At 29.9% G+C, this 288358-nt stretch overlaps 21 protein-coding genes and 2 long non-coding RNA genes across 28 annotated transcripts; 12 read left to right on the top strand and 11 right to left on the bottom strand.

Annotated features, from left to right (window-relative positions):
- The first annotated feature begins 18822 nt into the window (after positions 1-18822).
- Positions 18823-22585, top strand: LOC137808041 (uncharacterized). The gene is made up of 2 exons (XR_011080642.1): positions 18823-19173; positions 21846-22585. It is a non-coding gene; the product is annotated as an uncharacterized lncRNA (long non-coding RNA).
- On the bottom strand, positions 21263-27745 carry LOC137808040 (NAC domain-containing protein 7-like). The gene is made up of 4 exons (XM_068608935.1): positions 26996-27745; positions 24752-24934; positions 24375-24646; positions 21263-22487 (listed from the first exon to the last, which is right to left on the bottom strand). The coding sequence occupies exons 2-4, from the start codon at positions 24909-24911 to the stop codon at positions 21834-21836; spliced, it is 1086 nt and encodes a 361-aa protein (XP_068465036.1). The 5' UTR covers positions 24912-24934; positions 26996-27745; the 3' UTR covers positions 21263-21833.
- Positions 27746-52489: 24744 nt separating this feature from the next.
- On the bottom strand, positions 52490-56896 carry LOC137808039 (vacuolar-processing enzyme). The gene is made up of 9 exons (XM_068608934.1): positions 56313-56896; positions 56069-56233; positions 54591-54747; positions 54261-54346; positions 53971-54170; positions 53749-53797; positions 53448-53657; positions 53088-53294; positions 52490-52828 (listed from the first exon to the last, which is right to left on the bottom strand). The coding sequence occupies exons 1-9, from the start codon at positions 56535-56537 to the stop codon at positions 52646-52648; spliced, it is 1482 nt and encodes a 493-aa protein (XP_068465035.1). The 5' UTR covers positions 56538-56896; the 3' UTR covers positions 52490-52645.
- An 8760-nt stretch (positions 56897-65656) lies between these two features.
- Positions 65657-67182, top strand: LOC137808037 (uncharacterized). Its single transcript, XR_011080641.1, has 2 exons — positions 65657-66819; positions 66893-67182. It is a non-coding gene; the product is annotated as an uncharacterized lncRNA (long non-coding RNA).
- A 1162-nt stretch (positions 67183-68344) lies between these two features.
- LOC137808036 (elongation factor G-2, chloroplastic) lies at positions 68345-72795 on the bottom strand. Of its 2 annotated transcripts, XM_068608933.1 has the most exons (6): positions 72747-72795; positions 72191-72573; positions 70377-71791; positions 69401-69913; positions 68660-68840; positions 68345-68621 (listed from the first exon to the last, which is right to left on the bottom strand). In XM_068608933.1, exons 2-5 carry the CDS (start codon positions 72432-72434, stop codon positions 68673-68675), a joined length of 2340 nt encoding a protein of 779 aa, XP_068465034.1. In that variant the 5' UTR covers positions 72435-72573; positions 72747-72795; the 3' UTR covers positions 68345-68621; positions 68660-68672. The 2 variants fall into 2 exon arrangements, with proteins under 2 accessions (XP_068465034.1, XP_068465033.1); XM_068608932.1 differs by having other exon boundaries at positions 68345-68840.
- A 4666-nt stretch (positions 72796-77461) lies between these two features.
- On the bottom strand, positions 77462-78326 carry LOC137808035 (21 kDa protein-like). The gene has a single exon (XM_068608931.1). The coding sequence runs from the start codon at positions 78288-78290 to the stop codon at positions 77664-77666; it is 627 nt and encodes a 208-aa protein (XP_068465032.1). The 5' UTR covers positions 78291-78326; the 3' UTR covers positions 77462-77663.
- An 11562-nt stretch (positions 78327-89888) lies between these two features.
- LOC137808034 (non-specific lipid transfer protein GPI-anchored 7) lies at positions 89889-91999 on the top strand. Its single transcript, XM_068608930.1, has 3 exons — positions 89889-90527; positions 90940-90969; positions 91719-91999. Exons 1-3 carry the CDS (start codon positions 90206-90208, stop codon positions 91811-91813), a joined length of 447 nt encoding a protein of 148 aa, XP_068465031.1. The 5' UTR covers positions 89889-90205; the 3' UTR covers positions 91814-91999.
- A 4311-nt stretch (positions 92000-96310) lies between these two features.
- On the top strand, positions 96311-102688 carry LOC137808028 (copper chaperone for superoxide dismutase, chloroplastic/cytosolic). Of its 3 annotated transcripts, XR_011080640.1 has the most exons (7): positions 96311-96699; positions 96783-96809; positions 96896-96968; positions 97527-97661; positions 99904-100127; positions 101708-101824; positions 102157-102688. XR_011080640.1 is itself a non-coding variant. In XM_068608920.1 (6 exons), exons 1-6 carry the CDS (start codon positions 96493-96495, stop codon positions 102418-102420), a joined length of 930 nt encoding a protein of 309 aa, XP_068465021.1. In that variant the 5' UTR covers positions 96311-96492; the 3' UTR covers positions 102421-102688. The 3 variants fall into 3 exon arrangements, 2 of the variants coding, with proteins under 2 accessions (XP_068465021.1, XP_068465022.1); XM_068608920.1 differs by lacking the exon at positions 101708-101824; XM_068608921.1 differs by lacking the exon at positions 101708-101824 and having other exon boundaries at positions 96495-96699; positions 96896-97101.
- A 316-nt stretch (positions 102689-103004) lies between these two features.
- On the bottom strand, positions 103005-106560 carry LOC137808033 (nudix hydrolase 14, chloroplastic). The gene is made up of 7 exons (XM_068608929.1): positions 106284-106560; positions 105877-105982; positions 104902-104979; positions 104311-104403; positions 104129-104221; positions 103868-103966; positions 103005-103429 (listed from the first exon to the last, which is right to left on the bottom strand). The coding sequence occupies exons 1-7, from the start codon at positions 106487-106489 to the stop codon at positions 103193-103195; spliced, it is 912 nt and encodes a 303-aa protein (XP_068465030.1). The 5' UTR covers positions 106490-106560; the 3' UTR covers positions 103005-103192.
- Positions 106561-109501: 2941 nt separating this feature from the next.
- On the top strand, positions 109502-111297 carry LOC137808032 (probable sugar phosphate/phosphate translocator At1g12500). The gene has a single exon (XM_068608928.1). It carries the CDS (start codon positions 109861-109863, stop codon positions 110917-110919), a length of 1059 nt encoding a protein of 352 aa, XP_068465029.1. The 5' UTR covers positions 109502-109860; the 3' UTR covers positions 110920-111297.
- A 3838-nt stretch (positions 111298-115135) lies between these two features.
- On the bottom strand, positions 115136-122241 carry LOC137808031 (protein TPX2-like). Of its 3 annotated transcripts, none has more exons than XM_068608926.1 (17): positions 121896-122241; positions 121539-121694; positions 120623-120709; positions 119854-119995; positions 119446-119551; positions 118731-118781; positions 118278-118375; positions 118116-118191; positions 117960-118022; positions 117720-117803; positions 117520-117575; positions 117353-117431; positions 116327-116389; positions 116175-116237; positions 115917-115994; positions 115501-115577; positions 115136-115373 (listed from the first exon to the last, which is right to left on the bottom strand). In XM_068608926.1, exons 1-17 carry the CDS (start codon positions 122083-122085, stop codon positions 115355-115357), a joined length of 1488 nt encoding a protein of 495 aa, XP_068465027.1. In that variant the 5' UTR covers positions 122086-122241; the 3' UTR covers positions 115136-115354. The 3 variants fall into 3 exon arrangements, with proteins under 3 accessions (XP_068465027.1, XP_068465028.1, XP_068465026.1); XM_068608927.1 differs by having other exon boundaries at positions 115501-115600; positions 121896-122231; XM_068608925.1 differs by lacking the exon at positions 115136-115373 and having other exon boundaries at positions 115552-115793; positions 121896-122231.
- A 3346-nt stretch (positions 122242-125587) lies between these two features.
- On the top strand, positions 125588-127617 carry LOC137808030 (chalcone--flavanone isomerase 1B-2-like). Its single transcript, XM_068608924.1, has 4 exons — positions 125588-125960; positions 126257-126415; positions 126986-127209; positions 127314-127617. Exons 1-4 carry the CDS (start codon positions 125852-125854, stop codon positions 127494-127496), a joined length of 675 nt encoding a protein of 224 aa, XP_068465025.1. The 5' UTR covers positions 125588-125851; the 3' UTR covers positions 127497-127617.
- A 570-nt stretch (positions 127618-128187) lies between these two features.
- Positions 128188-132208, bottom strand: LOC137808029 (uncharacterized). The gene is made up of 4 exons (XM_068608923.1): positions 131222-132208; positions 130771-131007; positions 130465-130682; positions 128188-128698 (listed from the first exon to the last, which is right to left on the bottom strand). The coding sequence occupies exons 1-4, from the start codon at positions 131489-131491 to the stop codon at positions 128521-128523; spliced, it is 903 nt and encodes a 300-aa protein (XP_068465024.1). The 5' UTR covers positions 131492-132208; the 3' UTR covers positions 128188-128520.
- Positions 132209-151451: 19243 nt separating this feature from the next.
- Positions 151452-152065, top strand: LOC137805947 (zinc finger A20 and AN1 domain-containing stress-associated protein 7-like). The gene has a single exon (XM_068605822.1). It carries the CDS (start codon positions 151522-151524, stop codon positions 151963-151965), a length of 444 nt encoding a protein of 147 aa, XP_068461923.1. The 5' UTR covers positions 151452-151521; the 3' UTR covers positions 151966-152065.
- A 4675-nt stretch (positions 152066-156740) lies between these two features.
- Positions 156741-162147, top strand: LOC137808026 (kinesin-like protein KIN-UA). Its single transcript, XM_068608918.1, has 11 exons — positions 156741-156911; positions 157160-157276; positions 157588-157719; positions 157830-157961; positions 158496-158634; positions 158747-158839; positions 160217-160342; positions 160455-160580; positions 160923-161066; positions 161202-161330; positions 161416-162147. Exons 1-11 carry the CDS (start codon positions 156741-156743, stop codon positions 161580-161582), a joined length of 1476 nt encoding a protein of 491 aa, XP_068465019.1. The 3' UTR covers positions 161583-162147.
- Positions 162148-168777: 6630 nt separating this feature from the next.
- LOC137808027 (AT-hook motif nuclear-localized protein 26-like) lies at positions 168778-170650 on the bottom strand. Its single transcript, XM_068608919.1, has 2 exons — positions 170296-170650; positions 168778-170170 (listed from the first exon to the last, which is right to left on the bottom strand). Exon 2 carries the CDS (start codon positions 170074-170076, stop codon positions 169222-169224), a length of 855 nt encoding a protein of 284 aa, XP_068465020.1. The 5' UTR covers positions 170077-170170; positions 170296-170650; the 3' UTR covers positions 168778-169221.
- A 24816-nt stretch (positions 170651-195466) lies between these two features.
- LOC137808025 (ACT domain-containing protein ACR8) lies at positions 195467-198824 on the top strand. The gene is made up of 7 exons (XM_068608917.1): positions 195467-195951; positions 196603-196648; positions 196766-196880; positions 196965-197032; positions 197167-197733; positions 197818-197922; positions 198026-198824. Exons 1-7 carry the CDS (start codon positions 195890-195892, stop codon positions 198386-198388), a joined length of 1326 nt encoding a protein of 441 aa, XP_068465018.1. The 5' UTR covers positions 195467-195889; the 3' UTR covers positions 198389-198824.
- Positions 198825-223638: 24814 nt separating this feature from the next.
- Positions 223639-229303, top strand: LOC137808024 (AT-hook motif nuclear-localized protein 1-like). Its single transcript, XM_068608916.1, has 5 exons — positions 223639-224928; positions 226523-226590; positions 226931-227062; positions 228297-228458; positions 228707-229303. The coding sequence occupies exons 1-5, from the start codon at positions 224541-224543 to the stop codon at positions 228935-228937; spliced, it is 981 nt and encodes a 326-aa protein (XP_068465017.1). The 5' UTR covers positions 223639-224540; the 3' UTR covers positions 228938-229303.
- Positions 229304-236211: 6908 nt separating this feature from the next.
- LOC137808023 (ATP-dependent Clp protease proteolytic subunit-related protein 2, chloroplastic) lies at positions 236212-241199 on the bottom strand. The gene is made up of 9 exons (XM_068608915.1): positions 241015-241199; positions 240873-240916; positions 240715-240790; positions 238840-238960; positions 238494-238631; positions 238264-238380; positions 237224-237292; positions 237042-237137; positions 236212-236485 (listed from the first exon to the last, which is right to left on the bottom strand). The coding sequence occupies exons 1-9, from the start codon at positions 241068-241070 to the stop codon at positions 236348-236350; spliced, it is 855 nt and encodes a 284-aa protein (XP_068465016.1). The 5' UTR covers positions 241071-241199; the 3' UTR covers positions 236212-236347.
- Positions 241200-242668: 1469 nt separating this feature from the next.
- LOC137808022 (protein cornichon homolog 4) lies at positions 242669-245732 on the bottom strand. The gene is made up of 4 exons (XM_068608914.1): positions 245355-245732; positions 244393-244574; positions 243050-243172; positions 242669-242963 (listed from the first exon to the last, which is right to left on the bottom strand). The coding sequence occupies exons 1-4, from the start codon at positions 245424-245426 to the stop codon at positions 242927-242929; spliced, it is 414 nt and encodes a 137-aa protein (XP_068465015.1). The 5' UTR covers positions 245427-245732; the 3' UTR covers positions 242669-242926.
- A 998-nt stretch (positions 245733-246730) lies between these two features.
- On the top strand, positions 246731-247397 carry LOC137805661 (uncharacterized mitochondrial protein AtMg00810-like). Its single transcript, XM_068605601.1, has 3 exons — positions 246731-246793; positions 246922-247197; positions 247350-247397. The coding sequence occupies exons 1-3, from the start codon at positions 246731-246733 to the stop codon at positions 247395-247397; spliced, it is 387 nt and encodes a 128-aa protein (XP_068461702.1).
- A 3058-nt stretch (positions 247398-250455) lies between these two features.
- On the bottom strand, positions 250456-251414 carry LOC137808021 (uncharacterized protein At4g22758-like). Its single transcript, XM_068608913.1, has 2 exons — positions 250884-251414; positions 250456-250800 (listed from the first exon to the last, which is right to left on the bottom strand). Exons 1-2 carry the CDS (start codon positions 251224-251226, stop codon positions 250652-250654), a joined length of 492 nt encoding a protein of 163 aa, XP_068465014.1. The 5' UTR covers positions 251227-251414; the 3' UTR covers positions 250456-250651.
- A 15113-nt stretch (positions 251415-266527) lies between these two features.
- Positions 266528-270507, top strand: LOC137808020 (methylsterol monooxygenase 1-1-like). Its single transcript, XM_068608912.1, has 5 exons — positions 266528-267215; positions 267311-267633; positions 269640-269787; positions 269881-269913; positions 270096-270507. Exons 1-5 carry the CDS (start codon positions 266886-266888, stop codon positions 270168-270170), a joined length of 909 nt encoding a protein of 302 aa, XP_068465013.1. The 5' UTR covers positions 266528-266885; the 3' UTR covers positions 270171-270507.
- The last annotated feature ends 17851 nt before the right edge of the window (positions 270508-288358 follow it).

The raw sequence follows: 288358 nt of genomic DNA, 5'->3' as shown, positions 1-288358 counted from the left end.
TAAGAAATTAGCTTAGTTTAAAATTAGTTTTTTGGATGATAATTTGTTAACTTAATTAATTAATTCTCATTTTTAATATTTCACTTCAGCTTTTGTTCTTTTTAAATAACATTAATATCAATAATTGTTAACTGTTTTATTTATTGAATTATATTTGAATAAAATTTTAATTTATGATATTAATTATTAATATTACTAATGGTTAAATTTTTCAAAATTCAAAAATTTATTAACAATAAAATTATCTATTAATTATTTAATTAGTGTTTCTTGATTTATTCCAATAGTTTATTTAAAATTTGTTAAATAAAAAAAATTTAAAACAATTTTTTATTTTTATTTAAAAATAAAAACTCAAGCTAGAAATTAGTTCTCCAAAAACCAAATTTATGTCATATGTAAACTTGAAATAACAATGGTCATAACTCGAATACATGAATAAAGGTCATACTTCAACTCTTCAAAAGACCGAATTCTTACCATAAGTGTTATTTTATAAATAGAATGGATCATATTTTTTTTTATTATTGTAAGAAGTATATATAAATTTACTAGATTGTTTAGATAGATGATAATGAAAGAAATTGCAAGAAGAAACATAAAGTAAACAAGAAAAGATAAACAAATAATTAAATAGAAAAATTTATGTGGTTCGATTGAAATTCAGTCTATGTTTATAGTTAGAAATTCACTAAAAAAATCTAAGATTACAACACAATATATATCTCATTAGTGAACTCTTAACTCTAACTTGAAGATAATTTTTCATTACAAAATTCTATTTATAGAGTTAAAATTGTCTAACTACTTCCAAACAAAAAGATGCTTCAAACAGTTGCAATCACGTGCACATTAATTTAGTTAGGAGTTGAAAACACCAATAGACATTGGAAGTCAAATTGATGCAACATATGGTCTAGCTAGAAACTTTGGTCAAGATACCCAGTCTTGTACCACCATGTTTTAACTCTCTGACATTCTACTGCCTTTAGACAGTCTAAGAACCTTTGAACATAGATTTTTTACAAATCAAAACTTCACAAATCTCCACCTTGATTAAACACAACTCTTCTTAGTGATAAAACACTCCTCTAAGTCCATTACAGGGCTTAATCACCTATCAGTTAGATTAAATTCAGGCAATGAAAGAACTTATTGCCAGGTAAAATTTTCGTGATCGTGTAGAGGAATTATGATTTGTTGAGACATTAGCCATCTTCACAAATCCTCTAACAATCTCCTCTCTCACAAAATGAAGTTTCACATCAATATGCTTCATTCTCTTATGATATATACTTGGTTCTTTGAAAGTTGTATAGAATTATTGTTGTCACAAAAGATTGTGACAACCTGGTTTTGTGCCTTCAGCTATTTGGCTAGACCTTGAAGCCACAAAGCTTATTTCACAACTTCTGTCGTGACAATATATTTTGCCTCAAGTTCACTAAAGGATATTAAGTTTTGTTTCAAGCTAAGTACATAACTAAATTCTACCAACATCCTCTCAGTTCCATCATGCAAAACAAAAATTAATCATCCCAATTTCAGTTATCTTATAAGACTTGTTATCACCAATGAGAACAAATCATCCTTCAAGTTCCACAAATTGTTGGAACCATAGACGATTAAGTTCATATGAAACTAATAGTCATAGTCCATGATCCATTCACAATCATCAACATGACTCGAAACTATGAAAACCTCTGGTGATTCATAGTTGTCTTCTACCAAAGTTGTTTCATAAGATGTAGATGGTCCATCAGACCAGACGGTCTATTAGGATTTCCAATCTTCTGTTGCCTCTAAGGACAATACTTTCTTGTGTGTCTTTCCTTCTTATAATGGTAACACCTACAGACATTTACTACCTTTCCATCATGAGTCTTGAACTTTTACCTATATTTAACTCCTTCTCCTCCATTATCATAGTTAAATGATCTCCTCCTTACTACCAGACCATCATCAGTATAATGCCTTAATGTCAAACTTTTAGTTCAACTCTTTTGAGTTCTAGGTACGTAGCTTGTGTTGATTTTGGCTTAATCCCAAGTCCCACATCGGTGGGTTCATTGTTTGGGAAGGAGGTTTGAGGGTTATAAATTAAACTCTTCTCCTTCACTGTTATATATCCCAATTTGTAATATCTTCTCTCATAATAATAAAAGGGAGTTGTTTTTGCTGTGCTCGGAGATTAGGCTAAACAGGCCGAACTCCGTTAACAATTTTCGGGTGTGTTTTTCCTCTTTATCTCTTTTATTATTCCGCTTTATTTATTCAATATTATTTGTCGGGTAGCTCTGTTAGGGTTTTGTTTTAGTGGGAAAATTACCCGTTTTTCCCAACAAGTGGTATCAAGAGCCGAAGGTTCGCCTTGGGTTGTTTGAAATTATTTGTAATATTGAATATTATATTGTGAGTCTGTAATGGCAAATTCGGATCAAGAAGGGAAGGCTCTGCAAGATGCAAATGTTGCAGAAAGCAAAAGTGATGTGTTGATTGTCTCGCTTTCAGCATCATTGCATCCAGATGAGTGGATATTGGATTCAGGTTGTACCTATCATATGTGTCCCATTCGGGAATGGTTCTTTGATTTTCAAGAACTCGATGGCGGGGTTGTTTACATGGGTAATGATAATCCATGTAAGACAGTCGGGATAGGTTCAATCAAGTTGCGGAATCACGATGGATCCACCAGAATTTTGCGGGATGTACGGTACGTGCCAAAGTTGAAGAAGAATCTCATCTCATTGGGGGCTTTAGAATCTAAAGGCCTAGTTGTGACGATGCGAGATGGAATTCTTAAAGCAACTTCAGGAGCACTGGTGATGTTGAAAGGCGTGAGGAAGAACAATTTGTATTACTACCAAGGTAGTACAGTGGTGGGGACAGTAGCGGCAACAACTTCTAGCACTAAGAAGGATGCTGAGGCAACGAAGTTGTGGCATATGAGGTTGGGACATGCTGGAGAGAAATCCTTGCAAATTCTTACCAAGCAAGGATTGTTGAAAGGTACGAAGGCTTGCAAACTTGAATTTTGTGAGCATTGTGTTCTGGGAAAACAACGAAGAGTGAAGTTTGGCACTGCAATTCACAATACCAAGGGTATTCTGGATTATGTGCATTCAGATGTGTGGGGACCTGCCAAGACTCCGTCAATCGGAGGTAGGCATTATTTTGTCACTTTTGTTGATGATTTTTCCAGGAGAGTTTGGGTGTTTACTATGAAGAACAAAAATGATGTGCTTGGAATTTTCCTTAAGTGGAAAGCTCAAGTTGAAAACCAGACAGGAAGGAAGATTAAGGTTCTCCGAACAGATAATGGAGGAGAATACAAGAGTGATCCGTTCCTGAAGGTATGCCAAGATTGTGGCATAGTTCGGCACTTCACTGTTAGAAAAACACCACAGCAGAATGGGGTTTCGGAGCGTATGAACAAGACACTTGTGGAGAAAGTTCGTTGTATGTTGTCTAATGCTGAGTTAGGCAGAGAGTTTTGGGCTGAGGCTGTGACATACGCTCAACATCTCGTCAATCGTTTGCCATCATCTGCTATAGATGGCAAAACCCCGTTAGAGGTATGGTCTGGAAAACCTGCAACTGATTATGATTCTTTGCATGTTTTTGGTTCTATTGCATATTATCATGTGATTGAATCAAAGTTGGATCCACGGGCAAAGAAGGCTCTTTTCATGGGCTTTAGTCCTGGAGTGAAGGGATACCGTTTGTGGTGTCTAGAGGCAAAGAAGACGATTATCAGCAGGGATGTTACCTTTGATGAATCTGCCATGTTAAAGAAGGTAAATCCAGAAGGAGCTGATAGTACTCCACAACAGGTGGAGTGTGTTCGGAAGCAGGTGGAGTTTGAGCCGACAGTGGTGATCCCAACACGAAATACCACAAGTGACTCTCCTATGGCAGAAGAAGAGTCAGATGAGGAAGAGGTTCCTACCCAAGAATCTCAACAACAATCAGCGCCAATTGCAGTTAGAAGACAAAGACGAGATATTCAGAAGCCTGCTCGTTTCATGGATATGGTTGCCTATGCACTTCCAGTTGTTGATGACATTCCATCCACTTACCCAAAAGCCATTCTGAGTTCAGAAAGTGGTAATTGGGCGGGTGCGATGGAAGAGGAGATGCAGTCTTTGAAGAAGAACAAGACGTGGAAGTTGGCACAATTACCAAAAGGTAAGAAGGCAATTGGGTGCAAATGGGTATTTGCAAAGAAAGAAGAATTTTCTAATAAAGAAGATGTTTGCTACAAGGCAAGGTGGTTACAAGGGCCAAGTTTGAATATTGTTTAGACTTGGTTAATATTTTGCACATTTGAAGTTGGCGCCCGGAGGCGCAAATTTGAAGCACTGTAAAGTTTGTTTTTTGTTATGTTGTGAGAAGATTTGTTTTAGGTGGGACTTGAAATTAAGCCAAGGTGGAGATTTGTTGATTTTGGCTTAATCCCAAGTCCCACATCGGTGGGTTCATTGTTTGGGAAGGAGGTTTGAGGGTTATAAATTAAACTCTTCTCCTTCACTGTTATATATCCCAATTTGTAATATCTTCTCTCATAATAATAAAAGGGAGTTGTTTTTGCTGTGCTCGGAGATTAGGCTAAACAGGCCGAACTCCGTTAACAATTTTCGGGTGTGTTTTTCCTCTTTATCTCTTTTATTATTCCGCTTTATTTATTCAATATTATTTGTCGGGTAGCTCTGTTAGGGTTTTGTTTTAGTGGGAAAATTACCCGTTTTTCCCAACAGCTTGAACCTCTTTAAGAGAGAGAGTTTCTCTTCCATACAACAAAGTCTCCTTGAAATAATCATGCATCTTAAGTAGAGAACACAACAACAAAATGTTTGATCTTCATAATCAATATGGACATCAATATTTTCAAGATCAATAATCAATTTATTAAATTCATGCAAGTGTTCACTAAATGTTTTATCACTACTCATCTTGTATGAGTACAACACTTGCTTCACGTACAAACGTTTCACCAGGGACTTCATCATATATAAGCTTTTCAGCTTCGTTCATAGCCCTGTTGTGATCTTCTCCTTTGAAACTTGCCTTAACACCTTATCACCAAGACTTAGAAAAATTGCACTGTAAGCCTTCTTCAATAGCACAATCTTGTCCTTCTCAACCATGGTTTTGTCAAACTTGAATTCACCTTGTAAAACTTCAATAAGAGTCTTGTTGAACCAAAAGAGCACGCATCTTCAACCGTCATAACACAAAATCATTCTAAACTAATGAATTTCTCAACCTTATATTTTGTGAAAGTCAAGATGATTTAGTTTCCTTCCTCCATGTTTACTACACCAGTTTATACAGAAATAGACACTAAATAGTGTACCACTTAGAAAAGCTAGATAATAATAAAAAAAACTTAAAAATAGACTAGGGTAAATAAATGAAAAAATAAACAAATAAGCATATAGAATTTTTTTTACGCGATTTGACTAAATTCAATCTCCGTTAACGGACAAAAATTCCTTCCTTTAAATAATTGATGTCCAATATAATTTCAATTAATATATAAATATAAAGGTATCTATATATGTTTAGATAATCATTGTGTTTGTGAATAAGGGATCAACGAATATAATATATATTCATACATTTCGATTTTGTTATACCGACAACAAAAAAGTGGCACAATTATTTTTTCTTTACATTCAGAAAATACATGTTGCATTTAAGGATTTAAAGAAATGTCCAGAACCAACTTTTTTAAAATTAAAGGAAAATTACGAGTCATATATTAAATAATAATTTAACAAATATAATTTATAATATATGGAAACGTAGTACGTTAAAAAATATAGTATAAATCGTAAGAGTCTTTGCCAAAAGTCAATTTTCATGAAATAACACAAATTAAAGTGATGCTTTTCACTCTGTATTTCTTCCCACATATATGCAATTCTAGTCTTTCATCTCATTTTAATCCTTATTTTTTTTCATGATTATCGTTATACTTATCACATATTTGTGACTCTCTTTTCGACTTTTTTTCCCTCTCCCCACCTAAATGACTAGTTGTGTATTTAGTCTATCTCTGGTTTGTTTTGTAGCAAGAATAGTAATTAGTAAAGAGGAGAAGGAAGTAAATGGAATATGAAAGAAAAAGAAAAGAAAATGGCGATGGATGTTTTAGATGGAGACAGAAACATGAAGGTTGGGTAGGTAGGTGGCGAAAAGTTGGTATAAAGTTGGAATTATTTGTACCAAATGCACAATTAAGGAGAGTGATGTGTGGCAGAAAAGGCATAGTAAGTCTAGTGGAGTAGACTAACATTAGGGGGTTGTGACCAATTAAACCTGAGTAGAGAGAGTACAGTGTTCAGAGGTTTAGAGGCACTGGCCACATTTGCCAGTGGGGTTTTCTCAAAATTCAGCAGAAGCTACTTAATTAATTAGTGCACAACTCTCTTCAACCACCAAACCAAGGTCTCGTCTCTTCACCTTTCACTCCTAACTAAGCCTGCATCACATGAGACCAACAGTACTTAAGACACTCTTTGTTTTATACATCTTTTTTAAACTCATAATAATCCCACTTTTCTCCATCAATCAATGCCCAACTTCTACTTCATCTTTACCTACCTCTACCACTTAGCTTTGCATCTCAACCATACCCAAACTTTCTAACTCGGAATCACAATCAACAACATCACTATTTTTATTTTTTTTTATTTATTAAGAAGTTAACTGTCATTCCTTACCGTTAAATAATAAGGTTCGTTAAAATAAATTCTAATATCATATTAAAAAATAATATTAATTTTAATTTAATTTTAAGATAAGATTTTCATTTATTTATAGTCTTGATATCTTCAATACTAGTAAATATGTTTTTATCTTTACTTTTTAATTCTTAAAGCTTTTTTTCTTGTTAAACTTTATATTACTCATCATGAATACACTGAATATTTTGTTCTTCAACTATTTTACGAGTATCAATCTTTTGTGTGAATTGATTTGTGAGAATGAATTTGAAAGTTGAGGATTGAGTACGGTGCGCACGAGACCACTTGAGTCAGATTTAGATCAAAATTAAATTATTTTTTTTATCAATTTAGATTTTCTAAATAATTTTGTACAATTCCAACCACATCATCAGCCTAACTAAAAACAATTTAGTTCGGCTTTAATTAATTAGGTTTATTGTCATAAAAAATATTTTTTTAAAACATTATTCTGTAAAAATATCACACATAATATTGTTATTAAAATGAGTCAACAATATATTTTACTGTGGGTTACTTAAATCCACCAAATCATAATTAAAACTATAAAAAATTAATTGCACCATAGAATTTTATGATTGTTTTAGCTTAAATTCATAGATTTGTAATAATAAATTTAATTTTTGGAATTAGTCGTCGTCTAGTTAGACAGACTTGATTTTGGTTAATCCACCAGGTTATAAATTTAAAATAATTTAATTAATTTGATGTAAATTTTAATGTTTATTTGAGTAATCCAAAATCAAACAATAGAGTTTGCTTTGCATTCTATTGAATAAATATAAATGTGATCTTATTAAAGTTTTTTGTATGAGAATACACAGTGACGATTTAAAATCTATGAGGGTTATTGGAAACCACAATCCCAGTGGGTATCTCACTGTGTAATTTATGTATGCTCTTAATTCATTTCTCTAAAGTGCTCTCTGTATGTACCGTACGCGCATGTACCGGAGAAAATCTTGTATGCTCGTGAACAAAATTTACCTCTTTCAACATGCTTGTTGGAACATGGAGAAAATTAAAAAAAAATAGAGTAAAAAGTATGTTCTGTTATTCAAATAAAAATAAAAATGAGAATAAATAACTAAAAAAACTTTATTTTCTCTTATTTGAGATTCATTAACATTTTTTAGAATAATATCGTCACTTGTAATTACTTCCACTTGAATCATTCGAAATATTTTAAATTAATTGTTTTTCTTATTTATTAGAAAGATAAATTATAAAATAGAATATATGTTATGTGAAATAACTTTATTTTTTAATATACTAATATATTAATAACAGGGTATCTTTTATCATTTTACACTTTAGTGATAAACAAGTTACTAAAGATAAATTGAGAAAGAGGAATATTGTGTTGAATATTAGTAACATTAACTCTCCCTTCTGCCACTGAGAAATAATTCATTTTATGTTTTTCCGTAATTTTTTTTCTTCCATTTGGAAAATAAGCTATAACTAGTTGGGGGATTCAATGTACTGTCCAATCATAGTAGTCTCCACTTTCTACTTGTGTTATTTTTTAAAGAAAAAAGAAACTAAGAAACCTTGTTGGTTTGTATGGTTAGTTATATAAAACTTATAGAAAAAAATAAATTTTTAAAGGTGAAGAGCCCAACAACATGTTTGTGATTGATCTTATAAAATTTAGGTCATGGTATTTGTTAATTGTAAAGATGGTGAATTTTTCTTTTTCTTTGTATGAATTGTTCTCAAATTCTTTTATTTGCTTACAACATAACTCTTATGAACCCTATACCGGTCATATTAATATATGATTATTTTTCTGATAAAAATAAATAAATTTAATTATTTCAATAAACACGTTATTAAAGATAAAAGAAAAAAGTGTAATGTGAAATAATAATATGTTGAGAATGGATATTTGATGAGTGTAAAGAAAGGAAGGAAGAAGGAATAGGAGGAAAAGGCAGTGTCTGAAAAAGCCTGGTAAGAGGTGTTTGTTGGTGTTTTGTGGGGGATATGAGGATCTTTGAAATCTCTTCTTCTCTCGTGCACTCATGCGCTTCCCCCATGGAAGATACATTGAGTTCCATGTGTTGTGTTGTGTTGTGTGTAGAAACCGATAAAGTAGAAAATTGAATGTGCATGCGATGCTATTACTATTATTTTATTTTCCCTTTTTTCTTACAATTAGTAGTGCCCTGTGCCTGTGCCCTGTGCCTGTGCCTGTGCTGTCCGTTTGCCTCCATCCTTCCCTCAGACACAAGTACATTACAGTTTAAAGAGAGGACGCTCGTCACAGTACGTTCTTTTTTATTTATTTTTAAACTAATAAATACTCCTTTCATTTTTCTTTATCAAAATATCATCTTAAAATCGATTAATTGTACTAGTCAAATATAGATATTTTCTTGGGGACATTTTGGTGTAAGAAATATCTAAATTTTTTAAAATGGTACTAAAAAAAATTATTAAATAAAAATTATATTTATAGATAAAAAGTAATTAGTTATAATATTTATTAATTTAGATATTATTTTATAATATTAAAACATTATTAATATATAAAAACTTTTTACTATTCGTAAATTTTATAAGATAGTTTTAAATTGATGTCTAACATTAATTAACAATGTTTTAACTACTATTTTAAGTTTAAAATATAAATTATTTTTTATAGTAACTAATTTAAAATTTAAAGTAATTAGTAGCTAATATTATATATTAATTTAAAAATTAATTTAATTTTTTTTATTAATAATATAAATTATTTTAAATATTTTAATTTATAAAATAATAACTAATTTAATTAATATTAACTAATTATTTTTTATTTAATAATTTTTATGAGTTTAAATTAATAAATTAATCATATATATATAGCAAGAGTTTGAATCCAACTACGACAAAAAAAAAGAGTGTAATTTTGGTATAGATTGATTCATTCTACCCGTTATACTTCCTAGCTTTCTTTCTTTGAGGTTATAGAAGGAGGCATCAATTTTGATAGTAATTTATATTTTTATGATTTTGGATTTTATTTTACCTTTAAGATGATTTTTTATTATTTATTTATTTAATTTGTTGAGATTGAAAATATTAGATTAATTTTTGAAATTTGGATCTTATTTAGTGAACTAGCCATATTAGAAGGGAGACATGTCGAAAGGTTGAAAAGTCGAGAAGTCGAAAGAAGTAAAGAACAATAAGAACGTTAGTGCCAGTCTTAATAAGAGATGCAAATTGAAGACAAATTAAGTTAATTAAGTATTGAAAATCAATTAATAGAGGATAAGCAAAAGGTTTAATATGATGTGACAGGTCAATAGGCCCATTAACAAGTACTACAAATAGATAGAGTATTTAATTCATTAGTTTAGTTTTCTTTGATAAATAATTAATATAAAAATATTGAATTAAGCTTCAAAGAATTCCCTTATTGGTAGAACACCTCATACCGAGAGATCGAAAGATATTTCAAAAAATACGAGTGATCGAGATAAAGAGTTAACGGAAGAAATGAGAGACGAAAAGGGTAAGACAAAGACGAATTTTGAAGACATTCTCTCCCCTAAAATTTGTACAATTACCTTTAAATAGTATATATATTAATATGATATTTTAAATTATTATATATATATATATATATTATTTTATACATATTAATGTATGTCATGATCATTATATCTATATAATATGTTGATTTTTTTGTCATAATTATTCTAATAATTTAGAATTTAATTATAATTTTCATATTAAAAAGTATATTGAAGAAAAAAAAAATAAAAAGCGACAATATTTTTTAAAATTAAGTAATTGGGTCCATTTAACTCATCAGCCTATTGTGGATCGGGTGAGGAAGGATATAATACACTTTGACAACTATACCATTAGTTTTATGTTTTTTTAATGTAAGCAAGAGAATTTAATTTAAGGTTAATATATGTATGAAGATTAAAGAAAAATTAATAAGCTAAGATATGAATACATTTCATTTAAAGTACATTTATTTGATATAAATTAATATAATATAGTTTGTTGTTTTAAGTGTAGCATTCTTCGGAAAGAATAATCTAGTTACTTTAAATAGAGTAATATGAAAAGAGAAAATTAACTAGATTTCAAAGTTTTAAAACATCTTTGATTTTAGAATAAAGAAAATAGCTAAACATCAATAATTTCAGAAGGAACGAAGTAAACAGAACTTACCATTGGTTGAATAAAAATAATTTAGTAAAATTAATTTTAAATAACTAAATATAGTCAAAATTTGAAATTATATTAAATATGTAGTTTTATGAAATAGTAAAAATATATTAATATTAAAAGAAGTAGAATGGAGGAAGCTCAAAAAATGGGACTTACTAATGTCTGACTTGAATGTGATTCTGTCTTGGTTTGTGCTGCGTTTACTGCTAGAACTAATGTTCCGTGGATGCTTCAGAATCGATGGAATACTTGTCTTAATTTTTGTGGGACAATCAGGTTTAGGGTAACTCATATTTTTCGTGAAGGGAATGCGTGTGCGGATAAGTTGGCTAATTTAGGATCTATTCATAGAGAATCATTTCATTGGTATAATAGACTCCCAGCTAGTCTGTTCTTAAAATTCTTTATAAATAGGTATAATCTACCTATGTATCGTTTGTGTTAACATATGGGTTTTGGTCTAGTTCCCCCATATTTTTGTATTTTCTTTTTTTTCTTTTTTTTAATAATTTTTTTTCCATGTGATGGCAGATGATTGTTGTTACTTGAGGTGTCAGCTTAGCTGAGATGTCAAGTTGTATAGTGATACCTAACACGAAAACTTTATAAAAAAGAAGAAGTAGAAACTAAGTAAAAGAAAGCCCAATACATAGTTTTTTGTGTGTTAAAAGATAATTATAAAAGAGAATGATAGACCTTATGGTCATATTACATCAAATAGTCAATATATGGTTATATTATATCATTGATATCTTATATCAATATATTGAGAATCCTTATAATCTATTTAACCATTTCACAACCACTTATTTAATTACTTCTCAAAATATTTTTGATTAATTCCAATATTATTAAATTTTCCATATACCATATTTTTTATTATTTAATTCAAAATATGTTTTAGATTATACCATTTAAAAATGTATTTTAATTTGTATAATTTTTTTTTTAATTAAATTATAAATTATGTAATCTGAAACACATTTGTAGATGGTATAATTCAAAAATAGGTTTTTAAATTCATAAATATATTTTGGGTCGTATAATTTAAAATTATTATTTCAGATTGCTGCAGCTGAAAACTTTCAGTTGTATAATCCAAAAAAAAATAAAATTAATGTCAACTTCACATAAAACTTGTATTAGTTAAAAAAAGTTAATTAAATTCAACACCTATAAGTCCTTCACCTCCAATAGTACTCTTTGTTATCTCACAAGTAAGAAACAATGGAGGTTGAATGAATGATAAAATAGGAAAGACAAAATAAGGAATTAAAAAAATGGGGAGTGTAGGAGTAAAATATGGGAATGTAAGAAGAAACTGCCTTATAATAATCGACAGATTAGCCCGCAAAGTCCTATTCAAAACCCACATTCATCGATCCACAAAAATTGGGCTTCTTTCTTTACTAACCTTGTATCGGAGTGGGACCTTCCTTTAACCCTATTCTATTTGTTTTAAATTTAAAGAATATGAATTAATTTTGACATTATGTGCACTTTTAATGCAAACTCTATAGATGAGACTAATTTAAAAAATATTGTAATTTACTTTTCAACTCAAAAATAGGCTCACATTAGATTTTGTTATACTCTGATTTCAGTTCTTAGAAGATCTTTACTTGCTTTTTGCTCGCTAGAACATTTTTTTAAAATTTTTAATTAGTTCATTTGAAACATATTTGATGGGAATTAGAACCAAATGAATCGCATATTATATGTACTATAACGAAAGCTAAATAAATGTATTAAAAGGAATGAAACAAAATAATAAAGAAAAACTAAAATTCAAGCAAAAGATTGTTTGGAACTAAAAGCAAAATACAACTATATTTTAAAGAAGACAAATAATTTATTATTCTATTTCGTTCAACTCAATTTAATACATGAGTTTATTGATTAACGACCAGTAGTCACCGTGCCTTGGATAGACCTGCGCAAAACAAATGGTCGCTGCGAAATTTATATGATGCAAAATTTACATTTTTTATTTGTGTCGCTTCTAAAAAAACTTAATTTGTGTTGGAAGAATTAACTGATGAATATCGATATAAGAATGATTAGATTTACGAAAAATCTGAGGATAGCACTTAGTTACCTTAGAATGTTTTGTATCAACCTATATCAGCTGAGAATTTCCTCGTCAAGCTCAATTTTTTAAAAAATAAATAAATCTTACCCAGTTTTTATTTTTCTAATTTATTATTTTAACAATTTTTATACAACTTTCTATCCCTTTACTCGATAAGTGCAAAAAAAGGGTATATTTAAAATAGTGATTACCTGTTATAATTTTTTAATTGATAAATAAATATTAATAATTTATAGCAATATGTTCTTCATATCAATGTATAGCAATTCATTATCCTGAGAAACACCTACAAATTATATTTTTTTGTACAGAAAATACAATACACGTGCTTATATCTAAATATATTTTAATCTGTCTAAAAAATTGTTGCACATCTTATACAAGTTTTAAACTACAATTTAATTACAATACACTAATAATATAATTTTTTATATTGTTATTTAACTTTTTGTTATATGATAATTTATTAATTTTAAATTGATTGTTTTAAAATGACATTTAAAATGATTTTTCATTGATTGATCTCAATGTAAAATATTTAGACGAACCGTGTATATATTAAACCATAAAATTAATTAATTTTAACACTTTTTATATATAACATTATTTTTTGTAATTCATTTTTCCATACATTTTTTTTTATGTAATTTGATGAAAAGAATGGCTTCTATACTTTTCTTTATCATGTAGTTTATTTTATCTCGTACTTTAATCCCTTCTATTCTTATTTTCTTTTCCATAAGATTTTCTCTTGCATAAACTAATAGCTAGGGGAATGCAGCAGGTTTATTTGGCAATAACTATTATTAAAGAGGGCCTGAACAGCAAGACCAGCTTGCACAGAAAGTACCTTTGCATTAGTTGATGACAAATTCTTCCCTATTTTCATATTAATTATTGTAAAAATTCGATTTTAACATTTTTAAATTTTTAAATCTAAATAAAACATAGTCTTATTATTTTAAATAATATCAGTTGTAAAAAAATAAAAAATAATATTAGGTGTAACTTTGCGGTTTTACATATCCTTTCAAGTCACAACATTCTAATTTTTTTTATAATATTTAAGATATCAATTTTATGTGAGAAGATTAATTAAATTTAACATTTTCCTAGATAATTTTTTTTTGAGTTTTATACTTTATTTTTTGCACTTTGCTAATTTATTTTTCTGGATTTTGTAGCTTCCAAGAAATAAACAAAATAAGCAAACGAAAACACAATCATCTAAAAATATCATAAAACCTACTTCAACATTCACCACCAACCACAAATTATCACCATTTTTTTAAAAATAAAGAAGAAAATGTCACATTCTTCCTCTAGAGTACAGTTGGAATTAAAAAAAAAAATAGTAAAAGTATGAAGGTTTAGGAAGAATGTATAGAGGTGAATGAAGAATTGGGCCAAGTTGAACATTCAAGAAAGCCCACAATGATTGCGGACAAAAAAGAAAAGAAAAAAAAGAAAGCCCACAATGACACATGCAATGGTCAAGAATACCCTAACTCTCACATGTTAAAAGCCAAGATGGAACAATCATGTTGCTTGGTCTTTACAAAACCCTTTGTTTTCTTTCTATTTTTTAACATGCTTTTTCTGAGGAAGGAGGTTTCTTAGCCTTCTTTCTTGCCTTTGAAGTGGATTTATAAAGTACCAATAACACAAAAGAGTAAAACATGAATGATAAACTGTGAATTAGTTGTCTCCTTTGTGTGATTTTTCCCAACATGTCTCACAGGTAATGTGTCCTCTTTGCATTACAGTTTGGTGCTCATGGTTTTGGGGCTGCCCTATTATTTTACTTGTTCCAAAGTAAAGGGACCACCACCTAGCTAGGTCTGCACTTTGTCACCAATTCTCATTGTAGCTTTCGTCACCTCAAGCTCAAAGTCTTCCCTATTATCATTTGGCCTGCATAGCATCATCCACAAATAATATCATTTCTCTTTCTCATTCTGAGTATTTTGTACGTAGTACTGTCTATGTACTAGATATTTTATGTAATCTACGTATATTAATTACTTCTTCTTATCCTTTTTCTTCCTCAATCATTTGCAAAAATTACCCTTTTCTCTTAGAAAAAATAATGGTTGAAAAATATACATGCGCAAGTCAACAAAAACCAGACCACTTATGATTTTTCAAAACTCATGAATATGTGTCAAGGATGACAAACCTGACGCTGGGTTTGCAAAGACTAGTTCAAACTTATTCGATATAACTATTTCCTAGGAAGGGCAGTGATAACATTTTGCCAATTATTTAACAACTATATTATAATAATACGAATAGAGATTGATAAGTTAAATGAAATTGTGTTAGAAAAATGATAGTTTGATTGACAAAATACTTATTTTTTTTATCAGTACAAAATACTTATTCTTTACATCCATATAATAGTATATACTAATAATTTATATTAAAATATAAAATAAATATGATTAAAATAATAATATATTGGGTTATTCAATGGAAATAATTTTTTCAATATCAAAGTATCGATTTATGATTATATATTTAAATAAGATTGTGAATTTCTTTTATTGACAACTAATAAATTTATACATATATAATACTTACGGGTACAATATTAAAGAATAACTCTTGAACCAAAGTTTGTGAATGCTCTTAATACTTTAAATTGTAATTTCTATTTTGCATATAAGTTTAAACTTTCTTGTAATTATATATTTTGTTATCAATAAAAAATAAAGAATTAAAAAAAGTATTTAAGGGATACTCAACCTATATACAAAAGGATAGGCTAAATATCCTTACAAAAACTCAAAAATAGAGACATAAACAAAAAAAAAACTTGTAAACTTACATATCTCCTTATCTATTAAAAAACATAACTTAAAAACATCATCAAATATCCAAAACAAAGTGTATTATACTACAAAAAAATCTAATTTTTCAACGAATTTTTACCCACATAAATGAATTTGTAGGTAAATTCATCGTTATCTACGAATATTATATATCCACAAATTTAAATTCATAGATAAATTTAGCGTTATCTACAGATATTATCCATGGATCTGAATTTGTTGGTGAATTCGATATTATCCACCCATATTATCCACAAATCTCTACCCGTAGAGAAATTTTACATTTTTTATAAATTTTACTCACGAATCCAAAAGTAAATTCAATATTATTATTAATTATTAATATAAATATTTTTATTAAAAATTAATAATATTAAGAATATAAAAAAATCTTAATAGTTTTAATTTTTTTAATAATATAAATAATATTAAAAATGTTATTATAATATAAATAATTATAAAAACATAACTAATATTCATAAATAATAATAATAATAAATAATAGTACGCATAAAAAGTTAATAATATTAATGATATTGATAATATGGATAATATTAATAATAATAATAATAATAATATTAATAGTAATAATAATATAAATAATACTAATGATATTAATATTTTTATTAATGTTATTATTATTATTTATATTATTAATAATATTTGTAATATTTGATAATATTTAATATTGATAATTATAATATAATAATAATCTTGGACGATCATGTTTTTGGAGGTCTTTGGTATCCTGTTTTTGGCTGGAAGTTTTGGAAGAACCTCTGTAAGCTCTGCAGGGTTATTTATGCAGTGATGGAGGGTAAAGGCCAAGAGCATGAACTGGTTTTTGATGTTGCTTTATATGTAATTGCAGACTTGGTTTAGGCTTTGAACATACTAGGCCAAGAGCCTTTTTTTTTTTTAGTTTTTTTATGTTATTTTCTGGTTTAGATGGCCACCAATCTTTTTTTTTTTTAAACGGGTTGAGATATCACTAATACAAGAAAATCATGAAATAGAAATCAATTTTTAGATACCAAAATAATTAGTTGCAATAGTAAGTAAATTAGAAACCATTTTAGAAACTAAACAAAAATTTGGTTTCTAAATTAGTTTCTATTATTGTTAAATAGTTTCTAAATTGGTATTTAATTAGCAACCAAGGTTTTAACTACCAATTATTTAGTTTCTAAATTTGGTAGCAAAAATTTTGGTCGTTAATTAGATACCAATTTAGAAACTAGTTAATAATATTAAAAACTAATTTAAAACCATTTTTTTTTTTTAGTTTCTAAAGTGGTTTCTAATTTAGTTACTATTGCGACTAATTATTTTAGTCTCTTTGAAAATTGATTTCTATTTCATGATTTTCTTATAGTGTATTTAAAGTATTTTTTTATAGAAAAAATATAATAATAATTATATCATGATAAATAAATTTGGATAATGTAATTGTTAAAGTTTTTTTTTATTGAAAAGATTTGGTTTCCAGTCCCATATCGCTACACTTAATTTTTAACCGTAATAATAATTATAATAATATATATAATAATGATCAATAATAATCTTAAAATAATTATAAATAATATTTATAAATTTGTAAATAATAATAAAAGTTTAAAAGTAAAATATTTTGATTTACTTATGAGTATTTATTTGTACTAATATCTATTTTTTTTTAATCAACAATAAAAATTTAATAAATAGAAGTACTAGGTACTTCTATTTACTCAAACCCATTTACTCAATTCTTTATACTAAATAAATATTCATTCTTCTTCTCTCTTATATTGTACCAGTAGTATTTACAATATTTATATTGGGATATTGTTTATCCCAATAGAAAAAAAAAAACGAAATATGCCATTCTTCTTCTCTCTTATTTTTCAGCTAATTATTATTATTATTATCATTATTTATATTTATGTACTTTTGTTAAAGTAAATTTTTAATGAGAAACTTTTACTGAAATGAATTATTAATTTACTTAGCAAAGTTTAATATTTTTGGGAACTAAACAAAATGATGTAACTTTTGTTACCTTCATATGAATTGAGTAACATGGTCAAATACTGTAATTTTTTTTTATCTGAATAATGATACTTTCATAAGTTTATTTTTCTCTTACTTCCACCTTACAACTCCATATAATAATAAAATATTATATTTAATTAATAAAAATATTTTTTTAAAATAAAATAATAATAATATATTTAGTTGTTAAATAAAAATAAAGAAATATTATACCTAATCTAAATTTAAAAAATAAAATAAATATATTTAAAATATTAATTTATTCAATTGTTAAGTGAATTCCATATTAAAGAGTAATAATAAATTGACAATTCTAATTTTTTATACCATCACATTACAACTTTCAATATTATTATTTTATAAATTCATCATGCAGTGATTCGATCATTTAATTATAAATTTATTAATTATTATATATATTTGTTTTTAAACTCTGAAGTGATTCTATGCAACTCCAAATATAATATTCAACTAAAAAAATTTGTTAAACTATCATTTTTCATATTTATATTATGTGCACTGTTTTAATAATCCCAGTTATCGAGTCACACACGGCATGATCAATGCGCATGTCTTGCTTGTTTTGGCTTTAAGTTCAGGGCGAACCCTAGTCTATAATTTCTCTCTACTCTACTGTCCCCAAGAAAACATGTGAAGCAATATTATGAAAAGATAAATCCTAATGAGGTAAGAGCCAGTAAGAAAGAAACACTTGATAAAGTTCTGTTTCGGTGCTCCTTCCTCATCTCCTTGTGCCAAGCATGCTAATCTCTTTCACACTCCTCTCTTTCTGTGCAACTGATGAGTCTCTCACTATGAGTTGAAACAGGCATCATGATTAGGTTTACGGGAGCACGCCTAATCATTGTGTCGTTCCATTACTTGAAAGGAATTTGGTTTGCTTCTTTAATTCACTCCGACACAACAATTTTAACCTGTCGTCAATTTTCAATGACAGCCACACAAACAACCACTCGTTGTCCTTCAATATCATACGCATATATGATTGGTTGTTTAAGATTTGCTTCGACATTGGTATATAAACCAACAACTTTTGAAAACTCACGTCACTCTTGGTGAAACTCCTCTTCTTGCGACCTGTTATATATGTTGAAACATTTTGAGACTTGTCTGACAGCTTGCAGTTACTCAAAGTGGCACGTTATGCAGAGAAAACGCATGTGTTAGATGGAGGAGTGTTTTGGCAGAGAAGCTGAGGAGCCATCTTCGTATATACACAGCTATCATGCCCAGTGAATGGAGCCAAACATGTCTCTTAGTGAAGGTAATATTTGTTTGATATAAAACGGCATTTTTTGGATTGAGGAGTTCCTGTAGTATATGTCCCAGACCTTGATATGATCGTATCTTCGTTTTATTTTGCATTCAACTATGCAGTTAAACTCGGAATTCTATCAATGCCATAACAGTTTGGTATAGCAGACTGTGTTCTTAACGCTCTCATTAGCGACCTGTTGGATCATATTGGATCTCCGCTAACTGTTACAGTTCAGTTCATTTTTAGCTATGGCTTTGATTTTTTGACATACTAGAGAAACATTTGATTGACACTATTTCTTTATTTTTATCACATTTTTCAGGACATTCTCTGTTTTTTTTTTCTTACTCACTGTGACTGTGACTATGAGCATCTATATACTAGTTTTTTTTTATTTTTTTATTTTTTTTATCAGCACATCTATATACTAGTGTGAAAGTATGCATGGAACATCTTCTTTAGTTTTTCTAAATTACTAGCGTGAAGCTTTTTTACTGTAAACTAATAAAAAATTACTATAATATGGTTAACTTAACCAACTTAACATACGTTTTCTGAGTGGAGACACTACAAGTGTATAACTGTATTTATTATTTTCAGTTAGCTTGTTCGCAATAAAAATCTGAAACATAGGAATTGCTTATTTTTAGAATTGTCAAAAGGTAATCTACACATAATGAATTCTGAAATTCGATTATGCTTTAATTTTTTTTTATTGTATGGCATTTAATTTTTCACAACCTTTTTTAGATAGTTTTGAATTATTAAATTTTTCTTCTAAGAAAGTTGAGTTGACTAAATATTACTACATAATCATTAAATAAAAATTAATTTTATAAAAAAAATAGTTAAATATTATTTTATAGATTAAAAAATTATTAATATCTAAAATATTTTTTATTATTAATAAAAATTTATAAACTAATTTCTTAATTGATATTTTTAAAAAAAATATATGGTACTCGTAATTTTGAAAAATAAACTATCCCATTAATATTGGAAAAAAAGAGTTTGGTACTTCCAACCATTCTTGAATAATATGCTACCAACTTACAATAGGATAGAATCATTAAATAAAATTCAATTTTAGATAAAAAATAATTATTTATTATATTAATTAAATTAAATATTATTTTAAAGATTTAAAAAAAATATTCGTATCTAAAACCGTTTATACTATTAATAAAACTTATAAATTAATTTTTAAATTGAGTAACTAGACTAATTTTAGATTCTACACATCACAAATTTATATCACTACCTATCTATTATACTCATCACCAACTAATTTTAGTGTTAAACTCTTTTTTTCCTTCACATCACTCATCCTATTTCATTCTATCTTTTTTCTGTCCTATCCCTCACTTGAAGAATAAGAAATGATGCGAAAAAAAAGTTAGAATAGAATCATCCCATTTATCTATCCTTTTAAACTAACTACTCCAATGTAAAAGAAGAATTGAGGCTTTGGGATGTATTTAATCGAAAATGTAGGCCATTGAAGGTTTTCACACAATGTGTTTTTGGCGTTTAGGTACCGGATTGGTCGTATCCTCAGAAAGATAATATATAAGCTTGACTCCTAATAGAATGACTCCATTAACAAGTAATCTTACTTTATTGGCGAGTGATAATCGAGAGTTTAGGTAAAAAACATTTGCTATCTCAATGATTACAGTGGTAAGATGATCTCAAAAGATCATCTTTGTCCTTGACTTCCTTATTATCAAAATAGAACAGAAAGAAATTGAAATGGATCCCTGAGAAACACAGATAGGGTCAAACCCGGGCAACCCAACTAAGAGGAAAATAAAAGCTATAGAAAGGTCTAAAAGTGTATAATAATAATAATAATGGTATAGCTCTTACAAAATAATACAATCCAATACGAGTTTTTGCAGGCTATATTTATCTCGTTTCAGTAATTTTAGATATCATCACTCTATTTTACGAAGTCTTTCCTACAAAAGCGCAGATATGAAAGAATAGATGTCAACTTTTCTAACGAAACAAAAGTAAGATCTTAGCCAATAAAATCTATTTGTTTCCTTTTTTATTCTTTGTGTTTAATTTAACCTCTTTGATGAGGTGGTAATAAGGCTTCAAATAAATATATTTGATCTGGAGAAAAAGACATATTACAGTCAATTCTAAACTAGCACAGTGGACAACGTGTGTGTATATAACAGAAGCATGCATAGTTTAGATTCTCAAATCTTCATACCTCCATTCTCACACTTCTGGATTCTGATAGATCCAAGTAATACCCTATTTTCAAGAACAAACTGAATACATATATAACTTTCATAAATGCAAAATTAAGCTGTAGTGAACACATAACTTTTAATATTAATGCACAGAAATCTTCCCACCATGGATCACTTTCTTCCGTAAAGAGTAGAGTTGACCTTCAAGCACTATTGTTTGCTATATATAGGAGAGATGAATTGCAACTAATTAATGGATGCATTGCAGTCTATACTCCAGCTTCCAGAGGTTCAACAACTAATGATATATAAAACATCTGGGTTTATTATGTACAATAACCAGTAGAAACACTATTGTCTTTTTTTCCAAGGTTCACTTATACGCACTTCCTATAATTAGTATTATGCATCATATATCTTTTAGTTACTATATATATATGTATATATATTTATAAACTTTCACTTCCACAGGTCAATCTGGCAACTGGAGGTAGATGTTGAAGCATATTCCTGGGAAATTTGCTCCTTTTTGGATCCATTGGCTACCACAGAAATTTGTTCAGCCACGTGGAAAATAGGTGCATTGGAATAACTGGTCTCCTTGGAAACATCTTGGTTGTGACTGAGCTGAGAAGCAACAAATTTGTCAAGTACTCGCCAATCTGTGACTTGGTCAACCGCATTATCATTGGTACAATAGAGGGAATTTTGACTTTGTTGGTGGCAGTATTGTATCTGTTCTTCCTGAGTGAGTGATGAGAACTGCAAGGTGCTTCCATTGTTTTTGTTATTGCTGCTTTCATAACCAAATGGGACAACTGAGCTGCAACTCAAACTGGCTGCTGAGTGAGTAACTTTGGGGCTTTCAAGTTGTGGAAGTTGGAGGAATGCATCGTGGGGTATGTTGTTGTATTGCAATTCCATGAGCTCAGGTTTGCAGGGATGGTGCTGATGGTATGATGCATAAGGCTGAGAAATGCGCCTGGGGGATTCAAAATCTTGCATGAAGGAAACTTGCTCATCGTACCAACAGGGTGACTGATCATACTCTCCCACTTTCTGCATTGTAGTCATTCGCTTCTTGAACACTCTACACACAACCCAGCCTTCTTCCTGAACAGTTCAAAAGTTAATGATTAAACCCTAACTACAAATTATGTCCAAATTAAATATATATTCATACTTAAGTAATCAACACAAGGTCTCAAAAATGAACAGCATGCTGGTAATATACTATTATTTTATAACAACTTGATATGAATATGAATAACTTTTATGTGTGGAGTTGAAAATCGGTGCAAATTTAAGCAGATATGATTTTTTTTCTGAAGCAATTTAACAGAAATGGATGTTATAAATGCATGCAAATAAGCAGAATACTATTTTCTCTGAAATTTCCCAAAGAACTGGAAACATTACATTAGTGTTTGTAAGAGATTAACACCTTGAGTGTGAAACTGTTGTGTTTGTGAAACTGCTGTGTTTAACATTATTCTCTTTGAATATATCATTGATATTGATTATGAAACATTTATCGTACCCAAAAAGTGAAAGCTTGAAAAAAAAACAATGATCTATTCTATTTGGATTATGTTTTATTTTATTTTATTTTAAATAGAGACAACAAAGTTTTGAATCCAAAATCTTATGTAGACTATTCCAAATCCCACTATTAAGCCGAACTTTTTTTTATCAGAAAAAAATTAAACTGAACTTAATGAGCATTCTATTTGTATTTAGGCTAATGCTAAATAAACATTGGGAAAGGGAGCAACTAGGCTGGCTGGAAAGGTTTTATGATTCAACCAAAAGGTGAGGTTTGGTTCTAGTTTCATCTAAGGGAATTACACTCTTTATTCTTAATATATTTTATTCTTTCTCAATTAAAAAAAAACACTTTTTGTTCTCAAATGAGTGTACATTGACCCGGTGTGGAAAGTAGAAAGGGGCTTGATTTTCTTTTTAAATAAGCAAATAATATAATAAAATTAATTGGAGTATTTATCGGATGATATTTTTTTGATATATTTGTATGCTAGCTAGGTTAGACTCTTAATACTATATATTACTATCTTTATTTTAAACAAAATAAAGTTCACATAATTAATGTAGATGAAGTCAATTTAACGCAATTTTCCACTTCACAAAAATCCAATATGCACATGTACCTGAGTAATTTTAAAATTTTGTTAGATTTAAAGTGTTTTATTACAAGTTGTTGCAATGTAATTAATAGGCTTCATAATTGTATATAAGATGGAGGACATTAGAAATAAAATCATACAAAAATGTAAAGGGGTATAAAATATGAATAAATCTGATTTGCAATTTGTTTTGTTAATTTTAATGATTATACTAGCCATAAAACGTTTTTTCTATCAGCAGTAATTTTTTTTTTTTATCATCACTGATGAGGTATATGCATTTAGAAGTTACATGCATTTAGCATTACATGCTACTTTAAAGTAATCTTAACATATTTGTATGCATAAAAATAAAAATAAACATGATAACTATAAGTTTTTAAATCTTCAAATTTTATGAGAATTTAAATCATTCAAAAATTAATGAATTAAAAATTGTTTTCCTATATTTGTAAGAATTAAAAATATATTTAACATAGTTCTAAATATATATATATTTATAAGATTTTTGCTTGATTTCTTGCGTGCAGAATAATTTTGTGTTACTTATTAGACAATTTACAAATACTTGAAAATATTATGAAATAATATCTATTTCGAATAGTACTTGATGAACCTATATGGACTTGACAGCATGCAGCGAATCGTTAAAAAAATAACAAAAAAGAAAAAAGAAATCCCGAGATTTTGATTACTGTAATATTTATATATATTTGAATTTTGGTCGAATAGTTTATTGTTTAAATAAAAAAAATTATGACATATTATTAGATGAAAATTATAATAAGCAATAACCTAATGAGTGAGTAAAGATATAATAAATGAGTAACTGTATATGAATTTGAAAGGAAATTACCGGAGGAGTTCCATTTTCATTAGTTTCTAGCCTGTACTCATGCATGATCCAATCAGACTTCTGTCCATTTGGGGCTCTTCCTTTGTAAAACACAAGAGTCTTTCTCATGCCAATCAGGCAATGCTTAGAGTATATTGCCTTGTCTCTTCCTGTCGCTTTCCAGAATCCTGCTTTTGTAGCTCTATTTGTCCGAGTTCCAGTTGGGTATTTCTTATCTTTATGACTGAAGAAATACCAGTCACTTTGTTCATCTGTTCCTATTTTGCATAACTCTGTTTACATCATAGTAACATATCTCATCATTATACTATTTTGCATACTATACATCTTCTTTTATGCATGCCTTACTTAATTTTAACTTTGTAATAATTACGTACCTTGGAGATCCCATGGTTCAATTTTATAGAGATCTACATCTTTTATGACATCTAGATCAATCCTTTTAGACGCCACCTTCTTCCTAAGGTAGTAACCTACGAGCTCTTCATCTGTCGGATGAAACCGAAAGCCTGGAGGTACATGCGAAAATGTGTTCATTTCCGCTCTCAAAGAATTAAAACCTGTACCATTTGAGAAAAAAAACACACCAAAATTAGTAAACATGACGTTTAACACATTTTTCTCGTACATATATAATTTATTGTTCACAGTTGACCAGTCCATAAATGATGATAAGCATCAATGCTATGCAGATAGCAATAATATATACATATATGATATACATTGATCGTTTAGTTTAGGGTAGAAAGTACATGATCAAGAATAAGAACATAAAGTGATCCAATCCTCCTGACAAAACATCAGACATGCTTAGTACTATTCAGAAAAAAAGGTAGAACATGAGTACTGATAGAGGTGATTGAAGGTTCAAGATATTTTAACGAGTCTAAATAAAGAAAGTAACGAGTTAAAGAGTACAAACGAAAAGTAGAAAAGCAAAGCAAATGGAAAAGAGTAAGTCATGCCTTAGACACTACGTAAAACAGTTGCTTTGTTTCTATATCTATCTAATGAACGTTTTATATAAAGCAACAAGATTGATAAGGAAACCATTGTGATGTACCCATAAACAATAGAGACTAGTCACAGTCATACATAATTCAGCTAACGGAAACGTGTCCAAGATTGAGTTACCGATAAGCCAGTGTAATAACTAGCAAGAAAGAAAAACTGGGTAGTTATAAAACACGTCCCTTGTAACTTTCAAAGAACGAGGAAAAGAAAACGAGTAATACAAAGTCAATATGAATTAATTGTAAAATTGTACTGGAAAACACATATGTTAATTATCCTTCCACTTAGTTGCTGTGCAGTATGTAATATATCTTTATTTGACAAAATTATAGACTTCATGCTATAAAAAAGGCCATAGACTATAACATGTATTGAATCAACAAAATTACTAATGGCAGAGACCACATCGTACGTATATATCAGCAAGTTGGAACTTTTGCAGTTAATCATTTATAATTCAGCATTAGGGATTGAAAAAGCACTGGATTAACATTCTTCATTCATACTTGGACAATGAGAAACCACTTCTAAGCATCCCCAGTCTTCGTCAAACAAATCTGCTCCAAAATTAAACAACTTTACGCCATCAAATTTTTTTTAACTATACATGAAATTTCTCGTCTTTCCCAAGTTCATATTTTCAACATCGAATCCAGCTAGGTTTGATTAATAAGATCCAAGGAATGAACTCAGAAAGCAGACGAAATAAAAGAAGAATGAAATGAAAATTAAACAATACTAAGTACTGAAGAAGATATTCCTACACTCACACACATCAAGTTCAAGTTATAAAAATGAATAACAAACGAAAAGAAAATAATACTATCGATGATGGTCTGAGTAATAGCTTCACGAAGAAGCCATAGGAGATGTTCCAGAACTTTACTTTGTGAAACGTTGACTCATTTTCCTTAAAGAAGAAAAACTAAATTAAGCTGGGGAACACGGCAGAGAGGACACACTTTTAACAAAGCAATTATGGGGTAGGATGAAGTAGTGAATGATGTTGTATACTGTAGCACCAAACATTCAGCTTTTTCAGCCTACAAAGAGGTTGATAGAGCACTCAAAGGTAGTCACATTTTCATAATGGCGTAATAGCACGACTTAGAAGTTTCTTGTTCAAGCGATTATAGTTAGAAAAAGAAAAAACATCATCAATTACCAGAAACAGTGGTTTGTTCGGTTTACCCTTGGATATATATGCAAATGCCTTGTATGGTTAGGTGTAAAACCAAAAAGAAGACCGGCGTGAGGGGGTTAAACCATGATTTGGAGGTGGTGTTGATGCGATACAATCACCAGCCGAACACAGATCGCAGTCTTGTCAAAGATTTTATGAGTTTTACCATTTGACTCGGGTTTCTCCTTTGTCTGTCTTTTCTTGTCTTACTTGTTTGTTAAAAGTTAACAAATAGAATATATTAAATGATCCACCATTTTAACAATGCTAATTATTTAGAAACATTCACATGATAAATATATAGTAAAGAGCATGAACTAAAAAGCAAGAAGCCAAACCCCATATGATATAGCAGATCGATGTATAGAAATGTATAAAGCACTACATAAAGAGGATGTTAAGAAAATTAAGGGCAAAGAACAACCTTGATATAATGCTCCCTCTGAAGATATGACTACGTATAGACTCCAAGTAGAATTCCGGAACGGATCTGATGAAACAAAAAACTTGGTTCGCTGCACTAAATGTTGAGGTATATAGGGTTGATGAGAAAGTTGTTCAAGCTCTCTTTCATCAACAACCTTTTTGTCGTAACTTGGTCAAAGGAAATCCAACAGAACCAGACAAAACAACAGCACTGAAAGAAAGGCAGGGAGACACAAGCGGACAAAACAGACAGGAAAAGCAAAGTAGAAAGTTAACTGTTTTCCTCGGGAATTGAACTCAATCTCCTCTTCTTTGTCCTCAAAACTGCTTTGCTTTCACCAACTGCATCTAGTAGTAGTTTCTATCCGCAAGGTGAGAAAGAGATCAGATCCCGAGGATTATTGAAAGAATGAGAAGAGAGAAAAGGGAAAGAAAAGGAGAGGTTTCAGGAGCAGTAGTGGATGAAGGGAAGCAAATATGAGAACCCTAATAAAGCATTCATGAATCCCTCTCTCTCTCTCTTCTTGTTCGTTTTGGAGCTAGATTGCTGTAAGCTGAGTGATAAAAGGGTGGCGCTAAAACGGCTTGAGAATGAGAGAGAAAGAGAAAGATATGTCAACCTCTAAGTCTAAGTCCACCCACCAGCAACTGATAGAGACCTAAAGAGAATGATGTGGTGTTAAAGTTTGAGGTGGCCGGGACCGGAGAAGGGAAAACACAACAAAGATCAAATCCTGAGGACGAATGGAATTGGGTTCTTTAAGATGCCTAGATGTTCAAATATATAATGAATACAAATTATGATAATGATAGACAATCGATTATAAGGTTTTTATTTTGCTTTGTTTAAGTGGTGACCCTTAATGCTTGCAACTATAACATCCTCCCTCCCTCCAAAAGTTACACAATCCCTTTGTCCCCATTTTTCTAATCCATTTTTTTTACCAAAAGAAGTGATAAAATAAGAAGACATTTCCCATAAGATGTCAGTAGTACATGCTGAGATTACCCATAAAAGACAACTTCAAGAACTAGTAAACAGAATCAAACTACAAACAGTTTTTACTTTAAAACTATTGTAATTACTTGACTAATTTCTAACTGTTAAAAGAGCCAACAAAAGACCACATGATCCAAATCGCAAACAATTGTAGTTACTTCACTGGATTTTGAACATTAAAAATTTCATTCTAAGGTTGTCTGAGACAGATAAAAAGCGGCATTAAGAGGATTCAAATTCACACTAGAAAAAATTAGAAAACTCATTCTAGATCTTTAACCATTCTTTTTTAATCTTTACTGTCGAGGATGATGCAAATCCGCTTGCTAATCCAACCCACTGCGTGGTGCACACCATCAGATTTAGTTATTTAGTAATAAGTAATACAGTATCGTTAATTTCTTCCCTCTTGACCTTGTGTTATGCTTTCTCCCAAAAGAATTGACTCATTGTATTTATATAATCGTTTATTAGCAACAACAAATCGATCATGAATAGTATGAGCTAAGATTGATCGATTGGTTTCAAAAGGTGAGCTAAACTTCTTGTTCACTCATTGGGATTAATTAAAGCTAATATGACCAAAATAAGTTGAAAAAAGAACTTAATACTCTTTCTACGGTTGGTGTGTTCAACTTTAATTCAACAAGTTTAATGAAAACATACACATGTATTAGCATTTTCTTAAAGAGGTTTTGTTAATGTGGTCTGACAATATTCAACATTAATCCTAAAACTGTGGTTCTTATATATAAACATGTGTTTGTGTTCCCAATACGTACATCCATTGATTTTGTTAATTATTTCTGGTGACTAAAATACACCAGGGCTTTAAGAAATCTAAGTGTTGCGTAAAGTTAGTTGGTCCACATTTTGCTAGCCCCTGCTGTGTGAAAATGAGGTGCTAAACGAAGCAGTGTGCAGTCTGCTGCCGGTGCTCTTCAAAAAAGTGCAAATAAATTAATCACTAATACAAATGCTGCGTCATTTTAAGGTTTTGGAAAATAATAATAGTTATTATTATTTTTCAGTTGCATAAACAGCACGCGAGCTCTGGTTGGTTGGTCCGCAATACTTTGTTTATTTTAAATATCTGACGCCGTGTGGAATTCTTTTTCCTTTTCTACATTATATTATTAAAGAAATAAAATCTGTTGTTAAAGCTTCCTCGAGAGAGCAGGGCCCACGAACCGACCGTAGGCAATACGACAGCGACACCTCTCCAAATACAGCTTCTGGTATAAAGATAACATTAAAAATCACATTCTTATTTATCAATTCTGTGGACGACTCTGCTAAGCTAAGCCGAACTCGGCTTCTCCAATCTATTGGCTTCCTTGGCTTCCCAATCCGTTATTTGCTTTGGCGAATTTTTGGAATGTTCTTAATTATTTCGCATAACTCTAAATTCTGTAAACTTTTTTATATTAATCTCAATAGATCAAATATATAAAACAATATGTATTGGACTTTAGCTCTTTGTTTTACGCCTCTGAAAATACTATAGTGGAGAGTGATTTCATAAAAGAAAACCGAATTTTGTATTTGATTTTATCTATTACAGATTTTTTAGATTAGAAAATGTGTTTTCTTTTAATGAAAATATTACTTTCGATTCGGATGTGTTTAAAATCAAAGAAGTCTTACTAGAATTTTGGAAACTAGCAAGAATAAATGATTCATTGTTACATCAAAAGTGTAAAAGTAGATGGATAAAGGTTGAAGACTCCAACATGAGTTTCTTCCCTTCATTAATAAATTGGATACAAGTGGAATGACAGTGTGAAGAAGAACTTTTAAAAAGGGAAATTTGAAGGACAATATAGGTCAATAAATTCTTTCAAGGTAAATTTTAGAAAACAATGACTGGCAACTTAAACTTGATGTGTCCCTTTTAAAAGTCTTGACGAGGAGAAGCTTTATGCATTGAATGACAGGTTTGGAGAAGACGAAATAAGAGTGTAGTTTGGAACTATGATGGAAACAAAAGCCTGGTATCAGGTGATATAAATTTTTAATTTATAAAAACCTTTTGGGAATTGTTAAAACCTAATATAACGAGAATGGTTAAAGAATTTCATACACATTACATTTTGAAAATTACAAATTCTTCTTTCATCACCCGTTATATCTAAAAAAGAGGATCATAAAATATGGGTAATTATCTTATTCTTCGGTCTCTCAGTCTCTTGATTTGATATCTGATCAATATCTTTCGAATGGACAACTAGTTTGCAACCATCTCGGTCTTTCAATTTTGAAAAACAAGAATTGATTCCATAAATCATGTCCAACAGATATGTTCATATAATTTAAAGATTATATCGTTTGGGTCAGAAAGAAATATCTAAATCCATAAAAGGTCTAATACCGCTCATGATCCACCACCAAGCTCATAAAAAACAAGTATAAATAGAGCATTTATTGAACAACTACAAGGTAGGTAATGTCAACATTAATAACTCACTTAAATACATCACTGCTGACTTGGGTATCAGAGTATCTTTGAAGATACCCACCTCGCACCGAATATTCTAAGAGAGTCGAGAGAACCCTTAATCGAATATGATAGAGAAGATTGAGAAAAAAAGACAATGAGAAATACGAAAAGTAGCATAGTACTTGATCTTATCCCGTCCTTAAAAAATCAATTACAAAACAATATGTTTGATGGACAACATCCTATTACCAAACAAATTCTACATGTTATTATAATGTCTCTGCTCCCTTTCATACAAAATGTAGAATTTTAGTACCAAACCATCATAATATTTGACTACTTTACCTCATGTTTAGAGCACTCTAACTTATATTCAAATCCTCTTAGCATTTTCTTATTTTTGGTCCATATGAGACCAACTCCCTTCTTTTCATTAATAAGTTAGTTGTTTGTCTAATTCTCATACTAACACATATTTTCCCATCCTATTTCTGCAGAGATTGTATGTATGCTACTAGGAAAAATGTCGACCAAAGTATGTAAACTTTTGTTTTGGGAAACTTATTTATTATTCATCCTCAAACTTTTATTTGTGCTACACTAACTCCTCTTCCACGTTTTTTCCCCTTTCCTAAAGATAATAATGTTGTTTTGATGTCATATATTCTATATAATTGTCACTCATACACATTTCTACACCGTGTTATCCTTGTTGCTAGGTTCTACTATGTTGAAGTTTTGAAAGTGATGTTTTTCTTGGTAATGATTTTTTGTACACATACCTAACCAAGTATTACACATATTCCTACTTGGCTCGCTATCTTACATGTAAAAATCAATTGATTGACAAATTCAACTTCAAACTACATATAACACACATTATTTTCTTGTATAGTTCTCCTTTTGTAAATGTTATCTTTTTTGGCACCTTGCTTAAAATTACTCTACAAGATAAACTTTATGAAAACAATAAAGCCTTTATTTTTAGAAAAAAAAATGTATATATCAACATATTTATCTCCTATGCTATTTTATAGTTTTTATATGTTGGGTGAACTTCGGTTCCGTTGTCGCTCCTTACCCAAAAATCCTCTCTTTCCATATTCAAGGTCTTTGTTGTTAACTCCTACATCAAGACTTATTGTTGAAGTTTTTCCCATTCAAACCATATCATCCTCCACTATAGGCACCACTCGTTTAGATTTTTAATTTTTAAAATTTGTATTTTCATATAGTCTTAGAAATCTTATTATGAGGGGAGCATTTCCATACCATATGTCTTCCGGAACATATTATTTTTTCATATAGTGACTAATTTAGAAAAAAAAATAGTTAGTATTTAAAATTTTGGTATTTAATGTTAGATATTAATTTATTACTACAAGGAATCATGAACTAAAAACCAATTTTTAGAAACTAAAATAATTAGTTGCAATAGTAACTAAATTAGAGACAATTTTAGAAACTAAAAAAATTAGTTTCTAAATTAGTTTCTATTATTGTTAAATAGTTTTTAAATTTGTATCTAATTAGCAACCAATGTTTTTGCTACCAAATTTAGAAACTAAATAATTGGTAGTTAAAACCTTGATTGCTAATTAGATACCAATTTAGAAACTATTTAACAATAATAGAAATTAATTTATAAACCAATTTTTTTTTTCTAAAATGGTCTCTAATTTAGTTACTATTACAACTAATTATTTTGGTCTCTAAAAATTGGTTTCTATTTTAGGATTGTATTGTAGTGTATAAATTTTTATTAATATTAGAAACTACTTTAAATACTAATAATTTTTTAGTTTATAAAATAATATCTAGCTTAGTTAATATAGTAACTAATTATTTTTGTTTTTAAAATTAATCTATTTAATAATTTTTATATAGTATTAGAATATGATGTCAAAAGTTATATTTCATTGAGTTTGCGCCTCTATCAAACCTAAATAGGTAAAAGTTCAATACCCAATCCTCCAATCTTGTTCTTGTGAAAATTCATCTTAAGTCCTTACACGACTTCAAAATACCTAAGAATACTTTTAATAATTATACCATTTTGAATTTTTGGATCACACAAATAATCTGTCGTCTACAAACGGATTAAAGTGAACTAAGTTCTATATCTATTCAAATTAATTAATTGAATTTGATAACTGTTACAAATTGAACTTTGTTCTTAGACAATAAAATTGAACAATTCCAAACTAGTTTTAAATTGTCTGAGTGATTTTAGGGTAGTTTAATATACTTTTAGTAGGCTTTTTATTCTAGAACATATTTACTGATTTCACAAGTTATGGTCAATTTGATTCAAACAGTCCAGTTTAATGACAAATTAATAAAATAATTGAGTTAAAGTTTTGTTTGAAATGGTTGGATTTGGTACTAATTCAATTCATCTTAATTACACCTTGGTTTACTTACACAAAATTGTTTTAACTTCAGTATGTAATTATTACATTAAATATTCAGAGAGAGAAAAAATTGTATTTATAGTGATCATACTTACATTGAAAAAAAAAATACTTAGCATTGAGGATACTTAGTATTTTGTTTGCTAAAAAACTTAAATCATATTAAGCAAAATATACTTTTTGGTTTGAAATTTTAATTATTAAATGTAATTGTGCAAGATGGAGTTCTCTGTTTATAAATTCTTTTAACTGGACAGAGAGAGAGAGAGAGAGAGAGAGAGAGAGAGAGAGAGAGAGAGAGAGAGAGAGAGAGAGAGAGAGAGAGAGAGAGAGAGTAAAAGTAAAAGTAAAAAATAGAAGTTAAATGTGTAAATATTAGTGTGGTAAGAGTAAAAGAGAACAGAGAAATAGATGGTGGAAGGAAAAGTAAAGATGTAGAGCATGGATTAGTTGTTAAGTTAGTGAAGATGATAAGAGTTAGGGGTTTGAGAATGACACGTGTTGCAAAGTGTTTGGTGGGTGTGCATGCCGGTACGTTAAGCCATAGTAGGGTTCCGGGTAAAGTGGGAAGGAAAAAGGAAAGAAAAGAAATTAAAGGGTATGATAAAAGCTAAAGTAAGAGTGTTTACAGTGGAGAATGGTATGTCTGTAAGTTGAAACTAGCAAAGAAGTGAAGCAAAAGTCTCAAACGTTATCCAAGTGTCATCCTGTCCCACCATGCCACCATGGCTACGCGCTTTCTGCAACCCTTCCTTTCTTCAACCTCCATTAATATATATGAGAAGATTTCATTTCTTTCCCACAACATTAGCCCGAAAGTAATGGGAGGAACAAGTGGAAGGCACAGCAGAGGGAAAGAGTGGGGTGTGATAGATAATGATTGCTGATATAGACACATTATTGTTTCGGTTCCCCACGTTCAACTGGGGATGCCCAACACCTCAAAAAGCGTTCTATAAAAATTGGAAAAACCTCTCAATCCCTTTCTGCATCACCATCTGCACCTCCCATCTTACTCCAACATTCCCTGGCTTATCCCATACACTCCTCTCCTCCTTATCAATCAACTTTTCCTCATCATCATTCTTTTCTCAATGTCTTTCTAAAATGTTTCAATTCTACAAAATTGATTCAACTTTTTTAATTTAAACCAAACCATACACATATCATTATGAGTATTATCAAATGCCTTTTTCACTTTAACCTGTTTATATGCCATGGAATTCTTTAACTTACTGTTTTACCTTTATTATATATAACGCATTACGGAGAGAACTGGGAGTTCCTATTTTATATTCCTCTGGCTAAGATTCCACGTTTCTAAAGCCTGGTCCAACATCACGCCACCAAAATTTCCAAATTTAGGTTAATCTTTTGTACTACAGGTGTGTTTTAAATGCAGTGAAGAAAATAGATGAAATTAGAAGCGCGCGAAATGAATAAAACATGATCAGGAATACATGAGAAGTTCAAGTTTGAATTTACTGATAGACCTATTTGGGATATAATTCATTGGTATAAGAAAAACAGAAAAGTTTTAGACGGATTTCTGTTTAAAAAATGAGTTTTAGAAGGATTTTAAATGGTTGGAAAAGACAAATGGACAAATATTTTGGTTGAAGTCGATCTTTTTTGTATTTTTCAGGACTTTTTTTAAAACATATAGGTTTGGTTTCTGCGAGTACAGGTTTTCTTAATTTCATGAATTTTGGGTTCTTCATTTATTGTAATTTTTTTTCTTAAAAATTATTCATATTCTCTAAAATCATATAATTCTTGCGAACTTAGTTCAGATGTTAATGGTGCTTTTTAGAGTGATATCTTTTGTAAAAAGGGACAAATAAACAATAAAATGAATATGTGATAAAAAAAAAACAATACGATTTTATTTAAAAGAAAAAAAATTAAAATGTTAGTTTGATGACAAATTTAATAGAACTGTATTGTATTTAGGGATAACAAAGCGGATGGGTCTGGTGGGTCGATCCATCAATCCGTCTTTATTAATTAATTTTTTGAATCTGTTAATCTTCATTCGTCCAGTCCGTTTAACCCGTCAATCCAGCGGACCAAATGTAGAGTGGAACGGGCTAGTCCGTCAATCCATCTTTCTTTATTTTTGATAATATTAAAGAGAAATCTCAAGTTTTTTTTGAATTAAAATTGGTAGTGGTCAATGTTTTATTATTTACATTATTTTCTTTATAAATCATTTGATTCATTAAAGTATTGTTGATATTTATTTTATTTTGTTAGACATTAAACTTTTTTTTATTAAAATATTAAAGTTTGATTAATATTATTTTTTCTTATATTTTTATTGTCCAAAAAGTAATATTAAAGACTACAATCAAGTAAATAGATCCAAAAAAAGTAACAAAAATAATTGAATTTGTTTTGAAAAAATGGTGGGCGACCCACCAACTCGCCATTTGACGGGCCAGTTACTAATTTCAACTTGTATTCCCTTGGCCAGCATGCTCGCTTCACCCCGCTTTTGGTAAACCAGTGGCTGGTCGGGTCAAAACAGGTCGGGATGCTCCATTTTGACATCTTTAATTATATTTAATAAATATAACAAAAATAGTATAACATTTTAATTTTAAAAATATTGTGCATGACTCTTATTTTATTTTATCACTAAAAAAAATCATAAAATATAAACTAATTTATTATCACAGTTAAAGCTGAAATCTTTGTTGCATAAAAGGTAATCAGTCTTGAAGGTTGTATAATTTAAATTGTTATACTGTTTTCTTTCAAAAATCACTTCTCTGCCTTTTTTATAACACTATTCAATGTCATGCTTTCTTTGAAAAAACAAGGATAAAAATTTAAAAGCACAGGTTAATACTAATTTTCTCAACTATTCACACACTGCATGGAAGAGACAAAATTTGTAATTTTTCAGCTTTCCTCACCATTCTTAGTGTGTTTTTCTTTTTGGGTGGACACAATGTCTTAAGAATTAAGGAAGATAGAGAATAAAGCTAAAGTTGGAGAAATAAAAAATTATAAATATAAGTTTAAGTTTAAATTAATTTTTTTAAAGTTTATATCCACTTATATATTATAAAATATTTTTATTTTTAATCAATTTAAAAATTAAGAAAAAAATATTTTTTAAAATACAAATAAATGACTCAATTCAGCAGAAAAAACCTTTACTATGAATTATTTTTATAATTTAAATGATTGATAAATATTTATTTTATTCTAATAAAATTTATAATATATAAATTTCTATTAGAGTAACAATTGTCAACGTAACAAAAAAATATTATAGTTAAGGTTAACGACAATGAAACTATTTAAATTATATTTTGGAATTAAGATGGATATAATTTAAGTTGTCATACAAAGTTGTTTTTAACTATTGACATTTTTTAAAATGTCAAGATTCAATTAGAGATAAAGATAAAATATGATCGATTAAAAGGATATGTGATCCAAAAATCAAGCACACATATAGAGATCAAAGAAATTGTATATTTATGATAGTTGAAGGCATTTTTTTTATTTAAGGCTTTGAGAGTGAGATGCGCATTGAAAAGAGAGAGAGAAAAAAATGTCTAATTCAAAGATTACAGAGAGCGGGACTCTTACTCTTAAGTTGGGCATTCCAGTTTATACATTGTAAGAGTAAATAATTGTTACGTATTTTTAATAAGTGAATATAAAAAATAAATTAATCATTGGGTAAAAAGTTAAAATTAAAAATGTTTTTACAAGGGAGATGAGAGACTAACTCCTTTCTCTTAATGATGTCTTTCTTAATTTTGACTTTACTTGTTTTATCTTCGATTTTAAATGGAAAATAGATATGTGAAAGGTTATCAGAAGTCATCTGAATAAATATTCAATATACAATAAATGTTATCATAAAATGAGATATATTATTTATGTCGATTGTTATAAATATTTATGAAGTTTTGTTGTGCTATTTTATTGTTGAGTAAAGATTAAATATTAAAATATGTATCATGATTAAAATTATATTATTTAATTTTTCATATAACTTATTTTATTTTATGTTAATTACACTTACCTTAATACACTAGGATCAATTGGCCCTTTACAACCTGTCCATTAAGTTTGAAAAACAGGTTTTCAGTTGTCGTATATAAAAGGATGTTTTTGTTAAAATAATTACCTTTATAAAAGTATAATTATTTTTCATAAAAATAATTACTTAAACAAATTCATAATTGAAATTGGACTTCTTAAATCGAAGATTAAAAAAATTTGAATCAACCAATGCGATTGATGTGATAAGTGAAACTAACACTCCTAAAATTATAAAGGTCAAACTCATATTTACTTTTTTTTCTTTTTAAAAAAAAATAAACAAATTTAATTAAAAAAAACAGGTATTCACCTACAACATTTCCATCATATTTTCAGATTTATAAACACGTTGCTAACTACACTAAGCAACAGAATACAACATAATAAAATATTTATTTCTAACATTAGGTATCAAACAACTTTTATTTGTGAACTTTATACCCATTTTTTGAAATTCATCAATAAAACAAAGTTTTAGAATCACACATTTGTGAGCATATGCTGTCCATACTCATGATTTTAAATTCATCATCTAAGCAAATAGTAATAGGATGAAGGGCGAAGTTTAGTGGTGTGTGAGGGATCTCGATAAATTTGGCAATATATTTGTCATCATTATTCACCTAGCACACGTAAGATAGATTCCATTAATTAAATATTATGTGAGCAACTAAAAATGGAATTACTTTTGGTTGCAACATTATATCAATGCTGTTTATTTCACTAAGAGAGAGATTTTTGTGTAGAATTTTGTAATGAATGCACCCAATTTGGGGATCCTACCTTACACCTCTAGTAACTAACACAAATTTGTATTATTGTCATAATTAAATTAAACAAACACCCAATGCATGCCTAGAAAGATTTCAATTAATGAACTACCCACCACACTATATTTTTTCCATCACTACTAGTATTAGGGTTTGTCATTAAAAGTTTACCATTTAAACTAATTCAAATTAAAAAATACAAATAACTTAATCAATTTCAAAATAAATTAACATAGTTTTAACACACAGTTGATCAGTTTTAAAATTATTCTTATACAATATATATTTTTAGAACTCATTTTCCACACAAAAAAGTTCGAAATCAATTCGACCAGTTTTTTATATAAAAAAAAGTATTTGGTTTAGAAATTCAATTCATGAAATAAAAATATGTTAGGAGTATACTTCAACGAACTTTTCTATAAGTTCTTTCTAAAAATAAAAAAGTGGAAAAAAAAATTTGAAATTTATTTTTCTATAATTTTTAAAATTTTTAACTCGTGTATAAGTTAATTCTTGTTTGTAGAAAAGTTAAATTTGTTTTGCTTTTTAGTTTTATTAAAATTTATATAGAGAAATTTGTTTTTAGAAAAGTCCTATAATTAAAAATATTTATTCATCTCTAATTCTAAAAATGTCTTCCCGTTGTGAAGGGATTTTTTTATGGAGTAAATAAAATGTTGTTTTGTAATTTTGTGATAAAAATTCAATTGTGTTGTGAAAACAAGTTTATATAATTAAAGCTAGTCACTAGTGTATACATTAATCATAACAATCAATTAAAATGAGAAGCTTAAAGTGTGTACGTTTTATTTTGAAGAAATACTTATTTATTTTACATTTACAAAAATTAAAAACTATTTTAGATAAAAAAAAACTATGCATAAAGAATTCTCAGATACTCACTACTACTTGGTCAGTAACTGTTATGGCACGGAAACACATGCACAACATCATGGATCGTTTGTTGGCAAATGCATGATGGGTAATAATTACAGATATAAATGCCTTTTACTTTTTTGAAAAAAAAACTAGTTTTCTTTTTAAAAAAATACTAGTTAATAGTTTAAGGTGGCCAATTAAGTGTCTAAAATAAAATATTTATTTAAAATATTATCGATACTTGTTTTAATAATTTTCCTGGAGAGTATAAATTGCTCAAGTGAAAAATAAAACAAAATAAAAGTTAGAGGAGTTTGTTTTAAGAACAATTAGAAGCGTTTGATTAAGTGATTAAAAAGTATTTTATCAATATTATTATTAATATATATTTCTAATTGCTTTGGATTGAGAATAAAGAAATATGTTGAATGAAAAAAAATTGGTAAAGTGGAAGTACATTTGCCTGAGTGGAATTTAAATAAATTTATATAAAAATATATAAAAAAAATTGATATAAAAATCTTGATATATCTGAATGTAGTAAACTATGAAAAAATGATTTTCATCAATTTAATATTTATATATAATTAAAAAATGGAAGATGGATCTCATTGTTTGCTTTTAATTGGTTTTTCTCAAATAATTTTACAAACTGCCTTCATATGGCTCAATTCTCTATCTAGCACCATTTATATCTTTATTTCCCTATCTAGCACCCTTTTGTTTTTATTTCCCTATTTAACACCCTTTTGTTTTTATTTCTCTATCTAACACTCTTTTATTTTTTATTTCCTTATCTAGCACCATTTTAAAAATAAATAAATAAATAATAAATTATTATTTTTTTATAATTTTAATTTTGAATGCATTAAAAAATAAATATTTTTAATGTTTAAAATAATTAGAAATATAATTAATGAATAAATAAATGAGTTTTTACAAAATCAAAATAAAAAAGTAATAAATTAAAAATGTTTAGTTTAAAGATTTTCTCGGAGAAAAGAATACGAAGAAGGAATACGTGCGTCGTGCGCCTCGCCGTGTTGCTGCAGCCACCTGCGAGTGGTTCGTCCTTTTGCGACTGTCCCATCGCGTGTCGCAGCTGGTCCACCCATCGTGCGCCGCGCTGGTTCTCTCCACCGAGAATGTGAAAAAGTGGTGCCCTAATTCCTCAAATCGGAACCTCACCGATCAACACCTTCGCAGTCCAGCACAAAGGTGATTGGTTGAAACGAGACTTCAATTGATGGAGCTCCAAGCACCGCCAGCAAAACCCTAATTTGAAGATTTGGGGGTTTTAGGGTTTTGCGGAAGTTTTTGGCGGCAACTTGTGTTAGCCTTTTAAAATGGTGGAGGGCTCTGCGGGTTTCCTCATTCCATGGACTTGTTTGATCGATCGAAAAGTCTGTCCTGATAATAAAGTATATTCCATGTCCGGTCAAAGGAAGACTTTTGCTCAGGCTTTGGGAAATACATGTGATATTCCTTTGTCCCAACTACCTACCCCTTGTATTAAGGGTGACATGATTGCTGTCCAGATTGATGAGGCAGATTACTTGGCTGGTCTTGAGGATTGCAAAACCCATCTCCATGGTCGGGTTATTCTATCTAAGGGGGATAAACCTCTCACACACCTGGATTTAACTAAAAAGTTGCAGCCGGTGTGGAAAGCTCTTGGACCATGGAAAGCAATTCCTCTTGGAAAGGGTTTCTATGAGTTTGAGTTCGCTTCTATAGAAGACATGAGATGGGCCCTCGGAATGGGTTCCCTCAAGTTATCTCCTGGTTTATTGAGATTGTTTGCCTGGACAAAAGACTTTGTCCCAGCTACCATGAAGAATACCAAAACTCAGACATGGGTTAGAATCTACCATTTGCCTTTGGAGTATTGGAAATCAAATACAATATATTCCATCGTTAGAGGCCTTGGTACTCCTTTGTCTTTGGATGAGCATACTATGAGAAAGAATAGGGGTATGTTTGCTAGAGTGTTGGTGGATATTGATCTTCTGTCCCCTCTCTCCGATCAACTTTTGGTTGAACGTCCAGACTTTGCTTTTGTAGCTGGTGTGGAATATGAATGGCTCCCTCCTTTTTGCTCTCATTGTAAGATGATTGGGCACGAGCTTGCTCAGTGTCGGGCGATCCATGACCAGGGTCGTGTTCTTGGGCCTCAACATAAACCTTCTCAGAAGGCATCTTCTGATGAACGGGACCAAGGGAGGACCGTGATTCCTAAACAACGTAAAGAATATAGGAAAAAAATCCGGAGACAAAACTCGTGGAAGGCCTCATTGATAAGTTGAAAGTTGATGAAACAGGTGGAGGGGAGGATGCTTTTGTAGATATGCCTCCTCTTGAGGATGCTTCAGATCATGATAGGTCCTCACCCAAGCAGGGGTTGTCCACTCCCACTTTGGACTCACTTGCTGTTATGCAAGCTAAGGACTCATAGTCAAATTCAACAACTTTTATTGATGATCATCATGTGGAGGTATCTGTTCCTGTGATTGTACCATCTCCGTTGCGTACTACCTCTCCTCATAGGGTTAAATCACATGCGGATACTAATGCTCCAGTTCCTAATGTGGAGGTCTCTGCTATTGTGACTGTACCATCTCAGTCGCCTCATCCCTCCCCTCGAAAGGCTAAATATCTTAGGGATGTTAAAGCAATATCGTTGGTCCTTCAAAATCACTTTTCTTCTCTTGATGGTTTGGAAACTACAGATGTGGGAGTTGATTCTCATATTGGAGCGTCAACTATTCCGCCTACCATTGTTGGAATTAATTCTGATCATATTGAAAATCAGGTTGTTTCAAAATTTTGGACTGACTCTAATGACATGAAGGAGGATGACAGTGATAATGGGGAGGAAACAGTTCGCACTAAAAGAAAACCAGGGAGACCACCTAAGGGGACTGGTAAATCCAGGAAAACTGCTAAGGCAATTCTCTCTACAACGTCGCAATGAAGGTGTCTCTTCATTTTTTTGGAATGTCAGAGGATTGGGGAACCACAAAACTGTGGAGATGTTGCTTAGTTTACTTAACCTACATAAACCTCTCCTGGTTTTTCTTGCTGAACCCATGATGTCGTACACTAATGCTTTCGACGTCCTTTTCAAATCTGTTAATATGCATTTGGTGGCTACGTCTCCTATTGTTAATAAAGTTGCTAAGCTTTGGTGTTTGTCGGTTCCTAATCTTGTCCAAAATTTCTTGGTTAATGATCAATTTATCTCTGTAACTTGTCGTCTGGAGGATAAGAGTTTTAGCTTTGCAGGTGTTTATGGTGCTACCACATACTTGTCTAGACGATTTTTATGGAGGGATCTTAGTTTCTTCACAGGGCCTTGGTGTATTCTGGGAGATTTTAATGTTGTGCTCTCGGCGGATGACTGTAAAGGGGGGGTGGCTCCTAATCAGGTTTCTTGTAATGAATTCCTGGACTGGATTAATACTAATGATCTTTCTTGTATGTCTTTTACTGGATCTTGTTATACTTGGTGTAACGGAAGGAGAGGGTTGCATAGAATTCACAGAAGACTGGATAGGGCTTTATGTAATGGAGTGTGTCTGGATGAATGGGAATCTTGTTCTTATCAGGTTCTTGTTAAAAATTGTTCTGATCATTCCCCTATTCTTGCTAGTCTTGCTAGTAATTCTTTGCGGAAGGTTAGCAATTTTCGTTTCTTTTCGATGTGGCTTCAGGACACTTCGTGTCTAAAGCTTATTCATGATTCTTGGGCTAATCAAGTTGTTGGTTGTCCTATGTTTATCTTGCAACATAAGTTAAAAAGGTTGAAACTTGAGCTCCGAGACTGGAATAAAAATTCTTTTGGTAATGTTCATAATGGAGTTCTTCTTAAGCAGGACATCCTTCTTGGTATTCGAAAAAGCTTAGAGACTGCTAGTTTGTCTGATAGTGACGGACTTCTCTGTCAAGAAAAGATTGCTAAGGAGGAGCTTGATCATGCTCTTCACTGTCAATATTTGTTTTGGAAAGAAATGGCTAGGATGTTATGGTTCAAGGATGGAGATCGAAATACTGCTTTTTTCCATGCGGTGGTCAAAAGGAGATATAATTCTAGTGGGATTCATCGTCTACGGATTGATAATGAGGTTACAGAGGATCCTAAAATCATTGAGGATCATATTTTGGACTTTTATAAAAATCTTTATGCTGAGTCTATTTCTAATGTTCTGGATACTGATAATATGGAAGATTTTATTGGTACTTATATTCCTGCGATGGTTTCCTCTGAGGAGAATATGATGTTGATTAAGTGTCCAGATTTCTCTGAAATTAAAAATGTTGTTTTTAATCTTAACGGTAATAGTGCTCCTGGTCCTGATGGTTTTGGTGGTGTTTTCTATCATTCTTGCTGGGAAATTATTGGGACAGATGTTTGCAATGCTGTTCAACAGTTTTTTAAACAAAACTGGGTTCTCCCTGGAATGAATAGTAATGTGGTATCTCTTATTCCAAAGGTTCAGGGTGCTGATTCCATTAAAGATTACAGGCCAATTGTTGTTGCTAACTTCAAGTTTAAGATTATTTCCAAGATACTGGCGGATAGGCTTGCACTTGTGGCTGCTAGAATCATTTCTCCTAATCAATATGGATTTGTGCAGGGTAGACAGATTCAGGATTGCATTGGTATTGCTTCTGAAGCTATTAACCTGCTTTCTAAAAAGGTTAGAGGAGGTAATGTGGCTTACAAAGTTGATATTCATAAAGCTTTTGACACTCTAAGTTGGAAGTTCTTATTATTAGTTTTAAAACGCTTTGGTTTTCACCCCTCATTTGTCGATTGGATTAGTACAATTCTCCGTTCAGCTATGCTTTCTATAAGAATAAGTGGTAGTTTGGTAGGGTTTTTTCCTTGCATTCGAGGGGTAAGACAAGGTGATCCATTGTCTCCTTTACTTTTCTGTCTTGCAGAGGAAGTTCTTAGTAGAGGTCTCTCTAAGCTTGTGAATGATAAGAAGATTTTAAATATGGTCAGTCCGCACAGTTATCTCACTCCCTCTCATATTTTATATGCTGATGACATATTTATTTTTTGTAGGGGGGATATTAAGTCTCTTAGAAATTTGAGTTCTTTTCTTAAAACATATGGTGATTTTTCTGGTCAATATATTAATAACTCTAAAAGTAGTTTCTTCACCATGGATAATTCTCCAAGATTTGTCACCAAAATTCAAAATATTCTTTCCTGTAGTCATGGTTGTTTGCCTTTCCATTATTTAGGAGTGCCTATCTTTGTTGGTGCTCCAAAGTGTCGATTTCTTCAACCTTTGGCTGATAAAGTTAAATTGAAGCTAGCATCTTGGAAAGGTAAATCTCTTAGCATGATGGGTCGAATTCAGCTGGTCAATACAGTGATTACTGGATCTCTAGCTTATAGTTTTAATATGTATAAGTGGCCTGTTTCACTTATTAAGCAAGTTGAGCAGTGGTGTCAGAATTTTATTTGGACCGGTGATATTCTGAAAAAAGGTATTGCTACTGTTAATTGGGGGAAAATTTGTTCACCTCTTGAGGATGGAGGCTTGAATATCATTAATCTTCATCATGAAAATAATGCATATCTTCTTAAGCTTGCTTGGAACTTTGCTTATAGCGACAAACCTTGATCTTTACTCTTGAAAGCCAGGGTTCTTAAATCAAAATATGAATTTCGAACGGTTTATAGATCTTCCTCTCTCTGGCCTGGAATTAAGCAATTTTATTCTACCATACTTGACTATACTTATTGGACTGTTGGTACAGGTTCTTTTATTAATTTCTGGAATGATAAATGGTGCTCTACTACTTCTTTAGCAAATATTGCAGGGTTATCTGATGGTGTTAGCATTCCGGATACAGTCTCTCAATTTTGGACAGGTTGTGATTGGAATATTCCCTTCTCTTTACAGCAGATGCCTCTTTTTTTTAATCATATCATGATTAGAGAGGAACAGGGTATTCTTAATTGGATTCTAAATGAGTCTGGTCATTTCACTCTTAAATCGGCTAGGACTTTTTTCTTGGAACCAGGGGTTCCAGGTGGTTGGGGTAAATTCATTTGGTCTTCATCTATTCCGCCTTCCAAAACTCTAGTACTCTGGAAAAATTTTCATAGGCGACTTCCTACAGATCAACATATTCAGAATAAGGGTTTGCATATATGTTCTATGTGTTCGCTTTGTGAAAAGCAAGAGGAATCTATTCAACATCTATTTTTTGAATGTTCTAACGCATTGCATATTTGGAGTTGGGTACGACAAATTTTTCTTACTTCTCATTTCTCTAATAAGGATGATCTACTTTCTTTTATTAAGAGTGATGGTAGTCCTTTGGTTAAATTGATTAAGCTTGCAATGATAACCTTTTCTATATGGATGATATGGCGTATGAGGAATTATGCTAGATTTCAGGATAAGATTGGGGTTTCTAAGGCTATTTCGATAATTAAAGATTTAACTTGTCTAGTGGGAAATTCGTCTAAAGCTTCAATGAAGAATGATATGTTGGACTTCAACGTGATTAAGTTTTTCGGTATTAAGACTCGTAGTGGTAAAGTTCTTCGTCCTCTTCCTATTAGATGAGAATTTCCTTCACCAGGCTGGGTCAAAATTAATATTGATGGGGCTGCTAGGGGGTATCCTGGTCTTGCTACTTGTGGAGGTATTTTTCGTGGGAGTATGGGAGAATTTATTGGTGCTTTTTCAGCGTTTCTTGAAGTTCAAACTGCTTTGGTTGCTGAGTTTTATGGAGTTATACATGCTATGGAGGAAGCTCAAAAAATGGGACTTACTAATGTCTGGCTTGAATGTGATTCTGCCTTGGTTTGTGTTGCGTTTACTGCTAGGACTAATGTTCCGTGGATGCTTCAGAATCGATGGAATACTTGTCTTAATTTTTGTGGGACAATCAGGTTTAGGGTAACTCATATTTTTCGTGAAGGGAATGCGTGTGCTGATAAGTTGGCTAATTTAGGATTTATTCATAGAGAATCTTTTCATTGGTATAATAGACTCCCAGCTAGTCTGTTCTTAGAATTCTTTATGAATAAGTATAATCTACCTATGTATCGTTTGTGTTAACATATGGGTTTTGGTCTAGTCCCCCCATATTTTTGTATTTTTTTTTTTTTTTTTTTTAATAATATTTTTTTCATGTGATGGCAGATGATTGTTGTTACTTGAGGTGTCAGCTTAGCTGAGATGTCAAGTTGCATAATGATGCCTAACACGAAAACTTTATAAAAAAAATGTTTAGTTTAAATTTTTTTTTTAAAATGAAGAAAATAAAAAATTAAACTCTACAACAACATAAAAGTTGAATCTATAAACAAAAATTAGTATTTATTTTTATTATTATTGATTATGTAATCATGTTAATTTCAAGTAAAAAATACAGGACATATTTATAAAAAAAAATCAAAGTCAATTAGTATTAATTAATAGTGGACACATAAATAATATTGAAGTGTTTACCTAAATGCAAAATTCTAAAAAAAACTAATACAAACGTTACACTTAATGCTTAAAAATGAGAAGAAAAAAATGCAAAAATAAATAAGTCTAGAAAATAAAAACAACAACAATAAAATAAAAACAAAAACCATAAATAAATAAAGATTGACAGAAAAAATAATAATAACTAAAAACATAAAAGGTATAAAATAAACGAAAAACAAAATAAGATAAAGATAAAAGATATAAAAAAATCAAATAAATCAAAACAAGATAAATATAAGAGATATAAGGCGATACTAAATAAGTATATGTTGATCATAAAAAAGAAAATAAATGAGAGATGATCATTCATTTAATATGTTCTTCAATGGTACATTAAATAGTTTGTGCGAAATGAAACATAATTAATGACGAAAAGTAGACGGTCTAGTAATGTTGGGACACGTTCTTTTTGTGTGTCCTGTTGTATGACAATATTATTATTTTTTTTGCCATTCTTTATTTATTTTTATTTATGTTTTTATTCATTAATTATATTTTTAACTATTTTAAATACTAAAAATATATTTTTTTAATGCATTCAAAATTAAAATTATAAAAAAAATTACGGAATTGTGCAATTCTCGTCATTAATTATGTTTCATTTTGCACAAACTATTTAATGTACCACTGAAGAAAATATCAAATGAATGATCATCTTTTATTTATTTTCTTTTTTATGATCAACATATACTTATTTAATATCGCCTTATATCTCTTGTCTTTATCTTGTTTGAATTTTTTTTATATCTTTTATCTTTATCTTATTTTGTTTTGCCTTTATTTTATATCTTTTATGTTTTTAGTTGTTATTTTTTTTCTGTCATTCTTTATTTATATTTATTTTTTGTTTTTATTTTATTGTTGCTGTTTTTATTTTCTATACTTATTTAGTTTTGTATTTTTTTGGTCTCATTTTTAAGCATTAAGTGTAGCATTTGCATTAGCTTTTTTTTAGAATTTTGCATTTAGGGTAGACACTTCAATATTATTTATGTGTTCACTATTAATTAATACTAATTGACTTTGGTTTTTTTATAATTATGTCCTGTATTTTTTACTTGAAATTAACATGATTATATCATCAATAATAATAAAAAAAATGTTAATTTATGTTTATAGATTCAACTTTTATGTTGTTGTATAGTTTAATTTTTTATTTTCTTCACTTTTAAAAAAAATAATTTTAAACTAAACATTTTTAATTTATTACTTTTTTATTTTTATTTTGTAAAAACTCATTTATTTATTCATTAATTATATTTCTAATTATTTTAAACATTAAAAATATTTATTTTTTAATGCATTCAAAATTAAAATTATAAAAAAAATTATTATTTATTTATTTATTTTTAAAATGGTGCTAGATAGGGAAATAAAAAATAAAAGAGTGCTAGATAGGGAAATAAAAACAAAAGGGTGCTAGATAAGGAAATAAAGATGTAAATGGTTTAGAGTTTAGGGAATTGAGTCTCAAGCGCTTCCTTTTTCTTTCTCCCCTTCTAATTCCTCATCTAAAGAACCTTCTCTCATCATCCTTTTTTTTTTTTTTTCTAAACCTTTCTCTTGATCTTCACATATAAAATGACAAACACTGCAGGAAGATTTTGAAAACAAAATTTTGTTAGGAATTAATTGAAATTAAAAGAAAATAGATTAGACATTGTTAATAATAAAAACTCCTTGAAATTAAAAAAAAAAATATCTCAAATTACCATTTGTTCGTCAATCTGATTTGAAAGATTCTTTACTTAAATGGTTCTTGTGTCATGAAATTTTGATGAAGAGTTTGTATAACAAAATCATACTTTGTAGGTTTTTGGATAAATAACATTGAAATTTAAATCTTTAATTCTCATTTGAAAAAACAATTTCTCTAATAGATGAAATAAAGCCACGCTCTAATTTAAATTCCATAAACAAATTAAGGTATATTATCAAACTTTTTTACACTTTAATTTTTATCTGAAAATAAACAATGTAACATCCCAAATAATCATGTTTATTACCATACAATTTTTAAAATATTTTTAATACATAATTAAAATTTATATCTTACTAAAAGTTATAAAATTAAAGTCAAAAAAAAACTTTCAAATGCTCCTACATCTCTATTAACATTTAGTACAATTATGAAATGGTTAGAGGGTGAATGAAGTTAAATATCACTCATTACAAAATTAAGATTATTGTTCTATTACTATTGGACCCAATTTTATATCAGACTTTCACATGAAAGGTAAAAAATCTAGAAGACAAAATACTAGACACATTCATAATGAAATAGATGACCTAAATCAAAACAAACCAAAAAAACGCTCTTAATGTAAAAATGAAGGACCAATAAGAGCAATTGCTCGTATCGACAATACCATGTCATCATTTGTAAATAATTTTTTCTATTATGAAAAAAATATTATGTTTTTTTATATTCTCATTTACCATACTTATATGTCATTCAACTAACTAAGTTTACTTAATATCTTAGTCTACAAATTATTACAATTAACAAATTATTACGAATTCAAATTTTACCATTCTCTTTAAAATAATACAAAAATAACTTTTTAAAATTTATAAATATATATATGTAAAAAAATTAATTTTTTTCTCTTATTAAACTTTTTTTTTCATAATCAAACTGAATTTGTGTATGAATGACAACTTCAATTATATTATTTTATACTAAAATTGTATCACTCATAGAAAAACTTCACTTAATTAACATATAATTAAACAAAATTTAAAAATTGACACACAAGAGATTCTAACTTAAAATCATTTTCATCTTCCACAACTTACCCAATCTCATTTTTTTTTTATACCTAAATTAATAATAAAAGTTGTAAATTGATCCACTTACTTAATTTAGCATGTATATGCAGACCTTATTGCTTATCCTTTTTATTATAGTTCATATAATAATGACAACAAAGTGACTCAGCCAAGTAAATCACACTTCTTCAATAAATACAAAACAACTTCATTTTGTTCCAGTTTCTTCTCTTTCAAGTTCTCCTATTGGTCTGAGAATGGTCACACAAGAACTCCATCTGCATAGTCTTCAAATTGGTGTGGTGTTTCAGACAATTAACCAATTAATTGTGTTTACGAAGTTGGGGAATCCAAGTATTTGGATTTAGATCCAATAGATCTACCAAATGAACATTTGTCAGTGTTGTAGGCGAATAAGAAGATGAAGTGTTTTGGTGTCAGTTACTCTCTCCAATCACTCCCTTCTTGGAAGATGCAGAGAAAGTTTAGGATTCGACCATCCACGTGTAATAACCTTACACTGCACACTCCAAGCTACCACAGGCCCCTTACAGTGTGTTGTTCCATCAAGTGAAAAATTCATGTTCTTATAGTTCCACTCATCCTAATTTAGATTTAGTTTGACTTTGTGACTCAAAGAAATCAACTCTTTTTTATAAATAATAAAAGTGACAAATAATGTAGTTAAGAGATAAATAGAAAAAATAAGATAAAAGATATTCATTAATTTATATTTAATATATAAACTAGACAGAATAATATGTAAACTTGGTGAAAGAGTTTCTCTTGAATAAGACAAGTCAGATTTTTTTTTCCTATTTAAAATAGTTTTGACAGAAACTCCTAAACTTATATATACTGAAATATTCAATAAAGCATGTGCACATTCGTTCATGATTTCAAAGAGGTATAGCTCCTCTATAACTTTTCAGTCATTTTTCTATTTTATATATTATTATATTTATTATGCACAGGTTACATGTAGTAATTGGCATCTGAAGTGTCTTCTCAAGAGCTCTGTGTGTTTTGCATTAAGTGATTCTTACCCAAAAAAAAAATTGGTTATTATTCCATTCTTTGATAGGAAAAACTGATTTTTTTTCAATGAGAATGAATCTTATTTGAAAATATTTGATTTTTAAATAGTTGTGAAAAAGGATTATGATGTCTTTTCAAGAATCGTAAACAAAAAAAAAATCCCCAAAAAAAGGGCAAAATTATGTCTTTGTGCTGGTGTAGGATCATAACTCTCAAATTAGAAAAAAGTAATTTGAGATTATCTAGAGGCAGATATAGATGCTATAAAAAAATAAAGATGCATGTGCTTAATTTAATGAAGGACTTTAAGTTACAAATAATGTAAGAATAGGAGACGTTAAAGAATACTTAAAGTATAACCAATAAGATAAAAGTTGTTGGGAATTAATTTTTACTGACTCTAAAATGTGAATTTTTTTTGGTAATGATACATGAGATTGGAAAGAAGTGAAGTATTTTAAGCCTAATGAGCAATGTCATATAATATAAATTTGTATAAAAGGCACACATATTTAATGTTGCATGAAATATATTTAATGCATTTAAAAGTTTGAACATAGATAAATAAACAAACCAAAAAAAAAAAAAGAACTTGCAGAAGACCTCACACTCACAATGACTCTTAAAGGATTTGCAACTACTCTTCTCGTCTCAACATCTATATAAAGAAAATCTTTGTAAAAAAAAAAGGTTGATGACAACAATCACGAAACAAACGATTAAGGCTCTTACGATCCTTTAGTCTTAATGTGTGATCAAAAACACTATTTATATTTATAATTATCTAAAATAGTGTTCATCATATTGTACTTATCTTAGGATGTCATCCCTATTTTAATTAGCAACTTGATCTTTTATATCACAATTTTTACATAAACAAAATTGTTTAGCAAAGAGTTATTAAGTCCAAAGAATACTCATGTTTAATCATGAGTGATTGTGTTCAATTAATACTATTGCTTAATTAAGAGTGGTCTAGTCCAAGGTACTGATGTTTAGTATGCTTAGTTGTGCTTAGTTAGAAGTGACTACGTGTAAAGAATATTTGTTATTTTAGACAAGAATAGTTAAATTTAAAGAATACTCTGTTTATCTGAAATAACTGAATTTAAATAACACTTGATTTTAACAGAATTAGTTGAGTCTAAATAATACTTGTTTTCTCTTGTAGTGATAGTTTGCTAGTGAACTTGATGGTGTTCATCAATAAGTACATGTAGTAATATAGGTTATCAAATAAATCAATATAAAATATTTGGTGTAAATCTCTCTTAATTTTTATTTTTCTATATTACATGTTATAAATATGTAATTAATTTAAGAAGAGAAGTTATACAAAGTAATTTAAAAAATATGTTAGACACTGTATATGTAAGTTTGAAGTTGCACCTAACAATTTTTCACAAAAACAATTATTAAGAAAACTTATTTGACAGTGCGCTTTTTAGTATAAATGTCTCAATAGAAGCTCTGAAATTTTTAGAAATGTTAAATATAACTCTCCCCTTATTGTGTATTTCCCCTGTTTTTCTATAAGAAGAAATTTATGAGGTTTTATCATCAAAGGCCAAGAAAACAAAGTATACTTCTTAAAAAAAGAGGTTTAATGCTTCAAGCAAGTCGCATGAGTGTGATATTAGAGAATAAATTATCATTTATTTCACTTGAGTATGTAAAGCTACGCTTTATGTGCTTTATGTTAAGCATATTGGTGTTTGATGATCTTTTGGTTACTGGAAGCTAAGTAAGCAAGAAATGAAAGATTTATTTGAAATGACCTTGGTCTTATGACTTATTTTTTTAAGCATGGAAATCACTCAAAAAAAGAATGAGATCTTTATTTGTTAGAAAAATATGCAAAAAGAAATTCTCAAAATTTCAACTTGATAAGTGCAAAAGAAGAACCCTCCTATGAATCAAAAGGAGAAGTTCGTCTAGAAAGATAGTGTTGCTGAAGTTGATTTTAGAAGCTTGATTGAGTGTTTAATGTACATATTTTCAGTAAACTTGTTCTCTTCATACACTGTGTCAGTAAATTGCAGTTGAAGGCAACAAGAAAATTGTAAGATACATCAAAATTACAGTCAATTATGAAGTCAAGGACTGCAAGGTATTTCTGAGGTACAAGAATTCAAATTAATTAGCTTTTCTGATGCCAAGTAGCTTACATGATATGAAAAGTATGTCAGAGTACTGTTTCAGTATGGCTTCAAGTGTTTTTTTCTTGGTGATCAGAATAAGCAGAATTCGAAGCTGCAACTATAACTGTAAATCAAGTTAAGAAATATTTTTAACTGATTTGGGACTGAGGCAAGAGCAAAGCATAAAGATGTTTGTTGATAATCAATCTGCGATTTCAATCTCAAACTGTGATTCATGGAAAGACCAAGTTGCAGATATACTTAGAAAAATCATTCTGTTTGAACTTCTGAGGAAGAAGTCTGCAAGACAAGGAGGAGCATTGAAAGAAAGAGTGCCAAGATTAAATAAGTTAAACATATGTTGTTTTAATTTCATGAAAGGATAGCAACAGATCAGACCAAGAACTAAGATAAGAAAGATGCCCTGGATTTGAAGGAATGGAGTGGACCAAGAAATTAGAGCACGAAATACACTAACTAATATTGTTACTCATTTTATGTAAAGGGTATTATTACACTTATATACACAGCAGAAACCAGTAGTGAGAATGCAATTCATAGTATTACATTATCAACCGGGCTTTTTTAAGGCTTTGTGTATACAGCCCAAAATCAAGCACTGTATCCCGTGTTTGATGGATGTAATAGGCCAGCATGATAGCCACCACAGGCTGCCACACATGCCTTCTCCATGGAGGTCTCAGAAACGCCACTGTTGCATATGTTGGCGAATGCTCGCATGTGTTTCATTCCATACTGAGTCAGAGACCCACAGTGAGTTTCATACACCCGGACCTGCAACCCCAAGTTGTGTATCAGTAATCAGCTAATAATAATAATATTTAAAGATGTTTCCCTTTTGTGGAATATGTACATCAATCCAATTTTTAGACAGAATTGGTCCAATCCCTCTTCTCATAGATTTTGGTGAGTCATGTGCATGGATCTCACCATGTGTGGAAGAAATGACAGAGGAAAATTTATTTAAGGAAAAAAAATACAAAATGTGCAATGAATGTTAGCAGAAAAAAGAAGATTTAGTTATTTTGTTTACCATTGATTTTAAGCATGTCCAGTCATCAACAAGGGGAAGACCAGTAGTCCTCACGGATCGTAGGACAGAAGAAGCTTTTTCTGGTCCATACAACAAAACTCCAATCAATTCCACGCTACCATCTAAGTGTTTCCTATGCTTCACTATCTCCTCAATCTGTTTGAGGATGTCTGTCTTCTTTTCTGGCAGATGGTTTGATCTCTGATACTGTTGAAACAAAACCAATTTTGTGAATAGATGTTATTACCATTGTAATAGTATTTGAGCAATAAATTTGATTACTTGAAAGTGAGGATGTAGAGAAATTTATAAAGGGTGAAGTAGATGCGATGACTTGATTTGAGGGGAAAATAGGCATACCATTTGCCACATGAATAAAAGTTCTGCATCTCTCTGGTTAACAACTTCCATTTTAGATTTCAGTCTGCCATTGTGTGGAGGGAAGTTCACAGTGGCAGGATCAAAACCGTGGTATAAATAAAGCTTTTCAGCTGTCATGTTGGCATCACCATATTGCATCACGTGTGAACCCATCGCATAAGCTTCAAAATTTGAAGTCCGTTGTTTTACCTGCACAAGAAAAACTATGTTTTCTGTTTTTGTTTTCCCCAATGCTAATATTGAAAATACACAGCATTGCAATTCATTCAAATTTTCTTACCGATTGGTATTGTTGTTCGACCGATTCCTTTTTCAGATTGTGACTCTCACTGAAAATTTAAGTGGAAGTCAGTTTGGCCATTCAAACAGAGCGAAAGTTAATGTTTAGGGTGTCACTAAAAGACTTCAAATTCTGGCAATTACAATGTAATTTCAATGTCATCAAAGCTTTTTTTATGTTTATGATGGGTTGAACTTGAACACAAGAAAAATGTAGTTATACCTGTCTTCCATCCAAGCAACACTGTACAAATCCCCTAGGCATGTGATGTATTCTGGAGGAGGAGGAGGATACATTCCAGGACAATAAGTTCCCCAACTATTCTCTTGGGCATTCGATGCAGTTGTGACATAAATATTCAAATCCTTGGGCATTATACCCTCAAAAATGCTCCCACTTTCACATGCTTCCACGTATATTACCTACATCACCACATCGTAACTTCTTCATGACTTTATTAAAGTTATTGGCATCATTTCCAGTCATCATATACTTAAGAAATCACTTTTTACCATCTCCTTGTAGCCTCCAGATGCATGCTTCTTCTTCAAGACATCAATAAAATCCATAGCATAAAGGTAGGGCATGTTTGGCATCCCTACAATCAAATAAGAAATCACCAAGCTATAATGATGTCTTTACCTAATATAAACATAGTTCTGGTTTGATCAGTTTTTCACCCTTACATACAACTGTGTTCAAATATTATATACCTCAATGAATGAAGTCTGAAGGTTCATAAATAGAAACAACGAAAGAAAAAAGTCTTTAGGATCAGAATTTTTTATTTCAACCTTTGGACTAAACAACTGGAAAAAAAAGAAGTTAAAAGCTTAACTCACCAAGAACTCCTGGACCCCCATGATCAGAGTAGTATACAAATATTCTATCCTCTGGTTTGCTATTAATCACCTTGCCACTTCCTCCCTTCACTTTACTCTTGTCCCCAAGAAGAACGGCGAAGAAGTTACGGGACGTCACACTCTCACCAGTGTAATCCTAAAATAAAATTAAAAATCACATCCCATCAAAGTGTCAAATTCAACGAACAGAGCAGCACAAAATAAGCAATTTTCTAATACTATAGGTAAAAAATCCTTTTCTATTTACAAAAAAAAACAATAACAACAGGTAACAATTCGTTTTCTAATTGTCACTGTAATGACTAATTTGTTTCGACAATAGAGCAAGTAACTTATGAATTGACCATTAAAATATTAATATTTGAAAAATATCATCAACACGGAGCGAAAAACTTTACACATCTAATGTCTATCAACAACAACCCGAAAAACTTTACACATCTAATGTCTATCAACAACCCAATGATTGCGTTTACCAGTGTTCTAATTTACTCCACCACGATCGATAGCCAAGCACCCCAATTGTTCTAATTAAATCAATTGTCGCCAGCAACAAAAGTTTCAAAGGGAGTTTTATTTTTTTTTATCTTAAACAAAAAATTTACTCCCGAGTCAAATGGAAATTTTCTTCAACTGATTTCTCATCAATTAAAATATAAAATATAATGTCATTGTAATTCTCATAAACATGAATTTCTTATTAAAGAAAGTTTCTTATAAAAAAAAATATTCATCAATTTTAAAGCATTTTCTTATAAAAAAAAGTTTACGATTTCTTTTCACCCAAATAACATCTTTATTAAAAAAGTATACATAGAAAAAAAATCATTACATTGATCAAAGAAAAAAAATATATATTGACAACTTATTAAAATTTTAAAATTTCAATGAAATGAAAAAAAATACTTTTTTTTATATCATAAATTAGAGGTTATAATGATCGACTATCAACGTAGCTTTCCATCAAAGAGACTTTCAACTTACATGCTCCATCGCACAATCAGACCATGACGTAAGTGTTAAATCCTTTTTTGGGTAGTTTAATTTTTGGTCCAAACTTGTAGGTGAGAAGTTAATGTTAATATAGTAATACTGTAATTCAAAGACGTAAAAAATTGCTTAATTGATAAGCGCGTTTTTCTTTGAAATACATAAGTACTGCAATTCTGCAGACACGTTGCAGCCCTTTACATTAAAAAAGAAAGGTGGAAAAGAAGGTTTGCCATTTGGAAACAGTGTATAAGATGGAAAAGCTTTGGCAGTTGTTGAGTAATTGAGAAGACGTTAAAGCTAAAAAAATGCAAAAAGCTACAGAGACGGTGGTTTAGAATTAAGGATTGAGTTGGCAGGAGAATTAATTAAGCATGAACACAGGTAATCCCAGTTAAAGTAGTAAAATAATAAAATATGTTAGCTTAAATGATACGTTAGAAGATGAAGCAGAGAGAAAAGATGACCTTAGGAACCCCAGCATAGACATCAGGACCCTGAGGGTTGTTGATGATGACTCCAGGCCTGGGATTCAACTCGTGGGTGGCTATGTCGTCGTACATAAACACCACAATGTTCTCTTCTTTCACTCCACCTTTTATCAGCAACTGGTACGCATGGCACACATCTGCCTGTACTTCATCACACCATCCATTAAAACACACCAACTCACAAACTAATTTGCTGATTTTACAAACCAAATCAACTCACTTGGTGTCTGTAGTTTCCATAGCCGTTTGAACCGGCCACCAGAACAGCCCATCGCGTTCCCACTTCATCCGACTCTGCATCCACCTCTTGTGTGGGTAGCTTTATGACCGAGTCCTGCTCCTTCCCGTTTGTACCCTGAATTCTCATCACCATGACCAGCATCCACCACCAAAATGCGACGCTGCACCAGGTGGGTTTGTTTAGAAGAGAGCGGTGAACGGCCATGTCACTGAAACGAAAGGCGTAACAGTTGCAAGAAGAAGAGTGGGAAGCAGAGGAGTGAGGAGGAGAAGGTTTATAGGGGATTGAGGAGGTTAAAGACAAAATGACATGCAAATTTAGAAGGTGACACGTTATGGGTTGAGGGTGCGTGTCTTGTTGGACTGCCCCTGCCAAAAATGGTGTGAATTTGGACGCAGGGGCATAAGCCTCGCTGACTCTCTCTCTGCTCTCCTTTTCCGGGAAAACGTGCACTTTCTTTCAGAGCGTGGTGGCTCTCTCTCTCTCTCTTGCGGCTCAAATATTTATGTCCAATTGGTTAACCTCGGTTTCCACAATTAACATTATTATACCAATATATGTTGGATTTTTGATAGCGAACTATTCCCATTCATATAACAATCCTATCTTCTTGAGACTCTAATTTTTCCACATACTCTCGATTCTAATAATATTTTTTTTTCAAATTTTATTTATTTTTATTACTTCAATATAATATTATATTATTTAAAAGGATGGTAAAGTAGAAGTCCGTCCTCTTTCAATAATCATGTGGATATATATTGGTTTTTCTAAAAGGCTGTTTATTGATCTTTCTTATTCTATTTTAGTTCTTTTAATTTAGTATTTTTGTTTGTTTTAAATTGTTTTTTAAGTATTTAATAAAAATTAAAATGTAACCCACCGCCAAAAAGTAATGAATGTTAAGAATGTCAATTATATTAAAAAGAAGGGTAAAATATACCTTCTGTAATATTATAATAGTTATGTTTTTGCGTTCTTAACCAAATAAAAGTATTTCTCGTAATACCCTTAATGAATTGTCTTAACGAAAACGTTGTTAGGGTAGAACTTATTTTTAGTATTACACGGTATAATTATTATATATGCTTTTTAGAAGATAAATTGGTATTAAGTATATTTCATTAGATTAATACTTGTTTTAAGTTAAGATAATTTATATACCTATTCATCAAATTTAATGTATAATTTTTTTTTATATTCTTATCATATGTGTTCTAATTTACTTATATCACATACATATTCACATTATATCATAACTATATTATTTACTATTTCGTTATATACATATCAGTTATATGTCTTAAATATAAAAAAAAATAAAAAATTACAACACATGCTTAACAATATATATTTATCACTATTATAGTTTATATATAACAATAAAATCTATTATAAACATAAACACGTGATTTGAGTGATGTCTCCTTCACATAAAGAAATCAACAACTTTCTATTTGTGTGAAAGACAAACATATGTTTTAGACCCGTCATTATTAGCATGGGAGGAACCAACTTCGGCTTGACCACCGTTACACATATACATGAATCTCTAAGTTTCCAAAAACGCTTAAATGTCGCTTGAGCGACATGCTTTCATAAGAGATAATACATCTTGGTCTCTTCTTAGTTCAATGTATAAGTTATGCCTTGAGTGACAAATTCCACCATTTAAGCATCCACATGTCACTTGAACAACAAAAAATGGTGAGTACAAAGATTACACACATTTGAATATTGCTTAAGTATTAAGATTTTTTTAGCGATATTCGATTGAAAGCAATCATTTGCATAAAAAAAACAAAGAAAAATACAATGAAACTTTCATCTAATAGATTAACTAACATGTTTACATCATTTCAACTTTCCAATTAATCATTAAATATATATATATATTCATTTCATACAAAAAAAAAAATCAAAGATATACATATAGTCTTTTTCGTATACATATATCCATAATCTTAAATAATTGATCATACTTTCGTGTACATGTATCCATAATTTTAAACAACTCATACTTTAGACTATTCTTTTTTCAATTTCATAAACATAATCATGTATATTTTTACTCTATAAATATATCTTATATTATCATATATTTCACACACATAACAATTAAATCATTATATAGATGTGATTATTAATTTTCCTTATATAGATGCTTACAAACAAATCTTCCTTCTAATATTTCCAAAAATTCAAAACAATTCATATAAGATCTCATAATTAAACTCTATACATTCAACACTTTCTCTTGATCAACCACCCAAAAAAGGAAAAAAAAGAAAAAAAATATTAATAAAATTTATTAAAACACACTTCTAATAAGACCTACTATTCTTAGAAGGTACAAAGGTTGTTTTTCAAATATAGGTATATAGGTATTTCTCGTCGAAGTTAAGAAGTATAAATATATGAGATTACTTTTCAAGTATAAAAAATCATAAATATAAGGTTAAATTTTAAAAAAAAATCTCCTTAGATTCTTAAACTACTATCATCCTTAATCTTCAAAGAGCTGGTTTAGATTTTATTTTACAAGAAAATAATATATAACAAAAGAAAGAGATACACTCTTCAAACATTGACTTCAAATATATTAATACGATAAGAATGAAAAAAAATAATGAATATTAAAAAATGATAAAAACTATGGAACTCTCAAGTGTTTTGATCTATAGGCCTAGACACGCCTCTTAAATGGTGTGTCTGTATCGGAGACACTGATACTCGTAGAACACGTATTAGTGAAATATTCAATTTAAAAAATATTTGTTGGATTTTGACAATTTTAGCACAATTATAACACAATTTTAAAAATGAGAAATACATTAATTTTCTAAAAACTCAAATTTATTATATAAATTTTTATTATGATTATAAAAATAAAGAACAACTCCTTTTAAACCAGCCATATATTTCTACTATAAAAACTAAAACATATTTATACACGTAAATCTTTAATGTATAAATTTTGATGTCATAAAAATATCATACAACTCTGTCTCTAAGCTGATCACTGAGATTTTTTTTATCTCTTTAGTTTAAATTAAAATGTTTTTAATTGAATAGGTCTTATCATACTTAAAACATAAATATTTTATAATTATGCTTATTTTCTTACTTTTATAATTGAAGTCGTCTTGAATGAGACATTAGACGTTTTATATTCAATTACTGAAACATTAGACGTTTTATAGTTAATTACTGAATTAATAAGGATTTTTTAAAACTGAGATATTAATTTTTTAATATATTTGCGAGCGTTAAATTTATAGAAAAAAAATAATATTTTTAAATAAATAAATAATTATATGAACTAAAATTTAAAGAAAAAAAAAGTAGTAAGGAAAAAAAGGTGACTGTATTCAGATACAAATTATATTCGCGTTTAAAAGGTAAAATTATTTATGTATTAATTCAGTGTAAACATATTATAATATTATTTCATTGAATCATTAAAAAACAGTTAATTTAAATTAGAAAAAAATTAAGATAAATTCATAAGAAAATTATAATAATATATATTATCTTTTAAGCTTGGAGTGGCATCAGCTATACCAAACCTTTGTGTCGATTTTTTTTTCAGCTGAAAGGCAGACTTTAGGTGCTCTATGATTAATGCAGCGACTTTCCCAAAATAAAGACGGCATGCATGTATCTGTACCATTTTTCTATTTTTAAAGTTATTTCTTCTATAATTTCATATAGCTTAATAATTACGTCCTTAATTAACATTATATATTATTTCTCTTTTCTTTTCTTCCTCATATTTAACCAATTATTTTCCATCACTAAATATTTTCTTTTTGGTCATTATTCTGTATAAGCAAGATAGTTTATCTTATCAGTTATCAATATCAATAAACAACCAACTCTTCATAATTGTCTTTTATGCATAACCCAGTACACCTAGCAAATTGAGGATAACTCCTAACTTAAAAAGATTTAAATAAGATTAGTTATTAATAAATATTAAGATGGTTAATGAAATTATCATACTTCCAAAATTTAGATAAGATCATCACACAAATCCATACCTTTAAAAGTAAGTTAATTATGATACATGAAAATCTCAAGGTATATGAATGGAGTATAATACATATATTTATTTTGTGATTTATGTTAAAGTATTTTTTTTTAAGTAGTTCACTAGTCTAGAAAAATGTATATAAAGAATAGTTGTTATTCTAAATGTAAATCAATTGTTTATACCAATAATTTTAGAAATGTCGTTATAAATCATATTAACAACGGTTTTAGAATTGTTGTTATTTTGAAAACAATGAAAAAATTTTAAAAAAAAAATATTTTTAAATATGGTTGTTATAAATGTTTTTAAGATGATTTTTTTAGGTGGAATCGTCGTTATAGATGTATTTTTTTTTAAAAAAAAAGTGTTTTAGTAATATATATATATACTCTAATCTTACATAAAATATCAAATTTTCACGATAATGATGTAATATGAAAGTCTACATACAATACATTAGTACATATAACATTCTACAAAAAATTATATAAATATATGAAAAAATTTTATGTCATTCTAATAATTCATTTATCCTAAAGTTTAATAATTATACATGGTTACCTTAAGGTGCATTCAAGTGAGTTTTTTTGCATTTGCACTCTCACTCAACATGTTATATCCAAAATAAACATTGAAATAATAAGATTTCATGTTAGAATACATAACATTATGTAATGTATGAGTAATAAATTTGTGAATATAATATAATCATAATGATTGATAAATCTAATTTATACTAGGAAACATCATGCAAAATTTAAGAAGTTTCTGACAAGTGAAAGTATAGGAACTAAAGCCTTAAAATACCAAAAAAATACCTAAATAACACTTAAAAATAAATAAAAAATAGTAGGCGGTAGCTTTTTGGAATTTTGGTCCACCCCAATCCCCTTCAGATCACATGATTCGTTACCTCGTTTCGAGCTACTTTCATTTTTTTTCGCATTTTCATCCGACTTCTTACTCAAAAGTTATGATCGTTTGATGTTTTTTCATGCTAATTTTTACCAACTCCAAATCTATCACTCTTCTCTTCAATGTCAGGACTCCTCCATCAAATATATATTAAATCAAGTTCCCACAAAAACTAAACTATTAACTAATCAATGCATACATGCAAATATTAATTCAAAAATTTAAAATCCTAAAAATACTAACCTTCAACGTGCGCGAAGGTTTGATGTGTGGAGGAGGGCTAGAGCAATGTTGACTGTGGTGGAGAGGGAGAGAGGCGCCGAAGAGAGCTTGGGGGCATGGAGGGGAGATGGGTCCATTCAGATGATGTGGTGGTTGTAGTGTTAGGTAGTGAGTGCGGAGGGAGAAGGCGATTGTGGAGGAAGAAGGCTTGTAGTGAGGCGACAACGCGAAGCGTTGGATGGAGAAGAAGAAGTGAGGGTGCGGGGGTTGGAGAACAAGAGTGAGTGAGTGTGAGAGCGCGCAAATTTTCGTTTTTAATTACCTGTATAATGATGATTTAAGTGGGTAACTGTCGTTATTTTTCCCAAAAAATCATTTGTAATGACGGTTAGGTGGGAGAACCATCGTTATTTCTCCCTTTATCCATTATTAACAACGGTTATAGCTATAATCGTCATTATATTGCACCGAAAATTCAAATTATTTACAGAATTGCCAGCGTACTTTTTGTTACGATGGTTTCCTATCAAGTGTTGTTATTCGTAGTCGTGGTTTATGATTTTTGTACTAGTGGTTCTTTTTTTTTTTACACATAAAGGCAACTGACAATTATTTGGTGACAAAAAAAAAAGATAACCTAGAAGTTTGGATATTTTGTGGTCTTGTGAATGTCATGTTAGTTTTTGTAAGAAAATTTAGTGTCCATTCTACATCAAGTAAGATTTTCCAATGAGATTACATAGTACTCACCCTAAATATGATGAACAACACCAAGCAACAATAAATATGATTTTGACCTATTTTAAGCAACTCTTTTTACAGGAATTTTGTACTGATAGGTAAGAGTTAGACCTACCCTAAAGAAGTTTTATTGCTCAAGACTGAATGATTATGTACTAATAGGTAGAAATTTTATTTATCTTAAGCAAGTCTTAATTGCCAAATGATAGGTAAGATTTTAACATACTTTAAACAAGTTTTTTCGCTCAAGAATGAGGAGTTATATAGTGATAGGTAGAATTGTGACATACCTTAAGCAAGTCTTATAGTTCAAGACTGAGAGGTTGTAGAATGGGGTTGTATAATAATAAGTAAGATCTCGATCTACCAAATAAATTGAATATCAACAAATAAATTTGAATATATTCACCTCATATAAATATAAAATGAGTTTATCACAATGAAACTGAAATAAATACATTATTTAAAACAAATATGAAAGATAATCTAATAAATTTTAATATAAAAAAATTAAGACCAAATAATCATTAATTAAAAGAAAACTAAAAATACAAACCTTAATTTTGAAAAAAAATACTTATAAGAAAATACTTAAATATAAATAAAACTACTAAAATAAGCATAAAACAATATATTGAATATTCTAATAAGATATTATCATATACTAAACAATCTCACATAAACACTAGAAGATGATGATAACTAAAGGTAAATGATACATTAACAACTCGTATTTTTTATACAACCACATTACAACTCACAATATTATTATTTTAATATTTTTTCATATTATTTAATTACAAAAATATTTTTTATTATATATACTTATTTCTAATATAAAAAATTATTCAACTCTTTAAGTTTTCAAACTATCATTTTCCTTAACAATAATTTGTTAAATGACAATACAAATATGTTCTCCTAGTGAGAGAGGATTTCAAAACAAATCATTTAAAAATATACAAAAGAACATTCAAATATAAATTTATATTGAAATAAATTTTCATGAAAACATCATCACTCAAAAAATATTAAACTAAAGAAAATTAAAGATTATTTTTTAACAGGAAAAACGTAATACACTAACTTTATAGTTATCCAATTATAAATATATAACAAAATATGATGAATTCGCAATAATTATTTCAAAATTGTATCAATAATAATTTATAACTAAATAAATGTAAAAGTGTAAAATTATTTTAAATTATCAGTACATTATCTTCAACTTTTTTAATTAATATAAGAAGCTGACTTTGAAAGATAAAGAATTTATTTTTTAAGAGAATAATAATAAATTAAAGACTCGATTTTGTAATTAAGAAAAAAGACTTAGTTATTAATTATGTATTAACAAAAAATTATTAACTTCTTATAATTATTTTGTGCGACAAAAATAATAATTAATAATTAACATTTTGTTTAATATTTTAATAATCTTATATTCAGGAGAAGGTTGCTTGTTTGTTTGTCTTCTTACGATTTACGTTAAACTAAGTTTGGGTTGGAAGTGACATGCATAAGTTGCTTCGTGTGTTATTAATGATATTTATTTAGCAATAACATCAAGTAAAATAATTTTAGATAAGCACAAACAGATAGTACTATCACATTCCTTTTGATTAAAAAAAAAAATTAACTGTATTATAATAAAAAAAATTAAACTATGTTTGAATACTAATTTAATTTACGGTGGAAACAAGAAGCTAAAAGTATTTGATAAAACTATAGTTTAAAATTGTAAAATAATAAATAAAAATACAATTAATTATAGAATCAAATTTTACATGAAAATCATGAAATAGAAAACAATTTTAGAAAAAAAAAAATTAGTTATTATAGTGACTAAATTAGAGAACATTTTAGAGATTAAAAAACTTTTTGACTTCTAAATTAGTTTCTATTATTGTTAAATGGTTTCTAAATTGGTATCTAATTTTCAACCAAGATTTTTGCTACCAAATTTTGTTATCTAAATAATTGGTAGTTAAAACTTTGATAACTAATTAGATATCAATTTAAAAACTAATTTAGAAACCAATTTTTTTTTTCTAAAATTAGTTTCTATTTGATGATTTTTTTTAGTGTTAATACTAAGTAATTAAATATTTTTAATAATTATAAATGTATATTTTTTATATAAATTAAAAATTAAATAATATTTGTGTAAAATATATTTGTATTCTAATTTAAAATATTTATTATTTTGAATAAAAATATAAATATTAATTAAAAGTAAATAAATTATTGAAAATTAAAACAACAATAAACAATAAACAAATATACATTAGATAATCTAAAGAAGTGTAACAGTAAAATAAGATTTCAAAAATTGTAGTCATAATATAATTTATTATTATTATTTTAAGGGATAAAATGGTAAAATAATATGAGAAATTATTTTAAAACGCTAATATAAATAGGTTATTAAAATAAGGTAAATCATTATCTTAAAAATGAGATAATTTTATGGAAATTTCATCATCCAATTTCTTTTATAATCTAAATGAAATAATATAAAAAAATAGCTAATATATTTGTTATATATCTTACACTATTTCATAATTAATATTAGCAAAGAAAAAAAAATTATAGGTTAAAATATTTTTTATCCTTTATCATTTTACTAAATTTTATTTTGGTCATTTATTTTTTAAAAGATCTATTTTGGGTTTTTATTCATTAAATTTAAATCAATGTTACCCTTCCAAAACAGTGATAGTTTCCAATTGGAGAACTATTTTAAACCCTGTTTTAAATGATCCGAAAAATGAATCTTGATAAATAAATAAAAAAAACCGTGAAACTAAAGTAATTGTTAAGCCTAAAAGATTATAAACAACACAAAAACCATGTAAAAGAAAATGCACCTCTCAAGTTGACGCACGCAACTCTTCATATTAGTCCCATATCGATAGTAAATACATTTGAGGTCGTGATTCTTCCAAATCAATAAAAATAGGGACGACGAAAATATCTAGCACTTGCAATTGTGGTGATATTCATAATCTTTTTCGTGTCCAATAAAATATTGCTTCTTTCGTTAACGAATGACAACGCGATTATATGAAACCACAGAGACCCTTCAAGTCTTTTATTCTAAACCAGATATTTTTATGGCTAATCAATTCAGTGTTGAATGAATCCACTAATCCAACAAAGAATGTTATCCTTAAGTGTTTTAATCAGAATTTGTCTTTCAAGTCTCAACTTTGAAGTGGCTATATGTGGCTATGCGTTGTTGAGACTTTAGATTTTCTATTATATATGTGTGGCTTAAGTTAGAGTAATATGTAATTGATTTAAGTTGTGTAGGCCCACTGTGCTTATTCTTGGCTACAACTTGGGTTAGGTAAGTTGTTGCCATCACCTTCTTACTCATAAATTTATTCTGAATGCAAATGCAACAACTTCCAAATCCTCCACCACCATTATACATTCTTCAAAAACACCACTTTCTCCCTCTTCTTCCCCATTCTCTACCATCATCACCTTTATTTTCTCTTCCTTTTAAACTTTTCAATCCCTTTATATGTTTTTTTTTTACCTTTTTCAATTCCTTTATTTGTTTTTTACTATCTAATATGTTGCTTGAACTATCAATGAAGTTGGTGGAGGCTGAACCAAGGGAATATCCCAGAGTTGGTTCAACCAATTGTGTTCTTAAAATCCAAGAGAAAACCATGTCTCCCCATCGCGCTTAGTTTGTGTTATTAATTTGCATTTTACTATCTTACATTACTTGGAGATGTGAAGTATATGTATCTTTGTTGTTGTTTTTTCATGTATAAGGGTTAAAAGAGGTTCACGTTCCGTTTCACTTATAACTAATGGTAAGATCTTTTATAAGATTTTCTTAAATTGTCTTTTGTGATTATTGTATCTTGTATCTTGTTTTCAGTTTTGGTCAAATAGTAAATAACTTTTAAATATTTCACATTTTTTTCTTAATTATGTTTCAAATTAACTTTATTTAATAATTTGTTTAATTTTAATTGAGAATTTATGTTTTTACTATACAGGATTTTTTTATAACCAAAATGTTTATTAAGTTAAAGAAAATGAATGTTTAATATAACATTTCTTCATCAATAAATTCTTTAAGGAGAAAATAGAATTTTATAAAAAATTTCAAGATTTAAGTTTTTCTTTTTAGGTAAAACTAAATCAAAACGTACATATTAACAAAATTGATACATAGGTAACAGGTAATCTGTATCTATTCATAAAGATTCATTAAGATTTAATTTAATTTATTATAACTAAGTTATTAAAAAACTTTTGTTGTTTGAAAGTGCGAAAAAATATAGGATAAACCGAGATGACTTTATCAAGATGACACATCTCGTAGACGTGGTGTTTTTTGGTTGGTAAAAGACTTGATTTGTAAATTTAAAAACCTAATGGATTTTGGATGATAAGTTGATTACTAGATTACTGAATTAGTGTGGAATAACATTTTCTAAAGTCACAAAGTGTGAGTTGAGAATCAAATAGGACACTAGTGGATCTTTCTTTTTATGGGAACGAGGATATCCAACAATTCTCCTTCATCAGTGCACAACATGCAAGGTAGATCCGTATGAGATTTGGGCAATGTAAAAGAAGGACTGGTTATGTTAACGAGATTTGGGCATAAATGCAGGTATTAATTGATTTCCAGGAAAATTCCAGAGCTAGACAGGAACATACAAAGAACCAATGGTGATGAGCACAATTCAAAAGCTGATTAGTGTTGGGATTGTCCAGATGAGATGAATTTGATTGAAGATGGCAGTCATGTAGAGAAATAACTGACAAATGTATTTTCCAGTTACTTGATAAATTTAAATAGATAGATTGGATTGAAAAATGAGGATAATTTGGTGTTGGAAAAGTTTGTCCTGGTGAATTCATATTCTGAGCATGTCAAATGCAGTTTATTTTTACTCTCTACTGGTGCGTACTGCGTTCTGTCGCGGATTAGTTACTGTCCAACTTTGTATTAAGTTTTTTTTTCTTTGGGAACGACAGTTTTGGTTTCATTTGTACAATATACTTAGATAAAGCAGGTTCGTAATTTTGGTAGTTGCTGATTTGGATTTTAGTATTGTAAGAATTGAGAAACCATAGACCAGTTCTATGTCTGGCGTTTTGGCTGTTTGTGCGGGAATGAATATTGGGTTCTCATTAGGGGGAAACGAAATCAGGAAATTAGTTTTACGCTTGTTGAATTAAAGATGAGTTTAAGATTTAGGATTTAGGGTGTCGGAGAATTAGATAGTCACCGGGATCAATTTGGAAAAATGTGAGATTGTGATAGATAGTCTTTTGTGTAGTTTACGCGGGATGGAGGAGTCCTGTCGACATTTGTTTTTCGAGTGTAGATTTGATTGACTAGTTTATAGTCATTGTTTAGAATGGATTGGTATGCATTTAGTGTCTCACAACGCTCATTTGCTGAAATTTTCCCTCTTCAGGCTCAGTAATGCTCCAGTTGATGTGTGGGGAGCGGTTTGGATTACAGTAGTAAGTGAGTTGTGAAAGCATAGGAACAATGTAATTTTTAAAAGGGGAGTGACTGATCAGAAGTTTTTGCCTTTGTTCAATTAAAGTCATGGTCGTGGGTCACTACCAAGTCTTTCTCTGGTCTGTATGAGGATGGTTTGTTGATTTTTTTTTCTATAGGTAGGTTTGTTCTTTTAGGTGAGTTCTCTGATCGAGTCAGGTGAGTTGTTTTTAGAAGTATAGTAGAGTGATTTGGATTTGAGTGAAGAAGATTTAGGGTTTAAATTTCTTTTTTATACAGGTTAAATTATACTTGAAATGATAACATTTATTGATTTTTTATTGCTAATAAAAATAACACAAGTCTTCCAGCAATTTTTCCTTTACAACAATTTTTCCTATACAATTCTAAGCTATTTTATGGTTTATTTTTCTTTTCTTAAGATAGTATTTCGCATTGTAGTATTTTTGCCTTCAAATTCAAACTTCTACACTATTAGTTAGTCAAACAATGTTGCTTATCTATCATTGATTGCATCAAATGGAGACAGTGCTACCAGAATTAGGTGATTAAGTTTTCAAAATCACTCAGTACGTACTGCTATACACAGATTTGAATTGTAGTTTGTATTAAAAACAAAAGGTAGGTATTTTGGGTTCTCCGAATAGATTGCGAATCCAAGTTTGCACGCTTTGTTCTTCCCCTCAAAACAACAAAAAATGCACTATTATTAGCCCCATAGCAGTTCATTCTCTCTCCAGTATGGAAGAAAAATCGTCTCCTATTTTTCTTCTTAAATTTTAGTTGGCTAACCTTGTATTTGTACAAGGAAAAATACAATAAATAAATACCAAAAACAAACCCAACTATTTGACAATGGACACGATAAAGCTATCAAAAGGTAAGAAGTTCCTTGTTAGGAGACCAAGCAAATACACTAAGCGGCAACTTCTTGCTCTTTTGAGGCAAGTTGGTTCTGAATGTGCTGTGGCACCACATCAAACATGGCTAACTGCATCGTGTAGGATGCACGGCCCTTTGTCATTCCCCTAAGTGTGCTAACGTACTGAAACATCTCAGCAAGAGGTACCAGGGCATCAACCACCTGCGTTTGTCACCAACAAAAGCAAGAAAGGAATAAGTCCAGCTCCAATCCAAATAAAAGCAAAACAATCCACTGAAGAAAAAAGAACATGAATATTGTCCTCATTCATCCTATTCACTTGTATCCAAATTTCCTAAGACTCAGATAGAATAGAACTCAAGACCTTCGAATCAACACTACTCAATCCTACTATTTCACCAACCGGATAGGCAAAAGTTTTCAATTACAATCAACCACATTGATAAACAAGAGAGCAGTCCCCTAAGTGGTATACACTCTTTTTTTTTATGATCATACCTCGTGGGAATGTCCATAGGGGCTTTTGTGAGATTATGATGGGTGATGTTTGGAGGGTTTTTTATCCCACTTTCCCTTTATTGCAATTTTGGGTGTTGCTCCATAAAGTAGAATTGTGTGTAAAATATAAATATCGATCATAAATTAGAATTACAAACAACACAGCACAAGAACTTTCGAGCAGTACCTTCAAATTTAATAGAACTATCCAACAAGGAGAAGTTTAATAAGATAATCCAAGAGAACCAAGTTACTAAACATACCTTTAGGCCACCTGGTTTGTCACCAAAACTGTTGATCTGACCTCTTCTGGAGTTGAGATCACCAATTACATCACCTAGATGTTCTTCAGGAGTAACAACTTCAACCTTCATTATAGGTTCAAGCATCCTCGGTCCAGATTTTCTAATTCCTTCCCTAAACGCTCCTCTTGCTGCCAACTGGAATGCCAACACGCTTGAATCTACATCGTGATAAGAACCATCCACAAGTACTGCTCGTACATCAACAACTGGAAAGCCAGCAAGCACACCAGTGCTCATGCACTCTTCCAATCCTTTCATCACCCCAGGAATGTATTCTTTTGGTACAGCACCTCCTTTGATTTCACTCTTGAACTCATATCCAGAACCTGGATCCATGGGTTCAAACCTTACGGTGATATCTGCAAACTGACCTTGTCCACCTGATTGTTTCTTGTGCACATACTTCACTTCTGCAATTTTGGAAATGCTTTCCCGGTAGTTTACTTGGGGGGCACCAACATTAGCTTCCACCTGCATTGACAAATACAGATAATGTGATTTTCATAAACTTATCTTATTGCTACATAATCCTTAAAATATGTAAAAATAATTTTGCATAAAACTACTAAAGGAAGAGAGAAATGGGGAAGGGAAGAAAAGGTCAAGCCAAGAGAACAATCATATAAAAAAAGGAAAGCAATAGTACACCAGACAAATACTAATGCTCTATACAGAGATTTTATCAAGGGTGGTTCTACTCCTTTGTGTTCTTATTTTACAGGTAATGGTGAAAATTCAAAGTGCAAGCAAACAGATTCCGTTATAATCTAATGTGATGACGTCCATGTTTATTTACTATTATTACTTCTAATTGTTACTATTTCATGCACTGCATCAAGGATGGAGTTAAAAGTTTCAAAGAGAAAAACAGCTAATAAAGCACAACCAGGCATACCGATCATTGAAAATTCTAAAAAAATGAATAAGATATTACCTTAAATTCTCTTTTGAGCCGATCAACAATGATTTCAAGATGTAATTCTCCCATCCCTTCAATCACTGTCTGGTTTATCTCTTCATCACGAGAGAAGTGGAAAGAAGGGTCTTCCTGTGCAAGCTTGATTAAACCAGTTGCCATCTTGTCAACATCAGCTTTAGTCTTGGGTTCAATTGCAACCTTAATAACAGGATCAGGGAAGTCCATCCGTTCGAGCATGATTGGATTCTCAGGGTCACACAATGTTTCACCTGTTATAGTATCTTTCAAACCTGCAAGAGCAATAATATCACCTGCCAAAGCTACTTTAACATCCTCTCTGCTGTTTGCATGCATTTCTAGAAGTCTACCAATTCTCTCCTTTTTCCCTTTGTTTGCATTGAGTACATAAGACCCAGCACTTAGCTTTCCAGCATACACCCTGACAAATGTCAGGGAGCCTACAAATGGATCACTCATGATCTTGAAAGCTAATCCAGCAAAAGGTTCATCATCACTTGCTGCTCTGTCTATTATCGCTTCTGGGTTTTCTGGGTCACTGCCCTTCATTGCTGGCAAGTCAAGTGGTGATGGTAGATAATCAACTACAGCATCGAGCAACGGTTGGACGCCCTTGTTTTTGAAAGCCGAACCACACATCACTGGCACAAAACTGGCTGATATGGTTCCCTTCCTAATTAACTTTTTTATAGTTTCCTCATCCGGTTCAATTCCTTCCAGGTAGTTCTCCATAGCCTGGTCATCTAAGTCAACTATGGTTTCTACCAGCTGGGATCGGTAATCCTGAGCCTGCTCTTGAAAATCTTCTGGAATATCTACAATCTCAAACTTGGCACCCAGCTCTTCTCCTGACCAAACTATAGCTTTCATCCTAACAAGGTCTATAACTCCCTTAAAACTATCTTCTGAACCAATTGGTAACTGAATTACAAGTGGTTTAGCACCCAAATTTGTTACTATCATGTCTCTTGTTCGATAAAAGTTTGCTCCAAGACGGTCCATTTTGTTGACAAAACAAATTCGTGGAACCCCATATTTGTCTGCCTGCCTCCACACAGTCTCTGATTGTGGTTCCACACCAGCAACACTGTCAAACAAGCATATAGCTCCATCCAACACCCTAAGAGCTCGCTCCACTTCTAAGGTGAAGTCGACATGACCGGGAGTATCAATAATGTTGATCCGGTGCTTATTCCAAAATGTAGTGGTTGCAGCAGAAGTAATGGTAATCCCTCTTTCTTGTTCTTGTTCCATCCAGTCCATGGTTGCAGTTCCCTCATGCACTTCTCCAATTTTGTAGTTCCTTCCGGTATAATACAAAATTCGTTCAGTCGTAGTAGTCTTTCCAGCATCTATGTGAGCCATGATACCTATGTTGCGATAATCATTCAGTGGAACACTCCTCTTTGATTCTGGAAGCAAAGTTAGAAAGGGTCATTTCCAAAAGGATGAAAGAAAACAAACCACATTTCACAGTCTTACAGAATAAAATTGGACCAAAATACGAAAAAACATTATCTTTAAAGACACCTTAGCTAACCTAAAACCTCAATTGAACAGACAAATTATGGTTTTCTCCGTAATATCACAACTGAAGCCGAAATTCAAGGATAACACAAATATTAAGCACGATACAGAATTGAACCAAACCAAACGAAAACCGGAAACTGTAGAAAAAGAAGTGTGCCAGTAACATTCATTTCGATTTCCCTCGAGAATCAAAGTCCACTTCAAAACATTAGAGTAGTCGCGATGCAGAAAGGAAGTTAGAAAAAAATAAAACAAATTATTAGAGAAAAGGAGATAAATACCATCAGCGGCCATGGCGAAAACAGAAAAGGGTCTTCTGGGAGCATGTTGGCGTGGAAAGTGAGTATTGGAGTTAATGCGTGTGCTCCCGAAAAAGTGTGAGAGGGAAGAGGAAGTGAGAGAGTGAGAAGGTCGAGGGCGAAAACCCATGAAGCGAAGCGGAGAGAGAGGGGTTGGTCTTCTCTGAGACCCATTGAGGTTGCAAAGAGTGGTCGTCGCCACCCTCAATGATGACTCTGCCGCCATATTTTGAGCTTCTTCTCTTCCTCTGTTCTGTTCTGTTCTTGCAGTGTTTTTGTTTGAGATAAACAAACCCACACTCTCACCCTGGCCTCAAGTTTTCGGTAAGGCCTAGGCACAAGATAGTGTCTTCTATTCCCTTGCACTAATATATATAAAAAAAATAAAAAAATTATTTAAGGTATATATAAAATTCTAGTTTTATTTTATTTTATTTTATGAATTTAAGCTTTACCATAAATAAAATTATAAATTTATTAATTTAATATACGAGAGAACAGGATCTGTAGTTTGAAACAAAATAAGCAATTAGCTTACATGGTTTGAGTATTTAGCTATCTATTTTTCATGGTAGGAAAATAAAGGCAACGTGGATAACAATTGGCCCTCTTCTTTAAGTAGGGTTCTCATTCCAAAGGATTGAACTCATGGTCTTGTATGAACCACTAGTTATCATTTTTTTCTTTTATCTTTACTTTACTTTGTGTTAAATAGCATTTCAATGATGATTTTTAGGAGTATTGGTCATTTAGCTTCAAACGTTTTTAATATATATTTTATTGTTCATTAAAGTTTATTATAAATTATAAAATCAGAAAAGAGAGTTATAAAATAAGAATACAATCTAAAAACAAACAATAAAATTCAATTAATAATGGATAATATATTGTGAAAGAGCCGATTGAGAAGGAACCGTTAGAGTATATTATTAATATTTTTTAGAAGTCTCACATAATGTATACATTACAATATTTTCTTTTATACGTATCCTATGTACTTTTATTTCATAGTTAAATTTTTTTTAAAAAAAAAATAGATTTTGTCTTCTAAAATTCTTTTACATTGATTTTGAATTACTTTTTTAATATTTGACATACTAGTTATGACGCAACAATAGACAAAGACAATAGATTTATAACGCAACAATAGACTTGTAACGCAACTAGAAGCCTCTTGCGTCCAATCTCATAACATAGTAGCCAACAAGTGATTAAGAAATAAATGAATTGAGATTTCTTTAACACGGTCACTCAACATATTAAGGTCACAATACAACTACATTCTCATATACTAACATTAGCATGAAGGAAATTATGGAGTGAATTTCATATCAAGAATTACTTAAAAGGTAGAATAGCAAAAACTGAAGAGTTTTATGTCATCGATCATGTGGGTTTTCTTTAATATATAGACATGTTTTCTTAAATGTCAAAGGTTGATATGTAATTATTATGCAAAGTGAATAAAAGAGATGACATACATTGAACAATTTGTTCATGGAAAACCTATGTCTCATGTTAACGAAAAACAACAATGTTATAAATTAGAAGTTGACTAACATGTTACAAAATCAATAAATCATCAACCATAGATACATCAAAACATCATTCATTGATCCAAAATTTAATCTTATTAGCATTGCAAAAACCTTATCTTGTATCTAAAAAATAAAAGAACAACATATAAAAATAACAAACTATATATATGAAGACTTGTATTTACATAGGGTCATGTTATTTTTAAGAAATATTATTTGCATTAATTTAGTACATTCCATGAAAAAGTATTTAAAATTTCAATCAAGTTAATGATTGTGTCCTATTATTATTCATAATATACATCACAATAAACCCACCACTAACTAAAGCATAACAGATCTTCTGTCATGCAACTATAGCTAGCGCGTGTGAACATGAATATTGCCAAAACATATAAAATTCTTAAGCCAAGATTCAAGTTCTTTTATTAGAGAAAGAGATGAATACATGTGAAATTAATGAAAAAGCATGTTTGAAATAAGAAAATGAACAAGTTGTATTCATCTCACATGTTATCCATTTTAATATATGTAAGAAAAAATTATCCTTATTCGTCATATTTATGAAGTAGTTAGCAAATAAAATGTTTTTAGAGACAAAGATTCTAAGATAAACTATAAAAAGAATACAATTATGTAAAATATTACCATTATCAAAACCCTAAACAAGTCTTTATCTTTTAATTATTAATTGAAGGGTAGAAATGCATTTAAAAAAAATCATCTTTACGAAGAGTATGAGTGGGAAAATTCATCCTTTAGATATGGACCTCAAATACACTAAGTTCTTTTTCAACGGCTTGTTTTTGCACCACCATAGGTTCTAATGACACTTTCATACAAAATGTGAAATTATCATTTTGCCCTTTAGTTAATAAATAAATAAAGTCTAAAATCATACCCACCATTTTTACCTTATTCCTTCTTCTGTTTTCTTTGAGCGTGGCACCCACCCCAATCACTCGCAGCACCCCCAACATTCCATTTGCGCTCTTTGAAGGTTCACTAAAAAAAATTAGTATTATCTACGGATTTTTACCCACGGATCTGAGTTTGTAAGTAAATTTAGCATTACCTACGGATATTACCTACGAAAAACATTACCTACGGACATTACCCATAGATTCTGAATCTGTAGGTAAATTTAGCATTACCTACGAACTATTACCCACGGATCATATTACCTACCAACTTTTACCTGGTTCTATATTACCTACCAATTATCTCTATTACCTACGAACTATCACTCACAGATCTTTATTACCTACCACCTATTATCATAATAATTATATACATAATATTAAAAATATTAATAATATTTAATAATATGAATAATATTTAATAATATTAAACATATTTAATAATAATATTAATAATACTTAATAATATTTAATAATAATAATAATATTTTAATAATATTAATAATATTAATAATATTTAATAATATTAATAATATTTAATAATATTAATAATATTTAATAATATTAAAAATATTAATAATATTTAATAATATTAAAAATATTAATAATATTTAATAATATTAAAAATACTTAATAATATTATTTATTTAATAATATTAAAAATATTTAATAATATGAATAATATTTAATAATATTAAAAATATTTAATAATAATATTAATAATATTTAATAATATTAATAATATTTCATATTTAATAATATTAATAATATTAATAATATTAATAATATTAATAAGTAGTTTTCACCCATTGCATCCAAAGAAAAAAAATGCTCATAAATTTTGACACATTTTGAACCCTCTTTCACGCTCCATGTTCTTCTCCTACTCTCACACATCTTAGTCCCTCTTCAATCACCACTGTACAACAACAACCACCATTGTTTCCTCCTTCTCGCACTTCCCAAAGCGTTCGAAGCAGAGACGTGTTTCATTGTTTCTATTGCTTTCTTAATTTTTTTATATTTTGGTATGAATCCTAAGCCCAGCTTTGCGGGCAAAGTTTTTATGTCTGGTACTTTGATCTATTAGATATTACATAAGTTGGAAGTTTGGTAATTTGTATTTAGTTTATTATTTTATTTTTTTCAACTTCTTTGCCATGGAAGATGTGAATTCAATTGATATAGTGATAGATTCTACAACTTTCAACCTACAACCATTTGCATTATGTTTTGACATTATTTGTTGGTCCATTTTTTTTAAACCTTGATTTTAATCTTGATAACCTTACAAAGTTCAAGATTACACCAAAGTTAAATCAAAATTTAATATTAAAAAACAATAAAATATAAATATAAAAAAATTAACATAAAACTATTATCAATGGTGCATTTAGATAATTTACATATCTTCATATAATTTAATATTTATTAAAATTATATGAATATATAAATAGTAAAAATAAAAAATACAGATACACAGGCACGTAAGTGCCTGTGTTCCCGCTAGTATTAATAATATTAATAATAATAATGATATTAAATATGTTAATATTGATAATCATACTTATAAGTATAATAATAATCATAATATGATAACAAAACTTGACTGGTGTAATGGTTAAAGCTTCTATGGACATTCCTCAAGGAACTTGGCTTTGAGTCCCATCTACTGTAATTGTCATAGCATATATAATATTTGCAAATAATAATTGAAAATAAAAAAATAAAGTATATTAACATTACCTACGAACTTGGAGTCGGTGGGTAAGTGTTGATTTACCTACGGATTTTGGCTGTTATCACGGATTTCTTCCGTAGATAAATTTGATTTTTCTTGTAGTGATTTTTTTGTGGTTCTTTACACATTTTGGAAGCATTTGACAATCCATTTGTGGTTATGTGATGGAAAACGATAGTTTCTAATATGTATTTCTTTTTTCTCTTGTATTGGTTCCTCACTTTTGCTTGCATTGATACTTTTTTTCGTGATTTAAAAACCTTTTAGATTACATAATCCAAAAGTCAACTTAGGATCCGGGAGTATTTTCTAGATTTGTAGATTCCATAAGCAATTTTTTCAAAAAAACACATTCTAGATTATATAATATAGAAGTTGTTTTTCAGATTCGGAGAAAACTTCCAGATTAAATAATCCAAAATGTGTTTTTTCTAAAAATTACTTCCAAATTCTACCAATTTGGATAACACTCCTGAATCATAAATTGACTTCTGAATTACGTAATCCATAATATATATTTTTGAAAACACATTTTGGATTATATAATCTGAAATATAAATTTGCATTATGAATTGACTAATCTGGAATATTTTACCGAATCTGGAAACAAGTTTTGAATAGTCAATTAATTTTGGATTGTGTTAGATTTTGAATTGTGTAATCCCAAGAATCACCGAATTAATTATAATATGAAATATACAGAAAACTCGTCTCGATAATCAAATCTTCTAAGATTTTAACTTTTTTTTTTAAAAATAATATTTTTGAAATTATAAAACTTATAGAATGTCCAAAAACATATGGAGGTGAAGAACTTCTTTTTCTCTTAACAAGTTTGATTCAAAAATGCCAATTTTCTTAATTTTTTACCCATTTACCCATTTGTATAATTTTCAAAATGCATTATAAATTTTCCCCAATAAACATAGGTAATGAATAATTCTCTCATAAACATACTTCAATTATGTCCATTATCCCGTGCGTTTTAAGGTAAAAGACATGTGCAGAAGCTCTTTTTAGCAGCCACTAAGAAGAAATTAGCAAGTCCATTTGATTTTACTCAAAACGCCTTCAAAATCACAAATTTATTAATCACGATAGAATTGAACCAAACAAATTATATTGCCCCATTTACACTTACACTGCCTGCATGCATTACATAGGGCAACATGAACCTATGAAACCACATGCAGACTTATTATGGGGGTAAAGCACGAAAATGCGGTTGAAGAAACTAATGTTTTAAGCAGACATGTTCACGGCGTCTGAGTAGTGCGGTATTTGGAGGCAAAGCGATTAACCAATGCAAGAGCATTACTGGTGAGTTGAGAAGCATCCAGAACCCTAGGTTTAATGGCAGCCTTGAAATTAGCACCAAGGTGGAGCCCATCAAAGCCGTCAAGACACGTGTCCTGATCAGTGATAGCAGCACTAACCCAAGTCTGAATATTACTCATGTGCCACCGGAAATCCTTCCCCTTCGGCTTACCCAGGAGGCCGAGCTCCTTCACCGATTGGTTAAGCCGTTCCACGCTATCATCCATGTTCTCTATGCAATCTCGCACCGCATTGTACTCTTTTACTTTCATTCCCTTCACCTTCTCCATCTTCTTAAGAAACGATGCACACGATCGAGTCTTTGATACGCTCACGGCCAGGGCAGTGGTCACTAGTTCTTCCTCGCTCTGCCCAATCTTGCTGCCGTAGCCTGAGAGGCTTTGAACGCACGCCACCGGGTAGCGCGTCTCCTTGCATGAGGACTTGATGAAGTCTGTTGTCGCCTTTGGGTTGGATAGCTTCGTAGTTGCGGATTCTGCTGTGTTAGACATGTGAATGACCAGATTTAGAATGAGCAGAGAAAGCCACAGTAGCTTTGTTGCCATGCTTATGATTTTTTGAAGAATGGAATGTTTGGTTGCTCTTACGATGGCAATGTGATGCTCCCTTATATAGGGATTGCAAGAGTGCCAAATTTTTACTTTTTTTCTAATATAGAAATCCTTTTTTCCACGTTTGTATTGTTGAGTTTAGAAGTAATCTGATTCATTGCACCCCTTCTTTCTGCAGTGGATACTGGTAAAGCCAGCACTTCTATATACTCTTTCTTTTCTCATTATTTGAATCCACATGTTTTTGTATCCGTCTTAAGGCTCCTTTGAATGAGCCATTGTTGGTAAAATATTTATATATTTGATGAAATCTAGAGAATATATTTGAAAAAAATGCAGATGAATTTGTTTTGAGAAAATCTATGTGAGGAAACAATAGCAAATAGCATGCACAGTTGTTAGGTTGTATTGTGTATCCCTGCCTAATACTGATTTACGTCTCTGGTCCACGCCTCCACACGGCATTGACTGACTTTGTGTTTGATTGGATTAGGACCAAATCGACAAACTAATAAAGGAATAATAAAAACAGGTTTGGTAGACAAGGCTAGGTAACAAATTGCAAGTTGCAAGTTGCAAGAGAGGGAACTTTGATATTTCCAATTATTCAGATATGGTAAACTTTAAAATGATTGTTAATTTTTATTTTTATAACCTTTTTCTTTTTCTTTAAATTCAAATTCTCTATTTTTTATTTCTATAATATTACAGTACACTAATTCCTTATTTATATGTTAGAAAATAATAATAATAATAATAATAATAATAATAAAAATAATAATAATAATAATAATAATAATAAAAATAATAAATATCATACTAAAAAAAAATCTGGGTTGGGATTAAGCCATTGAATGGTTGTGTTTTGTTTTAAGACATAAGGGAGTAGTAATCTTATGGTTATGTATATGGGTTGGGATACTCTATCTGTTAATTTATTTTATTTATTGTTAATAAAAAAAATTATTAGAAATAAATTTTAAAGGAAAAAATAATTAATTAAGATATTATGTTATAAACTTAAAAAATTATAATTTTTATTATTAATAAAAATTTATAAAATAATTTTTAAATTAGTATCTAATTAGTTACTAAGATTTTAACTATCAATTTTAAATTTTACCTATCAACAACATTTTGTTCTAAAATTAATAGTTAAAAATCTTGATAACTAATTAGTATCAATTTAAAAATTAATTTATAATTTTTTATTAATAATAAAAATTATGTTAGATACCAATAATTTGTTATTCTATTATAATATAAAATTTAATTAATATAATAACTAATAATTTATTTTCTTTAAAATTAATTTCTGTTTAGATTTTTTTAATTAATAAATAATAAATAAATATAAAAGGATCACAAAAGAGTTTCTATTTAATAATGTTAATATTATAGTATAATTACACCGCAGTCTTAATTAATTACACCTCAGATACTACTTTAGTTTCATCAAGAATAAATACAACTCCCCTACAATTGATCCTCTTTTATTCTTTAAATTGTAATCGCAAATAAGAGAATGAAAATGGAGAGAGGAAATTACACTATTACATCTTATCGGTGACAACTGAGAATTTAATCGTGGTATAATTCTAATTAAGAATATTATCTACCACATTATACCTATATTATTTATCTATTCCAATTAAGAATATTTAATATATTAGCATGCATGTTCAAATGTGAATTGTCACACAATCAAAAGAAAATCAAACATCGTCTTCTTGTAAGGTAAAAAAGCAATATTGTATAAAGTGGTATATACAAGGTGACATAACTATGTGTTCATCATGTTTTCATTCTATCATGACCAAAATAATCATAGGGATTATTCTCAGACAAATTACATTTATAAAACGTAAAATTAATGAAAAAAATTAAGATTGAAAAATATAAATAAGAAGAGAGTGACAGAGAGATAAATAATTACTACTTTCTGAAAATGTAAAACAATTGTATAATGTCGTTAAATAAACAATCTTGTTTAGTTATGATCATTGCATTACAAATCATAAAAATGATTCTGTGTGATTGATTTGAACATCATTTAATATTTTTTTATTGTGCGCAATATAAATTAGATCACCTTTATAAAATTTCAAGCAAATAACAAAATAGTTGATATTTCATTATATCTATATCACTTGAGAAAATATATTACAACAAATTCACTATTTTTTGCATGAATGATGAAGGAATAAATTTGTGACTATTTCGTAGCTATGATATGACAATGTACTGTATGCACAATTATAATGGTTGGAACTCATAATTATACGGAAGTTATCATTTGGAATCAACATTGTGGAATAAGTTTATATTTAGGTATATTTTGATCATAAATTAATTGTTATTATCAAATACTAAGTACTAGATATTGTTTTTCGGATAATCATGGAGTGATGGAATGATTTTATTCATTTCTCTCTATTTTTTATAAGGTAGAAAATGTGCTTGGTATGCAGAGAAGTCACTAATGAAAAATCATATTTTATATTTTATGATGATTTATGACGATTCTAATCTGTGATAATAAATTATGTGATGACAAAATTGTGAATATAAAAATATTTTTTATATTACTTCTAAATTTAACTATATTATAATATGTTAACTTAGCTTACATGTTAGTATTTTGGTTTGATAATTATGTATTGACACTTGAATATTTAAAACAACTTTAGGGGAAATAAAATTTTCAATCATTCTTTCGGTTGCTGACAAATTATTTTTATTTTATTTTATAAAATTACCTGTTTAGCAATAAAAAATTTCCTATAGTTTTTAACTTAAATATTTAATAATGACTCACTATTATAGTATTTTTTTTAAAAAAATAATAGTAACCTATGATTATTTTATTTGTACTTATTAAATGAACTAATATGTTAAGTCTAAATATATTTTTAAATACTGAATGATGTGTGATAATTTTTAACAATATTTATATCTACATTTTCTGTTGAATCAAATGCTATTTTAGGATAATAATATATTCACAATTCACATTTTCTATACAACTATATTATAACTTTTTAATATTATTATTTTAATATTTTTTATATAATTTAATTACATAATTATTCTTTATACAATTTTGAGTTATCGTATTCCCTATTTTATCACATCCTAAGATACTCAAGAGAAGGGGAACAAATATATAATATCGTCACTCTTTTTCGTACTTCATACGTACACTTGGCTCTCTGATAAAAACATAATCAGTAAAATTCTCTGAGACAATCATAAGCAGATAAAGATATCTAAAATAGAGAAAATTAAACAAATAAATGTTAAGAAATTGAAAGAAAAGTGAAAGTCCTACGTAAAAAAGTAAGATAAAGAATATATAAAGAGAAAGATAAACAAATTTGATATTTTAATTTTTTTTTCAATGCAATAATTTAATCTTTTATATGGGTATTAATTTTCACGTCTCTTTTATCTGGTGAGTGATTTAAAGTATATATTAGGTTTTATTTTCCATTTCTCAACTCTGGTTTTTGAAAAATAAATTGCATTCCAATGCGCAAGATCCTTATAAAACAAATGCAAGATAAATTGAAAAATTAGTTTGGGAGAGAGAAGAAACTTTCAAGATTAAGATGTGAAAAGAATAAAAGAAAACACATGTGGTTATTTCATTTTGCATTTTCAACACGATATGGTTATATATATATATATTCTTTTTCAAACTAAAAGACTGTAACAAAAGGATACACACCAAAGTGGTCTGAGAAAAAAAAACTAGGAATTTTGTGAATTCAAATTTAGTTAAAGTTGGGTACATTGCCCAATTTTAGACTTTAGCTCTACTTATATTGTTTTTTTATTACCAGCAGGGGCTACTTATTTAGTATTAATTAAACTATTTTTTCTTCTTCTTCATCTGTCATTAGAGACTAAAATTAATAATCTTTAATCGTATTTCTGTCTAAATTGAATATCTAACTTCAATCTTTAATTAGTAGGTACAAATATCAAATTACTGTGAATAAATCTTATATATATATATATAAATATTTTATTTTTTTCTATAAGCACTTTTAAGAAGAAGAAAAATAATAATTTCTTCAATGGTGCGTTTGCGCCAATTGCTGCACAATTACATCAAGCAATACAATAAATCATATTTTAAAAGAAAAAGGAAAATGAATGCAATTTAAGTTCCATCTTTGGTGTTTGACCATATTATTATTAAAATCGGACTGGATGAATTGGTTTAACTTTATACAGAATGGAAAATTTCCGATTCCGTGTTTTTTTTTTTTTTTTGGCACCGAATCCGTGTGAATATGACAATAACCTATTAAACAAGTACAAAACCAGCCCGAATTGGTGAAAATGTTTATTTAAACAATAACTTCTAATTTTTTATATTAATGTCTGATATTTATTATAAATATTTTTTAAAGAAATAAAATTAATTAATATTACAAATTAATTTTTTAAAATAAAAACTTTTATGTTAGACATCACTATGCAACTTGACATCTCAGTTATGATTACACCTCAAGTAACAATAATTATTTGTCATCACATTAAAAAAAATATTATTAAACAAAATACAAAAATATGGAGATACTAGACCCAAAACTCATATGTTAACCAAAACTATACATGGGTAAACTATATATATTCATAAAAGATTCTAAGAACAGACAAGATGGTAGCTTATTATACCAATGAAAAGATTTTCTATGAACAAATTCTATATTAGTCAACTTATCAGCACACACATTTCCTTCACGAAAAATATGAGTAACCCTAAACCTGGTTTTCCAACACTAATTAAGACAAATATTTCATCGATTACAAAACATTTAATTAACATTGGTTCTAGTAATAAACACAACACAAACCAAAACAGAATCACATTCCATCCAGACATTAGTAAGACCCATCTTTTGAACTTCCTCCATAGCATGTACCACAAACTCAGCAACCAGAGTAGTCTGAACTTCAAGAAATGCAGAGAAAACTTCAATAAATTTCTCTATATTATCGCGAAAAATACTTTCACAAGTAGCAAGATATTACAAATTAATTTATTAATATTACTTTTTCTTATAAAAGTGTGAGTGTGTATATCCAGTGAGTGACTGGGTTTGAGTGAGCAAATGGATTTGTGAGAGGGGGCAAGTGGGTGCAAGGGGTGCAAAATGTGAGCGAGAGGGGTATGAAGAGTAAAGAAAACAAGGTGGGTTACGGGATGCGTGAAGTATGAGAGGGAGTGTGAACAGAAGAAGTTGAAAGTGGGCTGAGGTGGTAAAAACAGAAATAAGAAAAATAAAGGAGTGTGAGAAAAGGATGCGGGGTGTAAAAAGTAATATGGAATTATTATTTTTATTATTTATTTATTTTTCAACACTTTTTTTTTTTTTTACTTTTTGATGATGATTTTTTTAAGAAAATAATTTTTTTTTTCATTTATAATTTTTTTTTATTAATAACAAATTTTAAATACCTAGAAGAAATTTAATGTTAACAGTAGTTTTCTCTATATATTCGCTTTGGTGGTAGAGGAACCAAGCGTGCACAAATATTTGAACTTTTTGTGTATTGTGTTATAAAATAAGGATAATAAAGTAATATTGTAAATGTCAATTGTCTTTTTTATTATTTCATCTTTTTTATTATGTCAATTATATTCAATTAATTTACTTCTTTTCTCTTCCTTAGTATATCATCGTTGATCAGCTAAAACAAACATCAACAAATATTGCTTCCATAAATCCAACGTCACCTAAAACAAGCAATGCATCAAAGTCACGTGTAAAAGAACATAATACTATGATCAGAGTTATGACCAAATTCATTAAGATTTTACTGTCTATAATGTCTATAAGGTAAGAGATTTACTATTTTCATAGTTTTCTTATCTTATATATTTATTATGTATTTAGAGTAAATTTTAAACCTAATTTAACCTTATAAAATTAGTTTATAAGGTGAGGTCTGCAGTTATTTATATAGTATAAAATATTTTAATCTATAGTCGATGTAGGATTTAGGATAGAGATAATCTTTAGTATTGCCAACTATTTTGCGAAGGTGAAATGAAGAAGAAAGAATTAAGAAAATAAGGAGCAAGCAAGAATCATAAAAACCCTAAGCAAGAAATGCACATAGATAAATGGAGAAAGAGAAAGAGAAACGAGAGAGAAAATGTGTAAAATTGTATTGTTGAAGAAGTAAGTTTATTGGGAAATTAAGGATATTAAAAGCAGAAACGTAAAGGAAAAAATGGGCCAAAACAAGCAGTCCAAAAAGCAAAGTGGTGCAAAACGAAAAAGGCTCAAACATAAAATCATTTATCACTCCCTCAAGTTAGGAATAGATATTTTTCAATCCCAATTTTGATTGAAGAAGAAGGTAGAAGCTTGGTGAAGATGTCAGCAGTCTGCATGGAGGAGGAGAAGGGGAGTAGTTTGATCAACCAAATATTAAGCTTTTCTCGAACTAGATAACAATCAATCTTAATGTGCTTTGTGCATTCATGAAAAAATTTGACTGGATGCAATCTATATGGTTGACTGATTATCACAGTATTGGATGACTATTGAGTGAATGAAATGTTAAGCTCTTGAAGGAGATAGGTGAGTCATTGTATTTCATGGGTAGTAGTAGTCATTTCTTTGTACTCTGCCAAAAGATCTTCTGGAGATAGTTTGTTGTTTTTTGGATTTCTAGGAGATAAGAGACTTCCCGAAATATATGGAGACATCGGTGACTGACTTTCTTGTCTTGGGACAAGAAACCCAATCAGATTCATTATAAGCTTTTATAAGGTCGAGTTAGGTTTAAAGTCTATTTCCTAATATGGTATCAGAGTTATTTAGAGTCTATCATATCGAAAGTTTGTCGGGCTTATCGTGATGCAAAACTAGCTTGTTTTGGCTTCTTCTTTGTTGTAGTTTTGTATGTTGCGGAAAAATGGACTTGAAAGTGGTTGAATTGAAGTGTGGAGAAGATGAAATGAAGAGGAGAGGTAGAGGCTTAAAAGAAGTGTGACCAACTTCTAAGAAGATTCAAACAAAACACTAATAGAAGTGCAAACTTGAGAATGAGAATTTGAAGACAAATGAGCTACCAATTTGTACAGCATTTCATTATCAATTCAACTGTCCCTGAGATTAGAGTCTTCTGAGATCCTTTTCCTGCTTCCAATCTTCTTAGCCGAATGTTTCGAGGTTGAACGGGTTTTCATCATATCGTGTCATTTGCTCTCGGACCACCCATAAATTATAGTCTCATGCATAAATTGAGGATCTCAGTGTAAGGGAGTATGTTGAAGATCTCACATCGACTAGAAATAAAAACATTTTATAATATATAAATGGGTGTGAACTTCACTTTATAAGTTGGTTTTACAAGATTGAGTTAAACTCCAAGTTTACTCCTTAATATTTTTTTATTTACCTTTGTTAACCACATTTAGATTTTTTGACACTTATATGATTAGCATACCAAAGTTATTTTTTCTTTTCTTACTAAGCATGTTTAAAGTTCTTAATTTTAAAAATTTAGGAAGTGCTTTGTTTCATTTGGGTCTTTGCAAAAACCAGTTATTACTTTTCTATTTTAGATGGTCTTAATTTTGCGTACAAGGTAGTTGAGAGACGATTATGTGACTCTAACTCCATTCTACTAACTTTTTCCAAGTACAATTTTAAGCTCATTCTTTATTTTTTAAATAAGCATCTATGTAATTCCAACCTCTCCTGTGTGAAAGTAATGCATCTCGGGACACTACTTTTGTTCCATTGTAATTGATGGTTTTCATAGGGTGTGACTGCACATGGTGGAATTAACGTTTGCATGTGAAGTGTTGTAGCCTATGAAAAATACAAGAACATATCTTTTTCATAAGAAAAAAGTTTATTTGACCAAAAAAACATACATTTAACACTATTTATAATAATATAATAATAATTTAAATTAATAAAATAAAATAAAAATTAATAAAATATATGAGCTTGGTCCAGAAAAAAAATATCTAAAATATTTATTACAAAATTAAGTCATTTGATTCAGTCAAAATCAAAGTAATGAAAAAGCACCTATGCGGCAACAAAAAGGTTTATATTAAGATAATATTTAGGCTAATAGTCCTTATCACTATTAAAATTATGTATACTCGATTATATATTTATAAGATATAATAAAAAAATTATATACGAATTTACTAACTATTTAAGCATGTGAAGTATTGGCTAGTTTATAATAATAAAACCACAATTTCTTTGTTTTTGTGTTATCCTTCTCTAACTTGGATTTGGATACTCCTTTAACACACAGTCATTTATTTTATTTTCACCTTAAAATAATTTTAATATTATGTTAAAAAAAGTATATTTTAAATTTAATTTAACTTTATAAAATAAGATTTACAATCATTAATTATATATTATAAATTAATTTGAGATCTTTAACACATTATAATAAATTTTTTGATAAAAAAATAAACAAATAATAATAATAATAATATTTAATAGTCCATGTTATTCTAGATACCAAAGTGATAAAGACAAGAATATATTTATAACAATCTTTCCAGTAATCTACTCAACACTAATATGATATTTTTGCTTTTGTTCTCATATTTTCTACATATTACCCATCTTATTCATTATGTTTTTTTGTGTTTATTTCGTATATTTAAAAATAAGTTAAAGGAAGATAATTTATAAAAATCATTAATTTATTGAAACCTTGAAAATTTGAATAAAAAATAATTGGTAGAATTTTTTTGGAACGGGAGTTGAAATTGGACGGCTGGACGCTAGTTAGTGGCGTGTCGCCGTTACAGCATTCGGTGTTGACCGTTGACCGCCGCTAGAGAGGTTTGCGCGTTAAGTGATTGCGACCTGATTACAGTTTAATGGGTATACGTGCTTAGTCAATGTCAAACGCTTCCCTCATTCTTTTCTTTTCTCTTTGTTCACACCATTTCACGTCATAATTTTCTAAACTGCACTTATTACTTTCCTATTCTGTGTCCTATTTTTGTTTTTACTTTTCTACTTTCTCATTTTTTTGGTTTATATGTGATGCAATGTTCCTCTCGCCACACAGAACTGAAAAAACCACGTTATGACCAAAGATACTGTTACGAAATTTCATTAACGTTGTTCATCTTGAAAAATAAGAAAGCAATAGGTGGCTGTGCATAAGACCTTTCCAACATGACTGTTTTGTGATGAAACCTCCCCTCTAACTATCTCTCTTGATGTGGAAGAATTCCTTTTATATGGATTTCTATCATTTTTAATTTCATTTCCGCGTCTCTTGGCTTCTCGAATCTTTTCTTATTTTATTTAGTTACAATTGGTCAATGTGATAATTATAGTTGTTGAATAGGCATATAGAAAGAAAGAAAAAACTAAAAGTTACGACTCTAATCTAAGACTATAACAAGTTTCCTGTTTAACCGTACTTGGACCAATTTCCGCTATATCATATCACCATTATCAGCTTCAAACATCTTCCATTTTTGGTTATGTCACTCCAACTATTTTTTTATCACTACATTCCTCTACCTTTAACATGTGTTTGGATTATACTTTTTAAAAATTTGAATTACATTTTATTTTTTCAAATATTCTATGTAAATAAAATAATTTAAATTTATTGAACTTATTTTATTTTTTCGAAAAAGCATTTCCATACTACTAAATATAAAAACTTATCTTGATATTAAACAATATTTAACCATGATTTTTTTTTTCAATAAATGTCGATCAAGGTTTTTTTTTCAAAGTTTGAAGATTCTTTTCTATCAATGTTAATAAAAAATAATAATATTGTTTTAAGTGGATGTATATCACAATTATTTCAATTTACATTGATTGAGATTATTTATTTGACATAGTTTATTAATATTCTTTAGTTACTTTGTAATTGATCTGGCCAAAAATCACTCATTAAATTTAAAATTGGCCAAAATAATTCTAATCAAGGCTGTCTGAAAGTTTCCTCATTCGATATTATAAAAAAATAATCAACTTCAAAAAAAGTTGGCATTGGTAAAGTTGATTGAAAACCAATCCCTACCAACATAACTAAAAAATAAAGCAAAAATTATATATAACATGAAAAAAAAATTATGTTAACATTGACCAAGAAAACAATAGTTAATGTTGAGGAAAAAATAAAACTAGCATGCTTCAGATGAAAAATATTCCAAATAATGTTAGCTGAAAAATAACTTCTGCCAAAAAAAATAATTATATTAATTGATAAAATGTCTCATTGACATCAATAAAAAAAAAATCTTACTAATATTGGTTGAAAAAAAATTCTCAACTTACTTGTTAAAAAAAAAATCCCACCATAGTAATTGAAAAAATAATTCAATTGACATTAATTAAAAAAATGTGTTTGATATTGTTAAACAAATATTATTAATGTTAACAAATAATTTTTTTGATTAATATAAATAAACATATCTCACTTTAGTTAAAAAAATATATTTTCCATATCAATCGAAAAAAATGTAAATAAATTTAATAAAAAAAATATCATTCAAAAAAATAATATCAATGGCACTACAATTTTAATCAAGCCGAATAAATACAATTTTAAGTTCACAACTTTATAAAATCATATTTTGTCTTAACTAGTAATATTTGAGTTTAGCACCGATAAATTGTTTGTTCAATATTGAGAATTTAAGATTTAGAGTTTATATCCAACTTTACTAACTTTATATATAATATTCTGTAAGATGTTACAAATACATGTCTTGATCCTAGTACAAGTTTATATAAATTCTATCTCTCCTTTTAAAGATAATTTGGAAACATTTTTCTTCATATAAATAATTTTTTATTATTGATTTTATCAATAAAAAAAATGGTTTGATGTTTATAGTTCTCAAATTCCCATTCTCAATACGCAATAATGTTGTATGATAAAAAAAATATGTTTAATAATAAAAAATGCAAAACATATAATGTATCTATAAAACTCTACATATCTATTATAGAGTTTAAATAATGAAAATTGTTGCAACAAATATTCGTATAAGATCTCAGTTTTAAAGTTTTTATGTTAATAATGATTTAAACCTAGGTTGAAAAATGTATCATATACAAATTCTCAACTAAAAACTATTTTAAACGACTATGCATAACTCTGCAACCGTTTTGAACTAAAAATAAAATAAACATTCTAAAAGTTGAAAACAAATATATCTTATATTAATATTTAATATGCATACAAATATATATTAAATTTTAATTTAATATTATTTTCATTTTAATCTTTTGATGACGTAACATTTTTATATCTATTACAATTATACCTATCCAAAGTTTGTGTTCAGAGCGCGTATTTTGATGAGAAACATTTATATATTTTTAACCTTTGCTTATTTATTGCATCATTTATTTATAAAGCACTTGCTAACATTATTATGTATTGATGTATTAATGACCTATTATTTAAAAAGCAAAAGAGATTAAAATAAATTACATAATCTACAAAGTGTATTCAAACGTCATAAAATAATATCGTTTGAAAGTGTTTTAATCAACACTACCCTGAAAATATTTAAATATCCTTACTCCTTTTTATAATGATAGGATGAAGCGACGCGTACATGGACATAAAGTATGGGTAATTCATACCACCAATAATTTCTCACATCACCGTAGACATTTCAATTTTACCATGAATTTCATCATAGCGTACATCATCGTGCCAGCGAGGCAACAACAGGATCTATAAAGCTGGAAAAGAACCGCACCTCTCACCTCTCACCTAACAAAACGAACCCCAAAAGGAACCGAACGGTAAAATACAGAGAGGGCAAAGGAGATCCATAGTCCACAGACACTGAAATCAAGCTTTCCCACAGACAGGATCAATCGTTGGAGTGGGAAAAAAGACAAGAAAAAATGGGAGGGTGCAAATGTTTGATGTCGTTGGTGGTGGTTTTGGCCTTGACGATGAGTTTGGCAGAGGCGCAATCTGGAACTAGCGCCACTTGCGCCCAAGAACTGATTCCATGCATGGACTACTTGAATTCCAGCACCAGTACCCCACCCAGTTCTTGCTGCGACCCACTCAAACGAACCGTCGAAAACGAGCTCGCTTGCCTCTGCAACCTTTTCTACACCCCTGGCCTGCTTCAAACTTTCAATATATCTATCGATGACGCTCTCGCTCTCAGTCGCCGCTGCGGCGTCACTAGTGATCTCACCAGCTGCAACAACGGTGGTACGTATATCCTTTTTTTCTATGCCTATTTTGCCACTCCGTTCAAAAAATTCAATTCACTCTCATGCCTATGATTTCGTTATTGATTTACTTTCTTCTGCCTCCTCAGTTTTACTCTCCACTTCAATTTTCCCTTTCTTGTCTGCGTTTAAATATTACTCACTTCCAATAATCCTACAATTTTTTTGAACAAATTGAATCGTTCTTTTAGATCTATTAATGTATTATTATTAGATTAGAAGGGAAAAAAGGTTGCTGGGTATTTTTGTACTCTGTCCAAAGTTTCTGTTCATAGCGTTTCTGATTTTGATGGGTATTATTGAGTGTCTTTTAGCATGAGTGCATTGATTAGGGTTTATTCTAGCACTGTGGTACTAATTTTGTTCTGTTCTTTTTACTTGCAAATTTTCAGCTCCATCTCCAGGTTCAAGCGCACCCCCAGGTAAAAACGTCTTTCAACATCTGATACACTATTCATTTTATAGACTTTCATCACCTTCATGAATATACATTTCCGATAATCTGACAGACATATGTTTTATTATTTTCCAGATAAATTTGTTATTTTATTTTAATAATTTTCGAAGAATTTTTTGCGGTTAAATTTCATAGTAAACTTTCATTAAATTAAAATTATGATCAGTTTAGTTTAGAATTTAGTAAAATAATTTGGTAAGTGTTCATATTGAATTGATAAATATGATTAAAATTTAATTAAATGAAAAAGTCAAATATGAATTTGGAAATGGCCTAAATGACGCGTATTCTTGTCTACCTACCTACCGCTTCTCTCACTTTTTTTAATACAACATTTTCTCCCTTCTCATTCCATTCGACGTATCCATTATGACAAATAACTTTTAAAATGAAATGGCAAATCTCAAAGATATTGCAAGAGGGAACTGAGATTAACTTAATGCAATAGGTATTAATCAGCTTGAATTTAAGTCTCAACCACCCATAAAGCGTAAATATGCAATTTCGTTTTCTCGTTTTTCTCACCCACTATCTTTCACGGGGTATCTTGGCAGAACCTTCCGTTGGACAAAAAATAGTAACCACAAAACGATTATTTGTCAAATAAACTTGTGAGGCACTCATCTATAATAAATTTGGAAGTAGTTGAAAATTGCAGTTTGTACCGTACAATTTATTTTGTTCCTTCATAAACATTAAATTTTGGGCTTGCAGCCACTACTGGAGGTGACAAAGGAGGAGCAGGCAAAGTGACATTCAGCGGGATTTCTTTCCTCCTCATGTTTTGGGTATCTATGCTGTTTAATTAAGGTGGCATTTTAGCCTTGGGAGCCTCCTATCTCCTATATATGTTCGACCTATCTTTTGTACTATCTCCTCACTCCACTATTCAGTCATTTTATTGTATTTTCTTGTGTTTTTCCCTCCTTAGGAACCTATGATTCAATTGAGTAAAATAGTTTATTTACGGAATGGACATTCATTCTTCTTCTCAATTTTTTGCTGCTACACTTATTTGTGCTGCTTTTGGTTCCATCATTCATATATTTATATACAGTGGACTGTTGTTGTTATGAATTATTAGTATTATTTTATCTTTACAAGCTCTTCCCCAGTTTTCTTACAGGTAACTCAGCTAGTACCAAAACAATGCGTGTGTGTGTCTATTTAAAAGTTAAAATGAGCTAAGAAATACATAAAGTAAAAATGGTATGCAACACTGAAGGAATTGTTTGCCCAGTGTGGGCGTAATAAAATTGATGTTTTAAAGAAGGGCAAATGTCGGAGGACTGTTCTTCCTGCACCTCCATATATTTTTCTCTCACCTCCATAAATTTTTGTATTTTAAAAAATACCTCTATGTAATATTTTGGATATTTTGGATTATGTATTCATGAAGTCTTTTTTTCAAATTCATAATTAGCTTCCAGATTACATAATCGATAAGCCTTTTTCAAATGTATAATTAATTTTTGAATTATGTAATTCGGAAGTCATTTTTCAAATACATATCTGGATTACATAATCCAGAAGCTATTATTTGGGGATGATAAAAAAATATTTTCACATTTTGTATGATGATGACCTATGGAAATATAGTAAAAAACAGTCATAATGGAGAGAAGAACCTATGGAGGTACAGTAAGAAACAACCATGTTGGAGAGAGTTCTTAGTCCGTGTGTGAGCAAACTCGGATAATAAAATTATATGTGGACTCTATTGTGGGTACTTTTATAATACAATAAAAAAAAAAAACATACAAGTTATCTTTATTTATAAGGGATTTATCATTTTGGTGGATATAAATTCTTATCGTTTTATTTTTGAGTAATTGTTTTTAAAATTAAAATAACTACTCATACAAAAAAAATATTTACAAAATAAATAAAAAATTGTCTACAAAATTATAAAAATTATTTATATTTATTTTAATTGATTTTTTTTTACTTTATAATAAATTAAAAATAATTTATTTGTTTATTTAATAGAATAAATAATTGAATAAATTTTATATAATTATTATTTTAAAATAGATAAATAACTTTTTTTTAAATAACGAATATATAATTATTTAATACTATTTTACAAAAATATACATATATATTAAGTATATTGTTTTTTATTAATTATTCACAAAAATCATAAAATTATATATTTTTTAATTTAATAAAGATATAAATACACATATTCAATAACCAGTATGTTTTCGCTAGTATTACTAATATGTCTTCTCCTGGGTTACCTTCTATAAAAACATTAATTTGATTTTAGTAAATCTAGAATGTTAACGAAATAATTTTTATCATGGCTATTTTTTATATAATATTTTAATTTGATTATTATAAATGTAATAAAGGTTGGTCTTGGGCTTCGTCTGGGTGCGATAGTTGAGGGCCCATGATAAATAAGGTGCCCAATATTTTTAAAAGAATATATAAGCGTTTACAAGTTTTTATATTATTGATATAAATATATTGATATCATTATTTTGTTTTATATATTTTTATATTAAAAATATTAAAAGTACCGATCACGATCGGTACTTCTAAACAAGAGTCTATGCAACTAAAGTAATACCACAACATAAAGTTTCTAATGTTATTTATATAATGGCCCCTTAATAATCCATTAATAGTGTATGATTATGTGAGAATAAGTGAAAACAATGCAATGCCCCTAGTTCCAGAGTAAGAATTGTATGTAAAGAATTAGCTAGTTTCGGTATTGGTAACGATATCAAAACACATAAGTTACTTAACTGACAATAACGATATTTACTTATTTATAAGTTAAGGATAACCTAATTATAAGTTAAGGATCACGTACACATAAGTGAACAACTGATACTCAGTTCATCACAACAAGAGCTCATGACCAACACTATAAATAAATCATTTATAAAGGTGTAAGGTATGTTTTTACTTGTTTATAAATATACACTCTATACACAGAGTACTTACTTAATCGTCGGAATATACATTTTTTCAAGTCAATCCCGACCGAGCATCACTTGAGGAAGTATACTTAAAGAAAGGAGTTAGGAGATTAACGACACGTCAACAATTGTACTATTAGTTTCAAGTACTATCTAGATTCACTTTACTTATATAAGTACAAATTGGATTGGACTAGTGAATTCAATTAAACTTCAAAATTGAGTTGAATTAGTTTGATAATCGATAAATTCATTAAAATTTTTAAAAATAGCAAGAATTGATCAAAATTTAGTTGATAATGGTTTAAAGAAAAGTATTATGATTCCATGATTAAAATTTAAATTCAGTTTTTTCCTAAAAAAAAATTAAAATAAAGTATTCATCATTTTTCAACAAATTTATTATTTTCAAAAGAATTTTATTATATATTATTGAACCTTAAATCTAAACATTATGAAATATTTGATTTTTTTTACGTTTATTGTGAACGTTAAAAGCTTATAAAATGCATTACTTTTGACCTTTTAGTGTCCTTGTTAAGTTATCATATTATTTTTTAATATAATTAAATTATGTGTATTATTTCATTAATATCACTTTGACCATAGGTTGAATTAATAAATCTAGTATACGTGTGTTAATATAATTCAATAATCGATGAGTTCTCAAAACATATCCCAACAATGAAGACTTTGAATGGATACTGATGCACAACACAAGTTTTTTCAGGCAAATTTGTTGTATGCATTCGTAATAGAAAAGTTATTTGGTAGCAGAGTGATAATTAATATTCGGTGAATTTAAATGCATAATTTGGATGAGAAAAAAAATAAAAGATTGCAAATTCTTCCTTCACATCCATTGGTTCTTCTACACCTCCATATAATTTTAAAATTCTAAAGTTATCCATTTATTTGTACTGATTGAGTAATCCATAACACATCTCATTGGAAAGGTACACACCAAATTGAATCATTGGAAACTAAAATCCGATCCGATACGAGATTGCATATTGACGTGTACAATCTGGTTTGTGAATTTAATTTGTATACTGAATTGTATATTTGATAATCAATCCTAGATTCGATTTTAGCTTCTGGATTGTTCAACTCAGTATGTACATTTAATTTATTATATTGCAAACTGGATTGTACAATCTGATATTTATTTTTCTAATAATATACTAGATTGTAGAATCCAATATGTATATCCCCGATCCAGCTATATATAACAGATTGTACAATCTCATATTTATTTTTCTAATAATATACTAGATTGTAGAATCCAATATGATATTCCCGATCTAACTATATATAACAGATTGTCTAATCCGAAATGTTAAAAAAAATAAAAATTGAATGGTGTGAGGAAGGTCCAAAAATGGCGTGAGGAAGATTCACATAACAAAAAGTAGAAAATACTTTCATGGATGTAGTTGAAACTCTTTTTGGTAACAAAAGTAGACATTTACTATGAGTAGTTGTAGTTAAACCATTTTTATAACAAAAATACACATTTATTATGAGTACTTGTAGTTTGAACCATTTTTTATAACAAAAATAAATACACATTTATTATGACTAGTTGTATAGACTCTAAAAGAAGGGATGTAATGTAATGTTAGGAGAGAATTAGGATATCTAAATTGCTAAGAAAGGGTAAAAAGAGAATTTCACATTTATTAGGGTGATAATTTGCTTATAAGAAAAAGCCATGTGTTGTTGGACAGAGTGTTTGAGGCTCAAACATTGTGGTCTGGCCGTTTTCTTTCTACACCTCTGTATGTTTTATAAAAAAACCTAATTTATTCTTATCAAAAGTTATATTTTGAATGTATTTGAGAGTTTATAAAAGATTTTTCGAATTAAAAAATTTGAAATATAATTTTATATTTTAAATTGTAAAATTTGAAAATTATTTTTTGGATTGTCAAATATTTTTTAAACTCTAAAATTTGAAATATAAATTTATATTTTAAAATTTAAAATTTAAAAGAAATTTAGAATAAAAAGTACTTTAAAAAATTATAATTTAAAATATAGAATTATATTCTGTACAATTTCGAAAATGTTTTTTAGATTCTCAAACACCTTCTTAATAATACAATTTAAAAATTATATTTCAAAATTATATCATTTGAAATATAATTTATATTTTAAATTTTACAATTCAAAACATATTTAATAATTAAAAAATACTTTTTAAATTATACTATATTTTGAATATAATTTTAATCTAAAAGTAAACAAAAAATCCAGCATTTTATCTCGAAAAGTAATTTTGGAATTTAAAAACTATTGATGTGTAAGAAGAAACTATTGAGGTTGCAGGAAGAAAACATTTGTAGTATGCTTTGAGGCAATTTTGATGGACAAAAAAATAAAATCCAAATGAAAGTGAAAACTAAGTGCAAGGTGGAGATGTGTAGATCCATCTAGAATGAAGTGGCATGAGAGAAACATAGAAGTAGGTAGCTACCTACCTGAGTGCATTTTGTTTTGTGAGGTAAGGGGAGAGGTGTTATAAATAAAGAAAGAGTAGTTGGAGTGAAATGGCATTTCTGAGGTCAATAGCAGCAACCACTGCAGCAGCTATTCCTGCAGCCTTCGCCTTCTCTTCTCTTTCGTCTTCTCTATCTTCTTCTTCTTCTTTTCCTCGCTCTTCCCAATCTTCCAATTCCCCCAATTCATTCCACCTTCTCAAAACCTTTGCTACCCCTCCCTCTGTTCTCCACATGGACAGCAAACTCTCTTCTCAGGTTCCTCTTTCTTATCTCTCTTTCTTTTCTCTCAATTACTTAATTCCCCTCTAATCTAATCATTCCGTTTTTTTCTCTCGCAGCCTCATTCCGTTTTGCCCGAGTTACTGGTCAGTTAGATGTTCACTCTCTTCACTTTTTGGCTCGGTTAAGTCAAATTCTTAGTTAGTTCCAATTTCCTTTTTTGTGATGTCAGACGGAGTACATGGTGGATATGAAATGTGAAGGTTGTGTTAATGCTGTCAAAAATAAGCTGCACGAGATTAATGGTAAGTGTTTCGTGAAGTGCTTGGACCAGCTTGTGTCACTTATTTTCTGCCTTCAACGTGTTTGGAACCATGAATGAATGGAATTGGAGTTAGTAATCTCCAACCGATCAAAGTTTGTCAGACAGGATTTGAGGTATATCGTGCATTAGCTCTAGTAGTTACCTTACCAAGCCCATTCCCAGTTTCTCTTTCTAAGATAATTTTTCATGACCTATAATGTGGTCTCTACCCACAATCTGGATTGTGATGGGGGAAACAAATATGGACGTAGTCTCTGTCCCCAAGATTTTAGAGAAGATCATGGAAACAATTAAAAACTTTCCAATAGTGATGCTAAGGGGGACTTTGAAAGAGGGAGATATTCCCATAGGTTGTACACACTTGAATGCTCTGAGACTAGGTAAACTCTGACGTAAGTAGAGGAACTTTAGACCAGAACAGGTTTATTTTGAGCTGATTTACTGAAATTAAATTAAATCAATTCACAATTCTTGTGGTTTTAAGCACCCCCTAGATTTCTTAATTCACGTTGTTTGGGCCTCGCATTTTTTTTTTCAGGAGTTAAGGACGTAGAGGTGGACTTGAGCAATCAGGTTGTAAGGATTCTTGGTTCATCGCCGGTTAAGACTATGACTGAAGCCTTGGAGCAGACTGGTAGAAAAGCCCGGCTAATTGGACAAGGAATACCGGAAGGTTTGCTAGTCAATTTCTTGCTTTGTCATGATTTGAATTGTAAATTTGCAATGCTAAGTTTTCCTTAATGACTTTGCATGCTTTGTTAGCGCCCAAAACCAATTTCACACACTTGTACTTTTTCAAAGTAAAAAATGTGAGTGAGATTAATTTGGACACACATCCCAATCATTTTAATGTAGAGTTTATTTCAAAGTCAATTTTACCAAAATCATTTTAATGTAGAGTATGACCTTTTCTAAGTTAATCATCTTCATGAAATTGTAAAATCTGCAAAGATGAAGGTTTGGGGTTTACTCTTTATTTGTTTATTTGGAGGAATGAGTGTCATAATTATGGAGTGGGATGTTTAATGTGGTTATTGTCACCTCTTAAAACTTGAGTTTGTATGCTCCTTTAAATGCATCCTTGTCACAGTAGTTCATGTCCCTACTTCTTCTTTCACTGTCACAGAGAGAGAATAAGTTTCTTTTCTTTGAAAACTGGTAACATATGAAGGCATACAACCTGTACACCTAATAGATATTCCTTAGTGTCCACTTTTTTGTTCCAAGTCTGTTATACCTAATCGAACAAAAAATCAAAATTAGAAGCTTTAACTTTTCTTTTCAACATTGTTGAATAATTTACTGCTAAGGCTTGATGATAGACATTTGTTATATTCCCTTCAATTGCAAGGATTCATTGACCTTGTTTCTATATGTATATGCCTTCATTCATGTATTAGGTTGAGGCTAGGTTGGGAGACTTGAGGATGTCTCTGACTGTGGGAAACAATTATTGACTGTTAAGATATATTTATTTTAAAATTGACATTTCAGATTTTTTTTTCCGTTTTTCACTTAATCTTTCTCTTTTCCAATTTACCCCCCCTTCCAACCAATTTGTTCCCAAACATCATGTCCACCGTGGCTGTGGCTGTGGTTCTGGTCATACTGGATCCCAAAGGCAAGAGGGAAAGATTGTCGGATCAAGTGGCAGGCATTTTCATGGCTTGGATGGCAGTGAGCACTTCTTCAAATTGTGGATATTTCAACCAAGGCGCACTGGCTGAATAACCCTTCCCCATCCTCAAATCAGACCCTAATTCGATTCTTGCCTTCTTCGGCTTAGTGTTGCATCCTCTTTGATTATTTGTTCCTCCATCGATCATTGTTTTTTAGTTTCTTTCCTTTGTGAATGATGTTGCTGAGTAAGTAGAAGAACTGCCAGAAATGTGAATTTCAGCATCAATGTGCTATTGAACGTCAGTCCAATTTGGTTCTTGGCAACGCAAAACAGAGTTGGAGGGATGGAGCAGTTATATCAACCATTATTTTATAAAATAAATTTATCTAAGGTTTCACAATCTCCTATCCATATCGGGAGATATTTTCAAGTCTATACCTATATGCATTACTGGTTGAAGATCGGAAGTGATCATATTACCTAGATACTGCTTCTCTCTGCTACTTATTTCTACATTGTACTATTTTTATTATTTATCTGTTTTTATTTACTGAAGCAGTAGAATATCATATATAGGATTTCTATTTGTTCTTTTTGTCAATCGCTAGCAATTATAGAGTAAAAACAACTCTTCCATCAATGTCTCATTCTTTTGACTTAAGAAAATAGTTTAAACTGGATCCTCCCTGCCCCCACCCACAAATCCTTGACTGTGTTATGTTTCTGACACTCCAAAAAAGTCATGTGTGAAATATGAGCTATCGTGTGCTTTTGTAATACATATACCATCAATATGTCGGTGAAGAATGAAGGACACTGCTGGTTTTTGACACAGCAGGCAGCATAATTTGTTATTCAAATTAGGTTGTAAACAGCTTTAGTATTTCCTTAAGCAATATTAGGTATAATGGTATTTGATTTCATGTTTTCACTAAATTTTGTATTCATCTGTCATACTCTCATTGTTTCTCCCCTAGTTGTTGTGACTTCTTTGTATATTCTCTTTATCAACCCCCATTTGGAATAACCTTGTTCTTGCTTAGCTTAGACTGCAACAGATACTTGATGTTTTATCAATTTATTTTTTAAATAAATATTTTTAGTTGTGTGATGTCTCCTGATTTCCTTGTATTTAATTATCCTGTTACACCATTTATTACACAATATGGCAATTGTGTTTATGGGACTCATTTGATTAATATGATTGTCAGCAATATGTTTTTACTTCTGTTTTCATGGTTTCAGCTGTCGTATACCTTCTGATTTAGTTAAATCTTTCTTTTTTGCCTTTCAGATTTCTTGATATCTGCTGCTGTTTCCGAATTCAAAGGTCCAGATATTTTTGGTGTTGTTCGCCTAGCTCAAGTAAATATGGAACTAGCTAGGATTGAAGCCAATTTTAGTGGTCTGTCACCAGGAAAGCACGGTTGGTCTATTAATGAGTTTGGAGATTTGACTAGAGGTGCAGCAAGCACTGGTAAAATATTCAATCCGATAAATGAGGAAAACACCAAAGAGGTTTGATTTTCCACATACCTTTAAATTTCTGTTTTCTTTACCTGGTTTAAACATATTTCTTCTAGGTTTAAATATTCATTTGGTTCTAACACTTGCCCACAATTTGTGTTTTAGTCCATATACATGGAAACCATGTATTTTAGTTCCTAAACAGGCTAATATGTATGTTTTAGTCCCAGCCATCGGTTACCAAGTAAATCTGTTAGCTATAGTTTCTCTAAATCTGCCACATAATTGAAGCCGCCCAAAATTAATGTAAAATCACTACAAAAACCATTAATTGTTTTAGATTTTTGGTGGTTGAGGAAATTTCTGTCAATTTTACTCTAGCCAGATTCAGTTTTGTAGCAGTTATAGAAAACCTAAATAAGTTACTTGGTATATTGGAAGGGATTAAAACATAAACAATTTGCTCGTATAGGAATTATATAATGTTGAGTTTTTTTATAGAAATTGAAACGAAAAGTATGAAATAAATGTAAGGAGGCCCAATTTAATAATTAATCTTTCTTTTTAAGGATTGATGACTGGTGTATATATTATTACGAAACAGTTATGTTAGGATAGTGAATATTTTTTAATCGAATAGTGTAGGGTTGCATCATGATGTCAATTAAGTTTGTAGTATTATTTCTGTTGATTGAGGCTGCTGTTTTCATCTCAAATGTGATGTTTGACGGCTCCTGGTTCCTGTGGAAATTTCATTCCGCGTCTGGGAGGTGGGTGGGTAGAAAGGAAGTTGCGCATAGAATACCTCAAAATTTCTTCCTTAGGCTACACAAAATACTTTTAAAATTGTACCCTCAGAAAATAATCCAACCCGTTTATTTGGATTAATCCGAGGACTAAGTTTCAAAGAGGTCAGCCCCTGAACCTCCTAGCGTGGATACTAATTAATGCCGTCTCTTCTTCCCTTTAACTTGAGACTGAGGAACTATGTACTCTCAGAAAATGCTCATAACCAGGTCCAGCACCCAAAGGCCAGCAAACACTCTAAAAGCCTTTCCGCCTCGATTGGAAAAAAGCTAGGAGGCTTATAGTTAAACAGATCGGGTGTAGTCTAATTACAGGTCATGAGTCCAGTGACTCCAGGCCCCTTTGACCCAGTTCGGTCAAGATCCAATGCTCACATCTTGGTTTTAAAACTTGGAATCTTTCTTTAAGGTAGTTAGGTAACCGAATTGTTGATCGCATATAGGCCAACCTAATAGAAAGATTTTGGCAAGATGTTTTGTTACCAAAACTCAAGGGTTCTATGGAATAAAGAGAGAAAATTAGTTTTGTAGTACCCTTAGTTTTCCGCTTCATGTAAAGTTGTTTACAAGTACCCAGGTTTTCACCTAAAAACTTCAAGAGGGATCTCCCTATAAATAAGTAGGCAATCAAGGTCTTAAGGCAGACTCAAATACTCTGATTTGAGTTCACTTAAAGTTTGAACCAGAACAGAAAACATGTTAATAAGTTTCACGAAGGAAATCTAAAGGTTAGAAAATGGTAAATCAAGAAGATAATTTTTGCTGTCTTTGATTGCTACAGTAACTAACTAGCACTTGGCCCATGATCTACGTCATTATGTCTAGGAGCTTGTCGTTGAGGGAGGAGACTAGGGGGCCAACAACTGACACTATGGTGGTTTTTAGTATTTCAGTATGTATCAGCTCCTCATTCGTAATCATGCCAGGGGTTTGGAGTAGTAGGTAAATAATGTTTAAGATAAAAATGTTAATGACACTATTATAACATGATGAAGATCCTATATTGACTATAAATGATAAAATTATATTAAAATCAATTTAAAAAGTTGAGTTAAACTTAAATTACAATTCTTCGGACGAAATACAAACTCGTTCACATTTTGTTGGATTTCAGCGGACTTTAGTTTCAAACACAGTATGATTAAAAAAAGTCAATTCAAACCGTATTTTTTTATATTGGGTTCGAAACAGGAAAGTTAATTTATAAGGAAAATTCTTTTCAAATTTTAGATTTCAAACCAAACATAACGAGGCCTGTTTTATTGGATTTTCAGCCACATGGCGACCTGGGAACACTAGAAGCTAATGAAAAAGGTGATGCCTTCTACAGTGGGGTCAAAGAAAAGCTGAGAGTGGCTGATCTTATTGGACGATCTGTAGTGGTATATGCAACTGAAGATAAATCAAAACATGGTATAACTGCCGCAGTAATTGCCAGAAGTGCAGGAGTTGGTGAGAACTATAAAAAGCTCTGTACGTGTGATGGCACCACCATATGGGATGCCACCGATAAAGATTTTGTTTCCAGCAAGGTCTGATGAAGTAATTCACTGAAGGCAAAGCATTGTTATTTATTTGTCTTGTCCCCCATCAGCACTATCAAATATGAGGATTACATATCTCTTTTGGAAACTAATTCATCTGTCTTTAATTTACAGTCAATTTCTTCACCAGAATTATGAACTTATTTTTTCTTTAAGGTACTTGTTAATTTGACAAATCTCTTAGTTCTTTGCAATGTAGTTAGACATTCTAATAATTTTTCGACATTAATAAAATTCTATAATAAAAAATGTAGTTGAAAAATTGTTCAGAGTTCAGGATTATTGTGTATGGTTGCAAGCATTTTAATATAATTCCTTGTTTAATTATTTGATCTAAGAACCTTTAAAACATACACAGCATATTTTATTGTTGATTCTCCAATTAAAAAATGATTGTAAAATACAGTATGAGACTTGGCTATAGTTTGTTAAATTACTCAACTCACGAGAAAAAGGGTTTCTGCATTTATTTTAAAGTTTGACTTATTAATGTCTGTTCTAATAACGGTTATGAGAATCTTTCCCCTTGATAAGAACTTTGGAAATGCTTCACTGTTAGAATTTGATTAAGAGATAAATGATAGGAAAATAGTCTCTTACATGTACTTTCTATGATAAAACGTCATGTTAGCAACATACCATCTTTTGGCAATGGTACCATTAAGAATCTCTTGGCAAGGTCCAAATAGTGCAGAGCACAACAATAATAATCGTAAAAAAAAAGTTAGACTCGTAAATTTTATATATTTCTACTTCTATTAGTTAATTAAGCAGACAAAGTAGGTAACAGCCCTTCTTTCATAGCCATTTCTAACAGTGCAATAGCCACCAGGACTTTGCAATCCGCTGTTGTGCGCCAAAGTTTCTTGTATGGTACTACGCATACCTTAATTAGCTCCCCGTGTTCTCGAAGGCCAGTCTCTTTACCCTGTAGTTGTGTGATAATCTCTTTCTCAACACGCCCTCTGTACAGAAAAATACTGATTTCTTCGTCACATCCTCCCTTATCACGAAAGAAAAATAAACGTGAAAATTAGATTTCCAAGTGATATAAGCAGTAAGGACAATCTGTCAGCTAAATGTATAAAGGAATGTAGTGATGAGATCCTTTCAATAGTTTCTTAAGAATAATTTTGAAACATTTTAGAAATCAATTAATTTGATAAGCTTACACGGAGCAAATCATTTCAACAAAATTATGGACTAATAAACTATCTTCCAGATGTGGCGGTATAAGGCTTGTCTACAAGGTTTAATAATTAACAGTTAGATTATAACTGCTTGCTAATTGTTTACTGAATGCAACATATTAACTTAACAACGATATGATACTAAACTATACTCATATTGCCATGCCAAATTATTACAAAATCTTGCAAAGCAGCATCATGAAATTTGAAAAAGCAATAAGATCCAAAAGGCAAAAGTCTCAGAAACACACCCCAGAGGGAAAAAATCTGCATCCAGTTTTAGAGTCAAGGAAAGCAGTGAGGTCAACCATGTCTTCTACATTTAACTTGATACCAATCTCTTCCTCAACCTATCAAAGTCATAAATACAAGAAACCGTGTAAAGTTTAAGACATTTACATTACTAGAAAAGATAAATGTCGGACAAACAAGTAAAAAGGCCATAAAACGTGCACTTTCAGCACCGCTATGTATAAAAAAAAGGAGTTGATAAGAGGGAGAGAAAAATAGACCTCACAAACTGCAGTTCCAACAAAATCACCTTTGTTATCATCCAGCATTCCGGCAGGCAATTCCAAAATAATTCTTCCAACAGGCACCCTTGCCTTATGAATAAGAACAGTCATAACATAAAAATTCAGTTATAAATCTAATTAATCAAAAAACAAAAAAGCTACAAGGCACCAGCATCTACCTGTTCCGTAAGAACAGCATATGTTTCACCATCTGATTCCAGGAGTATCAGCACCGCCACCGCTGGTCCTCTTGCAAATACAATGCCTGGAATCTAATAATGGCTTACTTTAGTATAAAGGAATGAGATCAGCATTGGCAGCACTAAATGTAGATAATTGAACTGGTTAAATATTTGTTATACAGTCGGCAAGTCCAAGGTCTTAATCATCTTAGATCCCCAAAGAGGATGTGTTTCATACATGGCCATGAGATTACTATAGGCAGATCAAATTCCTCATGTCTTTTTCAAACGCATGATGTGTGTGGACATACAATGCTGTTCCAAGCATATGAAAATCTCACAAAAGCCCCAGCTTATGTGAGATTGCAAGGTGTAGGACAACAAAAAGGGCACCTAATTCGGTCTGGGAAGTTAGATGTACATAGTTATACCCACACAAGCAGAGAGGCTATTTCCAGGATATGAATGAATCCATATCCTCCAGTTCACAAAGCAAAACATTATGACTGCTTATAGGCTTGGGCTCAGATATTGTAGTGCATTTATTCAATGTGTTATTGAAAAGCTTTTATGTAAACCATCTCATACCTTTTTCCCCGTTTCCTTATAAAAAATGTCCGCTTTAAACTTGAGAAACCCAATGCGCTTTCCAAACATGTCAACTCCCTGTTTATATAAAATAATTGCACCAAATTATTGTTAATTATAAGGAAACATGAATAAACGAAGAATACAATGTAAATATCCTTTTACATAAATTCCCTCGAAACAAATCCTTAGATGAAAAAAAAAAATACTGTTCAGGCAACGTTACCAATCCAAGACTCAGCAGCATCAAAACCCAATAGGATCTAATCCATCTTCCCAATTAATGTCAATGAGATGGCCCCTAGATTTACTATCTCGCATAGAGAGACCTTCTAAGAGGAAACTATAGCCTCCCCCAGACTTATTAGGTCAAGGAAGAAGACTTCTAATTGGACACTGCAACTCCTCCATAAAACAAGGGTAGGATTGAACCCATGTAGGGTCATCAGAGCATATACTTGCCCAGTTACCCTCATTGCTTGAACCTTAGCATACTCAATTTTTTTAGTACCAATGTGTCATGGGGGTTTCGTTATCACTCCTTCCTCCTCCATTATTTCCATCCATCACCAAAGTGGAGGAGACATTCAAAATTCAGCCCGTCAGAGGCAAGATCATTGCCCTTCACCCATACTCAAAGCCTCATATCAGATCACATCTGCTTCTTGATAGTCTACAAAAGCATTAAAAATATATCTTCTGAAATGACTGACTTCTATGGGTTACAATCTTAGTTAAAGCCTAAAAAGAAACACTAAAACATCATGAATTAAGTTTCTTGCCATGCATTCTAGACCTTGAGATATGCATGTGGTGTTTAGTTTCTCAAATATCAGATTCCAATCTTTCGTGTTAAATGTGAAATTGTCACAAATTTTAAACCAATGTGATGCAGGTCACACACACCCAAGTAATGCAGATTCCTTCACGAACAAAGTATCATCATCGAAAGTTTTAGCTAAATATCTTGATTACCTGAACTAGAACTTGTCTCAGAGTCATGGTGCCATCAGCTAGAACCCCATTCTCCGTTTGCAAGTTATGCAACCACTGCTTGAATAAAGAGGATTCAACAGCACTCCTGCAAGGAGGGAAACGTGAACAATCAAACCTAAAGGACCAATGCTACTAATGTTATATGACTCAAGACACACAAAATGAAACAAGTTATCGCTCTCAAACAACAACTACATACATGCATGTCAATATTCTTTTACAATTGTTTCTCACAGGAACCAATAAAATATAGCACCTAACCGAATGAAACCTACTAGTTTCTATTCAAATTTTAAAACAAAATGAACTGGATCGTTTTTAGTATATCTATGCTTTTCTAACATTAAAAATTACGCATTAGAAGAAGAGAAAATACAAATGACAACCAGAAATCGGAATGGGAGACGCCGGAAGCAGCAACAATGTGAACGGGTTCGTTGGGTTTATTGGGCAGTGTGATGGTGTGAGTCAAAGAAGGTGACTCGGTGGACATCTTGCAGCAGAAACCTTTCTTCTTCGAAACCCAATTGGAGGAGTGAGGCCGAGTGAACCTTTTCAGCGCACCGCATATAGTACCAACATGCGTAGCCATTGAAACTTATGCTTCAGCTTCCGCAAGAAGATGACAAATCACTTCCAAATTGTTATTTTTTGGTTTATCAACGAGGCCTTTTCTAGCCCAAATCTGCAAATGCTTTAACCGGTCAATGTTAAGCAAAATTTCTTTTTTCACCTCTATATTTTCTCCTGCACCGCCCTTCTCGTCACGTTATATTTTGATGTCCAATCTTCAACAATAACTTTTAAAATGTACAATCTATATGTTGTTTTATGTTTTTTTTTAAATGTATAATTTAAAAGATGTTATCTGAAATTTCTTTACAAAAAAAATGTGTAATTTAAAAGTTTTTTTATATAAAAAAGGAAGTCTTTTCCATCTTACACCATAACTTCCAAACTGTAAAATCAAAGGTAAACTGACATTTAAATTGTACAATTTGAAAAATCATATCCTTTAATTTTTTTTATGAAAAAAATATATAATATAAAAACTATTTTTTTTTATAAAAAGGTATTTTTCAAGTTGTAGAATTAAAAAAACACTCTCATGTTACATAATTCATAATTTTTTTTATGAAAAAATTATGCAATATGTACAATATTGAAACTTCTTTTATCCTGATTTTTTTTATATTTTTAATTAAATATATTTTTACTTTTCAAAATTGGATACTTTTTACTTTAGTTTTTTAAATTAAAAAAAATCCTAAATTTTAAAAGACATTATTTTAACCCTTTATCATTAACAATGTTACATCTTTTGAAATTCTCAAATTTAACATAAATGTAATATGGTTAGTTCCTTTAAATTTAAAATATTTTTTTTTTCATTCTTCACATCTAAAAACAACAAATACTTGTCCAGATATATTATTTTAATATTTTTAATATCATTCTAATAATATTATATGTTTTTAAAACTGTATTATTTTAATATAATGAATATGTGAATACATATACACATGTTTTTCCATTAGTGTATATAATATATGGCCCAAAAACTAAAAATAACATTTTATAAATTTTAATAAGTAATATTCTTTAGATGGTTAGAAGAAAAAAAATACTTAAATTTAATAAATTATATCGTATTTAAATTTTTGTTAAATTTTAGTTTTGATCTCCATTTAATTTTTATATGCCAATTTGATCTCTTATTTTGGTTTTTATAGATTTTAGTTCCAAAGTTCGATTAGACGAAAATAAATAAACAAACATGAAAAAAAATGAAAGATTGATGATTTAACCCAAATTATAGATATTAGAAAAAGTAGGAACTAAAATCACTGATAAAAAAAAATAAAGGAAAACCAAATCATAATTAAATAACACACTTACAGATCTTTTATATTAGTTAGTAAAATATAATAATATGATATTATTAAACTATTTATTATTTGGGTTTCAATTATTGCCTTTATATTTTACTAGTAACTGAATTATTTTTAAATATAACATAAGAATTATAGGTACAAGATGTGGAAAGGCTAATTTCAGAAACATGTTTCTCTTTCTTATATACACATCATAATTTGTAAAGGTGTCTTATACCAGGTTATTTTGTAGCTATTTGTAGCTAAGGTAATTGCTCAATGTGTTTCAATTAGGGAGTGGAGTGGATTTGAGAAAAATAAGAGAAAAGAAAAACAGAAAAAGTTGACTAGTTAGAATTAATAAAAAAAAAGTGAAAAATAAAATAAATAAAAAAGTTTATAAAAATTTAATATTATATAATTAATATAATAAATTTAATTTGTTTATAAAATAATATATTTATAATTTTATTTTATTAATATTATCATTTTTACTATTTTCTTTATTATTATTACTATTATTTACATTTACATTTATATTATTATTTTATTAATAATAATAGCATTATTATATAGATGTACTTTTTTTTAGTCCCTCAAGATAATTTTATATAACATTATCAACCTCTACCTATTTTTTCTTGGTTTCAAGGTGTAGAAAACTACTCCCAACAATATTCTATTCTTTACATTAAAAAAAAGAGACTTCTACTCTACTATATATAGGTTAAACCCAGGTAACAAACATAATCCAACTTCATGGAGGTATCTTGAGGTTGTTCTTGAACTTGTTCTTTTATTGTCACAATGCAGCAGTAGCATTTCACTCTCACCAGTAGTTCACTGCCCTAAAAAATAATCAGACCTAAAATATTGGAATTGCCATACTCTGTCTGCATTATTAATTAATTAATCAATTTCTCTTCAGACTTAATGGGAAGCAATAGAAGGAGATAGTGTGCCAAGTGTACAAGGAAACAAATGTTGTAATAAATACACAGTTTCAACATATTAAAGACAGTGATATAGAACAAAAGTTTAATGTATTTAAATAAAAAAGTTTGGTTAATTGTTATGAGAATACTATTTATTAATTTGTAAATATAAAACAATTAATAACAATATTTTTCTTTTACCAGGTGAAAACAATGTTTAATAATTAATATAAAATTATTAAACGTGCGTGAAAAATAGTTGTAAGTATATTATATAGATTTTTTTTGAATAAGTAATTGTTTTAGAAATGGTTTTTAACGTCTTTAGCCTTAAAGAAGTGGTTTAATTAGAAACGTTAAGTTGTACTTTATGGATTTTGTGCAAATGATGGAATCAAACAAAATGACGTTGTAAGAAGAGTCCTCAAATTTAGAGCAGCAGTCAAAGGTGTTGCTATTCAAAAATCCACACACCAATATACAAGCGTTTGTTTCTTAATGTTTGAGTTTTTATTTATTTATTTCCCATTAAAGCATGTTAGAACTCTTTGACTTCTTAGATCCAAGGAAAGTTTTAAATTCACATTAATTGATGATTATTAGAGTTACAAGGATTTTTTTAGTTTGTACTAATATTTAGGGATAATTGAAGTTAGAATGACAGATCTAGAGTGCACAGAATTTCACTTAAAATTGGAACAATAAAAAGTTGAAATAGTTATTCATGTTAAATTAGATGATAGTAGGTAATTGGAGAATTTGAGAGGAAAAAGTAAAAAAAAAAAGAAAAAAAAAAGGAGAAGAAGATGTTATTCTTATGGAGATGTTACAGCACAGAACACCGACAGACAGCGAAGATGAAGATGTGTAGGAGAGAGTAAGCGGAGGGTGTAAGGTGTGTACGCCATCATCCATCTTTCCGGAACCCAAAACAACCCTGGCCCACCCCAACACTCAACCAATCCCTCTTTTATTATTTATTATTCTTCCTTTTAATCTCCATCAAACGGCCCAAAATTTCCCATCACCATCCTGCGATCAAATATTACTCTCCCTCCCCACAACACCATCGCCTTACTCCGCTTCACTTCAGATCTGGCCGCTCAAACCAAACTAAACTTTAGCATCTCCGAAAGCAGAGCGTGCTGTGGGCGATGGTGGAGGCGCAGACATGGACCACGCGCCGAATGAGCAATCCTCGCCTCGACAGTACGGAGCAGGTGCTCGACATTCCGCCCACGCCGCCGGGGGAGCACCGTAACAGCTTCGGATCCAACGGCGGAAGCCTATCGCCGACGGTGCTGACCGCCCTCATCATTGCCTCCTGGTACCTCTCCAACATCGGCGTCCTCCTCCTGAACAAGTACCTCCTCAGCTTCTACGGCTATCGCTTCCCCATCTTCCTCACAATGCTCCACATGCTATCCTGCGCCGCCTACTCTTACGCCTCCATCAACTTCCTCGAAATCGTTCCCCTCCAACACATCCATTCAAAGAAGCAGTTCCTCAAGATCCTTGCCCTCAGCGCCATCTTCTGCTTCTCCGTCGTCTGCGGCAACACCTCGCTCCGCTACCTTCCCGTATCCTTCAACCAAGCCATTGGGGCGACGACGCCGTTTTTCACCGCCATTTTCGCCTTCGTAATCACTTGCAAGAAGGAAACCGGGGAGGTTTACCTGGCGCTTTTGCCCGTTGTCTTTGGGATCGTGGTTGCGAGCAATAGCGAGCCTTTGTTTCATCTGTTCGGGTTTTTGGTGTGTGTCGGTTCAACTGCTGGTCGCGCTTTGAAGTCCGTGGTTCAGGGGATTCTGTTGACATCTGAAGCGGAGAAGCTTCACTCCATGAACTTGCTTCTCTACATGGCTCCCTTGGCGGCTTTCATATTGTTGCCGTTTACTCTCTACATCGAAGGGAATGTGTTCGCTATCACCGTGGAGAAAGCCAGGGGAGACCCTTTTATAGTGTTCTTGCTGCTCGGGAATGCCACGGTTGCTTATTTGGTCAACTTGACCAACTTTTTGGTCACGAAGCACACCAGCGCCTTGACGCTTCAGGTGTTGGGGAATGCCAAAGCCACGGTGGCGGCGGTGGTTTCGGTTTTGATTTTCAGGAATCCGGTGACGGTTATGGGAATGGTGGGGTTCGGAATTACGATCATGGGGGTAGTGCTTTACAGCGAGGCCAAGAAGAGATCCAAAGTTACGACTCATTGATTGATTCGCACGACGCCGTTTCTTTTTTTCTCTGGCTTTTCACAAAGCCATTCTTAACCACCCCTGCAACTTCGGGTATTGCTTTCTTTATTATATCTTTTTTTAATGTTGCGCCGATTTACTTCGATTTATCTTATTTCCATGGATATTGGACGGAGTTCGTTACAGCAATTGGACTGTATAGGAATGATGGAGAAACAGAAAGAGGGAAGGGTTACTTTTCTTGTTCTTGGATTGGGTTGGGTTTCTGATTTTCTCTCACCTGTTGTGTAAGCTTATATATAAAACGTTCAAAGAACGAAAACTTATGTGTATTTCGGGAGGGAGGAAAATTCTCCCTCGCTGCATTTTGCCAATCACATAATATTTTTTTTTTCATTTTTGTCTTTTCCTCATTTGGTGCTTTCTGAGATTCGATTGTGAGCTTAGACCCAACTGCTTGTATGGTTGCCTCTTTCGGTTTATTGCCATCTAGAGCTGAGCTCCTCCACCCAACTGCTTCATAATGATGCTTCGTCAATGCAGTAATATTAACGATTCAGACATTGTTCTTTTGTGTGTGTTCGTTTGTTAAGGAATTATAGTTTCTTTTTGTATTGTTTTGCGATTCATGAAATTAAGCTTACAATTTCATTTCTATACATAGTCATCCATTGCTCCTCCATCTTTCACATGTATGCAGTTTCAACTATATTAATTACTCTAAAAGTACTTATGATTATGAAGTAAACAAAGTACCCTGAAACCAGTCCCAGTGATAGATTAGTTAATGTTAAGGCTTGTCAATGTTAATCATAATCTGGCGAGTTTCAGATGATCAGTCAAAGGAACTTTTGGAAGTTTATATATCATGGCCACTTGTTCTGAGTGTATTAGTATTTACAGCAACTTGATGGATATAGGCAAGTTTAGTGAAAATTATTTCGTTCTTGCAGCACAAATCTTTTAACATCTGAGCAGGATTTTATTTCTCTGCTTAAAGAGCCATTAGTTCATTTTCAGCAGTTAAAATGAAATAAGATGATGTGTATGCATTGCTTAGTTCAAAATGTATGGAAATTGTTGTGCAGGTTCAAATGTACAATTGAACACATTGAGTTGTATAAATTGAGTTGATGTTGGGAAGCATGCTTCTTGGCTTTCTTATGGTGAGTAATTCCGATTGAGTATAGCTCCAAAAGCTAAGTTTGGTTCCCTATGCTCTCGTGTGATATCTCAGGCACAATATACATTCAAATTGAAACCCGATTGTGCTAATTTCTATTTTGCTTGGCTTGCTAGGTCAATGCGTACTGTGGCCGCTAAACTAAGTGAACAGTGGCATATCTGAAAAGACTGTCATGTTTCACACTCACCACCACCAATCACTTGTGTCCTAAACTGTGCTTTAAGCTTGAATGTGGTTACACTTCAACAACAACAACCACCATCTAAAATATTGAAAAATGGCATTCCTGCATCCATTTGGCCTAACGTATGAAACTAGCTGCTGTTACTCCATCTTAGTCAAGCTGATTGAAAGTTGCATTGTGTCTTTCTGAATATATCTATTTATGATATTGGTTGTTAAATTTCCATACTTGTTAAATGTCCATGTTTGAAGCCGGTCAAATTGCTATTTAAGTATTGCTAGGATATTGCTAATCTCACTATAGATGTAGCTTAATAAATTAGCATCATTCATAAGTTGTTTTGGGACTTCACTTGACTATGTACTAGGTCGATGTTAGGTGTGTAATAATGCCGCCAATGGATTTTGTTTACGCCAAGGCGGCATGTGACTTCTTACCTAAAATATTAAATTAATAGAGCACGTGATCATAGTTCAATTCCTGTATTTGTTGGACATTTGTATGGAGAAAACATTCATGTTTTTCAAGAGATTGAATTTATAAGATTTTGGTTCCCATCGATCCTATGTTTCCGGAATCGTTTGAGCGTGCTCTTGTTTACCCTAGAAAGCAAAGTACAATGTTGCTCAAATATTGATGAGTAACTCTTTAAATTCTAAACAACTGAAAATCACATATTCCACATGGAAATAATATTTTATTGATAAATAAAATAAACTATTTAACTAAGATATTCTCGTCATAAATAAGCTTGGTGAGTGACAATTTATTGAAATATAACGCAATATAACAAATATTTAAACATTGATCACTCTTCATAACTACCTAAGTTTTAATAAATAGGCATTATGAGAACAGTAAAATCTTAGGTGTACATCAATGATTTAAAGAAATAATTGAACTATCTTCAGTCAACTTTTACATAGACACGCTGAAGATGAGACTCATTTTCTTCTTCAAATCTTCAATTAGGATTTTCGGTTCAGTCTGACCCAAGACATATTCGAGGGCTTATATTAATATTGAGTTGTGGGTGAAACTGCTCCACTAAATTTTTCAGCTTCTATAGTGTAACACAAACATGGCTCCTTCAGTGGTTACTGTTTGTCCACACTTTTAATACACTTTCCTTTATGTATGACTTGTGAATTATCAAGGTTTTCAATAAAGATCGATTAGACAATTAATAACAATATAAAAAAGGTCAACTTGTAACATTTGAACCTTCTGTTTCTATTTTCTGAGAGCAAATAAATTAGTGCTTTCATAAATAGATAATATATATTATTTTAATCAGAAAATATTAAAAATAAAACTTCCTGAATGAAAGAAACTACTTCAACACGTTTTCAATTTCAACCTTCAACCCTTCCACTTTTTTCATTCATAATAACTAATTATCTATTATGTCTTTAATAACCTGTATTCACAGTAACACTTTCACTATTATCATCTTAAATTGATTACAGTTTATATATTTCTTCTACCAGAATCTCGAGGTAGAAGATCTCGTGTCATTACCAAAGAGATTTTTGATAGTGTTGAAAATGAGAAAAAAAGTCATCCTATGTTTTCAGAATATAGAAACCCGTAAAGAACAATTATATTTATGTTTAAAACAATTTTATATTAAATTTTTAATGTTACAAATTTATGGATTCTGTCTCTAGTATCTACACATTTATCTGTAATAATCCCGTAAGACTTAGGAAGTGCCCGAAATAAATTGATCAATATTATTTATAACGTGATATAATAAAAAAGTTAGTCCGGCCAAAGCGGATTCTGGCGACGGCATTAAGTAAAGTTTTCATTGATATTCCGGTGCCTGCCAATAAAAATACTACTGCTTAAGACTTAACCTTCCATAGTGATCAAACCATGTGCAGATAAATTGGTTTAGAGTCTTTAGTCACCAAACCAGTTCCTAAAGATCCCGAGAGAACACGGCAAGAATAAACAATTTCTGTGTTAGTATTTTAATACGAAAATATATACAGTGGAATTTGTTTCAGGGAATGATAATATATTTCCAGAGTCATTTCTAGGAAAATTATAATAAAAATGTTATTTTTGAATATATTTAAAACATATCTGGAAGCATTTTATTTCTAAAAAATTAAAATATAAAGTAATTGAAATAAAAATTAAGTTAAAATTGAGTTTATTAGAAAATAACTTCCTACTCTGTCACTCCTCACAGTTATAAAAGTGTAGAAAACAGAATAAAAACAGAAACTACATCAGTACACGTACTTTGTTTCGAGCAAATTTCTTGGCCAACTGTATTAGTGACATTTAATTATATTCAAATTCTAATCAGGGATATACTAATTGATTGATATGAAATAGTGGGCCTCTTAGGCTCTTACCGAATAGAGGATCAATAAATATAAGGTCCTTTTAGATTGAGGTGCTAGATGAGAAAGAAGAAATGACAAGTGCATAGAGCTGAGATTAGATAATAACGCTTTATTGGAAGTTTCTTCCCACATCTTACATATGTCTCGAGTCACCTCTGGTCCCGAACTCAATAAAGCTTCTTCCCACATCTTACATATATGTCTTGGGTCCCCTCTGGTCCCAAACTTTTCGAAATATAAAAGGCACCGTTCAAAAAGTTAATTCAAATTGAATGAGAATTGACCAAGAAATGTGTAAAGTGTAGGAGTTAAAACTGCAGAGGATCCATTTCCAAACTGAGATAGGTGTCAGTCCAAGATTTTGATGCTATGAATCTTAATAAAACAGTCGATGAGGCATGGCCAGTTACATATACCATTCCAGAAAGTAGGATAAATGAATTACGTATAAATTAATGCTATGAACAGCGAAATTAACATAAGCATAAGAGAATGCAACACTTTGCCTTTAATGATATATTTTTGAATTATGATCAAGGGAAGTTATAGAAGATACAAGCTGTGCACCTAGAAAAAAAATGTAAGATTCTGTGTACAGAAAAAACATATACACCTATCATCCGCGGTCAGATTCAACTATGTACAGTCAATCTCATGTCAGAAAAAATTCTAGTTTGATGCCCATAACTAAGTAGGTTGCACGTTTTCATTTGCTTATAGTCATCGAATTCCCAAGCTCCTGGAATATTTCAGTTCGAGTGTTGAATATATATACATAAACACACACATACATATGCGTTAAATTTATGTTGTGTTCTGATTTAACAATCGTATTAAACATGAAGAGTGGTGTCAACTGCGCATACCTCCTTCCACCCATCAGATTGATGCAACCGCCATTCCCTCGAGAAGTTTGATTTGCCCCAAACATAAAAGTCTTCTCCTGCAACACGTGTCTGAGCTCAGCTAAATGATGAAATTTGTCATTAATGATGAATCACTAAAAGATAGAAATATGACATTCAAATATTTAAAAAATAAAAAGTTATATGAAAAGAAAATGCTAACAGAAGTCGTGTTCTTCAGACACTGTTATTTCTAAATATACTATTACCTCTTGGTCTGGACGAAAAGAATTTAATATATTTTCTTTTGAGTCCTTGCACCAATAAACAAATAACTCAATATAATGCCAACAGGAAAAGTAATCCAACATCATTTACATGCAATTCGAAATTGTAGGTTAAATTATATATAATAAAAAGTAATGTAGAGGGTAAACCTTTCTACAAATCCCGGAATGCTGAGGCAGTTTGAAATGAGATCCATTATTTGGCTGGCACTCAGATGTCAGAGACAGCTAACATTTCAAGAAAGTTGTAAGATTGAAATCGTTAAAAAATATCTATGGTTAGCAACAATATCAACTGAAATTTCAAGCGGCAAAGTTACATGCTGTAAGGCTCGAGAATTAACTCAAGAAAAGTACATCAAGCAAAAAGGTAGCCCGAAATATAAATTAAAAACTAAAAAAAATCACCTTGCTAAAGAGTTCAATTGGCGGATCTTGCTGAACCTCCTTTTCAGACTGTAAATCAAATTCCTGTATGAATTGAAGCAAGGTGCAGTTCTTAAAATTTTCTACTAAAAAAATATCATGGGAAGAAAAAATCAATAAACACTATGCCATACCATTGGGACTGTTGTTTCCTGTCTGCAGTTACGGAAAACACCATCTCCTTTACTTTGAAGTATCTGTAGTCAGACAATGGAAGAATGAAGAAAGATGAAATTAAATACAAAATTACAGACAACAGGGGAACAAAAGAATCTGAATTTCAGACTTCTGTGGGTATCTTTCAGAAGTCAGATTACTCTCATACATAATAAAGAAAAGAAAATAAGATGAACTAAATAGAGTTATCTATTCACTAGTTTTACTTAAATGCCTTTAGGATTGTTTACAAAATTTTCTACTGGAAAGTTCTCCTGATACTATCTGAAATAATGTCATGTAAATCCTGGACTCTTTTTAAAAAAAGAATCGCCTTTCTTCCAAAGACTTGCTTAAATTAGAGTTTGAAAGAAAATTTGACGTAAAAATATAGAAGAATGACAATGGAAATGGAAAAGATACTATTGAATCTAGCAAAATTATATAAGGTGTTTTTCACTTACAACTTTATCTTAACTAAGATGGGCTAAAGTATAGTGCTCCATTTATTATTAAATTCCGTGTTTAATTATGTTTATATAGCTTAGCAAATACTGAGGTCCAGATGCAAAGTTTGAGAAAGAAGTCAGTACTAGAACTAAGTGCATCTATAAGCCAAGTATATCATAGTTAAGGTAATTCAGGAATAACTTCTTTTTATAAATATTTAAGTTAGATCTGGCTTGAATATGAATATTGTTTTATATAATAAACAGCTTGATGGTGAAGATATGTCTATGATTTAATGTTGCACTAAACTACTATGAAGGAGATAAATCCTATTGTTTCATGCAATAAAAACACTACAGCCTGTGCAAGTTTCGTTGTATTTTCATCATTGAAGCATAAAGATTGTATAAACTATTTCAAATGGAAAAATTTTAAAATCATATCTCATCATGCCACCAGAAAATATAATTATGGTTCACATTTTATTCTTTGCTAACAAGTTACTAACTTACTATCATGTACCTTATCCAATTTTATTATTGACGTCTCATTACCTTCTTATTAACTGGCCGAGCTTTAAAAATGTGTGTAAACCCCAATCCATCATACGTTGGTGCACCTCCTGCGGTAGGTCTACAGAAGAGTATTTTGTAGTTAGTGCAATTGTTCTATGAACAGTCAAAGTTTGAAAGTACATTATCAGTATCACCAAATTTATTACCTTCTTAAATCCTTGATTCTATTTTCTAAAGAAACAGTAGTATGTTTGTCCCAAACCTGCAACCAGATAACTTTGGTTTCAGATAGGCTAATCATATCTATCGTGCAACAGGAAAATAAAACAAGGAAACGCATATCAACAATAAAAAAAATACATAACAATTGTTAATATTTAAAATTGTAGAAAATGATTAAATTAACCTTATCAGAGTCATAGCAGTGAAGCGTAGATGGCGTAACAGATGTGTGTTGGATTGCCCTCTCCGAAGTCTTCAAGTGAAATTCCTGAAAAGTAAATACAGAAAAACCTGAACTTAAAGATAAATACGTAGAAACAAAATCGTTTTCCTGATTATTTGTTCAGTTCTTTTCCTTTCATAATAATAGTATGATCATAAGTACGGATAAATAGAGAAACTAAATATCAGAACTCGAGCTTACTTGAAATTCAGGCAACCGTGGAGTGCTCCTTTTGGGAGGTGGCAATGAAGGAGCCTCAAGAATCTAGATTGTGAACATAATTTAGAGAAGATGACGAGAACAATGCACCAAACTAATCAAACAAACAAAAAAAATTATACTTCAACAAGAACTAACTTTTCTATTTAATGGGCGAGCTTTGAATCTGGGAGCAGCAACTGTTACTTGGTCTGCCTCAACAACATTTTTAGGTCTGCAAACCACAATTATTTCTTAATGTCTATGGTCTTAAAAGAAGAAAATTCATCAAAATTTCAGTGAACATCACACATCACAAACCTTATCCTATGTGCTCTCTGTGCTGTTCTAAGGTCAGGCTCCCTTGGAATAGTAAGCCTCAGCTTTGAACATGCAGAGTTTGGTTCAACCATGACATCCTACAAGAACATACAAATGCATAGAGTATATCACATTAACCTCTTTCCTGCCCCCTCATGAAACAAGATCATATTCCCATAAGATTTAAAAAATCCGTACTCTTCCCATTTGCAGTTTAGGTACTTAATAGAGGATACCTTTAGCCATTAACGAATTCCCACTCAAGAACAGCATTGTATCAAGAAAATAAAATGAATTTTATTACTTCTTTTTTGGAAAAATCAAATAAGGAATAACGTACTAAGGACAAAAATATGAGTACCGTGCAATTCATATGAAGAGGATACTTGACAATTTTTGAATAATCTACATTTACCAAGGGAAGATTCAACAATTCTGCATTAGGATTCATACCCTCATTCGAGTCTTGTGGAAAAAATTGGTTTGAGGCTTCACATCTGAAACCTGTCACAGAGACAACACAGTAAGCATTTCATGTGCCCTGTATAAAATAAAGTGATGTCAACATTACTTAACCAGCATTTGAGTTCCTGCTCCACGTTTCAAGTACTTCACTCTGCCACCCAAACATTGAAGACTAAGTATGTTTGGGAGTGGCATTTGGAGGTAACCGAAAGAGCGAGTGCATTTTTTATTTTTAAATTAAGAAACTTGTGTAATATACAAAATAAACAAAAGATTATGACATTAAGTTTATGTTAATCTATATTTTTGTTTCTTCATTTTTAAAAATTATCAAAATAGAGAATATTTATTAGAAATGAGAAATTTGTTCTCCCGTTCCCTTCTCCAAAACCTAACTCAAACACACCCTAAAATTGTAATTCTACTAATGCATTTGACCGGTACCCCCATGACAAATATCAACCAAGCACTTAAGTTCCATAGAGCAATTTTGATACATCCAAAAGTAATAATGTTAGGAAAAATTTCTGAAGATGCATCATTTTCCACTCGCTATAAATTGAGTAAAATTTCACAGCATTACATAGCCAGCTTTATGAACAATTTCAGGTATATATCTATTTACAATCAAAGAGACAAATATGAAGGCAGTTTCTTTAAGTATTGTAAAATTAGAAAAGAAAAAATAGGGCAACTTGCAGACCTTACACAAGAGACCACCCTCTAGTTTTTGCCTCTTGGCAGCTTGACCTTCTAGCCCAGAAGAGATAGATAAATTTTGTTCATTCTGAGTTAGCAGCTTTTGATATCTGATAATGGAAGAATTGAAGATATAAGGTTATCTGTTTTTTTTTGCAGAAAAAAAAAATCAAAGATATACAGTAATAATACTCCCACAACCATACTTATTAAAAAATATGACTTCATTGAGAATAAAATGCTCGCTCGATTTAGTGATTACACCGCTTCAAGCAAAATGTTGTAGTATAGTTCAATGAAATGGTACATTTCAAAACAAATGGCAATTCATATTCCCATTCTACTCCTCACCCCCAAGGAAAAAACCATGTCACTTTAAATATGAAAATTGGAAATTTATTCTAATATTCACCTTGAACCAACATTTTTAGCAGGAAGATTTTGCTTGGCCAATTGACTAGTGGTAGGTTTCATTAATGTTGAACTCTTTGAACCGGCAGACTTAGCTTTAGAATTCAAACTGTTGCTTATTGTCTTACTGCCAAAGGTAAGTCCTAGAAAAAGACAAATGCAATTTTCAGGCAGAATAAGATAACAAGTTGAAGCAGATTAAAGAGGGAAAAGGCAGATAGAGAGAAAATGAGAAAGAATTGCAAAGGCAATGTTATAAATATCAGAAGCTGAGTAAAAAAATAATGCCACGTGTTAAAGATATAATACCACTCGAGTACTTCCATCTAGCAGCTTAAACTTTTGGGAGAGTAGTTATTGATATAGTATAAGCCTAAATGACCGTGGTATGGTATTTGAATCCTGCTCCATCATTTTTCATAACTAAATAAGGTAAGGTGAGATCACACATTGTCTCCACCTTAATCTTCTGGGAGAGTTAATCCTTAGCAAAATTGAAACCACGGTCATACCAGGAATAACCATAGCACAAGAGACAATTGCAAAATAAATAAGGATTATACGTCAAACAATATCATTAGCACCTGGGCCTGTATATTTAATTTCTAGTAAGAAACTGATTACTCCAAAACTGCATTCGTGAAACTAATCAATTGATGCTAATTTTATTCACATAATAATAAGGATTATAAGATGCTAAGCCCCTGAGCAGATTTACGTTCCTTCCTCGTATTAACATCTGGATGATGGTATTGCTATCAGATTGTTACCTGTAGGTACTTGTAGTGGCCTCGTACTGTCATTTTGTAGAACTCCAACCAACAATTGAGAGATATTTCCACCAGGTGCTTTTGGACCTAACAATTACAGAAGAAGGCATCACCAACAAGTCTAGATAATGTATTGAGCGCAGAAAGCTTGGATATATGACAACTGTATCTTGGTTTAAGCCCATTACGTAAGAGTTTCCAACTTACCACTTCAAGAGGAATAAACATATGTACTGCTTACAGGTCACTGTTGCAATTATATGAGAAGGACCTCACAAGAGTGTGATAATTTAAAAATTACGCCTAAGGCTTGTACAAAACAAGACTGGTAAAGTTTTGCTATCTGCTAAGTAGCAGGTGGTGAAAATGTGTTCACATTCAACAACCATAAAATTTTACATTGGTTCAACTTCAACTAGCAGCTAGAACACACAACATCTAAATGCACAGCTCAGACAAAAAGGTCCACATGATTACCAACCGAGAGACAGTACCGTAGAGGGCGAGGGAAAAAAGCTCCCCAATTTCCATTATTTTTTATTCATTCACATTAACAAAAACAATACATAAACTTGCTCGGTTCAGTTTATTTAAGAGAAACCATAAATATTTTTGTTAGTTTGCGGAGAGAGCTTCAGGAATATAAATTATTATTACCCAATGTTGAAGCCATAGTAACATAGATATCAGTATAACAGCTAATTACTGCTCAATCGGATCACCTAAGGTGTAAATAATAAAAAAAAAATGAAGAATTCATCAGGCAAAAGGAAGCACTGGGAAGACAAGTAGAATATACAAATATAAGAAAGCAAGTTGATTGCAACGTAGTTTTGAACTAATTTCAGTGAGAATGAGAGTTGCATAAAGTTAGAGAAAAACTCAATAGAACAAGTAAACGGCATTGAAGGCATACCATTATCTTCAAAAGCCCTGTCCGAAACTCCCGTCCCTAACGGAACACTGGATTTTTCATCATCAAGATTACTGGTGCAGTCCAGATATTCCGATTTTGGCGAATCGCTAGCATCCAAGAACAAATCCTCTCTCACAACCAGCCTTCTCACAAACGCTGAAGCAAAGAAACAACCACACAGATTGCGTAATTTCAGCAACAACAGTAGAAGAGAGTGTGCAGACCGAAAAGAACTAAAATAAAAGGAGAAAATAAAGATAGCGAGCAATTTGGCAGAATGTGGCAAACGACAAATGAGGAAACGAAATGCTTCATGTAAATGTTTGAAAAGCATGTTAGAAAGAGAAGGAGACTAACGCGAAGGAGGGTAACTAGCGGCATTTTGAAACCAAAGTTGAGCTTGGTGAGCTTCCTCTAGAGTCTCCGGTCGAGTGAAATCGAAGAACCGAGCAGCGTCGAACTCGTAATCGAGATCGATTTCATGAGCAACGAAGACGTGCTCTATTTCTGCGTCTTCGTCTTCGTCCATCACCACCGTCATCGACATCACCTCTCTCTCTCACACTGACACTGCCTATTTCTCTACGGTGTCGTTTAGTAGGTGAACTGAGTGCAATGAATCCAACAACAAAGAATCCGTTTCTTTTGCGCTTATAGAGAGATAGCTTCTCAGTGACAGTGAGAGGGAAGTGGGTTTTGTTTTGAGGGGTTTGGGTTTAAACTGTAATTAAGTAAATTACAATTTATTCTTATTTTTAATTATTTATATCTTAATAGGGAAATATTTTAGTGCGTGGTGAAGAAGAGGAAAGTAGTACTACCATACCATTCTATAATTTTAATTTTAATTAATTATATTTTTAAAAGGAAATATTTTAGTGCGTGGTGAAGAGGAATGTACTACTACCATTCTTTACTTGGAAGGTGGCAGCAGGAGACAAAGCACAGAGTCCCTTGCAGCTTTTTCGTTTATTTAATTAATTTTTCAATTTTGTTTAAAATACTCTTTTATAAGATTTTCTTATCAATCAAAATATTAATTTAATATTAATTTTACTTATATAAAATCTTTAAAATTGAATAAAACTGCTTATATATTTTTATTTTTAATTAATTTATATTTATAAAATAATATTTTTATTTACAATAAATGACAATTATATATATTCTCTTATATGGGAAATTTGTGACTGCAACACACGAACCCTGTTAGGAGTGAATAGGCATAAAATTTGAATATAACTATAATTTTTAAAGAATTTAGAATTTAGAGTTCAGTGTAGGATTTATAAAGAAAACGAAATTGGTGGAGTTATGTAATATTTTATTTATTTGAAACGAATAAAACTAGAGAATATGGGGAATTTCATTGTTTTGTCCATGGTTTGTTTCTTCTAGGGTGACATTATGTTTTCATGTAGAATTAGTTTAATTTTAAAGATTTGGGATACGGTGATACTGTTCAGAGATTCTGTAATTTCGGCGCCTGCTCATTTTTGTCTTTCTTTTTCTATGTCAATTTGTATTAACACTATTTTTTCTAAAACAATTACAATATTTTTTTTCTATTTATGCTTATATATATTTACATGTTAAATACTTAATTTCATTTAGTTTTAAAATAGAGATGTATCTCTCTTTTATTTTTTTAATAAAATGATATTCATATCTTTTATAACATTTAAATATAAATTCATTTCATTTATACTTTTATAATAATATTCGTCTCTTTTCATATTGACATTAATAATTTTATTTAATTTAAAATATCATATTCTTTAAAATTTACATAAAAACTATAAAATTAAAATTTCAGAATATATAAAATAAAAAAGTTATTAAAAAATTGAATAAGTGTTACATTATTAAACATAAAGAAAATATATGTATATTTAAAGTATTGAGTATAAATGTCATTCTATTAAATAAATAAATGATTGAGTATCTATTTAAAAGCTACCAGTATACGTTAATTTATATTTTAATTCATTTTATATTTTTATTGAGTTTTAAAAATCTTTAAAAAAATTGTAATATAATAAGAATAATCGTAATAATGTTATAAAATTTTGTATTTTTTTCTATTTTTCATTCAACTTTCCTACAAACAAATCAATACAGTAATAATAAATTTTGTTTCAAATTTTATTATAAACCAAAATTTATAGATCTTTAAATTATTTGTAGTGTATTCGTTCTCTCGAAACAATTAAAATTTAATTTCATCATATTTAATTAATTATTATTTTGAAAAAAATGAAAGTAGTGTATTAGTGCATGTGGATCTTTCTCTTGTCTTGTCGCAGTAGTGAACAGCTGGGTCCCACAACTTTTACATTGGGAAATACCAAGTCGAAAAAACAAGTCTTGCATGTACTAAATATAGAACATGAACAAATATATAAATGGGGAATACTCTTCCTTACAAAAGGATTTTAAGGTAGAATTATGAAAAAAAATTCCTCTTGTGTTATCACATACTAAATTTTATTTATTTTTTAATGCTTGAATAATATGCTTTTAGGTCTATAGATTTTGAAGTGGTTATTTTTTTGAGTTAAAATTTTCTCAAGAATAAATAATTTGACGTAAGGGAGAGAGAAGCTATTTGTGTTTAAATAGAATTTTAGGATAATTGATTTGAATAAATTAATCTGATAGTTGTATTATGCAGATTTAATTAAAATGAATTTGAATGATCGGAGTGTATGAAATTGATTAAAGAAAATGCTTGAGAAAATAATAATTGCATTCATCATTTAAAATTGTTTAGAAGTTATATGGTTGGATTGTTCTTGAAATGATCTTTAAATTTTTTATTATTAATTAAATTTCTTTCTTTCTCTTTCTTTTCTTCTTGTATCTTTTATGAATTTGATTATATAATATTTTTTTTATAAATATAAAATGAATATAAGTTTGTATATTCAATTAAAGTGTGAAATTTCTAAATAATATTAAATGGTGTGAATGATGGAATGTGTATGAAATTACCATATGTGTAATTGATTTGAGAAATCTTAAATATTGTATGAGTGGTGGATATGCATCACAATCTATGTTGTAATAGAGATCCCCTAACTTCATTGATGGTCCAAGTCACATAATATCAGGTGATGAGAAGTTGATGGAGGAGTTCATGCACACTGTGATATATGAGATGCACGACTTTGGCTGTATTGAACTTATCCTGATCATTTTTCTTGGATTCGTTGGTAATCTAAGTCGTTGGCTGTATTGGTTCTATTCTTTGTTGTCGATAGAAAAAGAAGGTTTTGGCATATGTTAACCTCTGATAGGACTTACTTAATACAAGTCTTTCGAAAGACATTTCTTGGATATCTGGGGTGTATGAATTCATGTGTGATCCATATGATTGTTGATGAGGATTTTGGTATGAAATAGGGTTGTGGTGATTGATATTGATTATTATATGAGTATGGTTGATGAATATATATTACATAAATGCTCTAATTATATTACCAAATATTTTGATTTATATACATAATATTCAAATTTTATGAAATATGCCACATTAAAACCTGGAGAAGCCAGAGTCAAAGATCCAAACCCATGAAGACTTATAAATACATGACCATTCACAGAGAGTACTCTCAACTAAAATCTTAGCACTATTTTTACTACATACACAAAATTTTATGTTGTTACTGACTTGAGAATCAAAACATTTTCTACCTATGTAACTCCCTTTTTTCAGGAAGGCTGACTAGAGTTTGAAGGAAAACTATCCGGAGCTCACCCAGATTCTGACGGACCTCGAATCGGCGAGAACATGCATAATCATCTCTTTTAAAGTGGAATCTTCTCCCTTGGGGAGGGAGAGAATGAATGATATTTTTTATCTCTTGATGAAATGTAACAAGATGATGATAATTACTGTCTTTGCTTTTGTGTTGTTGCATCTGCAGTGCATAAATTAAGAATAGATTCACTACCAATTATTGGTACCCCACATAGCTGCTTATGAACTTCATTAATTCTCATAAGTTGTATAAAATTCAGTAGCCAGTGCAGTAGTTGTTTAAAATATCATAATTTCTTTGAAAAGTCTGAAGTATGAGTTGTCTGGTTTGACGGGGATCAGTGATTATGTGATTTCATCGACCAACCCAGAATTATATTAATTTAGAAGTTGGTAATCCATCATTTCTGCCATCTATTTTTTTTTTAAATATTCATTTAGAAAAGAGCATTGGTGTATTTAAGAATGTAATGAGAGTTGAAATAAGTGAAGGCCATCTCAGTTATTCAACAAGTTAAAACACATACAACATCCTCCATTTGTTGCTCTTATGATGGCCACACCACCATCCATCACTAGTGTCACAGTGGAGTTCCTTCAATTCCCTGCAGTTGTCACACCTCCTTCTTCTACCAAATCCTATTTCCTTGGTGGAGCAGGTTGATTCTATTATACCTTCATCATTTAGTACTGGTTTAAGTTTGGCCATTTTATTCTTAAAACACTCTCAATAAGTTAAAACAGAGACATGTTCTTATAGACATGTTCTTAATGATAGTCTCAACTTTTACATGATTTGAGATAACAAAAAGTTTTGCTTGAAACTTGCTAGAGTTAAGACTGTTGTTGCTTGAAGATACAAAATTGAGCATGTTAAAAAGTAATTAAGACTAGAAAAAAGAATTCATTTATCTTGTTTTTCTTTGATTTACTTGATCAATTTGATTTTGCATAGGGGTGAGAGGGTTGAATATTGAAGGAGAGTTTGTGAAGTTCACTGGAATTGGGGTTTATTTGGAAGAGAAGGCTGTGGCATGGCTCTGTGCCAAATGGAAGGGCAAGAATGCAGCTGAATTGCTGGAGTCTCTTGAGTTCTACAGAGATATCATCAAAGGTACCTTATATCAGTCAAATTAAATGACATACTTTCCACACCTTAAAAATCTATTACTTCTAGTAATTATAAATTAATAATAGCTTTTTTACTCTAATCTCCTAAACTTTTTGAAAGAGTTGTCAATATTTTTTTTGGCTGTGATTTTTTGAGCTTATAATATGTTAACTTCTTTTACTGTAAAAATTGTTGGTTCAAAGTTAAATAATTTTCTTACACATGCGTTGAAGATAACTTGTGCTCAGGATTTTGTCTTGTATAACTATTTTTTAAGAAAATAGTATCATTTCTTCAATTAAACAATTAGTTTTGTTTGATATATTCAACCATGTGCATATCGACTTCATTATCGTATTTTATGTAAGATAGTGGATAGTCATTAAGTAAGAATTTTTTTTCTCTTAACAAGTTATAACTTTTCTTAGTTGTTAATTTTTATAATATGAACAAGAAAAATTGAATCTCATGTCCAACCACTATATTCTTGAATACGATTAAATTGTTGTCACTTTATTTGTAAAACTGTTTGATGAATGGCATATGAAATTATAAATGATTGTGTTTAATCAGGTCCCTTTGAAAAATACATTCGAGGGTCAAAGTTAAGAACATTGGATGGACCTGAATATGTAAGGAAAGTATCTGAGAACTGTGTGATCTTTATGAAATCCGTTGGAAGTTATGGTGAAGCAGAAGAAAAAGCTATTGAAGAATTCAGATATGCATTCAAGGATCAAAATTTTCCACCAGGCTCAACTGTTTTCTATAGACAATCACCCACTGGAACATTGGGGGTGAGTATGATCACCAACTGCTTGTGAAATTGAATAGTATAATGAACCTGTGCACATATATAGTTTACTCTTCTCAATGACACATTTTCCCCCTCAAATTGCAGCTTAGTTTCTCAAAAGATGACACAATTCCAGAAAATGAGTATGTAGTGATAGAGAACAAGGCACTTTCAGAGGCAGTGTTGGAGACTATGATTGGCGAGATTCCTGTTTCTCCTGCTTTGAAAGAGAGTTTGGCTACAAGATTTTACGAGTTTCTGAAAGAGGACAATTCCAACACTGAGTGAAAAATGAGAAATGCTTCATACATACAATGTTGTCCCCCTAAGCCATTGGTGCACTTTCCAAGTTATTCGTAATCTAAATAATGTATTCCTAATCTGAATAATGTAAACCAAACATTCCTAATCCTTTTTATCTGCGTCATTTACCAAGCAAAAGAGATTTGAATGTAATAAAAATAAAAATAAGATAATAAGATTTTACCATGAGTACTTGCCGTTTTAAATAGATGAAACCTTTAGCACGAACTCATAAAAAACACAAAAATGACCTAACATGAGTCTCAGACTTACTAGATCTTAAACTTAAAAAACTAATCCTAGAGACAAATACCTTACGACAAATACCTCACATGTAAGTTATGCATATCTAGGTACAGAAAGACGTAAAACTAATTCAAAGAAGAAAGAAGAAAAAGTGAACTTACTAAGAACAAAAATATGATGAAACAACTTTACTCTATTCATTAGAGAATTAAATTTCTATTAAATAAATTAAACTAGATCAGACTTTTAATTAAAATTTTAAAGGATCAAAATAGATTAATAAATATGTTCATCCACTGATCGATCGGTTTGCCACCCTAATTTTACCTAGTAAATGAAATGTGAAACTTGGAAAGATAAACCAATGCAACCAAAACAAAGTAAAGAAATAAAAAGTCCATGTGAAGTCCAGGAACATTGAGGCATAGGATTTACACAAACGAATCTTGCCGAATTCAAATCAATGATGATAAATCGGGAATTTCATTCATATACAGCATGATAAATGAGGTAGAACTAAGAAACAAAATTTCTGTAAACCGTATAAGGAACAAGGAATTGAAATGCTGCACTAAAATAGGTGTTGGTCATGTCAGTCTGTTTCTTCAATATCCTTGGTCAACCCTTCCCCCACTGGCTATAATACATTTGACGGTCGACTCTTCCAATGGATAATGTCTCCTTATAGTAGGACCTGATTCATATATAGTAGGAACTGCTTCATATAAGGAAACAAACAAACCAGACTAAAACTTGTGGAATACTATTGCAACAATGTCTCCTCCCTCTGCAACTCATCAAGCCGTCTTCTAGCAAAAGCTGTGATGAAGATGGTCGTCGCTACCGTTATGCAGAAGCCGGCAACATTGAGAATAATTTGGGGGGCAGATAGAGAATGTTTTTCATGCGAAGCATCAGCCAATGTACGAATCAAGATTCCACTGCAGAAAAATAGGCAACTAAACAATGAGTTTGAGAGGATCCAGATACTTTGAATTGAAGTTTCGATTTTCATAACCAACCAACTTATTTTGAAATGGGTCAATTTGAAACAATGGATTACAGATGTAACATAAAATACGCGTCAGATGCAAAGTTGAAAAAAGCACACTAACTAATGATCAAAGTCATTACCATTATCAGATAAAATGCATTTGCAAGAAAAAGATTCAAAAGCAGGGCATCGAAAGGCAATTTTTCAAGAAAAAAAAACGAGGAACTAAAGAGAAAAAAAGAAAAGGTCCAACGGTCTAACATTGAATTAACAGCAACAGTGTTATTGCTGACCAAGTAAAGATACATTCTCAAAGCAAAATATAACGTAATGGTGCAAGCCCTTTTATCCATAAGAACACAAGTTTATTTACGGTTAGTAAAAGTTAGGAAGGGCGGTCAGAGCAATCTAAAAGCCTCAACCAAAGGCTTACAGTTACATATAACTTGCAGATGAAAAACCACAGGTAAATATCAAACCATAATTCCTAGACCTTTTCTCAATTTTGTTCAATCCTATCCTGACAACCCTCATTGACAGAGCTTAGGTATTTTGAGAATCAAACAATCTATGTTGCACTAACATTTGTTTTCCTTACCATACTACAATATGATGAGTTGGTGACATAAAATAATCCCATTGACATTCAATAACAACTCTGCATGCTGAATTGATTGTATGGCAGTTATGGTTGCCCTTTTTTTATCAAGTGCGACACAGAAACTATGATAGTATAGGTGACAAAACAGCAATGGTATTAGAAAAGGTAGAACAGCCAAATATAATTAACAGCCTTGAGTTTTGATTGGTGGAACCGGTTGGTAGTTGGAGCTTCCCTAGGTATGCACGATGCAATCAGGCCTTTTTGTGTAAATTAGTTCCATATATACGTGACCATGATCATTTAGCAGACACAAGCCCAGTATATTGATGTATTTAAGAAGCCACACTCATAGGTCATGCATGGAAACAGATCAATATCTTCTACATAAAGCATAGAATGGTCGGTGATATAAAGCTGGTGTGATTAATAGCATTCCTAATTAAGATCTAACAAGGGAATCAAGTTAACGAAACACTAACTACTTGGTCAAATTCAAGGAATATCAAAATGTGAGGACACAATATGAAGATGCTCATTTATTAAAAAATGCACTAGTGTCAAACTTTGATGACCATAAAAGAATCCCCAAGTTTGGTTGGAAGAATGCATAGAGAAGCTTTACCGCAAAATACAACCAGAAATTTAAAAAGCACAAGCAAAAACAATTATCCATCTCACAAAAAAAGGAAAATCGGAAGGTTTATCTCACTCTCATCAATATATTGAAGATTCATCGGTTCACCAAATAAGTTTTAGAACTATTCCATAATGAATGAATAATCATGAAAGAAACATATTGCAACAAGGGGAAATAGAAAACAAGGTAATGCAAGATGAAGGTTTGGCAGGACTCTAAATTGTATCAGTTATTGAAAATTCAAACCATATCAGAGCGAGGCAATTTTTAACAGATGAACTATGTGTTTTGCACAAACAAACAACCATATTATTCTAAACATAATCAAGCAAGAGTCAGAGTTATTCAAAAGTGAGCAAAAAGTGGTCAGGAAATAATTAACCTAAGCATGCATATAACCAAGCAAAAAAACACATAAACTTTCTTACTATAACTTAAAAAAGTGAATGAGGGAGACAGAGAGAAACCCTACGTGTAGATTGCAACAAATATTTCTGGCACCATTCCTACCAAGGATCCAACAATATAAGGCCCATACTTAACATTTGTTGCCACAGCACAATAGTTGAAGATTAAGTAAGGGAATGGGGAAATTCTGATTAAGGCAACAGCTCGGAACTGATGAAACCAGTTCCCTCCACCAGCAGACCTTAGAATAGAAGCCTTGTTTGGATACTTCTCCAACCACCCCTGCATACACAAAACACTGAATCCATATCATAAAGGTGAGGCAAAAACCTGCACACAAACCAACTCTGATTCAAGACAAAGCATGTACTTCAATTTTATGGTGGAAGGTTTTGCCAATGATAAAAGGGAGTGATACACCAATAGCTGCTGCAGATATAATTAGCAAGAACCCAAAGCCATAACCAAATGTCATTCCAGCCACCCACATAGAAGGTGTAGATGGCAAGAGCAGGGTTGGGAATACTGCTACGGAGGCAAACACCAAAACAGTTAATATTGGAGTGCTGAAAGTCTCTGTCTCCCAATTTAATATCGGAATAACCCCCTGCCAAAAATAAAAAATTAAATCATCCATTATAAGTCAAACATTTTAATCTATGTTTCATGTTAGAGACAACAAAAAGAATGCAAAACACAATTATTCTACACTATGCAGCATAAAGAGTGCAATCCAGCTATATCATCATCAAAATCAAAACTTTACAAGGGAAAAACAATCCTCAAATCCATAACAGCGAGTGGGGGAAGAAAGAACAAACCTTGTCCATGCAAAAAGGTCCAATCCAGACAAGCACAACGACAGCCAAAAACCCCAGGCATAAAAACAACACCACCAATTTCAACCAATACCACACGGTGGCTCTTATCGTCTTCACAGAAGGCTCCACCGCCGCACCCAGCGGAGAACCGTCATCGGGACAGGGCCTCAATTTCACATAGTACCCATTACCATCATCGGGTTGGATTGTGATGGCAACGTCCGGCACCACCTCCCCTCTCCCACCACCGTCATTATCGTAATACGTCATCGGAAAATGCAAAAAAAAAAAATACTAATTTATTGGGCAAAAAAAAAAGGATTTCTTGCTTTTGGTTTATGAATGATTGATCACGGTCGATGACAGCGTTGTAGAGCCCAATACGATCAGAACCCACAACGAGGGAATCGATTAGGGCACAAGGAAGACGATGATGGCGAGAGGAGGATCACGAGAAACTCGTCAATTGAGGGAATGGGGGTTTAATTTGGAGAATGATAACGTGAAATTGGCAGCAGGAAGCAGGCAGCAGCACCCTTTTTCGGTTTTGGTTTTCTTCCCAGGTGATCTAAAAGCTGATAATACACAGCAACATAAATCACTTGCTCGAAACGGAGCCGTTTCTCCCTTGAAAGCCACGCGGATTTGGAGTGACGGGTGTTGCAACTTGCAACGGCATGGATTACTTTCAAAAGAGGAGGCGTGGCGTTTGGTTTGGTTGGTCCTGCCTTCGCCGCTACTGCTACGTGGACCTCTTCATTGGCCCTTATTATAATTACAATTAATTTATAATTTATTTTTCCTTTTTTAATTAGTAAATTAAAATAAAGCTGCTCTGCTAATAAGTCACGCTTAAGTATCTCTGGGTTGAGTTATGTTCTTTGTTGTTTTTTTGTTCTTGTTTTTTATTTTCTGAAGATAAGGAATGTAACGTAGCTTCTTCAGCATAGTGCGATTTTTTGTTTGTGCGAGGAGAGAGAAAGATACAGTGTCATTAGGAACCGACATCTCGGCATTGTTTGGACGTGTAACCAATGGAAATTTGACACGTGGTCGTGTGGTAGCACCGACCGGAAGCGTGGCTGGCACCAGCAACTACCTCGCAGCTTCTTGGGCGGTAGGAATCAAGCACAGTATATATTAGCTTTTCCTTTCAACTATTCATTCATCCAATCATTATATTTATAATCCAAAGAATTATTTAGGTTCTTAACTAATCACATTGAAGAGACTTTGCTATAGAGAACGATATTAATTTGACTACATATACAAAATCTAAGCAATCGAATGTCAAACAAACTATTAAATTGCTGATTTTCCATCACAGAATCCTCTTGTTAGCAAATAAAATTGTTGAATTTGTGTATATTCTTCTTTTTTGGGCACAAGATACATCGAATTTGTTACTTGTTGAATGAAATTCCAAAATGAGCCAATGGTCTGCCTACCTATTATGAATAAAACATATACTTTGAAATTTTGTTCTATTAAAAATTAGTACCTTCTGTTTTTAAGAGTTTTTAAGAAAAAAAAAAGTGATTGGCTAGCACTTTTTCTTGATTTTTTTTTTCAAAACATAGACTTAAAAATTGGGTCAAACATATTCTAAGTGTAATAATAAGAATAATAATTGGTTCATCAACTTTTAATAAAAAAAGTTTCTCCTTTTTTATTGTAATTTAGTGATATTGGTAAAATATATTAAATATTTGTCTTATTAAGAGATTAAACACATAGTTACTCAAACAAAAACAACCTTTCAATTAATCTAACCAATTATCATGGAGAGTTTCTTTGTGGTGGAGGTGACAACTCTAAAAAAATTATTATATATTTAGCTGAATTTAATCATATATGTATAGTATTAAAATCGTAAATAAGAAGGAAACAATCCGTAATAGGGTAATAACAATTATTCTATTTTCAATGGTTAAAAATTTCTTCGCACGTTTTAAAAACTTTCAAAGGCAAATCAATTTTGTATATAAAGATTGTATGAGTGGCGAGATACATTATAAGGTATTAAAAAAATTATAATTACATTAATAAATTATTCAATTGCTAGGATTCAATTAATATTTTTAATAATTGATCATAAATTTAATTCTAAATGATGAATATGTGTTAATCTTTAAGTATATAATACAAAAAGCAATTTTAAACTAAAGTTGGATTTTTCTTGTTTTCTTGATACAAGTTAACCTATTTGTAAATGGGTTGTTGAAAATGCTTCATTTAGCTTCTGAAACTTAAGTTGAGTGATGTTCGACAGCTGCAATGCATGTTATTAAGAAACTACTAATGAATCTCACTAACACTTTGTGATAAAAAAAAACTAGACCTTCAAATGTAAGAGTAACTAGTCATTTTTTGACTTTACACTCCAAGGGTATGAGAATGCTTGGTACTAGGTAAGAAAGAATCACTTACAATAAAAGCAACACAATTGTTAAGGCTCTACCTATAACAAGTAACATCAGTAAGTTTAAAATAAAACACTTATTAATTAGTTGGAACGAATGGACAAGACACAAAGGTTATATAAATATTAGATGCTTTAAAAGAAAAATAAATAAAATGAAAGTCAACATACCGTTGTATACTCTATATTCAAATTGATATGATTAGTTGATTAAGAGAAGTAGTATCAAACAAAGGTGGTTGATTATCGTGATATAATTGAAATTAATTAAATCCTTATTTCCATAAAAAAAAAGTGTCTTCTTTTAAAAGAGAAAAAAAAAAGTGTCTTAGACAAGAGAGAATAATTTGAGTTAGGTAAGTGTTAATAATTGAGAGCTTAACAATGACCAAACACTATTGTGACAGATTGTAACCTTCAATTAATGAACAAAAACTATAAGTTGATATTACATTATATGATTTTTAAGAAAGTAGCTATAATGTATTAAACTTGGTACCTTGTCTGAAAAAAATTATTGATTAAGCAAAGTATTGTCTAAGATAGGGTTGGGACCTTAGAAGTGCTGAATCTGAACAGTATCAGTTGGTTGAAGGCTTGAAGGAATGAAATTCCCCTTTGGTGAAGCTTGTTTTGTTTTGTTGTTTCCAATAACAATAAGGGACAAATACCATTACTCTACGTCACATCTTACACTGCCGCTTCCGCAACGCAACGCAAAGGCCTATCCATTTTATACACAACCTTATCAGCTAACGTATACTTCTTAGTATTGGATGCAAAATTAATCAATGTTTGACAAACTAATTATTGCATGATATTGAAACTAAAAGATTAAATATTACGGAGTTAAATTTCTTAATGTATACTAATGCTTGTTCAGAGGGACTTAACCGGAATAAGATAAAAAAAATTCAATAAATATCAAATGGTACATAATTTTTTATAATTTTTCTTTAAAATTATATGTTGAGATCATACAACAACCATATATAATCACATTTATACTATATAAATTAAGTAATCTGTACTGGTAGGCTAAAACCGAGAGGTTTAGGCCGAGAACAACATTGAGTAAACAAGGGAAAAAGGTTGAAACCGAGAGCTTTAAACCGAAACCTGAAAAGATAATAAAAATCATAATAAAACCCAATTTAAATAAGGAACTTGCACAAGGGGGTGTAAAAGTAATAAAAAGGTGTGAGAAGAAAGTCCAAAAGTACTGTTGAAGGTCCATCAACGAAACCCTATAAATAGGAGGTCAGCACAAGAAAAAGGTAAGAGTGATTTTATCTGAAAAACCATTACATTGTTTCTGACTTTGGCATCGGAGCGACTTGCAGGTACATCCCCCCACCTGTGATGAATACCAACCGAGAGGAGTAGCCGAGTGGTGCAGCCGAGAAGAACAGCCGAGATGAATAGCCGAGAGAAGCAGCCGAGAGGAACAACCGCGAGCCTAGCCCAGTTGAGAGTCCAGCCCAAGAAGTAATCCAGCCTAATAGAAACCCGAGAGTATAGCCCGAAATCAGAAGATCTGTAAAAGGCCATCTTGTTTTAGTTTGAGTGTTCTTGGTCCCTTTTTGTAAGAACATTTTGGCGCCCACCGTGGGGCCGAGAACTAGTTAGAAGGAAAGGTAGGAGACAAGATGGATCAGAGAGAAGGACAAGACGGAGAGTAAGTAGATAACGTCAGTATGCCAATGACAATGTTGGTGCAGCTGCAAAAAGAGTTCGAGACGTTAAAAAAGAGTAATGAAGAAGAGCTGAGTATGTTAAGAGCCGAAAATGCACGCATGAGGAGGAAATTACAAGAGGAGACAGTTTTGAATGCATCATTTGAAACTGTTCAGCCAAGAGCACAAGTCAATGAGAGGGTTTATCATAATGAAAGTTCCCAAACGAAAAGAAGATTCCTTGGAGATTCTGAAGTTTTTGCAGGAGCATCTTCAAGAAAACATCCCTTCTGTGATGTTATAGTTGATACTCCATTGCCTGACAATTGGAGAAGTTTAACTATTGACAAGTATGACGGAAGCACAGACCCTAATGAACATGTTGCGGTATACACCACGCAGATCAGTCTATATACGTGGAACGATGCTATTATGTGCAGAGTGTTCCCTACAACCTTAAAAGGGACAACGTTAAGTTGGTTCACACGCCTTCCGCCTTTGAGCATAGATTGTTTTGATACATTGGTGGAAAAGTTTGGAGCTCAGTTCGCAACTAGTCGCCCCCATTGTTTAACTTCGATTGCTTTGGTGAATATAAGGCAAGAAAAGGGAGAGTCGTTAAGAATGTTCATGGAACGCTTTGGGAAGGTTGCCCTGGGAATTCGAAACCTCAGCCCAGAGGTTACCATGCATCATATGATAACAGCATTAAAGCCGGGACCGTTTGCTGATAGTCTCTGCAAGAAACCTGCGACTAGTTTAGATGAGCTAAGACAACGAGCGTCAAAGTTCATGCAAATGGAAGAACTGAGAGAGTTCCGGAACCAGGCAAGGATGGATGGAGGTGAAAAAAAGGTGATAGAAAAAGAAAGTGGACCTATGGCTAGAAGAGCCAGGGAAGAATTCAGAAGCCGAAAGTTCCAGCAATACACACCCTTAAATACAAACAGAACAAGAGTCTTACAAGAAGCCATGGCGGCAGAGATAATACCACCAACTAGAAAAGTGCGAACACCGGAAAGGGCCGACCACACCAAACATTGTGAATATCATAAAAATCATGGCCACCATACAGAGGAGTGTGTCGGGTTGAAAGATAGAATAGAAGAATTGATTCAGGCTGGGCAGTTGAAGCGTTTTGTTCAAGGAGGAAATGTTAGACTGAGGACCAGTTCGGAGAGAAGATTGAAAGGAATTGAAACAGGGGGAAGAAGGGCAGACAAATTTGAAAGAGAAAAAAGAATAGAAAAAAGAGATGATAGAAGAGGTGGAAGATCAGAAGGAAGAAATGACAGGGTTTATCAAAACACACAATCAGTAAGGAGAAGTAGGGAACGAAGCTTGGGGAGACCTGTCAGGGGGTTTATAAACACTATTTTAGGTGGTTTCTCTGGAAAAGAATCATCATCAGCAAGGAAACAACATTGGAGAAGTATAAGGACCATTAACCACATTTTTAAAAGAAGAACTTTGCCACCAATGCTTTTTACAGATGAAGATTTCCAAGAAATTGATCCCGATCACGACGATCCTATGGTGATAACAGTTGAAATAGCCGAATATGCCGTCATGAAAACCTTGGTTGATCAAGGCAGCTCAGTTGATATTCTGTTTTGGGATACTTTCAAAAGATTGCATCTGAAAGAAGAAGACATTGTACCTTTCCGAGAACAAATCATTGGTTTTTCAGGGGAGAGAGTCAGCACGAAAGGGTATGTGGATTTGATGACTACGTTCGGAAGAGGAAGTAAGACTAAAAAGATTAAAATCAGATATTTGGTGGTGGATGCTTCTACGTCGTATAATGTGTTGTTAGGACGTTCTTCTTTGAATAAGTTGGGAGCAATAGTTTCAACGCCACATCTAGCAATGAAATTTCCAACAGAAAAGGGGGAGATAGCAACAGTTTATGTTAATCAAAGAGATGCTCGAGAATGTTATGCAGCCGGTCTAAAGATGAATTTAAAAACACACAAAGATACCGAAAGAATGGTGGCAATGGCGGATTTGGACCCGAGATTAAATGATGAAAGGTTGGAACCGAAAGAAGAGACTACAGCTGTGGTATTAGGCCGGGATGAGAAGCAATGCACTTATATAAGTGGAAGTTTGCCCGAAGAATTGTTAAACAAACTTGTCACATTGTTACGCAACAACAAAGACTTATTCGCTTGGGCACCGTCTGATATACCTGGAATTGATCCAAAGGTAATTTGTCATAAGTTGTCGGTATGCCGAGAAGCAAGACCGATATCTCAGAAACGAAGAAAGTTGGGTGAAGAGAGAAGAAAGGCAGCAATGGAAGAAACTGAGAAGTTAATGCAAGCCGGTTTCATTAAGGAAGCTCAATATACGACATGGTTGTCCAATGTGGTGCTCGTCAAAAAACCAAATGGAAAGTGGAGAATGTGTACAGATTATACAGACTTAAATAAGGCTTGTCCGAAAGATACATATCCATTGCCCAACATTGACCGATTGGTAGATGGGGCGTCTGGACAAGAAATGATGAGTTTTCTTGATGCTTATTCAGGGTATAACCAAATACAGATGTATGAGCCAGATGTGCCCAAAACAGCTTTTACCACAGATACGGCAAATTATTGTTACAAAGTCATGCCTTTCGGCTTAAAGAATGCCGGAGCAACGTATCAGAGATTGATGGATAAGGTGTTCAAAGATCAAATTGGAAGAAACATGGAAGTATATGTGGACGATATGGTTGTGAAGTCAGAGAAAGTGGAGAAACATTTGGGAGATCTTGAGGAGGTGTTTTCACGCATAAGAGAGTACAATATACGTCTCAACCCAGAAAAATGTGTATTCGGCGTCAAAGGTGGAAAATTTCTAGGTTTTATGTTGACCAACAGAGGGATTGAGGCTAATCCTGATAAATGTGAAGCAATTATGAAGATGGGGAACCCGAAAAACCTGAAAGAGGTGCAGAGGTTAGTGGGAAAGCTAAATTCATTGTCAAGGTTTTTACCGATCTTAGCCGAAAAAACTAAACCGATAATAAGCCTGTTAAAAAAATCTGAAACCTTTGAGTGGAATGAAAAATGTGAGCAAGCCTTCTCTCAAATCAAAAGCATGGTTGCTGAACCACCAATCCTAATCAAACCTGAGTTGACCCAACCCATCATAGTTTACTTAGCAACTTCCAATGAAGCCATAGGAGCAGCGTTAATCCAAGAGAATCCAGACCAGAAACCAATATACTTCGTAAGTAGATCCCTCCAAAATGCTGAAACCAGATATCCCAAAGTAGAAAAAGTCGCCTTAACCCTGGTGTACGCCGCAAGACGTCTTCGGCCATACTTTCAGAATCATCAGATAATTGTGAGGACAGATTATCCAATATCAAAAATCTTGAGAAAACCAGAACTTGCAGGTAGGATGGTGACATGGTCAATGGAGCTTTCCGAATATGGAATCAAGTATGAACCGAGAGGACCAATCAAATCAAGCCCTTGCAGATTTCATCATCCAGATGCCGACAACAGCATAGCAGGAGCAGTGGATATTGTATGTAGATGGCGCATCAAGCAAAAAAGGAAGCGGAGCAAGGATAGTACTTGAAGGACCAGACAACTTCCAAATAGAGATGACATTGAGATTCGAGTTCAGAACATCCAACAACCAGGCCGAATACGAAGCTCTTATTGCAGGACTGCTACTGGCGAGAGACATGGGAGTTGAAAACGTCATTTGCAAAAGTGATTCTCAGCTCTCAGTGGGACAGGTACGAGGAGATTATCAGGTAAAAGATCCATTATTGATGCAATATTATCATAAGGTATTAAATGTCATGCAATGTTTCAAACAAGCTGAAATAAAATATATTCCGAGAGAGCTAAACATGAAAGCAGATTCATTATCCAAATTGGCAAGTCAACAACGGCAACTCCAACACAATTCGGTTATACAACAAACCCTCAGTCACCCGACAGTCGGTTTCGAAGAATGTTGCAACGTCACCACAACAACAGATGAATGGATAGAAACATATTTGGAAGCCATAAAGAATCAAGAGCAAGGTGTTCAATTGGATACAAAAATGACCAAAAAAATAGCTAGTTTTGTGTTAATTGGAGATGAACTCTACAAACGTGGATATTCGATACCTTTGTTGAAATGTCTCTCAAAAGAGCAAGCTCAGTATGTAGTGAAAGAACTTCATGAAGGAATATGTGGCTTACATTGTGGAGCCCGAACAATGGCAACAAAAGTTTGCAGAGCTGGATATTATTGGCCAACACTCCGAGAAGATTGTGAAATTTATGTTAAAACATGCAAGAAGTGTCAAGAATTTGGAAGTTTGAACCATATACCAGCACAGGCGTTACAAGGAATTACTTCTCCATGGCCCTTTGCAAAATGGGGAATTGATATACTCGGTCCATTTCCACTTGGCCGAGGACAAACTAAATTCATGATAGTCGCTGTAGATTACTTTACGAAATGGATAGAAGCAGAAGCACTGACTAAGATAACAGCTCAGCAAGTTCAAACATTTGTATGGAAAAATATAATATGTCGATTTGGAATCCCACACACCATAATAACTGATAATGGCCGACAATTCATTGACAAAAAACTTATGGAATTTTATGCAGATTTGGGAATCAAGTCAACAAGCACTTCAGTTGAACATCCGCAGACGAATGGACAAGCGGAGGCTGCAAACAAAGTTATTTTGGGACAATTGAAGAAGAGGTTAGGAAATGCCAAAGGTTTGTGGGCAGAGAAGTTACCAGAGATCTTATGGGCATATAGATGTACACCACAAACTTCAACTGGTGAAACACCATTCAACCTCACATATGGGACGGATGCAATGTTACCTGTAGAAGTGAATGAACCAACGTTACGAAGGCAGATAGAAGACTGGAATATTAACAATGAATGCTTGAGAACCGACCTTGATCTCATTGAAGAACTCAGAGAACGAGCAAAGATAAAAGAGGCAGCAGTAAAAAGAAGAGCAATGAAAAGGTTCAATGCGAAAGTAAAATTCAGAGATTTTAAGGAGGGGGACTTAGTATGGAGAATGCGAACTGATGCACGAAAAGATCCGCGACATGGAAAATTGGCCTCTAATTGGGAAGGTCCATTCAGGATACTCGAAAATTTGCAAAATGGAGCATACAGATTAGAAACTCTAGAAGAAAAAATAGTACCGAGAACATGGAATACAAGTCATTTAAAGTTTTATTTTAGTTGAAATTTGAAGATGTACAAAGAAGGCTGTATATATATATCTATCCATCAATGAAGAAGCATTATCCATTAACAATGTGTCGTTCATTTACATAACTTTCGGTCTTGGATGATTTCACTCTAAGTGAAAACCCACCCGAAAAGAAACGTATTCATAAAGCTTTCGGTCTTGGATGATTTCACTCTAAGTGAAAACCCACCCGAAAAGAAACGTATTCATAACTTTCGGTCTTGGATGATTTCACTAAGTGAAAACCCACCCGAAAAGAAACGTATTCATAAATCTTTCGGCCTTGGACGATTTCACTAAGTGAAAACCCACCCGAAAAGAAACGTATTCATAAAAGCTTTCGGTCTTGGATGATTTCACTCTAAGTGAAAACCTACCCGAAAAGAAACGTATTCATAACTTTCGGTCTTGGATGATCTCACTAAGTGAAAACCCACCCGAAAAGAAACGTATTCATAAATCTTTCGGCCTTGGACGATTTCACTAAGTGAAAACCCACCCGAAAAGAAACGTATTCATAAATCTTTCGGTCTTGGATGATTTCACTCTAAGTGAAAACCCACCCGAAAAGAAACATTCATAAAGCTTTCGGTCTTGGATGATTTCACTCTAAGTGAAAACCCACCCGAAAAGAAACATATTCATAAAGCTTTCGGTCCTGGATGATTTCACTAAGTGAAAACCCACCCGAAAAGAAACGTATTCATAAATCTTTCGGTCTTGGATGATTTCACTAAGTGAAAACCCACCCGAAAAGAAACATTCATAAATCTTTCGGTCTTGGATGATTTCACTCTAAGTGAAAACCCACCCGAAAAGAAACGTATTCATAAAACTTTCGGCTTTAGATGATTTCACTCTAAGAGAAAATCCATCCGAAAATTCGCATATTCATAAAAACTTGTGATCTCGAACGCTTCCATTTCCAATAAAAAATTCACTCGCATACCATACTTTTGTTGATAATAAATTGGATAAAACCACTAATAAATTATGAATCAATACCCATTATAATATTTTACATCAATTTGATTTCATGCGTTCATAGATTACAAAATCCACAAAGAATCCGTTATTTCGAAACCACTTTCGGATAAAAACCGACAGGTACTCGCCGTATGAACAACATCATCGCATTAAGAATAGTACAATTAACTCGGTGGATGACAATTATGTAGAATACGACCAATAATGCAAAACAATATAACAGTTGACAATCTAACACTTTATATGTATTAAGGCTTTCAAAAAGACAGTACATTTAACAAAACGAATCCCCCCACATGGATTAGCATATCAAAAAGCATCCATACATGGATTTGTAGTTCAAAATAAATATACTTTCGGCAAGCACACCTACGCCTTTCTAGCTCTCAATATTGACATCTTCAGCATCTGTGTCTGGGATTTCGCTAGCCGGCACCAATTCACCCTTGTAAAAATCCTTTTTAACATCAAAGTTGCCTTCATCAAGTGGAATCCTATAAAAATATTTGGCTTGTTGAAGCGCTTTCTCAAAACCAAGTTGATGTTGTTCAAATATAAAGCTTTCGGCTTCAAAAACGTTGGTCCTCAGCTGACTTATCTCTTCATCCATGAGTTTGATGGCATTTTTGTCGGCTTCGTTCGTAGACAATAACGCTAACACCTTCTCATTCAGCAGTTGATTCTCTTTACGGAGTTGAGCGTTTTCTTCACTTGACCTCGAGCTTTCATTCTTCAATTCAACAATTTCTTTTTTAAACTCTTCCTTTGCAACTTCTTGTTCACCTTTTTGTTTCTTCATTTCTTCTAGTTGCTCGAACAAAGAGCTCGTTTTCTCCTTGTATTCAGCAAGGTCAGTCCTCAATTTCTCAAATTCAGATAAAGACACACAGTTTCCATTTTTCTCCTTCATCATTTTTCCAATCAACAAACTTCTACTCGACAATTCAATAATCGAATCAGCCAATGAAGCAGCATTCATATTTTTCAACATATTGTAAGACGATTCATTAAAAGAAGTTTGGACAAACTTCGCATACTTAGTTGATGCACAAAAAATGGTTTCAGAAAGTGGTTCCGATGACACATTCTCAACACGACGATGACGCCGAGAAGAAGAGTGTGATCTCTTGCTGCTTCTATCTCGTTTCTTTGATTTTTTCGAAGGCCCAGCAACATCAACATGATGCGCAACTTCAACCATTTCAACAGGTGCAACACGCTCCGCTTCTTCCGTTTCAACAACAGGATTCACCACATTTTCGCGCCGAGGAGTTACATCACCTATTTTGTTTAGCAGCTTCGAAAAATAAGACTGAGCTTTCAAATTTGTGCTTGCCATCAAAGTTGAAAATCAATAAAAAACTTAGCAAAGTTAAAAAACACATCCTATCAAACAAGTACATGAAGAACAACCACCTACCAGTAAGATCTTCTCGTGGATGGGACGAAGTGTACAATTGTAGCAAGGCGCGAGTGGGAACTTGGTACGAGAGGTGACTGAAAACTTCAATAACATGACGATCGGCCGCCCCCATTGAGTGAAAAGATATTGAATTAAACTTCACCGGATCTCTTGTCCAGTAAAGAGGAAATTTTGGAGACTCTCCATTGAAAAAATACTCTTTCCCTATCGGCTCTATTAGAATTTTGAAAAAACCTCCCTTAAAATTCTTATAAGATGATGTAAAAGGTTTAAGGAAGCAAACGTTGGATTTACTAATAAGAGAAAGCCATCCTGGTCGTTTACCAGGCCGAGAACTATAATAATACAGGAACGAAGCTGGACTAGGAGAAAGCGACAGTAATTTACACAAAATACTAAAGGCTTGCATGGCAGCCCAACCATTAGGGTGAAGCTGAGTAGGGGCAACATTAAGAAAATTAAGAACGCCTATTTGAAAGTTGTTCAAAGGCAATCGAATATGAAGGTCTCTAAAAAAGCAAGCATAAAAATAGAAAAATTCATAATTATCATCTTCTCGGCCATGGCAAACATTATCAACATCCCCAACACGCCGAAAGGAAATAATATCGTTTTCAATATCAGAATAATAAATCTGAGAATGAGAAAGAAAACTACGAAGTTCGGTAGCAGAACGATACTTCGAAAAATATTCCCGAACCCTAGGGTTAACCCACTGATAACCCGGACGAAGGTTTTTCCGAGGCAACATAAAATCGACTTCTTGAGGAACATCAATAGTAGGAGCTCCACTTGAATCATTCATACAAGATGGAGTAGCAGAAGAAGATTTTGACTCAGGAGGAACTTCTTCTCGAACCACTCGGCCAGTTGATTCACCACCCGCGCTTGAAAATTCATCAGTAGCAGAAGAACTTGAGAGAGACATTACCTTCGCAAGAATTGAACGAAGATTGACAATATGCTTCCTTCTAAACAGCAGCAAAGCTCACAATCATAAAAAACCCAATGGCAAACCTATTTATAGCCCAGGCAAAACCCTAGAATTTCAAACGATATAAACAATGTGGCACCATTCAAACATATGTCATCTAACGGTCAAAATAGCAAGTTCCTGTCAAGTCATGAAAACTGACCAAAATAAAGCGCAGAAATCAAAGCGTTCCATATCAAATCAAATCAAACGTCAAAAATTATTATATTATATTAAGACACAAATATTTCTTTAAAACTTGAAATAAAAATATTTTTGTCTCGGGGGCTAGTGTACTGGTAGGCTAAAACCGAGAGGTTTAGGCCGAGAACAACATTGAGTAAACAAGGGAAAAAGGTTGAAACCGAGAGGTTTAAACCGAAACCTGAAAAGATAATAAAAATCATAATAAAGCCCAATTTAAATAAGGAACTTGCACAAGGGGGTGTAAAAGTAATAAAAAGGTGTGAGAAGAAAGTCCAAAAGTACTGTTGAAGGCTCATCAACGAAACCCTATAAATAGGAGGTCAGCACAAGAAAAAGGTAAGAGTGATTTTATCTGAAAAACCATTACATTGTTTCTGACTTTGGCATCGGAGCGACTTGCAGGTACATCCCCCCACCTGTGATGAATACCAACCGAGAGGAGTAGCCGAGTGGTGCAGCCGAGAAGAACAGCCGAGATGAATAGCCGAGAGAAGCAGCAGAGAGGAACAACCGCGAGCCTAGCCCAGTTGAGAGTCCAGCCCAAGAAGTAATCCAGCCCAATAGAAACCCGAGAGTATAGCCCGAAATCAGAAGATCTGTAAAAGGCCATCTTGTTTTAGTTTGAGTGTTCTTGGTCCCTTTTTGTAAGAACATAATCCATAATTCATTTAGTATCAGATTACACAATCTGAAAGTATGAGTTTGGTTCATTTTGGATATCGTATACATATAGATTAACTAATTCGGAACACTTTAATTTTGTGCTTATCTTCTGGATTACATAATATGAAACTTAGTTTTGAACTAGAAAAATATTTTGGATTACCTGATGCATAACATAATGTTTTATTACAGATTGAGTAATCCGAAATGTTATTCCAAATCCAGAACTGAGTTCCATATTATGTAATCCAGAACATGATTGCCTCACATTAATTGTTACGGATTGTGTGATTTGTTGATCCAACAAATTAACCAATCCAAAATTAAGTATTTAAGGCACCAGATTAAAAAACTTACCTAAGAATGACAAGTCACCGCCACAACAATACTACTGGCACCACTCTACCGTTGTCACCACCACTACCACCACAACACCCCACAACTGTCACCACCTCCACCAAAGCAACATCAAGCACCATGCACTTTTTTTCACTTAATAACAAAATGTAAAACAAAGCTTCTCTCATTATCTTTCTAGTGAAGAGTAATTTTGGGATTTTTAAAGTTTATGAAGATGAGAAGAAGTGATGGAGGTGCAGGAAGAAGCAGTCCACTTAGCATGAGAAAAGTCTTGAAATTGTCTTTTCCTTATGGGCCTTCTCTGGACTGTGGTACGGAGCCCATTTTATGTTTCCTTTTCTTTTTCCCTCTATATAAAATATGCCTCGAGCGTTATACATAACATCATATAATATAAATATTGCGTCAGAAACACATAACATATTAAAAATGTATTAGACATCATTCGTCTCTTATTTTCTTCTCCTTCATTTCTTTCTGCAGATTATTCTAGATAGGTTAGAGTGGGAGGACAAATAAGATGTTAAATATTTGGAGTTTCATCTTTTAGATAATAGGGGAAAAATGGTAAATTAACTTATAATTGCAAAGACTAACCTGACTTTGATGTTTTTAATCGATTAAATTATTTTTCCTCCATTTCTAAAATTTGAAAAACAATTTGCTCCATGAAAACTTGAGAACTCACACATCGTTCACCAAGACGCGAAATAAAGGGTATGGAATCATTTATAACCAATTAAACAGCGAATTATATGGGTATCTTTTACACAAGGGGTAGTTATAGGACTCTGCTTGTTGTTTTTTTATTATTGTATTTTTTAAAAAAAAAATTATTACAAATAATAAAATGTTACTTTCTACATCATAGTAATTAATAGTATATCAATTCGCTTGATGAAATTTTGTCTAATGAAAGTGATATTTGTTTTCGATTTTATAATATAATTAAGCTTGATGTATTTGCTTTATGGATGAGAATGCAAACTAGTCCATATCATATTTGGTCTGTAAAATATAGTTTGGATTGATCCGTATTGTGTAAGAAGTATCTGTTGATTTTATTGAATGAAAAATAATTTTTTAAATATAAATTTAGAATAAATTTTGTTTTTTTATATAAATTTGGTAAATAATTTACATTATTATTCTCATAACATATGTGTAATAAAATATGTATAAAAAAATTATTATAATTTTTTTATTTTCAGTGAAATTTGAATTTAAATTGTACTAATAAAGAAATTCATTAAATACATACATTTTTTAAAGGTATATTATTTTTTACTATAATATAATACTATATTTAAATTTTATTATAAAAAAATTAAGGTTTGACAATGTATGCATTTTAGAAAGACAAAAAAATTCTTAAATATTAAAAAATCACTATCGATTTTCATAAAGGTGTTATGAATTAGGTATTGAGAAGAGTTTCTTCCTATACCTTCATGTCTTTGTTTTTGCATCTCATACTTTTTTTTTTTTTTTTTTTATAAAAAACTTTCATGTTAGGTATCACTATGTTACTTGACATCTCAACTAGGTTGACACCTCAAGTAACAACAATCATTTGCAATCACATGAAAAAAGTATTATTAAAAAATAAAAAGAAAGAAAATACAAAAATATGAGGGGATTAGACCAAAATTCATATGTTAACAAAAACGATACATAAGTAGACTATACCTATTAATAAAAAAATTTAAGAACATATTAGATGGAAACCTATTATACTAATGAAATAATTCTTTATGAATAAATCATAAATTAACCAACTTATCAGCACACACATTCCCTTCACGAAAAATATGAGCAATCCTAAACCTGATATTTTCATAGTAATTAAGATAAGTATTCAATCGATTACGAAGCATAAAAGGAACATTTGTCCTAACAGTCATACTTCAATACTAAAACTATCTTTTGACATTTTTCATTAAATGTTTTTTCTTTATTTATGGAATGTGAAATTTAAAGACTTCACGGATTATAGAATTTAGAAGTTTAAATTTGTGTTTCGGATGGTACAATATTTTAGATTGAACAATCCATAATACAAATTTATATTCTAGAGAATTTTTAAAACCATGAAACTGATTTTTTTTTTATAAAAATACAAAAATATTATTTTTTAAGATATGCGCGTCAACTCGCCTCGCTCTGCACTTGACTCAATAAGTTATGCGGGACGAGACTACTATAAAATAATTTAAAAATAATATTATAGTAAAGATATTTATAATAATAGAGAACAGTATATATTAATAGGAATGGCATAAGTGATGTCAAAACCCTTAACAATAAATTATATACAACTTTTTTTGTTATATTATTTTAGAACATTAACCTAAAAGTAAAATAATCAAGAATATGTGTGAACCAACTATAGATAATACAATATAGAAACGCACAACCAATAAAAATTAATCATTTAGCTCTTTATCAAATACTTTTGAAACTATCTATTTTTTCAAAAATATCATAAAAACAAAAAGGACAATGAGAACTATCAACTAAAAAACAAAATTATAGAAAATAAAATAGGATAACCACATATTAAACCATAACAGAAAGCACGAGGGTCAATTTTAAAATAAAGAAATTGAAGAGTTAATTTAAAAATATAATGAAAAAAACAACTATAATAAGTGAAAAAATTATAATCAAAAGAAAATCAAATTCATAAAAAGGAAATAGTTCTGATAGACGAAAATGAAAAAGGTTTGACCGTGTCAAATTATCTTAAACACATACGAATGCATATTTTTTAAAACTATCAATTTTATATTTATTTATTTATATTATAAAGACTTCAATATGTTTTTTTCATATATTCTTACACAAAATTAATTTTGGTTTCTGACTAAACTTTAAACCTTACTAGACAAAAACTCAATTTCATGTTATAATAAAAAATAAAAAATATATTTAATATGAAATAAAAATAAATATAAAAAATATAAATATTAATTTTTTTATTTGAATATTCTATAAATGAATTTCAAATAATAAATTTGAAAATTCAAACAAAATATCAAATTATAATAGTTAATAAAATTACTTAATTTTAGTCACTCATAAATATAAAAAATATTTCATATAATATAACTATAAAATGATAAAACTGTTATTATACTTATAAAGAACGCTAATATTATTGTTAATAAAGAAGTAATTTTATTCGCTATATAAAATTATAAAATTATAAAAAGTATTTCATTTTACTTAAATTATAAAATTATTGTTATATTTACATAAAATGCAGTAGAAAAAACATGAAATAAAAATCAATTTTAGAGATAAAAAATAATTAGTTGTTATAGTAACTAAATAAGAGACATTTTAAAAACTAAAAAAATGATTTTTAAATTAATTTATATTATTTTTAAATGGTTTCTAAATTAGTTTATTTTTTCAGGATGTTTTTAATACGGGAAGGTGTTTTGTTAGGTAGTTTGGAGGTAATTGTTTAGAAGTTGGTGTTTGTGTATTTTGCATAAGGGTTGAATCACCCTTAAAGTGGTTCCCATTTATTTATTTTTATTGCTGATAAAAATAATAATTTCTAAATTTGTATCTAATTTGCTACCAATTATTTAGTTTATAAATTTGGTAGCAAAAACCTTGGTTGCTAATTATATATCAATTTAGAAAACATTTAAAAATAATAGAAATTAATTTAGAAACCAAATTTTTTTTAATCTCTAAAATGGTTTATAATTTAGTCACTATAAGAACTAATTATTTTTAGTGTATAAAATTTGGTTTTTATTTTATAATTTTCTTGTTAGTGTTATGTTTAAATATATATTGATTACTCCACAAAATTAAATAACTAACTTATTATTGTATAAAATAAATTTCACATAAGATTTAATCGAGATTTGATCAAAATATACTGAATCAAAAAATCTTAGATACAATAATTATATAATTTTATAAATTCAAAAAATTAAAATTAGTAGCACTTAAATGGAAAATTAATTAGTATGGCTCATATAAAAATTATTCTGTTACAATATATAGTAGAACACACACATATATACAAAATATCTTATTTTAAAAGAAAATCCTAAAGATAGTATCTTTTGTTATTTAATTATATTGTCTTTTGAATTTATTATAATCAACCAAAAAAAACACATAAACAATAACTATAGAATAATAATTGATAAATTAAAAATATTTATCTTTTAATATAATTTATAATTCTAATAATTAATAATGTTACTACTTAATACAAGTAAAGGCATCTTGAATTACGTATTTCCTTTTTATGTCATATATTATTAATAACTTTATTAGCCGAATTGACTTTTTTTTATAAACGACTAAATTAAATTAAATCTATAATAATAATATATTTAATTGGAATGCATAGTGAAAAACACAATTTTGATGAATAAAATATAATAGAATTTTTTTATGGCAGTATCCATTTATAAATTGACACATATAATAAAGTTATTAATTTTAATACATTTTAAGAAAGTACTTCAAAGGTAACTTTTTTATTAATTAATAATGTGAAAAGCTTCTGCAGTACAATAATATTAATAATGAACTCAAATAAATTTAAAATAATCAGCCTTAATACCTTGTCAAATATACAAAGAATGCCAATATTGGATAATGGAAATTTTAAAATATTTCAAGTTGTTTCTTCTTTTAAATTTATTTTGGTGCACTTACTTTCAGAAAATTATTAATTATTTTCAAACCTACCTTAATTGGACCGTAATAATTAACTCCTTTCTCCCTCTCTTTCTTTCACACACAAATCTTGAACACGAATATGAAAAGAATGTTTATCTTTGATCTCGCTAATACTTCTCTACATAAAATAACTAATCAAAATAAATAAAATTATTTAAGTTATTTAGTTTTAATTGATAATATTATTAACCATTTATATCTTAAACATATTTTAAATTTAATTGATAATTATATTTAATAATAACACAACAATATTTAAGAGATAAAAAATTTCAATTAGTAAATATAATTTATGTATTATTAATATTTGAGTAAATAAATTTAAGACTCGTTTAATGGTCAAAATTTGATAGTGTAAGACATACTGCAAGAAAGATAAAATTTAGATAAATATTGATTATATATCAAATTTAGTATGCATTATGATATTGATTGAATAATAATGCGAAGAGTAGTGCTAATAAGAACGCTGTATTAAATTTGACAAGAAAATAAAGATAAAGATAATAATAATAATGATAATCATGGTGAGAATAACAACATCAATAAAAAATTATAATTATTATAATTTAAAGAACAGTAGTAAAAATAAAATGATATCATAACAAAAAATCATATTATGTGATAATGATAAATGATAAATGATAATATTGAAAATAATTATGATAATAATAATAAAAGAATGATAATATTTATAATAGTAGAAAAATGGTAACAAAAGTTTTCACTCTATATAAAATAATTGTTATAATAATTCTAATGTGATTATATTACGATAAAGATGATAATATACGAAATAATGAAAATAAGAGAGTTAATGATAGTAACAACACCAACAACAACAATAATAATAATAATAATAATAAAAATGATGATGACAATAATAAAAAAAAAATTGAGATAGTTAATAATAATGGTAATAGATAGTATGAAAATAGAAGAAAAATCTATTTCAATGTTTTTCAAACCTAGTCTCCTCTAGATAAGAAACACTATTCTTTAACACAAGATACTATAGATAAAAAGAAATCATATTCTACACCAAATAATTTTATAAAATAATATAATAATTATCTTATAAACATATTTTTACTTTTATAATATTTCTGTTAATAAGTTTCATAACGAATTAAAAGTATATATAATAATAAAAAGAATAGAGATATTTGAAAAATATTCCCAAGATAACAGTTATAAAAATATAAAATCAAGGAAAAAATATAAAGAAAATAGCTAGGTTTTTTCAAGAATTACGCGTGGGATAACATGAATCCTACCAGAATAAGGTAAATTAAAAATAGTATATTTAAAAGTATACCTATATTTGTTATGATTAAGATAAAAATAGTATCGTATATTTTCATATATTAATAAATACGGAATAGTTATTGATTAATTAATTAAAATAAAATAACCATATTTGCGTGCATTTGCCTAGTGGATACACATATTCGTGATCTTTTTGAATCCAGATTGCAAATCTTATCAAACCAGCATTACACTAACACGTAATTGCGGTCTTTATAAATGCCACAATTCAACACAAACAATCTCACAACAATCTCACAACAATCTCACAACAATCTCACAACATATAGTCCCGTTAGAGAAACAAAACATAGTTCGATCGATTCAAAAACATGGGTTCACAACAGAACAACGGCACCAGCTACCCTCCTTCGGAGCCCAAGCCCTGCGCCAACAACTGCGGTTTCTTCGGCAATCCCGATAACGAAAACCTCTGTTCCAAATGCTACAAGCAACACCAGAACCAGCTTTCTGCAATAAACTCTCTCTTCTGTCCTTCCGCCGCGCCGCCACCGCTTCTTGACGCGGCAGAACCATCATCTTTGGCGGTGTCTTCGCCGTGCGCGGCCGGGCCTTCCAAACCGACCAATCGATGCGGGGGTTGCAACAGAAAAGTGGGTTTAACGGGTTTCTTGTGCAAGTGTGGGATCACCTTCTGCGGGGTGCACCGTTACCCGGAGAAGCACCAGTGCACCTATGACTTCAAGAGTGCTGGGCGTGAAGAGATTGCCAAGCAAAATCCTGTTATAAAGGCTGACAAGATTCAAAGGTTTTAGCTTCTTCTTGGGTTGCTCATCTATCCTTCATGCTCTATGTTATATTGAACAGTCCTTTAAAAGCAGTTTTGATTGTACTCATAGTCTTCTTTTTGTTTAATTCCTTTTGTTTAAATAGTGTTAGCTTCAAATCTATGTTTCAATTGTAATATTTAGTACAAGATTTATATGCAGTTCGTTAGATGTCTTCGTATTAAAACTTTACTTTTACATCAGTAATTTGTTACTTTTACGTGCATTATCAAGATTCTGATGAGAAAAACATCTAAAGCGTATCTGAAAAACATCTAGGTTACTCATCTTCCCTAGGCCAAAAAGGAATAATAATATACTCATATTTGTCGAGATTGAATGCTAAGAATAAAAGAAAGAAAATAAACCCAAGGACCTTGTTTTCAATCAAGAGAAGTAAAATAAACAAAAGAAAACGACGTCTAATTTTTCTTGTATCCATTCTGTTTAGAATTCTTCTTCCTTCTTTAATCTCATTGGGTTTTCTTAAAGTTTCTTGAAGTATCAAACTACCTTTCAATGTTTATAACATGGCACTTTTTAACCTTTTCACGTGGTACTGTTTTCTTTAAAATTGGCTATTGTTCTAAGAATTTCCTGTCATGTTCCCTTAATATGCTAGTTCGTAAGACACAGGAACCCCTTAACTCGTATTAGTTTATTTAGAAGTGATCCATATCAACTACTTTAAATTGCGATAAGAGTGGAGCATTTTTTTCTACCTTAGGCAGTTACTTAACACGACCTAATCCTAAGGCCACTAAACCCTTAAATAAAGGGTTACGTTATTTCACCCATTTCAGTTTTAAATTGAATAGCGGGTTACTAGAATAAAAATATAACAACTCATAATTAAAATGAAAAATAAAAATGAATCTTTTCAATTTTAAAGCAGTGATACTATTTTTTGGAATTAGAAAAAAAATTAATAAGAGAACTTTAAGAAAAAACTAAAAAAAGGTGATTTTTGTGTGTATCTTATTAAAAAGATATTCTTCTTCTTTTATAACAAGAAAAACAAGCACTAAACTAAACCCTAAATTTAATGAGGGACTTCTTTTCAGATTACATGTGCAGTGATGAGATATTGAGACGTAATAAACCAAACTTTTTTTAATCTTTAAAAAAAGACTATATAAATAAAAGAGTACTAGGATACTCAAACTCGTGAAAAACTATTATAAAAAGCAGATATTATATCTGTAATGGTTAATTAAAGCTATTTCTAAATGGTATTGCACATTCACTAATATATACAGTCTTTAAAAATGGGGGGGTAGAGGCAAGCTCCATAAGCTATAGGAAGTTTTGCGGGAAAGTGGAATATGAAATTGAGGTACTTATGTTTGGTTGCTCCTACGGACTATGGACAAGCAATTGGCTTGGCAGGGAATGAGAGAATTCAACACAATGGGAAGGTCTGCTGCAGATGAATCAATTTTGTCCTGCAGCATGGCTGCATAACGTGATGTTGGGGAATGCTTTGGTGGTTGATCAATTGGATTGTTTTTTGTATGATTCATGCACCTTTTTTTTCCAGTATCTTATGAATGATATCCAAGGTCCAGTATTTTTTGTTCTGGTTTGAGCTATCCAAGGCAAGCTATCCATATGTTTTTATCCATATAGGGTGCAGGAGGCAATCTTGTATGTTTTGAGTTTTTTTTTTTCTTATAGCTTCTCTTTTATTTTCTCCTAGTGCTGTTTTTTGAGAAGAATTTTGTATCCTTGGTGGGTTTGAATGGGGAGTGGGGGTCTATAATAGTTTAAGATTCTTGTCGTAAATGGTCTTGTTATATGTCTTGTTTTAATGTTGTCTTAACTAGGTTTAACTAGGTAATGGTGTGTAAAAGGGTGATGTTGGAGAAACCGTTAGTATGCTGCTAAGAGGTCAATCCCTCTCAAAGTTTCTAAGTGAGTGACAGTTGTAAAAATATTTTAAATTATTTTTAAAAGTATAAATTGTAACATATATAAAAAATAGAAAAATAAAATATTAGCTAATTTTATACACATTTTAATTAATTAAAATAATATAAAATCATAATTATAAATAAAAACAAAATAATATAAAATTAAAATAAATAAATAAATAAATAAATTTAAATATAATTATATTATTATTTATTATATTAATTTAAATTAATTTTATCAGTTAAATTAATGTATTTAATTAATTTTAATATTGTTTATAATTATTTAATTTTTATTATATTATGTTATATATATATATATATTAAGTATGTATATTTTATTTATATAAGAATATTAATATTAATGACAATTTTTATTATTATTAAGAAGTTAATATATTTTAAAATGTAAATGACATAAATTTGGGTAAGAAAATTTTGTGTATGTTTAAAATTTAACAATATTATGATATATGAATTAATAACATAAAAAATATAATTTATATTTGATTTATCATTTTTTATTTGAATTTGTAAGATATAAAATAAATTTAACAAATTAAATATATAATAAAAAAACACATAAAAAAATAAATACAAACAAAATATAAAATTAAAAAAAAAACACAAACAAAACATAAATTCAAAAATTAAATTACATACCTAGAGAAGAGAAGAACAACAACAAACAAGAAGGGAGGAAGATCAACTTGTATTTGTGCCTAAAGAATTTCCACCAACAAAACACCTGAAAAACCAAAGAAAAAATCATAAAAAAACAATAAATGCAAAATCTGTAAAAAAATAAAATAAAATGAACATAATCGATTATGCTTTGCCTTATAAAAAAATAACCGATTACCACTATTTTTAGGAGCCTAATAGATTATGTAGAATTTTGAACAACATAATTCATTATGTAAAATTTTGAACAACATAATCGATTAAGGCCTTTTTAACACACAACACGTCATCGATTACCCTCCTAAAAATATAGGCTAATCGATTATGCTTAATGCTTAATCGATTATCAACTATTTTTTAGGTCATAATCAATTAGGTCCTACGTGTTTTTTCAGGCATAATCCGTTGACACGGTGAAAAATCTTGAAAATGTCTAACCTAACTTCGATGATGCAGTAACAACTCATCAAAATGGCACACCTCACTTGCTTTCTCACTCTACTCACTCACTAATCGCTCTAAACAGAATTACCCAAACAATGAAAATGAAGATGTGTTGTGTTTATGAGAGTGATAGTTATATAAATAAGAGCTTGTGAATGAGTGTATTTATTGATATATTTATGATATTAACCTAGAAAGCAATGCATTCAACACACACTTAACGAGATTCTCATTTGTTGTTGTTCCTTTTTTCAGCCTAAATACACAAGCTTTCTTTAAATTTGAATTACTATATTGCCTTGAATATTTCCATGATTAATGCACTTTCAGACAATAGTGTACATATATTTTGTAGTGACTCAAAACTCACTAAACACTACAAGAAAATTATGAAATAAAAACCAATTTTAGAAAAAAAATAATAATTAGTTGCTATAGTGACTAAATTAGAGACCATTTTAGAACTAAACAAACTTTTTGTGTCTTAATTAGTTTCTATTATTGTTAAATGATTTATAAATTGGTATCTAATTAGCTATCGAGATTTTACTACCAATTTAAAAACTATTTAACAATAATAGAAACTAATTTAGAAACCAAAAAAATTTTTAGTCTATAAAATGGTCTCTAATTTAGTCACTATAGCAACTAATTAATTTTGGTTTCTAAAATTGGTTTCTATTTCATGATTTTCTTGTAGTGAAATTATTTGTGATTCATTTGGAGGTAAGATTCATTGAATATAAGAATTATATTTTCTTTTCTTCCCCTTATTTTTTTTAGTTCATATTATATCTTCCTACTAATCCTCCCAATACCTTGTAAATATCAATTAAAAAAATAAATGTGTTTTAATATCTGAGAAACATACAAAAAATCAATTATTTCTTCATTAAAATAGGAACTTTTTTTAGGAATTATTTAACTTTTTAAACATGAAGCATTAGATATTGTATATTATGGCATTTTATGTGTTAGATGCTGACAAAGGTATAAAAGACACCGCCAACCTGTTTCTGTCACAACCTTCATGTTTCCTTGTTTGAAAATAATTAATACTTAACAAATAGCATGGTGAAGCTTAGGACAACATGGAATTAGTAATACTGATCACTGATAATGTTTATATATACTTCACACACGCATAAAAGAGTTGTGTTAATGTGTCTTAAGTTAATCTCTCAGTTGTATAAATGTGGTTAGTATGAATGGCATGTTTTGTTAAAGGGGTAAAACCATCTTTAATTTTTATGAATAAAATCTACGTAGTATACTAGAACATCACTGCTCATTACTATAATATACTATTGGAGCTTCTCCACGGCAGAGGGGAGAGACTTCCAGTACTAAAATATTTGGATGCATTTATTTTTTATTTTAGGGTATATGATGGTAGAACACAGGACATGTGGCAGAGGATATAGAAATTAGTTGAAGAAATTATTTGAAACGTGGAGTAAGAAAGTGATGGTTTTTCTCTGCACTGGGTTTCAATTTATTGGCTATTTATAGACATTCATACACCGCCAGTGAGTGGCACTTCCTACTTTCTTTTTGTATAACTGAGGAAGGTCCCATGACCGTTTCCATAACTAGCTTTCACCATTCTATAGTACATACCAAATTGTGCTGCTGTGATTAATGTACATTTTTCTAGATATGTAGGCCAATTTTAACAATGCTGAACATATATGTGACTGTTAGCTTATGAAGGTGGAAAACATGGTAAAATTAAAGCAGAAATTGATTACAAAAGTTTACATAGAACTAGACAAATTCACAATGGAGTACGAAAGGCAGCAGAAGGAATTTCAGGAGGATATTGAAGGATTCACCACAGAAGGACAGCATCGGATATCAGAGGCCCAGAAAGGCTATTCGGATTCACTGGAGGTTGGTTTGTCTAATGTATGTTGCAATCGTATAGTTTCTGGTAATTTGTACCCATAGTATCACATGTAATTTAAGTTATTATGTTTGAAAGTAAATTGTCAATTTCTCGCATGCAAAATTGTCATAAGGATTTTGATGCTTATCCTGATTTTAAGTAATGTTATTAAGTTGAATTAGTAACAAACATGAATTATTTGATTTGATGATTTCTTGGTAAATATGTACTGATGCGCGTTTCCTTTTCTCAGAAGGAAAGAATGAAATATCAGAAAAACTATAATAAGGAATCAATTAAGGTGCTAGAAGAGAAGGTGATGGAGAATAAGAAAAAGTACGAGGATTTTTGTATGACATCTACTGTAGAGGTAGTATTTTTTGTTGTACAATATGTTGTTTTATGCTAATATAACAACAAAACATCCCTCACTACAAAGTAGAACATCAATTCATTGTGAGGAATTCAGGAACAGCACATCTGACTTGTTGGTCCCGTTAATTTTCCCTGCTATTTTAGGACTCAATTAGTTCCTAAGTTATTTCGACTATGTTTGCTCGTACATTGGAGGAGTTAACATATAATCCTGAGAAGCCAAATTAGATTACAATATGATAATATAGTAAGTCAATTGTCAGTAGTAAAACATTTCATGCTCACAAGTGAATTATGATATCTTAGATGGCCATTGTGCCTGCTGAGGAAGTAGTCATTTTGAAAAAAATACTTCAGAAAGAGACTCTTTTAAGAAATGCTACCGAAGGGGAGCTAAATCATCTGAAAAATCAAATGGAAGAAATGAAAATGTTGGAGGTATGTTTTTGTGCCCCCAACGTTTGTACTTTTCACTTTCCATGTGCCTTCCTCATTTGTCTAAGTTCTGCATTAGCTTTACACGTACATGCATATGTCTCCTGAAATAGGCATCAAGAGAGTCAGATATCTCAAAACTTCGTAAGATGTTGGAAGATGAGGCACACCAGAAGGAGAAACTCAAAGGAGAAATAGCCAGATTGCAAAGTCAACTGCTACAATTAGGTTCTGAAGTTGGAAAAGTAAGCCATATTGAAGTGCACGAATATCGTAATTAATTGACTTTATTTTGTTTTTTATAAAAGGGAAATAAGACTTTTATGTTATTAGTTTTGACTGAATTGGGTTGATTAAAGATTTTTAAAGCTACTAGGTTTTAAATGGTGATTTTTGTACTTGATTGTAAAAGCTTAAAAGGGGATGATACAAACTCATGTATCATTATTACTATTTAATGTCTACGAATATTATATTTTGCAATCATATTTATGTTAATGGTAATCCAAGCCATGGCAACATCATGCACTTTTTCTTCTCCTCTTTGAAGACATGAAAGTTTAAATAGTTTCTTTACACTGCACAAAACCTTCACTGCTTGTCTCATTGTTAGTCTCTTCATCGTTTTTAAGACATGTTTCGACTTGTACTCATCATCATGTTTCTGCAAATTCTTCATGGGTTTCTGGTGCATTTACAGAAAATAAGCCATAAATTTACTTGACCTAGTAATTTGTCTATCTACTGAAAGCATTTGTGACTGCAATTTGATCTAGCAGACAAAACAAAAATGTCGTCGAGGTGGATTTGAGAAAGTTGCTGGTGGTTTAGATTATTCTCCCCCTTTCCTGGTTAAACATCCACAGCAAGCTTCAGGAAATGGAGAGGAGGCCTCGGTTGCCAAGCTCTGTGAACATGGCAATAATTATTTATTATTTAGTTTTTATTGCATATCTTGTATCTTGAAAACTTATGTTGGTAAATTACTTTAAATTTAGAAGATATTTTTAGCTGATAAAATCGATTGCAGGGGGATTGCAGAAGATTCTGTCATTGCTTGAATCAGAAAATGCTGATGCACAAATCCATGCCGTGAAAATAATAGCTAATTTAGCTTGTGAAGGTTCCAGTCCTGCCAACTTAAGTTTAAATTCATTGTATGTATAAAATAGCAGTCTAACATCTAGGATTGACGTGTTTGCCTTCTGCATATATGATTTGGGGTCAATGAATTTGTGGATATGAGTAAATTTCAATTTTGATGAAGTTCTGTTTTCTTGTTTGGCATAATATTGTTGGAATGAGGTTTTAGTAGTAAAAGGAATATTTGAGAATGTTAAAGACTAGAATTTTGGAGAAAGAGAATATTTGTACAACAGATCACTTCTCCACAAAACGAGTTGTGTTTTTACTGTCATCCACCTCTCCACCCTAATCACTATCACTATAATTAAGAATATTGTAATCATCAGAGATAAAACAGGACAATCCAAACCTTTTACTTACCAAATAGTTCTCTTTGTTGCCTTCCAATGAGTGATTTTGGATTCTCCATGTAGATTAACAACTACAACTACATAGAGAAAATCACACGTTAAATAGTGTAAGGTTCCAACTAAGCTCTTAAGAAGTGTTGGATCTACTTTTTCTCCTTCCTCGTGCTTTGATATTTTGATTCCACATCCATTGGTGTGTCAACTAGATTAGAGTCATCCATCTTGAACTTCTTAATCACCTCATTTGCATAGCCTTCTTGAGCGATGAATATGCCTTTGTCTTCTTACTTTACTTCAATTTAGAGATATTAAGACATGAGACCAATGTCAAATATCTCAAACTCTTAAATTCCTGAAACATACTTGGTCTTTGATGTGAAGTGCATGCTTGTGTGGACATTTGATGAAGTTTCTCTCATATAGGTACTTACAAATTCTTATTTTTGAGGTTGTTTAATGTAGACTTCTCAGGAACTGCAATAAGAGAGACAAATTTTATACTCATTTGATGTATCTTCCAATTATTTCGAGCTGTTAATCTAATAATTTATATAAGAGAGCAAATACCTAATATCAACTCTTTGACAGAAGCCTTTTCACACAACCTTGTCTTATATCTTTTGACTTCTTTCTTGACATTACCCTTTGGAAGTGAAATTAGCTCCCCTGTGTTATTTCTTTTTATCACTTTAATTTCTTCATCCATAGGATTTTTCATATCCTTGGCTTCCATGTTTCTTCTGATGTTTTCCCCATACACTTCTTGTTGGAGACCTGTTAGAAAGTTAAACTGCACCACCCACGGGTTTTGCTCAAAATGCCTCTGGTAATCTCTCGCTTTCAACCATGCTCCTGGCAGAACATGCTACACATATTTACAGAAATTGGGCCTTTTAGGCCTAAAATAAAGTTTATATTTCAACAAACATAACTTGAAAGTCTATTTGTTGCAACTGATATTATAAATAAATTAGCCATAACATCTATCAACCCTGATGTTGCAGAAAGAAACCAGAAGAAGATTGTAGAAGCAGGTGGACTTACGTCCTTGCTTACACTGCTTAAGAACTCAAAAGATGAAACCACACATAGAATTGCAGCAAGCGCCATAGCAAATTTGGCAATGAATGGTAAACTTCCACATCCTTTTCTTTGCAACTAGTAACTTAAATAAGTATTTACTTCCACTGATTCATTTCTTTTTCTTCCTGGTATGTGCAACCTTATTTGGTGTCTGAACAGAAACCAATCAAGATCTCATTGCGGCTCAAGGAGGCATTAATTTACTATCCATGACAGCAGCCAATGCTGAAGATCCTCAGACTCTTCGAATAGTTGCTGGAGCAATAGCTAATCTTTTTGGCAATGGTACTATTGATCTTATCTCATCATTTTTTATGTTGCCGTGTTTATCTGAACTGCAGATTGAGATTATACTGTTCACAAAAAAATCAGAATAAACATTGTTTGACTTTTTAACGACAACTAAATCAACAACAACAGTAAACGGTCCTTCTAATCTATTGTTAAAAGTCTTTTATCTAGTGGTGTAAGAATCTCACTTGCTAGATGTGATAGTGTTGTTTCATTATAGATCTTGGAGCTGTATATGGGATAAATTAAATTTATCTTTAAGGATGCAATTATAGTGTAGGCATCAAGTAGAATATTGTTGGTATAACATTACAAGTTCGGTGTTCCTCTATTTAGATAAACTACAAATAAAGATAAGGGATGAAGGTGGTATGAAGGCACTGTTGGGAATGACCAGATGCAAGCATCCCGATGTACATACCCAGGTTGCCCGCGCAATAGCCAACTTTGCAAAATGCGAGTCTAAAGCATCTATTCAAGGTAATAACTTTTATAAGTGTGTGTATAGATAGATAGATAGATGCATTACTTCCAGTATCTTATCATAGTATATATCCATGTTCTTTATCGATGATATTGTTATTGCTTGAGTCAAAGTTTTGGTGCGCTATACAGGGACAAAGGTTGGAAGATCTTCACTTATTGTGGACGGTTTGCTTCCATGGATAGTGCAAAACGCAAGTAATGAAGTCTCGTTAGTGAGGCATGACATTGAGATTGCTCTCTGCCACTTGGCAAAACATGGTGAGCACTAAATGCATCATATCTAGTTACGATTTAGATACTAAACATGGCATGTCACAAAGAGCTTTTGTTTGATACGATACAGAAGCAAATGCAAGAGACATGATTAGTGGAGGTGCAATGGGAGAGTTGGTTCGAGTCTCAAGAGATTGTTCAAGAGAAGACATAAGGATTCTTGCACGTGAAACACTAATCTCCAACCCCGCATTCCAACCTGAAATTAGGCGTTCGGAACAGAATAATGTTGAATAAATTAAGTGCAGTAGAAACTCAAAGAAGTTCCTCATCATTTTAATTGCTTTGGATTAATTAATCTTCATTTGTAGTAACTAAAGCATCTTTATTCAGTATTTTTTGCTGGAATTTTCAATACACACCAGCAAGCAAAATACATGTAGCAGGGGAGGAGTGCAATGTTGTATGTAGCAGGGGAGGAGTGCAATGTTGTATGCTTGGAGAATCCACCACCTTACTCCAGTCACCAAAACAATTTCTAGAGAAGAATACTATGTAAGAGCACCACTGGTTATGTGCTGAAGTTGTTTAAAATGAGTACTATGTAAGAGTACTATGTAAGAGACTTTGTTTATCTTTGTTGGAGACATTCTGCTGTTCATAGAAGCTTCTTTTTTTTTGTTGTTGAGCTTATTAGGTGTTTTTTTTTTATCAGCAAGGTGTTGTTTGGTAGCATTGTTGGATGTAATGATCTTAAGTTTTTTTATAGGATTTTGAGTACAATTTTGATATTAGAGTTAAGATCACACAAATCCTCTAACTAATTTTATTAATTTTTTGTGATAAAAAGGTAGAAAAAAATCATTAAAAAAGTAAAACTAGATCACACATTAACTATATCCACTAATATCATCATATATTTACTGTAGAAGTGTAATCTCTTTCCAATATTTATTAACAATAGTTTAATTATTTAATTTCCTTTAAAACAAGTTATACATGATAAATCTCTAGATTAAAAAAATTATTCAATTATTTGAAATAAACAAGACTTTGAATTATCAACTATTTTTTACATCATAAAAAACTTAGGTTAACTTAACCAATTAAAAATGTAAAAATAAATAAACTTATTTTGATTCGTAAACTTTTTCCTTACGATAACATGTGTGTTTACTTACATTACACGTTTTTTTACTACACAATTTTTTTTATCTAAGTAGCGATAAAAAGATATTTCATATTTCTTCTAATGTTTGTTTCAGCATGTATTTATTTGTTTAAATATCATTGAAACTTAAATAAATTTTAGAAACTTCAGATAATAGAATATATTTTTAACATGCAACTTAGGTTCACATGGAGCCTTCAATTATATTTGCATTATCATAATAGTAATAATGACTGCTTACATTATTAAAAACAGAAGCTTTATTATTCTTAATAATTGAAAAAGTTATTCCACTAACCACACACATATGTTTGTTATTGTCGTTAGTGTAAATATTTATTAATCATATATAGGAATACTATAAGCCACCAATATTAATATAAAATATTTCTCTAATCAACATGGAAAAAAAGGCATAGTATGATAAAGTTTCATAGATTCTCATCACATTTAATTTCTGAATATATCCATTTATATGTTGACAACTTTTTCACCTGATCAACATAAAAATTAACAAAATCATGGTAAAGAACATCCATAGGATCACATCAATCTTGCTGGTTTTTTCTGCAGGAAAAGTTTGTGTGCTGGGTGTGGGTTGTAGAATTTTTTAGGAAGTCTAAGCTTGTTCCAGTTTGCTATATTTTTAGCTTAAGCTACCTAATAAAAATTGTTGGTGGTATTTGTAAAAGGGTCTAGAAAATCCTAAAAAAATAGAATCACAATCAAAATCATCATACTTCATAAGCCAAATGTATTTATATTTTTTTGGGTTACGACAACTATGAGACCAATACCTTTTACGACTACAATAATAGTATATATTTTCATCTTGTGTGTTATTCTTTCCACATTTTTCCTTTCTATATTCGTATTACTTTTTTTTTTTTTGTTAAAAAAATATATTCTTTATATCTTCCTTCAGAATCATATCCACAAATATGATTACAACCACTGCCTAGAAATATTGTTGTATTTATGAGAACCAGTATAACGAAGTTAGTCTCAGTTTACATTATTTTGTTCTAGCAATGGTTTATAATAATAACTTTTATAAAAATAATATAATATTGAAATTTAATGATAAATGGCTTAAAGAATCTAAACAAAATAATAATATTTAAGATATCAAAAAGAAAATTTGAAAATAGAATTACAACTAATATGAAAACGCGATTATGAAATTTTAGTTGTACATGATGTTTTAAAAAATTATTGTAAGCAGAATTACTCATATATTTTTACCATAAATAAGTGACCAGCCATATATAAATTTATAATTAAAGAAGGCAATTGCTTCCTGCACCATATCACTGAACTCAATCATAGGGAAAACTACGAAAATATCCTTAAAAAAATGGTACATATAAAATTACACTCTGGATTCTTTTTCCGAAACACAATAATCTCTTTTGGATAAATTTTTATGGAATGAATTATTTTCAATTCTGGATTTTTTTATCCGGATTTTTATATCCAGAACACAAAAATCTCTTCCAGATCTATTTTTCCGGAATGCATTATTTTTAATTCTGGATTTTCATTTCCAAAATAAAGGATATTTTTGAAATTTTTTAAATTATGTTGGGTGCAGCTTCAAAAGTGTTGGGTGCAGGGAGCATTTGCCTTTAAAGAATATTCAATCTAACTTTCATATTTTGTTTCTTTTAACTTTCACTTGTCATTTTGTATGCTCTTTTTTCACGTTAAAGACTTGAGTCGATCAATCTATGAATTACATTACAATTGTGTGGTACAACATTTTGGACTCTTCAAAAGTATAATTCTTATATCTCCTTTTTGTTTTACTAAATGTTAAATTAATATTATTTTTTAAATCATTCTCTCAACACTACCTTCAAGTGAATTCTTATAAAAAAAATAAAAGAAATCCTTCTGTGGAAGGATTTAAAAAAAAGTGTGAAACTTAGATAAATGAGAGAATTATTTTGAAGATAAAGCACGTGGAAATTAAGTGACGCTAATAGTGTACTTTCACTATAAAAAAATATTAAATAGAAACTAATTTTAGAGATAAAAAAAATTGGTTGTTATACTAACTAAATTAGACACCATTTTAAATACTAAAAAAATATTAATTTCTAAATTAGTTTCTATTATTGATAAATAGTTTCTAAATTGATATTTAATTAGTTATCAAAGTTTTAACTACCAATTATTTAGATTCTAAATTTGGTAGCAAAAACCTTGGTAGCTAATTAGATACCAATTTAGAAACTATTTATAAAAAAATAGAAACTAATTTAGAAACTAATAATTTTTTTAGTTTCTAAAATGATTTATAATTTAGTTACTATAACACCTAGTTATTCTTTTGTCTCTAAAATTGGTTTCTAGTTAATGATTTTCTTGTAGTGTTTATCACAAGTTGAAATAACAATTAAGGGATATGGAAATTAGGATGGAGAATGAATTTTTTGAATAGGAGGTAAGTTGGTTGAGCAATTGATGTTGTTGTTGGAAAACAAGAATCTAGTGGTGGAAGAGGAGGAATCAAAAGACAAGTGGATTTGCAGAGATGAGGAGGTTGTGAACTACAGTGAAATCAACATAAAACTCTCTTAAGAAGGAAGCACATGACATAAATGGATTATGGAAGATAAAGACATTGTCATTTGTACATATTACGAAGTGAAGGGTATGACAAAACATAATAGCTATTAAGGACAATTTATTGAGACATGAAATTCTAGAAAGCAACTTATGTATTATGTGTGGAGAGCAAGAGGAGACATTTAGTCAACTTTATTTTTTTCGATTGTAAAGTAACTTGGAGAATTTGGTGTTTGTATTGGGTATGTCCTCAGTCAATCATTACGATGCAAAGGTACAATTCATGATGTTTAGGTCAACAAATATGAAGAATGTAATTAATAGAATTTGGAGGAGTATTGGTTGCAATTATAGATGAAATATGAAAACACGAAAATATATACATATTTAAGAATGAAATTATAGAGGTGTTCATTGTAGTGTAGAGAAAAATTTGGTCATGGATTACGGTTAAGGAAAGACCGACTTATTTCACTTATTCAGAATGACTTATTTCACTTATTCAGAATGGTGTATAAACCCTTGGATTTTTATAAAATATTTAAAGAAATAAAGGTAGTTTTATATGTGAATTGGTTTGTTAATTTGCCTTCCAGTTTAGGGAGGTTTTTTCTGAGATGTTTTCTTAGAGACGAGACCAGTGATTGCAAGGTGCAGAAGGCAAAACCCTTGACATCAGAGGAAAACAAATAGTATGCTAGCAAAATAAAGATTTTCTGAATTCAATGTTTTGTACCGTGACCAAATTTTCTGTTTGAGTAATTTTTATAGTTTTTTTTTTTAGTTTTGTATAAGGTTTCAACATCCGTTCTAATTAATTTCATTATTTATTGATAAAAAAATGAATTTTATTAACTTAAAAGTAAATTATGACTGACTATTGTTAATTATGTTTAGGTGCCCGGCAAAGATGGATGATATTCTTAGTCTGTTTAGGTGATTTTTTTTATTTTCCATTTTTAGTTAGTTAGTAAAGTGTACATAACTTATTTCTCGTTAAAATACCATGCTATTATACTATAACAACAAAACAAACAAAAAAATCTAATAAGTGTATAAAAGATTAAAAATGAATTTTGTGTGAACAAATTTGTTTTTATAGAACATTTGAACATTTGTTACCTCAACAAGAAGTATGAGACAGGTGTTAAATATTTTACTACATATTATTTAGTATGAATGTAAATGATATCATAAAATATTTAAATATCATTAAAAATACTAATAACATTGATCATAAAATATATTTAATTTATATATTTATTGCTGATAAAATAAATATCATTAACACCCTCTAGTTGTAAGACTCATAAACTTATAAAATATATGCTGATATATTTCAAGATGAATGACATGTTGTTGAGTTTATTTTGATAATAAAAAATTAATTAATATAATTTTTAATTACAAATAATTATACTCTTATCTAATTTTTGTTAATATGTTAAAAAATATCTTAATTAAACTCGTGAAGGGGAAAAAAAAGTAGAATACTACAATAAAATCATGAAATAGAAATTAATTTTAAAGACAAAAATTAATTAGTTGTTATAGTGACTAAATTAAAAACAATTGTAGAGACTAAAAAAAAATTGGTTTCTAAATTAGTTTGTATTATTGTTAAATAGTTTCTAAATTGGTATCTAATTAGCTACCAAAGTTTTAACTACCAATTATTTAGATTCTAAATTTGATAGCAAAAGTCTTGGTAGCTAATTAGATACCAATTTAGAAACCATTTAACAATAATACAAACTAATTTAAAACCAAGTTTTTTTAGTTTCTAAAATGATCTCTAATTTAGTCACTATAGTAACTAATTATTTTTTGTTTCTAAAATTGGTTTCTATGGTATGATTTTCTTGTAGTGAAAGTAGAAGAGAGGGTTAAAAATGGAAAAAATAGTATAAAAAATAGAACTAATGCTCTTTTAAGCTTTCTCTCTAAATAAATATATGAAAACTAATTACATTGAAGAATAGTTCTTAATAATTGTTAATCTATCACTAAAAAATGACAAATATATTAAGATAAATAATAATTCCAAAATTGATAAATAGTTACATTTAAACAATAGTTTAATTATTAACAAATGCTATTAAATAACAAATATCATAATTAAATATTTTATAATGTAAATTGACTTTAACTAACCATGAATAAATTTGTAATTTTTATTTTAAAGACTAGGAAAATCCATTCTTGTCATGAAGGATGTGAACCTGGTTTCATAAGAGATTTGTTATAGGTATACAGATATCTAAAGACTGTGATACAACTATCTTCTGGACCAATAGTAAAACGGATGTATACACACCAAAAAATAAAATAGCAAAGAGGAAGAAAGAGAGTTTTCATACAAAGTCTAAAGGCCTTAAATTTGTGAAGGGATACTATAACTTTTCTTCACAAAATGATTTTTTGTTGTTGACCGTTTTCACTAATATATATAGTTTTGAAGTAGCGAAGATTAAAAGATCAAATAAAGTCAGTTAATGTTCTGCAGCCTCCATTGAGAATGAATAGTTAAATGGACCCTGCTGATCCTAAGTTCTACCAATTAGTAAGGTTAGGAATGTAATAACATTTTCCTATCAGATCAGTGTATGATCTGTTTACTTCCATAATATTTTTTTTTGTATGTTTTTCATCCAACTAAAACCTTATCCAGAAAAAGATTAAAAAATTGGATTTTAAAAGTAGGGTCTCGCTAAACCAGTGCATGAAAATATTAAAAAAAATGGAAGGACATTAAAAAATATATAAGAAAACGTGTTTTTTCCCATCTTGATAAAAAATGTTTTTAATTGTTTGATTAAATAAAAACACTTTATATGCATTTGCCTTAAAAATAATCTGTGAAATAATGGGCGGATACCTGAAAGTAAAGATAATATATAGCCGCAAGATGGAGAAATGTTGAAGGTTCCAAGGAAGAAAAATAGGTTGGTAAGGAAGCTAGCATGAAGTATATTAAGAGAAAACAAAATAAGATTCTTACTTTGAGGGAACAAAGCAGTTGTCTGGCTCGAGGAAATTTAGAATCAGTTGACCAACAGAATAGATCGCAGGACGCATGCAGTACACACAATACCATTAAAGAAGCCAAAAAGTCTGATCAGCGAGGAGAATTGGATAAGCGTCATGTTACTGTAACTTTAGTGTTTTAAAGAAAAAGGAGGTTCAGTGCTTAGAATAAAACCAGGTTTGGCGCAAAATTCAGTAGGTTTAGTATGGAAGACAGTGAGACAGAGGGTTTAGATAATAAACACTCGGGAACGTTGTGTCTTGGTTATTGTTGCCTTTTAATGAAAGTGAGGATGACTGCCTCGAAAAGGAGCTTTCATCAGACACTGCATGTGTGTACCAGTTGCTTCACATACACATCTTCTACTATAATTACCAAGGTTTTGCTTTTTAAATACTCATTACGCTTTTCTTATGTTTTTTATACTGTAAAAATTACGGATAAATATGATTATAATTATGATTTCACGGAAAATCGGTTTTTAAAATCTTGCCAATCGCATACAGTGTAGTAAAAGAAGGAAAAAGAAAAAATATATTAATGTCCTACAAAATTTCCGATCTTACGTAATAACTAGATTGTTGTCGAGAAGCCTACTAACATGTTTGATTAATGAACCGGCAGTCAAACTGAAACAACCAAAAACTGTGGTCGTACATTCGTTACTGTTACGGTTACTGTTTTGCAGCTAAAAACTGATGGATGATACATATAATCACGAGACAAACACAGGCACCCCATTGTCATTGACAGAATTAAACCCACCACGGATATTAAAATTCATCATCAGTTTAATTACAGTCTCGAAAACATGCAAAAGGAAACATTATATATCCCCTAATAATCAAAATGACACACAAATTAACGAAGCACGAAACCTCGATTCCTACTTTCAACATCCCTAACTAAATGAATTTCTTGCCATCTCCCCACCACCACAAAAGCTAACTGTTACATTGAATAGAACAGCAATGTAGAAGTTATGGCGACAATGATGAGAGAATTGGAAGAGATTTATTTTGAACTTATGAAAATAACAAGTAACTTTCTTACCACCTCTACTGTTGAGCTGATTCGAATAAGCTTTGAAGTCAAATTTGGCAATAAAGTCTTGTTGATTGAGCAAGAATTTATTGAATTAAGTTGTTTTATCGAAACAGACTCTAGAAGGGAGGGCGATTGGATGCCCAGAATGGCTCAGATGGCATTTGAACAGAATTGAGAAGGTTAGGAGGCAAACCATGGAAAAGTGGAGCAGCTGCATCTCCTCCTCCTAGAAGCTGTGACTGACCAACACCACTTGCACCGGGTGACCCAATTGAACCTCCTTGCATTTGCAGCGAAGGGTCTTCATCCTCCAAAGGAAGCCTCTCATAAGCAGCGTTGCTGAACGAAGCAGACATGATCACCACAGGCCCCGAAGCAACCAGTGTCCCAACCACACTCCCTCCCACCACCTGTCCCTGGCCACCGGCCAAATAAATGGTCAAACCGGAAGCAGCAGGTGGCGCAGGCGGCGGAAGGAACGATCCACTGAGGGACAAAATCTCGAACCTTCCATGGAGAGTGACAACCGCACCGGAAGAAGCCGGTTGCCTGAGAGTGACGTTGGTGACTGTGCCAGTGCCACTCATGATGCAAACCCCTCTTTGGCGTTTCCTGGCGAACTCAGACACGCTTTCCACGATGTCGCACCCGTCTGCCACCTCCATCATGTGGGTTCTCATGGCGTTTGCGCTGTCGCGAGTGATGATAATGGGTGGCTTGGGTTTGTTTTTGGAGCCGGCTGGTCTCCCGCGAGGTCTCCTTGTTATCTCAGCCTCACCTGCACCTTCATCGTTGTTGCCGTTGTTCTCTTCGCGCTCCCTCTTCTGCGCGCTGCTGCTTCCGCTGTGCTCGTCGTCGGTGCCTTGGTTTAAGGTTTGGAATTGGTGCTGTTGCGGCTGGTGGTGCAGATGGAGATCTCTGGTGTGAAAAGGAGGGGGAAGGGAATGACCATGTGCTGTGATTGGATCCATTCTGATTCTATCCTTCAATGTATAATTGAGTGTCTATCGATACAGATAAGGATTGCGAAGCTCTTAACTCTAGTCAGTACTTCATTTGCATATGCTGGAAAGTATAAATGAATTTGGCAATTCTAATACATGTATATATATGTAGATGAAGGAAACAAAATATGTAGTGGATAGAAATGGAAGGAAATTAATGAGAACAAACTGTTATATATGACAGACCAGTGAGTGCTCTCTCCTGATTCTCTTGCTGCTGCTTTCTTGAAGATCTTGTTGATTTGATGAAACAAAGTTGAAACAAGTTGTGATTGAGATTGACCTTAATTGACTTCTACCTCAACCTGCCTCCTTTAGAAACCTTCAATTGGTGGTGGGGCTTTCAATGGAGTTCCTTCCCCTTGAGGTGAACAAACAAGTTGTTCTCCTATTTTGGGAGAAACAGTGTTTGGTTAGGGTTCGATTGAGAAAGACAGATCCAAACTAGATTTGTTTGCAGAAAGACTGCGTGCTTATGGGCGGTGGATGGGTCCCCATCACTCTTTCTCTCTCCCTCAACAACATATACTCTGTGTGGAGTACATCATACATCTCACACTAATATTTATATTACTCCATAAATTAAATCATTTAATTTTATTCTTCAATGCATTAAAACTATTTTCATTTCAATTTATAAAATCAAATGCAGAAAATGTTTTGTTGTCAGAGTTATTCAAATATAATTAATTATTTTTCATTATAATGCTTTAAATACTTTATTTTAACTTCAATAAAACGCTTTGAATGAGAGTAATACTTTACTCAATTCTAGTCTTCTTCATTTTATTTTATACTTCATTCAAATTTAAATATACCGTTTTGAAACTAACTAACATGCAGTTTAACGTTATATTATATTTTATATATATCATCCATTCTTTTTGTTCTTATCCCTTTTGGAAATTTTTATATCACATTATTTATTCTTTTATCAATTAGTATATTTTTAGATATTTATTTTTTCCCATTAGTTTATACTGTCTATTATGGGTAAAAAGGAAAAAAACTTAGGAACTTTATCACAGATACCATTGATGTTATTCTCTTAAGTGTACTGAGTTGTGTTACCTTAATAATATATCATGTAAGTAATAACATCATTTCAACTACTAAAAATAAAAATATATAAATAGATGTAATTTTTATCTTATAAATAAATTTTATAAAATTAAATTAAATTTAAAAATAATTTTTTATATAATATCAGAATTATTTAAATTATATCTTAACGAAAATTTAATGCATACTATCAAAGTGAAATTCTAAATATGGTAAGAATATTAAAGTAAGTAAAAAATTTATAGAACTCTTTTATCATAATTAAGAATATTAAGTGTATTCTTCAAAAATAACTTTAAAAGAAATTAACTAAGTTGTATTTATAATAATAATAATTAATAAATAAATATACCAATTTTGGAGACAATTTTACTAATTATTTTTACTTGTTCAATAAATGGATTAGTTAAATTGAGATAGAAAGTAATTAACTTAAATATTAGAAAAATAATATTTTATTAAAAAATAACATGGATAAATTTGAAACTTTTGTAAACGATTGAAATCCATCAATTATGCGACAGGAAAGTATATACTTTTTTATTTCCACATTTAAGTATATATATATATATATATATATATATATATATATATATATATATATTGGTTTTATTCTAATCTAAACTTTTTAATTAGTATCATATAGATAGTATTAGTACACTACAAGAAAATCATGAAATAAAAATCAATTTTTAAAAACCAAAATAATTAGTTGCAATAATAACTAAATTAAAGACCATTTTAGAAAATAGTTTTTATTATTGTTAAATAGTTTCTAAATTTGTATCTAATTAGCCACCAAGATTTTTGCTACCAAATTTAGAAACTAAATAATTGGTAGTTAAAACCTTGGTAGTTAATTAAATACCAATTTAGAAACTATTTAACAATAATAGAAACTAATATAGAAATATTTTTTTTTTAGTTTCTAAAATGGTCTCTAATTTAATTACTATTGCAACTAATTATTTTGGTCTTTAAAAATTGGTTTCTATATCATGATTTTCTTGTATTGATATAAAATACAAAATTATATCAATATTTAAATTTGTGCTAATTAAATTACCACATTGAGAGAAAAAAACACTCTAATGTCTCCATAGTTTTTAAGAAAATAAAATTAATAATGATAATTATATAGTAAATTGTGTTCTTAACAATAATTAATTTGGTGTGTTGTGTTGCTAAAACATGTGTAATTATATTTTAGTATTTGGGTAGTTTGTTTTATTTTATTTTTAGTTTCAAAATATAATTAAGAATAATATAAAAATATAAGATGTGTATATAGTAATTTTTAATATATTGTTATAAATATTATATGTAATTAACCTTCTCTCTTTAACCGTTATATTAAGTATCTCGACATCATTATATAACACATATATTACATAATACTTCAACCATTTTGTTCATATAGGTATATTAAAGCCTCAATTAACACGTGAGGCACAATTCTGTAATCTTGACGGGATTAATTCCTTTTGTTAGATCGTGGAATGTGTAGTGTAGTGTTTTTGAACATGTATATACAGAGAAGGTAGTGTTTTTTTGTGAATGGTAACTCACTAGCTCCTTTTTTTACAAGGATTGGAGTATCTTTAAAATATTTCTTTTTATTCTATTCATTCTTTGTTGATAATATATATATATATATATATATATATATATATTTCTATTCTCATCTCATCTTTATTGAGACATTCCTCTTGCAACATCATCTGATTTCGTGTAACACCTGACCATCATAGTTGATAAACAACACAATCACACGAATTAAGATAAGCTAGAGTGTTAAAACAATTACATACATGTATGTATTAATCAAATACACATATTACATTCACATCTCATCCATATACTTTAATCGATACAATCTCAAGTATTAATTTAATAATCATTAAAACCAAAGTATCTAACTATCAGTCCACTAGTTACATTTCATGTCATAATAATATTGACATAAATCACCATACACACTTGAATCTACTTCCAAAAGACACATGAATTGAATTAGACTCAAACATCTCGATATATCACACTACATTCACTAAGTTGTCATCATAAGAAAGTTACATAATAATAACATTTTTTTCACTCATGCGATAGAATAAATTTTTGTGACCTACCAGACATAGTTTTTTTTTCACACCACAGACTATGTCATAAGAACTTCTTTCAATTCTCATCACCTAATATTTTCCTCTATGTAATTCCAAATCAATAAACTCATGATCTCCTTCATGAATCCTTAATTCAATACATCACCTACATCACAACATAACTCCCTCCCTATAAATAATATCATTAATCACATTTTATAACATTCAATCTAATATATTGGTTACCAATATAATAATATGATGAAAGATAAACAAATTTTAACAATTAGAAACATTTAAAAACTTATTTTTCAAAGTTTAGAAAACAATCTCTCAATCAATAAACACTTCACTCACCCAGCGAATTAAGCACATGCTGCAATTCCTCCAACTAGTGAATTTTAATCATCCAACAAAAATTTTGCTCGCCCAACAACTAAAGTATTTTTCCAGCTACTACACCACTTGGAGTTTTCATCAAAACAACTCATTGAACAAGAATTTACTCACCTAGCAACCAAAACTCATGGGGTTTCAATTAACTAAATTTCGCCTGGTGAAATTTTTACTTGTCCAACGACTCTACATAATTCATAAATTTTGTAGAATATAACATGTGATTTATTTTCTTCAAATTGATAATTTTTTTCATTTCTTATGCCTAAAATGAAATATTTTGTTTCAAAACAACAACAACCTGAACTAATTTGACATAATTCAAATGTTTTAACTTTTCACTACTAAAATATACAACATAACTCATCACTCAAACTATACAAATTTTATTTCAAACACTTCCACCCCTTTGTTATCTCAAGCATGTCATATATCACTAACCAGATTGTCTTGTAACCACATCACATTCACATTCAGATAATCTACCTAAGGTATTTTGAAAACTTAATTAATTTCCCTTACATGTTAAAGCTTGTTTATAATGAAAGTAAAGCTTCTGACTTCTCGTATCACATGAAAAAACTAACACTATAAGAAAATCATTATATAGAAACTAATTTTAGAGACCAAAAATAATTAGTCACTATATATTGTGACTAAATTAGATATTATTTTAGGGACAAAAAAATTATTGGTATTGAAAGTATTTTCTATTATTAATAAAATTTATAAAATAATTTATAAATTGGTATTAAATTAGTTACCTAGGTCTTAGCTACCAATTTTAAAATCTAAATTAATTTGTAGCTAAAACCTAATTAGATACCAATTTAGAACTAGTTTATAAATTTTTATTAATAATAGAATACTTTAGATACCAATAATTTGTTTATTTTGTAAAATAGTATCTAATTTAGCCAATATAGTGACTAAGTATTTTCTGTCTATAAAATTGGTTTCTATTTAATGATTTTCTTGTAGTGTAAACATGAATATTTTTTTATCAACAAATAATAAAATGAATTAAATAGAGCATTGGAAGGATTCTCGAACATGTTTCAACCCAAACTTAGTCTATAATATAATTCAAAAAATGATAAAAGACTCTGATCAATGATTTAAACATACCCTTCTTGGATTAACATATATTCATTTTTTCTCTAGAAGCACCACATGCATGCAAAGCTTCTCAAAATCAACTCAAGAAAAGAGACATAAAGAAACTTATCCTCTAAAACATTTTGATCAAACAAATTTGCTTTCTTCTCCCTAGGATCTCTAAGGTGGGCTTTTATCTATGAAAGGATGAACAAACCAATGAAATAGGAATTATCATTTAAAATTATTGATTATTGTAAAATAAGTATTTAAAAATCATATTTATAATATTTTATAGTAATTTGTTGATAGTGTCAAATAATTACACTGATAATTAAAAATAAACTTTCTTTTTAATTTGTGTAAAATTCCGCACTGTAGTAGCATTTTAAAATGGATGTAAATAATACTTCTTACTAAATTAAAGTTATTAGCATTAAAAGTTACGGCATTATTAATTCAGTTCAATAAAGAAAAGTTTGATTTGGATAAGTAATTATGTAAAGTTTTGTATGTCATCATTAAACCAGTGTTACATTTGGTATGACTTTAAAAGAAGTGTTGTGGTTTGAACTAAACTTTTGAATAACACGATAAGTACGAAAAATAGTATTAAAAGACTGAAATTATAGTTTAGGTGCTGACGATACTAAACATTTGGTTTTTGGTTATTGGGTATGGAGTAGTTATCAATGGATTAATTTATAATAGAGAATAGTATTTGATTAAGTTATCTCAAATTGAAAGAGGAGTTAAGTCTGTCTGAATTCAGTTTCATTTTAATCTATATGGAGTTATGGTTAGTAGGGGTATTAAAATAATAATTTGTGTTTTGAAGTTGAAAGCAGTTTTCTTAGGCCGTTTTCCTGAGAATAAGTCCATAACGCAAACGGGAAGTTCGATGCTATATGACAGACTAGTTTGTACTGTAAATGAAACAATAGCTGGCACAATTAAAACTTCACTGGACCCGTTTGCAAAGAGAGAGAGAGAGAGAGGCTGCTAGGGTATTTGTGCTTCAACTTCAATTTTTCATCACCCGAGCCACATGCAAACTTGGGTCATCGTCCCATAAATAAACTCTATCTTTAATCTTCTCAAACTCTAACCTTAAAACTTAGGCCCACCACTCATGCCTTTTCACCCGTTTCTTTCGGGTCAATTCTAAGTCTTGGACCAACTTCTTCCTCCACTACTCTCTCCTCGGTTATATTCATTTCCCAAAATTCATTTCCATCTTCTACCTACTATATCTCAATTGCCCATGCTTACTAAACTCGAATATCATCCAAGAGGTTTCATAAAAACTAGACTCCAACAACAACATAGCTTCATAACCATATCCTTCTATACAATTATTTTATAACTATTTTTATAAATTGTTAGTAATTAGAAGTCCTACATCGACTAAAGATCAGGATATTTCATATAAGTGGGTGAAAATCTCACTTTACATACCGATTTTGTAAGGTTGAGTTAAACTTAGTTCACTTACAATGATATTAAAGTCAATTAGAATTTATCTTAACTAGAGTTTGTTGGACATATCAAAGCATCCATACATATTTAGTCTCGCGCACGAGTGAATATGTTGGATATCTCAAATTGACTAGAGATAAGTGAGTACAAACCTTATCTTACAACCTAATTTTGTAAGGTTGAGTTGGACTTAGTTCAATTCTTAAGATGATATTAGAGTTATTAAGAATCTATCATAGTGAGAGTTTATTAGGTCTATGGGACCATCTATAAATATTTAGTCTCGAGTTGACAAGTGTGAAGGAAAGTATTGAAGATTTCACGTACAAGGTCATATCATAATATATAAGTGAGTGCAAATATATGTAAAGTTGAATTAGGTTTAAATTTCACTTGTTAAAATAATTAATTTAATTTATGTTTTAATTAAATGTTTTAATTTAATATTTTCTTATTAAAAATAGTTGTTTGTAAAGTTAGGATTGGAACTTATCCGTTTTCCACGTTGCCAATGCTATAGGTTAACGCTAATGATACAAAATTCAAAGCTGCACATGTACGCGCCTCACCAATTGTTAATTTATTTGTTTCCAAAAAATGGATAACATAGTATACACACGCGCTTATGAACTTTTTATGACATAGCAAAATGTACTCCAAGAAAAATTTTAAGTCTAGTTTTTTTTTTTTTGTAAAAACTATGGAGGAATCACAACATTCAGAAATAGTTATTTACTTTATGAAATTTAAGATTCATTTTTAGATATAAAAATATTCATATATGCGTATTTGTTATACTTGGTTCTCAATTGTGTTGTATATATTTGTTTCTCAAGGAACTAAGTTTAATAATTCAAGTTATTCCATCTACATTTTAGTTGAGTGTACAGTGTATATATGTAATTCCATATAATTTTTAATTTAATTTTATTTCTTTTATTAACAAAAAAATAAAATTAATGTGAAATATTTTAAAAATACCACAATCTTATTATAAAAACTTAGTTATGTATGAAAATAACTCTCTAAAATTTCAATAACCAACAGAATCTATGTTTATAGATATTCATCAAAAACTCGTCCTCATCATTCTATATCTAACACTATATAAACAATTTTGATGGTCATCATTACTTAAAAATAATCATCTTAAAAAACAGAAAGTACTAAAAAAAACATATTAATCAGGCATAATCCATTAGCAAAGTAGTATACTCCATTAGCAAAGACAACACCTATTATGATTCCACCCTCCCATCCTATACTCAAAGTTATATTAAAGTTGTGTTGTTTATATGAAACTCTAAGAGTTTTTATGACAACAAATTTTTCTCCTTTTCTTGTTTCTTCAAATCTAAGAACCTAACCATGCCACTAATTCCTTCTTCCAAACTTTTGATTTGTTACCCCCTCAAAAATGGTGACAAATGAGAAACTCTTGAATCCTCTCCCCGACTGCTACATTATTATTTTACGTGTTGTCATTGTTGTGAACTCACAATTTCTTGCAAAATAAACACACAACCTTTTCCAGGTGATCTGAAGAACAAATTTATGTAACAAGTTCAAACACTACAAGAAAATCATTAAATAGAAACCAATTTTAGAGACAAAAAATAATTAGTTGCTATAATGACTAAATTAGAGATCATTTTAGAAACTAAAAAAATTATTGGTTTCTAAATTAGTTTCTATTTTTGATGAGTAGTTTCTAAATTAGTATCTAATTAGCTACCAAGGTTTTTGCTACCAAATTTAGAATATAAATAATTGGTTGTTAAAACATTGGTAGCTAATTTAGATACCAATTTAGAAACAATTTATCAATATTAGAAACTAATTTAAAAACCAATATTTTTGTAGTCTCTAAAATGGTCTATAATTTAGTCACTCTAGCAACTAATTATTTTTTGTTTCTAAAATTGGTTTCTATTTGATGATTTTCTTGTAGTGAAAAAAAGACCCTAACATGAAGATTTAATTGATATTAACCCTTATGAGATAGAATTACAAAGGCACTTTCATACATCCTTTCAATTTATCCTTCTTCATGTCTTATTTGATTATTTCATATAGTTGTCACTCCACTCATGCGTAACCTCTTCCAAGAAACCAACATCTACTAAAATCATTTATTTTTTACTAATTTTAGACATGTCATAGGGTCCATATACCATTCAAAGTATGTAAAATTATCTAATATCTCTACTTGTAATCCATGACCATACCTTTTAATTGAGCTATAATGGAAATCTCTAAGTGGTTCACTCTACCTTCCTTAAAGATAACTCTATTTCTATGTTTCCACAATTCACCAATTACAACAATCCACATGTTTTCCCACACTATATTTGTAGAATTTGATAATCTTAGTAGCCTGAAGCTCTGGATATTTGTTATTGCATTACATGACTCACATATTCACCTGTAGCATTGTGTCCAAACCAGCCAAGCAACTTTACAAGTGAAAAATAAATGAGTATTTGTCTCCTTATCCCCCTCACACATTACACATGCATTAGCCTCCAAGAGTATTCATCTCCTAGATAATTTTTCTCTTGTTGCTACTCTAGTGTGCAGAACTCTCCATGCAACTACCTGAATTGACGGTAAAGTCTTAATTTTTCAAAAAAATTCATACATAACCTTATGCTCGCCACTCAGTGATTTTCTTAGCACTTTATAAGTTGATTTAACTGTATAAATCATAGATTCCCCTTCCTTCCGTAACCACTTAAGCTCACCCTACATAGCCAACCCTCTATCTCCGAACTAGTCCATCAATTGAGATAGTTGGTTCAATTCTCATTCAAACATATTCCTCCTCTAATCTAGCCTGAATTTTCATTTATTATTGTATCAATTCCTAAATTGGCTTAGCTTAACATCTTTGGCATTAGTTAATAATCTCGAGTACTTTATTTTAAGCACTTCATCTACCTATTTATCTTCCGAGAAACAAATCTCTTTCTCTTCTCCAATATCCCACCTAAAATTTTCCTTAATTCTTAATTACATATAGATTGATGTAGATTGATATAATTATTATGAATACATTATTCTCTCATCCCAAATTTAAAAAATATAAATACAATACTATATATAATTATAAATTTGTATTTTTTTAGACTCAAAAGGATCTTATTTCACTTAAGAGTTTCAATATCTCATTCACTTCATTTTATGTCTATATCATCATAAAGACAACTTTTTAGAGCATTTCATTCTTCTAACATTTTGACCTCACTTCTTAACTGATTAGTCAAACGATCACTACAAGAAAATCATAAAATAAAAACTAATTTTAGAGACAAAAAATATTAGTTGTTATAGTGACTAAATTAGAGATCATTTTATAAACTAAAAAAACTTTTGTTTTCTAAATTAGTTTCTATTATTATTAAATGGTTTTTAAATTAGTATTTAATTAAGTACCAAGATTTTTGCATATAAATAATTGGTAGTTAATAAGTTGTGATCCATAAGCGAATTCTAATCTTTTAGATCAAAACATATTAATCCATATATCATATAATATCAAATAATCTCTTTACCTTTTTTATTTGAGAATAGAGAGTTGTGTGTCCTTAATTATAAAAATTGTACCAACCTTGTTAGGAACTAAGTTGACCTACATGTATTTAGGAATTATGTTGACCTAGATATACGACCTTCCTATGTCTATAAATAGACCTAAAATTTTACAAACTAAATAACTAATATTCTAAAAGCTCAGTTAGTATCCTATACACTTTTTTTAGTATATCAGTTTTGAGATATGTATGTATAAGAGCATGAAGATCCAATATAGAGTGGAGATAGATGGATTATCTATTCTTTGAGAAGTGTTTTTATGAAAAGAAGATAAATATAATTCGAGAACTTCTACGTTTTTTGGATTAATGTTTATAGAAGATGCATTTAAATTGTGGAAGTGTATGATTGAGAGAATTAATGAGTGAAGGAAAAGAGGGTATAGGAAGATGGAAAAGGATGGAGATGTAGAGTGTTTTGTGGGAAGTGGCACATGCAGGATAGTAGAAGCGACAAGTGGTGAGTTAAAGCAATTAATGGGAGATGATGCAATGTGAATAGTGAGAAAGTGGAATGAAGGCTGCGCTTAATAGTATATAGTATTGGTATTAGGTGTTGATGAAGAAAGGAATTAAGTGTAGAGAGAAGACAGGTTGGAAGGGTTGGTGGAGGGCAGGGTGTTGACCAATGAGCGCATATTACAGAGTGTTGGAGACGCGTGGGTGCCGCTGACAGCCACTGGAAAGCAAAGGAACCAACACATTGGTGCAGAAGCGCCGGAGAGTTTGCTGAAACCAACATTAAAAAAATCCCACAAAACACCAACTCTCTCTCTCTCACAACACAACGCACAACTAACAACTCCCGTGCGTAAATAAAACCCATGCATCCCAAGATGCTCTTTGTCGGCCCTTACTCCATCCAAAGCACTCTTTACCCAAACTCATGGTGGACCCCACCTCCTCTCTCCCTCTCTCCCTCTCTGTTCCTGTGCCAGATTCATTTCTTAAACACGCATGCCTTATCCTCAATCCAATACTTGGTTAACTTCCCAGGGAGACAATAATCATGTGAACTACTGTAAGCTCACTCTGCATAACACACTCTTTTCGTTTAACTTTACCACTCACTTATGCAATAAATTCTCAATAATCCACTTCCTTTTTCTCTCCAAACTTCTCCACATCATAAATACTTCACGCAACTTAATGCACAAATGGGCAATGAACTTCCACACCAAGTCTCAACTGTCATATCAGATACTGCACTTCACACATCTTTACTTTTATTCACGTAATATTTTTTAGTTCTCCTTCATCTATTCTTGCCTAGTAAGGATATACATACTCTTTGTTATTTACATGAATTTAATTTTTATACATGAGAAAAATCTTTAGATAATAGTACACATGATACCTGTTAAATATTATGTATACTATTGTGTTACATCCTACTAATCATATATTATATCAATGACTTGTTTAGGTGTCAACCAAGTAACACAGAGATGTCCATTCATTACTTTCCTATATTCTTTCATACTATGATGTTGGTTCCACTAAAAAAATGTGCATATAATTTATCACTTACCAACATTTAGAAACTTGCTAAATCCAAAACAGCGCGCAAAAAGGCAACCGAACAACTAAAAAGCTTAAAAATTATTAAAATCGTTTTCAGACACTAGTGGAAAATATGGCATCCGAGTGACTGTAAATATGTCGGCTGGAAAATAATATGAAAGAAAATGCAGGTAACAATTTTAAAATTTCAGATAACTTTCTTACATTATTCTAGGTTCAACAGAAAAATAACTATACTTATGTTTGATGGTTGATTGTGATGTCACTCAACGTATATATACTTAGCGTACCTGACATAAAAAGGTGTTTGAATCTTAAGTGGTTATTTTTGTGCGTTGTGAGAACAAAAAAATGTTTGTGTTGTGATGTTGGCTTTGGAGACCATTTTTGCTTCCTTTGTGCTCATCCACTTTTGTCAACTTTCTATTTACATTTTCTTGTCCTATTTTGTGTAGTGGAGTTTTCTTTTTTATTATATTTAACGATCCTCTTGTTTATTTGGTGAATGTGCGTTATAGAGGTTAGTGTTGTATATTTTTATTATATTGTTGAAGTTAAAATTATGATTGACTTTAGGGATTTCGGTGATGTATGAATATCTTCGTTCAAATTATTGATTGTTTACTGTAAATATGAAAATGGTGAAAATATGAAATCAAATGCACAAAATATGTTTTGTTGTCAGAGTTATTAAAATATAATTATTTATTTTTCATTATAATGCTTTAAATGCTTTGATTTAACATCAATAAAACGCTTTGAATGGGAGTTATACTTTACTCAATTCTAGTCTTCTTCATTTTATTTTTTACTTCATTCAAATTTAAATATACGGTTTTGAAACTAACATGCAGTTTAAAGTTATATTATATTTTATATATATCATCCATTCTTTTTGTTCTTATCTTTTTTGGAAATTTTGATATCACATTATTTATTCTTTTATCAATTAGTATGTCTTTAGGTATTTTTTCCCATTAGTTTATACTATCTATTATAGAGTTAAAAAAAGAAAAAAACTTAGGTACTTTATCATAGATACCGTTGATGTTATTATGTAAGTGTACAGAGTTGTATTACCTTAATAATATATCATATAAGTAATAAGATGATCTCATAATTACTAAAAATAAAAATATTATATAATATATAAATATATGTAATTTTTATTTTATAAATCAATTTTATAAAATTGAATTAGACTTAAAAATATTTTTTTATTTCATATTAGAATTATTTAAAGTATATATTAAATTTGTATTTAATGCACGGTAAATACCTACAATGTAAGTTTTCTTGAATGTAAGAAAAAAAATATATATAGAACTCTTTTATCATAATTAAGAATATTAAGTGTATTTCTCTTTCTTCAAAAATAACTTTAAAAAGAAATTAAAAAGTGGTATTTATAATAATAATAATAATTAATAAATAAATTTACCAATTTTGGAGACAATTTTACTAATTAATTTTACTTGTTCAATAAATGGAGTAGTTAAATTGAGATAGAAAGTAATTAACTTAAATATTAGAAAAATAATATTTTATTAAAAATAATAACATGATAAATTTGAAACTTTTTTAAACGATTGAAATCCATCAAGAATAATTATGTAAAAATTTAACAATAATGGTGCATATATTCAGATTTTTATTTATATTATGGTTAGCAATTTTTCTTATGGTGATAGGTAGAGGAATAGAGTAATTTTTTTGTAGCTTGGAATTTATAGTGTGTTCTTTAGTCCCTAGCTTTAAGTCCAAACTAGTTTTTAAAGCTCCTTTCAGACCCTTTCTTCCTACACCTCCATCCATACCTTTCCATACCTTTTTGTACCACATACCAAATGTGAAAATACAATTTTATTCTTTTTTGTGCCACCCCTTGGATTTGAAATAATAAATATGAATAATATAATTCGGATATATTATGGATTACATAATTCAAAAGTCAATCTCATATTTAGAAAAAACTTATGGATTACATAATCCAAAAGCTAATAACACATCTGAAAAAAGACTTCCGGATTACATAATCTGAAAGTTAATCTTATGTATAGAAAAGACTTCCGGATTATATAATTCATAATATAAAAAAGAGTATTTTTGTAATACGAAAAACTTATGGGATGACACAAGAAGGTATGAAGGTACGAAGGTGCAGGAATAAGCAGCCCCTCTTCTGAAGTTAAAATCTCTCAATTTTGAATCTTATCCAGCCCAATGAGAGTTAGCTGGCAAATGGGTCGGTCCATTCCGTTTTTTTAATTGCAACTTATGAAGCACAAAAAATATGTTGTTTTTGCAAGTCTTGTTAGAAAAAATAATTAACTTTTCTACCTGTTGTGTTTTGCATTACTAAAATATAAAGATATGGATTATAATCTTGAGGGTTAATATCAAAATTTCAAACAAAAGTTATTTTTTATTTCTTATTAATAGAACTTGAATTTTTCTTATATTTTGAAAATTCTTTTTCATATTTCAAAAAGTATTTTTTCCAAATATATTATATGAAAAAAATGTGTTTTAAAAAGTTTATTGTGAAAAGTGTTCATGAATACTTTTGAAAACACTCTTTATTTTCATAATTAAAAAAGAACCCTTTGAAACTTTAAGGGAAAAAATGTTTTCTAGAATGTTAAAAAATAAAAATATGTTTTGCAAATTTCTTGAATGCAAATTTCTTGAATGCAAATTTCCAAAACACATTTTTATTCTTTTAATATTACAAACCGTACTTCTTAAAGAGTATTCCGATAAGGTAATCCGTAATATATTCCTATTTTTTCACATTGGAATGTATTTTTGAAAATATATTTTATTTTCTTAACATTTTGGAAAGTATTTCTAACCGAGGAAAAAAAAGGTAAATATTTGATTTTACATGAAAGAATTTAAAGGAAAGTGAATTTAGCAAGAAAATGGAAGTGCAAATAAACAGAGTCCGATAATTGAACTAACCTAATTTAAAAATATTTTAACCAGATAAAATTTAATTTTGGGATGACAAATTATTGAAAATATAAAATATTTTTTGGATTCTACTATTCAAAATATAAAATTATATTTCTAATTATCGAATTTAATAGATATTTTTTAATATATTTTTATAAATTCTACAATTCAAAATATAAAATTATATTTTTAATTTTAAAATTTGAAAGATATTTTCAAATTAAAAAAATATATTTTATATTGAAAATTTTAAGAGATATTTTCTAATTCAAAAAATACTTTTTCAAATTTTACAATTCAGAATATACACTCTACAATTTAGAAAATAATTTTAGAATTAAAAAATTTTATGGACAACAGAAAGAAACTCTGGAGGTGCTGAAAGAAAACGTCCAAAATAAAAGACTAGGAGAGAAAAAAAACTAGAAAGCTAAAAATATAAACGGTCCAAAACAGGAAAAAAAAAAAAAAAGGACAATGGACCAAACACATAGTTTATCAAATTGAATACTCAAAATTGATATGATAAAACATAAACAAATAAATGTGTAAATGCAATCAATCGTTTCAAAAAAACTACACAAATAAAAAAATGTATAATTAAGATTGAATTGAGAGAGGAGTAAATTTGATAGATATAAAATAAGTTAAATGCATTACTGAAAGCTTCAAATGCATAAATTCTTCTTCCACCTTCATAGTTTCTTTTAAAAGTCCCATATTTTTTAAAATATTAAAATTAATTATTTTATATTTTACAATTTAAAATATAAATTTGTAGTTCGAATTTTATAATTTAAAATACAAAGTTTGTATTTCAATTGGTACAATCTAAAATACATATTTATATTATAGATTTTACAATTTAAAATTTAAAATACATTAAATTCATTAATTTGTAATCTGATGAATTATATAATTGAAATACATTTGTTTATACTTAGATGGTATCAACAGTGATGTTAAACATGAGAGGTATTCTGACTGTGATGGTGGAAGTGAGACCTACTGCAATAGTAGCGGTGGAGGTGAAAGTTGATGCAGCGATGAAAGTTGTTGCAAGTAGAAGATGAAAGTTGTTGCAAGTAGAAGAAGAATCCTCAATAGAGAAGATGAAGAAGTACATCTTGCTTGCAGGAAGAATTTTTGAAGAATTTCTCTCAAAATGCATTGGAAATCACAGGCCAAATTTATGTTTTTATGCATAGGCTTATAAAAGTACATTTTCTATGGTGTATTTCAAGGAATGGAAATTTATTTTCCAGAGAGATATTTTGGGGGGAAATACTTTAAAATATAGTTTGTGAATTGGAAAAAGACTATGTGAGAATAGTAATACTGTGACTAATTTATTTAGCTTAATAATATTGGCCTAAAAGAAAAACCTATTTGAATTTCTAACAAAATCAACTGCCAAAATCCAAAGTATTTGACAATCAAAATAAAGACTGAACCAAAACTCTAAGAGCTAACAAAAGCCTATAAAAACTGAGGGTCTAGGATCCTATGCAACAATTACGATTTACAAGAAATCCTCACGCAACGATTTTTTATAACGTATGAACAAATTACTCTATTATGATGTTAGAGTAATTTTGATTATCTTTTCCAACTTTCTCAAAATCAGTGCACTTCCATAATTAAATATGAGAAACCCACCAAAAGCTTCTTCTCAATTCTCATCTCCTTCTTTGATTAGTTAAATATTTAATGTCTTTACAAAATAAGACGCAAAATCTTTATTAGGTAATGGTAAATCTACAAACGATTTATACATAAAGGTAAATACAAATTTTAAAATTATGTATTAAAACTCGTTTTGTGATCAAAATGTAATAAAATGACATATAACAGCTGAATAAAAATAAAATAGAACAATAAAGTCAATAATCACGTTGCAAAAAAAAAAAGATTCGTCACACTTTCCAATTCCAATTTGTGTGTGATTATAAGCTACAAATTCATGTTTTCCATCTTTCAATAGGTTTCTCTATATACTCTCTATTTTTTTTAATAAAACTATGTGTTGTTTAACATTAGAAGAAAATTATTAAATAAAAATTATTTTTAAAAATAAAAAATAATTAATCATTATATTATCTAAATTAGGTATTATTCTAGAGAGTAAAAAATTATTGATATTTAAAATAAATTTTATTATTAATAAATAATTTTTAAATTGATATTTAATTAATTACTAAAATTTTAATTACTAAATAGTTTTTATAATATAAGTAGTTGTTGACTAAAACTTGATTAGAATTTAAAATATTAGTAGTTAAAACTTTGATAACTAATTTAAATATCAATTTAAAAATTATTTTATTAATTTTTATTAATAATAAAAATCACTTTAAATACCAAATACTAAGAATATTGTAGTCTTTAAAATTATATGTAACTTAAGTTAATATTATGAATAATTATTTTTTATTTTTAAATTTAGTTGTTATTTAATAATTTTTTTGTAATATATATATATAATTTATTGTTTGATAAGTATTAAAAAAAATGTAGTTTTTTTAATAGAATTACAGAATTATTGAATGAATATATCGTTATTTTATTCTATAGAGGAAAAATATGTTAAGATTAGTTTATTTAAAAAAAACAAAGATATCCTTACTTTTCATTTTAATAATTTAATGTTACAATATGATATATTTTTAAATTAAAGTGATAGTAAGTATTAAAAAATAAATAAATAGACAAATCTTTATAAGGATATGGTTCTTGAGTATGGTATAGGTTAAGAAAATGATTTGCTTTAAGAATAAAAAAATGTATTTAATTTTTTTAAGTAATTAAACCTTTTTAAGGAACTTGTTTAATTTTTTTAACCAAAACCTGCTATCACACATTAAAAAGAATAAAAAAAATGAATGAGTTAATATGTTGATCCCAAAGATATAGAAAGTATATTAAAGGTAAATGCTAAAGTGTTTCTTAGTCAAAAAGTATTTAATAATAAAAAATTACGATATAAATATTTTTTTTAGAAAAAATATAAAATATAGTAAATGTTTATTTAACCAAAAAATGAAAATATTAGTTAATGAAACCTTGCTTTAATATTTCTGAGCTCAACCACCTTTCATGATTTTTGTATTTTTTGTTTTATTTGATCACTCTCAATGAAATCAGTTGATTTTGAAGTTTAGTTATAAAATGGCTCTCGCATTTATATTGAGTCTAAATCCCACCTACCATTAAAATCACGTGGCAGAATTCAGTGACTTTGATATTCATTAGTTGAAGATGGATGTCTTCTTTAAATGCGTGTTTTTGGTGGCTAAAAGCTGTATCGGTAACTTGGACATTAAGTTGGGTTAGTCTAATTAAAGCATTTTATTTTATTAAGAAAAGTGTGGTGGAGCACAACATTTTTCAATCAATGAAGGACAAGAATTTGCAGTAAGGGTGTGACATTAGAGCGTATTAAGGTAACAGGGGACAACCAAATTAATTAACACTCTTAAACAAGAAAAAAACTTGATTCATGTAAGATGCATGGTTAGGAGTTGTAACTTTCAAAACTTTGTGAAATGAATGAAGCAAAAGGATCAAACAAATGAAGAGCTAACAATAATGTTTAACTTTGCATAGAGGGAGGAAAAAACAATGTATGGAAGTAGCTATTGTGCAGTAGAGAAGTCAATTTGCAAGCTGGAATGAGATGGAGATGGTATATAAATACATTGATGGTCCAACTTACCAAATATGTGACCATGGAGATGCTAAAATAAAATGTGTGTATATGTGTATGTCACTCAAATGGGATGCCTCCATTTATTGTGTTTCTACCCGGTGAAAGAGATTGCAACTATTAATTAATGCCTTTGTTTATTATGTACATGCAGTGAAAACGTGAGCGTGGTCCATCGTTAATTACAATTGCGTGACAACTATCATGCACGAGTTAAATTTTAGGACATTCAATAGTGTTCTGGTTGTTATGATTCGAGTAAAAATGCGTAAATTAGGATACTCGTATTAATGACTAACTATACTAGTAAAAACTTTTTTTTTTATTTTTTCTTCTATTTTCACTCTAAATTTGCACCATTTTTTTTATATAAGGATATATCATACCTTTATATTACAAGTTTATGTTTACATTCATTCATTTTTTTTCTGCCAAGGTCAAACCTATTTTAATAAAATATGCACTTCAATACTTTACAAATGAACTTCAAAGGAGTTTTATGTCAAGGGGTTTACTAAATTTATCTAAAAATAGTGGTAGTTTGATTGACTTTATTATTTGATAGATGATATATAATGTCAACCATTTATTTATATATATATTTATAAACTCGAATGTATCACTTGGGATAATTTAGTCGATATATTAAACTTCTACAGTATAATTAATATCATAACCTCAGTTTATTAAAGATGACATGGTAGCATGTATGTATGTATCTCCTTACTATAATAATAATAATATTAATAGCATTGAATTTTTGTTTAGTGGGTGGGTGCAAGCAAAGGCATGAACCCATGATATAATGTTGAAGAAAGGGAGAAAATATTGAGGGAAAAATATCTCTAATAAAATAGTATATTATAATAAAATGCAGAAAAGGAAGAATAATGTTAACCTATGGTGGTTGAATATTGAGATGGAGTTGCTGGCATGTCAAGTGTCAGTCACTTGTGACTCTAACCTGTACTCTTTGTCTAAGGATTTGCTAGCACCCTTGTTTCTAGATGGCACGCACCACCTTCACTTTCTTGTACATTTATGTGCAGTGCACCAATTATAAGTTCACTACCCTTCTTTTGATGGTTGCACAAAATTTAAATGCAAGAAAAATAATTAGGGTATAAAGGGAGTCTGTTTAGATAAATTAAAAATAAGATAAGTTTATTTTTTATTAATAAATTTAATTTTTTTAATATTATTTCTTAACATTATTTTCCATATTAATTTAAACATTGTTTTCTAAAATTAAGTCTATTTTGTTATTATTATTAACAAAGGATGTCTATGATAAGTTTTGAATATATTAAGTAATATCACTTAACCCATTACATACAATTTTTTCTTCTGATTTTTGTAATAATTTGGACATTTGATTATCACTAAAAGGAGGAGAAGGAAATGAAACCTAAAGAATCACTTGTTACTTAATTTCATTTAACAAAAATATTATTGTTCTTGAAAAAAATTCAAATATCATAAAAGCATTGGTTAAAACAAAAACATTTTTTTTCTCAATTTAAAGAAAAGGAAAAAATGGCATAAGTGTGTAACATAAAATGCATTCATAGCCAACATAATCTATAGCTTTAAAAGTCAATAATAAAACATAAGAACAAAAGTAATAGATTCACATATTGAAAATCGCAACTATCAACTTTAAATACATAATAAACTTTGCAAAATACTGTTTTTTTAAGGAATTCGTCTTATTTGTGTCTTTAAATTAAGTTTTTTAATAAATTTAAAGTTTTTTACCTACCTACTTTTAGATTAAAAGGATTTTAAAATAAAAATAAAATAAAATAAAATAGAGAATATTTCATATTCCAATTTGAATATAAAAGCTTGTTGAGGCTTTTTTTTTTTTTTCATATTCCAATTTGAATATGTTTTTGCATTGATTTTTTTTTATGGGTCGGTAATAAGCATGTTATAATAAACCCATCATTCGACCAAGTCAACTTATATAATTATGTTTGATGATGAAGACTCAAATCTAATTAAAGAGTTCGAGGAAGTGAAGTTTTTATTGCACATCCTTTCTATCCAGAAACGAATGAGCAATTTGGATATTTTAAATGAAAAGTTAATATAAAAAAACATAAAATAAAATATCAATAAATAAAGGATAAGATGTAAAGATGTCAAAATAACATAAAGTGAATTAATACAAAACTTAAATAACAAATGAAAGATAATTTAAATAAAATTTTCATTATAAAGATATTTCCTTCTTAATAAAATAAACACAGTATATAAATGGAGAAAGTGAATAATAAAAGAAAAGTGATAGAGAAAAGTATATAAACACTTGTTTTGATTAAGTATTAAAAATAAATAAATAAATATAAAATACAATAATATTTTATTTGTTAGATATAAATTTTTGTTTAAATAACAAATTATAAAAGACCTAACAAACAATATATGGAATGTCAAACATATGAATTTGTTTCATATGTTTAATTAAGAGGATTAAGAAAAAACTTAAATCACACTAATAATTTTTTAGAAAAAAAAAATTTAGTTGTTTTGTTTATTAACTTTCTGACTTTTCACGTTTGCTTTGTTAACACTTGAAATGATTGTCTATATGTATGGATTTATATTTTATTGAAGTAAAAACATTCTAACATAAATTGCACATAAAATATTATAAAATATGTCAATGCATGAGTTTAATTTATATATTTTATGTGTTAAAAAAATTTAGAAAAATATTTTATTATTACATTAAAAGAATGATGTAGTAAAATGATTAATTTTAATAGATCTCGTTGTAAATGATCTAAGTTCATTCAAATATGTTTATCAATATTGATGGGGCTATTAGGAGTTATTCAGGTATTGTCGCTTGTGTAAGTATTTTTCGTGGGAGTATGGGGAGTTTATTGGAGTTTTCTCTGTATTTCTTGATGTTCATACTACTTTGGTTGCTGAATTTTATGGAGTTATATATGTTTTGGAGGAAGCTCAAAAGTTGGGTCTTACTAATGTCTGGCTGGAATGTGACTTTGCATTGGTTTGTATTGCGTTTACTGCCAAGACAAATGTTCCTTGGATGCTTCGTAATCGATGAAATACTTGTCTTAATTATTGTGGAAAAATCAAGTTTTACTCATATTTTTCGTGAAGGGAATACGTGTGTTGATAAGTTGGCTAATTTATGATTTATTCATAAATAATCCTTTCATTGGTATAATAGACTTCCATCTAATTTGTTTTTAAAATTTTTTATTAATAGGTATAGTCTATCTATGTATCGTTTTTGTTAACATATGAGTTTTTGTCTAGTCTCCCATACTTTTTTATTTTCTTTTTTCTAATAATACTTTTTTCATGTGATGACAAATGATTGTTGTTACTTGAGGTGTCAGTATAGCTGAAATGTCGAGTAACATAATGATGCCTAACATAAAATTTCTTTATAAAAAAAAATATGTTTATTAAATATACACTCATTACAATAAAACACACGGTAAACTTCATTAATGTCCGTAATAGGTAATTAATTTTGTATAGTAGTTTAATCCTAGGCCTTGTCTACGTAGTTTAAAATATTATGATATACTTTGTATGGCTACCATTATTTGAAATAAAGTTTGATCACATTAAAACAAAGTCGTAAAGTCAATTTGTTCTACTATAGATTGAGTAGGGATACTTTAAAAAAATTATAAATTTTAATACGAGTTGAAATTGAACTCCACTCACAAATAATTTGATTTTGAACTCAAAAAAAAATTATTATATTTTGAGTTTAAGATGATTTTAAATTATATTAATCTATTTAGAGTTTAAGTTTAGTTCGACTTTTGATGTTATTTTGGCTTTCTTGAGGATTATGATTTCATATTTTTGTGTTTGATATGTATATTAATATGATTTACAATAATTATTATTATATATTAACCCATGTTGCTGCGATGATTATAACATATTAATATGATTTTTTTTATCATTGTTATTTCAATAATTTAAAAGTTGGTTCCATTTTTTATATTAAAAAATAGGTTGAAGGAAAAAAAAAACAAGAAACTATTTTTTTTTTAAATTAAGTGTGGCGTGTTTAATCCACAAAGCTTTGGTGCGTAAGGCCAAACTCCCTTTTCTAAGCTCATTAAATATTTAAGACAAATTGGAATGATCACTAAATATCCAACTCATGCTGGATTGGGTGAAGTTAAGTTTGATCAAATAGTTTTTTTAAATCTTTACATATTATTGCCTTAATTATGTATTTTTATTTATTTTATGTAATATATATATATATATATATATTAAAAATAATATGATTCTCCAGTTAAAATAAAAATAAAAGTAAACACATCAACATTATAACAGGTTTATAGAAAACTTTTAGCTTAAAATGTTACTTTTCAATGCTTTATATACATTACATTTTAAATTTTGAAGTTTCAATTTTATATTTTATGTTTTAAAAATGTTAATTTTCTAATTCTTTCTAACGAAGGAAATTAGAAAGGTTAGTAGATATGTGTAAAATTTCATATTTTAATGTAAAAAGATTGAAATGAATTTGTCAATACTATAAATGATCAAAATAAATATTTTAAAAAAGAAACATTAAATAAAGGAAAGTTTTTTAATGTTTTTTGAAACTACGTTGATGAATAACTTTCTTACCATATTGAATGTTTCAATTAAAATGACCAAAATAAATACTTTTAAAAACATAAAGTAATACATTGAAATTTTAAATCTTAACATACCAAAATGTAAAAATAATAAAATATAACATAGTAAAATAAGATTTATTAAAATTTGAGTACAGATAAGTAGAATTTTGTCTCGGGATAATGATATTTAATAATCTCTTTTTTTTTATACAATTATGTTAAAATTTTCAATATTATTTAATTATAAATTTATATTTTACCATATTTTATTACATAAAATTTATATATAATTCTAATAGTTATGAAACTATTATTTTTTTGGAAAAGAAAAATAATAGTAATTGGTGAGTATTGGGAGTCCCGTTTTCGAATTTGGCGCCATAAAAAAGGAGTGGTAACGGTCAAAAGTAGCGCTTGAGAGGGGAAGTTGTGAGAACCAAGAACATAAAAAAGCGGGGAGTCTGGAAAGAACGAAAGTGGGTCCCATGAGTTGTGAAGAATAGCAGTGGCATCAGCTCTCACGCTTCCCACTTTGCCCTTTACCCACTGCCAAAAGACACTGCTACTGTTGTGCTGACCTTTTTCGAATTCATTCCAAATTTCAAACACGCTGCGTGCGTGGCCCTTCCACTCTTTAGGTCCACAATATCTACGCGGATCCTCTACTTCCCCCTCCCCTTCTTTGGCGCCAACATTCCTCCCTTCCCGCCACACCTTCTAACGTCAAATCACGCTCCTTTTTCGTTTGTCTCTTCCCAAACCCACATTCCATGCCGGCTAACACCGTCTCACTCTCTCTCTCCGTTTACTTATCACCACACTTGCCTTCTATCTGACATAAGAAAGTGTCACTCCTGCCCCTCCTCCTGGGTCCCTCCTTCCATCACAATATTCCTCATCATCCCTCTGTTTCCAATTTCAAAAACACCCAACCATCATACACCTATGGACCAAAATAAAACATTATAATCAATCTCGTCCTCTAGAGCTGCCTCCACCACTACCCTATCACTCATCTCGCATACGTGCACAATGTTCTTCGCAACCAATCCATTTACTCCTTCACCACTTATCATCTTTAATAATCAAATAAATCACACCTAATCAATTACTATATCTACGCATGTTTGCTATACAAATTAAATACTTCATGTCTTTTCTTCTCCTTTTTACCACATACTGCTCTTCTTTACTTTTCACAATAAATTCTTCTTTTTATACTCTTTTCTTAATTACTCCATCAGATCACAAATCTTTCCAACTTTAAACATTTTCTTCTCACCACAGCTAATATAGACAAACCTAACTAAAGAAGAGATATACACCGGAAGACATGCAGAGCTTATTCCGAATTATATAGTAGTTATCGTGTTATGGAACTTTTAACTCATTTTAAACCAAACATATTCAGTATTAGTAAGAAAACATGTCATTAAGTTTTTCTTTAAACTACTCAATTCAATTTCATAATTGATTCTCACCTATACCTCTCACTATGATTTTTTCTTTAAACTCAAGGCCGTCTTTTGACAACAACAAAACGATCATGGCTGGAATATTAATTAAGTATTAAATCAATTTGATAGAACCGTATTCTTATTATGTTCCAAAATATTAGCAACATATTTTGTTTCTTGTTTCATTTTTAAAGATAGAGAAATTAGAATCTTCAGAATTAGTTAAAAGGGTCGTTTTCTTTACCGTTACTGTAATTATAACAAAATATTTGTTTTAAATAACAAGAAAAACGTATAATAACTTTCGCTGTAATTACTGCACTGTGTATAATATGTAACATATACAAATATTTTTTTCTACCAAATTGTAATGATTTTATTTTTTAATTTTAAAAGGGAGATTCAGATGCTGTTGAGGGGAAATTAATTAATTATATATATTGATGGAGGATAATTTGAATTTTGTGAATGAGAAATATAAAAGAAGTTAAGAATAAAAAATTAGTGTTACAGATTATTTATTGATATTCATATTTAAAGACATTAATATTTTAAGTTTAAAATTATTTTTGTAAAAAAAATATATTTTGATAATAAAAATAGATAATAATTTTTTTTAATAATAATAAAAAAAACGTAGAATAACTTTCAGTGTGTATAACACACACTATTATTTGTTTCTAACATATTATCTTGTTAATAAAAGAAATTAATTAAGTTTTAATGTAAGAAGAACAATGCAGACGGTGTAAAGGGAAATTAGTTATATATAATTAATGATTGACGATAAGTTGAATGTTGGGAATGAGAGATGTAAGGAAAGAAGTATGGATGAAACAAGAATGAGTATATCGAGTTATCAGGAAAGACAATAATGAAATGAAGAGGAGAGATAGAAATAGAAAAGGAGAAATACAATGGCCAAAAACAAGGACGGAGGAAATGCCTATAAGAGCGGTGTTGTCACGTGCCTACGTCATAATTAATCACACCGTAATTACCAAGATTACTCGATTGTTACTATGGCCCTCAAATGCCACGTGGCTGGACCCCACTGGTCTACCCCTCTTCTATTGGCACTGTGCTGTTGAGTCCAAAGCACGCAAAGGAGCACAAGTAAGTTCCACGTGTCGTCCCAGCTGGACCGTAACTGCCCCGATTTGTGTGTCTTTGTGGTTGGTTTACCCGCTTGTGAATATAAAACGGTGAAAGAGTAAGTCGGGTGAGGACGGGCACGCCATGTCACGCTGCCCGCGTATAATTTAAATTTAAATAAAGAAATAAAATAAAATAGAGAGAAAGGTGGAAGTAAAAGTCATAAATAATATAAATAGGTATTATGTGCGGATTTAGAAAGAGGCAGAGGTAAGATCAAGGCGTGGGTTGCGCTAGGAGGAAGAGAGAGAAGGGAAGTAACTCTCGCACTCTCACAGCAAGGCACAACGAATGCGAGGAAGTTTGGTAAGATTTGTTTATGGCGATTTGATCGAAGGAGGTAGTGCGCATTAAAAGCCACCGTTTGGAATTTTAAGGCAACTTTATCTACTACCAGTATATAACTTCTCCCCAGCTTTCAGACTCAGACACATCACGAGAATTTACTGTAGCCTTCTATTCATTCACCGGTTCACGTCGTTTTGGGTGGCTATTCCTCTTGTTATTAAAACCCGCTCCGCTGTAACCTCTTCTCGACACACCTTTATTCTTTCCTCGCTGGGTTTCTCGAGTTGCAAACAAATTACTCCACGTTTATACCGCAAACATGGAGTGGCCAGCATGTACGGATGAGTACGAGAAGCTCGTAATTCGCATGACCACTCCCAGGTTTGTCTAATCCACCTCAATCCTTACATCTTCTTTCTCTTTTCTGTTTTTTCTCTCATTTTTCTTTTCCCCTTTTTCTCCACACCCATGATTCAGCAATTTTTGAAGGAGTGTTTTTCCGTTTACGGATCTTTCAGCATCCTATTGAATTTTTCAGCAATTTTCTTTAGTATTCTTCTTTCATACTTTTCTGCCTTTTTTTTCTTTTGTCAAATTTTTTCATAATTCCAAACCCCTCAGTTTTTTGAATTTTAAGTCTGGAACTGAAACTTATTTCGAAATTAATTGCTATTTTATCTCTGTTTGCGTAAAATTGTTAACTTGTTGCGAGCCTTGGATTTAATGATTTAATTTTTTAATCACATCTGACTGTGTCAAAAATCGTGAATTTCTCGAAGGGGGAGAAAAGTATGTTTCATCTAATCCGCACCCCCTTTTGTCTAATTGGTTTGTGCCGACAACTGTATTTTAACAATTTTCTGACTTTTCTTTCTTTATCGTGTCTCATGACTCCATTGCCCCTTTTCTTCCAGAATGTTTTTCTTCGTTCACATTACTTTTCCTTTTTTTATTGTGTTTTCATTTCGTTCCTAGAAGTTCGGCATTAAAAAGCTGTAATTACGCTGACTTTGTTCTTTCACTGCGAAACAGGGTTGTCATTGATAATGCCGTGTGCTCCACCGCAACAATAGTCAAGGTAAACCCCTAAAAAAATATCCGTTATTTTTTTGCCCTTTCCCTTCAATTGTTGGTTTTCATGTAAACAAATTAGGAAATTTCTAAACTAATGGATTTTCTTTGATAAAATGTATAGGTCGATAGCGGCAGGAAAAACGGGATTCTTTTGGATGCCGTACAAGTGCTTTCTGATCTAAATCTTTCAATTAAGAAGGCTTACATTTCCTCCGATGGGAGATGGTTCATGGATGGTAAGCTAATTTTCCCCTCTCTTTCTTTGTAGTGGTAGTTTTTATTCCGTGTGCACTAATCTTTGCCTTGAATTGAATTTACAGTTTTCCACGTTACCGATCAAAATGGAAACAAGCTAACCGATCAGAGCGTTTTGAGTTATATTGAACAGGTATTAATTAATTGGGACATCTATTTTATCTGAAAAGTTCAGTACTGGCTCAAATTGTTTTTCAATTATGGGTTTCAATTATTTTAAAAATAATCACTCTCTGAATTGTGTTATGTTTATGTTATATGTATCAGTCACTTGGCGGAATTCACAGTGGGAATACTAAGGTCTTAAACGGTCTCACCATCCTTGAATTAACTGGCACAGACCGCGTTGGTCTTCTTTCGGAGGTTTTTGCTGTACTAGCTGAGCAGCAATGTGATGTGGTAAATGCTAAGGTTTGGACTCACAACGGCCGGATTGCCTCCTTAATCTATGTTAAAGACAGCAATTCTGGGACTCTTATCGAGGACTCTCAGAGAATTAGTACTATTGAAGCACGTTTAAGAAATGTTTTAAAGGGTGACAATGATATTAGAAGTGCAAAAACTTCCATCACTAATGCCGTTGTGCACACAGAACGAAAGCTGCACCAAATGATGTACACTGACCGTGATTACCAGAGGAATCCCATTTTCAACTTTACTTCTGATATCCCAGTAGTCACCGTCCAAAATTGGGCCGAAAGGGGTTATTCGGTTGTCAATGTGCAGTGCAAGGATCGAATTAAACTTTTGTTTGATGTTGTCTGTAATTTGACTGACATGGAATATGTTGTGTTCCACGGGACTGTTAAGACAACAGTTGACAAAGCGTATCTGGTAATTATTCATAATCGATTGTGTTAATTTTTGGATGGTTACTTGGTTTACATGCTAAGTTGAACGTAAATGATTTCACTACAGGAGTTTTATATAAGACACAAGGATGGCACTCCAATTAGTTCAGAACCAGAACGTCATCGTGTGATTCAATGCTTGCAAGCTGCAGTGGAGAGAAGGGCATTTGAGGTATAGAGTTTTTGCTCGCAGTTTTGTTTGTTAGATTATTAGTATTACCTTATGCAGCACTTCATAAAAATTGATTAATTAAATGCTAATTTATTGGATATAGGGTGTTATGCTAGAGTTATGTACGGAAGATAGACAGGGGCTTCTAGCAGAAGTGATGAGAACTTTTCGGGAGAATGGGCTGAATGTGACAAGGGCGGAGATATCTACCATTGGGGACAAGACATCAAATGTTTTTTATGTAACGGATGCGATCGGATACCCGGCTGATCCAAAAATAATCGAATCTGTTAGGCAGAAAGTTGGATCGTGCAATTTAAAAGTGAAGGAGTTACCATTGGTATGCCATGAGAAGGCAGAAAGGGAAGATGAAGCAGTTGGGGTTGGTGGGGCAGTGTTGCTGTGTCTGGGGAGCCTCGTGAGAAGGAATCTATACAATTTGGGTTTGATAAAATCGTACTCTTAAAAGCAGAATGGGGCGGTGTGAGAGGGAATTTAGGAGTGTGGAAGATATTTGCAACTTTTAGAGCATAATATTCTTTGCTTGAGGTTTGAGCTTTGTGTACATAGAAAGTAAAGGTGGAATTTGGTGATAGTAGTTGTTCGTTGGTTGGGTTGGATTTGGTAGGTGAAATGTGATCATAGACAGCTGGGATGGTTTGCGTCCCTACCATTTTAAATGCTTTGCGTGAAGAGGGGAAGTAATTTTTAGGAGATTGGGAATTGCATTGTGCTTGTCGGCCTTGCTACAAGTTATTTAATAGCAGTATTGGATTCTTTGGTGGCATAGAGAAATATAGTTAGACGCAGGACAGATTTGGTTCATACAGCACAAAATTTGTACATAACGGCCTATCTATTATTATCATTATTTAATATAAGTGGTTCGCTCCATTCTTTAATTTAACTGTCTCTCTGCATGCTTTGAAAGATTGTGAGCTGCTTTGCGGTGCTCCACTTTTTACACCAATCCGAATCTTGTTAGTGTCCTTTTGCCTCCATTTAAAATATGTCTATAAAAGACTACTAATGGATTTAAGTAGTGAATAAAATTCAAAAGCATCAACTAAAAGATGAATTTATAATCCAGTGATTCAATCAAATCGATTTCTGATATTAAACTTCAATTCATGGATGATTAACCTGTTTGAGTAACTTTAAAGTTTTTACTCAAGGAAATAAAATGATAATATGGTAAAAACATGCAAGAATGCCAGATAATATGAAATTAATTAGGTGCTGATAAAAAAAAAATGAAATTAATTAGGACTGTTACTCCGAAATGCTGCCGTGTTTGTATCCAAATGAGTATCTAGATGGATTTGTGGAAGTGTGTGTCGTTTGTATCTAGTATTAACGAAAAAATGGGAACAAATGTTATATAATAATTTATTAACATATAACATAATCAATTATAATATAATAACAACAATATTTTAAATAATATTAATAAAACAAAATATGGTTTATAGTGATTCATAACTCACATTTATAAAAGTGTTGTCTTTTTCACTTTTAGACCAACTTGTATCTATATAATCACTTTTAGACCATGATTTTATTATTTTAGCCCACACATTCCAAAGGTAACACTTAACAAAATGTGGTATTTGGTAGTCTTTATACCACTTTTGTAAAATTGTTGTCTTTTATATGTTTAGACAACGGATTATATACGTGTAATCTAGTTTAATATTGTCTAAAGTAAAAAAAATTGTGTAGTGTTTAATTCTTTAATAACTTTAGCTTGTTAGCTATGTGATGCTTATTTTTTTTTTATTTCATTATAAGTATCCACAACTTTAAAAAATAATAGGAACCCACTCACTAGTAGCCATAAAATTAATTAAAGGTCTTCTTTGAGAATTTGTCCATCCATTAGAGACTATGGTAACAAATAAGAAATTGTTGATGATGTTTCTATTATTATGAATTTTATCATGAACCACTTCATGAAATTCACCAATTTCAATAATTTTTTACATTTGAAGTTGCATGGTGATGTGGATTCTCGTTTTCCATCCCTTGTAATGATGATGGGAAGATTTAAATTTTTTGAAATGTTCATTTCAAATAGTAAATATTATGAAAGAATGAAGTTCTTATAGAGAGGATGATGTGGACAAGGCCTAATTTGTTAAAGACTTTGGTTTGAATTATGTATGGTGGGGGCAAAATTATATTTATTTTGACTTTGATTCAATCTATCTATAACATGTTTAGAGCTTATATAAATTTAAATTTTTTGAAACGTTCATTTCAAACTGGGTATTAACGAAGAATGAAGTTCTTATAGAAAAGATGATGTAGACAAAACCTAATTTGTTAAACACTTTGTTTTGAATTAGGTATGGTAGTGAAAAATTATACATATATTTTGACTTTGATAGAATCTGTCTATAACATGTTTAGAGCTTATGATACAAATGATCTCACTCTTCATTTGGTCTATGAGATGTGAGATAACATCACCCAAAAATATTCACCTATCGATACCCTTAGACTCCTCCAAGAATCTTGAAGACTAACTAGTGTTAGAATAGAAGAAAGACATTATTTACCTCAATGAACATAAATCACTCAAAATTTCTCAGACTAATGATCTCTCAGACAAAACTAAAACAAAGAAAGTGACACAAGTAACCCACAAGGCCCACTATTTATAGCCACAAGGAAGTGGAAGAGAAGTGACCATCACAACTCCACAATCATCAAATAATTTTCACATCAATGGTTGTGATTTAGCGACTTTTTGCACCCCTGACATGCACCACACCCCATACCTTTAGAACCTACTAGACTCTTCATAGGGTTTCACCTACTCAAACTTGATGGGACCAATATACCATACGAGACAGTGATATGAACCCGAAAAAGAAAATGAATTTTTCTTTCAAGGCTCATTATAAACTCACTCGAGCTTGGATGACCAATTTAATATATGGGACTGAGACATTTGTATACTACATAGATGGTACCAATGTAAACATCACCATCTCTCAGCAATAGGAGTTGAACGACACACTCTTAGCATGACCAAGAGTAACGTGTCACTATAGATAAACACATGATTAAAAAATGACATTATACTTAAATGATGAGTACTTAGGTCTTCTCCATAAATCTATACAAATAGACTTATAAATATCAGTATAAATATGTGAGTATCATAAGGGGAGTGAATTTTTTTATCGAGATAAATCATCTCTGTAATTAATTCTTGAACCTTGTTCTGACAAGCCACTCACAAAATATATTGACTTGAACGTCATAATACTTTTGTAGATACTCTTCATTGTTAGACGTGCACAAAAATAATAAAAAAAAAACATTAAACTTGAGTATAAAAAGTAAAAAAAAAAAAAAAGACCAAAAACTAAGGAAGAGTCAAGGTTCTTGAAGGAGAAATATTAGAGTAACAAGTAGTTTATAGAGTACTTTAACCTTGTAAGAAGACAAAATAATTAAGAGTTATAAAAATAACTCTTTCCATATGGTATTTTAATTTTTTTTCTTCTAATTATTGATTCAAATAACATTATAAATTTAACAAAACAAATATAAATGGATTCACAATTATTATATAATGACTCTTAACCGCCTAATGTTATGTAAGCCAATCTTATAAAATTATGTTTTAATAAAATTTTCTTTTCATGCTCATGAACTATTTCTTTTTATCTTGTTTACTTTGGCTTATCTCAAAATCAGAATGAAAAATTTATTTAAAAATTAATTTGAATATTTATATGATATTTTACGTGCCGCCAGTAAAAAATTATAAAGAATGTACTCCAAAGTCGAAAACACAGAAGAAAAAGGGATCGATGACAGAGTCATAAAAGTGGTCAAAGATGGAGGAAGGAAAGATATGTTCTTTGAAGATATGTTTCAGCTTTGATAATTTTGTGTAACATGTGATATCATAGAATAAACAGCAGTTATCTATTTGTTGCTTTGGCCCTTGGCTGTTGACAAACTCATGTATAGGTACAAACCATTCAATTATTAATGTCTGATTCACACTTACACAATTCCTGCTACATAAAACCACATTAGGAAGCAAGCATCATCTTCCAAAGATTCTTTTTATGCATCCAAACGAAATTGTAACGTCAAAATAGTCATATCCTTCATTTATAACATATGGTATCGTTTTAATTTGTTATATTATGTTATTTGGTATCTCTTTCAAAAATAAAATATAATAATAAAAATTGTTACTAGAGGTGTACCGTCTTTCTTTGTGTATGAGTTGAGAAAGAAGAAACAAAAAAGGAATTAATGAATATGGGATGAGTAAAAATGGTTCTAGTTAACTATCTATAGAAAATATTGAAGATATTAAATATGATGAAAGAAGGATTCTAATTAGAAAATATTGAAGATATTAAATATTATCAAAGCAGGATTTGGTGTGTAATTTCATGTACAAAACTGTAAGTTTATATCATGATGAAGGTAAATAAGTGATTTTGCACCTTAGTTACGTGTATTACTATTTAATAGTTTCATATAGTTTAAAAAATAAGGTAAAAAATTATTTAAATATACCTTCTTTTAATAATTCTCTTAAATATATTTTAAAGATAAAATTGTGACCCTTAATATTTAAATTGTCATTAATATCGATTTTTAAGTGATGTAAAACTAATCACAATATTTTTATCAAAATTAAATTAAAAGAGTTCAAGTGAAGTAGAAACGACTTCTCTAATAATCGAGTTATGTTTTAATTTGTACCTTAATATGTATACTGAAGTTGTGATAAATAGATAATTTAAATGTATTTTAAATTTTTGTATCTTAATTTAAAATGTCTTTCTCTAAAAAATATTAAAGAGATTCACTAAAAGTTGACGTGTTCTGATGATCAATATTATTGTACAATATATTATTCTTCTTGAAAATCTCAAAATAAACAAACATTTTTAAAAAAAATTCATAACACATTTTAATTTAAACAATAAATAGACGAAAAATAATATATTCACTCCCGTATCCTTTCACATAGAAAATTAGGAAACTTAACAACTCTTCTCTTAAAATCTTCACAAGTGTAATATGTATTCATGCAACTCTTAGTTTATAATGATATGTGTTTTAAAGAATATATAGTTTTATTATCATTTTTCTAATTTAAAAACTATTTTTTTAATTTTTAAAATAGTTTATAATTTAGTCATTTTAGTAACTAATTAATTTTTTTTTATCTAAAATTAGTTTTTATTTTATGATTTTTTTTAAGTGTACATTTATCTGGTCATGAACATTAAATATTGTATTCTCTCCTATCATGTACCTTCTTTTAATTTTAAATAAAACTAAAAAGAAAAAAAAAACAATATGAAGACAAGTAAAAAACTCTTTAAAAAAATAAAAGACATAAAAAAAAAATTGCAAGAATAATCTATGCAACTACATTATAAATATAAACCAACAGCATAAATCATAAATATAAGCAAGAAGAAAAAAAGTATTATACTAGGTTTTATAAAGACAACAGAAACAAACTAGTGAATTCCAAGAGATGTTTACACGTCATAAATTTAGATAAAACTTAGCACAGTTCATATAGCGTCTTCTTTTATTATAATATAACTTTATCCTGTTAATCATTATTAATTCAGCATTACTCTGTGTTAATATTGTAGATTTATAAAGTTTTTTACGCCTAAAAACATCACTTTTGTTTGTAGTATTCTAAACAAATAATTTATATATATTTTAGATTCTATAATTTAAAATATCTTTTAAATTCAAAAGTTAAATTAAACACAAAACCAGAAAAAAAAAAAAACCTTTCCTTTTCAAAGATGATAAACATTATAGTTAGTTACAGTAGGATCTCTCGAGCGAAGAAAAATTGGAAGGGGTACAGCCGAAAGTAGAAGAAGAGGTGGAAGATAATAAATTAGAAGGTAAGTTAAATACAAAATATAAGGAAGAATAATTTAATCTTTTCACAAACATTATGAGGTGCAGTTAAAATTTATGGGGGTGCACTTTAAATATATTGGGGTCCAGAATGCAGGGCCATTGTAGGATTTGTTCAATGGATCATCTTCGTTTCTGGCCCAGAGTAATTTAGCTTCTTTCCTTTTTCTATAATTCAACAACAGAAAAAAAAGCTATCTTTATTTATTTACAGAATAATACATACATTTACAATATTTATTTATTATAAATTATATTCATATGGAAATAAATATTTATTTTTCACATTGAATAGAATAAAAATGATTTATCTTTAAAATTTGTTTAAATGACAAGTATTATGTCGACGCGGAGAATAAATAGTATGATGAATTTCTGTTTCAAGATTTTTATTTTTCTATGATGAAAAGATAGTGTTAGTCACTATTTCATACATGTGCTGTCTTTTATAAGAACAATGATACTTTTAATACTATTAAAAACAACTATTTCATATTCAATATATTAATATTTTAATTATATTTTTACTGTTTATAAATTAAATTATTAATAGATTTTTATATTATTAAAATGAAATGATTGTTTCGTTTTAATGAGTTGTGAAAGTGTACTATTGATTTAATAATTCACTATGTCATACACAGAGAAGGGTTGAGTCGAGTAAATTCTGCAGCACTTTTTTCCTTGATAAATAATCTATCATTGATTAGAATTAACTCTGAATCACAATAAAACTTAAATTCAATAAAGGAAAATGCATTTTTGTTAAATAAAATTCATTAAACTTTAAGCGATAAAATTTGTTTTTATACCCCTCACTTTGACAAAGTAAAAGCGTGTTATTTTTTTTATTTGAAAGGACACAAATTCACGTATATAATATTTAAAAGAGATGAAGAAATAGAAAGAATAAAAAAAAGAGTGATAATGTTTTAAAATTTGGTTTTAAGAAGTGGAATAATAATAGCATTGTGTTGTAGGGCCAAAACAAACAATACCATGTCTAACAATTGCCGCATTTATGCAAAATTGAACACTTTCACATGGCACACATGAAATTTGTCAATAAGTTAAAAATTATTTATATACTATATGTTTCTCTTACCACTGTTGAGTTTATTAAAATTATAATATATCTGTAGGTTGTACAAGATAAGTTTTTAATTATATATAATTAATATTTATAGTATATATTTATTTTAATTGCATAAACTACATTATAAATGAGATTCATAATAACTATACTTTATAATTTATAGATAAATTTAAGTTTATGAGTCATAAATTTCAAGATATTAAGTAAGTTGTTTAAAGTTATTTTTGGAGTAATTTTATATATATTCATTAGAAATATATATATTGTCACTTTGTTATTTTAAAATTTATTCATTAAAGCTATATTTGTTATTCACGTGAAACACACTGAAGTGTTTATTTTAAAATTGTCACTTTGTTATATTCACTAAAAAATGTCTTAAAGGTATTGATTATTTAAAATTTGATTCTTAATTTTTTTGACTTTTAATAAATGGTTTGAATTTAGATTTTATTTTCTTTTTTTATCTTAAAAATTTCAAATTATCATTTCAGCTTTTCACATTTTCTTTAAAATAAATCAATAATATATATTTTACATACTTTAAGAATTGTTTTAGCATAACCTAGTTTGAAATTATATTTTTATAGTTAATTAGTATCATATAATTCTAGAGATAACCATTAATGGTTTCCAAATTTAAATAAAAACTAAAATTACCTACTAAAAACATATTAAAAAAAAGTGAAGGGATTCAGGATCTAGTTGAAAGTTAGCTTGGCATGTGATATTGAAAATCATCTTCACTCCAATCACAGTCAAAACATAAACCAATTACTTTTAATTAATTAATTGGTAATAAGAAATGCACTCACAGATGCTGTTAATTGCCAAATCCACCTACTATAATTAGATGCAGATTTAGATCACAAGATTCTCGCTACCCCTCTCCTTATTTATTAACAAATCATTAATACATTTAAATTAATTATTTACACATGCCTCATAAATGTTTTTTTTTTCAAGTAACAAAAATAAATTTAACTGCATAATTATATCATAGTTAAATTTTACAATAAATAAATAGATATTTTTATCGTATAAATTATATTTAGATTTATGATAAATTATTTCTATTGTAACATAAAGTTATTTCTAAATATTATTTTTATAAATATTAAAATTCCATTTAAAAATAATAAATATTGAAAACAAAAATTAAGAAAAATCTCTAATGTTCTCATGAAAAGAAATCCTGTTTTTGTTACTTGAAATCATATTTAAAAATTTTCCTATTTATTATACATACAAAATTTATAATTATATATATATATATATATTAATATAAGAATGTATATAAAAAAATGTTAAATTATTATTTTAGAGTACTAGAAGGCCATATTTTGTCTGACAAAGACCTCCACTAACTAAGCTGTTCTTAATACTCATTCATTGCCTATAAATTGTAGGGATAATTTTTGCCATGTCAGCTGGCAACTTATATAATTTTTTAATCATCTTTCGCTTTTATAAGTTAGGTCCTTTATCAACTAAAATATAATAATAATAATAATTACATTATAAATATATAAATAAATAAAAAGAAGTTGAAAGTTTGAGGGCAAACGCAGAATAATACATAACCAATGAAAACAAGAAAGCAAAGAAGCCAATTCAATTAAAAAACGTATAGTTGCAGAAAGCTAGTGTGCAATCAATACTCGTCACCTAATATAATATTTTTATATTTTTTAATAAAAGCACAAAAATCAAGTTCGTTCTTATCGCATCCTAATTACTTTAGTATATTTCTTTTTTGGTGACTTCACTAAAACTTCTTTAAAAACATTTTCAACTTTATTGCAACTTTTTTTATCATTTATAGAATTGTGTACACGGCAATAAAAAAAAAAAAACATATATACTACAATATGTTTGATAGTAACTATAATACTTGTATCTTTATTTGTTTGGTGTCTATGTGTAGAAACTTAATAGTCGTAATTTAGTTCATTTTCAATTTATATTTTATTATTAATTTATTTGAACGCTAACGTCATGAATAATGTTATTATAATATAGTGTAATTATGAAAAACCAATCAAAATATTAATTAAAGTAAAATATAATATTAATTCAAGAAAATAATAAAATATTATTTAATTCTTAATTGTAAAGCATTAAAAAAAGGGTTTTTCGAACTTAATTTAAAATAATTTTAAAACATTCAAATTCCAATTATAAAACAATAAATATATATTCCGTATTTGAATAAGGTTGGGAACACAGGAATCGTACTTGAATTTATACTTTAACAAAATTATTTGAGTAATTCTCCTCCAACTTATTTGATGATTAAATACCTTAGCAGTTGTTGGTATTATATATACTTCAAATCTTGGTTTGATTATGATCACTACGTGTGAATACTTCGGTAATAGGTTAAATCACCAATTAGTTTAAATTAAATTGAAAGATGACTTCCTTAAAACAATTCAAAGATATCTCGAATATCAAGATCCATAAGTATATTATATTATGTATAAAAAAATAATTATACCTCAAAAGCAATATATATATATATATAATAGAGATATAAAAAAAGAGAGAAAGTAATTAAGCCTATCAAAGTAATTTTTCATATTAATAAAGATGCATAAATGATAAACTAATATTGAGATTACCGTAGATATCAATATACACGATTTACTTGATAATCTACTCTCTTTTGCATATATACATTTGATTTTTTTTATAATAGAATAATTTTCTAGTCATCTAGTTGATTATCTAACTTCATCCTGACTTAATATTTAAAATCTCTATCAACTCTCACCATTAGATAATTTTATTTATTAAATCTCATTGAAGTATATGTATATGTTTTTTTTTCAAATGTTACATATATAATAATATATGTATATATGTTTGTATGACATATTCTATTGAAAACAATAATTGCTTAAATTATTAGCTCGCAGTTATAAGTATACTTTAAAGTTATTTAAAATTGTGATGATCATATTTATTATAGAAGTGATGTTACGAGTACCAATGAAGAGGTCACACGAGATTGGATATATATTACTTTGTTTCTAATTTCTTTTATATATATATATATATATATATATATATATTCTTTTTGAGATATTAAAGCCTGCACTAAAATCATATTTATAATAAAGTTAGCATAATAAAATTAAGCCTTTTAAAAAATAGTGTATTGAGGTCAATGGTATTTATGGCAATGAGGTGATTTATAAATAGGGATTGAAAGGTATAACTTTTTATTCTCAACTTATTTCTCAATGTTTTTTTCTAATAAATTTTTTTATCTTAGGTATTATTATACAACTTGAAATCTAAGCTAGGTTGACGCATCAAGTAACAATAATCATCTGTCATCACATGAAAAAAATATTATTAAAAAAAAATATATAAAAAAATATGGAAGATTAGATCAAAATCCATATGTTAACAAAAGATACATAGGTAGACTATACTTATTCATAAAGAATTCTAAGAATAGACTAGATGAAAGCTTGTTATACCAATGAAATGATTATCTATGAATAAATCTTATATTAGCCAACTTATTAGCACACACATTCCCTGCACAAAAAAATATGAGTAACCCTAAACCTGATTTTCTCACAGTAATTAAGACAAGTAATCTATCTATTACGAAGCATCCAAGGAACTTTAGTCCTAGCAGTGAACGCAACACAAACTAAGACAGAATCACATTCAAGCTAGACATTAGTAAGTCTCATATTTTGAGTTTCCTCCATAGCATGTATAACTCCATAAAACTCATCAACCATAACAATCTGAACTTCAAGAAACGCAGAGAAAACACTAATAAATTTCTCTATACTCCCACGGAAAATACTCCACAAGTAGCAAGACCAAGATACCCTAACATCCCCATCATTATTAATTTTAATCCAGCCTGGTGAAGGAAACTCCTATCTAACAGGAAGAGGACGAAGAACTTTACCCCTATGAGTATTAATACCAAAAAACTTAATCACGTTGAAATTCAACATATCATTCTTCATTGAAGCTTTAGACGAATTTCCCACTAGACAAGTTAAATCTTTAATTCCAAAATGGCCCTAGAAACCTCAATCTTATCTTGAAATCTAGCATAATTCCTCATACGCCATATCATCCAAATAGAAAAAGTTATCACAACAAGCTTAATCAATTTAACCAAAGGACCACCATCACTCTTAATAAAAGAAAGAAGATCATCCTTATTAGAGAAATGAGGGGTAAGAAAAATCTATTGAACTCAACTCCAAATATGCAATGCATTAAAACATTCAAATAATAAATGCTGAATAGATTTCTCATGCTTTTCACAAAGCGTACACATAAAACATATATGCAAACCTTTATTCTGAATATGTTGATCTATAGGAAGTCGTCCATGAAAAACCTTCCAGAGTACTAGAGTTTTGGAAGACGAAATAGATGAAGACCAAAGGAATTTAGCCCAACCACAGGGAACTCCTGCTTCCAAGAAAAAAGTCCTAGCCGATTTAGGAGTGAAATGACCAGACTTATCTAAAATCCAATTAGGAATATTTGTTCCTCCCTGACCATGGTATGATTAAAAAAATGAGGCATATGTTGTAAAGATAAGGGAATATTCCAATCACAACCTGTCCAAAACTAAGAGACTATATCTGAAATGTTAGCACCACCAGATAACCTTGCAATATTTGCTAAAGAAGTAGTAGAACACCATTTATCATTCCGGAAATTAATAAAAGAACTTGTACTAATAGTCCAAAAAGTATAATCAAGTATAGTAGAATAAAACTGCTTAATTCCAGACTAAGATGAGAATTTATAAACCATTCTAAACTCATATTTTGAGTTAAGAACCCTGACTTTAAAGAGCAAAGACCAAGGTTTTTTGCTATAAGCAAAGTTCCAAGCAAACTTAAAAAGATACGCATAATTTTCATGATGAAGGTTGAAGAAATCGACACTTTGGAGCATCAACAAAGATAGACACTCATAAATAATTGAAAGGAAAACAATCTGTTGAAGCTGGAGGAAGCTTCTTCCCTACCAAGGCTTGATGTGTGTTTGATGAAGAAAATGGCTTGAGTGCTTTGAAGATTGTAATAGGCTTTTAGATTCATTTGTAATTAGGCTTGTAAGTGTGTATGATTGCCTTTTGCTGTATAACCTATCCTAGATGCCTAATCAAGTCTAGATCAAGCACATGATGTGGTTAAATGGTTTTTTGAAAAGCTTTTTAAAATGATTTTAAAAGTTTTAAATCAGTACACAAATAAATCTGTTTTATGGAGAAAGAATCTGTTTATTTCTTCTTTGTTAAAAGGCTTTTCTAAATTTCTGTTAGGGCACCAAGGGAAAGCTCAGTTCGTTATTTCAGTTAAGCTGAGCTGGCCTGTTTGTTATACTTTAATCTGTTTTACTGTGAAAGAACATGTTTATTCTTTGGTCTGCTGAAAAGTTTTTCACAAGTTAGTTAGGGCACCAAAGGTACAACTCAGACAGTTATTTCTGTTAAGCTGAGTTGGCAGTTTTCACAAAATAAATCTGTTAAGTTCAAAAATGAATATGTTGTTTTCATAACTGCTTTTCAACTGTTTTTTGAAAAGAGGTTAGAAACTGTTTTCTATATAAAGAAAAGTCTCTCTCACATGAATTAGTGCTGAGGAATTACGCTTTTGATAGAGATCAAACAATTTCCATGTGAGAAGAAGGATTGAAAGAGTTTTTGAAAGGTTTTCCAAAGAGATTTTCAAGTGTGCTTGTTCTAGGAAACCTTTGATCTTGGTGAAGGTGCTGGTGCAGTTCTGCAGCAAATTGAACTACTGGTTTTGAGTTCTTGCATCTTCTTTTCAGGTGTAATCTTTTCTTTATTCTGTTGTGTAAAGGTGTAAGTGTTAGTCACTCCTTGATAGGATTTCTTGGAGTGCAAGGTGTGCTGAAATAGGGCTTTTCAGCATTGTGTGTGTTGTTCTTGTAGTGTTCAAGAACTGCTGGTTTTGTAAGTGATTGGTACTGTTTTTAGTGAATTCCACCTTGGGTAAGGTGAGACTGGATGTAGCTCTGTATGAGTGAATCAGTATAAAAACGTGTGTACCTTATATTCTCATCCCTGCACTCATTTATGGTTTTTGCTTAATTCTGTCAAGAACTAAATCTGTTCTTTTGAAATTGAATCTGTTAATTCTGGGTTTAAGTGAAAACTGTTCTTCCTGATTTGTTAAAGTTTTATGATCATAAACAAGGTTGCTGCATATAATGGTTTAAGTGAATTGTGAACAAACTGTCCATTCATTAAAACCTGAGAAAGGATCATTCTTCTTGAAATCTTGTGTTGTGTAATTTTGGTTGATTTCTAAGCATAGCTGTATCCTTCATCCTCACAATATTAAGCTGATCTGGTTCTGTTATAATTCTCTGTTGATCACAATTTTACATTGAACAAAATTCAATTTGTGCCAAGACTGCTCTGAAGAATCAATTTGTTTCATATAAAAATAATTTGTTCTTTTTGCCTTTGGAATACTGAAAAATTGTGTGTTCTTGCGAAAATTTTATAAGCTCAATTCACCCCTCCCCTCTTGAACTTAGACACTAATAGACCCAAAAATTGGTATCAAGAGCTAGGGCTTGTATTTTGCTCAAGTGTGTGTATGATGTCTGAGTTTAAAATGCCTTTTGCTGAAGGTGCGTCTATTAATTGACCTCCTATGTTTGGTGGTGTTAACTATGCTTTCTGGAAAATCAGGATGAAGATCTTTATGGAATCTATTGACATGGGAATCTGGGATGCAGTGGTCAGTGGACCTTTTATACCTATGCAGGTTGTCAAAGATGAAACAATAAAGAAGCCTTGGTCTGAATGGAGTGAAGCTGAGAAGAAGAAGGCCCAATATGACTCCTTAGCCAAGAATATCATCACCTCTGCACTGAATATGGATGAGTTCTTTAGAGTCTCTCAATGTAACTCAGCAAAGGAGATGTGGGATGTACTAGAGGTGACTCATGAAGGGACTGATGATGTGAAACGAGCAAGGAAGCACTCACTAATTCAGGAGTACGAGCTGTTCAGAATGCAATCTGAAGAAAGTATTGCAGATGTGCAGAAACGATTTACACACATTGTAAATCACCTCACTGGCCTTGGTAAAGTCTTTGACAAGGAAGAGCTTAACATAAAGGTACTAAAATGTCTTGATAGGAGCTGGCAGCCTAAGGTAACAGCAATATCAGAATCCAGAGATTTATCCAAGATGTCCACTGCTGCACTTTTTGGAAAACTGATAGAACATGAAATTGAGCTGAAAAGATTGAAAGAACAAGAAACAGTGGAGAAGAAGGCCAAAGGAATTGCTCTGAAAACTACCATAGAACATGATACAAGTGAGGAAAAAGGTGATCCAGAACATGATGAGACTGTGAGTCTGCTCACCAGAAAATTCAGCAGATTTCTTAGAAAGAAAAACCGTGACAGAACTCAGCAAAGAAAGAGGTATTCCAAACAACCTATTGATTCAAATTCTTCCAATTACACGTGCTTTGGATGTGGTAAACCAGGTCATATAAAAGCTGATTGTCCAAACAATCAAAGTAAAGAAAAATCAGCAAGCAAGAGGAGTGACAAAGGGAAAGGTAGAAGAGCATATATCTCATGGGAAGAAAATGATGTATCCTCATCTAGTAATTCTTCAACTGAAAGTGAAGAAGCAAATCTTTGCTTCATGGTGAATGATGAGGGATCCAACTCTGACTCAATAAGTAATTTCTCCACTGATTCTGAAAACTATGATCAATTGCTATTAGCCTTTAAGGAAACACATGATGAAGCAAACAGGTTGGCTATAATGTGCAACAGATTGAATAGAGTAAATAGGGTACTTGAACCAAAGGTTAAAGCTCTTGAAGAAGAACTGCACAAAGCTAAAACTGAATTAATTAGTCTTGAATTGACATGTTTGCATGCATCAATTAAAACTTGTGATAATTGCAAAAAGCTGGAAAAACAGGTTGAGTATTTGTTAAAAACACTTTCAAATTTCACTAAGGGAAGAGAAAATCTTGAAACATTATTAGGTTCACAGAATGCTGTTTTCAATAAAAATGGTTTAGGATATAATCCTGGAATGAAAGGTAATGTGAAAAAGCTGTCAAGTTTCTTTGTTCTTTCCAAAACAGGTTTTTCCTCTTTTAGTAATTCAAATACAGTGGCTGCTCAAAGCACATGACTGGTGATGTGACTCAGTTCATAAATTTGAAACTCAAAGCTGAAGGGCATGTCACATATGGAGATAACAATAGAGGAAAAATTCTTGGAAGAGGAGATGTTGGTACTAAAGACTCAACTACTATTGAGAATGTCCTATATGTTGAAGGGCTAAAACATAGTCTTCTAAGCATTAGCCAGCTGTGTGACAAGGGATACAAGGTCAATTTCGAAGCCAATACTTGTACAATTTCAAATGAAAATTCTGGTAAGGTGCTGTTCACTTGAAAAAGGGTAAACAACATTTATCTCCTAGACATTATAAAGAGTTGTTTTGAAAATGAGTGTTTGCTATCTAAAAATGATGAGTCATGGCTGTGGCATAGGAGACTAGCTCACATTCACACAAATCACTTGAATAAGCTAAAATCTAAGGAACTTGTTTCTGGTTTACCAAACATAAAGTTTCAAAATAACAGATTGTGTGATGCCTGTGTAAAGGGAAAACAGATTAGAACTTCTTTTAAATCAAAAGATATGGTTTCTTCAAATAAAGCTTTGGATGTTTTGCATATGGACTTGTTTGGACCATCTAGGACTGCTAGCTTAGCTGGAAATTACTATGCTTTGGTGATTGTTGATGACTTTTCAAGATATACATGGACTTTGTTTCTTGCTTCTAAAAATGATGCATATAAAGCCTTTAAGAAACTTGCTAAGGTTCTGCATAATGAGAATGAAAATAGGATAAAACAGATTCGTAGTGATCATGGGGGAGAATTTCAAAATGCAAAGTTTGATAAATATTGTGAAAAAACATGGGATCATACATAGTTATTCTGCTCCTAGGACACCCCAACAAAATGGTGTTGTTGAAAGAAAGAATAGATCACTAGAAGAGTTAGCTAGGACTATGCTAAATGAATCTGGTTTACCTAAATATTTTTGGGTTGATGCTGTATATACTGCTTCTTATGTGCTTAACAGAACATTGATTAGACCAATTCTTAAGAAAACTCTCTATGAATTGTATAAAGGTAGGAAGCCTAGCATTAGTCATCTTAGGGTGTTTGGCTGCAAATGCTTTGTTTTAAATAATGGTAAAGATAATTTGGGGAAGTTTGATCCTAAATCAGATGAAGGAATACATATTGGTTATGCTATAAATGGTCATGCTTATAGAGTATATAACAAAAGATTGCTTGTTGTTGAAGAATCTATACATGTTGTGTTTGATGAAACAGATTTTTCTGTGCCCAAATCTGTTATGGATGAACCTGGTATGGATGATTTAAGAACAATTATGCAACAGAATCAATCTAGTGAGCTTGATGCTACTAATCCAAATTCTGTCAAAGAATCTACTGTGAATGCAGGACTGCCTAAAGAATGGAAGACTCCAAGGGATCTCACTCTTGACAATGTAATTGGTAAAATTGAGAAAGGAGTCTCAACAAGGAATTCACTCAATAGCTTCTGCAGAACAGTAGCTTTTGTGTCACAGATTGAGCCTAAAATCCTGGAAGAAGCACTGCAAGACAGCAATTGGATAACAGCAATGCAGGAAGAGCTGAACCAGTTTGAATACAATGAAGTGTGGACTTTGGTTCCAAGAAAGCATGAGATGAATATCATAGGAACCAAGTGGGTGTACAGGAACAAGATGGATGAACATGGAGCTATCACTAGGAATAAAGCAAGACTGGTTGCTAAAGGGTATAACCAAGAAGAAGGTATTGATTTTGGTGAACCCTATGCACCAGTAGCACGTCTTGAAGCTGTCAGACTTCTTCTAGCATTTTCCAGCATACAAGGTTTCAAGCTGTTTCAAATGGATATCAAGAGTGCATTTCTAAATGGCTACATAAATGAAGAGGTGTTTGTATCTCAGCCTCCAGGGTTTGAAGATCACAAAAATCCAGAACATGTGTACATGCTTAAGAAGGCCTTATATGGATTGAAACAAGCACCTAGGCAATGGTATGAAAGGCTAAGTGAATTTCTGCTGTCTCAAGGTTATAGCCGTGGCAATTCAGATAAAACTCTCTTTCTAAAGAAGAAAAGTGAAGATATCATACTTGTGCAAGTCTATGTAGATGATATTATCTTTGGATCCACAAATGAAGAGATGTGTGAAGACTTTGTGAAAACCATGAAAAGTGAGTTTGAGATGTCAATGTTAGGAGAAATGAATTTCTTCCTTGGTCTACAAGTTAAGCAACTCAAGGATGGGATTTTCATAAGTCAAGAAAAATACTGCAAGGAACTGCTCAAGAAGTTTGATATGAATCAATGCAAAGCAATCAGCACTCCTATTTCAACAAGTTGTCAGCTGGATCAAGATTCTGCAGGAAAATCAGTGGATCAAACGAAATATAGGGGTTTAATTGGTTCCTTATTATATCTAACTGCCAACAGGCCTGACATTATGTTTGCTGTATGTCTATGTGCTAGATATCAATCTGATCCAAAGGAATCACACTACAATGCAGCAAAGAGAATTCTGAAATATTTGCAAGGATCTAAGGATGTTGGATTGTGGTATCCTAACAAGAAATCACAGTTGTGACTAGGAAAGAGAAAGATTTATTTTTCTCTCTCTCACTTTATTGTTGATTGCTTTTACGGTTATTGACCAGCAGATCCATGCAAATCAATGTGTGGGTATCCTAACTAATTGGATTTTGTGTAGATGCAACAGATTTGATGTACCAAAATCAGGTTCCAAGATATTCTTACGTGAATCCACACCTGAACCTGCTACACCATTGGAATAAAATCTGTAGCATATCTGTGGGATTTGATTTTTCTTCAAAATTCATGATTTCCAAAATCTGATCACATTGCCCTGAATTAAAATTTGTGTTTTCAATTGTGGCTTAATAATCCTATATAAACCTAGCACAATTTAACTCGTCTCTCACACCCTCTCACTTGTACTATAAGCTGTCCAGGTGCACATTGCTTCACCACAGGTTTTGTTTCTGCTTTTGAATAATAATCTGTAATGTCTTTCTTCTAGAATTGTATGGTAATATATTGATGCAGGGAAAAACAGATTAAGCATGGCATCCTCCTCACATAGAAAGAAGAAATCCAAGGAGCAATCTCAAAGCAGCCAAGGTATCCTGGAAAACTGGTTTGCTGGAGATTCAGAAGCAATGACAAGGTTCATACATGAGACTGGCAGGAAGCAAATTAATGTACCCAAGCTGCTTGAGTTCTCATGGCTGAGAGAGGAGAATTTGATAGAAGCCAAAGACTTGCTCAAACATCAAAAGCTGAAAGGATTTCTGGAGATGAATGGAAATGTCTATCTAGATCTTGTGAAGGTGTTTTACTGCAACCTTGAACATGATGGTAAAAATCTGGTTTCCCATGTAAAAGGAGTGAAGCTGAAGATCACTAGGGAAATCTGGAGCAGTGTGGGTGGAATCAAATATTCAGGACTGAAAGTGAGCAAAGGAAACACTGCTGGAATTCAAGGATTCAACAAATTGCAATTTTATAGAAGCTGTGTGAGGAATCCCACTGAACCAGTAGCTAGGTATCATGCAGGTAGCCTAACTCTAATTCCTAGACTCTTAGCTCATATAATTGCTTGGCAGCTTACCCCTAGAGGAAGTAATCATGTTGTACTTCATGAAGAAGACTTGATACTGCTGTATTGCATCATGAACCAGCTTAAGGTAAATTGGGTAAGTACTATGGTTAAACATATGCTGAAATCTGCAAGACTACCTGATTATCGTCTTCCCTATGCAATATTTGTGTCAAAACTAATTGATCACTTTAAAGTGGACACTACCAATGAAAGGAATGACTCTATTAAGGCTGCAAGTGAAATAGATAACTCCACACTCATGAAAATGAGATTCTATAAGGATGAAGATGGCTGGGTTTTTAGAAGAAATGTTGGACAAAAGGCTGAGCAAGAAGCTGCTCCTCAAGGAAATGAAGAAGAAGAAAATGCTGATGGTGTGCAACACATGGACGAATCACCAGTACATTATGCTGAACATGAAGATGTTGCTGCCACTAGTCAGAATGCAATAGTTGCATATGAGGCACCTGAGTACAGGGGTGAACCTCTGACTATGTTTGAAAGACAAGTGCTAAGCAGGCTGGACATACTCACAGATGAGCAGAAGGCACACTATGAGATGACTTACGCCAGGTTTCAACACTTGGATGATCAACTTGAAGGAGTTCAAGTGCAGCTAGCTGAGCTCTATTACAACAACAAGTGATCCTATTTCTAAGTCTTTATCTTTTATATGTTGTTGAACAATTTGGGATTAATCTGTACTGTTTTTTCTCCTGCACTGGTTTTTTGGTTGTTTTGTGGTTTGTAATGAACCTCTATGGTTTGTTGGTTTTTATTTGAACTGTTATGTATGGCTACTATGTTTCTTTGGTATTTTGTGCTCCCATTCTGTTTGATGAATCCAAAGGGGGAGAAGAATAGCCTGGTACAGGTTCTGCAAATGATATTCACAGGGGTTGCTGATATGATTCAGATGTTAAATCTGCAGGTATATCATTTCTAAATCTGTTTGTTCTGCTTTAACACCTGTTTTCTTTGTATATAGTTATGTACAGATTTGGTCATAATCTTTCTTCAAAGCTGTGCAAAGCAAAGGGAATTTGTCTCCATCAAACAGGGGGAGATTGTTGAAGCTGGAGGAAGCTTCTTCCCTACCAAGGCTTGATGTGTGTTTGATGAAGAAAATGGCTTGAGTGCTTTGAAGATTGTAATAGGCTTTTAGATTCATTTGTAATTAGGCTTGTAAGTGTGTATGATTGCCTTTTGCTGTATAACCTATCCTAGATGCCTAATCAAGTCTAGATCAAGCACATGATGTGGTTAAATGGTTTTTTGAAAAGCTTTTTAAAATGATTTTAAAAGTTTTAAATCAGTACACAAATAAATCTGTTTTATGGAGAAAGAATCTGTTTATTTCTTCTTTGTTAAAAGGCTTTTCTAAATTTCTGTTAGGGCACCAAGGGAAAGCTCAGTTCGTTATTTCAGTTAAGCTGAGCTGGCCTGTTTGTTATACTTTAATCTGTTTTACTGTGAAAGAACATGTTTATTCTTTGGTCTGCTGAAAAGTTTTTCACAAGTTAGTTAGGGCACCAAAGGTACAACTCAGACAGTTATTTCTGTTAAGCTGAGTTGGCAGTTTTCACAAAATAAATCTGTTAAGTTCAAAAATGAATATGTTGTTTTCATAACTGCTTTTCAACTGTTTTTTGAAAAGAGGTTAGAAACTGTTTTCTATATAAAGAAAAGTCTCTCTCACATGAATTAGTGCTGAGGAATTACGCTTTTGATAGAGATCAAACAATTTCCATGTGAGAAGAAGGATTGAAAGAGTTTTTGAAAGGTTTTCCAAAGAGATTTTCAAGTGTGCTTGTTCTAGGAAACCTTTGATCTTGGTGAAGGTGCTGGTGCAGTTCTGCAGCAAATTGAACTACTGGTTTTGAGTTCTTGCATCTTCTTTTCAGGTGTAATCTTTTCTTTATTCTGTTGTGTAAAGGTGTAAGTGTTAGTCACTCCTTGATAGGATTTCTTGGAGTGCAAGGTGTGCTGAAATAGGGCTTTTCAGCATTGTGTGTGTTGTTCTTGTAGTGTTCAAGAACTGTTGGTTTTGTAAGTGATTGGTACTGTTTTTAGTGAATTCCACCTTGGGGTAAGGTGAGACTGGATGTAGCTCTGTATGAGTGAACCAGTATAAAAACGTGTGTACCTTATATTCTCATCCCTGCACTCATTTATGGTTTTTGCTTAATTCTGTCAAGAACTAAATCTGTTCTTTTGAAATTGAATCTGTTAATTCTGGGTTTAAGTGAAAACTGTTCTTCCTGATTTGTTAAAGTTTTATGATCATAAACAAGGTTGCTGCATATAATGGTTTAAGTGAATTGTGAACAAACTGTCCATTCATTAAAACCTGAGAAATGATCATTCTTCTTGAAATCTTGTGTTGTGTAATTTTGGTTGATTTCTAAGCATAGCTGTATCCTTCATCCTCACAATATTAAGCTGATCTGGTTCTGTTATAATTCTCTGTTGATCACAATTTTACATTGAACAAAATTCAATTTGTGCCAAGACTGCTCTGAAGAATCAATCTGTTTCATGTAAAAATAATCTGTTCTTTTTGCCTTTGGAATACTGAAAAATTGTGTGTTCTTGCGAAAATTTTATAAGCTCAATTCACCCCTCCCCTCTTGAACTTAGACACTAATAAACCCAACACAATCATGATTGCAAGAAAAAGTACGTTGAATTTTGGTGACAAATCTCTCAGAATTATCCATGGTGAAAAAAAACTACTTTTAAAGTATTAACATATTGACCAGAAAAATCAACATATATTTTAAGAAAAAATTCAAATTTCTAAGCGACTTAATATCCCCCTACAAAAAACAAATATGTCATCAGCATATAAAATATGAGAGCGAGTGAGATAACCTTGTGAACTAGCTATATGTAAAATTTTCTTATCATTCACAAGCTTAGAGATACCTCTACTAATAATATTCTCACTTAACCATCAAGAAAATAAGAAAAACAACTTAAATCTCATGTAAGATTCATTATATCTCCAAAACTAAGTTATATAGATTTAAAAGAAAAATTGTTCTTCACTGGTTCTTTAAGATATTAATTTAATAAAATTTCTATTGAACTTATTTTAAAGTTTAAAAAAATATATAGGTAGAAAATATTTTACACAACTAAAATTTTAACATCTAAGTTTTATTTATAAATTTATTTTTGATATATTCTAAAATTTATTAATATATTCTACGTCACTAGAAAGAATAATTTAATCGATTTCTTTAGTATATGTGAAGCTAGATTTTTTTTTATTACATAGAGAACGAAGTTATTATTTGTCGATAATTTTATTCCATTTCCTATATTTAACCGCCACCAATTATCTAAATCTCATTATTGAAAACAAAGGTTCCAAACATTTTTTTTTCTTGTGAAATATTTTTTTTGTCAAGTTATGTAATTTTTTCGTATTAAATGTTTTTTTTATTCCTCTCAAATTATTGTTTGAACTTAATCCATCACCATTTAAACTTAAATTAACACAACGTATTAAATTAAATATATTTCATGCTATAAAATATATTCTAAATTTATGATCTAGTACAATAAATTTCAAATTTTGATGCTGCATATGAAATGATAAATTGTTGTAAGAATCTAATTAATTATTTAGTAGTGAAAGTAGTATAGTTTAGATGTAGTATAAATATTTTATTATTTAAATATAAAACTTGAAAAATAAAAAAGTTAACTATTTAAATTTTATTTAAGAAAAATCACTATGTCTCTGCCAGCACTTTTTCTCTATATTCTTTCTAGATTTTTAAAAGATACGTTCATATTTTCATTTATCACAGTTAACCATAGGAATTTTGGTGTTGCTCGATCAGAATTAAGAGTAATTCTTCTTTACCTCTTATTTTAAGTTGGTTTTATAAAATTTTGCATGCATGTGGACTAGAGGTCTTGCATGTGGTCTTTTTAGGGAAAAGATTAATTAATTGAAAACTCTCGTTTAGGTGAAATTCAATTAATTGAAAATCTAATAGTTTTGGTTTCTCGACAGGTCAACTTCATTTGGCAAGTTGTTAAATAAAAATTCTCAGTGATTTGGTTGCTTGGAAATCCTACTTTCGCTAGGAAAAATTCAATTAAATGAGAGTTTCAATCATTGGGCAAGCGAATTCTCTTCAGCAAGTTATTTTTATGAAACTTCCAATGATGTAGTCGTTAGACAAATACTTTGGTACTGAATGAGCATAGTTTTCATCTGACAACTAAAATTCGTTGAACATGATGACACCTTTGGCAGGACAAACATAATAATGGGTAGACGAATTGCAACCTATGGAGTCACATAAAGAAAAATAGAATATGGTGAGAGTCGAAGGAGATTCTTATAACCTACGTGCGAAAAAGAACTATGTCTGGTGGATTAAAGGGATTTACCTTGTCATCAAAGTAGACTGGGTTTCTACAAAATATCTTTATTGTGGTGACAACTTAACGAAGATAATATTATAAATGCATTTCTTCAAGTCTAATTCAATTCATAAGTCTTTTGAAAATATAGTAAAACATTTGTGATGTATGATGTTAGTAGCTCATGACATGAGTGTAACCTTTTGATTAAGAAATACACACTTAATTTTTAGTATATGTTTAATGAATGAATTGAGATATTATATATATATATATATATGAATAAATATGACTAAAATATATGAATTTATTCTTTTAAAATATGTATATAAGTTTATTTTTAAAACTCTAGTTTAACATGTGTGTTGGTATGTCGTTTATATGAACATATTATGTTATAGGAGAACAATCTTAATATAAATAGGGTGAGAGATAGAAAAAGTCATATATATTTTAATTTATTTCTTTATATATATATATATATATATATATATATATATATATATATATATATATATATATATACGCGCTTAACTATTAAATATTACACAAATGACAGTGATGTGTTATAATTTCTATATTTTTATTTAATTTAAAAATATCTACACCTTTGGTTTATATATAATAAAAGAAAATATTTACTATTGATAAAATAAATCTATTATATATTACGATTTATTTTGTTTAACAATATTTAAAAATAGACCCTATGAAGAAATGCGGTACTGCCATGATTTAACTTTTGTTAGATTCTTATATACGAAATTTGGAATATATAAAATTTTATTACAGTTTCTTAATTTTTATATTATTCGTTAATCACTCCTAAAGTCTAGAAATAATTTGCATAATAAATAGGGTATGAACAATCAATCTTAATTATGAAGAAAAAAAACTGTGATTTGATAAGTTATTTCCCTTTAACATAATCAGTTTTTTTCTTCTAATCTCCTAGTTTCAAACAGGCACGATTCCACTATAGTCTTAAAATAAGCATTTTGTTGGGAAAAGATAATTAACAGCATTAAAGAGGAGGGGCACTCAATTTTATACTCCACCATGTGCAACCACTAACAACCAGTGGTTGTTTAAGCACATGATCTACTTAGTTTAAACACAACACAACACCTATCATCGTATTTTTTTAACTTTAAGATTAATCACTACTACTATAATATATTTATTAAAAAAAGTTTAGGAGTAAACTGCACTCAAAAACTGTATTTAATTATCATACCTCATCACTATTTTTTAAATGTATAATTTTGAGGAAAATTCCAAATTGAATCCAGTTTGAGAAAATAAAAGTTGTATTTATATAACCTCTGAACAAACTTTACAGTTTACTTAAAATTATCTAATGATATAAATATTTGTATATATATATATATATATATATATATATTTTTTTAAATTATGAAAATAATTTACAACTTATATACAAATAGTTCGTCGGTCTATTTGTCTATAGTATTTAATTAACTATTTTATCTAACGCCTCTTATTCAAGTTTTTACAAATTAGATTAAATATATAATACTTTAGTCTTATATGTATATCCGATATTCAATTTGGATCCAATACTTAAAATTTTATTAAACGAACTTTTATAAGCGTGGATATAATCAGTTTTATTTTTATGACTGGTATTTTTTTTTTTTACATTTGATGTATAGAAAAAATGTTATATATGTGTGTAAACTAAAAATATATAAGAAAAGTAATTGTCAACGCGTGACTATTGATACCAAACCAATAGCGTTCGTAATATAAATGGTTTTAAAAAATTGGACATATTGAAAAACCAGAACTGCTACAATAATTAAATGATATGTTTATCCTAAAAATTATTATAGAAATATTTAGAAAAGAATAAAAAAAGTGGTGGAGTTGGTGAATAGTTAGGGAGGGAGAGATTTGAAAGTTGAAAAGCAGCAGTTTGTGATAGGCAACGCAAATACTGGAACTTGGAAGAAGCAAAGAAGCAGTGTTTGTTCACTGTTTAGTTTTTTTTATTTCTTTAATTTATTGGTTTCATCATGTCATGTATATCTCTCTCACAAATTAACTTTCCTTTCTAAGTGGAGGGGGAATTTATGAATGTCTTGCTTTACAATTTATTCCACTCATAAATAAAGTTTTGTTTAAGCGTGAAAAAAGCGAAAGTGCGGGTCACGCTTCCTTTTCTTTTTTTACTACTAATTTCTCAATATTACACTCATACACTCTGCACTTATCTCTCTATTTAGCTAAATATTCACAACTCACATTTTAATTTTAATTTCAGAAACAAAACTAACATATCTTCAAATGAAAATTTTCGTTTAATTCAAAACTTACATATTTTTCCTTCCAATCAAATTCTTTTAAATCTAACACTAAATATATGAATGATAAATTTATTTAATGATTTGGAGTTTTATCTGTGTAAGAAAATGTGTTGGGAAGGCATAATTGAAATTATTACAGGTGGAGTGAAAGTTATTTATTAGTTAGAATTGATGGGAGAAGCTTAAGTTGGTATTTGGGTAATAGGTATTATGATATTGTGTTGAGAGAGTCTCTACCATGGCTTCCTTTTCCTTTGGAGGATAGTTTCTTTGGTTCTTGGCAACCTATTTTACTTTTTCATTCACCTAATAAAATCATATGGTAACGTGTGGTGATTCTTTTCTTTATTTTTTCTTTCTTTTTTTCTCCTTTGTCCATATTCACACATTATTATATATTTTAAAATGGGGAAAGAAAAAGAAAGCCCCTTCCAACAACTTTAATACTATTTTATACATTTCTCCACCAGATTCCAACCAAAACCAAATAATTATTTCCCTTAAAATATTATTTCCCACATTAAATATTAATTCACTAAATTAATTTTTAATACCCCAGTTCAGTATATCTCCTTTTCCTTCCCTTTATTTTTTAATCTCAATTTGGACAGTCTTAGGAGAGTTAGGAACCAATTACCTGATCAACAAAAACAAGGATTCATTTTATCTCCCCATTTTCATTTCCCTTGGAAACTCAAAATATTTCAAATTTCACTCTTTCTTTCTGCACAATATTTTCCCCATCTATTTTTTTTTTATCAAAACTCATTATTTTCTCCGACAAAATTTCAGCTCATCAGTTTTATTTTTCCAGTTTCATCCCATCCTACTAATTTATTTTAATGATAAAATTTATGCAAATGGTGCAAAGCTGAAGATTTTTCACATCTTGTTTTATGCTCAGGTCCTCAAACTTTTAATTGATTTTCTCATTTGCTGGCAAAAATTTCCATCTTTTCTAAAATATTTTTCCCAGCATAGTTGAGAGGACTTTGGGTGATTGAATTGTTGAGGAAAAAAAATGAGATACTGATGTGTGATTTTAGTTTATGTTACGTGTGAGTACTACTTCACAAGTGTTTGAACATGGAGTCAAGTGGCGGTGTTAGCGGGGGCGTTACGGTGGTGGGATCGGATGCTCCGTCAGACTACCATGTAGCTCCGAGGACCGACAACCCAGCTCCCGCAAGCGGATCCACGACGCAAATTCCGGCGACGGCGGGGAGTGCTCCACCGCCACATCCACCGCATACGGCAGCGATGGAGGCGTCGCCGGCGACGATGCCGGCTAAAAAGAAGAGGGGCCGGCCGAGAAAGTACGCACCGGACGGCTCGGTGACCATGGCGCTGTCTCCGAAGCCGATATCTTCCTCCGCTCCGTTGCCGCCGGTGATCGATTTCTCGTCGGAGAATCGCGGAAAAATAAAACCAACCAGTTCCGTGAGCAAAACCAAATTTGAGTTGGAGAATATAGGTAATAAATAAATCTTTTTCTTTCGAGTTTATTTTTAAAGAAAGAAGTAAATTGAGTTGAAGTTGTATACTGTGTTGTGGTTTGGATTTTGGTGTTGGAAAATGGAAAATGGAAAATGAAAACTGAGATGAGTAATTGGCTTATAGGGAAGTGGAATGAGATTGAGGCATAGGCACATTGACAGTGTGGGACCTTTGATTGATTGGATGACTAAGTTAGGGTAATTGCTGTCCTGAAAAGTGAGTTAGCTTTGTGGGTCGGTATGGGACGGTGGAATCTCGTTGTGTCTGTCGTTTTTGCAGTTCAAACATGATCGTAGGAACCCAAACCAAACCAAATCTTTCTAGGTACTATGTTAGGTACCACCATCTGGTACTCATGGGGAACACACTTGGACTTATAGGAGGAAAGTAAAAATGCTGATTTTATTTTTTTTAGTTATTTGGATTTTGTGTGTGTTAGGATAGTAGTGTTGTGGGTGTTGCTTTCTAGGGGTAGAGTGATGAAAGGACTTTAATATTGTTGTGCATTCACTCACTCACTGTGTGTTGTTTGGCAAGGTGAGGTCCAAAGTCCAAGTTGACATCAGGTCCTCTTTTTAGTCTTCTCACATCAACCAACGCTATTTAGTACTACTTAGTTGATACATGATGCAATGCAATTACGTGGTCCTTCTTTCTCATACTGCTTTCTGGATGACGAGGCAAATATGGACTCTTTGTTTGCTTGTTGGGATATATATATACTCATGCGCGCCAAGCTAATATTACTCTCACATTTAAATGGGAAACAACTGTTTTATCAGAGCGTAAACGTATTAATCAGGAACTCTACTTTTCTATTCCATTTCTAAAAATAAATAGAGCTATGAATTTCAGTAGTCTAAACGTCATCAAGTTAGTTTGTGCGTATATAAGATGGTAATAATATGATATTTGATATGTATTGGATACATGATAAATGTCTGAAGACTTTTTACAAACTAGTTTGCCTCGGCCATTATTGTTTTTAATCTATTGTTTCAGATTTGCCTTTTTTTTTGTTTGTTTGCTAACTTCCCCGATCAATATTTGCCTTTCAATAATCTTCCATTTTGCCGAGGGATGTTAGAGATTTTTAAATTGCTTTTACACACATATATATATATATATATATATATATATACGAATGTCAGTTTTACGTTTCTATGGAAACACTTGGTAAATGCTTGAAATTTGAATGAGTAGCTTTTGAAACAAATTACCACAAAAGATTTTTTTAATTATTCCTGAAAAGGATTGTATGTGTTTTTTACTTGGAAATTTAATTAAATTTAATAATATTGTTTGATTGGCATGAAGGTACTGGAGGAAAAAAATTATATATATATAATTTATATAACCAACCTTATGATGAGTTTATAAATGAAATTAACCATTAGTTATCGACATTATTCCTTCAATCTAGGACAGTATAATGTTTCAACTTTTTAGATGATAAATATGATATAAATATTCCCATTCTTTATTTGGCCTATATTTAAAAAGCCTTATAATAGAAACTGAGACTTTCTCATTTCCAATTTTATTGTTAATTATTTTTTACCCTTTTTTAGGTGAATGGGTTGCATGCTCAGTTGGTGCTAATTTCACTCCCCATATCATCACTGTTAATTCTGGAGAGGTAAGTGTCAGAAATATCTGTTACCTGTTGTGCTCTTATGCAATGCAAAATAACATTTCTCATATTCATGGTCAGGGAGTTTCCTCTGTGGGCAGTTTTTCTTTGCCCACATTCTCTCTGAGTTTAACATACGTTACATACGTGCCTATTACCATACAAAGTGATAATTATACGAAAGATGAACGATTAGTTATCAAAAAAATGAGAATGAGAAAGAGCATACTGAACAACTTGTTAGTTTCCAGGAATGATTATGTTCATTTTCTTCTTTACTGTGATAACTGAAAATATTTGTTATGATGGTTGACGAGTAACAACTAGTTTCTTTTGGTTATCTTAGGATGTTACTATGAAGGTAATATCATTTTCTCAGCAAGGGCCTCGAGCAATATGCATTCTTTCAGCTAATGGTGTCATATCAAGTGTCACACTTCGTCAACCCGATTCTTCGGGGGGTACATTGACATATGAGGTGAAGCATTTGTGCAATTTGATACTATCATTTTATTCCATGAACAAAATATTGAATTTATTTATAGTTATTTAATTATAGTAACATTCGTAGAGGAAGATTATATGCCAGCTACACTGTTATCCTCTCGATTATTGGATTTGCATTTAACCTTTTTTCAAAGAAATACGTAATCCAAATACACTATTGTTGATACCTGTATGTTGTTCCTTCCTCTTATTATTATAATGCTCATAATTTTAGCTGATTAGTTTATACTTAAAAGTGATGTTTCATTTTTTATGATAAGAAGTGTAACTATTAAAAGGATGGATCTGGATGTTACTACAATGCTGATGTCTCCCTCTTTCGTATTCTTTGATGTTGTTTTTCTGTCTTCTTATTCTCTCTCTTTTTTCTTGTTTTTTTTAAAACTGTGTTGGAATTGAAACTAGACGTTTATCACTCCCAAGTTATGTTTTGTGGTATATGTTAAAATATGCCTTTTGTTGTCAGATTGATATGTAAGTTGCATAGTGCTTCTTCTTTGCTGTGCTTTTTTTTGTCATTGTTTGAAATTTTAGGATCGGTTGCTACTTTAACATACTATATCAACTTGATAGCTAACTGGTAAAAAACAATATCTTTGAAGGTTTCTTAACAGTTGTATTGACTCTGGATTTTCTTTGACTAAATATTAGAGAACTGTTTTTATGGAGGCCATGGTTTCAATGAAAGTTAATATTAGAAAATGCTTAGCAGTATCCGATCTGCCTGGATTCTTAAACTGATTGACTTGGATTGTTTCTTGATCAAACGAGTCATGTCACTCACTGGTGCTTACTTGTGTAAAAATCTTTGGGCTAATGATGTGGAATAAAATAATTATTCTCCTCAGGCTGTAATCAATCAGAGGGTGGGAAGTGAATTTTTTATATAATTCAGCAGTGCAGAGTGCATTTATTGATCTGCACTGCTAAATAATTCTAGCACTCCTGCTTATCTGAGCTTTGTTTTTGCATTTGGTTTCTAGTATATCCTTTATTCTCCATCTGTTTGCCTTTGGGTATGTTGTTGCAGTTTATTGCTCTTGGTTACTGCTACTACTTACAGTAATAGTTTCATCAAACACAGTCAAAACTCTAGCTCAACCTGCTAACTTCTTTTCATTCTGCATTCATATTTGAAGTATTACTATTTCTTTAGCGTTCTATCGCAAGGAGAAATCCAATCTTTCTTGCTGCTGTTTCTACAGGGACGGTTTGAAATTCTATCTTTATCTGGTTCATTCATGCCCAGTGAAAGTGGAGGAACCCGAAGCAGATCCGGTGGCATGAGTGTATCTTTGGCAAGCCCCGATGGACGTGTTGTAGGTGGGGGAGTAGCTGGTTTATTGGTGGCTGCAAGTCCTGTGCAGGTATGTTTTCAACTCATAGCTTTATTCCCTTTTATTTTTAATCAATGAAGTATGCATAGGCCTAAAATCAGATATGTAACGGACTAATATGCTTCACGTAATAAAGATTATTCAATGGAATTTATGTTTGGTTGAAATGTAACAACACTTTAGTTTCAACTTTCATGTATTAGATGATAATTTAGTATTCAATAACAACTTTATATGATTCTGACCATTCTATTGTCCAATTGACTGATATGTATCAGGTAGTGGTAGGAAGTTTTCTGGCAGGAAACCAACATGAGCAGAAGCCAAGAAAACATAAACATGAAGTTATAACAAGTGTGACACCAGCAGCAGTTGTTCCCATCTCCACTCTTGATCCAATACCAATTCTCTCATCTGCAACTTCCATCCGCGGAGAAAGTTGGTCTGCTATGCCAGCAGAGGCCAAGAATAAACCAGCTGACATTAATGTGTCGCTTCCAGCAGGGTAATTAATTCGTAGGGTTCATTCTATCTGCATTTACACATGCATTTGCTGCTGACAACATTGTAATGGGAGGATTCCTAGTTGTTGGTCTTCTATCCTTGTTTGTTGTGTCTGTAAGCTTCTTGACTGTGTATCGGGACCATCATTGTTTTCAGAGGTTTACCAGGTTCATGTTCTTGTAGAATTTGAGTTGAGTTGGCCAATTAGGTATGTTTTTAATGCAGACATTGTGTCATGAAGAACACTTTGATGTCATAGTTATTCCTCAGAATCCGTCTTCCTTTGGAGTGATAGATTGTGCAATCCACGATATTGCTTGTTATTAAGACAATTAAAATTCCTAATTTGAGAAATGATCGTTTCTAATTAATTTACATACACTACGTAAGATTCCTGATCAGTTAATAATTTAAATGTTAGTCTCCAGGTTAACCAATAATAGTAACGTAAGAGACGTTGTTTTCCTCTATATTTCAATCATTTAGAACGCATTCAATCCTTATTACTATAAATATGATGTGTGCGTGTGTCTAAATAAATTCTTAGACAGCTTAGTTTTTTCTTTCTATGATTTAGCTCCCTTCCGAGAATCTAGGGTGTTTTGTCGTCAACGGCCATATTCGTGATGCAGGTTTGTCTTATGTAGATAAATGTGCCATGAAGCTGGGTTTGGCATTTGATTTGGATTACTTTAATTTTGTCAACGGCCATAATCTTCGGGCATCGTCAAGTAAATATATTGTCTTGTATTGTATATATAAATGTTTGTTGAACCTTGGTTTGACATCTCAACTCTACTCTCAGGCTGGTTTGCACTAGTTTTTGTTTTATTGTTTGGGTAATATAAAATTTGAAAGGAGGGGAAGTTGTATGAGAGTGATATTTTGAGCCATTCGCACTACTTTGATTAGTTTAATTGTGCAAAGAAGTAACTTGTTCGGTCCATGTCCCTATCTGAATCTATGTGACCCACTTGGCCTCTCCCACTAGCTAGTTCGTTTAGTTATATTGGATATGCATGGGATGCGTTGTATTCATTCATAATTATATATATTATCAAAGCTATTTAAAATTGACGAGAGGGTGAGGGAGGAGAAGTTAAAAATGTTCACAAGAGATAATAGTGAATTAATAGTGTTAGAATAAAGACATTTTATAATATATAAATAGTTACAAATCAATTTTATCTTATGAGTTTTGAGGTTTTATAAGTTTTGCAAAAAAGATTATTGACGCTGATAAAATTTTGCAAATGGTCAAACTTAAATCTTGACAGTAGTTGAAATGCAAATTAAGAGTTCATTTTTTCTCGTTCTCTGATTGGTCTATGTATCAAATTTTATGATTAAAATCTCTTGAATGAATTATTCCTTTATATTTCTTAGTTATAAATCATTTAGTTGGTGGGGAAAAGTTTTTTGTAAGTAATGTAGAGTACACTCCATGGCTAGAAAGGTGTGATCTGGTGGTCTAGACTAGAGTGCAAGATGTCGGTGCTGCAGTCATTTTTGTAAAATTGTGCAATTCAATCTCGTACGCAAAATTGGACTTAGACTTTATTCTTATGGATGAGCTAAGTGGAAGTTGTGACTCAAAGAATTTTTGAGAAGTTTAAACATATTTATGGTCTTAATGATTGTACTTTGTATACATATCTTTTTAGTTTATGTTGTTTCTATTATGGAATATATATGTTTTGTATAAGGTTGTGGAGCAGTTATGTATATTTGAAATAAGACTTTTTAAGAGTCGATTCTTCATGAAGTTATTAATGGAACAAAGTTTTAGAGAAACTTTTCTAATGATGTTGGTTTTAGGACACAAGAGTATGTAGTTTTTGTAGGTTTAGTATGAAGTCATCTTTGTTGGACTTTCTCTATGTAATATAATTGAAACATCTCTCAAATATTCTATATTATTTTATTTAGTATTTGCCGATAAAAATAAGATTGATTTAAATTTAAAATTCACATTTTTTATATACAATTTACATTTTTTTGATATACTTAATTTTATAAAACTGATTTAAATTTATAGTTATTTTTTTAATACGTGTATAAGAGTCACTTAGAGCAGCCTCATAGCATTGTAGGTTTCAATGAGTTTTTTAAAAAATAATCGTTTCTTAATAATAGAAAATTATTTCTTAATTCTCAACCACCCCAATGTACGAAGATGTTGGAAAACAGTAAATGAAGAAGAAACAATAAAACATTATGAAACTACAATTTCATTACAGATAAAAAGGAATCTCAAGTAGAAAAAGGGTCAGATTCAATAAATAAACTCGCAAAATAGTAAAAGGAGAAAATTGTATAGGGATTCACAAATTGAACCGTCGCTCCTTTCTCCCTTCTCTTTGCTTGCATTAATATTAGCCGACCACCTCCATTGGTTTGTTATGGTTGTGGACTCCCTTGCTGCCACCGTGCACGACACTTCTCATTGTTTACTTGCACCACTTCGCATTATTGGGATTGGTGTTGGTCGATTCAAAGCTAAATTGAGCCAAAATGGAGGAAGAACATGGTGACGGTAGTACAAAGAAGGAAGAACCCTTGACTATCTTACCCTTTTTTTACATCATTTGATACTTCAAAATTAGTATAAATATGAAACCAATTTATATAATTTTAGATTTCATTTGAGTTAGTCATAATTATATTTTTGTTTCTTCTTGTCAAACTTCTAGTCTTCAATTAATTAAAATGAATATTAGTTTTAATTACTAAAATTAGGTTTAATTAATTATAAATCTATCATAAATGTAACTATTTTTTTAATTATTGTGTCTAATTTTTTATTTTTATTATTATTACATATGTATTCATATTTATTACAATAAATTATAAATTTATATTTTAATAAATTATAAATTTATATTTTAATATATTTTAAATTTATGTGTATTTATATTTTTTAATTTTATCATAATTTATGTATATTTTTCACCTAATATACATATTTAAAAAAAAAATATATATATATATAATTTTCTTATCTTATTTTTTAGTTTCATCATCAATTTATGTATGTATAAGATATTATGTGTATTATATAATACCATTTTAGTTTTAAGTTTATGATAAAATTTAAAAATATAAATTATATTATATATATTATCTGCATATTTTATTTTTATTATACTTTTTAAATATTTACCCAAGTTATATACTTCTACTTATTTATTTAAAAAATGCGGTTATACTATATATATTTGTGATGAATTAGAAGAACTAAAAGTAATGCATACAACCAAAAGTAAAATTTTATAAGTAATTTTCTCGAACTGGATTGAAACTAAGAGAACGATTCGGACACTTCTTCCTGCACCTCGCTTCTTCCTCTTAGCTGAACTCTCATCTTCTATCTCTTCCACTCCTCCTCCTCGTTCGCTCTAGACTCGGATAGTACCTGCAAAATGTATTCCGACGCTTAAGTTAGACTTGAGGACTCGACACTCAGTATTTAGGATTAGATTATTGCATACCTGGTCCTTTGAGATCTGTGCTAATTTATACAATTATTGTTGGCTCATTATGGTTAATGGGTCTAATAAAAAGATATTAACAAACGTTTGATCATTAATCAACTTTGTTGTTGATCATATCGGTCGGTTTGAATATGGATCTGAACCAGATGCTGAGTCAGAGTCTTATCGTGCGGACTCTACCAGTGCAAGTAATGTATTTAAGTTGTTCAGACAAATTTCAATATAAAATTTTTATATGAAAGCACAATTTTTTATTTTAAAGTTATGTATGGAGATATATTATATAAGTTTACTATGAATAAAAATAATTAAAAGTAATGGATACACTGACATGAAAACTTAAAAAATAGTGTAATTAAGTTGTTAAAAGGATTTCAATATAAAAGTCTTATATAAAATTAAATTTTTTTATTTTAAAGTTATGTTTTCTAACGTGAATTATTTATATTTATAATTTTTTTAATTTAACCTAATTTTAATAAAAAATAAATAAATAAAAAGTATTAGTTTTAAACACAAAGAAGGTGATCTGGAATACAAAACTCACAATAGATATTTTTAAAAAAAATAGTTTTAAAAACAAAAAAAGTAAAATAGTTTCCCAAACTAAATGGACCAATTATTAAAATGGTTGGTTATTTAGTAAGTGATTAGAACAAATGACAAAAATGAGTCTATAATAAAATAAATATTAATATAAAGGTAAAATTGAGAAGTAAATGTGTACACTAAAAAAAGTAACTAAAAAAGTAATTAAGAGGAGAATTCTCTTTATGGATCTTAGAATTAGACTCTGGTTTAGATATTATTCATTAATTTCTTAGTTGCTTTCCAGAAATTTTAGATTTTGTTCTTTGTTTTGTCACAATTTTTTTTCTTTTTAATTTTCGAATTGATTTGTTTCCAATTCTATTGTTGAGATATTGTAGATTTTATTATCTAATTATTCTACTAAAATTTTGTTTTTCATTTTGATTCAAATAAACAACTTGAACTTTTACTTATTAGGCTCACTCACATCGGTCATGCATTATTGTAGTATATGTTTCCAAAGTATCTATCAGGTCGTGTAGTCTAATATATTTACATCAAACTCTTTTTACACCTTCTTCTCCATTAAACTTGATGTTGCTGAGATGATTTCTTTAATTGAGTCGTTGGACCGTCTACTTCATGTAACCACTAGATCATGTAGTCAAACTATCTATTGTGATTAAGAATATAAAATTATCATTAAAAATAGTTAAAATCCAAATAAACTCATTTAGATGAATCTATTCAAAACAATTGGTTTATTCATTATTACAATCCAATAAATCTATGATTAAAGTTTTAAACCCCTTTTTGTTGTTGTGAATTTTTGTTTTCATATATATACCCCTTTTGATTATTTCTTTTCTCCAATCATAGTTAACATGAACTTTGTTCTTGAAATCACTTTGTAATCCCTTAACATTACAATCACTATATATTAATATCTATATTTTTTTGTATTGTATAATATTATTTATTATATACATTTTTCTCTGATTAAATGTCAACAAATATAATAATTTTTATTTTATCCTAACAAATAGTGATTTTCGGTATGTAAGAGGGATTCGTACCATTAAAAGAATACCATTAAACAAATGCAATCTAGTCGCTTAGTACATAGTTAAGTATAATGATAGTCTTATAAACTATGTTAAGCTTTAACAGCTCCATTTCCCAATTCATCTGTCTTTGCCATATATATCCCAATGTCTCTCCTCAATCCAACCCTTGTAGACCATCGTGATGAAGCTTTCAATTCTTGTCTTCAGATTATCATCGGATTCTTCTTGCACTAGCGTTACCATTTCTTCTACATTCTGCACACTTTCATCTTTAATATTACCTACACATTCAAAATATGCATCATCACATTCATCAACTTCGTCATACACTGCGTTCTCTAAAAAACCACCCTGTGTTTCTTCCCCTACTTCAAAAAAAGATGAAGGTAATAAAGTTGAAACCTTGTCAACTTCTGCTAAAGATGGCTTGCGAGTTCCTAGGAGAATGGCCAAAATTATTGTGTTAATCACAAAAAACACTTGAAAAGAGGTTAATGACCTTGAATTGTGAACGGATATTCCTACTATGCACAAAATTACAGGTATTAGTATCCTATCTAGATTCACATCCATGTCTATTGAAACTATTTAGTGATCATGCTTTGATGTAATTGTGTACCAACTACGAATGTCCTAATACATATATAGGGAATTTTTGTTCAATATTTTATGAGGTTTTCTTAACAAACTGGGTAGGGATTTTTTCTTGGAAAGATTGATAGAGTATGTGTACTTGTTTTCTAAGTAATGGAAGCTTCCAAGCATTCGTGATAAGAAATTATTAAGCATTTAATTTCTCCTTTTTACGCTGTTGGATACTACTTCCGTACAAGTTACAGCAAAGAACATTAGCGTGTTGTTTATTGTGGGGACTTTTTCATACACAAAATTCCAAAGAGACTTTATTTAATAGAAATTGGTATTTTTACTTCTTCAACTGTACAAAATAAATTTTTTTTATATACAATTGTCTAATTTCATCAAGTAAAATTTATTATTTTTATTGAATTAAATTAATACAAAAATAATATTTGATTTGATTTTAATTTAATTTAAAGATAATGGTATCATTACGACAATAATGCTTTTAAGATAATAATTTTTAGAACTTAAAAAAAAGTACGATTGAATTTTAATTGAAAATAATATCATCGTAATCAGAATCAAATAATTTGATACAAATTTGAAATAATTGTTGTCGTTATAATTTAAAAATTAAATATGTTTTATTTAAAATAACAACGACACACCCGTAATAACAGTGATTTAAATTTTAAAGTTTTGTAAAATCTCAGAAAATCTCTACAATTCCTTAACACAAAATTGTAATCTAAGATAATTTTTTCGCATTTCATTACATTAGTTTTTAAAACTTACCATTTAATTAGTTCAACAATAGATATTTGATATCCTACCATCTTGTGTATACAACAAGTAGAATCAGATTTTTATCATTTTAGACAATTTGAATTAGTTCAGTTTTTTTTTCAAACAGTTAGTACTAACTCAAACCAAATTGAATTAGTCACATTCAAGCTAATATAACATTATATTTATCATTAAAATGTTACATTAAAAAAAATCTTGAAAATAGTTATATTATGTGTACATATAATTGAGTTGGGTTGAATAGTTAGATTTAAATCAAAACAATTAGTTAAAAACATATCAAACCAATTAAACCCATAAGTATAATCTAACCTGGTTTTTTATTATTTGCTTGGACTGGGTCGAATTTATCAAATTAAACCCAATTTTCGATTATTCACACCGATTACAGCAACCATCCCTACCATTTATCTTGGCCATTAGCCAAATCTTAAGAACATATTTTCTAACAATTTTTTCATTAACAAAAATTTATTAAAACTTAATATCGTGCTATATACTTAAATCACAGATACATTCATTAATTCCAATAAATTTCAGTCCATAATAAATGTTAATAAGAATAAGTATAGTTAAATTTCTTTTTGCCGATAAAAAAAAGTATAGTTAAATTTCTCATTGTTAATGCCATAATAAATTATACACGTTCATTATTCAATGATACAAAAATACTTCGTTCTTTACTCTTGGAACACGTAAGAATTTCTTCATAAAATGATTTGTTTAATATGGAATTTCTGAATGCTAATGGTTAACGTACAGAGAGGGTCTGAGCAACTACGTCTGAGCCACCTTACCTTACTGCTTTCAACTATGTGATTCGAATTCATTCACGAGAATTGTATACATGCTCCAAAATTGAGGAAAAAAATATTACACGAGAAACATTTTGATACAGCGATATTACTCGGTAATGTGGATTATAAATGTGTTCTTAACCAAGACCTGTGCCTGCATCCTTGCGAGGAGCATCAGCCTTAATACGTGGCGGCCTGACAATTCTATCAACAAGCCCATATTCAAGAGCTTCCTGTGAGTTGAAACGTTTCATCCTGCTCAGGTCCTGGGTAATCTGAAGAGATGCATTCAATACACATTAGTTTCAAAACTTGCAATCTGAAATGGTGATATAAATACCCATAAAGGCAGGAATTAAAATAAGCCCACAAAAAAATGGATTTGAAATAGAAAACTGAAAGAGGCAAAGAACAATTCTTAAAGAAGCTATGTCGAAGAGTCTCTTTGGACAATTTTTTGTTTGAGCACTTCTAAAAGAGAAAAAAAAGAAATAAGATTTTCTATAAGTTCAAATTTATAAATTAAATTTTAGAAACTCTCTGGTATAACTTCTCTAAGTTCTTATTTTTAACTTTTGCATAAGTTAATTTTAGCTTCCGGAAAATTGAGTTTCATTTTTTTTCTCAAAAAATTGCTTCTTGACAGATTTGTCCACACATCTCAAAGTTGAATTCGACTTCATCAACAAAGAAAAGCTACTGATTTTCAAGACTTTTTCTCGTCTTGCAGTAAGTTGGATAGTCAAGCAGACATACAGTCATGTCATTCAAACCAGCACAGAAGTCACAATCTCATTTAACTCAATGAATTTCATTGATGGATATACTTACCTTCTCAACAGGCTGACCTGTTTTCTTAGACAGCTCATTGAAAAGGTAATCTCTGATTCTAAGTAGCTCATTTGATTCATTAAGAATGTCATCAGCCTGAAAGTTTTCATGATGTTAGCATCCAAAGTAAAAACAGTCCCATTCATCATCTCAGAGGTGATATCAATAAAGACAAGTCATACCTGTCCACGAGCAGCTCCAGCTGGAGATTGAAGGGCAATTCTTGATAGAGGCATTGTAGAACGATTACCCTTAATACAACAGAATATCATGAAAAGATTAATAGATCGTCAGACTCATTTCAATGAACTAATGAGGTCAGCAGACTCAATACAATGAGCTAAAGGCCAAATTGCATGAAATCAAATAGACGTGAATGTCATAAACAACACAACAGAATGGAGCAGAAAGAGGAATCTTAGGAGTCAAAACTTTGATAGTATTAATGACTGAAAAGTATTTCAATGTTATTACTACTTTTTTGTCATTTTTTATTTAATTGTGTGATCCCAAATCTGTATGGGATATATTCCCGTTCTATTTCCAAACTAAAAGACTTGCCAGGTTTTCAATTGTAATAGAGTACCATAATTGTTATTACTTGTAAAATGGCCATTCAGGAAAGATAGTGATACGAATGAGCTAAAGGCCAAATTGCATGAAATCAAGTAGACGTGAATGTCATAAACAACACAACAGAATGGAGCAGAAAGAGGAATCTTAGGAGTCAAAACTTTGATAGTATTAATGACTGAAAAGTATTTCAATGTTATTACTACTTTTTTGTCATTTTTTATTTAATTGTGTGATCCCAAATCTGTATGGGATATATTCCCGTTCTATTTCCAAACTAAAAGACTTGCCAGGTTTTCAATTGTAATAGAGTACCATAATTGTTATTACTTGTAAAATGGCCATTCATGAAAGATAGTGATACGCTATAAATATAAACAGTAGTACATGTCAAGTACCTTTATCTAATCTTTTCCCTTGTTGTTTCAAATGTATATGATGTCAAGACTAATTTTAATCATATTAAGGATGGGGAGGGGACACAAATGTATCAAGTATGATATAGAGATAACTCTCCTTTACACAAGTCTAAAGTCCATACAACATTGGATATATATATTGTTGGGAGTAGAAATTTCTAAACATATAAAGTCACTCGCACAGACTTGACTTTTACGAGTTGTATCAACAGACACTGATTATAGAGTACCTTTTCACCAGCAGCAAGGAGAAATGTTGCAAGATTATAAGCAAAACCAACACAGTGGGTGGCTACAGAACTTTGCAAGCTCTGCATGGTGTCATAGATAGCCAGGCTTGGTGTAAGCTGCAAAATTCGCAAGCTTAGGCAAGTTAAAAACCATGACTAATTAACAAGATGAAGCAATAAATAGTAGGATTTAATTGATCGATCATTTAACACTTAGTCACAAGACTTACATCACCACCAGGACCATTTATGTACAAATAGAGCTTCTGAGAGTTCTCTATACTGTCAAGATACAGCATAGTCGCCAATATTTGGTTACTAAATTCTTCATCGATCTCTTGTCCAATGAAGATAATACGTTCTCGATACTGCATCAATAATGCACTAGTTTTTGTACTAATCAACTTTAAAAAAGAGATGAATACCTAAAGGAAACTTGAGGTTCACATATGAATCATACCTATGCGATACAAAAGAAAACCAGCATCTTTTATGTGTGAAGTGTTTTTTTTTTTTTTGGTCGGCAACGCGTGAAGTGTAAAATTAGTAAATATACACCAAGGAGTAATGACTTACAAGGGCATTCCATAAATCAACCCATTGCCAAGTTCCTTCACCAGGTGTCTTATAGGGGACTTTAGGAGTACCTATGGGCATCATTCGAATACACGGCCTTGATGATTTGTGGTTAGCATACCTGAAAACATGAAAAATCATTAGTTTGCATCAGTCTGATTCAAACTATATAAACTACAAATCGTGACATATCATGCACCCCCAAGTACCACATTGTATCCATAATTTTGCTAGGCAAAAGATTATTAAGAATGCTCTTCACAATTCACATTTGAATCGAGAAAATTAATTAACAAATTTTGATAGAATACAAATTGATATATTGAAGAACATGATTATTTAAATCACAGAATATATAGAAAATACAACAGAATTTGCTGTCCCAGAGTCACCAAAAAAGTAACTCACCAATCCCCCTACATGCCTATGACATACCTATATCCAAACATTCTGGCCTTATCTGTCAGCATGGCAGTTACTATTCAACATATTCTAATAATACATAAACTCCTAATGATAGTTATTATGGAATATGTTTCAATATATAATAACTGCTAAAAATATTACTTACTGCTACTAATAACTATCCCATATGTCACCAAGGCTGAAAGTAAGAAACTGGCTCTTCCACGTTATCTTAGTCCACTTCAAATAGAAATTACTTTTCCATCTTCACTTAGCTCTTATTATTTCACACAATTAACAATCTTAATTGCTTCTATACACATGAATATAAGGGTTGAAACTCTCCAAACCTGAAGCATAAAACCCTTGCTTTTCCTTTCTATCAATTTGTGAGTTGTTAAATGGAGCGAGTCTCCCCTTTTCTAAACCTGACACCAAGGTTGCAGTAAATTTTCCCAAAGTTAAATGTGCCACAAATTGTCTTAAAAAATTGAACCAACGAATACTTGAGCCTTCGTACTTAGTTTTTCAAATTTAATTTTGACACCCTGACTTGCACTTTGAACTTCAAAATAGGTTTTAGCCCTTGTGATCCATTCAATGGGGTCTTCTTCACTAAAAGTTGGCAGTTCCACCTATTTTACTGCCATAATATCTTCATCAAAACTGTGATGATAATCCAAATTAGACCCATTTCCTTCCTAATCTCTATCATTGCATTTAGAAGTTTCATTTTTCTCCACTGGATGTTTGGCCACTACCTTAGTTAACAGCTTTTCAGTCATGAAATTTCCATAGATCCTATCTTTTCTTCGGAAGGAAGAATCGATTTTGGTCTCCAACGAACCCAATAGCTAGGTCACATTGGTCATTGTGAAATGATGAATTCAATTGCTACATAACCTCCACTTTTGAATCCGGCAAGGACCAAAGAAATAGAATGCCAGATGTTAAATTGAAGAACAGTATTATTAAATGGCACAAAATAAGTAGAATACAACAGAAATTGCTGTCCAGAGTCTTGAGATGCCTTCGGAAAAGAATTCCATATCCAAACAAATTACCAAAAAATAACACACCTATCCCCCCCTTTTTTTATAGGTGTTATATGATGTTATGTGACCAGCATGAACTCCGTTGCTGTTTAAAATTACTTACTAACCAATAATAATAACAAGAAAATAAGTAGGATTTGCTTCCTGCAGAAAGAAAAACTGTACGGGGGTGGAAGTGCTGCGTTTGCATATTTAGGGAATCAGAGTCTATACATATACCAGGCACAGTAGCAAAACAATATAGCAGAAATCAAGCACGTCAAACGGCAGAAACATTACAAATACATTATTTACTTCTCATAAAACAATGAGCAGCGAAGAGGATAAAAAGGAAATAGAGCCGATTTCTTGTTTGTTATCCATATATAAGACAGAAGAAACGAAGATGAGTTGGAAATGGAGAGTGAAGGATTACCGACACTGAAGAAGAGTCTTGTGTACTTTTCCATAAAATTCAGCGGTTACGTTAGGTTTTACCGCTCCAAAAGAATCTGCAATGGAAAACGATGAGCCAAGCAAGTAAAGAAATAAAAAGATTGAAAGATAACAAGAAAAAGATGGAATGAGACGCACTCGCAGATTGAAGTTTCAACCCGGAGTAGAGTTTTGTGGCAACACTGCAACGGCAAAAGAGAGAACACAAGAACCATCAGTTACATTACAGAGTGAATTATATAATTTTGGAGGAGAGAGAGAAAGAGAGAGAGACTGCGACCTAAAATCGGAAGAAAGGCGAGGTGCAGAACCGGTGGTGTAGGGTGCAACCGCCATGTTGAAATGACTATGAGCGGATAGGAACGCACTTTTTGTGCTCCAAGAACCAAGAATGAGTTACTTGAAGAGAAACGAAGATGAATGAAATCACAGACGATGCCGTTTCGATCCTTTAGGTAAACTAGTGAGTATCCGTGAGGCCTTTCATACAATATATATTATTTGTTTAGAATTAAATTATTAATAATTTTTTCTTTACCTAATTAATTATTAAAATTTTAAGCAACAATTTTTATCTCACATCTTGAATCACATTTGAGCTAAATGATCTTTTTGGAATAACTTTTACATGTAAAGAGCAAAATCACTAGACTAAAATTTATATCAAAGTTATGTTTATTATTAATTGATGTGCAAATAGATGTAATAACATATGATCAAAATCATGTTAATGAAATTTGAAGTATGGTTTATAGATTATCTAAATAAAGTATGTGGATTATATAAATCATCGAGATGAACATTACATTTTTTATGAAATTATTTTTTAAAAAAAAATTGTAGCAACGTATCCTCTGTATTAGACATGATAAAAAAAATTAGTCATGTTATAAATGTTATCCTCAATACTAAGTACATATAAATAAATGTTTCATACCACAACAAATAAAAAAACTATTGGACTATAAATTCAAATTTCAAAACAAATAAATAACACTTACATATAATAACATAAAATAAAATAAAAATACATATATATAAATTATAACAATGCATATAAAAAAAAGTCAAAGGTTTTCGCTATTATTAGATAATAACAAATTCATTATTTTATTCATAGAAAACTGGTAATAATACCAATTAATATATTGAAATAAAATTTAGAAAAAATCAATAATATTATGTTATTGTTATTATGAACAAAAACATAAGGTTGTCCCTTGTGTCCAAATTTTAAAAATTTAATAAAATAATGAGTTATAATTAAATATTATAATTAAAAAAATAAAAAGTAAACTCTTTGAAACATATTTTAAATTATTTTTTCTATTTATCCTATATGAGAAATAATAAAAAGAAAATTTTAATAAACAGGAAAATTATGTGTTTATACATGGAGAAAGTAGTCATGTTTAAGAGTACAGTAAATATCACGTACATAAGATCACACATACCCACCCACCCAGAAAGAGAGAGGAAATATAAATTATGATAACATATATACTGTATAGTTGGTAGTGTAAAAGTTAGGATAATTAAAATGATTTTTCATATTATACATAAACAATGCTTAATTTTAAAATAATTAATTGTTATTTTGGCGTCTCAATTTTGCTCTTACCGGTTTTTTATTTGTAAAAATTAAATAAGTATTACAAAATTTACAACTACTCATGCATCATATTCAACCAATTGACACGTTATTTTCTTATCTAAGGCTTCCTAAAAGTACCACACATTTTACCGGTTAGATCAATACAAAAAGATAAAAGACCATTTAAATCCCTAAAACTGTAATTGTAATTATTGATATTTTCTATTCGAGACTTATTTTCTATTTCCTTAGTTTTTTAGACATTAAAGTTACAGTTTTATTCAAAATACTAAAATTGTGTTTCACCCACACGAAGTAACCTAATAAAAAGTAACTGGTCTTTTAATGAATGTGAGTTTTTAAATAACTTAAAATTTTAAGCGTACAGCAAGGTTATAAGGGAAGATTTTGCAATTTGAATTTACTACAACAAGCATGAATCGAAAAGCAAAGTAAAACTGCTTTGAAATGTGTTATACAGAACCAGATATCCCATTGTCAATGTCCAACAATGAAACAAGCCAGCATCTTATATGGGTCGTAATTTGTGCCCTCAAGCTGCATTGGAGACTCCAGAAAGCCTCCACAAAAGAAGCCATCAATCATCATGATCATCCAAAGATGTATAGATCATCCTGCACCAAAAACCACTAGTAAGAATAATAACTTAACAGCAATTCTTTTTAATGAATGTTGGCCCTTTCTCTGCTAGTCACCATACCAAAATAAGGATAGGAAAAGGATTAAAACAAGATAGAAGAGTTTGACAAGCCGTTGCTTCTTTTCCTTGGAGAGCAAATTGAATATCTCTGTAACATCAATCAGATGCTTTCCTTGTCTATACCTGATCAAAGGGAATAAAATATGTAATTAGCAACACCATACCAAGCACATTCCAGAGCATACTAAGATATTAAGGATGATTAAAGCATGAAAAGAAGCCATCCCTTTAATCCCCTTTAACTACAAGAAACCATTAACTAAACAAAAATGGTAGCTGGACACACAAATGCTACAAGCTGATGTCGATGAGAAACTGATACTGAACTCTACAACAGGAAACTCCTGCTTTATTTTGACAGACAAGGGGCATCCAACAGGTAACTTTTAACTTGAGTTACTAATTTGGATACCAAATCATTCCCTTAAGTAACATGGAAGAGATTTAAGCAGCAAACACATAAAAATGGAGCCTGATTATCAATTATATGAATGGATAAAGCAAGCTTCAAGTACTGAGTTCCTTTTTGTGTGGTGCATCATGCCTATATCACTCCTTTGGCTGATTTACAATATTAGGGATGTTAGGGGCTATTTTCAAGTTTGGTTCGGTTTGAGAATCAAAACTACATTAAATTAGCCTTCACTAATCCTTAAAAATTAGAAACCAAACTGAACCGCTTGTCCCTATTTCATTTGGATTTTTTGAATTCCAACAAAAACTAAACCAACTATAATGACCTTTTACAATAAACGGATTAAAGAAGATAATAACATAAAGTTCACAGTTCTACATCTAGAGTGAGATTCAACAATGAGGCCTATTGGCTTCATCATACAAGAAAAATTGCCAATCCCCCAGCCCTTTTTTTAAGCGAACCAAAACCATGAAAAAGAATGAACAAACTTGCCATATAGTAAAAGATTTGGTTAACCCGTTGGTTTGATTCTCTTAACACTCTTATACTCAAATGAAAGTGCAGAATAATGCAAAGAACCCAAAATCCAAACCCTCACCCAAACTACTGCACTTGCACAAAATATTACACTTCGTAACATATAGGCTGCTTAGCAACTCCATGAAGTGTAAACTGAAAGGTACATTATATCAATCAAATTGACTTATTTCATGCCATGAAAGTGACTCTTTTCCTGGGTAGTCACACTACTTCAATGCCAAAGAATGCAAAGATTAAAATTTCTAACTCAATCTATCATCCACTCTTAGTGTACAGACATGGATCGTTTTCACTTAAATGTTTTCTTAAAACCATAATATACATTAACCAGTATATTCCGTAAACAATAAACTTGGATTATTTCTAAATTTGATAGAAAACATACAGTCTCACATTGTAGTAGAGGTAAGGAGCACAGAGCAATGACATTATCCAATGCCCTGTGACAAGGTAGAAGCCGCATAGAACACCTACTATAATATATTCAGGCAATACCACCTTGTTTATTCGAGATGAGGAATCATATGGATTTATATAATCAAACTCTAGGTCTGCCAGGCACATCAACTGCAACAAATGTTAAACAATATTACAAGTCAGATTATACCAACAATTAAAAAAAAATGAAAGCCACCAAACGCAATCAAATTCATTAGACTCCTGGAGAAAATATCAATGACAAAACACATTTTGGTGGTAATAACACTTAACAATCTTCAGAAGCAGAAACATAAAAGTAACAAAACATGGACATAAAGGTGGATGAAGCTCCTAACTCCTAGAATATACAATTGATCAAATGAAGACATGAACACATAAAACATAAGAAAATTAGGTCATTTCCAGTAGATAGACCTCTTTTCAAAATCATAATAAACACATATGTAACCTAAGCGTACATGTATCAATCTTAGAACCCCCCAAGTCTTATTATAATTAAATGTTCATATATTTGTCAATTATGTATCATAAAAACTGACACGTTCATTCTGTTCGTTGAAGTACATCTTCTGAGGAAATACTCAAACTAAATCCTTGCCTATAAAGATGATGCGAAACTTTTTTACACCAGATAAGAACCCATACCCACATAATTTTTATCTCAAGTATCTTCTCTAGAAATTGGTAAGTACTTTCTTTTTCTTCAACTTTTTTTAAAATACGAATCGACTTCATTTTACTTTTACCCATAGCAATCAAACATACACCCTGTTGAATGCTCGAACTAAAGAAGCAATTCGGAGAATGGGGCGCTTTAAATTGCTCTGAAGTTGACTTTAACAAGAAAATAAACAGAAAAAAAAAATACACAAGCAAAAAGCATGAGTTAGGGCTTTCGGAATTGACCTGGTAAATGACGAGTACAATTAAGGCAATGATGATAAAGAAGGAGATGAGCCACGCAAAGAGATCAGCCATGCTCCCTCTCTTCTCCTTTTTCTCCGGTTTTCGATTTCAGTTGCAGCACAACGCGTTCGAAACATGCGATGTTAATTGATGCGATGATAGCTACAAAGAGCTCGTGCGCAGGGTGCACCGCACGAGAAGGAACACAGGAAAGAAACCTCGGAGGGTTTGGATTCCGCAGACAGACACTCGGAGAAGCTAAGAATCGTGTGCCAACTTAACAATTAAAGGGTCCTTACCAGTCCAACCGAGAAAAGAAAGAAAATAGTAAACCCTTTTTAAAAAAGAAAAACTGAAAACCAAAGATAAATGCTCTTCAACTTTAATCGAAGTTACTACGTCATTTTTATATTTTGTTTACGTAGTTCTTGAACAAGAGACAAACAATTGTTTTTAAATTCATACCAATAAAAAATTGGTGAAAGAATTTATTAATTAACAATATTTGTTACTTTGATCGTTGTTTTTATTATTTTGATTGTTATTTTTATTACAATGAAGTTGCACAGGAAGATTTTGAATAAATGTTAGATATTATTATATATTATAAGATATTTATAGATATTTTTATTTATGTAATGAGTTTAGTTTATATGTTTTTTTCTATATAAATATAATTTTATGTGTTCAACACCACCAACTCTTTAGGTGTATAGTCGTCATTAAATATCTCATCGTCAATTAGATGACTATCTAGTGCCAACCCCTCTTACTCCAATAGTTTAACCTTCGATAGTTGAACTTGACATTTCTATTGTCATTCATAAAGGTATATGTACTAACTGTAATCTTTTTTCACATTATAATATTTTGAGTTATCATAGACAATCTCAACATTTTTATACTTGTCTTTCGTCTATTTCTTTTGTATCCATTCCAAAATCATTAGGTGAGGCCTTAGCCCATCCTAGTTGGCTTCAGGCCATGCTTGATGAAATAAATGCGCTTCGGAATAATGGAACTTGGGAACTTGTTCCTTTACCTTATAGAAAAAATTTTGTTGGTTGCAATTGAATTTTTGCTATCAAAGTTTGTCCTGATGGTACTATTGATCGTCTCAAAGCTCGTCTTGTGCCTAAGGGTTATACCCAAGTTTTTGGTTTAGACTATGGTGATACTTTTTCTCCACGGAAAAATATGCCTTTTGTTTGCTTATTCATAGTCATGGATACTCTTCAACGATGGCCTCTTTATCAAATGGATGTCAAAAATGTCTTTCTTAATGTGGATTTGCATGAAGAAATTTATGTGGAGCAACCTCCCAGTTTTTTTTTTGCTCAGGGAGAGTCTTCTGGACTGTCTTCGCAAATCCTTATATGGCCTTAAGCAGTCTCCTAGGGCTTGGTTTGGAAAATTTAGCAATATTGTTCAACAGTTTGGTATGACTTGCAGTAAAACAGATCATTCATTTTTTTTATCGTCACTCAAGTGTTGATTGTATCTATATTGCAGTATATGTTGGTGACATTGTTCTTACAGGCAGTGATCACCATGTAAACACTTTCAGACCAAAGATCTTGAAAAACTCATATATTTCTTGGGGATTGTGGTAGCACAATCCAATATTGGTATTGTTATCTCTCAAAGAAAATATGCATTGGATGTTTTGGAAGAAATTGGGTTGATGAATTCGAATTTTGTTGATACTCACATGGATCCCAATGTCAAACTTCTATCCAATCAGGGAGAGTCTCTTTCAGATTCTAAGAAGTACAGAAGATTAGTTGGAAAATTGAACTATCTCACTGTTACTCATCTTGATATTACCTTTGTAGTCAGTGTGGTGAGTCAATTTCTTAATTCTCCATGTGAAGACCATTGGAATGGTGTTATCCATATACTAAAATACCATTAAAGGCTCTTATAGAAAAGGTTTGTTATATGGTCACAATAACTACACTAAAATTGTTTGTTATTCACATGTTGATTGGGTAGGATCTCCATCTGATAGTAGAACAACTTTTGGTTATATTGTCTCCGTGATAACTTGATCTCTTGGAAGAGCAATAAACAAAGTATTGTGGCGAGATCTAGTGCAGAAACATAATATAGAGTTATGGTCTCGAATGCTTGTGAGCTTATTTGACTTAAACAGTTACTTAAAGAATAGCAAAAGGTCACTTAAATAACACTTATATGTGAATATCATGTTGCTCTTCATATTAGAGCAAATCTAGTTTTTGATGAAAGGACCTAACATATTGAGATTGATTGTCATTTCATTTGAGAAAAAATTATATCAATTGATATCAAGATTGAGTTTGTTAATTCAAATTATCAATTAGATGATATTTTTACTAAACCCTTAGGAGAACCTATGATTGATTACATTTTTGTAACAAACTGGTATATATGATTTATATACCTAAAAGAAGTGTTAGATATTATTATATATTATAAGATATTATATATATTGTTAGATATTTTTATTTATGCAATGGATAAAAGAGATTTATTACATTTTTCTTTTCATATTTTAACAAATAATGAAAAAAAAAATTACTTTCAAATAATTAGTCAATTATTTTATAAAGATAAATATTTTATCCCAATATAAATTACTTACAAAAAATACATATAATATTATAGTGTTATGTCATATGATTTAAAATTATGAAAAAAAACTTAAGAAATGCGACGAAATGAAAAGATAAGACAGAGGTATAATAAAGATCAATTTTAAATAGATAAGGAAATAAAAAATTAATAAATTATTGATGTTTATTTTTTAATTTATTATAAATTTGTTTTACTAAGTTTCAGTTAATAATCAACATTTTGTTTTGTTATCAGACATAATTACAAAATAAATAAATAAAATTATGTAAAATAGTTTTAAGTGGTTTATTTCTTTTTAAGAATTTATAAAAAAAAATATTTTTTTATAAAAAGGGCATATTGATAATATATAATCTGATATTTGAATATGTAATAGAAGTTTGGTAGGAATTTTTAAAGTGAACAAATTAAGTTTTTACTAACAAACATGTTATCTGAAGTTAAGGAGAAGATGTGTAAAGCAAATGGTAATTGATATAGATATGTCAAGTCAATATATATACATGAAAATCAGTGTATATTTATGTGAGCTTTGGTTGTCTCTAATGCACTGATAATAAAGTGCACCTTATTCAACTTCATTATTATTATTTTTTATAAGCATGGAAACATGAAATTGTTGTTGAGAAAATTCATAATAATGAGACATAGAATTTTTAATGTGGGAAAACTTTCTTCAATTTGAGAAATAAAATCCACGAGATCTAGCATCTTATTAGGATCTTTAATCTCATTATTATGGTGACAACGTCTTCACTATGAAAGTGGGATTACAAAGTCTTTCTAACATCTCGCTAGGATTTCTATGTTGTTTTCTCACGACTTCATTGCTTCTTGCTTCATTCTCCATCTTCCTCATAAGTTCTCTTTATATAGAGAATGAGACGAAAGACTTCTTCATTAATGCTCGTTACATAGAGACTTCTTTATAAAAACCTTTTAATGGTCATCATTAAATATATTCAATAGATCAATTACCAATATTAATTGGTCATAATATCCCATTAAATTGTTGAAGATTCCCAACAATTCTCTCTCTTAATTGACTTAATTGAGGATAATTCAGCTCTCCACAATATTGTTACCAATATTCATTGGTCATAATTTTCCATAAAATTTAGTAGGGATCTCCAACAATGGTATGATTTATTGTTAAATTATTTTAGTGGTGTATGAGTTTATTCTTAACTTTGTTTTTGTTTAAAAATGACGGAAACATAATTTATATTTTTAGTTTTTTTTTTTACTTTTAAACAAAAATGGTTTGGATTTTTTTTTTAAAAATTCATTTGGAAAAATCATTATATAAATATAATAATTTAGAAAAAATATTTATTTACAAAAACATATACTTTCAGAAATAATTATTTAGCAAAATAGGTAAATAATAATTATCAATTTTAAAATAATTTATTTTTTAAATTTTGGTTTGAAAATTTAATAGAAAAACGATTTTTTAAAAGAATAGTGGAAAATATTTTATATAATTTAAATTATTGATTTGTGGATAATAAATATAATAATTAAAATATTTATAAATGTAATAATTATGTTTGTAAATAATTGTTAAAAAAAGTAATAATTTATAAAAAAAATCTTTACAAATAGTAAGGTAAGGAAAGAGTCACCTTAGAGTCGTTAAATTAATCTTAATGGACTTGTGTCTATTTATTAATCTTTTATTTTATTTTTAAGCTATCTATTTTTTTGCATATTTTATTTTTGTTCTTCTATTATTTAATTTGATTTCACTCGTCTATTCTTATTTTGTATCTTTATTATTTAATTTATTTATTTTCTATATTTTATTGTTCTACAACTTAATTTAGTTATAGTTATCTGCGAGTTGTTTTATTAAGTTATATTTGTGATAATTAGATTTCCTTTTACTCGTTTTTTTAATTTATACTTATGTTATTTAATTTACGTTCATTTTCACTCAATAATATTTGTTATTAATTTATATTTATGTTATTTAATTTTTTTAGTTATGTATTAGTCTTATTTTAAGTTATATTTATATTATTTAATTTAGCATTAGTCTTTTTTATTTACTTACGTTTTTATTATTTAATTTACTTAAAGTGATATTATGACTCTTTTGTTTTTTTGTTTAATAATTTATTAATTACATAGTATATTTTTGTTATTTAACTTGTTTTTAATGATATATTGATTCATTTCTTTTAAGAAAAAAATTTGCTTATAATTATTATGTGCACAGCTTGAGAAGGATGTTCTCCTGATTAAAATCGTGTTCAGTGAGAACAACTTTCTTCACGCCAATTTCTCCAATTATGATTTTCACTATATAATCTCCACGAATATGATTAAAAAATGATATCACAATCCCAAATTTGGATTGATATTAATTTAAGCAAATTATAAATTAGGTATCAATCAATTATCTAAAAATTTCAAAAAAAATATATATAATTAAGATCATATATAATAACGTTAAGGGTAGTTAAAAGAACAAAGGTAAGACATGAACTTCCATGAATAGCTGCCAATAAGTATACAAATTTAACTAGAAAATATTAAAAAAAAAAGAGTAAGTACCCCTTTGATATACTTGTAACACGTTCTTCAGAATCATTCAAAGTATACTAGATGTAACGAGAAAAAGGTAGTTGGAAAAAGAAGGAGCGTGTTGTTTATTAATGCCTATGCCCAATCTAAAGCAGAAGAGGAACGAACACCATCCATGAAAATGCAGAATCAATTACCATATTCTCTTTCTCAGAGTAAGAAGAAGACATGGGCCTTGAGCAAAGAAAAAAATTCCTTGATCCCAAGTTCATCAACTTTTCATCAACCTTCAAACCTGCACTTCAAATCAAAGAGCATGGTTATTCATCAGTTACTAAAAGTAGTTATAAAGAAGAGAAAGATAAGATAATTATTTACTTTGAAGGGCGAAAGAAGAGTAGTGAAGATCGTAGCACTTGGAATTATTGTTCTTCAAGAACGGCCTCCTCTTCTCCTTCTTGTAAGACGCCAACGCCGCTTTTATCAGATCGGCGACGGTGTCCTCAAGTGATATCACCACCTGCACCGCTCCCACGCACTTCTCCATGCTCACGTTCACCAACACCTTTGATGGTCGAGAAAAAGACTCACTGCTGCTATCCACCGGAACCTTCAGCGTCACTGCGAATCCGCCACCGTTCCAATGTTTCTCCGGCCGCTGCGAACTCGTCAGGTCCTTACCGGAGAATTTTCTCCGATGACCCGGTGACACTGAAGTCATGCTTATGAGGATAAGTATTTTGGCTTTCTCTCTATTCTCCTTGGTAGTTTTGCTTATAGATCACATAACATGAGATAGAGATGTTGGTCTGAGGGGTTTGAGAAGCAAAAGTAATGCTTAAGGAGAGAACAAAACTTGAAAGTAAGGACGCTGAGGGAAGCTTCTCTGAAAGTGCTCCACCTAACTTTTCTAATTGTGCTACTTCCGTGGAGCTGCTGCATTTTAACCTTTTGTTTATGAACAAATGTTTTTATTTTATACTCTTTCAAAAAATTAAAATTTTAAATTAAAAAATAAAATAAATATTATTTCTATTTAAGGATGTTAAAGTAATAATTTTTTATTTCAAAAATGTTTGGTTAACTAACAAATACTTTACAACGCAGATGTAGCTTGGGTGAGGATGTGACAGTCATGTTTTTTTAATTTTAATGGGAGTGATGTGACAATTTTGTAAAAGTGTAAGAGTTTAGCGTTTGAGTGTAGGCGTGGGTGCGGACGCGGAAGCAGAAGAATTTCAAATGAAAGGAAAGGTCGAACGAAAGGGAGAAAGAAGCAATGACCTCGTCGGAGGAACAGGGAAAGAAGCAGCAAGAAGCACATATATTACAATCATCCTATAGAACTAGTTACCTAATCATGACACATGTAAAACTGGTTATCGGTATGCTTGTAAATGGTTACTTCAGTTTGAAAGGAGAAGAAACAATTTTGAAATTTAAAATTCAAATAAAAAATATTAAGACATGAAAGAATTTTAACAATATTTGTTTATTTTTTATCTAAATTAATTTTTAAGAAATCATTCTATTTTTTTCAATATATTTTACTTAAAGATAAAAAAATACATTTAATTGTTATTTAGGTTTTAAAAGTTAAGATTGAGATATTTTAAATTTTAATATTTTGTTACATTTTTTATATAAAATACATGAAATAAATCACAATACCTTCATGTAATACATCTCTTATTTCTAAACCCAAAATCTCAACGTTAATGTATATATTTTATATTTTGATTATGTTTCCAATAGATTTGTTTTATAAAGAAGTTAACTATGTAAAACCAAAACGAATGGTTTGCAAATATACTTTAAGAAAAATATTTTCAGAATTTTTACAATTTTAGAAAAATATTTTTCAAAACAAATGAAACTCACAAATTTAATTTTAAAATAATAAATTAATAGTCCTCTACATATAAATATTTAATTTGTATAACGATATTGTAAAATTTAAAAATTCCATATTATTATATGTGATATATTTCAATTTATTTCTATAAACAAATGTTTATGCAAATAAAACAACACAGAAATAATATTTTAATCTTCTTCAACTTTTGTTTTGTTGCAGGAGTCATAGGATACTTATTATTGGGCTTAGCCCGTGTTTTTAGTCTCAGTAGATTTCCCAAACTCCCTTATATTTAAGGGACGTTTCTTTTTCTTTTCTTTATTATTTTTTTTATACCATTGGTTTTGGTCTAATTTCTCCATTAGTCTGTATCAAATCTTGTTTTCTATACTAATATTTTGAGATTTTCTTTTGCACATAATTTATTAAAAAAAAATATTTTTCTTACTTCTTTTATAGTAACATATACTTTAAGAAAGTTATACTTATTTCCTTTATTTTATTTTATATAACATTTATATTCTCTCCAGTTTTAAAATAGACATTCAATTTTTATATTTTTAATAAAATATAATTCTCTTGTTTTTAATTTTTAAATAAATATCCACATGTTATATGTTTATAATAAATTATATTTATATTCTTTATATTTTAATCATGTCATAATTACTTTCCTTATTTTATCTAAATATATTATATTAACTATAAAAATTAAATATTTTTTATAGAAAAATGAATGATTTAAGTATAATAAGATGTCAGTGTCACATCACATTCCTAAAATATAAGAAAAATTAATATTATTTATTAAAAATCAATCTCTCTTTAAAAATTGAAAGTTTTTTTGAATATTATTACTAGAATTAGAATAGAAGAGACCATCTATTTTAAAATGAGAAAAAATTAAATATTATTTTATTAAAATTATAACAAAGATGATAATCTATTTTAGAATTACGAAGAATTTGAGTGTTATTTTACATTATTTAAGAAAATATAAGAGTAATTTCTCTTAAAAATGAGTTTTAAAAAGAACACATTATTTTTTGTGAGTTATAGACAAGTTGATATTTAAAATCACAAGTTATGTGTTTTTATTAAATAAATTATCTTCAATTGATAGCCAATTAATACCTCATTGTCAAGATATAATTTATCTTTTTTGTATCTAGAGTTAACTGGGCCACTTCTTTATGGGCTTTTATTGTATTCAAAAGTTATCCAAAAATCCAAATAGATTAACTACACTATGGATAGGTAAAAATGAATGATAAATTTAAAGGTTTAATTATATAGATTTTGAAATTTTCATTTCAGAATTTAAAGATGAATATTTTTTATATAAAATGTAAGAAAAGACACTTACTTTTATTTTAAGATCGTTATTTGAATAAAACTAAATATCTGATTCCCATATATACGCGTAGAAATATCGGGGAAAGTTTGTTATAAATATATATATATATATATATATATAATACTTTTTATAATTATGCTAATAAATAATTGCTTTGCTGAAGATTGATCTTGAACGAAAAATCATATGTAAAGTAACGTTAAAAATATCTTAAATTTTAACTATGATATAATATTAATTTGAAAAAAGAAAACGATTTTAATTACTTTAAGTATAATTTTAAAAATAGTTGTTTAAAAAATCCATATTTTTTACTATACAAACCACGCTTTTTTGAATAAATTCAAGATTGGGTAATAATAAGAAACTTTTGCATTTCCAATATATTTAAATTTAATTAAAATATCATTTCAACACGTGTAAGTTAAATGAATTAGTAAAAGAAATTGTATTTTTTAAGGATAATAATTGTTATAATGATGATTAAAATCATGTTTTGCAATGATATTTTAGATTGTTACTGTAGCTCAAGGATTGTATTTCATGATTAAGAAACCATTTGCTTATTTGATCTAATCTGTAACAAATTTTAAACCACTTATTTTGTTTAATGAACACGTTACATGATTACATATATCGATCCTCATATTTGTTAATTGATTTGGAAGAAATTCACCATCAATCCACTCATAATACTTTGTTCTTATATTTAATTATATATTATAGAAAAATTTACTTACAAATGTAATAATCAGATCATATATTAATTCATGCAAAATTTTAAGATAGAGATATTTTTTGGGGCAACTTTCTCTATATTGTTAGACCTAGTTCGTCCCTGACTATGAGATACAATAAAATATATCCTAAGTTAAATTGATCGTTTATGTTCAAAAAAAAAATCACCAATTTATTATTCAATTTTGATTTATTCATTTCATTCAAACATTATAATGGATATTTATCGATACATTCCACATTAATATAATGATATTATTTTAAAATAAAAAATATAAATTTACATATTTAAATATAAATGTATGCTAAAATTAATTGAAGAAAATATTATTTGAAATATTTTACAACATCACATACATGATTCTTTAACTTCAAAATTTACATGCAATGTAAAACTTTTAAAATAAAAACTTTAATCAAATATCGCAATTAAAATAAAATAGCTTCATTTCATGTAATTATTAGATACATTTAAATGATATATATATATATATATATATATATATATATGTGTGTGTGTGTGTGTGAACATGCACTTAATTTATGTTCACAATGTTATAAAGTATTTTCCATTTAATAAATTATTGAGTTGTCTAATTTAGTGGCAGAATGTTCAGTTTATATATTTAGTTTGAATTATTTTTCTACTTTGATAAAGTTATAATAGAATTTATTTTTATCTCCTGCAAATATGATTCTATTTTTCAGCCCTTGCAAAATTATTTACTAATTTTAAATTCCTGATATTTTCTAATTATATTTTTTCTTATAATTAACTATAATCATTTTAATGCTAAAAATGAAAACTGTTAATTAAGATAACTAATATTAAAAAATATTTTAAATTAAGATAATTATATATTTTTAGACATAAAATTCAATTAAATAATATATTTCTTATTTACATTAATAATTTTTTTTTACTTTTTAATTAAATATTTATTTTTAATATTTTATTTTATTTAAAATAATTGTTTTTAAATCTTTTATTTGTACTTAGTGCTTAGGATTTATATTCTAAATATTGATTTCAATGTATTGAAAAAAATATTTTATATCTAAAGAAAAATAATAACTATATTTTATATTTTTAAAAATTATTATAATATATTAAAACTATATGTAATGTAAAAAAAATCTAATAATTTGTTATATACTTGCATTATTTAAAATGGTAAGAACCTACTTTTTGGTTTAAAAAGGATGATTTTAAAAAGATAAGTGTTAAATTTATAAGTTATGTTTAAGAATATAAATATAAAATTTAGCTAAATTTATTTTTTAAAAATTTTAAATTTTTTTATATTTATTTCTTTCATGTTCTCTCTCTATTTTCTTAAGATTCTGAAGTTATTTGCCATGTTTTTCTCTGAGTATTTTTTTAATTAGAATTGTTGAATAAAAAATATTTAAGTTTTAATTATCTTTTTAATCCTATATTAAGTATAGAAAATTAATTATATTTGTCTGATTATAAAAAATTGAATTCAACTATTTTAAAAAAAATTTAGTTTGATCTCAATTTTTTTTAAAAAAAAAACTAATGTGGTCCTAACTTTTTAAAATAATTCTTTTTAAATAATTCAGTTTGATAATAATACAGTTGAACACTACTATACTAAAGAGTATAAAATCCTTCGTAGCTAATATTATAAAGTGAACTTTAAAGTTAACTCAGCTCATAAAACCGACTCATGAGATGAGGTTTGCACACACTTATATACAATAAATTGTCTTCATCTCTCGTCGATGTGGGATCTCCAACACTAATTAGATAACAATTTAGAAATCATTTAACGAATAATAAAAACTAATTTAGAAACCAATTTTTATTTTAGTCTCCAAAATTGTCTATAATTTGGTCACTATAGCAACTAATTATTTTTTGTCTATAAAATTAGTTTATATTTAATGATTGTTTGTAGTGAAATTATTTAAAAAAAAATTAAGATCATATTAATTCTTTTTAAAAATCTCAATTGACTTTTGTCTCTTTAGGGACTAAAAGAATTAGTGTTTAATTTTCTCGTTTAGTTTTCATCTTTGTATTTCAATTTTTTTTATTCTTATATATTTTTATGAATTTAGGTTTTTATCTTTGTATTTTAGTTCTTACCTCTATACTTTAAAAGTTTAATTTGCATCATAATTTCCCACATGCATGAATTTGAATCATTTATTACAAATTTAGGTAAAAAAAATTATTATTGATCATATACAAAGAACTAGTACACGGGACACACGACCTTCATATAAAGAGTGATTAACGTTAAAGTTGTACCACAAATTCACAATTCTACTTTCGATTGTATTACTTGTATCCTAAAATTGTGTAAGCTTCACATAAATCGTGAACATATTGTATTATTGACCTCTCTATATTGTATATATAACTTCAATGTTGACCTCTCTGTATGGAAGTCATGCATGACTTCATACTATAAAAGCCTTACCAGCAAGATACGACTTACCTAAATCATCAGTAATAATTTTAATTTTTCTTTTACCGAAATTAATAATAAAATTTTCAAATTGCAACATTTACTTGCAAAAAGCTCATGGTAATATATATAATTAACTCCATGCATAGCACACATTTCATGGCTTTGTCCTCTCTTTCAGGGGCGAATTCATATCATTGGTGCGTTGTAGTCAAGGACATATAATCCCTCTAGATTTGAACGCACTTACAAGGCTAACTGTGCGTGCTCTTTTGCTCAGGTAACTGGCAAAGTGAATCGATTGGATATATTGACCAGGTTCAAAAAACAATGAGTAGATCACACAGTGCGAGTTCAACTTGGTCAATAACCAAAAGCTCCATCGGTATCCAATTCGTTTCACGGCAAGATCAATTTTAAGACAAATTCAACAAAGAGGCATGCTAATATACATGCAAATTTTTGAGCAAGAAGACCCACATTGTAATTTGTAATGAATGGGTCCGCCATTGTTTAAAGCTCCTTTTTTAGAAAGCCAGATGGCCATTAACAGTCACCATTGTTTGTACATATATAGGCCACATGGTACTCGATGAATGCTTAACTCCGCATGCAAATCAGTTCTCACCACATGCATTACAGATCCTAAGTGATGTTAACATATTTTGTCAACATTTTACAGCTATAAGAAAGCACAAACATGCAACAGTTGGAGAATAATCTTTTTCAGTGGTCATTTTAGTCCACCCACCAAATCATTTGCACCCATCACATCATCGTCACTGCAAAGACCACTGATCCAATTCATGGGTGGGGGGCTCAACACCGCATCCAATCATCATCTCACTCCCAAAGCATCCATTCCCTGTCCCACCCCATCATTTTTTCTCACTTACTTACTAGCCCTACTGTTCAAAATTCTTTCTACAGTTAGAAGGAACGTGTTTCTCAGTATATAGCATGCACCAGTTAGATAGATGTCATATTTTAAGATATGAATCCTTAATTTTCTGCTACAAAATATTCAGTTAGAAAATAAAAGCACCTAATATTTAGGTTAAAGTATACTTCATGCAGTTGAGATTTATTACTGCAGCATAGACGTTTTAAAATTGTACTAGTGAAGTTTCATAGATCCAGGAAATTAAAGGCTGGGAGTAGGCATATCTATCTATCATTCTATTTGATGATGAAATATATTGCAGCTCTGATCTTACAATTATGGCACTTCGGGTTGCGTAATAAAAGTGGGGTTGAAATATCAATAGCATGCAGTGATTAGCTTGGGGTGATCACTTCTGCTTTTCACTTTGGAGTTTGCCAAAAGTTGCAGAAAAGGGGAAGGAATTGATTGATGGTAATTATAGTCAAACAAATAAGTGTAGAAGAAAAAAAGATTTGGTATGGCAGAAGGAACAATAGTGGTATTTTTATTACTAATGCTTCATTAGTTACTACCACTGTAGTTATAATCAATATTTTGAGTAACGTGAGCTAAGATAAGATAACACAATGGTTGTAGATGTTAATATATATGATTGAGAAATAATATTAATAACAGTGAATTTGTTTCATGAGCAAGTATATATGATATCTAGAACATAGCCATATAGATTATGATGAAGTTAAGTGTGAAAGTATATGACGGTGATAATCAGAATATGATAAGATGAAAAAATGAGAGTGAAAACCGATTGCAAAAGTACTATAGGAATAAGGTGAATAGAAGAACAGGAAGTAAGAGCGTGAAGGGAGCAAATGATTAAAAGATAGGGTTGCAAAGGCAAGATGGAAGATATTAATGATGGGTGTTAAGCCATGCTCCCGGTTGGGTCTACGAAGGAGTGGAGGTAACTCCTTTCCCATGACAAAAGGTAATCACACCTGGGTTCTGGCTTAATTGTCTAACATATAATTTGAAAACTTATTATAATGATGGTAATCTAGGTGTAACATGGAGCCAAAAATGAATAATTGACAAGTCCTGGCATTTTGGATTGGCATGAGAAACATTAGTTTTCACCTTTAGAAAGTGTGACCAGCAACAGGACCAGCTTTTCACAGTCTTATCTTGCTATATATCGATCCTATGTTTCTCCAATATATTAATTGATGTGGAATAGGTAGGAGTCAAAAAGAGGCACAGGAATTGTACTTTATTAATGGGGATGATAGATCCATGGTGACCTCAACTGTTGTAATTCATTTTTACCACCTCGCCCTTCTTTTTCATTATTTATACTTCTGCGATACATTCAAAAAGTACATCCCATGTGAACCCATCCTGTGAGACTACAGGATCTTAGACAAACCCACGTTTGTGTTTAATTTTATACATTCACATCTTTTCTATGTAATTTTTATATTAACTTTAATAAAGATATGGAGACTGGAAGCTAATATTAGATTTATTTTTTTAATTCTTAGTTATTTTTATTTGTATATATGTTTAGGTTTTATTTTATTTTTTTATTCTAGTTTTTATTGATTTTTTTATTTTATATTCTTTCTTTTTAGCTAGACCTAGAATGAGTGTATTGCTTGTTTATATATAGTCAGACTTTTTGCTTTAATTTAAGTAAGAAAAATAAAATAGAAGAAATATTTATTCTCATATCCTTTGTCTTCCTTTTCTCTTTTGTTTATCTCGGTTGTTTTTTTTATAATTTGGTATGAGAGTTTTGTTTGCTATATTTACACATAACTGAAGTTTGTTGATCCCTTACAAAAATTGTCTTCTCCTTACCATGTTAGTTCATCTAATAATCCTTCATTTCTCATTGTTCCTATTATTCTTGAGGGACCAAAACTATCATCATTAGTCTCGTTTATTTCAAATGAGTCTCATTTCAAAGAACAAGATAGGTTTCATTGATGGAATCATAGAAGCTCCCACTCATACCAGCTTATTGTTTTCATACATAGCATCATCTGTATGGACAATGCCTTTAACATATGGAAGTATTTATAGGAGAGATTCTCATAAGGAGACATGATTCATATTTCTGATAGTCTAGAGATAATTTCTTCTTTCAAACAAGATTCTTATAATGATGAGCAAAATCATGAAAGTTCAAAGACAAGATTGCAGTCTCAGCAAATTGGTTTTACTCGTGAGCAATATCAAACATTGTTAGCTCTTTTACAACAGTTCAAATCCAATGACAATGTTTCTAATCAATTCTTTGTTATTCCTTCCAACATGATAACACAAAATGGTAATAAATTTCTTTTATCCTTCAGTTTTTGGATTCTTGATAGTGGTTACTGACCACATTTGTTCATCTCATTTCACTCCACATCATTAAATTAATCCTATTTATGTCAAATTACCAAATGGAAATAAAGTCATTGCCAATTATTTTGGAGGTGTTTTTTTCAATCAAAATCATGTCATATACAATGTTTTGTACATTCTTTGTTTCACTTTTAATCTTCTTTCAGTATCAAAATTGATTAATGATGTATCTTGTGTTCTTACCTTTGACTCTAATGGTTGTCACATTCAGGATAAGAACTCATTGAAAATGCAAGATACATCATTTATATTATTAATATTATTCATAATATAAATATTATTAATCATATTTTATATTATTAAATTATTAATTTTATAAATATTATTAATATAATTTATATTATTAATATTATTCATAATATAACTATTATTAATATTATTAATATCATTTATATTATTAATATTATTCATAATATAAATATTATTAATATTATTAAATATTGTTAATATTATTTAGTATAGTTAATAAATTTATTTATATTTAACACTATAATATTTTCTATTATATTTTTATTATTAATTAATAATATTAATAATATATTTATATTATTAATAATAATAAGCATTATTTAATGCTTGTGTCAAAGTCTTCTTCTTTTGTAATTGAATAGTATAAGAGATCTTTTTATTTGAGAAACAACCTTGATGATCTTAGAGACATTCCCAATAAATTTGAAATGCAGAACTATAAGTACCCATTTTATAACATCCCAAAAAAAATATCCAACAATGCAAAGAGGAAACTAGTAGATCCGTGAAACTTTCAGCCAAGCACACCGCTAAAAAAAAAAAAATCAAACAACCCTGTCATGTGAAGAGTCTAGATAACCCAGCCACGTAAACACAATCCCACACAGCCATCGCCAAAAACTACAAATCGTCGCTTGAAGGACCACCAACCATGCATACCATGACTCACAGCCACGCTTCAAAAGCTCGTGCGCACACCCCAATCCTACGTGGAAAAATCTATCCAAAAGAAAATAGGTCTTAATAAGATTTTGCCAAGAAGGAATAGAATACATCATAGAACTTTTAAACCAATAATAGAAAGAAACTTAAAAATATATATTTTATTAAAAATTAGACTTTAAATTTAAAGACTTATTACTTTATATAATTTTAATATCATATTAAAAAAATAAATTTTAATTTTAATTTAACTTTGTAATATTAATTTATAAAAATGAGATTTGGACTTATATATTATTTTTTTATTTATTTATAGTAATATGAGATCTTTAATATATATTTTAATTTTTTAATTTAAACTTATTCCTCTATTTATTGCATTTTATTAACAAAAATTATATGGTGTTGGGCTGAGTTTACGTGCTTGTACCGAATAATAATAAGACAACAATAAGGCGTATATATTGCGCATCGCATAACACAATGCAGTGAATAAATGATACTTGGATATTTTAACAGGGATTCGTAACCCTTCGTTTATAATAGTACATTAAAGTATCTAACTTAGGCCTTTTGTCGATATCAAAACATTGCAACTTTGGAAGTTCTTTGACAGATTAAATTGTCCTTGTTCAAGAAAAAAAAGATGTTCTTAACAAAGGACAATAGACAATACTAATTTAATTGTAATATTAAGTAAACTTACACTATTAATGAATTGATAACTTGATTGATTAAATCGTTAATATAAATTAAAATCATTATTTTCTTCTCCTATAATATAAAAGGAAAAATAAAATAACAACATTGATAATTATGATTATGATTAATCTGACCTCATTAAAATTTATTTAATAATTATGATATGGTAGAGTATTTCCAACTCATCTTACTTAACTCTTCTTGTTATTTAATATTAATAACTTTTCTTAACTTTATACTATCATGTACAAAGCAATAATAAATATAATAATAAAGTAAATATTTAGTGAAATTGTAATTGGAGGTTTGATCTTCAAAATTCAAAAGAATATAAAAAAATATCTTGTATTATTAACCATAATAAAATTTATTTACTGCAACTAATTACTATAAAATTAAATCAAATATTTCTAATAATATAAAAGAATAGAATTTATTGACCAAATTGTGGTGATACGCATGTGTATGTATTGTCTTTGTTTATAATATTAGATTACTTTACATTAATTATTCTCATTTTTCTATTTTTTCTTTTGTACGTACTAAAAAAATAGAAATATCAATTTAAATAAACAGAAACTCCAAAATTTTCAAATTTCTGTATCACAACAATTTTTTTAATTCTTTACTAATAAAAAAAACATTTTTTTCAGAAATCAACTCAAACACATACATCATTGTCAATTTTAATATATTTCTCCACATAGAATTCCTAATTATTTTGAAGGAACCAGTGGTACAAACTTTTTACATGCTTCCAACATCCATATCAACTCATTAATTAACCTGTTTTCACAAGTTATATAAAATAAGTAATAATATACATAAATGAAAAAGAAGTGTAAAAAAAATAAAACTTCTTACAAATATGTATATATACAAAAAAATAATGTAAAAGTTATAAATTATATATATATATATATATATATATATACTTTTATCTCATAATCTATTAAAATAACTACTTTTAACAACATGCAGAAAGGCACAGCTTGTGCCTTGTAGTAAGTTGTAACCTTTAAATTGTTTCTTTAAGCACAACTCAACACATTTATTTTTCTACCACATTAAAATTAACCACAAAAACTCTGGTGATGAATCATATATTTCTTAATTGTTACGTTGTGGCATTAGAAAATTTGTCATCTTTTTCTATAATATCATTGCAGAAGGGTAAGATTACGGAGAAGTGATAAAGACCATCATGGTACACTTGCTGGCAACGTCATAAAAAATAACTCATGATATTTCCTTACCTACAAGTAATTTTGGAAAATCATGTAAACAAGCAGCAAGCAATGATTGTTTTTTTTATCAAGAAAAAAACTAATAAATTAAATTGAGATATTGTAGAGATATCTCAAATCTTATACAAAGTCAACCAGAGACAATTCTAAAAAAAAATTACACAGACCATAACACATAAAACATAGGATCATAGCTGACAACCGTAAATAACCCCACAATTAAACATAAATCTTTAACCTTTTTTAACAGATCTCATACATATCAAAGGTTAAAGACATCAATTAGAATACGAAAAACTTATCCCGCTTTGAAATTCACCCATGACCATACCTTCACTTGCACTATGGTAAAAAATTCAATATGATATATCCTACCGCTTTTAAATATCTTCTTATTTCTATGTTTCCATAACTCAGTTACCACTACCCACATACAACCCCAAATTTGATTAACGTTTTTATTCATCCCACTAATCTTAAAGCTCAAAAAGTGCATTTTTGGCTCGCGATGCTCCGTCGATGTCACCCCCAACCACGCGTAGCACTTTGACCATATTAGCTAGGCAACTCTGCAAGTACAAAAGAGGTGGAGCTTAGTTTGCTCCTTTCCACACAGGCCACACATACTACTAATTCCTCTTCTCTCCAAATTCGCTTTAGACATTATCTTATCCTCCAGAACCCTCCATGCAGTGAGGAGAGTTGATGACTGAGCCTTTATCCTCCAAAAACCCACACCAATGCCCCTCATCCCCCTGGGCATCTCCCTTAAGGATTCTGTAAGCCGATTTGACAGTGAACATTTTGGTCTCACCATGTTTCCAGACCTATGTATCCTCCTTCTCCGCATTTCTTTCCAAAAGACTCATCAACGATCTTGTTCCTAAGTCTTCCCATTGGAATGAATTCCTTCTCCAATCACTCTTCCAAGCCCACTCTTGATTTTCTTTCATCTCCCCTCCTTGCTAAATAAGAGATTCCTTCTCAGAATAGATTGAGAAAAGTCTCAGAAATTTGACCTTGAGATTCACATTTCCCACCCATTTGTCCTCCCATAACCTTATCTTCTTGTCATTCCCGACCTCCCATGAATAGTTATCCTCAAAGTTGTATTTCCATCCCTCAGGCGCCCACACTTCCTTCAAATCCCTCCACCAATTTAAGAGAATCCTCCCTCTTCCTTTGGCTTACAAATATTTTTCCACAATATCCACGCTATCTTTCTTCCTTCCGAATTCCAATTTCACAATAAATTTATCTGTAATTTCACCTAACCATGCATTTTAAACAAGAACAATAAGACAAGGAATGATTGGTACTAAGGATTTTCAACTTCAATCTCAATTTCTTTGTTTTCTGATAATAAAAAATCTTCAATTTGTTTAACTGCAACCACATGCATCACACATATCCACAAAAATAAAGCTTACTCTCTCCTTCGAATAATAGTTGTTTTACTTACATTTGTTTATCAGTTGAAAGAGAGAAAAATGAGTAAGATTAAAAAATAGTAGTACTTTTGACAAATAAATTGATCATATATTATAATCGAAATGTTTATTTTCCGATAATGAAATTCTGAAAATGGATAATTATCGATATTTTCTAAAAGTATAATTTCAATTATGATAGTCTTTAAAAAAAATAAAGTTATTTTCAATTTTTAATACATTTAAACAAATATTTATATTAAAAAAATATGAATTAAACAAGTATATATTTATAAACTAATTTCACCTATGATATTATTCATACACACATTCTAATATTCTGGAAATTAATGCTTGCATTATATTTCTTATTTTATTAAAAATGTTTAATGCTTTATTCATACCATCTGTACTTATATATTCTCTTTTCTTATGACTTTTTCTTTCCTCCAATTTTGACTTATTATTTCAATTGCATTGATTAATGCTATAGCTTTTTAATATTGCCATCTCATAATTAAATTATTAGATTTTTTTAAAAAAATTTGATGTGATATGATTAAATGTTTTTTCGTCTATGTAATGCAAATTTTGTTTTCTCTTTAATTTAATCCAAGAAGTTTTAGACCAAATAACAAATATATTAAGAAAGTTATTATTAATATTTAGGTAATAAATGAATTTTTAATATTATAATATAATATTATAATTTCTATATCAACAATAAAAAATATTTTAACATTTTAGTCCACATTAAAGTTAATATAAAAAATGGACTTATTCCATTGATAGAAATATTCATAAAATTTAAAATTTGAACTAAAAATAAAAATTAATTTAACATTAAAGTTGATGAGAAACATATTTAATCATTGTGATAAAACTTATACTCCAAACATTGAATGAAATTAATTATAATAATTTTACAATCTAAATGTTCAAAATATAAATTTGAAACATATTAAATAATATACTTTCATAAGTGATATAAATCTATGCTGAATCGGCATAATATTGTAGTATGCAGAAATTGTTTTATCACGATGTGAATTTTATTATAATCAAATTGTGACATTTGTCCTACTATTATAACTATACTTTTCGGTCTATTAATGGCAGCTCCATCTAACACCTAGTCTTTTTCAGAAACTATTTTCATGAATTTGAATTTAAAATGTTTATTTCTAAGCTTGTAATTATTTTTTCATAATTTAAAAAATACTTTTGTAAATATTTAAGAAAAAAATCATACCAATATACTCTTCATTAACAATAAATATTTCGTTATTTTATTAAATAAGAGATACATTGATGTATAATATGTTGTCCATTGCAGCTAATAATAATTTGTTGGCATGTTACGATATTTTTTGCACATATACAACAAATAATTCCATTAGGAAAGAACATATATTTTATCAGCCATAATAATTAATTTTTTAATATTACATATGGCTACAGGCCCACAGTAAAGAGAAGAAAACAATAGGGCCAAATAAGAAAAAAGTTGTTTTTGGTTGAAGGGAGAGAAAAAACAAAAGGAAAAGAGATTAAGAAAACGAGTGGTAAGGACTAAATTCTTATGCATATGACGAAGCAAATTGTCTATGTTTTATTATTAGTGAACCCGTTAATCGTTGCACATAGTCATTACAAGAATATGCTAAACACAAAAAATATTTGCACGAAATTAGCTTCATAATTAGTTTGGTAAAAAATAAAAAAAGCCCAAGAAAAAGTTAGGCCGAAACTGAATTTATTATCTATGTGTGGAATAGCGTGTTTTAAATGAATAACTTGTTTGAATTAATGATGGATGATTAAAAACTATATTGAATTACCAATTAACTATATTTTAAGTAGACATCTTTTAAGTTCAGAATTAATTTTGAATTGAAATTATTTTAAGTAAATGTGACGTGGAAGATTTTTTTTTAAGTAGTAATTTAATTTTTTTTAAAATATTGTATTAAATTAGTTAATCGAAATAAATATTAGAAATGTAAGATATATAAAAAAAAAAAAAAGTGATGAAAGGTAAATAGTAGTGGGAAAGAAAAGGGTAGAAGATTTGAGCATTGTCGATGTGTGTGATTCGTGTATAGAGAAGGTCTGGTATGACAGGGAAGGGAAGAGGTGTATTATGTTCTAAAAACAGTGTGGAAAAAGAGAGTTGGAGTCTATAAATACGGGTTGTCTGCATTTTGAAAATTCCCGCAAATATTTGCAACAGACAAACATCCAGCGCAGCATCCACCACGTCCCCTAGCCAAATCACGTCTCTCTCCCCTCTCTGCCTTCTCTCACCTCTCTCACTTCTCTCACCTCACCTTCCCAATCCCTATCGCAAACACAAAACATCCCTCCGCCGCCGGCAGTCTTAGGGTTCCCGTCAGAATGCTTCCCTACGCTTCCATTTCGGCGGTCGAGGCGGCGCTGGGGCGCAACCTCACCTTCGCCGAGACCCTCTGGTTCAACTACTCCGCCACCAAGTCCGATTACTTCCTCTACTGCCACAACATTCTCTTCCTCTTCCTCATCTTCTCCCTCGTCCCCATGCCCCTCGTCTTCCTTGAACTCAAGCGCTTCTCCTTCTTCGACTCATACAAGATCCAGCCCAAGGTTCGCTTATCCCTCGAAGAAATGTTCAGGTGCTACAAGGACGTCATGCGCATGTTCTTCTTCATTGTCGGTCCCCTCCAGCTCGTCTCTTATCCTACCATTCAGGTTTCACTCACTCTCACCCTCATCTTCACGGTTATATCCACTGATTTATTTATTTATTGCTTAATTTATTGTTTTTTTTTTAATTTAATTTTCAGATGATTGGGATCAGGACTGGGTTGCCATTGCCGTCGGGGTGGGAGATCCTGGCGCAGCTGTTGGTGTACTTTCTGGTGGAGGATTACACCAATTATTGGATCCACAGGTTTCTGCATAACGGTTGGGGTTACGAGAAGATTCACCGCGTTCATCATGAGTACCCTGCTCCCATTGGATTCGCGGCGCCCTATGCCCACTGGGCTGAGATCTTGATCCTCGGGATTCCCTCCTTTCTCGGCCCTGCCATGGTCCCTGGCCACATTGTTACCTTTTGGTTGTGGATAGCCTTGCGTCAGATTGAGGCCATTGATACGCACAGCGGGTAACACTCCCTCACTCACCAAAATCTATTTTCGATCACTAATAGTGTCTTGCTTTTTCTCTGATTGTGATCCCATACGGGCCCTAGCATCTGTTTCACACCCTTCGCTCCTTTTCTTTTTCTTTGCTTTATTATAACCGGTCACATTTTATTTCTTTCTCTAAGAAGATTGCAAAATTTTCAGGAGGATAATTTTTTTTGTTCAATTTGTTTGCACTTACCACATTTATATATGTTGCTCCTGCTGCATTTATATATGTGGAGACGAGATTTTGTTTAGGCTGCACTTTCCTCACTAGAAAAGATCCTCTCCATTTCATTTATTTTCCGGAGACCTTAGTAATGGAGGAAATGGAGAGAATCTTGACTCTCTGCTCAAAGACAATCTGATATTTTTTGTTCTCCTTGGTCTCATTCCTAGTGGAAGAAAAATGTGTTATTTGGTTTTAACCTTGTGTTATTCATCCGTACCATATGTGCTATGAAACCAAAAGAGGTACGAAAACTTGAAACTGAATAGAGTAGTTTCTATGTGAATGTGAAAATTGGACCTGAATTTTAATTGTTTTGATGAGAAAAACAGACATGTTATAAATGTGTATTTAGAAACGGATTGTGGATTTGTATCTATCAAACTCTATCTTATTACTCACCTGTTTAGTAACGCATTTTGTACCATTGGATGTGAATATGCAAATGCAACTATATGTTATAACCCGCATTTTTTGGGAACAAATTTTGTTCCATTAGACGCCGAATGCGTCTATATACGTACGAACACGTCTATATGCAAATGCGTTTATATTTATACCAATGGATGTGGATATTTACAAACGGATCACAGATGTCTGTCTGCCAAACCTGATAACCTTATCTTATTATCCGCGTGTTTGGTAACACCTTTATACCAATGGATGTGGATATACAAGTGCAACTAAGTGTGTTTAGAAACAGATCATGGATGTGGTTTTTCTCATCGAAGTGAATGTTACTAGTCTTTTGCACTTTTCTCATTTTATAAATGATTTTTTGGTCTCAAAATGTGTTTCCAAACACGGTCTATTAGTTGCTTTTGAGTTGATCTATTAGTTAATTTTGGGTTGGTTCGGATGTGAATTTGTGGTGGGCGTGAATATGCAAATACAACTTAGTGTGTGTTTGGAAAAAGTTTTTTAACATCAAAGTGAATGCCACTAGTTCTAGATTTTGCATTTTCACAATGTAGACGTGTATTTTGACCTCAGAATGTGTTTCCAAACATGCAATTTCAATTGTTTTTGGGTTGGTTTGGAGGCGAATTTGTACTGGATGATGATAAAGCAAACATGAATAATAATATAGATTAAACATAGTGATATCCGAGCAGTTTGGGAGAAGGTTGACGAGCATTATATTTGTTGGTAATCATTTAATAGTGTGAAATTATTACATTTAGCTGTCACTACACTACTAAACAAGAAACTTGGTTATTAACTTGTTGGACCTCTGTAATTTAACAGGAAGCAAAATTTTATTGAAGGTTACTGTTGAGAATCTTTTGTTTGTTGTCATTGATCTGACAGCCAAAAGTTAAAATTGAAATTTTTTCTTGGATACATTTGCTAGTTTTTGTGTTGGTAATTTATAATGTTCTTAATCATGCCGACAAGTGGATCTTTCTGGTGTTTGCTGCCTCAACAATACGCCGATCAAGTTGTTATTTGTCAAACACAAACATTTGCTAACTTCTGCTCTGATAAACATCCAATAATGTTAGGACAATGGTTAATTTTGTTGAGATAGAATATTCTTGTGGAGTGTGTCCAACTTGAATTTTCTAATAATTGTCTTTAGGAATTTACCAGTAGCCACTCCTTCTTTGTCATTGATAAACACTAGCATACTCCCCTCCCCTCCTTTTCGTTTTCCCCTTTATGAGAAGTTAATCGTCATTCTTTAGTTCATGTATTGTAATTTTGGCATGTGGTGGGCTTTATATTATATTGCCTTTTTTTATCATATCTCAGGTATGACTTTCCTTGGAGTATCACAAAATATATTCCATTTTATGGTGGCGCTGAATATCACGATTACCATCATTATGTTGGAAAACAAAGTCATAGCAATTTTGCTTCAGTTTTCACATACTGTGATTACATCTATGGAACTGACAAGGTTATATCATCATTCTGGAATTATTTTGATGCATAAATACATGAATGGTCTTTCCAAATGTCATATTGATTTGGTATACTTCGATTGTCACAGGGATATAGGTATCAGAAGAAAATACTTCAGAAGGTAAATTTATAAAGCTTTGGCATTTGAAAAAATGTGATTGCATCCTGACACTTTAGTTACAACTACAATTTTATATTTTGCTCTGTTGACTCTTATCCTCTTGTTTTGGGCTTAGTTTTGTTGGGTATACAATATTGCAATGATTGACTCTCTTTTTTCCCATATCTGTTGCTTTGATTTAGTTGAAGGAAGATTTGACATATGGTGAGCAACAGAACGGAGGATCATACAAGACACAGCAGATTAAATCTGATTGAAAGAGACTGAAGTATCCTCTAGGTGGTTTCAGAATGTTTTGCTGACACTTTGGAACCACCAAAACACCTGTAGACATAAATCTCATGGTGGTAAAATGATTTCTTTGGTTTAGTAGAACGTAGTTTTATGATTTGTGATTGTGTTAGAAATCGATCGTTGGAGGAATTTATTCTATTGTCATGTTCTGGAATTCAAACATTTTGGTTTTGGTTCATGACCTTCAGAATGTTCCTTCGCTAATGAGTTGTAAATTCAGAAATATGAAATAGGCTTCCTCTGATGGGATGTAATTGAAAAATTATAATAATATCTGGAAGTCTATGAGATTGAAGTAAATGTCTACATGTAGTTCACAAAGGAATGTGCAACACGGTGGCGTTGTTTGCTAATTGGATAGAGTTCAGTGGGGTTGAGTAGTGCAAATATGCAGTTGATTTGGTATTGAAACTAGGCTAACCTGTTTGGATTGACACTTATTAATTGTCAAAACAATATTTTAAGAGTTGGTTTTCTGGAGTTAGGAAGGAAAAAACAGTTTACATGTTCAAACTTTATCATGTCTAGTCTATAGTCAATCTAGTACCAATCAGTTTAACGTTATTACTTTTTCTTGTCTATAGTGAATGTAGTGGTAGTCAGTTGAAAGTCACTTTATGTTTTAAAAAAATGGAAAGGAAGTTAGGCATATGCAGGCATAAATGATGACGATTGAGTTAAAAGTCCTCAATGAAAGTGGTGTGATTTAACAAACAACCTATTTAAAGGCCCAATCTAATGAATTGTTATTATATGAAAAAAAAATATCGTCCTTCAAATTAAGTATTATGTAAAAACAAGGTAAAAGATAATTTGAAGACCTTAATTAAGAAACTTAATTGAAATATATTCTTTTTCATATGAAAATTATAAAATGTTTTTCAATACAAAAATTCTTTTAAAACTCTAAAAGAAAACTTTAAATCAATTTTTGTTATAAAAGAAACTATAAAACATTTTTTAAAATTATTAAATATTTTATAATGAAAATAGTTAAATATAAATATGTTATGAGTTATTTTTATATAATTATTGACACAATCATAATTTCATTTTTCCTTCATATTTATAAACAAATTAAATTATTACATTCCAAATCTTTATTATCTTATTTTAATAAAGAAATATATTGTAAGAAAAATCAAATTAAATTAGAAAATAATTCTAAACATATTCATATATATATATATTAATTTAAAATATATAATATTACATTTATATAAAAGAAAAGAAAATTTTCAATTTAGTTTGGTTTTTAAATTTTAATTTAAAAAATTGAACTAAACTATTTAACTTAAGAAAAATAATTTCAAAAACTTTAAAATTTTAATTTTATTAATTTTTGTTATTTCTTAAATCAGTTCTTTGAACACTTAACTATTGTGTTAACTAATCTCCTTATAATTAGAATTTAATAGAACTTGTTTGATTCCAAGGGGATAATTTAGAAATAGTAAATTCTATCAATATTTTTTTACTTTGACTGCTATCTGTTTTTATTGTATTTTATTTTCTAAATAAACACTTAAAAAAGTTACTTATTTTTATTAATATTCATCCTAGTTCTGAGCAGAAAGTATCAGGAAGATGGCAGGGGTACTAGGTGATAGGGTAGTCTCTTTCATAAGGAATAAAAATGGCCTTTCAGCTAACTGAGAGGATTCACAATCTCTGCTATTTCTGATCTTGTACTATGCACTTTCCCCAATACTTTCAATGATAAATGCACTATATCTTCATTTACTCCCAAAACAACAATACATTTCAAACTTTTCTCTTTTTCATATTGGATTTATAAATTTTATAAATATAATATGAATCAATATGAGAAGGATGGTTTAATTTAGTTGGTGGAGCGTGGTTTATTTAGTATCACGATAGTGGGTTCCAAGCAAAGGTTACTATTTTGTTTTGTTTCTATTTTTTTTTCAAATACTTTTGAAGATTTTCTGAACTCAAACTCATGGCAATTGATTGCTATGCATCCAGCAAATTTAGACCTCCACCCAATTTGTGTTGGGAAAATATCTTATATAATTTTTAAATAGATATGACGTGTAACTCAAAATGTAATTCAGAAATTAATGATGCGAAATAATAAAAATATCTTATGTAACTTTTAAATAGATATGACTGGTGGTAACTCAAAATATATTTCAGAAATAATATTTTGAAATATATTCTTGGATTTGAGTTTTTGAAACATCTTTTGAATCTAAGAATCTCTCTTCTAAAATATATTTATTTATTTTAAAATTTTATTTGGAATGTATTTTTGTAGTGTGGAATTGCTTTTTTTTAGAATGAGATTTTAATTTTAGAAATTCATTTATGGATCATAAAAATTTATTATGAATTTTTTTTTTCTGGTATTTTTCAATTATGGATTTCTAATTTTGAAATGAGAAACACTTTTGGAATTTCAAAATTTAATGGGGTGTATATCTAAAATCATTGGATATAGGAAGCAATTGTCCAAACTCATTTGAGAAAGGGTTGTTTCTTCACGCACCTCTACAGTTTCTTCTGACATCCCATACTTTTTAAAATATAAAAAATACCTTTTATTTTATTGATGTTTCTTTTTTTAAATGGATGATATGGAAAAACTCAGAATTATAGAATTTTTAAGTTCCGAATTCTATGATCCAGGATGTGTTTCTTTAAAAAATTATAGAATTCGAAAGGTATTTTTAGAATTCTGTAATCTTAGGATATGTAAATTAAACAAAACACATTCCGAATTTTTTAAGGACAATATGATCATTTTGCCTGACCTATGGGGTGTTTGGAGAAGCTATAGAGGTGCTAGAAGAAGGCAATTTCTTCCTCCACCTACATAGTTTCTGCCTGCACCTCTATACTTTTGGTCAAAAGTCAGATTTACTCTTAATCAAATTAAAAATTAAACATAAATCCATGCACCCTCCATCATCTTCTTCATTCCAGTGTAGAAAGTATTTTGAATTATAAAATTTGAATTACAAAGTTAACTTCTGAATTTTACAATTTTAAATTTTGACTTTTGAATTATAATGGTTTTGTATTTTGCAATTTGAATTCTAAGAATTCAAAAAAGTCATTATGACTTTTGAATTGTAGAATTGAAATACAATTTGAAAATCATTTCTTAATCGAAAAAATATTTCAAATTATACAATTCAAAAAATTAACTTTATATTTTAAATTATACAATTTAAAATCATTTATGAATTCAGTTAATAACTTTCAAATTGGAAATTAAGAATATTTTTAAAATTACACTAATGGAGATGCAGGAAGAAATAGCCTTGAGAAAGGATTCTAGTTGTTTGTTATCCTTATCCGTGGTTGCTATTACCCAACTTATCTTACATTTGAATTGGCATTGAGACGATGAAGTTTCGTAGATTATTGAGGCCAACAATCACGTGGTGTTTGTGGCCAGCTGTTTCTCAACAAGTTTCATCTTTCAAAGTTTTCAGGATTTGTTGGCCCATTCTCGCTCTTTTACATATATGCTTTCTCATATTATAAGTGAATATAAGAATCACTAACTAATCATACTATGAATCCATAATTAAATTATTAGATAGTCTCCCCTTATTATCCTAACTAATATTTACATGACATTTAGTATTAATTTTTTAACTATGTAATAGTTTCTTCCCAATAACAAATTTTTCTTGGTCTTTAATCCTGCTATTGGTCAACATTAATTTCTTTGTTTCTATATTTGAATAATGAAGGGGGTGTTTACTTCATTTAAATAAAAAAAATCAGAAACAATAGAGTTTACAAAAGGTTAGACGTAAATTTTATTTTAAGATATATATTTTAAATATATAAAGAATTGAAAATTTACAAATAAAAGATAAATATTTATTCTTTGTTTTAAGAAAAATTACACAAGTACAAGATACTAAAGTAAGCATTCTCAATGGATAAACTCACGAGGTTTTAAGTTAGATTTAACTGAAATTGGATTTGTTTGGGAGACTAAGATTAGAGTTCTTAAAGAGATAAAAAAAAAAAAAAAAGAATGTTTGAGGTACACAACCATAATTGCTTTGGGAGCTTACGGTTTAATGTTCAATGCTTGATAATGTTTTGACAATGGCCGAGTGTTTGGAAAATTTACCGAATTCACTATTACATTTTGCAAATTAAAATTTTCAATTATTATTTTATCCCAATTATTTTTTATGGACATGTGTCATAAACTCATTAGAGTGTTATCTACCAAATTTTTTTAATAGATATGACAAACTTATGTAAAAAAAAATGTATATGTAATACTCATATATAAATCGTAATTTATCTACGAATCCAAACTTGTATGTAAATATGAGTAGGTAACTAACAAATTTCTTATAGTGGTGTATGATATGAAATGTATGTGTATACTTGATGGTGATATTTGTATGATATGTGTCATGTGAGGATGACCCCATATGGTAGATAATCCTTAGTAAAATGATTATATATATATATATATAGTGATGAAAAATTTATATATGACCATTTATGGGTGAAACTTGTGAATGTATGTGACACTTTTAGGTGTATATTGTGTATGAGATACATTGGAATGATATCATGCTTTAGGTGGTGATACTAAGCATGTTAGATTATTAACTAAAGTAGATATCAATCGAGTGGATTAAATATCAAGTGGTGAGAAATTAAAGAAATTCATATATCTCAAGCTTAAATAAGTATATGTATGAACTATCATAATCTAAGACAAGTCTTGATATCTGATGAAACATATTCAATATAGATGTGAATATTTTAAAATGTAACATATTAGAATTACATCGTGAATTGAGATGTGACTTAAAATTCTAATATTTTTGTTATAATATTTTAGTTAAAACTATTTATTAGAGGTCTTTTGAGAAATACCTTCATTTAATTGAATATAACCATATAAAGTTGTGTATTGATAATCTTGTTGTTGATGTGTGTGTTGTTGTATCATGTTATGATTGAATTTTATGTAATGTATTATATTACATGTTGTAATACAATAATAGTTATTGAATGACATAAATTTTTATATTGCATTTTGTTGTATTACATAGAAATATTCATTTTGAGGATTAGATGTGAGTTGTATATATGAATATTATGTTTGTTTATAGCCGCAATGTACCTTTTCGAGATGCTACACAAAACCTTCGTTCCTGTTAATTAAATGTGAATCTTGCTTGATAAAGAAGAAATCGAAAGCATTTCCTTGTTCAAGATTAGAAGAAGTATATTCTGTGTATCACTAATTGGGTTTTTTTTTTGTACACTAGTCATGGATTCAAATTATAAAATTGAGATTCTCTAATAAGATGTGATTGGGTGCTTAAGTCAAGACACGTTATTACAAACTTTATACCCATCACTAGAACCCAGCTGAAATACAATTTTTTCCTTTAGTTATTAGATGTTATTTCAAATAGTTTTAACTGGTTATAAAGTTTGTGTAATTTTATTATTAATATTTTGTAAATGCATTTGTGATGCAGATTCAGGAGGATAAAGAAAAATACGTGTTTTAAAGAACATATCAATGTGATGACTTTTTCAAGATTAAATTCACTCTTCGAGGTTAAGAGTAAGTTGAATAAAAGTTTATTACAAGAGTGAAAAAAAGTTCATTAACACTTGAATTAACATATTAACACTTCAAATTAACATTATTGTTTTGTATGATTTTTTTTTCCCTCCGTCAATCTTCTACCGTTTATGGTTTTTAGTTTCATCACTGTTAACCTATTAGCATTTGTGTTTGGTAGACTGGTCACTATTGAACTTGTTCAAATTTTTCTCGACAGTTGATTTTAGTCAACAAATTTTAAATAATTATCATTTAGTGATAGTATATTTTACTCATTTTATGTCATATTATAACATTCATATATATATATATACATATATATATATACATATATATATATTATTAACCGTTACATGACATGAAATAGAATATGATATGCGACACATTTAGATGGATGATAATACATTATTACTAAATGAGGAGATATACTATTCTCAATTTTTAAAAATCATTAGAACAAAATAGAAAAAACGTACTAAAACAAAAATTCTTCATATTTACATTTATTAACAAATATTGTAAATTCATATTTTTATCTACAATATAAAAATTATTTTAAATTTAATTTAATTCTAGTTTCGTGAAGTTAATATACTTTTTTTTAAAGAAGTCAATATACTAAGAAATGGTTGAATTTCACTGTACTTGTTTTTTAATAAGGTTAGTTATCATTTAAACACTAATGGTTTGACATTTTTGTTATCAATTTATTTATTTTCGTATTTATCATAAATTTCCCTTGTAAAAATACAAAAAAAATGTCATTTTTTAATTTTTAACGCATTCGCATAAATTAACAAAAATAAATTCTCATTATTAGAAGTTTTTACAACTCTCAGTTTCGTAAGAATATATCTTGATTATATTTGTAATTAGTAAAAATAACTTTTCCTTCATTATTCTAAAAAAAAAATTATAATAATTGTGTGAGGTCACATGTCGATCCATAATTAGAGAAGAATTGTTTAATTTCAATTGAAAAATTAATGGAGATTCTGATTTTATTATTAGGAATGATGAGAATTATGGTTATTGACAGATATATGAGTTAGAATTATTAATACACAATCAAAACTATAAACAAAAATGAGGAAACTTAGTATAAAAAAAGAAAGAAGACGGATGAAGAACACATATTACTTGACTGAAAATCAGATTCTTTCTCTTTACTAGAACAAATTTAATTAATATCCAACACCAACCTGAAAAAGAAGTTAATAGTTGACTAATTAAAGAGAAGAAAGAAAATTGAGTTTGGTGAATTATAGTGCTATAGTATATTTTCCAGATTCCTGTTTATATCTTGAGACAGAAAAAAATGAGCATATTGATTTGGTCGTAGAGAAAGAAGAGAAAAAGGTAGGAAAAGGACTCAGCAGAAAAGAATATATGAATTTGGATTTGATAGAGTAAAGATTAGAAAATGAGTAGGCTTAAAGAATAGAGCGCACATGACATGGTTTTGGTGAATGATCACAACAATAAAGTGATGTTTAATTAACTAAGGCCCAATTGTAGTTTGTTGAGGGTATTACAGAGGGAAGACAAAAGCACCCAGTGGACACTGCTTTGTTTTTGAAAACCAAATCACACCATTCCATTTCTGTTTATGTTTCTATTACAGATCACATCACATGCTTCATTTTTTCTACTTTTATTAATGTCTGACCACTGTGTTGTGTCACCAGAACAGCACAATGAATTGGAGAAATTCACCTAACTCCGCGCTTGATTAATACACATTTCAATTTCTGTTCAAAGTCACCAATGCGTGCCAGAGGACTCTGTTTCATCTTTTACCTTTTCAAAACTGCTTTCATTGGAAGCTGGATCATGCCTATTTTTCCATTCTCTCTTTCAACTTTCACAAACGTAAATCCTATATATATTTTTTAATCAGATAACTATATACATTAATTAAGTGAACATGCCAATACATATTATCCCACAATTTCTCCTCTTTCGTTTTAATTTACTGAACCCTTTTAATTTGACAGGTGTTTCAAATACGTCATCAACTTCAATTATTAATTTATAGTTATTAGAGTTAACAATTTTCCTAACTCAAAGTAGTACTATGAAAATCAAAGTTAAACTATATTTAAAAGATATTAAAAATTTGAATAAACACTTAATGGATCTTTAATACTTTGAACATTTGTCTAAGATATTTTATATTTGGTTCATCCTTAATTTTTTTATAATAATGATTTGTTGAAATTGACGAGGTATTCGAAAGATTTACTGAATTAGGTTTGGGTTTCAATCATTTAAAATGTTAGTATGCCGATTGTGAAATATATTTTTGTATTTGTTTTGGATATTTACTTGAGGTAAATAGTTATTAGACTAAAAATAATAAACAAAATAGAATTCTTTGCATTGCTTATATTTTATTTTATTTTTATTAAAAAGGTAGCTCATAATATATACATAAAGCACTCCACGAGAGTCATGGCTTGTATTAAGTAAATAACGTGCAAGTCACCAAGTCTTTAAAGTTTATATTTCTTCTTAGAACACACAAGAATATTTTGAAAAGTAATTTTTTTTATTATATAATGAAAAATTAAAAAGGAATTTTAGTTAAATTTAATGAACAAAAAAATTTTATCTAACAAAAATTAATTATTTAATTTTTATTTAATAAGGACTACTTCATTTGTCTACTTTAAAAAAAATATTCTACAATGGTGAATTCAAATGGAAGATTCCAAGTTGTGGGATGATTTAAGTTGGGAAGTGATTACAATGTTTAAATAGTATAATAGATCATAATTTACATTAGTTATTATGAATCTTAAATCAATACTAGTCGACTTAACATTTAGGGTGTGTTCGTTTTCATGGGAGGAGAGAGGAGGTGCTTTTTGTGTTTATTTTAAAGATTTTGAGGGTGGGGAGTGGAAGAGGGAGAATGTGAGTGATTTTTTTCATTCTTCACAAAATGAGGAGATTTGTGGAGATTTATGTAGGATGATTGTATTTTACCAAAATACCTTGAGCATGCATTTTATTACAATATCAAAATAAAATATTACATAAATTTATTTATAATTTCAAAAATATTTAATTATACTATTAATAACAACATACAATTATAAATAATGAAAATAAAAAAAAATTATAATATTAACAAAATATATATAATTATATAAAATAATAAATGAATATAATAATAAATATTATTTTCATAAATTTTAATATATTTAATAATTTTATTTCAATTTAACACAAAAATATTTTCTATTATATTTTTTAATTTTTTATTATAAAATATAAGTAATTATGAATATTATATATTAAAAAAATTAATTAATTCAAACATACACACAAAAAGAATCATAATTAATTATTTAAATATTTTTTAATAACAAGGACAAATTTGTAAACTTACAATAAACAATCCTCACAAATCCACTCTATCATCCCTCAATCCAAACAACCTCATATATCCTCACCATCCTCTCTAATCTTCACAAATTCACTCTCTCCCCTCCTCATAAATCTCCTCCTCAATCCAAACATAGCCTTAGTTTGTGTGATAATATATATCGTGTTACTTTCTCTTTCTACACCAACATGTATATCAATGTTGATTGTGAGTTAAAATTAGTCACATATTCAAACATGAATTATATATGAAGTAACATTGTTCTAACTTTATGAACTCTAATTATTTAACTTATCTAGCACTATTAGAATATGTAGCAAATGACATCTTCCTCTTCTCAGGACATGCAGTCTCCCTAAAGATCTTACACACCTCTTTGAACCATTAATATGCTACATCTTGATTTGAGTTCCTATTGAATTTAGGAGGATTATGTCTCCTAAATTTAGTCAAAATCAAATACTATAATTATTAGTTCACTTTTGTTGCCTTTATTATCATTTTAGTATAGTCTCTAGCTAATGCATATACCTAATGTGATAGGACACGGTGACACTTTGCTGTTATAAAGCAATCGTCATCATCTTTATAACTCAGACCACCTAACACACGTCTAATGAAGGGTGAGAAAGGTAAGAGGTTTAGGTGTCATCCTTTACACATATGCAAAAGATAAGTTAGAAATTAATTAAAAAAACTACAAACTTAATTCCTTAAACAATGAAAATTTATAGAAATAAACCAACAAGTAAAATCACCATTATTGCACAACAAAGTATAGCTTGAGGATGCAACCGAATCTAATATCATAAGTCTAACAATCCTATTATTTTAATATAAATAAAATAAACAACACACATATGTTTAGTAAGATAAGTAGATGTGCCCATACATATAAACTTACAAAACATTACATAATCATATTTTTGTAAAACTCTCAAATAACAAAATCTTGGGAAAATATACTTTCATCCTAGACACTAAATAGTTTCGTACTTATACTATCATATGCTCCCATTTCAAAAACAAGATTATAGTAGTAACATAACAATCATACATAAAGGAATAGCATAAACTAAGCAACATTGTTGAAAAAGAAGTCTTTAGCGATGATTCTTAGCTCCTTTTAACAATCATTTTATAACCATCGTTGATCAAGTCATCTTAAAAACAAATGTTTTCAATGATGGTTGAAATAGTCATCATATGTTCGACTGTACCGAAAGTTATGTGTAAAATTATTATTGTATATACACCTATGACAATGATTCTCATTAACAACCATCGTTCTTGGTGGATATGCGACAACAATTCTCATTAATAATCGTTGTCGTAGGTGGAATGAAGGTTCATTAATAATTGTTGTTGTACCCTTAACCAAAATCAACAATATCACATAAAAACATAAATAAACAATGTATAACTCAATAAAAAAACAATGTTGTAAATATTATAACTTGATTAAAAAACACACTGCTATATTATATTTTGTAATATATATCATCTCTCAATTCTATATCAAATGCAATTTCTCAATTTGACTTACATAAGATATCACCAACCAAAATTATTAATCCACATAATAATCCAAAGAAAAAAAAAAGAATAACTTATGATACTTTTCTAACATTCACCAATTTTTGACATTTCTTTTTAAACCCAAGTCAAAAGTAAATTAAACTTACCAAAATCCATCCCAAAGTGAACTCTCAATCTAATGTACCCTTAAGTCAAAATATAGATCTATAACAATTTAAACATTTTTCATATTTGTTTATAAATTTATAGTAATATGTTTCAAAGTCAAACAATTTAACAAAATACTCATTTTATTTTACATCAATCATAAACAATGTTCTCATCCAAACAAATTTTCAAATTTCAACTTATAACTTAAGTTTAAATTTAGATTAGAGTTAACATCTTTTAACTTGATCTGTTGTGCAGGTCAAGGATTAGGATTTGGAGAAAAGAAAGAAGCAAAAATCCTAAGAAAATCCTTGATCACTTCAACATGTCAACCCTAGTCAATAATCACTATCAAATTCGACTAAAACTAAAATGCTCTTGTATATTAAAAAAAACAAGTTGTAACATATACTATTTAAAGGAAGAATAGGAGGTTGAATGAAGGAGGAAGATGGTCACTAAGGCAAAGTTTCCAATTGGTGCTTTATACTCTTGTAGGTAGATAGCATACCAATTCACAAGAAAGGAAGAAGGAAACTTGAGTTCATGGAGATGGAGAGAATGAAGGAGAAGAAGGTTGACTTTGGATGTAATGAAACTGGTTTCTCTATTTTCTATTTGTAACCCCCTTTCTAAATTCACCTATTTTTCTTGAGTATTAAAAGGTCCAAGAAGTAAAGCCCAAACTTATTTGTACTTTCTACACCAAAAGTAAATTATTATTCTCATCATTCTAACTTAAATATAACTGACACCTTCATGAAAATTTACAATTAATCCACACATATAAAATAGACACCTAAAATACATGATTAATTAAATCAAAACTTAACCATACTACATCTTTAAAGGTCACTTTTAAATTATTTCAAACACTTAATTTATTACATAAAAATAAGTCCTTACTATCAATTTATTAAATATATAAGAAAGATGAATGATATTGATTGAGAACAAAAGGATTATATATTTAAAAAAAATGTCATTATTATTTTACTAAAAAACTAAGGAAGGTGTGTGTGTTTTAAAACTAGATGAGATATAACTAATATTTACTATAATACCAGGAATGATAAGAGTAATCTTCCTTTAAAATTATGTTATTTATTAATAAATCATAAATATATAAAAATAAAAAATAAAAATAAAAAGAAGTAACATAATATAAGGAACTATTTTTATAAATTTGTAAAACAAATAGTAGTTGAAAGTATTTTTTTTTTCTTAATAGTTCAAAAATAGATTAAAAAAATACATTATTATAACATAAGTAACGACTAAGCAGAATTTTATACAGAATTTATATTTTGATTTTACATTTTTTAATAAAAAATAAATATTATAATAATATTTACTTCTAAATTATAAAAGAGGCAGTATTTGAATGTCCGTCACTACTTAAAAAATAAAAAATAAAAGTGTATTTTATTAGTATATTGATCATAAATTGAATAAAATGAAGTTAATTTCAATTTGAACTTTATTTTTTTTCCTTTTATTTTATATTGCTATTATAAGGATTTGGTTTTTGTTATGATTAATAAGTGTTTATTTAAAGTGGAAATTAAAGTAGTATTGTTTATATTTCATATTATTTATTTTATGTGCAATGTGTGAGTAGTAGAGATACAAAAAGATACTTGAACTGTCTTTAGGTTGTATTTTTTTAAGAAGTAATATTAGTTATAGAATAAGCAAGGTGCTGGTGAAAAAAACATAGAAAGTAAAAAAGGTGCAAAGAGTGCAAACTTGATTTATAGAATAAACTTCTTTGTTTTTTTTTAAGATATTCCAAGTTCAAAACTATTTAAGAATTTAATAGTTGTAAGAGAATTCACCATTTTCTTTCATTTTTATCATTTCTTTTTAATAGATAAATCATAACTTATCTTTAATGGATAAACCATGGCTTAATGTTGAGACTCGGATGACTTAAGTTTAAGCTTGATTCTAGATAGTTGATGATTAGGATGATAATGAAGATGGAATCTAATAGGTCAATTTGCTAGTTCATCACAAATTTTGTGAGATTCATTGATATTTTTAGCCAACTCTAGTTTATCTCTTCGCCACTAATTTGGTAAGTGAGATACAGGATAATCTTTTTCTATTACATTATTTGAATTATATAAATATACAATAGTTTAATAGTTTGTAACTTAAATCATTAGTAATCATAAATGTAGTTCAATCTTATAAATGTAGTTCCAATTATTACAATGGATTAATTTAAAATTAATGTAAAAGTAATAATCCTTTTTAACTTATCCAAATACGAACATTAACTATTCAATTAAAGACGTAGAAGATATTTACTTGATTAAGTGCGTTTTCATAATTGATTAAGTGTGAATTAAATAAAAAATTAAAAAATTAAAAATTGATAAGCTAGCTAAACATGGTGAGTCAACTGATTTTCAAGATTGATTATAAAGCACATTCGTATGCAATCTTTATTATTCTTATCATATACAAATTAATTTGGGTTTCTTTTATGCAAAACAAAATTGAAAACAAAATACGAAAAGATAAATAACAATTCATATATATTTAAGAACCAAACAATTCATCTTATCATATTACTTTAAACATTTATATTAAAATTTAAACATTTAACCAATTCAATTAAACTATTAATAGAAATCAAATCAAAATATTATTCAATTTAATTTGTATATAATTATCAAATCAAGATTTAATTGATTTCTAATTTTGTTTCTACAGTCAAAAATGCAAAAATCAATATCATAAAACACAAATATGAAATTGGAGAGAAGAAGGAAAAACTTAGAACGTTAATATAAGGTCATGAGTCTGACCCGATGGTTGGTAATTTATAGATGGTTTTCGACCTGTGTATCTAACGTTATGAAGGAGCACAAGTAAAGGGATCTCAATTAATTAGCCTTAATCAGTCCATTAAGATAGAATCATGACTAAAGACGGAGAAGTTACAATTCAGTTTATATATACCAGATTATACTCTACAAAAGTTATTATCTAACACACAACACAGGGAGTACTTCCAATTCATATTTTATACATACTCATTATATGTTATGTTCTTACTTACTTGAGCGCATCAGAGTATCTTCTACCGGTGGAGCCACCTCGGAGTTTAACTGACTTCAACTACATGCTATAATTAAGAGACATACTCTTTGCTAGAATAGTTAATGATTTGGTGCAAAAATCAATTTGGATTGCGTGATTTTGATTTCGTGAATTGATCCTGAAAAATTAGTTCTTCGTATATAAATTAGTAACAAAAGACACAAATAAGAGAAGAAAAGGATGAAACATTCAAAATTTGAGAGAAAAAAAGATGAAGATACCTTCTGAAACTAAAAAACTAAAAAAATTATTTTTGTTTATATGTTTAGATCAAATTTAGGTTATATATATATTCTCATTAAATATGGTTTAAATGTGGTATTTAATTATGTCCACAGTACAATCGCAACAAAAAATTTTAAAAAAAAGAAAAATTAAATCGGTATAGATTCGTATACAAAATTCAACAAATTTAATTTAAATATCAAACAATAATAGAAAATAACTTAAGAATATAAATATAAACAAAATGTTCATTTTAAAACTCCAAAAATTTAAAATCCAATGCATAGAATCAACTAAAAATAATATTTACTGACAAAAGTTACGGTCAAAACAATAAGCAAAGATAATATTAACTGAAAATGCCAAAAATTAAATCAATGTATATTAAACTTAATTTATTATTACTAGAAAGAAAATTATTTAAAAATTAAAAATAAAGCATATTAAAAATATTTCAATGTATAATAAAATTATAAATGTGTGAAAAAAATCATAATATCAATATTAATAGTTTAAATTAGATTATATTGTAAATAATCAAAACTTAAGTAAATTAATATTTCAGTTATGTGTATAAATGTTTTTCTAACATAAGTTTTTAAACTCTAATTTTTAAAGAAGATTAAAAAAATCCATTAATTCTTGTTCATCTGACCTTTTATGAGTATTTTGGTTTTGTAAGTTTATTTTATTTAAGCTTTTTGTCATATAGATCAAAGTCGAAACCTATAAACTAAATCAAAATTGACGTGTATAAGGTAAATATAACTATTTAGAATTTTATAATTCCAGACTTGATTTTATTTTTATATATTTAAATTAATTAGTTCTAGCCCATTTATATCCTTATTAATTATATATTTGCATCTTTACGCTATTACTAAAGTATTTATACTTGTGCTTATTTTGTATGCAATTTTTTATTTTAGAATGTTCAAATAGATAATTTATGATGATAGTTTCTAAAGAATATTGAGTTAATAATCATCTTTATAGATATTAAAACCATGAAACTGTGCTGGATTGTTATCAAACAAAGAAATATATCACAAAACAAAAAGGATATTTAAAAAATGGCACGAATTTTTTTAAGAACAAATTAATTAAAAATATTCAATTCATGCACGTGTGTTGTATCATTACTGTCAAAAGAGGTTCTAACACGTTTTATTAATTATCTCCTTTCAATGTTTTTTTTCACAAATTATTCAATGCATCTGATCCGCAAATATTTGATATCATTATTCAAATGCTGTTCTGACATAATATCAAATCAAGTATTGCATTTGGGAAATCATTCAACTTAATATATAAAAATGAAAATCAAGACGTAGAAGTTACTCAAGTTGTGGTGCCTAGTGTTTCTCAACTATTTGTGTTATTATTATTTCTCTTAAACAAAGTAATAAAATAGTTCACAAACAAATAGTTCATTTAAATTTATTAATTTTAAATAATATTTTATTCAATATATACTATTTCTAAATGTACCAAATGAAATGTTTAATTTTTCTCAAACGGGAATATATTATTTATAAGAAAAATAAATAAAATCATTTATCCAAAAAAAACCAATCACGTCATGTGTATAATGACATTTTGGAACCTGCTTGAAATATTCACGTTCCCAGTGAATTAGTGGGTAAGTGTTGTCAAAATTTATTTTAAGTTAAATTGATTTTGGTAGACTCTATCAACATGTATTGTAACTAGATTGAGAATTAACTTTGCATATCATTCTCAAATAGATGGACAGTTTGAGAGAACGATCCAGTTTTTAGAAGATTTGTTGAAGATATGTGTATTAAATCATCTAGAAAGTTGTGATGAGATGTTGTCTTTGGTAAAGTTCACTTATAATAATAGTTATCATATCAGTATTGGTTGGGCCAGAGTTACTTCAACTGGTCACTGAGAAGGTGAAGCATATATAAGACAAAATGAAAGCTTCTCAGAGTAGGCAGAAGTCATATGCAGATCAAAGGAAGAAGCCTTTGGAGTTTACAGTTGGAGACCATGTGTTACCGAGAGTATCACCTACCAAGGGTGTAGGACGAGCTATCAGGAAGAAGTTATCCTTGAAGTTTGTTGGACCTTATCAGATCCTAAACCTGCATAATGTCTTTTGTGTGTTTCGGCCAAGGAAGTATTCCAAGAACCTAGTCACATATTGGAAATGCATAATGTGCAAATCAAGGATAACATGTTTTTTTTTTAAAGTAAAATTAGTTAAGATTGAAGATCGTCAGAGTACACAGCTCAGAGGCAAGACCATCAATATGATGAAGGTAGTACGAGTTGATAGGTTTGGTGATTCATCTTGGGAAATAGAAGAAACCATGAGAAACCTATCCCTATCTCTTTATCGCAAGTCAATTTTCGAGGATGAAAATTTTTATTGTTTGAGAGAATGTAAGTATCGAGAAAAAATAGTTTTAGAGTAGAAGTAGTATAATTAAAATGACATCTGAATATTTTATTATTAAATTTAAAAGAGCATATAAATAGAAATTTAGTTATTCAGGTTTCATTTTAAAAAGAATCATCATCTCTCTAAAACTCAATTTTCTTTTTCTCTGCTTTCTCTTTAAGATTTTGACATCCTCACTCATTAGACTCCTGACAACGAAGTCTACAAGACTGCCCAATCAGAATATCTGATAGAGTAAGTTCATTTTTTTGTTTCCTTTTTTCCTTTCCTTTCCCTTCTCTATAAGATTCTGACCTCCTCACCTATCAGTTTGACAATCGGAGTCTGCCATTGGACTCCTGGCAGTGAACTTTATGAGATTGCCCGATCAAAATCTCAAATAGAGTAAATTCATTCTTGACTCCTTTTCCTTTGAGTTAGTTTTGATATGGTTAGGTTTGTCTTTAGTTTAAGCTTGCATGTGATGCTTTTATCTTCATAAATAGTCTCTTTTTAGCTTAAAGTTCTAGTGGTATAGTTAGATTTTGATCAGGACTCTATGGTGCAGGTTAGGCTACCCTTGAGCTTTTGATAGTTTTGAGCTTTTATGGAGCATTTGCTCAAGTTCAGGTAAGGGAAGCTAGTCTTATTCTTTTCAATAGAATCCTAGGTTAGAAGATCTGGATATGGGGGTGACCTGGTCACCAGTTCCAATTTTTGCTTGCAGGATTCTCTCTTTTGAAGAGTAAAGTAATATATTCACTAAAATGGTTGATTTTGAATATTTTATATTGATTTTAAGGTGAATAAGTTGTTGAAAGTGTTTGTGTTTGAGAATTGAAAGTCTTTGAATGATAATATAAATGAGTTGAATTGTTTTTTAATATTTTGTTGAATTACTTAAACGATATGTTTGATGAGAAGTGGTTGTTTGATTTTAGATGAAGATTGATTTATAGAGCATATATTTGGAACTTAGTTATGTGTTTAAGTGAATTTTGAGATATATTTGGTTTGGTTGGAAAGTTTAAAATATGATGTGATTTAATGGTGCATTGATATGTTAAATGATGTGTGTAATGAGTTGAAAGTGTGATCAAAACATAGTATTTTCAGGAAAGGAAATATCGTGTTGAGATTGTTATTAGGGTGTATTGATTTGTGAGTGTCTTGTGAATGAGACGATCCTGACTCTACTGATATAATGGAATCACATAGATGAAATTATTCAGTTGGTGAGAGTCGAAAGAGGTTCATTTGGCTGAGTTTGAGGTTGGAAAGAACTTATTAGAGCAGATCAAATGGATTTACCCTATCATATGAGATGATGAGATATTGAGATTGATTATGCGCATGACTGTGTAGATTCACAATGAGTAGTATGACAAATGCATGTCTCTAGATGCTAATTTCAATACACGAGTCTTCTGGAAGTAGAGTCGAGTGTCTGAGTATGTGAGTTAATAGAAATCTGACAGGAATAATGTGGATGATAAATGTGATATATGATTTTGTTCAAATTATCCTGACTCTACTGATATAATGGAATCACATAGATGAAATTATTCAGTTAGTGAGAGTCGAATGAGGTTCATTTGGCTGAGTCTGAGGTTGGAAAGAACTTATTAGAGCAGATTAAATGGATTTACCCTATCATATGAGATGATGAGATATTGAGATTGATTATGCGCATGACTGTGTAGATTCACAATGAGTAGTATGACAA

The sequence above is a fragment of the Phaseolus vulgaris genome, chromosome 3 (genome assembly GCF_000499845.2).
Source record: "Phaseolus vulgaris cultivar G19833 chromosome 3, P. vulgaris v2.0, whole genome shotgun sequence".
Classification (NCBI taxonomy): domain Eukaryota; kingdom Viridiplantae; phylum Streptophyta; class Magnoliopsida; order Fabales; family Fabaceae; genus Phaseolus; species Phaseolus vulgaris.
The sequence above is the reverse complement of the archived record's forward strand: the minus strand, read 5'-3'. Positions and strand labels throughout refer to the sequence as shown.

What these genes read in the sequence shown, in the direction of transcription:
- LOC137808040 (XM_068608935.1), bottom strand. Translation starts at nt 24,911, where the DNA reads ATGAACACATTTTCGCATGTACCTCCAGGCTTTCGGTTTCATCCGACA. An exon ending in TGAACCATGGGATCTCCAAG is followed by an intron (nt 24,647 to 24,751) that starts GTACGTAATTAT and finishes TGATGTAAACAG; the next exon opens with AGTTATGCAAAATAGGAACA. An exon ending in ATGAAAATGGAACTCCTCCG is followed by an intron (nt 22,488 to 24,374) that starts GTAATTTCCTTT and finishes TGAACTGTTCAG; the next exon opens with GAAGAAGGCTGGGTTGTGTG.
- LOC137808039 (XM_068608934.1), bottom strand. Translation starts at nt 56,537, where the DNA reads ATGGCCGTTCACCGCTCTCTTCTAAACAAACCCACCTGGTGCAGCGTC. An exon ending in ATGGAAACTACAGACACCAA is followed by an intron (nt 56,234 to 56,312) that starts GTGAGTTGATTT and finishes GATGAAGTACAG; the next exon opens with GCAGATGTGTGCCATGCGTA. An exon ending in TCGAACAACAATACCAATCG is followed by an intron (nt 53,658 to 53,748) that starts GTAAGAAAATTT and finishes TTTCTTGTGCAG; the next exon opens with GTAAAACAACGGACTTCAAA.
- LOC137808036 (XM_068608932.1), bottom strand. Translation starts at nt 72,434, where the DNA reads ATGGCGGCAGAGTCATCATTGAGGGTGGCGACGACCACTCTTTGCAAC. An exon ending in TTTCGCCATGGCCGCTGATG is followed by an intron (nt 71,792 to 72,190) that starts GTATTTATCTCC and finishes CTTTGCTTCCAG; the next exon opens with AATCAAAGAGGAGTGTTCCA. An exon ending in ACAAACCAGGTGGCCTAAAG is followed by an intron (nt 68,841 to 69,400) that starts GTATGTTTAGTA and finishes TGACAAACGCAG; the next exon opens with GTGGTTGATGCCCTGGTACC.
- LOC137808035 (XM_068608931.1), bottom strand. Translation starts at nt 78,290, where the DNA reads ATGGCAACAAAGCTACTGTGGCTTTCTCTGCTCATTCTAAATCTGGTC.
- LOC137808034 (XM_068608930.1), top strand. Translation starts at nt 90,206, where the DNA reads ATGGGAGGGTGCAAATGTTTGATGTCGTTGGTGGTGGTTTTGGCCTTG. An exon ending in CACCAGCTGCAACAACGGTG is followed by an intron (nt 90,528 to 90,939) that starts GTACGTATATCC and finishes GCAAATTTTCAG; the next exon opens with CTCCATCTCCAGGTTCAAGC. An exon ending in AGGTTCAAGCGCACCCCCAG is followed by an intron (nt 90,970 to 91,718) that starts GTAAAAACGTCT and finishes TTGGGCTTGCAG; the next exon opens with CCACTACTGGAGGTGACAAA.
- LOC137808028 (XM_068608920.1), top strand. Translation starts at nt 96,493, where the DNA reads ATGGCATTTCTGAGGTCAATAGCAGCAACCACTGCAGCAGCTATTCCT. An exon ending in CCGTTTTGCCCGAGTTACTG is followed by an intron (nt 96,810 to 96,895) that starts GTCAGTTAGATG and finishes TTGTGATGTCAG; the next exon opens with ACGGAGTACATGGTGGATAT. An exon ending in TGGACAAGGAATACCGGAAG is followed by an intron (nt 97,662 to 99,903) that starts GTTTGCTAGTCA and finishes TTTGCCTTTCAG; the next exon opens with ATTTCTTGATATCTGCTGCT.
- LOC137808033 (XM_068608929.1), bottom strand. Translation starts at nt 106,489, where the DNA reads ATGGCTACGCATGTTGGTACTATATGCGGTGCGCTGAAAAGGTTCACT. An exon ending in GTCTCCCATTCCGATTTCTG is followed by an intron (nt 105,983 to 106,283) that starts GTTGTCATTTGT and finishes CCCTCCTTGCAG; the next exon opens with GAGTGCTGTTGAATCCTCTT. An exon ending in ATGCTGTTCTTACGGAACAG is followed by an intron (nt 104,222 to 104,310) that starts GTAGATGCTGGT and finishes CTTATTCATAAG; the next exon opens with GCAAGGGTGCCTGTTGGAAG.
- LOC137808032 (XM_068608928.1), top strand. Translation starts at nt 109,861, where the DNA reads ATGGTGGAGGCGCAGACATGGACCACGCGCCGAATGAGCAATCCTCGC.
- LOC137808031 (XM_068608926.1), bottom strand. Translation starts at nt 122,085, where the DNA reads ATGTCGATGACGGTGGTGATGGACGAAGACGAAGACGCAGAAATAGAG. An exon ending in CAATTGAACTCTTTAGCAAG is followed by an intron (nt 115,995 to 116,174) that starts GTGATTTTTTTT and finishes TTGAAATGTTAG; the next exon opens with CTGTCTCTGACATCTGAGTG. An exon ending in ATTCCGGGATTTGTAGAAAG is followed by an intron (nt 115,578 to 115,916) that starts GTTTACCCTCTA and finishes CACGTGTTGCAG; the next exon opens with GAGAAGACTTTTATGTTTGG.
- LOC137808030 (XM_068608924.1), top strand. Translation starts at nt 125,852, where the DNA reads ATGATGGCCACACCACCATCCATCACTAGTGTCACAGTGGAGTTCCTT. An exon ending in CTATTTCCTTGGTGGAGCAG is followed by an intron (nt 125,961 to 126,256) that starts GTTGATTCTATT and finishes GATTTTGCATAG; the next exon opens with GGGTGAGAGGGTTGAATATT. An exon ending in CTACAGAGATATCATCAAAG is followed by an intron (nt 126,416 to 126,985) that starts GTACCTTATATC and finishes GTGTTTAATCAG; the next exon opens with GTCCCTTTGAAAAATACATT.
- LOC137808029 (XM_068608923.1), bottom strand. Translation starts at nt 131,491, where the DNA reads ATGACGTATTACGATAATGACGGTGGTGGGAGAGGGGAGGTGGTGCCG. An exon ending in GACCTTTTTGCATGGACAAG is followed by an intron (nt 131,008 to 131,221) that starts GTTTGTTCTTTC and finishes TATTTTTGGCAG; the next exon opens with GGGGTTATTCCGATATTAAA. An exon ending in ATATTTGTTGCAATCTACAC is followed by an intron (nt 128,699 to 130,464) that starts GTAGGGTTTCTC and finishes ATTTTTCTGCAG; the next exon opens with TGGAATCTTGATTCGTACAT.
- LOC137805947 (XM_068605822.1), top strand. Translation starts at nt 151,522, where the DNA reads ATGGGTTCACAACAGAACAACGGCACCAGCTACCCTCCTTCGGAGCCC.
- LOC137808026 (XM_068608918.1), top strand. Translation starts at nt 156,741, where the DNA reads ATGGTAAAATTAAAGCAGAAATTGATTACAAAAGTTTACATAGAACTA. An exon ending in GTATGACATCTACTGTAGAG is followed by an intron (nt 157,277 to 157,587) that starts GTAGTATTTTTT and finishes ATGATATCTTAG; the next exon opens with ATGGCCATTGTGCCTGCTGA. An exon ending in AGCTAATTTAGCTTGTGAAG is followed by an intron (nt 158,840 to 160,216) that starts GTTCCAGTCCTG and finishes CTGATGTTGCAG; the next exon opens with AAAGAAACCAGAAGAAGATT.
- LOC137808027 (XM_068608919.1), bottom strand. Translation starts at nt 170,076, where the DNA reads ATGGATCCAATCACAGCACATGGTCATTCCCTTCCCCCTCCTTTTCAC.
- LOC137808025 (XM_068608917.1), top strand. Translation starts at nt 195,890, where the DNA reads ATGGAGTGGCCAGCATGTACGGATGAGTACGAGAAGCTCGTAATTCGC. An exon ending in ATTCGCATGACCACTCCCAG is followed by an intron (nt 195,952 to 196,602) that starts GTTTGTCTAATC and finishes ACTGCGAAACAG; the next exon opens with GGTTGTCATTGATAATGCCG. An exon ending in CCACCGCAACAATAGTCAAG is followed by an intron (nt 196,649 to 196,765) that starts GTAAACCCCTAA and finishes TAAAATGTATAG; the next exon opens with GTCGATAGCGGCAGGAAAAA.
- LOC137808024 (XM_068608916.1), top strand. Translation starts at nt 224,541, where the DNA reads ATGGAGTCAAGTGGCGGTGTTAGCGGGGGCGTTACGGTGGTGGGATCG. An exon ending in TCACTGTTAATTCTGGAGAG is followed by an intron (nt 226,591 to 226,930) that starts GTAAGTGTCAGA and finishes TGGTTATCTTAG; the next exon opens with GATGTTACTATGAAGGTAAT. An exon ending in TGGCTGCAAGTCCTGTGCAG is followed by an intron (nt 228,459 to 228,706) that starts GTATGTTTTCAA and finishes GATATGTATCAG; the next exon opens with GTAGTGGTAGGAAGTTTTCT.
- LOC137808023 (XM_068608915.1), bottom strand. Translation starts at nt 241,070, where the DNA reads ATGGCGGTTGCACCCTACACCACCGGTTCTGCACCTCGCCTTTCTTCC. An exon ending in TTGATTTATGGAATGCCCTT is followed by an intron (nt 238,632 to 238,839) that starts GTAAGTCATTAC and finishes TTATTGATGCAG; the next exon opens with TATCGAGAACGTATTATCTT. An exon ending in TCCTTGCTGCTGGTGAAAAG is followed by an intron (nt 237,293 to 238,263) that starts GTACTCTATAAT and finishes TGTTGTATTAAG; the next exon opens with GGTAATCGTTCTACAATGCC.
- LOC137808022 (XM_068608914.1), bottom strand. Translation starts at nt 245,426, where the DNA reads ATGGCTGATCTCTTTGCGTGGCTCATCTCCTTCTTTATCATCATTGCC. An exon ending in CTCTACTACAATGTGAGACT is followed by an intron (nt 243,173 to 244,392) that starts GTATGTTTTCTA and finishes CCCTTTGATCAG; the next exon opens with GTATAGACAAGGAAAGCATC. An exon ending in CTTTTCCTATCCTTATTTTG is followed by an intron (nt 242,964 to 243,049) that starts GTATGGTGACTA and finishes TTTTTGGTGCAG; the next exon opens with GATGATCTATACATCTTTGG.
- LOC137805661 (XM_068605601.1), top strand. Translation starts at nt 246,731, where the DNA reads ATGGCCTTAAGCAGTCTCCTAGGGCTTGGTTTGGAAAATTTAGCAATA. An exon ending in CAATATTGTTCAACAGTTTG is followed by an intron (nt 246,794 to 246,921) that starts GTATGACTTGCA and finishes AAACACTTTCAG; the next exon opens with ACCAAAGATCTTGAAAAACT. An exon ending in TTACCTTTGTAGTCAGTGTG is followed by an intron (nt 247,198 to 247,349) that starts GTGAGTCAATTT and finishes TTGATTGGGTAG; the next exon opens with GATCTCCATCTGATAGTAGA.
- LOC137808021 (XM_068608913.1), bottom strand. Translation starts at nt 251,226, where the DNA reads ATGACTTCAGTGTCACCGGGTCATCGGAGAAAATTCTCCGGTAAGGAC. An exon ending in CTCTTCTTTCGCCCTTCAAA is followed by an intron (nt 250,801 to 250,883) that starts GTAAATAATTAT and finishes TTTGAAGTGCAG; the next exon opens with GTTTGAAGGTTGATGAAAAG.
- LOC137808020 (XM_068608912.1), top strand. Translation starts at nt 266,886, where the DNA reads ATGCTTCCCTACGCTTCCATTTCGGCGGTCGAGGCGGCGCTGGGGCGC. An exon ending in ACATCTATGGAACTGACAAG is followed by an intron (nt 269,788 to 269,880) that starts GTTATATCATCA and finishes CGATTGTCACAG; the next exon opens with GGATATAGGTATCAGAAGAA. An exon ending in AGAAGAAAATACTTCAGAAG is followed by an intron (nt 269,914 to 270,095) that starts GTAAATTTATAA and finishes GCTTTGATTTAG; the next exon opens with TTGAAGGAAGATTTGACATA.